Genomic DNA, 243,793 nt, shown 5'->3' on the forward strand with positions numbered 1-243,793 from the left:
CACTCATGTTCTAGAATATCTATTGTGTCTAATATTATAGGCGCAGTTCTTTAGTTCTAGTATTTACTAAAGCTGTTAAGAGTTGGTGCTTTAAAGTGTTCTGCAAACCCTTCCAAAATTGCATAACTGAAAAGCCACACTCATCAAGGGACTGTCAGAAGTGTAGGTCAACTTTCCAGTCTAGGGTACTGCACAACTGGGGTTGATGTCTTAAGTGATAGGAAATCCAATTTACGGATCTTCAGTGCTTTTTGTGAAATGTGTGTGGGTGTACAGCTCTAGTACAATTAAGCCCTAATCTCAGAGCTTCTAGGTATAGCTGTCTTCTTGTGTCATGCCTCCTCTGGATACAAATGGAATGCTTCACTTTCCAAGGGTCTTAGAAGTATCTTTTAGAAGCAGTAAAAAACATTTTTTAAGGTGGGATGGAAAGGAATTTACCAAACACATTTTCACAATCTCAAAAACAAAACAGTCCTTTGTTGCTTATAATACCCATTGGGTACTTAAAATAGAAATCAGCTTCCTAACTTTGGTGTGGTTTTTTTTCCAGTACAATAGTTTCTGCCTTTAATTTCATTCTCCTTGTGTGTGAATAGGAAATGTTAACTGACTCCAGTGGAATGATTCACGTGTAAAGTTAAGCATATAAATCTTTGCAAGATCAGAGTGCTGGTTATCATTTATTTATTAGAGTTTGTAATCAGGGCTGTAAACTTTCCCTACATTTTGTAAACATCATGGAAATATATTGTTTTAATAAAAACAATATCAAATGTTAACATAACACAGGGGAAGGGATGGAGATCATTTTCCTTTTTTTCCTCTCCATTTCTTCCATTTCACTCCTCTGCTACCCCTCCCCTGACACACAAAAAAAGAAAAAAGCCAGCTATTATAATAAATAATAACAATGGGGTTGTTTCATTTGGGGAACCTTTACTGATTCCCCCTTATAACTAGAGGTCTTTAGATTTAGTTAACATCAGAAGTACATGACAATAAGTTTGCCGATCAGATGCTTAGAAAAAAGTAGAGAGGAGATACATGGGTCTGCAAACTTTCCCAAAGAGAGAGAAGCTAGCTTATCAGTGTGCAGGTCTGGCAAACAGCTGCTGTTGCTGTAGCATTGCACCACTAGTAGCAAGGAGATGCCCTGGCTCCTATCTAAAATAAGAGAAGTAGGAAACAGCTTTGGGGTGCCTTGTCGAAGTGGGGGGAAGGAAATCTAGTAAATTGCTTCTGCTAGTCACACGTCCTGAGGAGTGAGTAGAATGCAACCGGAGGAGAGGCATGCCCCTTTCTGCTGCTCTCCTCCCTGCAGCCACCTGCTATGCACAAAGAAAAGCGCATTGCAGACTGCAGTGAGCCTGGCCGAGCTGCTTGGCTGCATCTGCGATTTGTCCTGAGGACCAGCGTCAGATTGCTGACAACCTGACCCAAATTGTCCCCCCAGGGTGCTTGTTACGCTTCACAGCAGCCTGCACTGGCCTGCGAAATGTTCTGGCCCAGAGAGAACGGGGAGGGGCTGGCTGCCCGGCAGTGAATCCCGGTCTGCAATTGCCTGGAAAAGCCGCAGCGTTGTCCAGGGTTTCCCTCCCCTGCTCGGGCTTGAAGTGCCTCCTGCCGCCCTGGGATGGAAGTGCACCAGGGGGGAAGGGAGGAGGGATGGCAAGGCAAGGGCTGAAGCCCGAGTCTATGCAGGGGAGGGGGTGTGGGCAGAGCTGCTGTCTGTGTGGAGGTGGCCTGGGAGGGGCAAGGCATGGAGAGGTAATGACAGCTGTCTCTGCATCGTGGAGGACGGGAGGGAGCTGTAGAGGAGGAGACAGACCTTACACACAGGTTGGGAGCTGCATCCTCCCTGCATCGGAAGGAGTATAAATGGAAAGACCCCTGGATGGGGAGGAGGAAGGGCTATACAATGGGCTGCAGCCCTTAGGGTCTCTGCCTGTGCACAGACAGAGCTGGGATACCCAGCTGAACCTGTGTTCGTGTGTGCATATATGTGTGTGTTGGGGAGATGGGATTTGTGGGGGAAGCGGGGGCTGGAGCTGTCATTATGGGAAGGGCTTGGCAGGAAGCTGGGAAGCATCGCTCAGATTGCCTGGTCCCTCCTCTCCCTTAGGAAGCTGCTGCTTCTCCTTTCTGCAGCAAGTCCAGGTCTGGCAAAAGTTCAATACTGCACCAACTTCCAGAGGAGGAGGGAGGGGGGGGATGAAGAGAGTCCCGCATAGAGGAGGAGCTACTCCCCCTGGCCAGGAACCCAGCTGCTACAAGCAAGAGGCGACTGGAAGAAGGCAAGTCCGCCTGGCTCCCACTTACTGCTTCCCCTATTCCCTTGCTCTGGCCTGTCAAGCAGCAACTAGGAGTCTCAGTCGTATACTTGCTTATCCCAGGGAGCCAGCCTATCCCAAGCAAAATTCCTATTAAAGTAGCCAAAACTCATGTGGCAGGATGTGATTGATCATTTATGTTGCATGAGGAGGGGGTTTTATTCAGGTCAGATAAGTGGGTTTCAGCCAGGACATGGCAGGAAATAGCAAAAAGATTGAGGCATGAAGAAGATCCCATATCCCTTCTCTCCTGGCTTCTTTTCAGGAGGGGGCGACTGGTATGCCAACCCCTTCTTAACGGCACGAGCAGTCCTGGCATCCAGGAGGGGTTACACCTGCGAGCAAGGGTTGGAGAAGCTGAACCTCTTTCTGTATTGGGAACTGGGGGTCCTCAGCATCACGTCAGGACATGTTGCATAGCATACAGTAAGACCTTCTGTCTGGTATGGACTAAATCCTGTTGTAAGGGGAAAGTTACTGTTTTGTTACATCACTGCAAAACTTGTCCTGGCACAGTAGGCACTAGTGTCTATGCGACAAGATCCTTTTCCCCACACATCCACACCTAATGTGCCCCTTGCTTCTAGTATGACTGAGTGGCATCTGTCCATTAGGGGCTGCATTATCCATGTCACTTGGTTGTCTTTCTATTCGAGTCTATTCTATTCTATTTTGAGGGGTTCATAAACCTCTACACACCCTGATCCTATGTGAGAAGAAAAGAAGAGGTGCTGAACTGAAGGTTGTCCCTAATTAGGAGGTGTCTGGGGGATGGAGAGCCTGGCAATATCTCTGCTGCTCCCTGTGTATAGGAGCTGAGTATGACATTGCTGGAGTTAATAGCTTTTCTGTGGCTTTCAACTGTTAGCATGGTGGGAGAGTGCAGTAGTACCTATGGGATTGCTGGTGGGTAGTAACCATGATCAGCGAGTCACAGCAACTTTGGTGATGCCCTCCCTGAGTTGGAGTTGGGGAACATGATCGCTTCTTTGGCAGACTCAGCGGGTACTAGCTGGGGATTTGGGATTTGGCAGCTTCTCGAATGCTGCTGCTGAATAGTGTCTGTGAGAGATGCAGCGCAGCCACTCCTCTGGGGCTTCCTCTCAGAAAAGGGCTTGCTAGGAGAGAGAGAAAGGTACCAGCCTTTCCTCTGCAGCTCTCAATAGGAGCAGCGAGGGTAATGGGTTATGCAGGCTCAGCTGGGGAAGGGCGTTGGCTTCCTCCAGTGCTCTTTGCCGCAGAATGATGCTGAGTCACTTCTGCAGTATCAGCTCCTCCCTGGCCCTTCTCACCCTCCCATAGCTAAACTGATGGAGACAGCTCAGCCCCCACTCTCTCCCTACTCCACCTTTCTCTTTTCCTCTTCTGGGTTCCAGCCAAAGTGGCCTTTGCTTTAGAATAACAATTTATTGCTATAGCCACCATAAGGTGATGCTGAATCCATTCCTGGTTTGGTAATGGATCTTCCTGTTCCTCTAGGGAGCAGCAGTAATATTTGATGAATACAGTGTATGCTGCAGCAATTTTCTCCTTTAAAGGAGACCTCCTGGGCATTGAATCAGCAATGATTATACATGGAGCAGGCAGTTCCTGGAAGAAAGGTTGGAGCAAGAGACAGACATGATTTCTTGTTTTGCAGGAATAGGCAGCAATAAAACACTCTGTACTGCTACCTTGCACTAATGCTGCAGCCCAAGCCATTCTTTTAACCTCTTGCTCCTTAGGGACTGCTGCATAGGCGTCTCAGTAAAGTTCTCCGAAGCACTCCACACACAGCTTTGGAGAGATGTTCATCAGGAAAGGGGAAGATAAAACGAAAACCTGAGCACAGGCCTGTGTCCATTCGACTAATGGGTTTTGGGTGGGGGAAGGGTGAACAGATGCTGCAGAGACATGGATAGCTGGGGAAAACAATCCCACCAGCTTTGTATTGGTGTTTCTTTCTTTCAGAACATTAGTGACAGGTTTCATCCTGAATATTATAAAAGTGCCTGTTCTACCAGAAATCTAAGCACCCTCTGAGTAGGTTTGGCTGTTTAAACGATGATTCACTGCCTTAGATTTTTTTCTCTCTATTACTGACTACCCTGTAGCTTTACCTTCTTTATTTTGTTATAAGTAGAGCTGATAGTGGCATCTATTATGAAGTTTGGCTGACACTTCCCCCTTGTAGAAGCTGATTTTCAATTGCTCATACCTTTGCCAAAATGTAACCAGTTTAGCTGAAAATGTACATGCCAGCTGTCTATTTTAGGCTGAAAAATTCAGGCAAAATGATGCTGCTGATTCTAAGAACTAGCCTGGGGAAAATTATGATTCTGGCCTTTTAACTGAGAAGCTTTACCAGCCTCCTTGCTTAAAGTAAGGACTTAAATTTGGCAAGGGTTGGCCTCTGTGTCAGAGTTATGTCTTTTCCTATCCCATGGTGTAACCTGGGGCTAAGCATGACCTTTCTTATAACTGATGTTCTGGACTGCAGCAAGTTGCACTGGGACCAGGCACATGAACTGAGACTCTGGAAAATGTCTCTCCTGTGTTCCCAGTGATTCTTCACAATGCTCCATTGCACTTTGCTGCTGGAGCAACCCAGTACTTCCCTCAGTTGCTCTTTTGATGTAGGTATGAGAGGTCTGTATATGAGACTAAATATTATGGAGCTACTCATCACCCATGTATATATCAATATGATGCCATATGACGGAATATCTGGGATTTTATCCAGCTTGTTTAAAAAAGAAACAAGCAAGCAAGCAAGCATATAAAAAACACATTAACATTTTCAAAGTACAGCACTCAAGTTAGCAAATGCCAGAATTAAGGTTGCCTGTGAAAGTCTATTCAGTGTCAATTCAGTCTTCTTCTATGAATCTATTGTGACACAGTCTTTAATTGTAGTCACATATCCCCCCTCCCCACCAATAAAGCCCTTTCCTCACTCAGTGCACAGTGGACCATGCTCATTGCTGTGGGTGGCAGTCTGGAGCTGTACAGTATATTTTTATCCTCATTATTTAATGTGTGCGCCCAGTTATTATTTATGTCAGCTATTCACATGCAGCATGGAATGCAGAATTATCATTTCCATGCAAGTTTTTCCATGGTGCTCTCATTGTAATTAGTTCTACAATCCCGGTAAAAGAATGAAGTGTTTTGGGTGATTTTTTTAATGTAGTGAATAGTTCAAAGCAAATCTGTTTTCCATGTATTTCAGGTTTGCAACAACAACACAAAGAAGCAAAATTAGACAAGTGATAACTCCTTAAAGTATAATATTCAGATGCATTAAGTAAGAAATAAAATGGAGTTGTGAACTTGAGCAATGTCATACAATGGTGCCCTGATTTCTGACTGCAATTTCTTGAAATTATTAGGGTTATTAAAACTACTATCAACAATAATAATCATGTCAGAATTAGAGACAGGTTACCATATTATGTTCAAAATTGTCAGAATAGCTCTGACCCTATGATGAGGGTCCCATCTTCAGAAAATTTTAGCAATCGTTTAGGAACCTAAATAGGTATTTCCATTTTCAAAAGAATTCGGCATGTTGCAACCTCAGCCTTTTTTTGAGAACCTGGCCAAAAGTGTCACAAGGAAAATTTTTCAGGTGCTCAGTTCTTTGGACAGTTGGGCCCCAAGAATGGATATTGGTTATCTGAAAAATTGATTCTGAGTTCTTTTGACAATTTTTGCCGCATGTGGACTCTTGATCTGATCCAACAAGACAGTCTTGTATGTTAAAAGCTCTCATTTGCCAGCATATTTTAAAGAATCTCCTTAACGTATATGCCATTTTAGATGGAAAATTCTTCTTCCTTTTTCAGATGTCTTTTAATTTCAGACCATTCTTAGATAGGGTCCTTTTTGACTACCTAAGTGCTGAATATTGGAAAAAGCATTTCATATATGCGAAGAAAGTTGTTTTGAAATCCACAGCTGGGGATTCATTTGGGGCAATTCTGCAGTTCTTCTACATATCTTTGTCTGTCTGTCTGTAGCACCAATATCTTAAGGGTTCATATGAATAGTCTTAAAGGGATTACTCAGTAAATAAGGATTATATGCATAAGGAAACCTTTGAAGGATTTTGCCCTCTCTGTTTATTTATCTACCTATCTGTTCCTCTCCCACTTATCATTATAGTATCTGAGCCCAGTAAATTACACTAGAATATGTTGAAGCTGATGCCTGTGAGGTTTTATTTCTATTAGCTAATGGCCAGGCCATTTCCAATGCACTTTGTCTTGCTAGAAATGGAGCATTAAGGACATGGCTCTTTTTAAGCATAGCAGTTTTTCAAAGAAATAGAATAAATTGGAGAAAAAAGACCTTGAGGGTTCTGTCCTAGTGTTTTATTTCAGTTTGTGGTTCTTTATCTTTGCTTAAATAAAACAGTAATAAAGCCTTGCCTTGCTGTGGTGCCTCTCCCCTGAATATCTCTGAGCACATTGCAAACATTACTAAGTATTAGATTCTTCTTGCATTGTCCTACTCGCACAGCAGTTAGGTGACTTTTAATCTAGACTGTGTCCTACCTATCTGGTTATATAGACCAGATATACAGCCACAAGTATTAAAGAAGTTATCTTGTCTTCACTCTAGTGCAGCAGAGAAGTATTATCCCCATTTCACAGATGGGAAACTGAGGCACAGAGGGAAGAAGGGCAGTATTCTCAAGGTGATCTGCACCCACAGTTGGAGCCAGTTTGTCCAGAGTTGAGTTTCCATTTAGCCTCTTGTAGAGCATGGCTTACAAGAATACTCAGTGCCTTCCAGCTTCTCTTTCATCCTGCCAGCCAGATTTAAAAAGTGATTGGCATACAGACTGCACTCATAGTTCTGAGCTTTATTTCTCAATCCAGACCTTACTCAGGAGCCAAAATGGGAGCTGAGCTCTTCAGAATATCTAGCCTCATTTGTGAACTTTAAAAAACCTGGTCCTGTCTGACTCAAAGTGAAATATGGACTTGGAGTCAGCTGCAGAAAGGAGAATTAAAATTTTACTTGTGGATTCTTCTTTCCATGCCTTAAAGACAAAACCTTATTTCTTTAGGCCTAACAAACTTAAGAATCTGATGGTTGCTCAGATCTTTTTAACTGGGAAATATACACTGCATCTTTATTGCATTGTTTTTTTGTTTTGACCAGAAGCAGCAATAGCAATATCTAGATGGTTGTCATCTACAAAAATTATCAAGCAAAATACACCTCTTATCTTAGGCTATGTATTAGGTATATAAACAAGTCCTATTGAAGGAACAATTTACCCAGTGACAGACAGAATTAGACTTGCCATTCCATACATAATAGAAATGAGTATATACCATCTGAGTCCTTCCTGCAACAGCCAACACAGTTAAATAATATATTGACAATTCAGAAGGGCCTGTTGTAGTCTGATTTGTTCTCCCTGTAGGTGCCCCATCCTCTGTTATGCATTGGGATTAGCTTCACATCTGTGATGTACGATAAGCATGATTTAATGCACACTCTTGTGTGTTGCATGAGTACATTAGGCATATACTCTAGAGTATACTATTGCTTCATCCAGGGTATGGGCCAGATTATTCATGGTCACTTTGAACCCCTGGCATATTTTACCCCTGAAGTAGGCTTAAGCATTCTAGTGAAGCTCCATACAGTGGATGTGGGAGCCTTTATTCATGTAGGAGCACTTTTACACTGCTCATCCTCCCACCTGTAAGGAAAAGCTAGAGAGGATAGAAGATATGCCCAAGAGACTCCTGAGCTATGCTGATCTATATTTTTGTTCTTCTAAGACCTCAGCAGTTTAGTATAAATTAGATCTCCTTTTAGGCTGTGCAAAATGTATAGAGGAGAAGAGTTTGCTATCAAACTGTTATGTTCTGTTTTCAGAAATGGGACGAAGATAGGGCCAGAGCCTGGCAGGGAGGACCAGAAAAAAATTGTGAAGGTCTTTAGCTCTTATTCTGAACTGTGCATACAAAATACATTTTATATCCCCCCATGGATCCCCTGCAGAGCCAGAATGTAACCGGTACACCTGAAGTGTTTGTTTAATGAATGGGTAGACACATCCCAAGCATGTAGCCCTTCCTGAAAACATGGCCTTTAGTTTAGTATGACTTGTGCTAGCTGAGAATTTTCAAATGTTAATTAAAAAAATGAAATGTCAATGATGGAGGAGGGAGAAGGAAAAGTTGTATATTTAGACTGCTAGTACGTTCTCTCCTATTTTCCAACTTTCTCACATGGTATCTAAACTAGGTTTCTACCCTGTATCTTAGCATTTAATGTAAAAATATGGAAGCTGTATATTTCTAATGTCTTTCTCCTGTAAGAGCCTTTATGAATTTCAGCTTCCCTGACAGATCCCCATTCTTTAACTAGCATAAAAAACAGGAAAGAGGAAAATCTTGAGATGAATACTGCTGTCATTATTTCGTGCAATCCTACGGTATCCGGGGAATTTAAAATCAAGTTTTAAGTTACTTCATATATACTACTTATGGCTGAATTTAGCTTTTATTGACATGAGCAGGAACAGAGGTTGCAGAGTATAACGAGGACAAATATATTAAAAATTGTGAGGTGCTCAATTACTACTATAAGGAGGCATCATGTCTGAGACAAAGTAAATCTGCTAGCTTCAGTGGACTCAGGCGTCAGGCCTTAACATCATTGCAAATACTATGAGCAAGTTGGGCCCAATGCATGGAACTAATGTGTTAGCATTGGAACCTTTAATTTCATAAAAAGAAATAGCTTTATTTATATAGCCTTTTTACCATATGTAGTTTTATTTACATTACATAGAATAGCTCTATTTACATTTTTCCAAAATCACGTAAATTCATTTTTCTATTCAGGAAGGAAAGAGGATACACAATGTACCTGAATTAGGCTTCCTTCCTTCCCCACTCTCAAACCAGAATAATAAAAAAAGTCAGAATAATAGAAAAAAATTGTTTCCCAGTTTGTCATAATCCAGCATAGGAAGTGCAGGCGTTGAATGTAACCTAGGTTTGTATGGATTCACCTCACCCTGTATCATGCAGCCCGCACTGGAGCCCCACTCAGCCATAATTATGTTTGAAAATGATTCATTGTATGTGTTTGGATGTGACAGATTTAATTACAATGTTCTCTCTCCAAGAAATAATTCAAACGGGCCATGTCTGCTCCTGTTGAAGTCAGTGGCGTTTTAGGACGGAAATTTAAACCAGTGTGTTTTGTGCCTTGTGTGTTAAAGCATGTCAGTTTTTAAATGGGGGAGTTTAATATAATTTTTGGGGTGGGAAGGGACTGAATGCAATTGCCTTATAGAAAGGGAGACATGTACGGCATATATGAAGTTAAGGCTTTGTTCTGCAGCATGATAAGCATCACTGACTTGTTAGCGCTTCTCAGGGTTGGACTTTTAATGGGTTATTACCATCCCTGGCTTCTCAGGCCAAGTGTCACACCCACTACTTCTGTCATCACCCAAGACTGAATAACTGAACTCCAGAGCAAAGAGCATAAGATCTTACAGCTTGGGCAAGTGGACTAGACCCCTACCTGAGTATTATAGCAGACTTGCTCTCTGTGGCTGGAGCTCCCACTGAGCAGTACATTGCATAGATTTGAGCCTCAAGGTTAGTCTTTCTCCGGTACCTCTCAATAAAGTCAGTTTATCCAGCTTCTTGTGTTTCAAGAAGCCAAGGTATTATGTATTTCCCTTTACCATGTCTTGGATTCCAAGCAGAGGAGCGAAGTCTGTGAGAGAGATGGCATGGCTGGCTAGTAGATTTTGCGTATTGGCCTGCCTTAATTCAGGGACGAGGAGAGAGAGGTCACAACTGAAGAGGTGATGCACAATGTTCAGACCAAAGATAGCAATTTGCCCAAAGCTTGGGGGAGATGTGGACCAAGGGTCTCTAATCTGGCCAATTTTAGAAGCACATGATTTCGCCACAGACCGAGGATCTGGAACAGGATCTTGGTGTACGGGTGAAGAGCAGTAGTGGAGACCCATCTGTCATTCTTACCTAAAAACAGTAGCAGCAGGCCTTTAGGCCTAATTACAGTAGCTTCTCCCACTGGGCCTGCAGCTACCTCTAGGCTGCAGATGGATCACAGAAGCAGAGACATTCTCGGTAGATAATGGGCCCAAAGCATGGCCAGAATCGTTACCCGAGTCCATCCAGAGGTTTTTGCAACATAGGAAGCCTCATGTGAAATGCCATATCTTTTCCTGTTTTGGGGACTGTTTGCAGCTTCACCTGTTGTTAAGCAGGAGACAGATTTAAAAAGGCTTGAGCAGCATCAACCCCATTCCCATTAGACTATCTGCTGTCACTTGTCCTTGGTGGAACAGTGCATCTAAAGGGCAGCGAGACCAAACAGATGCCTAGTAAGGAGGGATCCCTGGAGCGAGGTAATTTAGAAGGGAAGAAGGCCTTGCCAGCTGAGTCAGTGGAGCTAAATGCCTGGCAGCAGGAAAGTGATGGGCTAGTATGGATATCAGTGATCATTGATTTAAACAGCTCAAAAGAGTACTTCACATTACAATTAATAAGCCAGTCAGAAGCCCATCAGAGCAGTCAGTAGCACAGAGAAACAGGAATTGATTGCTCTGTTTTGAAATATTTATGTATGTATGTATTTTTTTTTTAATCATTTCATCCAGGTCATTTTCCAGTGCTTCAAACCTACAGAAGCTGAAGTGGCTTTTTAAAACATGAACATTTCATGATCAGATTTTCCAGCAATTAGCAATCTTCTCCAGGATCCAAGGCCTGGAAGTTGCCAAAAAGACATCTAAAAAAGCTACAGAGAAAAAGGGTAAGCATTGCACATTCTCTGCTTTTCTTGGTAACACGCTATGAATTATTCATGCCAAATCCTTCTCGTTCTGAAGGCTTTCATGAAGGCAAAGACATGAGTCTGCAGTTTCATTTATAGACCTCAGTAGAATGGAGTATGAAAAGAATGCATGAGCAGGAAACAGTTAGCTAGCACAGTCATTATAAGGACAGACTGCCTATCTTCTGGATTGTCTTGCATTTTTAAATTCAGTCTGGACTGTAGCAATGGCAAAATTGGTGTATCTTGTTAGTGAGATCTGTTATTGGTCATAGTATTAAAGGACTTATTTTCCTCTCACTTACACTTGTGTGAGTGAGGTGTAAATCGTAGCCAAGCACTTGAGGAACATTATGATTCAGGCTCCAGTTCAGCAAATGCCTCCCTTTAAAAAGAAAGCATAGCTCCTGTGTAGCACGCTTCATCAGCAGATCTTAAAGCACTTCCAAAGGGGGACAGTCATCCAAGTCATCCAGGCAGGCCAGTGGCACAGCTTGGAATAGAAGCCTATCCCTTGCTGTGCGACTGGGTAATAGAAAGACTTGGATTTAGATTACACAGGTATTTAGGAGCATAAAACATGCAGACTGGTAGGATTTAGGAAATTATCTAAGTGAATGTGATACCTATCTCTGGGACTTTCAATAAATCCTAAGATTATAGTCTTGGAAGGGACCTAGTCCAAACCCTACATAAAGCTGCTGAGCTGTGCAGTAACTGGCCCCATTCAGTTGTTGAGGGACCTAATAAGATTTAGTCAATTCACTTGCTTAGATACCATTGCAGCATCAACTAAGCTCCCTAGGGGCTTCAATGACTGTTATTGTGAACTTAAGTGATTTGAGATGCATCAGGAATTCCTTGCTTATTATCATAGCCCCTAGCATTTTGTCCTTCTGAAGTTCAGGCTTCCTGGTTGCAAAAGACAAACAAAGGCTAGCACAGGTCTAACATTGCATGTTAAATATACAGGTAACATACTCTGATTTTCTCTTGGGTCTCTTCTCAGCAGCCAACCCCAAATTCTGTAAATGTCATTATTCTTGTGTGCATACTATTACTATTATTACATTACTCCTTTAATTAAGCAGGTTACTGACAGTCGTGTAGATTTAGTTCCATGCCCAGCTGCAGCAAGATGTTGTATAATTCAATCTATTAGGGGACATAAACATCATCTCTATTGAATCATCTTATAGGAGATAAGGAATAATTGTGGTTGTTAGCTAATGCCATATGCCAGCTTCAACCCCATATTCTCTATAAGGTAAGGTATGAACAAAGAAGTATTCCCATATGTAGTTAACTCACAGAAAGAGAACTGGAAGGGGCCTCCTGGGTCAGCGTATCTTTTGTTCATGCACACCAACAGATGAGAATGTGCTTAAAAGGAGAGAGGACACCAACAGATGCAGAGCTGTGTGACAAATATGTCTAATTACAGCATGAACAAGAGGTAAAGAGAAAATCTTGTGGAGCTTTCTGCTATGAAAGTATGAGGAGCCAAACTTGCCACCTTTGAAGCCAGCAGGGATTGTGCTGTTGATTTCAATCAGATGCAGTATTAGTCTCTGAATGATATTTCTAGACGACCACTGCTATAGTGCCTACCTCTCTTTGGTGCCAAAGCACGAGTAAAAACAGTAGTTACCACTCAGCCCTGGGTCTATGCATGTTTCTATCCTGTGACTGCTTGAAGAGCACACACTGAGGGACAGGACCCAGATGTCCTGTCTTGTAGTTTGGTGCTGTATTATTACCCAACTTTCTCTCTCAGAGATGGAAATAGAATTGAGGGTCCTGATTCGTAGCCCCCTCCTGCTCTAACTACTGAATACCACATGCTCTGGGAGACGGAAACAGAACCCAGGCATTATTGTTAATTCTGCTTCTACACAGAGAAAAGGAAGCTTTATTACAGATGTACACCCTGCCTAGATTTTGCATTGTGTTTAACTTAAAATTATTTTTTTAAAGTTACTGAACACTGAGCAAGTGGAGCACTAGTCTGCATCTGGAATTCCTAGGCACCACAGCAAGATAAATAAAGAATGCTATCAAGTAAGACTCTTTAGTCATTCATTTTCTTCAGTCTTTCTAAATAATTTGCGAGATTTAGGATAGAAATCCATTGCAGATTAGTCATTGAGAGCCCAGTTTGATTTAACTGTGTTTGTGCATAGGGAAAAAAAAGCCTTCTAATATTTTTCTTCTTTCTCTGCCTCCAGGAGTGCTCATTGATTAGTAATGCTACTCAGGGCAGGAAATAAATAAATAAAACTATGACATTAGAGCATTTAGAGGTCTGTAGATCATATTACAAGGGCAAGTGCTGCTCTGGGTCCAGCAGATGTGGCTACAGATTGTCATCTTGAATCCAAATGTGATTTAAAAATAAAACGGGATCCCTCTGGAACCCAGCTGTCCTGCTTTAAAAACAGGCCAGCCATTCAATCTCTTATTAGCATGCATTTGTTCAATTGTTCAGCTGTATGGTGGAGGCAGGACAGTTATGATTCCATCTTAGTATTCCCTGCTATTCTGCTCCTGTGTGTAAAGCAAAAAGTAACAGGCATCTGAATTCTACCCTACCTCTTTCTTGATCAGTAACCCTGGGCAGACCACCCTAATATTCTCTGGCAAAGCAATTAACTCTCATTATTTTGCTTAGTTTCCTTCCTGAAGATGCTAGCTGCAGGCAATATTGATTTAATGCAGCCTTAATAGAGATGAACAAATTGGTAAATGGTGGATCTTGCCATAATGAAGATTTTTTTTTTCCTCATTACATCTATACAGAGTTACGTGCTACTCAAGTCAGGATACATTTTTTTAAATTATTAATTATTTTGACAACTTTAGGAAGTGCCATGGGTTCCCGACTGATATTGCAGTGCAGTCATCATGCCAGGTGCTGTACACACACATAGTCAGATAGAGATGGTCTAAATAGACAAACTAGGCACAGGGTGAGAGGAGACTTGCCCAAGATCATACAACAAATTAGTACCAGAGCCAAAAATTGGAACCCAGGCATCCCAATGCCTTGTCTGTCATACTATCCTCTAAGTATTAAATAACTTATTTTAGTAGGTGGCCAACTTGCAGCACATCTGCTACAAGTGTCATGGGCAGCCTTTATGAGCGGCATGCGGCAGATCGGGGAAGGGACAGGCAGCATAGTGGCAAATAGGGCAACAAGCAGAAAATAGAGCAACAAATCAGGTAAAGAGAACAGAGCAGGACACAGAAGGAGCAGCAGATCAATTAGGGGAAGAGGACAGGAGTGGTACTTGGGGAGAATATGGGGCTAATTTGTGGTATGTCTGCCAGAAACAATAACCCTGACTGCACTAAGCCATTCTGCCGCCCTCAGTATAACACCACGCAAAACAAAAAGCATGTTTCCACATAAAGCAGAGATCCAGAGTCTGATTCTTATCCCATCCATGTCTTTGACTCCATGGACTTGGGGTTCACAGTGTGTCTATATTCTGCCTCCCCCTGTCCCAATCCTGAGATCACCAGCAAATATAAGCCCCATCCACTCACTCCTTCAGTTTCTCCATGGTCATGGAAGTGATTTAGATATACCCTAAAACATTTTCCATTGACTTCTGTAGCATTTGATTGAGGCCTGCACACCAGTCTCTTCCTCCTGGCTCAGTGGAGTCCATGCAAATGTTGCCATTGATTTACCATCTCAGGAAGACCACTGTGCTGAGGTTTATGAATCTGACTATGAGGGTGGTCAAGCCTGAATCAGGCTACCCAGAGAAGTTGTAGAATCTCCTGCCTTGGAAACATTCAAAAGCAAGTTAGACGGACAGTTGCCTGGGGTGGGGTGGCAAGTCACTGTTGGTGTCTGTCACTTTAAGGGCCGAGCCAAGCAGCCAGCAGGTGCTTAATTGTGGCAGCCATTTTAGATCCATGGCTGCCCATATAAACAGGGCAGTTTGCTGCTGGCAGCCTAGGCAGTAACATTGCCTGGCTGCTTGTAACATCTTGGAGGGAAGGGCAGGAGCTGTAGGGGATGGTTTGGAGGCTCCTGGCCCTGGGCATAACCTAAAACAGCACCCTGCTGGGATTGGGTGCCCTGGTGGGGCTTTCAGTGGTGCAGGAGCCTCCAGGAAATGCCAGGCCAGTTACCACCCTGGTGAAAGGTGCATAGGGGTGCCTTAACCCCAGCCCTCGCCTTCAGGTGGCCCATATTCCAGCAGAGCAGGCTAGGCCAGGTGAACTTCTGGAGGCATCTGAGCCTGCTGGGGGAGTGACCCCGCACAGCCAGGCATGCTTCCCGGAGCACCTGAGCCAGGAATGGGGGACCCCAATCCCTAACAGCAGGCAGGAGGCGAAAACCTAGCCGAGGCACTCGACTGGTCAATGCTGGGGCCAGGACTGGAAGGGTCAAAAGGGCCAGAGGCCCACTGCAAGGGATGCCCATGAAGAGCAAAGAAGCTTGGGGTCCTGACTGGCCTGAGATGGGGCCAGGACTTATGGAAGCCAAAGGTCCCACATTTGGGGGCCACAACTACTGGAGAAAGGGGACGGTGGAGCCAACTGCCTGAGATGCCATCTGCGAGGCTTAGGCTGTGGTGTAGGGGTGGAACTGAGCTGTGGTTAACCCTCAATATCAGGGGTATAAAATGGGCAGCCTCCTGCCTAATCAACATCAAATTATTCCATCAAGGTGTGGTGGGAGAGTCAGGTGGGTGGTGTGCCCAGAGGCAGGTGGGGAAACTAGCTCTGGGGCTAGTCTGGGACCCCCACTTTGCCACAGAAGGTTTAGTCAGGGATTGCCTTGAGTACTCAGCCTGCCTTGAGTAGGAGGCTGAACTAGATGACCTTATGAGGTCTTTTCCAGCCCTACTCTCCTACAATCCAAAAACAGCTTATTAGAAGTGGGCAGTGCTGCAGATGTAAAAATAACTGGTTATTCTGTTTTAAATGTCCAGTCAATGTACCTTTTCTTTGCTTGTTGATACTTTGCATGGATTTTGCACGTCTTTGCATCCTCACACGTTTCTTCACCACCAATACTGTATGTACTATTCAATAAGATTTGGGCACCTCCAATTAAATGTAAAGGAGTAGCAGGAAGGGACATATGACCATGGATCACAGGATTACTGAGGAATAAGTCTAGATGATTCAACCCGAGAAACCCAAAGTCCTCCTGCAGTATAAATAGTAGGCTCAATTACTGTGAGCCAAATCCTGTTTGCTTTATTCTTCCTCCTTTTACTGGGGGGGAGGGGGAGTGCAGACTAGATTGTGTACCTCCCACTGTGCAGTACAGATACATTAGTTACATCACCATGAGACCCTGCAAGAAATTGGGTAAGTTCTCCTTAAGTGAGTGCAACTTTACTTTTTCTTCCATTACCAGTTCTCCAGCATACTACACAGGCCCTCCTTCTTTCTGTACCAGTAACCAAGGTGTATTAGCAAAACAATTCCTGACTATTTATAATATAGAACAATATTGCATAATGCAGTTTTTCTGACATTTTGTGATAATGAACCGAAGTGAAAGAGAGAGCCTGAAAAGACATAACTCCTTACATAGCAGAATTTGTAGGGGTGAGCAGGGCACAGAATCTATAATCCGTGCCTAGGGGAAAAAATCAAGGTAGACAAATAACCTGTCTAGTGGTCAAGTTGCAAGGATAGCTGAAGTCTTTCTATAATGCCAGTGTCATCAGTGGGTTTGGTTTTTGGCTTTTTTTTGCCAGCCTGATTTGAGGTGTCTTGAATTTAGTATCTGAGCTTCACTGCTCTCAAAAGAGCATCTATGCTTAATCTTTCTTTGACATAGCAAATCACATAGAGAAGAATTGGCAGACTTTGCAGCTGATGTGCCACTATAAATCTCAACACCTGAACTTTAGATAAGGATTATAGGTGTAATTAAAAATGCCTGAGAACTGGTCTGGAAAGCTTGCAAAGGTGACTGCACAGTGCATTGGAGGTATATAGATAGAATTTTTAAATTACAAGGTCAGTGTTCATAGAAGTAGAGTCTAACCTCAGTTGCCTGATGTTAGGCAATTGAGCCCCCTGTGCTTGGGGCTTGTTTGCACTTTGAGGCTGGATCCAGATGTGTAGGCATGTGTGGCTCATGGTGCTGACAACCTCCTTGTAGTGCCACAAACAATACAAGTTGCACCTTAATTAGTGACTGCTAGTTTGCAGTGCTGGGGCAAAATTTGCTGTGCCTCAGCCAGCTGCTCCCCGAACTTGTGCCACTACTACCTATTTGTGCTGCTGCAAAGGCATGCCCCTGCTTGTGTGATTGCAACCTCAGAGTTGAGAGTAGGAGTCAGGAAGCCTCCTTTTTGCTCTAAATACCAGACCTGTTCTCAGAGACCTGCATTCTGCTGTTGGGTTGAGCTAGAGTTGTGTGTGACCAGCAGTTCTGAAGATCAGGCCTGAAGTATTCATGGATGCTTGAGCATGTAGCTACCCAAGGTCAGAAGTGTGCTTTGAAAAATGTTGACCCAATTAGCCACTGGGAGGATCTGAGTTAAGAGTTTCCAGAGTCTGCATCTCCAGCTAGCAGAGCTTGGGGATACTGCAGAGGCAGCACCAAAGATGGAAAGAAAACTGTTCTGTTCCAGGCAGTCTTATCCAGCCCTGCTTACTAGAGGGAAATTCCTACTGATGGCAGGGTGGGGGGGATTTTGATGTGGAGCAAGAGGTAAAGGAAAAATGTATAGTTCCTGAAAGAATCCCCTGCTGCCTGTAGATAAAAATAGAAATAAGGGTTGAGATCAACAGTTGGTGCAAACAAAGGAAGTTCTACTGGAAGACAGTTTGCGCTAGCTAAGGGTCTTATTCCAAGCATAGTTCTGATCTGGAAGTCCATAATGGGCCCAAACAGAAGTTTTGATGCAAAGGTCCTCAGACCCTGCTTGTTTGGATCTGCATTTGGACTTAGAGTTGTTCCTTTTGAAATAAGAAAAATAAGCCAGGGGCTGTCAACCAGGGGTATATGTACCCTTGGGAGTACTTGAGAAGTACCTAGGGGGTACGTGCAGGCGGGTGAGCATTGCCATGTACCATCCTGCATTGCCACGTAGGTGCTGTTCCCCCCCCCCGGCTCCGTGTTTGGCCACATGCCGCCCCTCTTCTCTTCCTCCCTGCATTTGGCCATGTGGCACCCCTCTTTCCCCCTCCTCCCCCCCCCAATGTTCAGCCATGTGCCACCCACTCAATGTCTGGCTGCTGGGGGTACATTGCTTCACGTTCAGCTGCTGGGGGTACACTGATCCGAAAAGGTTGGAAAACCCCTGCTGTAAGCTGAAGTAGATTTGTGGCTTCAGTTGGAATTCCTTGCCTGCAGTCCATGTTACCTGCTGATCTTCTCAAAGTACTTCCTTTTTTTCCCTGTCATAAAACGCCGAATTCTCTTAGTATCCTGTTCTAATCACAAAGGACAGAGATGTGCCTGCATTTGGGTCCTCAGGTCAGCTGGCAAAGGCTGTCTGGGCACAAGTGTAGGAGTTGAACAATGGCTTCACAAAACCCTGGGTAGGTTCAGATCTCCTTTCATATGCATTGAAAATGATTATGATTCCATCAATTCTGCTGGAGTGACTCCTCATTTACATGGATGTGAAAGAAGAATCTGGTCTAGTTACCTTGCAGTAATCGCAAAAGCTGACCCGTACTTTTTGTTTTGTTTTGCTTGTTTGTTACAAGAAAGATTTGGTGCCTCAGCTGTCAGAAGCAAGATGGCAGGTTTCATCTGCAGTGGAGCTACTAACAAGAGCAGAAACAAGGGTACCGACAGATTTTTATTCCTGTTACCTGTAAGTGCAGGCACCAGCATGAGTACAAGAGATTACACATTCCCTATTATACATGTGTGTCTTGCTTACATAAGGGTTCAATGTCACTTAAATTTACATTTCCAGCAGGAACTCTCTCTCTCCCTCTTTTCTCTTATGATAGCTGGGTGTTCTAGGGAAAGAAATGTGTCACTCTCTGTTCACGACCCTATCTTGAGTATTTTTTAAGTCTCAAGCAATTATTTGATAAGATCATGCTGTGTGCCTACAGTTACTGGGGAGCGCCTGACATCTAAGCACTGACACTGGACTGAAAACTGCATCACTCTAGCATGTACCTGCCTAATCTGCATTGCACAGCTATCTACCCAACAGCCAGTAGTCCTTTCCCAGTATGCACACAAGTTACAGACAGAAGGCCAGATTCTGCACTGCACTTCAGAGCAGGTCCAAGGAGGGTGAGGGCACAGGTCATTCAGGACTGACATCACCCCAAGCAGCTCCTCCATCTGCTCCCATTTATGCTATCTGGAGCTGTTCCCTGTGGAGGTACCAGGCAGCCTGGAATAGCCAAACTACAAAACTCTGGCCATGTTTCCTTATCTTTGCACCCGGGCTGTAAGTAGGGGAAGGAGGCATCAGTCGATGATAACCCATTGTGGCAAGGAGATATTAAAATGGTGTGAATAATGGCAGAACTCGGAAAATAAACTATTTTCATTTTCAGTAGAAATTTAGATCAGTTCATGAAATGATGGAAAGTCTCATTTTCCAAAATTTTTCCTTCCTTCCCCTTGCTTTCTTTCTCCAGCTGAGGCTATTAATCAAATTTGATTTGAATTCACAATTAGCTTCATTTCAACCAAAACTGCATTTTCTGGTGAATTTGCTATTAGTTATGCCTGCACTGGGGCTTTGGATAAAAGGATGTAGAAGTCTGGGTTCCCAGGCTGGCATTTGACAAAATCTCTTCTCTGCAACAGGCTCTTCTTGTATGACAAACTGCAAACTAAAATATTCTGTGGCTACATCTATGAAAATGATTTTGCTGTGAGACAGAAACGTTCTGTATCAAACCAGCCTGCCCATGCCCCAGTTGTTCCAGTATTCATACTGCACAAGATGTCTTTCTTGGTCTTTTTTTCTTTTCATGGCAGAGCCACAGGTTACACTGTTAAAGGGTTAAGATCTCTGTTCGTCTACAGCATTGCAGCAAAAGGGATGAGGTATTTCTGCAGGGCAGGAACAGCGTACTGCACCTTTAACAGGGTGTGTCCAATCCACTTACTGCAGTCTCTACTGCAGTGAGGTTTTACATAGGGCTTAAACCAGTGAAGAGCTCCATGCTGTGTTAAGTGTGTGTGTGTAGATAGCTGGAGAGACCTGTAACTAGAAATCCATAGTCTCCATGCTGTGACAGAATGCTGGAAAGGCTGTCTGTTGATGTGAAACATCAAGGCAAGGGGTGCCTTATGTATGGTAGTCCAGGTTAACCCACAGGGTAGCTACTTACTGCTCCATTTTAATCAAGCAAACTTTTTTGTAAGTGATGCTGTAAATTTTAATAAGCTAACAGGTTCAGCTATACACTAAGGAGGACATGGTTAGGGATTTCAGTTGTATATTCAACTAAACTGATTTTTAGCAACTGCATAATCATCAGACACAGTATGCTATGGGACTGCTGAATCAGTTTTGCAAGAATACCTTTGAGCTTAAATGAACTGTTCACTTCTGAGGAAACTCTTAACAGACCCTCTAGCCTAGTCTTCACGCAGCCTTAAAACCTAGTGGTTTTTGAAGTTCAGTGCAAAAGTTTCTAAAGATTGCAAGCCATAAAGAGATGTTGCAAGTTTGCCTTTTTCTGCTAACCCAGTGCAACTATAGTGCTAGGGGTGCTTCACTACACAGATACTAGTCCAACAATACATGCGTCTTTATCAATCACTTACTGGCTTAATTATATAAGATTTTCATTGGTTTCAGGGGAATTCTTTCTTGTTGTATACGAGCAAGCATCAGAAACTGTAAAATCAGGTTTAAATCTTGTAAACGGGTGTACTCACTGTGTGCTTCAAAGGTACTGAAGAATACACTCAGTTAAGCTTATTTACTAAGCAAGAACATACCATTTTCTCAAAAAGTCTATTGAATCTTTCAAGTAGCTTGTTACATGTTGCATGGTTGGAAGAAGTGTTCTGATACCCCCCCCCCCGGCGTGCACTTCTTCTGTCTTTTGGGGATATTTAATCTTTTTTATATATAGTTACAGTTTTGATCACTGTATGCAGCCCGGGCTTGATCTCTTTCCTCACCGAACTGAAGTCGGTGGCAAATCTTTTAGTGACCTCAGAGCTTATAGGATGAGGCCCAAATCCAAAAAGGATAACTTATTTAGACTGTAGATTTATTTACACTGTTTAAATGGTTATGACCCTGGAATTGTTTTTGCTGGGTGGGCTTCTCCAGAATGATTGGCATGCTGGCCAGGTTCAGTTCATACAGCTGCTTGGAAAATAGGATCTGTCATACTAACAGAGCAGATCTCATACTTTTTTCTCTGCAAAGAAGCCATCATAATTTTGGTGTTATTTAGAAATAATAATAGTAATACAACTCTCAAAGTCATTAGTATTCCTAATTTCCAGTCCTATTTAGACATCAAAGAAAAGATGTAAAACTTGCAGAGAGGACAAAAAAGTGAAGAGACTTGTACATAGATTTTTAAACCATATATATTATTAAAGAAAGTGTCAAAACTGACTTCAGCACTTACTGAGTGATGTTATCTGTAAAATCAAGCTAACTCTCCTAGGTGACACAGCTCATCAATTTGTGTGAATATTGTGTTTTGCTGATTCATCCCTTATTGGTATTCACTTTTATGAGTTCTAGCGCCATCAAGTGCCAGTCCATAGAAAGAATATAGTTCCTGGATGCTTCTACAAACAAATGCTACTTTCAGTGACTTTTTTCCCCCCCTGCTCTAAAGAGTATGGTGATGAGCAGCAGTTGGGACCTCCACAGTAGAATTACATTCATCTGCCTTGGAACATAAAAATCAGAAGCCCTGCAGTTGGGATTTCAACATGGATTCAGCAAAAGCCATGAAGCTCATTAAGTTTGAAAAGTATTTGGCCACATTCTCAGCAGTAAGTTAGCATAGCTATACTGAATGGAGTGGATAAAATAATAATTCACTAGTTACTCTGTTAGATTTTGATTTAGCTACACTGAGGAGTTGGCATATGGTTCCTGAATATCTTCTCTTTCCTATAACCAGGAGGTTCAGCAATAGGTTCTTCGGCAGAATTTTGAGAAGCAACTGAAAAGGAGATACTGTCACTTCTTAAAACACTCACAGAATTGCATAGCATTGTTTGCTGTAAAGGGAAATCAAGGACCTTGCACATACCCAAACAATTAATGAACACAAGCATCAATCCTTCTTCCTTCTCAAAACATCTATTTTAAAAACCGTAATGGTTTATGGGGTGGATTGATACCATACAAGTATTTGTTCCTGGTGGTTTATGAGCCAGTTTCACACCAGCTGAGTCTGGCTGAGAGGCTCTGAATTAGTTTGAAACTAATTTTCTTGGTCTTTGAAATGCTAGTTCTGCAGGTGACAGATGAAGGAAAGTGAAGGACAGATGATACAATTGTGGAGGGGAATTGTGGCTGCCTAAAAATTATGATGGATGAGACAATGCACTTTAATCTCAGAGCAGTGAGTTTGCCAAAACTGCAGTAATTAGAGAGCTGGAACAGACCTTCGTTTTTAGCTGTGTGTCCTTAATGGCTGTCAGGTTTTCTGCATTGCCTGGTTCTGATATTGTTCCTTTTGCATGCAAAGATCAGAGAACATAAGGATTTGGTTGCATATTCATTTCTTTTGGGATGTAAGGAAGTAATGATTTACCAAATTTACTCATGAGACAACTCCCCCATAACGAGATTTTTATATATGGTAAATGCTTAAATTTGTTATAATTTTCTAGGTATAGAATCTGATTATTGGAGGTTAGCCTTGAATTTGTTCCCCTCCTAGTGCTTCTGCAGGGGAAATAAAGCAGGAGGATCAGGTAGCCCCCTTGTCCTCTTACCCTCTGCTCACCAACTTTTTGGGGGGACCCCCCCCCCTTCCTTACTGTCAGACCCTACACTTCTTGAGTACATGGAAGTGAGAAGAAAATTTGAAAATATTGACCTGTAATTAAACCTGTAGTAAATTGCATGGAGAAAAATCACTAAAAGTGCCCATAAATTTAGATAATCCAGAATTGATTAAGTTTACCATTTTTAAACTGCTGCAAGTTCTAGTACAGGTATTCTATAAATACATTTTTAAAGCATCACTTCTGTATCTATTTGCATATAGTACAAACTTTTTTTTGCAAACACACGCACCCCCCCCCCCCTCCCATCTTTACCATCTTGTCTCATGACTGACATGGTCACCTGACAGAGGTAAGGACAATCTTGGGGAAAGCTCTATCAAGCCTTCAGTCAGTGCAAATGTAGTTAGGGATCTTCTGGAAGGGCTAGACATTTTTAAATCTGCAGGTCCAGATGCCCTCCACCCAAGGGTGTTGAGGGAGCTGGCAGGGTCATCTGGCCAGGTGCTGGGGGATTGGAAACTGGCTAATGTGGTCCCTATTTTTAAGACAGGGAGGAAGGAGGACCCAAGTAATTATAGGCCTGTAAGCCTCACCTCGGTGCTCGGGAAGCTTTTGGAGAGGATCATCAAGGAGCATATCTGTGGGGGGCCTGCAGGGGAGATCATGCTCAGGGGCAATCAGCATGGGTTCACCAAAGGCAGGTCCTGCCAGACCAACCTGATTGCCTTTTATGACCAGGTAACTAAATCCTTGGATGATGGTGCCGCTGTGGATGTAGTCTTTCTAGACTTTAAGAAGGCCTTTGACACTGTCTCTCACCCCATCCTCATCAACAAATTAAGTGACTGCGGCATTGATGCCTGCACAGTTGGATGGGTAAAAAAATTGGTTGATGGGGCACACCCAGAGTAGTGGTGGACTGGTTGTACTCAACCTGGAGAGATGTGAGCAGTGGGGTACCCCAGGGCTCAGTTCTCGGGCCTGCGCCGTTTAACATCTTCAGCTACTTGGACAAGGGGGTGGAAAGCACGCTGTCCAAGTATGCTGATGACACTAAGAAGTGGGGCGAGGTGGACACTCTTGAAGGGAGAGAGAGGCTGCAACTAGATTTAGACAGACTACAAAAGTGGGCAGACGAGAATAGGATAGGGTTCAGTGTAGACAAATGCAGGGTGCTGCACCTCAGGAGAAGGAATCCACAGCATACATACAGATTGGGGAGTTCCCTTCTTGAAAGCACAGAGGCGGAAAGGGATCTCGGAGTCATTATTGACTCCAAGATGAACATGAGCCGCCAATGCCAGACTGCAGCCAGCAAGGCCAGCCATACCTTGTCATACATCCAAAGGTGCATTTCAAGCCAGTCCAGAGAAGCGATACTCCCCCTCTATGCGACTTTGGTCAGGCCGCAGTTGGAGTACTGGGCGCCGCACTTCAAAAGGGATGTGGCCAGCCTGGAGAGGGTTCAGAGGAAGGCCACCCACTTGGTGAGAGGGCAGCAGGACAGGCCCTACGAGGAGAGACTGAAGGACCTGAACCTGTTCAGCCTCAGCAAGAGGAGGCTGAGGGGGGACCTGGTGGCTGCCTACAAGCTCATCAGGGGGGATCAACAGCAAATAGGCAGAGCTCTTTTCTCCCCAGCACCACCTGGGGTGATGAGGAACAATGGTCATAAGCTGATGGAGAACAGGTTTAGGTTGGAGATCAGAAGACAATATTTTACAGTTAGGGTGGGCAAAATCTGGAACCAACTTCCCAGGGAGGTGGTCCTTGCCCCTACCTTGGGCATATTCAGGAGGAGGTTGGACGATCATCTGTCTGGGGTCTTGTGAACCCAGCATTCATTCCTGCCTGTGGCACGGGGTCAGGCTAGATGATCTGTTCAGGTCCCTCCTGACCCTAGCTACTATGATACTATGGTTCATTTGACAGTCTGCAACATACATCTACAGTTAGCAATCATTATCCCTATTACAATAACAATAAGTGTACACACATGCCCAACACCATGTCCTTTTAACTGTTACAGTCATGCAAAACCACCTTTGTGCCTTCTACTTGCCCGTCCCCCACCCTCCCCACAGCCCCTCTTTTTTTTTTTTTCCCCAGTCCTTAGTTTATGTTGTCTTCCTCCATCTTCTTCCTCCCCATCATATTCACCCTCTTCTCCTTATCCCATTGTTGGTGTCTTCTATAGGAATCCCCTTCTTGAACAATCTGTGCCGTTCTTCCCTAATCCATGCGTCTTCCGCCATAGTCTCCTTCTGTCTTCTTATAGTACAGCTGTAGCTCACTCTCTCCTTTTCTGACACAATCCTCAACTGGGAGGTTTGTGTGCCGGCACATGAGCAGGTTCCTCATCTTCCATGGGGTGTTTCTGAAGCAGGATATGAACTGGTCATAGCAGCCTGTTGGGATCTCTTGCAGCTTGGTCAGGTGTCTGAACAATGCTGCTGCTTTGGTCAGGGTCTTGACTCCTTGATCTGGAGAAAATGCTTATCCTCCCCAACACTTCCCTGGCATACAGGCAGTTCCAAAAGAAATGGGCAATTGTTTTCTCCTGACATGCATGACATTAGTCAAAAGCCCCATAGTTTACCACATAGTTCAATGGCCTGGGCCCCACCAGAGACGACACCATTTCAAGCCATGGTGACCCCACAGCTTGGCACTGCTCAGCATGTGGGTGTACTCTAAATACCCTCCACAAATGTAGTCCCCCTACTCCTGACTGAAACTGAGTGTTATTGTCACAAGTCCTGGGTTCCTCAAAAAAATCTATATGTAGAATAGGCACAGGGCAACCTTGTTTGGCTCATGGAGAGCGGGGCCAAACTAATATCTGATAGGCTGAGAGAGGGACGACAGAAGGATTCTGGGTGAACTGTTTGGGGCTCTGTTCAGTGATGTTTGCCAGATATTTAAGGATGTTTTGGGGGTGGGAAACAGGATTCGCTGGAAATGGGAAAGCAAGGCTCAGCTGAGCTGTGGAAGTGAAGAGGTAGTTGAAATGTATTCAGAGTAGTGGCTTACAATGACATGACATGGCACTAAGAGGGTCTTCATGCAATGGTCAGTACCGTACGTCTTATTCAACTGGGCTGCTCTGATCTATTTTTATGGAACATGAAAGTAAACTGGGGTAGGGAAGGCGGGAAGTGGTGTTAGGGGTGAGTGGGCCATTATGATGGGCAAGTGTGGTGATGATGATGGACCTGCGGAAGCATAGTTATGCGGATGCATAGTGCATATATTGTGATGGGAATATGTACAGTGTAATTGTAGTGATGTGCTTTGGACTGTCAAGTGAGCCATAGTGGCCATGGGACAGGCTGGTAGAAGTATTGTGCTCTGTGTGTGTGTGTGTGTGTGTGTGTGTGTGTGTGTGTAAGCAAAGAATGGCTGAGGCCTCAGGGGGGGAGAGAAATTCCTTAGATAAGAGGAAGATGACCATTAAAGCTGTCTTGAAGGACACAAGACAGATAGTCCCAAGGCGGGAAAAGCTAGTTTAGGCAACCCTTTGTCTTGAATCTATAAAAAGGTTAATTGCCCTGGCTGTAAGGCAGAAAGGCCAGAGGCAAAAACCCTTCCTGTGATGGTCCCTCTCCAATAGCTATCGAAAGAAAGTTTCTACCTGACCCAATTCCAAATTCTACAGCATGTTTTTTCCATGACATATGTATATGTAAGAATACGTATTTTTTTAAAAAAAGTATTTTATAGTCTTGTTCAGTCTTGGTTGCATTTAGTTAACCTCCATAGTTGGCTTACATTACTGAGCACATACTGTTTTTGACAGCAGTTTAATGATGGACAATGTATTTAATGAGGTTTTCTTGTATGTGAATGTAAGATAGGGAGCATTTTTCCGCATCTTGGTTGGGGGAGAAAACTTTGTCTTGTATTTGAGTAAATGTGTTAAATTAGCATGTCTACCCTGACTGTAGCAGAGCCATGCCAGTTTGCATGAATGGACTGTTCAGACTTCTGCTATTAGGAATCCAATCTTTGACAGGTCTGAGCAACTGCAACTTGGTTTGCACTTGCTCATTTTCTCGCTTATGCTGGGTGACTGCATTGTGTTCAGAGATGCTACTCTTCTCAGAATATTGAAGTAAGCAGACAAGAAATTAGATCTGTTGAGTCTAATGGGAACAGGTAATATACGACGCTTATCGCTAGAAAGGCAGTCTCTTTCTGAAGACTGGGTTGCCTGCCCAATGCAAGTGTGTTCCCTAGAGTCCTATCTCGTGTGGATTTCAGTGTTGATTACCTCACATGATTGGACTCACTGCTTTCCTTGGAAGGCTGTCCCTCTGCCTGATAAAAGTCAAGTGATTACCTTTCCTTCTGATCATAACTTGTCAGATAGTCTTTGGAATAACAAAGTTGTGAAACAAGCCCCATGAATATATCCCTCTTCTACTGTCTACCTTAAAGAAGAGCTAAGTGCTCCTTAGCCAAGGCAGGCTGATTGCTGCCTGATCAGCAGATCTGCCTGTTTCCTGCAATGCTAACATAATATTACATTCAGCATGGCACTGGGAACAATTTCCTCAAACTGCAAATAAAGGGGAAGAATAAAACTGCCCACCCTGCACTGTGGCATGATGCTCAGCTCCTGGATTTGAAATCAAGGCTCCACATCTTGATGAAATCAATGGGGGTTTATCCACCAAACTTAGTGGGAGTAGGATTGGAGTCTTTAACCTGTAAGTCTAGACTTACAGATGCCACCCCAAGGAACATTCAAAGTAGATCCTAAGCTATTGTAAGTCAGCCTAGTGCTCAGACCTGAAGATATGGCTCTTTACTTTCATCTTTTTGATGCAACCTAGTAACTGTAAAAATGTGACCTCAGTCTAGTCTTAGGGGACGGCATCTTTGGTCCAGTTCCATCCTCTTTGTGCAACTCCAGCAGTGCAAAGAGAACAGGAAAGGGACTTAACAAGATTACTGAGGAGTGCTCTTTTGTGGCAGAATTCAGAGATAAATAAACCCAGCAAAATCAGATTTGGGGGTCAAACTAGAGCATGCACCATGTGAGTGCTTCTTGGCCAGTAGAATACACCCTTGGAAGCTGTTTGCACTCTCTTGGACTAAAAAAACCCTGGACCTGCTCTAACTTATGCCTCAGGGCTGCATAGATGCTGGCAGAATTGATCTTTGCGCCTGTTTCCATATGTATTAATGACCTGATACTGTTAGTGCTTAATCATATAACAAAGGCTCAAGCCTTTACCACTGATGTCAGTGGTATTTTGCCATTGATTTGTGCAAAATCAGACTTTATTCTTTGCTTGCATAAAGAGTTCCATCAGGATCAAGTCCTATCCTTGAAGTACTGCAGCAATGGGCTAATTACCTTGTGCTTACAGATTATGGTGTAATGCAAAGCATTGTTTGGGAAAGATGTCTAGCACAGGAACGTAACAGCAAGTTACTGATAACTTTCTGTATTAAGCTCACTGATAAAAACACAGAATAGGAAGCCAGGGCATTTGGGAAAGCCTCCTCTAACATCCTATGTATTATAGAAAAATACAAGTTATTGGCAAGCAATTTTCTCTTCCTTTGCTTGGCTGGCTGATTTTTGTTTTGCCGTAGACCGTGCATAAATTGTCTGATGCCTGGCAACAGCAGTCTGACGTTAGTATCTGGCACACTCCTGAACATCAGAAATAGCATGGCTTGCAATATGTTCTCTTGTTCAGAGAGCTGGCCACATTATGCTGAAGTGAGGGGAGACTGGGCCTGCATCACTGTACAGAGGAGTAACAACCTCCCCAGGGAGAAGCCTGCAGGGAACATGCAAAAAGAGTCTAAGAAACTTGAACTGGGGAAAGGGGGGAAAATGCCCATAATACTGTGTAAATGCCCTGAGCACAGGACTGTTTATACCTTCTATATATGGCCCCTAGAATAATTGAAAAATCAGACTTGACAAGTTTTCCTTATACACTTGCAAAGGGCCAGATCTTTGCTTCTTTGCATCTTGCACTATCATTTACAGCTGCGACATATGCTTTGCACATCTCTAACTGATGACTCAGAGTCTGAAGTGGTGGTGAACCAGGCCTTATCTCGGTTTAGAAGATGATGCTTGCTACACTGTAAGCTTCTCTGTGTGTGCTTATACATAGCTAGGGTGACCATGTGGAACCACAGGAAATCCAGGACACTGCCTCCCACCCCTTCCCAAGTTAATAATGCTGCTGCAGGTAGAGGCCTGCTCACCCAGCTGCCTGGTGCATGGTGATGCTCTGCCTCTCCGCTGCACTGCGCTCCACACCCTTGTGATTCCAGGATGCTCATTTCAATCTTCACCAACCAGCCAGGACCGGCCTATGAAATCTGGGACTGTCCCAGCGAAACTGGAATGTATGGTCACCCTATATGTAGCGTGAGTGCTGTAAACCACACAGAATGCAATGCTCTCTAATTTTATCACGCTTTGTTTCTCTTGTGGAACAGAAAGATGCAATACCTTCCTTAAATGTGAAGTCAACTTTTTATTGTTTGTTGAAATTTTTTTTAGAGGCAGCTAAGGCCTCAAGTGAGCTGTAATTGCAGTAACTGAGATTCTGCAGTCTAGATCTTATGCTGTTGCAGACTGGCATTGGTGCGTATATCTCTAAATGAAGCTATGTCAATTTTACATTTTCTGAGGAACTGGCCCTTGGCTTTCAAGGACCATAAACTGCATAGTGAGTCTGCAATAAAATGGAATAGAAAACTGTTTACTCTCTACAGTGAAGACATCCTTCTGAAAACGTTCTCAGGGTTGTTTTCCATGATGATCTCAGAGCAACACCTAGTGTTTTCTATGTGCAATAGCCACTTCTGTTAAACTTTGGCTGCTGCAATAGGTTTGTGCATTTGTTTTGAAATAAAGTAAGTGCCTTTAGGTAGGCAGAATTCCTATTCCTATATGATGATTATAGGCTTAGACCTTCTAGTTTTAAGATCAAATGCATCCCTAATGCTTTATTTTGATTCTTGGGTTTCAGTGAATTTTATCTTAGAATTGTAAATACGGTATTGATCAAGGTATTACTTGAATATAAGACAGCCCTGATTATAAAATAACCCCCAATAATTAAGTTTTATATATACTTACCTGGAAATTTATATCAAATTCATAAAATCTTCCATATATGTAATCAAATTACTAGAAGCTTGCCTTCAGTTGGTCCCTTTCCTACTGCTATAGCAGGGAAGATAAAACTGGGGGATCAGATAGCTCCTTTGCCCTCTGCCTCTCTCAAGCTTCTTCCCTTTGCAACCCTTTCCTCCCCTCCTTACTATCAGACCTTGCTTTCCCAGAACAAATTAAAATCAAAAACAGATTTGAAAACACCAAACTTGAAATTAAATGTACGTACAGTTTGTATTGTATACATGTAGATGCTAAACCTCTGCTTACAAGTGTGTTTATAGAGTACCTGTGCTAAAACTTTCAACAGTTTCCCCCCAGAAAAGTAAAACAGATCTATTTTGGATGAACTATGGGTACTACATGTAGATTGCTATACCTAAATTTAATTTCAAGTTTGGTGTTTTCAAATCTTTTTCTTTTTTTGTGTATAGAGTTGATGACGGTAGTAACATCTGTGAGGCATGGGAGGCATGTGGAGGGAAGGTTGTTATGTGTATATACTACCCGGTATAGTTGGACCCATGAAGGGCAGCCTCCAGCCTAATGAACAATTTAATTATTTACTAATAAGGCGTGGTGAGATAGGTGGGTAGGCTGACACAGAGATAGGTCTCAGGGTGGTCCCTTGTCATACCCTTACAGTTGCGCAAAAGGCCACCTCAACACCTTCCTCCCTCCTCCTCCTATCTCCCTTCCCAACTCCCCCTTCTGATACCTTAGTCCTTTCACTCATCTCTATTATAGTCATTGTCATCATCATTACGGTGGTGTCTGTCATGGTTGTTTTCTCCAGCTGTCTTGCTTCTGAACAGTCTGTGTCAGTCTTTCCTTTTCCATATGATCTTAACTTTGCTGCAACTTGCAAAGCAAACACAACTCTGGCCTGCATCTTCTGATACATCTCAAACAAGACCCAGGAAGTCATCCTCCCACTTTACTCGGCCTTGGTATGACCAATTCAGAAAGGATGTAGAGAAGCTTGAAAGAGTCCAGACGAGAGTCATGTGAATGATTAGAGGTCAAGAGAGCAGGCCTTGTGAGGAGAGGCTGAGAGACATGGGACTCTTCAGCCTGGAAAAGCGTAGGCTCAGGGGTGACTTGGCAGCCTGTAAGTATATAAGGGGTGTGCACTGGGAACTGGGAGAACGTATGCTCACCAGAGCACCCCATGGGAAAACTAGGTCCAATGGTCCCAAACTCTTGGAAGACTGTTTTAGGCTGGACATAAGGAAAAACTTCTTTACTGTCCAAGTCCCCAAGGCCTGGAATAGACTCCCTCCAGAGGTGGTGCAGGCACCTACTCTGGATTCCTTTAAGAAACACTTGGATGCCTATCTTGCTGGGATCATTTGACCCATGGTGACTTCCTGCCCTTTGGGCAGGGGGCTGGACCCAATGATCTTACAAGGTCCCTTCCAGCCCGAATGCCTATTAAATCTATGAACCATCTCCTCCCCAACATCCTTGACTGACTTCCTGTACTACTTCTTCATCTGACTTGGTCCTATTTTGATACAGTCCTCAGCTGAGAGGTTTGTGTGTCTGTTCACGAGCAGACTCCTGGTCTTCCACAGGATGTTCCTGAAGCACGAGATGAACTAGTCAAAGTGAGCTGTTGGGGTCCCTTATTGTTTGGTCAAGTAACCAAGCAGCACCACCTCTCTTGTCAAGGTCTTGTTCCCTGTCACCAGCAGGAAGATTAGCATTACTCTCCTCTACACCTCCCTGGCATATGGGTAGTATCAGAGATGGTCAATTGTTTTTGCCTTTCACTGGCATGTTTGCCTGGGGCAGTTTGGGCCTCTCTGCCCCTCAGTTTTTCCAAGTCTGCACAGGGAGTGCCCGGTGGGCTACTTGCCAGTTCAAATCCCTTTGCTCCTTTTGCAAGTCCTTGTGGAAGATCCACTCCCACACTGCCTGGTAGCTGTGGCTGAGTAGCAAGTCCACAGTTGACAAGATGTCTCTTGCCCTTACTACCTCATGCATCCTGTGATGGTTCATTAGGGTCATTGGTGTCTCATCATGCAGATCATATTTATTCCAGAAGCATTTCGGGACCTTGTAGAACTATGGCAGCTCCATGGTCCCGAAGCTTGAGTTGGGAGGTGTTTATACCTGCCGGTGTCGCAGCAGGTGCCCTGCAAAGCATCTTACAATGCAGGCTGTTTTGGATTCTGCCCCAGTTACCAGTTTGCAGGTTTGGCTCATGTACTTGACCTAGAGGAAAAGCAAGACGTACTTGGCCTAGAGGCTGGCATTCCTCAGCCTCAAGTCAGTTTTGTCTTGTGCAGTGCGGCTGTTGCAATCTTCTCCCATCTGGAGGCCTAGAATAAGAGGCACATGGCTCTTTGGATTCTGTGGATGGCAGGACGGGGGGGCAGTTCAGTGTACACCACCATAGTGAGTGCCATGCACCCCCCACATTGACAAACGACATGTTTTCTACTGTCCCAGTCTCTGTTGGACCTTGGCCTCAGTCTTTTCTCATGTCCTCTGTCCTCTGTCCTCTTTTACCTACACTGGCTTATGATGTTGGGAATCCACATGAGAAGCCACACAGAAGTAAAGCCAGCGATCAGATTAAGGCCCTTTCAGTTTTGCAGCTACCTAAAACTTGTCCTTTCCACCAAACACCAACTGAATTTTCAGGAAGTAGGCAGTACTCTACAAAGTGAGGCTAAAGCATTTGTTCATTTTTTACAATGCATAAACGACGCATGCCTCTGGCGGCTGCGGGGGCATGGCAGCGCTGGCGGCAGTGGGAGCACAGCAGCGGTAAGCAGGGAAGCTCCTGCAGATACCACCAATGCTGTTGGTGGTGGTGGTGGGAGTGCCAAATGCCAATGAGGGGTCGGCGATCATCCACAGATGCCGCTGGCAGTGTTGGCAGCAACTGCCCGCCTTTTCATAGAGGGTGCACCGCTGCACTCGGGGTGCATGTGCACCCCCTACACATCGCCACTGTTGCATGTAGCTGAACTCTATAGAAACAGCAGTTCTTTCACCACATAATAGGCCTGAGCCATTTAACAGGTGTTTTCTGCTTTGAAATAGCCTGACTCCCAAGATCAGTGAGGGGGGGGAGTTGTTTTTTTCCAGTCAAAATAATTTAATTTATTTTTTAAATTTGGGAACAATTTCCAATTAAAATTTCCAAGGGCCAAAAGTACTAGTACTTCTGAAAAAGCAGTTATTAATTGTCATCTGCTGAATGTATGCATGATATGTGCAAATGGTTCCTAAGAATTGTTAAAGGCTCATTTTTAGCCTTGGAAAGTCTGATTAAATCTGACCATACTACCTCAGTTGCTGAGAACACTTTTGGGAACAGGCTCATTCAGTATTAAAGATGTAAAAGATACAGTGAATTTAAAATGGTCAATATTTCAGATTCGTGTCTGATAAAGCAGTCGCTGCAAAAGGGCCCTCACTAACTGAAATTTACCAACAATTCAGTGGTGCCTTCTGTTTTTAATTTGTGATACAGTAAGGGCAAGAGAGGCAGCATCTATGGAACTAAAATAAAATATGACTGTGAATGAGAGTTGCAGGAGGAAGATGGGTTGTTGCTGCACTGCTTCCAGACATGCTCCAAACTCAGGATAAAATCCTGCTCCCTTTGAAGTCAGTAGTTTTGCCATTGACTTCAGTGGGGCCAGGGTCTCAGCCACTTCGGTGCTTTCAATGCAATATCATTTTCTCTGTTTATTTGTTCACTTAAAAGGTAATTTCCATCACTGCATTCTTTTATATGCATAAAGTGTAGAAAGATTTCTTATGCATTTGGTAGTCTATTTCTTTATTCTTTTGTAGCTTTGAAATAAAATGTTCTCTGGAACTGAGTGAGACATGCTACAATAGCAGCATTAACTAAGTTTATTCTTCCATCAGGAAATTAACCAAGCTCCATTGTATTTCACTGATTATAAAATCCCATTTAATTTTCATAGTGAATAGCAGATAATATGAAATAATAAAACCCTTAGTACATGGCCATTCAAATGAAACAATTTTATCAGTGATAAGCTGCTACAAGACGTTTATCTGCATTGTAATTATTTAGTGAGATGGGACAGAGGTTCTGAAGCAATTTCCACAGTGGGAACAGCACTTTTTCACAGACATTGTTCTTGTAGACACCTCCTCTTTCACTCAATCAGCAAAACACCACCCCTTGCATTTAAAATTGCACAACCTGCGGGGCCATTAGAGCAACTGCTCTCATGAAAAAAGTCGTATCAGCAAATGAGTTAATGCCCTGAAAATAACTTAGCAACTGGAAAAGAGGAGGAGGAAACATAGCTGCATGACCAGCCAGCTCTTCTCAGATGACCTGTTATCAGGAGAAAGGCCCTTATCCTAATTCTCCATATTACAACCTGGCCATATACCAAGAAAAATCAGAAATGAAAGTGTTGGCTAGATAAAGTAAACCCGGCAAAAATAAGTATGTTTTGCCCTGTAGACTTTAACATAATTTTAATCCTTGAAGATGCATCAAATACAAATGACAGCAGTTTTACTTCAAAAAGCAGCAGCCTAGTAGCTAGAGAAGCAGATGGGAAATTAGGACTCCCAAGCTGTCTGAGGCGTTGCAAGCATCTTTACCATGAGGACTGATGGCAAATTAAATTTAAAGAAATCTCTTATAGCATAGATTTTTGGTAACCACTAGTCTTCCCCTCCTAACCTGGAAAATCCTTGAATCTGGAGTTTCTATTTTCTTCCAGCCCATGTACTATATTTTCCTGAGCTTGTTCTTCACGCTGGTTGTATGTGAAGCCTGGAAAGGGAACAATATTAGTATTTTTGAAGGAGAAGTTGGTCACTAGTGGATTTTAATTCTTTTCCGTTTGTGAAGATAATACCTACTTAAGTTAATAGCTAAGGAAGCTTAAATAATAATCAAAAGAGGTGTGAAAGCTACTGAGACAGACATAGAGATGCACACTTTTTTTTCCTTTCATCCTTTGCTTAATGATATACAAGGCAGGGCATATAAGTGAACCTGTCTCTGGAGAAGAATTCAGTCATATCATCTGACCACCAGTAGGTTAGATCCTCATCTAATGGTTATTGGCATAGTACTACTGACTGTAATAGAATGACACTGATTTACAACAGCTGAAGATCCAGTCCAATATATAGTCCACTCCTTCCTTAAAAAATATACTGACATTGTTTGTATAGTTTATTAACAAGCTTCAGTTTAGTACCTTGTTCCTTCATCAGGTTAGCTGTCAACATGATTGATTACCCAGCCTCTCTCTAATACTTCCCAAGTTATATGAAGTATAAAGGCCAGAAGGCTCATCTTTGGCAACTTTTTCTTGTGTTGTTCCCAAGAAACACCCAATTGTAATTGCAGATACCAAACTAACAATGTCACATCAGTTCAAATTATACTCTTTCACCTAAGGCTTATGAGACCTTTCATCCAACTTGCAATTGTCTTGCATAGTCAGAGGAGTTTGCAAAGTATCTTCTGCCTGTCCTCTGTGCTGTACTTTCTGAAAAGAGTTCCAGTGGAAATTAAAACTATTTGCCAGATTGTGCTCAGATTCCTGCTACTGGGAAAGGCCTTGGCACCAACACAAAAGACACTGTGAGTCTGATAATGATACCACTGAAGTTAATAGCAAAACTCCTGTTGACTTCAATGGGAAGAGGATTTGAACCATAAACTTCAAATAGCAAGCAAGGAGACTGCCTTCAGTTAAGTAATTTTGATTTATACTAGCTAAGGATCTGGACCACTGACTGGTTTACTAATATGATTAATAATAATAAGCCAAGCTTCCAGCATTAATCCATACATGAGCTGGCTGGCTGATGGCCTGTAGGAATCCTTTTCCTTGTATATAGCAGAAATAAATGGACTTGAGTGAATTATAGATGACAAAGAAGGTTAAAAGCAATTTTATAAGGGAGCCTTTTGAACTATCTGGCACTTGGGTCTTAATTTCCCTCTGTGTCTCATTTCAGGAATATTAGGTTTTTGGGGTGCTAACTATACATACAGGAATGAAGTATCAGCCTTATTACACTGAGTGACCACAAATCAGAAAATGGAGCATTGCACTGGGATTTATAGCAAAAAGTATACTGAAGTCCCTTGTAAGTGTTCAGAATACTGGATACTTTTGTTTGCATCAAAAAGACCTGAGTATGACCCAGGACAGAGATTGTCATCTGCCTATAGAGAAGAGTAAGAAGGAAGCTTCTGATGTGGGGTGTTTTTTTTCCATTTCTTCTCTTTTTTTTCCCTAGAGGAAAGAAAGTGTAAAGCTTTGAAATTTTAAGCAACTCATAAATGAAAATACAAAGTACCAACAAATTGATTATTCAGAACCTGTTAATCTGACTTAAAGATACATTGAAGCTTGGATTTTCAAAGTTTCCTAAGGGGTTTAGAGTCCCAAACCCCATTAAATGTAAGGGGAAATGGCTTTCAACTCCCTTATGTCTCTTTGGAAACCTCTGCTTAAAAGCATACAGTAAAAATGATTGCATTTCATTTAGGTTTGTGTTGAGAGAGAATGACAAACATTGCATTTTGTCAGACAGTTATTTCATGCAAGCACCATGTTATATCATCTCTATGCTAATATAACTCCACTGTAAATCAATAGTTACAGCCACATACAACCAGAGTAACATAGTGCAGAATTGGCTTCTTTCTATTTTAGAAACTGTTAAATGCCCTTTTCAAACATCATAAAATGGAAAAAAAATTCCAACTATTTAAGTTGGTTTAATAAAAGATATCAGATTCACCCAAAGAACCTTGTCTGCTTTTGAAACATCGCCTTTGGTACTGCATAGATTTTGAAGCCTTATCTTCCAGGCCTTACTCATGGGAGTAGTTCCAATAAACTTGGCAATGCTGCTTGCTTTGGTGAGGGCTGCTTTCCTGAGCAAAAGGAACAGGAAAGGTCACCTTGATGTTTTTAAAAGTCTCTTAAGGGATCTGGGCACCTGCTTCCCATTAATTTTGGAAATGACTATCCACAGCCCTTTGGAGGTCTCAGCCTTAAATATTTATTTCCTACATCAACCAGGATGGGAAATACCTATTTCTCCATGGGGCATGTTATATGACACACGCCCTTGCATTTTAATTGTGCGCGTGCGCGCACACACACACACCATTGAATTCTGTGTGTGTGTGTGTATGTTGAATATGACACAAGGGTAATACTCATACAATGTACTATAATGTAACAATGAATTGTTCTTTGGTGCCATCATCTTATTTAGGTAAGAAGTTACATTTTTCATAAGTGCTGAATGTTCTTAGGATGTTAAGTCTCACTTTCAGATGTGCTTAAGGCAATTAAGAGCTTAAGCTCCACTAACATTTACTGAAATTAGGTTATTAAGGGCCACACTGATTTTGCTGGAAGCTAAATGCCTAGGCACTTTTGAAAATCTCATTAGGTACATGTCAGCATCTTTAGGTGCCACATAGATTTAAAAATCTATCCCTAAATGCCTGTCAGTTTTGAAAAAGGAACTTTTGGTTCTGTTACCTAGGTGCTTTTGAACATTTTAAACCTTGTTCAAAGCACCTTCCTCACTATTCACTCACTGCAAGTTCCCACAAATGTCATTAGATCATATTTTTACCTTCATTACTACAGGGAAGATCAGGAGAGTTCCCTCTTCAATCCTATTCAGAGAGATTTTAGAACTTTCTTACAAAGCAACTTCTACCAAATAAAACAAACAGTGGACATCTGTTTCTCTTACATCTTTTGTCAATGAGCTGTGCACAAAAGTAATGCCATTTTCTTCCAGAGTATTATTCCATTCCATCAAAGCAGGCATATAGAGGAAAATGTGGAACATAATCACGAGGTATCAGTGCTTTTACAATGCACAGAATGATATATTGTAGGTTACGCTTTCCATTATCTATATGGAAACTTCTAAATAAGGAGAAACTACTTCTCTGTGAGTTTGCCATTCCTTAAAATACTCCTACAGGTAAATCAAAAGAGTAAATTTCAATACATTTGGTGTGGTAGCTCCTCCATTTAGCTAACAGATGTCTACCATTCCTCAGAGCTGTGCAGGTGTTAAATTATCTATAGGCAAGAACCCAGATTATTTTTCCTGTGTGACACTGAGCAGTGTCACAAAACTAATACACCATAGATTATACAGTTGGATTTCTTAGCAAGATGGTATACCGCTCTTCATATTTTCCCCGTTAGCCTGTTCTAGATTCATCATTGCCCTTAAGAGTTATGTTTCAAATTTAGTGTCGTGAAATAGAGAGGTATTTTACGTTTAAGGATTAGCACCAGCCACAGAATACATCAGAGTTTAAATTATCAAACTGTATTAAATGATGGCATCACTAAAAATGATTTAAGCAGTATCAATTTTTAGAAAAAAATGAACAAACAGAAATGAAGTGGTAATGCCAAATGTAAGCTATAAAAATGTATCTCAGGTTCAGATTTAGATTATGTTTTAGAAAAACAGATGGTTGTTGCTGAGGAAAGCAATACATTAGAAATGTCTGCTGTGGAAACTTCTACTAGCAGCTTCTAACAGTAAGAAATAAGATTATGGTTTTGCTTCAAAAAGTGTGTATGCAGGAAAAGGCATTCTTCATGGTTAAGGCACTAGCGTGAGTCTTAGGCCTGGGTTTAGTCCATTATCTGTTGTTACCCACTCTGTGTATATCCCAAGCCAAGTCGCTTCATTTTTCTTTGCGCTGGGCATAATATGGCTGTAGTGGGACCTGGGCTAAGGGCTGCACTAAGGTAGGGCCCAGGTGCCACATTCTCAACAGGTCTTCTCACCCCTGTTTTTATATCCCACCTGCCATGGCTTGGTGTTACACACAAGGATATCGGGAGGTGGTACCTGACCGTTTGTAAGGGTTCGTCGAGAAGGGGAAAGGTCTTGGTGTCCAGGAGTCTTTTGTGGGGCTCTGCCTCCCCTATACCCATCCCTTTCCACTTAGGTGTTTCCATGCTTTGTTTGAGGCAGGTTCCTTATCTCCTAGGGCTCCTATAGATGTGTGCACAGCTTGCTCCGATCTGCTGGAAATCTAGCACGTCGGAGCAGACTCTATTAATCGTGCTCAATTAATCCGTGCTGGGGCACGGAAACTGCCATGCTCTGGCAGCCTTCCTCGTCATGTGTAGCAAAGTCCCTGTGCTGAAAAAATGGTGGCAGGGTGCTTGGAAATAAAACACGTTAAATGTTTTAGTTCCAAGTGCTCCACCACCATTTTTTCAGCATGCGGACACATGGGGATACTGATACACATGACATGCAGGCACTTTTAATTAGTGCAGCTTGCTAATTAAAGCATCCGGTGCTGCATCTCCGAGCACATGTAAAAATTCCCCAGGTCCCTGCCTTCACATAATGAAGGAAAAGGTCCGGCTTAAAGGAAAAACAGAAGGATCTGAGGCTGGTGTGGGCTGACCCAGCCCTGTTACCTTGGTGAGTGGTAACAGGGCTGGGTGCGATGTCTGCGTCGCATCTGTGTCTGCGTTGGTCAGCTTTAATAAAGAAATACAACATAAATAAGGGTGTCCACTGTCTGTTTGCAGGCCGCACTTTGGCCTTATAGTTTATGTCCGCCTTTTTCCTGGGTGACTAGGCTCTTCAGGGTATGCTCCCCCAGTCCTGAGGCTGATTCATAAGGTGGGCCTGTACTAGATCCAGTTCTGTAGGTAGTTAGGGCCATGGCCAGTATAAAGCCCCATGAGGCGTTTACTGGTACTTGGCCTCCAGCATCACCAAGGGATCCAGTTCCTGCCACTGGAGCCAGCACCTATCTGATTGTGAGTGGGGCATCACTGGTTCCAGTCGAGGGAGGCAGCATGGCCTGCTGCCTATACCAGTGCCTCCCCTTCCCTGGGGCTGGTGCTGCCCTATGAAGGGAATTCTGGGTTGATCAGAGCCAACCTGGACCCCTGCCTGCCCCTACATGCCTGGTGGCTGTGACCAGGTGCTGAGACCCCCTGTGGGACACATCATCCACTACAGCTGCAGCCTCTCAGCTTTAGGCAGTGCCAGGCATGCTGGCCACTTGCTCCTGGCCTCAGCAGGGCTCTAGAGCCAGGTGGAGCCTGGCTTCCTGCTTACAGCTCTGCCTGGGGGATGGGCATGCAGAGAGTGCTTCCCTGTTCTACCGGGTGGGGTGGAAGCATGCAGGGGAATGTGCTGCCTGCCCATGGGCTCATTGCTGGCTGCCGGGATGGGATTTTGGGGCCATGAAGTGCCCCAGCGGTCATGGCCCTGGTGACTGCGGGACTGGGCCAAGTCTCTGCTACAATGGTCTTTGTTCCTGCTTATTTAGATTATTAACTCTTTGAGTATGCGATAGTCTTTTATAAGTATATACCATATCTAGCAAAATGGCATTTGAGTCTCAGTTGGAAACTTGTAAGTCTGCAGCCACTGCACCATGACTCAGCTAGACAAGATAACAGAGTCTGAGACTTGTCCTCACTGCATTGTTGGTTTAAGGTATAACACACAAGGTATAACAATTGGATTAGAGGTGTTACCTCTAATCCAGTTGATGTCCACACACAAAAATACACCTAGCTTAGGCTCTACATTCCATCTAACCATGTATGGCTGAGGCATATTATTAATATACTTTTATATGATGGTAGCATTCAGAGTCCTTAGCCTGTATTAGGCCCAATTCTGCTGCCCTGTGCAAACACAGAAACAACCCCTGCTTCAAGGCTGGGCTTTGTGGAGACAGGTTTGGGTAGAATTAACAGCTGTGGACTTTAGCAACTGCAGCAAGGTTCAGTTAGGAAAATATAGAATGCAAGGTCAAGAGGGGGCTTGATACTCAACGAGTATAAAATTGCTTTGCCCATTGATTTATGCCAGCTGAAGATCTGCCTCACTATGCTTCAATTTTAAGTCTGATCATTATCCTTAGTGGTAATGTAAGACACTTTGGTACAGGCAACAGGCCGCCAAATGATTCACTGGCAGCTGGGATGGATCTGTAAAATCATATATTTCTTTTAATGGACGATACTAAAAGATAATGTTTCCTAAAATATAACAGAAATGAGAGCTAAATAACAGCCAGAGAAAGATCCTTTGAGACTATTTAGTACATCTGCTTTAGCAGCTGAATGGGGAGAGGTATTAACACTTATGTTTATATTTTCCAGTGAGAATCACTGTATGCTGAATAACAAAACTGATGTTATTACATAGCTGTAGATTGCCCTATCTGCGTAGCAGAATGGCCAGTGAAATGGAAGCAATAATACCCACCTTTGTAAAGGGCCCTGAGACCTGCAGGTAAGTGCTAAGTATTTTCAAATGAGGAAAACAGAGGGAGAATATGGAGAAACACTAGTTACTCATATTAATTGTGTGCAGATGTGTTTATATTTTGAGTTCTTTTGCTCTTTATTGATGCTAGTTTCGGACAAACGTGATGAGAATTGTGAAAGGACCCATACCAAAACCTAAATCTGAATGTTGATCAATCATAGGAATTAAATTACATTAATGAACAGCTAGTGTGCTACACCCCTTTGCCTGTAATATGGACTGGTATAGTTTCATTATTTTCTTGCTTTTTCACTCTTATCTGTAGCCACTTATTTTCTCTTGTCTCACAATTCTTTTCTCCTTCTATGTCTGTGGTCACTAGGAAGTTTCTCTTTTGTTCATTCCTTCCCTTACTTTTCTCCTTAACCTCTCACTATCCTCTGGCTTCTTTCATTCACGGTACACATCCTTTATTTTCTCCCATCTTAAAAATCCACCCTTGATCCCAGTTACTTCTGCAAATTTAGCCTCCTCTCATTTCTAAGCTCACTGAGCACACTGTTGACAAAGTCACTATCTCCTCTGGCTTTTTCCTAGATCATCAGCAGTCACAAGAATTATATCCACAGTTGCAAAGCATTGTGAGAAATGTTGGCAATGAAATACAAGAAATAACATGCATAAAGTACGGCTATTTTGCTATTAGGTAAATATTTCCAAATGAAATTAATTTTTCTAGCATTTGCAGTTCTTACTTCTAACAGAGGGGGACACTAGAACCACATGCCTTTAGCCTCTGAGTTAAAGTGCTATAAAGGAGTGGATCAAGGGAGACAGTACTGTAGAACTGTTTCCAAGACATCACACAAAGAGGTCTTTCTAACAGTTATGATCGTGTAACACTATAGTTTTAAACTAAGGCTTTAGTTCAACATATCGATATTTTAGAAACACTTTTTTTTTTTTCCTAAAACAAAGTAAGAGATAAAGCAGCATTAAAAAAAATCAAGGTATTTAAAAAATATAACTGAACCACAGTCAGTCAAATTCCATGCTAGCCTTGATTTGCACAAAGATTTCCATGTGGTTGTCTTTGGCTGTAAGTAGGTACAAAATTCAACCTTGTTTCTTTATTACTTGTATCTAAACAGGCTAAAATATTAAGAACTCTTCATTCATAGATCTTGAAGTAATTTATATAAGCGGATGTCAAGATCTCTATCTGAAACAAGTACATACAGGTAAAATGAGTTGTTCACAGTCAGAAGCCAAGTCCAAGGGAGAGCTCAGAATAGAACATAAGTCACTCTGACTCCTATCCCTATGCTTTAACAAATGGATTATCTTACAGGCAGTGATTTGAGCTTTACCATCAAAACTTCTTGATAACAGATAACATGTTGAATGAAAAATTTACTATCTGCTGTTACCTTATTGATCCACAGGAAGAGAACAATTTGAGTCCCTTTTGTTTAGCAGATATTCTTGTCCCAGAAACACAATGACTCTTAAGATTCCCCATCAGCAAGAATATCAAAGCACTAAAAAAATAAAGTTGGAAAGAAACTTTTAAATCGGTGTGGAAAGGGTACTGTATAGGAAAAGTGGAACTTTGTACTAGGCTGTGAAAGCATCTGTCTCTGAGACCTTTGGGCAAACCCAGATATGGAGAGATTCTTTGTGCGGACCCCTCACAATACCATTTGAATACATCTGAAATACTAACAAAAGCATCTTCATAATGTTCCTGTGAGAGAGAGAAATACAATTAATTCCAGTTTGACAGAGCAGGAACTGAGGCGCAGAGAAATGAGGGTCTGGCTGAGATTAAAGGGACTTGCAAATGAGAAGCATTTCCCAAAAACAAATTCTAAAGTGTCTTGGCCAAGATCACACCAGAAATGTGCAGGAGAGTGAGCATTTAGCCACCAGGTCTATTGATATGTGGGAAAGAATAGAGTAAAAACCAGCTCCCAGCAGTAGTTAGTAGCAGATATTACTGAAGACAAAATATTGAGTAAGAAGCTGCTACATGAACACAGTCACTTGCCTAAATAGAAACCATATTGAGTGATGAAATGTACCTAACATTGTTTACTTGTGCAGTACTGACCTGATAAATCCTTACATTTTAATAAATCATTCACTGACTTTCCCTCCAACAATAATAAAACCAGCCCCTCTAGTTAGTGCTTGTTCATCAGTCTTGTTTTGCTTTGCTTTTCATTTGATGCCAAGAACGTTCATGCCCTGGACTGGAAAAGAGAAGCAAGGCTCAGCTAGCTCGTTTCTAAAATGCAGAACCATAAACATTTTGCAGAAATATTTGTAATTGTTGCAATATTTATGACACCAACACAGGGACTGTGTCAATTCAGTACTGTCACACACATCTACAAAACTATATAGTAGTAAAGGATTGAAAGCCCAGTACTTTTGGGCTAGGGACAGAAATTACACACAAACTGGTATAAGTGATTGGAAACCAGTTTAAATCTGTAACACAACAGAAGTTCAGTGCACATAAACCACTTTCAGAATGGCTGAATCCAGTTAAGATAAACCTGGATGGATGTAGTATCAGACATAACTGATTTCGGTTAAATGCTTTTATTGAACTTCTGTCCCATATCCCCTCCAGACTCAAGTTAACTCTCAGTCCCCCAGCATCCCAGGATGCTTTGCACTTCCCCTGCAAACCCCAGCTTGCAGGATGGGTAGGCTAGCCTTGGCCCAGGCTGTCCATCTCACCTGAGCAGGGATGTGTGCTCTGTTGCCTTCAGCTTCTAGCCTGAGCCACTCCAGACATGTGGCTGAATTTCTGGAATCAAAAGTAAATGTTGGTTCACTTCCTTATTGGTTCAACCTCATGCAGCTTAGACTACTCTGCAAAGATTGAATCGATTCAGCCTCAGGCCTTTTGACTGTACTTATTTGAGGCCCAGGTTAAAGAAACAAAAACCCAGCTCCCAATTAGGCACCTAAATAAGGATCACATATTCAAATGCGTCCAAATGAGCGCTGCCATGCAGTATGTGGCGCTGCAAACATGTGCGTCGCCACATTCTGCACATTCAACTATTCTTTGTGCTGCAAGGTAGCAGCATAGGGGGGTTGACCCCAGGTAGGGCTGCTGGCTCCAGCCTCCCCTCCTCCATCCAAGTTAGCCTGCCACACCCCAGAGGGCTCCTGGCACAGGCATTCCCTGGGGAAACAAATGTCCACGCTTGTGTGGATACGGTCCTGGAGTCTACATCTCTATTGAGAATCTAACCATTTATGTCTTAAGGGGTGCCATCTTTTTTAATACTCTGCCTCCAAGCTTGAATGTTGTCCATAAGATATTTCTGAAGCTGTATCACTTCCTTCTGTATTCTGACATCATAGAAAATCACCTCAAAGATAAGTGTAATCAGTGTGATAAGAAACAGACCCGTCTCATTCAGAAAAAAGCAGACATTTCCTGTTATTGGCGTGTCCTAGGGAGGAGTATTTAAACTAAATGTGAATGTTTGCACAAATTCAAGTCATTACACCAAAGGCAAGAATGTGTAGCCTGAAGCACTGATGACAGCTGAACACTCCGAAAAGACTAACCGTGGGACAGATGCTTAGTCTTGCTCAGGACTGTACAGCTGCTTTCCAGGGGAGAGGAAAACAAGTGGCACAGATCAGACTATGCCAGCTTTATATCACCCCCAAATCCCCCTCAGTTTATCAAAGGGATTATACAACGTGGCTGCAGTGAAACAGAGGACTGGGGCAGTTGATGCAGGAATTCCCTTTCATGCCTATGCTCCTAAGAATGGAAGTACGACATCAGAAACCAGTTGTGAGCAGCTTTTGGGAACAAATTCAAGTCATCAACTTAGCAATCAGCCTGGCTGGTCTGAAGAAACTTGGGTGTAACATTACAGTGCATCCCACAACAAAATGACTAACTTCCCATGTCTGGGACAAGCCCATAAACCACATATTCTTAGCCCAGACGACCAGGCATACTTAAAGAAAAATACACTGTACAGCAAAGTGTACATTACTAGTACTGGAAATAGCTATTACAGAAAAAGTGTTGTTGTCACATGGAGAATGGGGTATGGGAGAAGGGGCAAAGTAGTATTTATTGTTATTTTTGTTACTCTAGCACCTTGAGGCTTCAGTCAAGATCATGATCCCATCGCAGTAAATACCTGCACAGAGGGACAGATGGCTGTGCCTTGAAGAACTGGTTGAAGAAGACAAGTTTAGTGCCAACATTTGCAGACTCATGTGCTCAAAATGTAGGTAATTACACATGCTTAAGTAAGTAAACGTATGCCTGGATTTTCAAAAGTCTGAGGAATCATAACTCCTAGACTTCCAAGGGAGTTATGAACAGTTTGTACTTTTAAGAATCAGGCCACTTAAGTAGGAGCCTAAATATGGGTGTAAGCTGATAGTTGCAAGATTCTAAGGGAGTTAGGTGCCCAAACCCTATTGACTTCCATTTGGGATTTAGGTACCTAAATCTCTTAATCATTGCATAAATCCCTTCATCCTTTTTGAGAATCCTAGTTTTAGGTGTCCAATTTTAAGTATGAAAGTATGAATATTTTAACCAAAAATTGTTTTTTTGGGTTTGCCAGGTTTTTTTGTTGTTGAAAGAACTAAAGAGTGTGGATGAAACGGTTTGCTTTGCAGGAGGAGAACAACACGTGTGCAGTAAAAATGGAATCACAGTAATGGAGCCATCCTCTGAAAGATTTTGATGATCGATCGGATACACTGGAAACTGAAAAGTCCTGCTAAGATCCCACATTCATGATTCCTCCGAGAATGTGCAGGGTTGTTTCCTACAATATATTGCCTAGGCTACTGTTTAATTTATGCATTCAAATTACTTATAGTCTTCCATTTTCTGCTGGAATAAGCAATAATTACTTGCATCTAAAAATAGAAGCACCGCTGGGAGTTTTCATGCATAAAATAGTGAGGATGGCTTGGAATAGATTTAAAAAACCCACTAACAAATCTAACAAAATGCAGTCTATTTGCTCCTATTCGTAGTTTAAAAATAACAACCGCAACAATAATAATAAGTCTACAAAGGAGCGTACTGCCATGCAGCTCTCTGCACAAGATCTCTAAAATAGAAACACACTTCTGAGAAGAAAAAGTCTTTCATTCATGCTTCACAGATATGAATCATCTCCTAATGCAGGTATAAAAAATAGGCCTGGGCCCTGCAAACATACATGCCTGTGTTAAATTTCAACCATGGTGGGTAGCCCCATGAGTGGATTGGGATTATTCATAGGGTTTCCTGCTAGGTTCCTGTGTGGATAACTGAAGAGGTTTCTCTCAGCCTACTCTTAGATCCTCATCTCAGCGCCACGCCGACCTGAACCGCGGGGCGAGGTGTACAGTAAGGGAGGCAACCCCTGGCCCTCGTGCCAATGGCACAAGGCACTCGCTCCTCCGGGAAGGGGCTGGGGCTGCGCTGCCACCACGCGTGTGGGGCCCCGGGTGGCTCCCTGCCCTGCGCCCCTGGCTCGCCCACGTCCCGAGTGGAGGACGCGGCAGCCTGGTGCCCGGCGACCCGCGCGGTCAGGGGCCGGGAGCGCCGTCGCGGACGGTGTCAGTGGCTGCGCCCCGCCCCCCTGCAGGCACCGGAGCACGGCGACTCGGAGGCCCGCCGCCCCCAGGGGCGCCAAACGTGAGGCGAGGCGAGGCGAGGCGAGGCGAGTCGGGCTGGGCCGCAGCAAATCGCCTCGTAGGCGGGGCAGCCAAGGTAACCCCGGCGAGGCGGGGCGGGGCGGGGCGGGGCGAGGCGCTTCCTCCTCCCTCTCCCTTCTCCTCCTGCTGCTGTTCTGGGCGGCCGCGGGAGGCAGGAAAGTTGCCTGGTCCCGCGAGTTAGTAGCGGGGCCCCGGCGCCGGCCCCGAACATGGCGGAGCAGCCCGGGGCGCCTCGACCGACGCCGCCGCGGGCAGACGGGCGCTGAGGCGCTGCCCCGGGCCGGGCCGGGCCGCCGGCATGGCCCGCTGGATCCCCACCAAGCGCGAGAAGTACGGGGTCGGTGAGTGAGCGCCGTCCCCTGGGCACCCTCTCCATCCCGGCATAGTCCCCTCCTCCCCCCCCCGTGCTCTCGGCCCCGTCTCCCTCCTCCTGCCCCTGCCCCAACACGGGCCCGTGCCCCCAGGAACTACGCACGAGTCCCTCGTCCTCAGCCCTTCGGGGACGTCTCCTTCTCCCCCTGCTCGCCAGGTCCAGATGCCCCCTGCACCCCCCGCATTATAATGTAATTTCCTCTGTCCCCCTTCAGCAAGGTTTGATTTGTTCCCTCTTGACTTCTTTTTGCAGTGATACCTCTGTGACCCCCCATCCTTTTTGCCCCCAGGTCTGCACTACAAATATTCACTGGGACTTTGATTTGGCGTCGAGCCGCAGGGTGGGGAGACAGCCTAAGGTCTGCATGATTTGGTTCATGCGGCTTTGGTTTTTGTCATTCCCCAAGTTTGCGGTCTTGGGACCCATCTCTTCGGGGTTTTTTGTGGTGCTTGTTCACTTTTTTTGGTCTGCTTGAAACGGGGGAGGGGGCGCTCCGGAGAGACGTTTGGGTGAGAGATGCAGTTTGGGCAGTAACTGCTGCAGGGTTAATAGCTCCCCAGGGATTAATAGGAGGAGAATCGGTGTCTGTGATGCTCCTGGGGAGAATGCAATAAAAGAGTGAATGGCAGGGAATGAGCTCCAACAGCTTTTATTACCTGCCCTGGGTGTTTGTACCCGAAAGCTTGCAAAGAACTTTTTTCCCCAACTGTTTGGTTGGTCTAATAAAAGAGATCACCTTGCCTGCCTATGTTCTTAGACCAACATGGCTACAACCAAAAACCCTGCCAGTTTGTTGTCATTTAAAAGATCTTCAAACACTAATTTCCTACCTCCTAGTCAGAGCCTTGTCTCAGACCTTGTGCTCAGTAAGTTCCCTTTTTTTTATTTTTGGACGTATGACAAATTGAAAACCACAAGATCCTGAGGCTGTCTGGAAGATGCTCTGTAGAGCACAGAAGAGGAGAACATTTCTCACAGGAACAAACTCTTAAGGAGAACTGATCTGTCCCTGTCGTTCTTCTCCCTGGGAAACATTTTGAAATGGGGAAGCATTTGCAAAGTGTGAAGCACTACTGAATTTCTCTTTGTTACAGTTATCTCAAAAGGGATCAAGGCCCCAATCCTCAGAGAATAAAGAACCTAAACCCCTGTAATAACCCCTTAACTTCATAAAAACTTCATGTGGGTCCTGGGATCTACGCATTTGCAGCTTCTTTGTAGGATTAGAGCTGAAGTGCAGCTCCGTGTCTTAACAAAGTTATTACAGGCAGCACAGTCTTATCTGCTTGCTTTCTTGACTACTTTCAGGGTGTGTAATGTTATGTTCTCTGAACTTTGTTTCCTCCACTAGTGACAACATATACACTGTGCTGCGGAGTTTTATTTTCATTGGTGGCACAGGAATTTGTACAAATTGCAGGGGTTGCTTCTTAAGTGCTGTCTGCCTTGAGACTTGCAGCTCCTTATCATAGTAAGGGTAGGTTAAACACCTTAAACCTAATGCCAATTTTGAGACAGCTTTGATTTTTAGACATGACTCTGACTAAGACAGTACTATCAAAAGTAGCCTTGGGCAGCAACGTGACTCACAGAGACACTCCTCTGATCATAATTCTTCCTGGTTTCCGGGATTAGTAATTTGCTGCTGGGCTTTATCAGCAACAGGCTATGATGTCCCTGCTGCATACAAGGTGCTGGCCTGTATAGGAACCAAAGGTCTGTGTTCTGAGCATTCCCAGCCAAACAGGAGTAAGCAAGTGTGTGATACCCAGTTATTCCTGCATGCACAGTTATATAAAGGAGATGCTAATTTCCTTACTTGGGTATGTAGTCCAGTTCTTATTGTAGTTCATAATGGTTGTTTTTCATCTATTTTACAAGCATATTTAACTGGATTGCTACAGTAAATAACTTCAGTAAGTGAATGGTTGGTGCTTGTACTTTGTGTTAATGAGTTATTTTTGTTAGGCTTTATATTTGCATACCTAATATTACAAAGGCATGCATTAAGTGCTTTGCACTTAGGCCCCAATCCTCAAGTTAAAGCACATGCTTAATATTACTACCATGGGAGCTGTTCCTGCTAGTAAAGGTAAGCATGTAAGTGTCTGCAGGATAGACCACCTTCCCAGCAACACACTCCTAGCCACCATGGACGCTACCAGCCTATATACCAACATCCCACACCAGGATGGCATCTAAGCCTGCCTTACATATCTACAGGAACAAGATTACAACTCAGAATACAGACCCAAAGATATTACTGACCTTATACACTTCATCCTCACACACAACAATTTCACTTTTAATAATCAACACTTCCTCCAGATGATGGGAACAGCTATGGGCACTAAAATGGCCCCACAGTATGCCAACCTTTTTATGAGCCACCTGGAAGAAGACTTCCTCAAGAACTGCACCATCAAACCCTTGCTATACTTAAGATACATCCATGACATCTTCATCATTTGGACTGAGAACCTGCAATCTCTGATGGAGTTCCATCAGAAATTCAACAGCCACCATCCCTCCATCCGACTTTCTTTAGAATACTCCAGCACCGACATCTCCTTTTTAGACACAATGATCAGTATCCAGAAGGGTAAAATACAGACCACAGTATACAGGAAACCCACAGACCAACATACATATCTGCACAGAACCAGCAATCACCCTAAACACATCAAAAAAGCTGTGATATACAGCCAAGCCCTCAGATACCACCGCATTTGTACTGAAGAGAACGCCCAGGATTGCCACCTCACCAATCTTAAAAAGGCTTTCACCCAGCAAGGACACTCCTCCAGAGAGGTAGATTGCACGTTTGAAAGAGCCACCTGGGTACCACGTGAAGAACTGCTGCAGTACAGAAGAAACTCCCCCCCAAATCGCACACCGCTGGTTATGACGTATCACCCCTCCCTTGAACCTGTACGGAAAATCCTCAAAAAATTGCAACCCATACTAGACAGAGACCTTATTCTTAAAAAGATCTTCCCAGAGCCACCCATCCTAGCCTTCAAACAAGCACCGAACCTCGCCAACCTCATCACCAGAAGCAAACTTCCTCAAGCCAGAACACACCAAAAGGATCCAGACTGTGCCAGGACAAGAAATGCAAAACCTGCCAACACATCTCCACCACCCCCACAATTACTACACCCCACAACAGAGCCATCAGCATCCCAGGATCTTACAGCTGCACCTCCAGAAATGTAATATACCTCATCCAATGCACCAGATGCCCTGATGGAAAACATGTAGGAGAGACCAAACAACAACTGCAGACCAGAATGAATGCACACCGGAAATCCATCAAAGACAGAAATCCCCAGTTACCGGTGGGGGCACATTTCTCACAGGAGGGCCACTCTCTCTCCAATCTCTCAGTCCTGATCCTCAAGGGAAACTTGCACAACACTTCCCAGAGACGAGCCTATGAGCTCCATTTCATCAACCTCCTGGATACTAGAGATCATGGACTAAACATAGACATTGGATTTTTGATACATTATAATCTACCTGGCAACTGACTCCCCAGCCCAGCCCAGCCCCTGGCTTCTTTACTTTTCATTGCATCCAGGAAGAGCACACACCAACTGCTGAAGTTTCCTTAGCCTGATGAAGGGTTTTTGAACCCGAAAGCTTGCTTAATAACTATTCTCCAACTATTTGGGTTGGTCTAATAAAAGATATCAAATTCACCCAAGGAACCTTGTCTGCCTACATCCTTAGACCAACACAGCTACAACCTAAACCCCTGCAGGATATGGGCCTTTTTCATAGATTCATAGATTGTTAGGGGCTGGAAGACACCTTGCAGATCATCTGGTCCATTTTTGTAGTAAAAGCTTTCAGATCTTGGGTTGTAGATTGATCACAGAAGATGGAAGCACCCTGTCTTTTCATGGAACGGATACAAGAGCAGGAGAATAAAACCTTTTCTCCCTGCTGCCTACCCAGAGTACTTTTATGCTAAAAAATTTCAGTGTAAAATTGTTGCCTCTTATTGGCAGAATATTTTAATCTCCTTGGCCTATTTAATCCCTGGGAAAATTGCCAGGAAGGGTGGCTATTAGTACTAATTATGATGGTGTTTGTGACGAGGAGTTGGCCTTACACTACCTGTTCATATCATATAGGGGCCATGACATGGTAGTAGCTTTCATTCACCCCTAGCCTGGGCCTTTCTCCAGATGGTGGCTGAGAACTTTGAAAGTCTCCAAGTTCCTTTTATTAAAGAAAGAATGGTAACATTATGTCTAACAGAATATTATCTGTGCTTTTGACATTGCCATAGAGATGTTTGAATTTATTTCCAGTTCAGCTCTGCAGATAGTAACAATGTAGAGTTCCCAACAACTAACCACTGTGATCCAAAGGCATCCCTTAAATTTTTGCAAGTTTCAATTTTTGAATGTTTGTTTCCTGAATTATTGTAAGCAATCTCCTTGAATGGCTTGTTGGTATTTAAAAGGAGCACACTAAAAGCTGATTTGTTACCTCCCAGCAAAAGCTCACCCACCCCTCTCACAGACCTACAAACTAACCATTTTCTTTTTGGCCTGTTGCTTTTCTCAAAGGCAGTCATGCACAGAATGCATTTTAATACACGTATATGTATTATGTAACACTGCAATTAAGTTCGTTTGAAGTTTTATGGGAATTATTTACAGTTGTGTCCCTGAAGTTTATGCAGCCTGTCCATCATCAGATTGACTTTAAAATAATTAAATTATCATTGATTTATGGCAGAGGACAGTGCAACTGTTGTTTTCTCCATTGACTTAATTTTATTCCTGGTGGCTTTACTAGATTTTTGCAAGTTTATCTAAAGTATAATTTGACTGAGTTTCTTTAAGTCCCATCTCCTCTGTGGCAGATCAGACTCCTTGCTCAATAGATGTTTTCATGTCCTAATTAGAGGTCCATGCTAGAGGTGCATGCTTCATTGCTCTCTTTTTCCATTTCCAAATAGAAAAGTCAATAATATTGTTAAGGACTATCATTACCTGCTTAGAAACAAATAAAGTGTTTGCTGTAATGGCTGAACTGTATTGTCTGCTTGAAGAGTTTTAAGTGATGGTAACACAGGTCTGCATTAACGCTTCACCCGAGGTATTCCATTTCAGTTCTGAAAAGGTTCTCTTTAAATTTTCACTCATTTTTTTTCCGCCCCCCCCCCCCCCCCTTTGCCATTTACCACCCTTCACACATCTTATCTTACTTGCATTCTTATTCACAAGCTAAGGAAATACAGACTATATGAAATTACTGTAAGGTGGATACAGCCTTCCTTTCCTGTGTCCATGTGACAAGGTAGTTAGCAGAATTCACATGTTTGTTGGGTGAGCACTTCTGCTGTGGTCTTCTGTCAATTAGATGAGATTCGACAAAGACAAGTTCAAAGTTCTGCGCTTGGAACAGAATAATTACATGCAAAATATAGGCTGGGGAGTAACTAGCTAGACTAATTTTTTTAATTATTGTTGTTCAAAATTCAGTGTTTTTTGAGTCAATTAATGAAAAACATTTGTCAGTAAAAAAAAAACCCAACTACAAATGAAATTAGTAAATGAGCCCTGTTTATATGCAGTATAAATAATGTTTTTTGTCTTGGGCTGAGAGGCACAATATATTTGTTGCCTTTCTGGTTATTTTTATAACAATGATGCATTAATGAATTTACTAGTGAAAACAGCATCCCACATAAATTTCATGTTGCTTCTTGGCTGAGTACTTGAAATGTTTCAAGCTCATATCTGAATGGCTCATGGTGATGGATAAGAACCCTATGTTTTAAAGGTTGGCTGCTGAGTTTTGCAAATAATTGATCTCAATTTGATTAGAGTTCTGAAAAGTTGCAAAATAATAATTTTGGATCAAACATGATATCTTTACCATGTTACTATTGTAACAAAACGTGCCTTTGAGTTAACATCAGTTTTACTCTTCAGGGCTGGCAGTATGGCATCTTTAGCTTTGATATCTCTCTATTTTTTAACAGATTTTTTTTAATGACCCCATATCATTATTGGTGACCATTTAAACCAATATTCTTACCTGCTGCAGAGGCCACAAGCATAAGACTATCCTTATAGCAAAGGAGTTATTCTGTTGAAATACTGTGTGTTATTTGAGTAACAATCAGCTGCATCACATCTTAGGAATGGCAGTAATTTTTCAAATGGAAACCAGTGCCTGCCAGCTATATTTGTGACTTGTGTGAACAGAAATGCAAAGGATTTGATAGAGAGAGCATGCCCCAGGATGAACTTTTATTAATTTTATCACGACCAACATTTTTACCTGGGAGTACTTCTGATATGGATGGTTGTAAGTTCATGTCTTGCTGCTCATCTGGCATTTAGTTTCTGCAAGTCTGCTTGCAAGTCTGCTTCTGTGTTAGTCTCCAAGTCTGCTTTGTGTGTTGCACCCATTCATCAGTCCCAGCATTTTGCGCTTCCCTGTTTAAAATGGTTTCATATAGCTGATAATACTGTGGAGCTGATGCTCTGTCAAAATAAAACAGAGTTTTTGTTTTAGCTTTTAACATTTGTTCAGACTTCTAACACTTGTGCAGTTGCTCTGGGAATATGCTTTCATGTTAAAAGTCCCAGTTGTGCAACTGGTTGTCTGTTTGGGGCTCTAAAACGATGCAAGAGCAGGCCACAAAGAGCTCACACTTTGCAAACTTCTCCTTCAGGCCTGACTTCGGTGAAACCTCTTGGCTCCAGCATTATCATATGCAGAGGAAGCACCAATTTAATCTAAAACAATTGCTAAATCACCGCAAAATATATGAATATTATTCACTTTAAAACAAGTTTATTTTGATTCGCGTAGATTGATTTATAACAGATTTAAGTTGAACTGAAGGCAAGCTCTACACAAGTAGTTTGGCTGTACATTGATTTTGTCAAATTGATGCAGCTTTTGAGCATGGACTCAAGAAAAAGTCTAAACTGCTGTTAATTTAGTTTGTGCCCATAAATTTACAAGTTCAAGCTAGATGAGATGAACCAATATTGAAATCTGCACACAGGCCCTGCACCAGTTATTTGTATTGGTTTATCATCTAACAGTTTGACTTTTCTGCGAAGATAGCCTAAGTAATTGTGGAACTGAGCGATCAGGATCTACCCAGAAGTTTGCATTTATTAAGGTAAACCAGTGCAAGTCTACATGTACATTTAAGGCCTGTATGTTTTTGTGCCTGTCAGTCTCTCATGCTGTGTCTCTTTATGTGCCTGATCCTGATTCTTTTGAAGTTAGTGAAAGGCAAAGCCTAATAAGGACTGAAATAGGAGCAAAATAAGGGCCTCTTGTTTGCTGCTGTGCCTGTTGGCCTTTATTTCTTCTTTAAGTGCAGGATTTTATTACATCTTTTCAATTGCATAATGACAGCTTGTTGCAAAGAACCCAAACTCTCCTGCATTGCTCTTTACTGGGTAATTATTTTGAAATATACACTTAAAACAATATATTTTTCTACTAGTATATGATTTTTTTTTTTTAACCTTGTTTTCTTGCAAAATTAATGACTTAAGGTTGGTTGGGGGGGGATTGGGGGGGGGAGGGGAGGGGGTTCTTGTTGTCTGACCCACCTTACCTTCTTGATGTAAAGTTATAAGTAGCCCTGAAACAATAAAAGTGAAAGTGAGCATGGTTTTTGAATCTGCAGACATGGAGTATTTCTGCATTTATCTGTAGCATGTTATTTGAATGAAATCTGTTACATTTTGTAAAAAGGCTTGCAAGTATTTGTCCAGGGAATAGAGACAAAAGAGGGTGAGTTTTAGGAATTATATTGTAGAAGGGAGTCTTTGTGCCTAAATCTCTCATCTTCTTTAGCAATCAGTTTAAGTCCATGTGCTTGGTTGCATAGGGTTGGCAGAAATTTTGAGTGAGAGCAGACCAGTTCATGTGCTGCTGTTCCTTTCCTAAGAAGGGATGGACACAACTGATGCTTTTCAAGGAAGTTGTGGCTGTGGGATTTTTTGTAGGAAGTGTTGAGGAAGGCATGTTGCAGTGGATGCTGGCTCTCCAAGGGGCACAAGATGAGATGTGAAGATGCAGTTATTATTTGAGGTACTATTCTTTTCAGAAGAAAGGAGAGAGGAGTAAAGTATGGAGAGAGCAGGTGGAGCAGAGAGGGCAGGAAGTGTTAACTACCTGCTGCATGGCCAAGAAATTAAGGAGGCACAGTAGAGGAGCACTGTGCAGAGACCTGCAGCTTCATCAAACCAGATTAAATTACTGACTGCAGATGTGTGGGGGAAGTTGAGTTTTTTGTTGCTACAGTGACAGGAGGTATAAGTAAGTGTTTTTAAGCCAGTCTCACTCTTGTAGGGAGTAAGTGTAAGGAAAACTACAAGTTCTGCTCTCTGGTGTTCTCTTTGAAAAACCAGCAAGAGCAAGGGGATTTCTTTTCCTGGCATTACTGCAGACGTGGGTATTACGGCTGGGCTTTTCAAGGAACCCTATGGGAGTTAAAACACCAGATCAGTGGGAGCTTTCCCTTAGTATGTTTTGCATATCCCAGCCCATAGCTACTGATCTGGTTTCTGAAATGGTCTCGATTCTTACTTGGTAGATGTGTTTTATTAGACCAACTAATTCTTACCTTGTATTTCCCTATGCCACTTGCTGAAACTTTATACATATTCCTTGTATGTGCTTGAAGTGTGCCTATAAGCTTAAAGCACAGGCTGGCTAGTCTCAATTCTGACTTGTTTTTTTCCCTGCTCCTGCTTCTTTCCATCATACTTTCTTTTTCCAAATCATTGCCCATCCCATTCATGTTCTTCTTTTTTTTTTTTTTTTTTTCCTGCCCCCCCCCCCCCCCCCCCCCCAAGTGATAACTGTGTGTCTGGAGGCAAATTAGTAGCTTGAGTTCATTAAAGGTAAGATTTGCCCAGCAGGACTTAATTGCAACTGGAGGAGCAGGGAACTGTGATAGTTGCCTGGTTTCATAGAAACTCCTGCCATGAAGACTTCCCAGCAGCATATCAAGTGACAACTGTTGTGTCAACAGAACTAACTCTTATTGACTGATTACATCTTTGAGGCATAATGTTATTTTTAGCTTACCAAATCTTTTATGAGTGTTGCATGTATAATGTGAATGACAGCAGAATATGCAATATTTTCTGTTATTATAATCTTTTGCAATATTACTATTAGTAGTATTGCAGTATAATTATGTTGTAAGCTATTTGCAGCAGGAACAGTCATTGTGGTGTTTGTATAGCACAAGGCTCAGTCCTGGTTTACAGTCAGGATCATGAGATACTGCCATCATCAAAATAGTGCATTAAAATAGTCAAGTTCCTCAGATGGAGGAAGTTCTAGGCCCATGTTTGCATCCTTTCACTAAGATTGCACTCAGAGCAAAGGCTAGAAAACATCTCATTTGTATTTGCTGTCTGGTAGTTCAGTTATTTTTTTGTGTGCCAAGGGGTGACCATGGCAAAAACATCCTGTGATGGATTTCAGTTTGTTGCCAGTAAACCAGTGGTTCTCAAGCTTTTTAGGCTGGAGGCACTCCTTTGAAAATGCCAGCTCTTAGTTTTCTTTTTTTTACTACAGAAAAATAATAGAGGTAGTTTTCTGTTGCAAAGAACTCAGAAATACCATAACTATGGATTTCTTTTTGAAATCTGCTTTTATCTTGTGAATCATATTTGCATACCTAACAATGCAAACATTGCGGTGGGCAGCTTGGCTGACAATCACTGAAAAAAACCACAAGTTTCTTCTCTGCAGCTAATTGCAACATTGAATTTTGAAAGCTGCTTGCATTCTTCCCTTGTATTGTGGCAGTGAAAGGGGAAAAAACCATGTATGTTCATTACCCTTACCTGATTGTCTTGGTCTTAGCCAGACCTTCCTATGTATGACAAGTATTAAGCAGATTAGGCTTCTGTATTATTACAGGGGCAATATCAGTTTACACATTTTAAAAATATTATCATTACATACTACACTAACATCTGATAATTAAAATGGGTAGAATTTTAATAGTCCTTGGCCCTGCTTTCTGGAGGAGCTGGGCACATGTGCAAATACACTCACTCACTCACTCTCACTCTCACTCTCTCTCTCTCTCTCTCATATATTTATTTTGCTTCCTAGTACTATTTATGCCTGTGGTTCCTTTTTTTGCACTGAAATCAGTTGTGGGGGGATGTTTTAACTACAAAAAGATCGGAACTGTTTTCACTGAAGTTTTGAAACTATGAAGAAAAATATTTTATATTTGTGGAAAACAAAACAATCCCCAGACCCCACTGCTGAACTGACCTATTTTCCATGTGTCAATGGAAGCATTCAAGCCTTTTCTTCCAACTTCATTTTGTTTCATTATTTTATTAGTTGCCACACTACCAGGAATACAAACAAGCAAGGTTTTAGCGTTCTCTTTTTATTACAGAGGGTCTGATTCTTTAGTCTTAGGTATGGCTGGAAACTGCATCTGGCTGGACGGCCTGGTGGCAACATGGTGGGACTACTTGTGGTGGTGTAGCTCCTATAAAATACAGTATTGTAAGGCGAGTATAAGGCGTTTCAAAACCCTAGCCCCCATTGCCTTGTGGATACTCCTCGGTTGGAGATAGACTAAGGGACATCAGCTTGATGGAAACATGCCTTTGCCGAGTGACATTAGGCAGTCAGGTGCAGTTCTATCTGTTGCTGTCTGGCAGAAGCTACAACCATCAGCACACTGACTGAAGCACCAGCCTTTGGATTCTGTCTGTGTGGTTTGAAGGGGGGTTGTAGGTCTTGGACAGCCTCTTCCATACTCTTGCCCAGGCATGCGCATCGAAGGTCTTGGTGCGATGTAGGTAGACCTCTTACATGTACACTGTGATCCAGAGGATTGAAGGTTGCCTACTTTAGAGTCTTTAGTGCTGGACACAGCATTTTATCTCTGAGTTGATGAAGGTCCTGTTTTTCTTTTAATTCAGTTTTCTACAGTAACTGCTATGTTAAAGGTCATTTGGTGAAAAGGTTCACTGTATTAAGTTCTCCTGCAGCCATTTCTCTTCTGTGACTGACTAACTTGTGTGCATTTTAGTGTGGGTGATAACTATTCCACAAGTAAACCCTTCCTGGTCAGATCTTTTGATTTCAAGGGCATTAGTGATACAAGTAAGAGTCTCAGCTGTTGTTGTTTTTTGATTGTCCTAACCACTAGCATATGCAGGTATTGGGGGCAAGGTTTTCAAAGATGCCTCTGAAAATGAAACCTCTGTAAGGAGTCTCAAGCAAATACAGCAAACACCTCTAGAACACAATGGCAAGCTGCATCTTATTCAAGGCTCTAACAGTGCTGGTGATGCTCATTAAGGAACAGTGTAGTTGCCTGTGATAGAGTTTGAGATTTTTTTCACTTCCTTCTTTTTTCTTAAATTAGGAAACCCCATCCAAACCATGTGATGAAAGAGCGAGACCCTTACAGGAAGAGAAGGGAAATTATCACTGCTAAGACAACAGAATATCAAAATGGTTAATTCTGTCTCTGGATTCTGTAGTTTTTGTGGGGGGGGTTGGTTTTTTTTGTTCGCTTGTTTTTGGGTTTTGGGTTGTTGGTTTGTTTTGTTTTTTTAACCACAGCCATTCAGTGGCTGAAAATCATAGCCTTGCTACTCTTCAGAAAGCAGCCACAAGTTAGAAATCTGGAACTGAATTTAATGTTAACTAATTTCTTTTACTTGGATCTTCAGGAAATCATAGCATCATAGAAAATTAGAGTTTGAAGTAGTGCTGATTGGAAAAAGGAATTGTAATTTTTTTTTTAATCCCAAATCTTTTTTTAAAGCTTTTCCAAACTTTTAAATTGAAAAATTGAACTAGTTCATTTTTTTTTTAAATCGGGGGGGGGGGGGGGGAGTTGTGAACATTTAATAACTTCCAAAATTTAAAGTTTCTACCAACTCTGTATTACCCATGAGTCTGTTATAGATTTTTTTTTTATTCATGGCTCATTCTCTTTTTTCCAGAAATGGTTTATTTGACTGATAGAACATTGATTTCATTTTAACATTTCTGAGGAAAATTGTCCTTTTTAAGTCAACATATTAAACCACAATCCCAGTCAGATTTATAACTAATCTAGTCTAAAGTCATAAGCACATTTATTCCTTTGCTGACAGACTAAGGACTACATTTTCAAGCCCACTGCATACAATTTATGACTACAACGTCTTGAAATATTTTAATGAATTTCTATACTTTTTCCAGGAAACCTATGTAAATAAGACCAGAACATAAAAATGAAATATTAAAAAACTTTGTGTGGCCCATTCTTGGTCTGCTTCAGGTATTAAAGATGTTCAAATTCAGAGTTGGGGGGTTTTTTGTTTGTTTTTGTGGGGGGGTTTGTTTGTTTGTTTTTTGGACCAATCTTAAAGACTATATAGAATTTCAGTCTAAATGATAAAAATGACTGGTTACCTATTAGTGAGGTTGATTATTGTTAAAGAATTAATTCACTTAATCATTTTAAGATTTTAGGAAGATGTCCACTCAGACAATTTCTCAATATACAATGATGTTTTGGTAGAGTAGACAGAAAGTTATTCTTTTGGTCCTTTCAAGCTTTCTAATCTCAGGAAGAGTTGCAACAAAAGCAGATGCAAGTCTGGAAGAGAAAGTGCTAACTTTGTGGAAAAAGCTGAAACAAATGGTTCAGATCAAATGAAGATAATAGTTCTCTGTTCTTGCCAACCCTGGAATGTTAATCCTACTGTAATATTAAATTGATGCTTTTAAATTCAAGGTTTGGCACCTTTCCTGTTTAGCAGTACTTCATCAGCATGGTAGAAATAAATATACATAGCAACTGCCTTGTTCAGAAAGAGTTTATATCTCCTGTAGGGATTGTTCAGTAGACTGAATGTTAGGAGCAACATTGTTAATTATACTAAACTTGCTTTGTGTAATGCCTTGTAAAGGTACAGAGGTCCAAAATGAATGAAAATATAATTTACAGGAGTTGGTGGCAAGTGGCTTTGGTGTCAATGAGAAGCAGGCCTTAGGTTTATTGGTTTTAAGTCCTGACTCTGTAGTGCATAACACCTTGTGTAGTCATTGCTTTTGTGGCAGTGTGGGTGTAAAAGCTCCCAGTTAACATGGATATAGAGAGCTGCAGGAGGTTTAACAGTGGTAAATCAGTGCCAATCAACTTGGGGTAAACTTGGGATCAACTTGCTTGGTTTGCCTATGTAGCTGGAAGTTGGTAGCATGTAGAAGTAATTTGGATTGGAAGGTGTTGGAGAAATGTGTCATTGTATCTTGTATCTCATTTTGCAATGGCACCCTGTAAATATGTAGCCTGTTCATCTCTAGCAAACATGAATTGGCAAAGATTCTTAGCCGCTCTATGAGCATAGACAGGAATTGGCATTGTTTTATTATTTTTGACAGGTCAGTTGAGCTCTTATTACTTCAGCTTCTTCTCCTGTAAAAGGGGACTAATTTTTCTGAGGATGTGTGCATGGGTGGAATTGATTATATTTTTCCCCATTTTTGTTTGATCCAGCTCTAGTTATTACAATTATGTATGGGAACCCAAACTAAGACTGGTGTCCCATTGTCCTACAGGAATTATGCATGTCTCTCAAGACATGGTTCCTGCCTTGAAGAGTTTATAGTTGGAACAGGCAAAATAGGTCAGGTGAGAGAGAGAAGGTGGTCAGATTTGTATTTTGTAGATGGAAATCAAAGGCACCGAGGGATAATATGAATGGCCCAAGGGTATACATGGGGTCTGCACAGAGGTGGAAATTGAACTTTGGTATCCTGGATTTCCGTTCAGTACCTTGAGATCAAACTGCAACTGAAAACTTATTCTGGGAACTGCTGAAATAGTTATGCCTGGTACCTTCACCAAATAGAACCATACTTCCAAACATCCAGTACTGCTAATAATCAAATATCGCCCAATCATGGGTTGGAGATGTCATTGTGAGGATGCGGTCAGCAAAGCTAACCGCACCTTGTCATGCATCCACAGATGCATCACGAGCAGGTCCAAGGAGGTGATCCTCCCCTTCTGTGCGACATTGGTCAGGCCACAGTTGGAGTACTGCGTCCAGTTCTGGGCGCCGCACTTCAGGAGGGATGTGGCCAGCATTGAGAAGGTCCAGAGGAGGGCCACTCGCATGGTCAGGGGGCAGCAGGGCAGGTCCCACGAGGAGAGGCTACAGGACCTGAACCTGTTCAGCCTCCACAAGAGAAGGCTGGGAGGGAATCTGGTGGCCATCTGTAAACTTAACAGGAGGGACCAGTGGGGAACGGGAGAGTCCCTGTTCCCCCCAAGCACTACCTGGAGTAACTGGGAATAACGGCCACAAGTTGATTGAGAGTAGGTTCAGGCTAGACAGGAAGCACTACTTCACAGTCAGGGTGGCTAGGATCTGGAACCAACTTCCAAGGGAAGTGGTGCTTGCTCCTACTTTGGGGGTTTTCAAAAGGAGGATAGATAATCACCTAGCTGGGGTCATTTGATCCCAGCATTCATTCCTGCCCATGGCAGGGGGTCGGACTTGATGATCTGCTCAGGTCCCTTCTGACCCTACCAACTATAGCATGAGTTGTTAGAACAGGCTTTTTTTATCTGTTTGTTGAGACATATTAAGGGAAGAAATATGTTGGGGAAGGGTTTACCTCCACGGATTTTTTTTGTTTTTTTTTTTTTAATAACCCAGCATGCTCTTTTATTTGGACTCTGAATCCTCATCCACATATGATTATGTATTTCCACTTGATAGTCACAAGCAGGGCGTGTTAGAGTGGCACCATGTTTCTGGTAGGAAGAAAGAGGTCTGTAAGTGTTTCCATGTTTAAACTCTGAGTTGAAATTGGTTTGATTGCTGCTCAACCATAAAAATTCAGTCCTTGTTGAAGGTTGGCATGAGTTCACATTGGCCTCAGAGCAGTGTGTCTCTGTAAGTGTACACATGTTGGTGGAGACTACAAAATGATCAAGGCAGCTTTGGATCATTTTTGAGTTGTGGAAGGGAAACAAGTGAAGCTAATAAGTTATATTGATGTGATGTGTTTTGCTTTGTTCTTTGTGAGTTTCTGCAACTTAAAGTTGGTTTCATTTAAGCCATCAAGTTTCTTGGTTTTTTATTTGCATTATGGTTTAAGGCCCAAATTGCCACCCTTTGTGGCAACTCTGTGGTTGATGATGATTTGTTTAGGTTAAGATACTCAAAGCTGTTGATGGTATTTGGATGCTCAGTTCCTATTAAAATTAATTAGTAAAAATAATGCACACAGGATCTGTTGATCTTGAACATGTCATCTATTGCACATTTCTACATGCATATATGTGTGTACCCACCCCTCCTTCCCCCCTCCACCCAAGATGAGACAACAGGTGGATACAACTGTTAGGTAGGTGAGCACAAAATAATAGTTTAACAATTATGATCAGTATGATAAGCAATTGTCACCATATAGTGGCTACCTAGCTGCTGGGTAGTTGTGGTATAGGCCAGTGGTTTTCAACTTTTTTTTCATTTGCGGACCCTTAACAAATTTTGAATGGATGTACGGACCCCTTTGGAAATTTTGAATGGAGATGCGGACTATAATGTTTACTTGGTGCCTTTGGGCTCCTGGGATGGGGTACTCACTCAGACCTTCATGCCTTTTGGGGTTTTGTCCTCGAGTCACCGTTCAGCAGAGACCGATGGGGTGGTAAACAGCTTTATCTTTATTAGGAACAGGATTCATCAACTCGCATGCTTGCAGGGAGAACAACAGCTACCCACCACCACAAACCACATGCACAGGGGCATCAGGGGGAGAGACTGGGTCATCCCACTGTTGGCCCCTTAAAGGTACATTCCATATACCACACGGACCCCCTTTGAGTTGTAAATGTGGGTATTCACATACTTTTGATTGGTCATAGTCATCTTTCACAGACCCCTTAGACATAGTCTGTGGACCCCCAGCGGTCCATAGACCAGAGGTTGAAAACCACTGGTATAGACATTTGGTTGCAAAGGATCTTGTAGGCATTAGAGGCAAGTGACAATAATACTCAGTGATTAGTGTGTCTAATCTACAGCATTAGTTTTTAATCCTTTAATTCTGCTGTTGACTTTCCCATCAGGGTCAAAGGATGAAAATGGGCTAAAATGTGAAGAGATTTACTAATCTGAGCTCCAGATTATCAGTTAGAACTCTGCCTTCCCAGCCCTGTACACATGGTTCTGTGAATGTTATAAAGATGATAATACATATATAAATATAATATAAAAATTACATCTTCTCATAGATCACCCTTTGTGTGTTAACCATTGCTTTTTCTGAAGTTTACTGCCACATGAGGGAAGGCGTTGCTCATTATAGGCATGCTGTACTGTGGAAAAACCTTATGCATATATTTACCAGTGATCAATGACTCTACATAATATGGTTCTTTCCACTCAGTAGGCAGGATGTGGCCATTCATAAACTCTACCTTCATTCATCTTGGAGCTACTGGGTTGATTGTCAGACACCAGTTATATTGTTTGAGTCTTGGGTGATGCAGAGGTAAGGGAAGAGACTTCCCAGAGGAATGGGAACTTAATTAAACTGGGATGGGGGTGTTGGCTATCACTTATTTTCTTTTTAGTTATTGCCTCCTGACCAGCAGCCAAAACTTCAGCTAAAGCTTTTTTGTTAAGGAAAAAAACATCTGAGATGAGGCTCAGTAGGGAACAAGTTTAACACTAATGAAATAGATTCTTTCCAGGAAAAGAAGCTTTTGCAAGGTAATGATAATGTGGAGACAAATGAGCTACTGCCAAGGAAAGGCATTCAGAACAAGCTGCAAACCTAGGATCAGACTAAAACTCTGGATCTGAGTTTTGAAACCTCAGGGTTGGAAGCCGGGGTTTTGGAACAGCCCAATGAGTAGATAAGTCTGTTTCCAAAGTTTAGTTTAAGGCTTGAAATGTTAACCCTTAAAAAGGAGTTTCCATTCATGGTTTTATTTCTCAGCTGGTTGTGGGAAATTTTCCAGATCAGCTGTCCTAAATAAATTTTTAGAAATGTTGTCAGTTCAGTTAGCCCTTCTTAAAAAAGTGGTACCTTGTCCCTGGGGGTCCCTTCCCTGCTCTGCCACTGACTTGCTGTGCGACTTCAGCTACTTTTCCTCCTCAAGCTTCCACTTCTCCATCTGACTGGAGAGACAACTACTTTCTTTTTCTAAATTCTTTTCTAGATAGGAGGACAAATGGGAGTGAGTAGCCAGGTCAAATTGACTTTGATTTGGAGGCCTGCATGCAACTCCCTCATTAGTGTGAAGAATTATTTTGAAGTAGCAATGCCTTGAGTCAAACTTGACACAGTCAGGAGGAGTGTAGACCTTCACATGCAACTGCAACCGTGTGTACACTGATATTACAGGTATGAGCCAAGTCTGCTAATTATTTTATCTAAGCCTAAAATCTCTAGTACATTTCACAGTACAAGCAACAAAAGGAAATTAAGAATGGCAAAGTAATAGATCTAACCATACATTTCCTTTTTACATGATACCTTTCTGCAAAAAAAAACCAAACCAAACACGCTTGCACCTGGGTAACATTGCTTTCTTCTTTGCATTGTGATTGTGCATACATGCAAGAAAATTATATAAAGAGTTATTGTGTTAAACCAGCAAAGCTTTAAATTCCTCAGTGAAATGTTGTAGGGGTGGGGGAAAGCAAATTGGAAATGCTGGGTAAAATCCTACGGTTTGTATTACGTGGGAGATCAGACTGGATTATCATAAACCTTCAGAGCTATAGAAAGATTCAACTAGCTATAAAGCTAGTGAAGGTGAAATTGTGGCTGCATTGAAGTTGATGGGAACTATAATGGGTTAGACTTTTTCAGGTTATTTATACAAATGACACACTAAGTCATAATAACTGCTGTCAGATGGCATTTGGAGTTTTGTATGTTGGCTGTTTTCCTACACTGGATTTTCTTGGCTGCTTGTTCTTTCAGGATAGTTGTGAGGGGGAGAGAGGAGGACTGTGACTATAAAGTTCTTCTGTCTGGACAAGCCTTTGAGCTACTTAAAATGTGCATTTAGTGGTAGAATAAGAGGGATTGAAAAATTCCATCTAACTTGATCCCAGAGTTAACTGTTTACATAATAAGTCTATTCATAAATATCAAATAGCCTGGTGAAAACCAAATCAGCTTTTTGAGTAGCACCAGAGTTCAACAGCCATTTCTATACCCAATGTCTCCAAAATACATGTAGAGTCCAATGTCTATGCAGTTATTCCAAATGTATGTCAGTGAAATTGAGATGTGTCTATGCTGTAGTTAGCAGAAATTGCGGCATTGTACCACCTGGTTATCCAAGCTAAGTTCTTGGCAGGATAGATTAGTCTGTGCTGAGTTGCATGCTTTTGTGTCAAGATTGCTACCAGTGCTTGAGCTAGCTATTTTAAAACCAAAGCGAGTATCACTACACTATGCTGCAGTGAAGACAAACATTCTGAACACAGGAACTGACCCATTCCTGTAATGTGGCTGAAAGCAAACACTTGTCAATAAATAACTGAAGGAATGATGATGAGTATGGCTTTTAGACACAAGGCAGTAGTTTTTTTTTTTTCCCCTGTGTGATCAGCAGAGCCCTTTATTTCAGCAGTCCTGAGTCATCTCAACGGCTTGTGGGGGCTCGATCACAGCCCATTGAAATAAATTAAAATGCTTCCATTCATATTATCAGGGTTCAGATCAGGCCAAGGGTTTTCTTTTGTTTCTAATGCACTGATAATGTGGGTCACTGTGTGTTTTTTAATTTTTTTTTTTTAGAGTTGGTTTTGCTCTTTGAGAAGTTTGTAGTTTCATGGACTTCAAAGCCAAAAGGAACCATTAGATCAGCAAACTTTGCTTGATTACTTGGCATCCTTTCATCTGTGAGAGACAGTGGATATTACAGCCTATGACAGATGCTTTGCAGTGTCTCATGGTGCCTGAATAGTCTAATCCAAGACTTTCATGATCTGTGGCAGAGGTTGCAAGTGTCTGTGTCATGATTGGGTGCCTTGGGAGCTGGTTGCTTCCTATGGACTCTTTTCTCTTCAAGCAGTTGGATCCAGTTCCTGTCATGGACTTTAATGCTCTGGTGGACACAATGATGCTACTTGTTCCAGTCACTTGCCAAGTCTTCCCATTGGTCAGGATCAATTCCAAATGCCTTCATATCTCATTAGCATGCGTCTTTGTAGTGAAGCTTAGGACTTTCTGTTGTTCTTGTTCCCTCCACTAGTTCCCCATATAGCATGTCCTTGGGTATATATTCATTTTCCAATTTGCTCGGATGGCCTAGCCAGCGCAGTTATCACTGTTTGAGTATGGCTGTCACACTTGGTAAATTTGCCCTTTGCATTGGTAACTTTATCTTGCCTTTTGATGTTGAGGATGCAGCATAAACAGTGCAGGTGGAAGCTGCTTTACTTTCTCTCTTGGTGTGCATAGGTTGTCCATGTTTCCCCACCATACATGACTGCCGAATTCACAAGCTTTGTACATTAGCATTTTGGACTTGATGGTAAGTTTGTTTGTTTGTTTTTGTTTTGTTGGTTTTTTTAGTTGTTCTGTGCTCTTTTAGTCGGTCTGCTGAAGGTAGCGGTAGCCTTTCTGATGCGAACATTAAGTTCTTCATCCAGTGAGTGGTTGGTGGTCACTGTTGGTGGGCCACCTTGTTGATAGTAGGGCCTAGAGCTTTTTTCAGACCATCATACAGCCTCAGGAAACCTAAAAGTCATGCATCTCATCACAGAGATTAGTCTGGTACTGATTTGCACAGCATCTGTTTGCTCTCTGTATTTTGTTATTTGCCTGTCAAAGTCTCGTTTTGGCGCTCTCTGGCTGCTTATGTTCCACATAGGCTGCGTTCTTGATGTTGATGAGAGGTAATAGTTCTTCTGAATTTTCTTCGAACCAGTTCTTATTGGACAGCCTCTTTTCCTCAAATGTAGCTCTAGTTGTTTCATGTATTGCAGTTCTTAATCCTTCCCAAATTTCCTCTGCCTTCTTTGGTAGTGACTTCTAAACATCTCGAGTTTGAAAGCCTTCACAAACTCTTGGCATTTCTTTTGGTTCTTGTTGTTAGTGGTATTGATTTTGGGCTTGCTCCTAGGTTTTACTCTATGTAGGTTCTTGCCTGTAACTTTCACTTTGCTAATGATCAGGGAGCAGTCTTCTGCATCGCAGGTAAATGTTTCCTCCTAACAATAACAAGGTCTAGTTGGTGCCAGTGGCCTGATTGTGGATGTCACCATGATGCTTTGTTGCAATCCTTTTCAGCAAAATATGAATTGTCAGTGCACAGTTGGTTTTGGGCATAGAATTCAAGAAGTTGTTGGCTGTTTTCATTCATTTTGCTGATGGCAAAATGTCCTAGGCAATCTGGCCGTGAGTAGTTGTCTTCACTGACTCTTGCATTGAAATCTCCAAGGAGGAATAATTGCTCAGTTGATGGTATTCCTTTGACAACTTGGTGCAGAATGTCGTAAAACTTATCCTTCTCCTCAGGGTTGGATTTTAGTGTTGGTGCATAAGTGCTGATGATGTTCAGAAAGCCAATGGTTGTCTGAAGTCTAAGTGAGATGATATGCTCTGACTTCCCAATGGGTGTTTCTGTAAGCTTTGCCACCTTGTTGCTCACAGTGAAACTGATGCCATGTAGACTGCTTTCTTCATCAGTTTTACCTTGCCAAAAGAAAGTGTACTTGGTGTCTTGGATAGAACCAGGTGCAAGATTTCTGGAAGCTTTTCAGCTCCTGGCCTAGCCCTGTGCACCCAATGAGGCAGACTGTGGTGGATCAGCACCTGACTGTCTGTGGGCTGTCCAGCATTATGGCAGGTGGTAGCTGACCAGTGGAATGCAATGATTCCTTCCACCATCAAAGGTGACCCATGGTGCCCTGCTCTATGCCAATCAAGTGAGAGCTTATAACCTGTAACTGCCACCTTTTGTGTTGTGCCTGTGCTGCTGGTAAGGATGTTCTTCATGTGGTGTGGCTACAGTAGCCTGGGTGGTTGATATGGAGGTGCTGCTTTGCCCTTGCATGAGCATTATCCTCTCAGCTACACTAGCTTGGTCCAGAGGAAGAGTGGGAGACAATGCGTTTGGAACCAGCTATGCTGCAGGAGTTGCCAGTGCAGAGGAGGTCTTCCATCTGCCTGCCTTTTGGGGCTCTTCTCCTGTATTGGTTGCTACCCAATCTGGCATGTGTGGATGCTGTTGGCAGAATCACTGTGTGGTTATACTCATCCATCTTTTGATGGCATGTCCTTCATCAAGGGTTTCACTACCCTCCTCAGGTGCTCATCTCCCTGAAGCCTTTGGCACTTCCTGAGGTTGCCAGGTTAATTAACCACCACCCAGCACTCAGTGTTGACCAGTACAGGTTGTACCACTTATGGTCATTAGTAGTAGCAGGTTTTCAATCTTGACCTGACCTGCATCAGTAAATTTGCCCACCTGCATATTGCAGGCAGGCCATGAAATTTCATGCTGTTACCTCTACGTTGGTTCCAGTGAGTTGGACCACACTAAAGTATGTCAGTCCTCGGGAGAACTGAAGTGGTGTTTCACATGGAAAAATTACGTGGCCCTATTGCACAAGCCCCCAAGAACCAATGAAATGAGAGATGCCTGAATAATCATAACAGGAGATGCTCTCTCTGATGCAAAAGAAAAGGCAAACCCCCAAGGTCCCTGTCAGTCTGACTTGACCTAAGTGAAAAATTTCCTCCCCACCCCAAAATCTGCGCACATGAGTAGTACATAATGGCCGAGCATTTAGGAAAGAAGGTGCTCTCTGCTTCTGAAGAGTAGCATCCTGTCTTTATCATTGGCTAGCTTCTAATATTTCCAAAGAAAGTAGAAAATCCCAGCACTCATCTGCCAGTTGTATACTGTAGGAAAAATGTTCCTTCATGATCAGGTAAATTCCTGAAGCAGGAGATTTGATGATAATCATTACACCAGGGCAGAGGTTTTTTTGTTGTATTGAGTGCAATGATGTTCTGTAGGTTTTTCTCATCGTTTCATGGAGGGTGAAAATGAGTTGGGGCAGGGATTTATAGATTTGCAGAATATGACACCAGAAGGGCACATTGTGACCTTCCAGCCCAGTTGCCTCATGTATGCTTATGGCTCAAATGTAACGTGTGCTGTCTTCCTATGTTTTATAGCCAGCATGAGATGGTAGTGTTTAACTCAGTGTGTTGTTAATTTTGGAAACTAGCAGTGAGAATTGAAGAAAGTGCTTCACTTGAAAGCATGTAACTAGTCCAAGTCATTGGGCTACTTAAATATAAGCAGGCAAGGTTATAAGCATGTGCTTAAAAACTTTATTGAACTGGGAATGTGACTATCAGTACTGTTAAGTATTCCATGGCTGGTAATTTTAGCATAAACAACATAGCCCACAGGTGCAAACAACCATTTTTACAGAGCTCCGACACACAACTCCTAGCTAAGATCTTCATCTCTTTTACTTAAGTGCCTGAGCCGTATCAAAGAAGTTTTCCTACTTAGATGAAAAAGTCTTTGTCCCTGTTACAAATTGTCTCTTTGGGCAGTTCCTTGTTTTGTAAATGAAGCCATTGTTTTTAGGGTAAATCTTGGCAACGAACAACATACCAGCCTTCTCCAAATGGGACTCTCCAGTGCAAATGCCAACTTTAGATGGCTAGTGCAGCATATAAAGAGCATATTTCTCTTTCTGTACAGTAGTTCGTGACTCTGGTTGAAAGATGTAATGAGGCTAGGGCTGTTCAGTGTAAAGGCACTGAATGTGGTTCTTTGTTCAGAGAAAGCAAGGCAGAGCCCTTTCCTATCAGATAGTAGTGTGGGCACACATGCCTTCTGAGAAGTAGGGTGTGTTCAGAAGCTGTTATCACGTCATCTTAAAGGGTGGAGAGTAGGTTATTTTGAGGCGTATGAAGGATAGCAGATTGTGCAGTGGCTACAAATTACAGCCTAATCTACATTTTTAGATGTTTTTAAGTAAGTCACTGGGTAAAAAGGTTATTTTTCTTTTGCTTTGAATTATGTTCAGAATGATGCATGAAAATTTCTGCTTCCAATATTTTATTTCCAGATGTTTTGATGAAACTTCTCTTTAAGAACATTTTATCCACTGTGCCTGAGAATCAGTTGTACTCCAGTTGATGAAACAGGAGTAGGAATTGGGACTCCTAGCTTTCACTCCCAGCTATGCCACGCACTAACTTGCATAATAAGTGCTTAACTTCCTCAATTTCCTTTTATGCAAAAGAGGATAATAATCACCTTTGTAAAGTACTTTGAGGTCACTATGGGAAGGACAGCACATGGGCACAAAGCATTACTGGACTATACAGAAGCGGGGGGTGTACTTTTAAATACAGGTTTTCTACCTCTGCATGGCTTGGGGGAATTCTGCTCTTTCTAGGTGCCACTCATCATAATGTATGATCAGGAATGTATGATCATCAGGAATGTATTGTTTTATTTTGTGGCCCCTGCATAGAATGACCTGTTCTTCCCCTCAAAAATACCATTTATGACTATTTGTGATAACATCACATGCTAGACCACATTAAGCTTTATGTGCACTATCAAGCTATGCTAACTTCCTTCTTATCTGTGGAAAGTTCAGAGTCCTTGGAGAGCCCTGGACAAATCTAGATTTTATTTTATTTTTTAAACACCTCCGCTGACCATGTGGATTAGTTATCCTGTCTTCAGTGACGACCAATGCAGGATGCTTGAGAAGCATGTAGCCAACCTGTAATTCTTGCACATCCATTATATTTCTGTAGAGTGGGAATGGAGTTCCTTTCTGACCCTTGTTAGGAATGTTTTTGTCCTGAAGCATGAGAATTGTCTCTCTGCATCTTAATCTACATAATGACAGCTGCTGTAACTAGCCATAAAATTATCCATCATCCCAGTAAATACAGCTGTGGTGTTTACTTCTTTGACCTCTCCTCTTAATGACTTGCACAGTTTCTTTGTACGTGTTTGGAAATGCTTTACCTGCCGTTAATCAAATCAAGTGATGATAATTCTCCTTCCCCCTTTTATTCTTATGTAAGTGTAACTAGACAGTTTATTTCTTAGAATTACATGCAAAGTATGTGATCCTCAGAAAAAGCCCAGTACCTCTCTGTAATACTTAATTCTTTCCCCCTCTCACTCTCAGCTGAGATTATATCCATTTGACTTCAGGGGAATGTTGCATGACTATTATTACAAAAAATGGAAGGCAACTAAACTACCTACGTAAATTTCCAAGCTGAAAGATGTTTACTTTGTCGAACATAAAATATTAGTGCAACTTTGGGGTCAAAGTCTTTTTCTTCAGTGTACTTTTCAGCCTTACCCAAAGTATTTATTTTCCTTTCAAGTCACGAACAGTTTTGGTACATGTGCAGTGCTCTTTTTCTTACAAGTTCAAGAATATGTTGATTTAAATCCATGCAATAAAAAGGACAAATGGCTTGTGTTGGTGTAGATGGATTGTGGTTAGCTTCAAGGAACAGGATGCACCAGTTGCAAACAGAAAAGCTCCTAGGGGAAAGTGTGCCAACAAAATGTCTTTCATAACTTTGCACAGAACAGTTGGGGAAGAGATTTTCTGTACAGTGGCCCTCTGCCCTTGCTTAATTTGGTAAAGCCAAACAAGTCCCTGTAAATTTCTCCCTTGTTTGAAAAGTGGCAGAAGCATACATCTTGCTTGGAGCCATCACTTGCTGGCATTTGGAGTCTTCCCCCATATAGAAGGGATTAGAGAAGGTTTTGTTTTCTCCCTCCCTCACTGTTATGCTCTTTAATACTGGAAACTTAATTCAAAACACAACTTAAAAGGAAAGATTGTCTAGAGCCCACCCACCTTCCTTTTAGACACCCAACATCTCTTAGGCTGTTTTAGTCTGATGCTAAAACAGTTCCTTATAAAGAAATAAATAGTGACTTGCATTATATATTGTCTTTTGTTCCAGAGAAACTCAAAATATCTGAACATATGTATTTGGTTGAAATGTGGTAGCTGTATGCTAGTATTAAAGACCTTTTATAGAACCAAAGAGGTGATACTTCCCCTCCTGTGCAGCATTGGTCAGACCGCAGTTGGAGTACCGCATCCAGTTTTGGGATCATCCTTCAAGAAGGATGTTGATAGGTTTGAGAGGGTCCAGAGGAGGGCCATTCATGGTTAGGGACTTACAGGACAAGCCCTATGAGGAGAGACTGAGGGACCTGGCCATCTTTAGCCTCCGCAAGAGAAGGCTGAGGTGATCTTGTGTCCACCTACAAATTCATTAGGGGGGCACAGCAAGGAACTGGAGATGCTTTGTTCACCAGGGCACCTCTTGGGATAACAAGGAACAATGGTCACAAACTAACAGGGAGCTGATTTAGGCTAGATATCAGAAACAACTTCTTCATGGTAAGGCTGGCCAGTATTTGGAATGGGCTTCCAAGGGAGCTGGTTCTCTCTCCCCTACCTTGGGGGTCTTTAAGAGAAGGCTGGATAGGCATCTGGCTGGGGTCATCTGACCCCAGCACTCTTTCCTGCCCAGGCAGGGGGTCAGACTCGATGATCTGTTGAGGTCTCTTCTGACCCTAGCATCTATGAATCTATAATAGCAAATGGAACTGCAGAAAAAATTGTAGGAGGAAGAATTAAATTTAGCAAAGCTAGAATTTGGCCAGGATGCCCAAGTTGAAGCTGAAACTTCTTGTCATCAGTGCACTTGGATGAGACAGGAGTGCGATTTGGCAGCTGTAACTGTGACTGAGCAGCCCTCTTCAGGATCTGCTCCGCTCACCCCACATGGGGAGTGGGCTAGAAAAGGTGCCCTAAACATATACTGGAAGATATACAGCCTGTTTAATACAGTATTCTGACTGGAAAACCATGTCCAGTGGGATCATCTTTACTGTGGTTGAAAATACCAGTGAAGATGCACCATCATTTTCAGACCTGGAACTTCAGAACCCTGATGGACAGTCGTAATAGTGAAGGCCCAGAGCGCCACATTGGAATCATGGCCCAAGGATTCAGGTGACAACATCAATGTAGCTGCACTGAGAGAGACCCGTCAAGTGGGAGATGGGCAGTTCAAAGAACATGGAATTGGCTATACCTTCTTCTTGAAGGGTAAACAGGAAGGAGAATGCCAACATCATGGAGTTAGTTTTGCCATGAAGAATGAACTCGTAAGCCAACCTGTCAGTATTAATGAGTGGCTCATGACTGTCTGTCTTAAACTGGCAGAGAGGCAATTGTCATCAGTGCATATACCCCGACTCTTGAAACCAAGGAAGAATTCTACACCATCCTTGAACAAGTCTTCTCTGATGTTTTGGAGAGAGACAGACTGATTCTTCTTGGTGATTTTCAGTGCCAGAGTCGGAAGGGACTCTAGCCTCTGGAACGGAACCATTGGCAAGGAAGGAGTAGAAAAGATCAACTCCAGTGGCATCCTCTTATTGACCGAATGTGCAGAACATGGACTCAGCATCACCAACCTTCCTTCTTTCACAAGACATTATGGCAACACCCATGATCTAAGCATTGGCAGCTGATTGACTGTGTCATCATCCGAGCCCAGGATTGCAAAGATGTCCACATCACCTGAGCTATGCTAGGAGCTGATGATGTCTGGACTGATCATCAACTCATCCACTCAGTTGTGTCACTCAAACTGGCTCCCAAATGACAGCACAGCAGAAGCAGTACCGATGGAAGATTGACGTTCAAGGACCCAAGTGAGTGAGATCTCTTCCTCCAGTACCTCAACAAACTGGTGAATCCAATCCAACAACAATGGGAGAATGTCAGCAGTGTGTGGAGTGCCCTGAAGGCCACCATCATTAGTGCCTGCGAAGAGACGCTCGAATTCTGTACCGGAAAATATCAAGTCTGGTTTGATGAGAACAACTGGGAGACCCAGCAGTTGATTGATCACAAGCGCAAGGCCTTCTGTGCTTGGCAAAATGACACCATCTCCAAGCAGAAGAAATTGAATCTCCAACAAGCCAAGGCAGAAGTCCAAAGGAGGACCCGTGATATGAGGAACAAATGGTGGGAAGACCAGGCTGTGGAAATTGAACATCTCACTGACATCCATGATATGTACGGCTTCTTCAGTGCCACCAAAGCCCCCTCTACAGTCTGAGCACTCTGAGACCAACCCCCTTGAGACCTAAGGATAGAGGAGACCTGATCGGGGAAAGGGGAGCCATCGGTGCCCATTGGAAGGAGCATTTTGAAGACCTTCTCATTGAGAATCTGCTGTTGATGAATGTTCTCAGCTCCATCCTGCAACACTCAGTCAGAGAGAATCTCGGAATCCATCCAAGGTGAAGAAAGTCATCAAACAGATGAAAAACAACAAGTCATCTGGAACGGATAGAATCCCCATGGAAATCTTCCAGCAGGGGAGAGAGGAGATCACATCACAACTTCATACCCTCATCTTGAGGATCTGGAATGATGAGGAAATCCCAGACAACCTTTAGGGATGCTGTGATCGTGACAATCTTCAAGAAAGGAGGCAAGTCCCACTGTGGAAACTACAGGGGGATCACCTTGCTGTCCACCACAGAAAAGATCATTGAGAGAACCCTCCTGAACAGTCTCCTTCCACTTGCTGAAGAGCTCCCTCTGGAATCTCTGTTTGGGTTTAGGACATCAAGAGGCATAACTGACATGACCTTCATAGCTTGGCAGCTGTAGGAGAAATGTCAGGAACAGCATAAGTCTCTCTACATGGCCTTCTTTGACCTCACAAAAGCTTTCAACTCTGTCAGCTAAGAAGTGTTGTGGAGGATCCTTCTGAAGTACAGATGCCCACCAAAACTTGCCACCATCCTCTGCCTGCTCCATGATGGTATGCAAATGGTGGTTCTTAATAATGGATCTATCATGCATCCTTTTGAGGTTAAAATGGGAGTTAAGCAAGACTGTATCATGGCTCCAACACTCTTCTCAATATTCCTTGCTACGATGCTACATTTGACCACCAAACAGTTTCCAGCCGGAGTGGAGCCAAACTACCAAATAGATATTTTAAGCTGTTTAACCTCAGCTGACTCAGAGCCAAAACCAAGACCATCCCAACCTCAATCATTGATGGGGGTGGATTTGATTTAAATCGTAGATTTCATAAACGTTAGGGCTGGAAGGGACCTCATAAGATCATTGGGTCCAGCCCCCTGCCCAGGGGGCAGGAAGTCAGCTAGGGTCAAAGGATCCCAGCAAGATAAATGCCCAAATGTTTCTTAAACGTGTCCAGAGTAGGTGCGTGCACCACCTCTGGGGAGAGTCTGTGCCAGGCCTTGGGGGCTCGGACAGTAAAGAAGTTTTTCCTTGTGTCCAGCCTAAAACGGTCTTGCAGGAGTTTGTGACTGTTGGACCTTGTCATCCCCTGGTGTGCTCTGGTGAACAGGCATTCCCCCAGATCCTGATGCACACCCCTTATATACTTACTGGCTGCCACTAAGTCACCCCTGAGCCTGCGTTTCTCCAGGCTGAGGAGTCCCATAGCTCACAGCCTCTCTTTATAAGGCCTGTTCTCTTGCCGTCTGATCATGTGCGTGGCTCTCCTCTGGACTCTTTCAAGCTTCTCCACATCCTTCCTAAATTGTGGAGCCCAGAACTGAATGCAGTACTCCAGCTGCAGCCTCACCAAGGCTGAGTACAGCGGGATGATGGCATCCTGGGTCTTGCTCAAGATTCATCGGTAGATGCAAGCCAGAGTTTTGTTTGCTTTGCCAGCTGCAGTATCACATTAGTGACTCATATTCAACTTATCATCAGTCATGCCCCCCAAGTCTCTTTCGGTCATGGTGCATTTGCAAACCTGTAAATGTGGTGCGGGTTTTTATTCCCGAGGTGGAGCACCTTGCATTTCTCTGTATTGAATGCCATCAGGTTTTCATCATCCCACCTTGCAAGCCTATTGAGGTCAGCCTGAATCACCAGATCAAGCATGGAGTACTCTTTTCCCAAAGTTGGGTGTTGTAAGTGAACTTGAATAGTCTGCTTTTGACACCAGTGTCCAGATCGTTTATGAAGATATTGAAGAGTACAGGTCTGAGAACGGAGCCTTGGGGGACACCACTGGTCACCGAGTGCCATGTTGATTCGGTTCTGTCAACAACCACTCTCTGGGTCTGACCTCAGAGCCAGTTCCCCAGCCATCAGACTGTGTAGTAGTCGAGGCAGCAGCTGCACCATTTTACCCTGATGACATGATGGGATACCAGGTCAAAGGTTTTTTTTGAAGTCCAAATATATAATATCAACCTCTTCCCTTTTTGTCCAAGTGATACATCACCTGGTCATAGAAGGAAACGATTAGTCAAGCAAGACCTACCCACAACAAACCTGTACTGGCTATCCCTTAGAATGCTGCCTTCTGTGAGCCTATCAAGAATGGCTTCTCTGATAATTTTTTCCAAAACCTTCCCAGGGATTGAGGTCAAGCTGATTAGTTTCCCAGGTCATCTTTCCTTCCTTTCTTGAAGATGGGTACCACATTTGGCCCTCTTCCAATCTTCAGGTACTTTGCCTGAGCGCCACGAGTTCTCAAACATCCTCACCAGTGGCTGCGCTATAATGTCTGCCAGTTCCTTTAGCGTTCTTGGCTGCAACCTATGTGGACCAGCTGACTTATGGGTGTCCGGCCTCTCAAGATGCTCCCTCACAAGATCCACGCCAATGGTGGGCATATATTCATCTTCACCCTGGTCGTACCGCAACATGTTCGGTAGGGTGGTCCCTTTGGGCTGGTGAAAAATGTCTCTAGTGGGTTATGGAATAGAGAAAATCCCACACAATTTACTGATTCGTTTGATGCACTGGCTGGGGAAATTTTTAGCTACTTGCACGATTTCACAATTATTGCACGCTTAATTCATACAACACAATTTTATTTTAAAATTCTTTGCTATGCATATAACACTGCTTAGCTTTAAGAAATACCACAAACATTAAGAACACAATAACTACATATATCAGAAACAATGCTCCAAATGCACTTCCTTCTCAAACAATGTTATAAGAATTAGTATTACAAAAACAACTACAATTACAACTCAAAGTATAAATTTGAATCAATACTATTATTTTCATAATATACTTACAATCCTAGAATTCCGAGAAGCCAAACAACTAAATATGCTTTAATTCCTCAATAGTACGATTTAATGGGTTGGCCTCAGTAGTATGGTTCAATGGGCTGGCCTCAGTACTGATGGGACTAAGTCCCCTTCCTCCAGTCCCTTTTGGGCTCTCCGCAGCTTCAGTGTGAACTAAGAGATTCGTGTTCACAGAGAGGGTGGTTCAGGTGATCAGTCTGATCTGGCCTACACTTGCAATTCTTCCTTCGTTGTTCTGCCAGTGAGGTTACCTCCAAATTGGGACAGTAGGTTACAGTTTTTATTGAATGAGTTGCCGTCTTGGGCCCCTCCTACCCAAACCTGTCACTACTCCCAAATTTGGGCTTGGATCTTCCTTAACAGATTTCTGCTGCATTCAGTTTCTTTTGTTGATCATTTAATTACTTTGGGGAATTTCCTTTCTTTCCAACCTTTTCAAAGGCTCCTAGGGTTTGATTTCTCGGAATGTGGGATGTTTGCTTAAGGGTCATTTTTATGTTAACATTGTTAAAGGCCTCTAAAGATAAAATTCAAACGTTAAGACTTTGAGCAAAGTCAGGACCTTCCGCACGTAGGCCAAAACAATGGCCTTGAGAAGAAAACGAATCTTGCCTTTTTCCTAAACTGGCTAATGGGCAACTATTACAAACATTCAAACTATTACATTCAATATGACAAAAAACAGGTGCAAAGTAATCATTAATCAGATTGACTTTTTCCTGGGTGTCGGTAGTCAACTGCCCCAGCTGGTTTTGCAGGGGTCCAGTGATGCCCTTGCTTTTCTTTTGACTCCCCATGTATCTGAAGAAGGACTTCTTATTGTCCTTGATTCATGTAGCCAGATGGAGTTCAGTTGCAGCCTTAGGTTTTCCAGTTCGCTCCCTGCAAGTACGAATCAGTGCAGAATACTTTTCCTTAGTGGTGTTTCCTGTCCTCCATCCATTATACGTCTCTCTTTTTAGACATAGGCGGTCCATGAGTTCCCTGTTGAACCAAGGGGGTTGTTGAGCCTTTTTACCACCTTTCCTGTGGGTGGGGATGGATTCCCCTTGTGCTTCTAGGATCGCTTCCTTAAGGAGCAACCACTCATCATGAACTCCCCTCCCTGTGAAATCATGGCCTCAAGAACAAGCATCCTGAGCTTATGGAAGTCAGCTTTCCTAAAGTCAAGGACTACTGCATTGCTGGCTGACTTACCAGCTTTGCAATGGACAGTGAAAGTGATCAGCTCGTGGTTGCTGTCTCCCAGCTTCCCTTCAGTTCTTAGGTCACTGATTAGATCATCCCCTTTGACCAGTACCAGGTCCAGCAGCGCCTCTTGTTGGCCCATAAACTTCTTGGGACAGGTAGAGCTCATCCACGCATGTAAAGAAGCTTTGTGACCAATCAGATTTGGCTGAGTGCTCATCCCATGAGATGTCCAGGTAGTTGAAGTCCCCCATGAACGACCATGCACAGAGAGCATGCAGCCTCAGCCAGTTCCCTGAAGAATTCTTGGTCGAGCTCTTGTTCCTGGTTTGGAGGTCTGTGGTAGGCTCCTATCCCCTCATATGCTAACCCAAAAGGTTTCCAGTTGTCCTCCTTGGGTGCCAATCTCAGCTTGTAGGGACGTGTAGCTCTCCTTCACATAGAGAGCTACACCCCCACCCCTTTTTTTTCAGCACGATCTCTCCTGTACAGGGTATAGCCATTTATACTGGTAGTCCAGTCATAGGAGGAGTCCCACCAGGTCTCCATGATCCCTATGAGATTGTAGTCATTTCTGTTTAGCAGAAGGACCGGTTCCTCCTGTTTATTCCCCAAACTCCTAGCATTAGTGTACAGGCACGTAAGTGTGCCATTGGAGGCCGTAGGCTTCCTTGTACTCGTGGAGAAGCTCTGTTCCTGGGCTGGGGTAGGAGTAAGTTCCCTTGAGCATCCTAACCTGCTGGTTTTGCAGTTGATGCTTGCTGAGTTTGCCCTGGTGGTTGTCTGCCCATCCCCAGTGAGCTCAGTTTAAAGCCCAGTCGAGCAAGTCAACCATTCTGGCTGAGAAGAGCTCATGATTTAATTATTTAGTGAACAGTCCCTGGCTCTGGTAATCCAGAAGCCGCCTCTCGTAGAAGGTTGAAATACAACACCGCCTCAAATGTGCAAGTGCAGCCTTTGGACACCTGAGGAAATGGGTGTTCAAAGATTACAACATCAGATTCGACACCAAGCTAAGCTCATGGTTTATCAAACAGTTGTGATCCCACCTTGCTGTACAGAGCTGAGATACGGACAACATACATGAGACATCTAAAACAGTTGGAGAAGTACCATCCACACTTCCAAATCCAGTGGGAAGACAAACACACCAATGTTAGCGTTCTCTTGCAAGCAGACACCACAAGTATGGAGGTGATGATCATTCAATATCAATTTGTTTGGGCCAGCATGTCATCTGGATGTTCAACTTCAGAGTCCCAAAGAAAGTTTTATTCTCCCAGCTCAGCCAAGATGTGCACTCAAGAGGAGGGCAGAGAAAGTGCTTCAGGGACATCCTCAAGGCCAACTTAAAAAAATGCAACATCAATGTCAGCATTGGGAGACTATCACACAGGTTGCGAGAGATTGTTGAAGAAGATGATAGGATTATTAATGACTGCAGAGTTTTACACTTGATATGAAAATTGGCACCTCACATTTTAGTAAATCTCGCCACCCTCCCCCACCTATGGATTAGCACTGACTCACAAGAGAGAATTCTGTTGTCTTGACTCATTTTACTAATTCCTGCTGCACCTTGTAGTATCTCACAGCTGTCCCGTGGCTTGCAACACTACTTAGCCTTAATGATGTAGCTGTTCATGATGTAGCAGGTTTGCTAGAACAGAAGGCATGGCTTACAGGATTTCCCTTAGTGCAAAGCACAGAATTTATGCCAAGCTCTACCATTCCTTGAAGAAACATTTGATGTAACAGGCAGGATGCTTAGGGTTTTTTTATTGGATCGAGGCAAATATTGACCCGTTTTCCTCCTGAAATTATTTTATGATCTTAGTATACACAGAGCTAGCATTTGATCCACGTATCTGATCTACTTGCTGGAGCTTCCCTTTCTTTCCAAAGGAACCACATTCTTCAATTTGATGGATGGGTGCCTGTACAGGAGCACAGAGGCTGCACCGACGCACTGTAATTACTGTGCATCGGAGCAGACTCGAGGATGGCAATTTCTGTGCTCCAGCAGCCTCCTGCATCTTATGTATCATTGTCCTCATGCTTAAAAGCAGCAGCAGGGACATTTGAACTAAACACTTGTTGAATGAGCCTTAGTTCAGACACCCCTACACTGACACGTGAGACACGGCGCTTTAATAAGAGCGGCTCTTAGAGCTGCTGTAATTAAAGCACTTCCCCATACCCCTAGAGCACGTGTAAAAGTGCCCGATGTGGCTAATTGTGGACTTCAGTGTTTTGGTTAAAACCCAGGTTTCCATCAGATCTGGTTTTCTGAGAGAATATGCTAACAGGAATTTTCAGGACATGAAAATTGAGATCCAAGTAGTGTTGTGTTCCTTGATGTCATGTGGCTGCTGGCAAACCTTTTGTACCAAGTTGCCTGCAATAGTGTTTTCAGTTAAATTAAGGCTCTCTAATGAGACCATTCAAAACCGGTAGTCATTTGTTAAAATCTTAGCCAAAACATCTAAGGGAGATTCCCAAAGAAGTTGAAGGAATTTGAAGTCAATTAAGTCAAGGGGACAGATTCACGTAAAGCTCTTAAACTAAAAATCTTCCCAATTACAGTAGGCTACATAATTCCTAGAGATGATGCAACCACAGTATGCTTGGCCCAATATCTGTGAAATGCTAACTTCACAACATAAGAAAATAAATATATGGTTAGTCATCAGTATCTATTTTAGATACTTCAGGGCAGGGTGTGTGAATTTTCTGTATTATCTATAGTTGCAATATTTTTTTCTTTAAAGAAAGCTGGAGTTCGTGTAATAATTTCTGGTGTGGTAAACCACAGTCCTTTGTTTATATTGGCTTTAAGCTAGGAAGTAATATACCTTGTTGTGATGGAAATGACAGGCATTTAATGTTGTGAATTCCCTTACAATAATTGAACCTTTTTTTAAATTGAAAAAAGGTCCTGTGAACTGCTAGTGAACTGTACTTTGGCAGTTTCTCAGAGACTAGCTAGCCAAGCAACAACAAAAGACCTAAATGTTGCCCTGAGAGGAAGCCTCACCAAAAGCTTGTCTATGTAAATAAGCTATATAGGTATAACATGTGATGTGAGTTTTAGCCTGTATGGTTAAACTGGCGTAAAAGGCTGTGCAGATGCTTTTATTTTGGTATAAACACAGCATAATACTCAGTTACATTTAGTTATTGTGGTTGACTTAAACCTATTAATAAGCCGTTCTTAAAGCATACATTTCTGCATAGCCTTGTGCCTATGTTCATCTATATTGGTTTAAAGGCCTGTCCTCTGTCCCAGGACTCTGAGAACTCCAGAAGGCTGTAGACCAAAGTGAATATGTTGTGACACTTTCCTAAGGGCCTAATGCTGTTCCTGATTAAATTCCATAAGTATTTGCCTTGGCTTTCTCTGACACATTTAGCTCATTTGAGTCATTTGGGTTTTTTTGGTAGCATGTCTTGCATTCAGCGGCCAACATCCCTCAGCCGTGCTATTCTATACAGCAGTGACCATTCTCTGTATCAGCAAGTTTAGGCACTTGGTCCAGAACATCTGCACTTTTTAAAACAAATGATCTTTGACTTTGTCCTGCTTGTACTCCAGAGAATTTACTTTGTAGCTAGGTCTCTGAAGTGTTAGTAAATGATGGTATTTATCATATATTTGGTTTGGAACTGGTGTCTGCCTCAGGTGACAAACAGGGTTTGAATTCGGGAATTCCAACTGTTGACCCCTGCTATGTGTCCTAAAAGAGTAATACCATTAGCTGGTAGCAACAGTAAACTCTTATTGATGACCAGACCTACTACTACTAGAGGGGAATGTGACACATGGCTTACTTGGCTTAAAAACCTTCATAGTGTTTTTCCAAAGCCTGTCTTGCATTTAGCAGGTTGAAAGATATCAGATCTCAAAATCTTACTACCTCTCTATTACATGTCCCATGATATGTATTCTTCCTGTCTTCTTTTCTAGCAATCTACAATTACAATGCTGCCCAAGATGTTGAGCTGTCTCTGCAGGTCGGGGATACCGTGCACATTTTGGAAATGTACGAAGGTAAGTCTTAGCATCACCACCTTCTCAAGTGGCAGAAGTTTTGGGAAAGTAAGTGTCAGAAAGCAAGTTTTAAATATGGCATTTCTTTCAAGGTGTTAGGCTGGAGAAAAGGGAAGTGCCTGTTCTTTTATTGTAAAACTGAAATAATACTTGACAAAGGGCATATCTGAAAAGGCCCCGGGCTCCAAGTGATGGTGTTGAGTAGTGGAGGGGCTGGCTGGGCACAAGGATGCTGAAGTACAGAGCTGTGTGGCAGGCAGGAGTCTGGCCCCTGACTATGGGCTGATGGGGCAATTTACACCTGTGGTTGGCACCTACACATATGTTTAATCTTAGTTAATTTCTCCACTGTAAGATAGTACTGTCCCTGACAGTAGTATTTTTATGGCGGAGTTAATTAGTTTAACGTGACTTAATACAGCTGCACTTGTAGATGGTGATGCTATGCTGCACAGCAGATCAGTCTGTTACTGTAAAGCGCATGTGTAGATGCACCCACATTGTAAGAAACATCAACTATCTGTGTCACAGTGCAGGGTCCTGCGGGACGGCCGTGATCTCTCTAAGGCCCCCGTCCTGTGCCAAGTTGGCCCAAAGGGCACCCTCACTTCTCGCCTGCCACGTCTTTGATGGAGTATAGATATATGGGAGGCTGCCTTACGTCCTCTTGGACACGGTCTGTTGCAATATCTGACCCCGTGGACTCCTGGACCCCTTGTGGGTCCTGTTCTGCAGTGGGTGCTGTAGGGGCACCCTAGCCTTATGGGCTATGCATGGCTCCAACCACCCCTTTACCAGGCCCCAAGCCTCGCAGATGGGATAGACGTTCTGTCTTGGCCTTGTTATGATCTGGTCCCTTGTCCTCTCGGGGCCCTACCTCTTTCGATCTTCGCCGTCTCCGGCGCTAGGGCTTTCCATGGCCCTGTCTCACTCTGTGCCCTTCTCTGGGGCTTCTCCACAAGGCTGCCCCCTTCTCTGGGGCTGGGGTCAGTGCACCCTGAATGCTGCACCCTCACTGGTGCTGGGGTCCCCACACTGCTGTGGGTCCCTATGAGGCCTCCTCCAACCCCTAGTAGCCTCACCCAAACCACCCGTGACAAACAGTAACAACACAAGCCCCTGGGCTATAACATAAACGGAAGCTGCCCGGCACCACGTTCAAGCTGCCGGGGATACTTCACCCCGCAGCAGTGTCAGACGCTGCTCCTGCCTTCAGGCCTCTCCTCTCTTCCATGATAGAGAGTTCCTTCCTCCTTGGCTGCTGGCAGGGAACTGCCCTCTGGCCTCCGCCCCTAGGGTTTATAAGGGAGCCAGGCCCCTTCTGGTCAGCTGACCTCCTCTGGTTGCCCTGGCAACCTGCAGCTGGGCTTATCACTCACTGCTAGGGCTCTTTCCCTACCAGTTTTTTTATTCTTAGGCGCAGGGCACCTAGGTGCTCTGTGACAATCTGCATAATGGGGAAATGCATGAACTGCTTAACTGCATAGCATCTTTCAGCCCCACTATTCACTTGGTAACTAAATTGTTCTCTGTTTAACTGTGGCAGAAGGAGGAAAGGGAAGCAACTATCAACAGTCTGCAGCAGTTAGTCTTGTAAATGAAGGGAGTTAGGCAGTTTGGGGTCTACTAATACCACAGGATTGACAGGACTGTGTACTTAATAAGCATTGCTAATTATAAATTTTTAAGTACATGGCCTTTTTCTCAGCCTGGAGAGGGCACCTAGTTCAGTGGCACACCCTTTATTTGGGAAAGCTACTGTATAATATTGACACTTTCATATACCAAATCCTCTTTTCCTGTGTCCCTGCTTATAATAATAGATGTCTCTCTAGTTAACATCCTGGTTTCCCCTGATATCTGAAGCTGATAGAAAAGATTCTTGCTCATTTTTAGCTGGCCACAGTTCAGTGATCTCATTACTTCCAGGCCTTCTGTGCTCTCTGCTAATACTCTGGATAGAGTCCAGCAGACTGTACTCAAGATGGGACAGCTTTGGCTATTGAGAAGAATACACTTTAGAGATTAATTTTAAATGTTTACAACTTGCTTTTTCAAGGAAAAAATGTTTTTATTAGAATTTTCTGGTTTCTTTTTGACTAATTCATTCATGCCCAATAAAACTTCCATTTAAAAAGCTTAAAATGAAAAAAGACCTTCTTGGTTATTTCTGAAGTTCTTTGGGGAAAGTACTTGCCTTTTTCACCCACCTCCTATTGGGATACTCCATTCAGATCCAATTTTTCAGCCAAAATCTGGAGTTTTTGGGATCTCTAGAGAGAGAACAGTTCTGAAGTTAGTTTCTGACCTTTCCCAATCTGGCAGAGCATTGGCAAAGGCAGATCTGTGGTTTTAATGAGTTGAATTCATCCCTCTGCTGAATGCAAATATTTTTTATTTGCTATTTTTCTGAAGTTAGTATTTTTGTGTTTAAAGTGGGGAGATGCTTAATTAAGTTGATTGCTGCATAATAATAACACTTCCTTTCTTAAAATCTTGTTTCCTGCTTGTGTCTGTTACTTCTCACTGCTGTACTGATCCACCTAAAGTTTATTCCACCTGGCTCTGGTTAGATAGTGCCAGTTGCATTATGAAGAGGCAGGCTAATATCTCTTCTGTCCTTCATATCCATAAGGCTAAGTCCTATGTTTCAGATCTTCCTTAGTAGTGAGGATGGTTTAAATAGCAGGGAGAAGTGGATTTTCCAGTGCAAGGTGCTGTTTCCAGATATGGTAAGTTAAAAATCCTTTTTGAACATACTTGCATGGAGATCCCTCAAAAGAAAATAATTCCATCTTCTGCTGTACCTATCACTCTGAAGTTATTTGCAAATTTAGCTGTACTGCTGAAAGGTGTAGTTACCTAGCTTCTTAGATGGCTTCCATCGCCATAATATTTTAGGCCCCTGTTCTTATTGTACACTGCTTGCTAGATGCTTGTCCCGTTTTAATGGAAGGAAGGTCTACAGAGCATGTCACTAACCTCCTCTTACACTGGTTCAAGTCAAGATTAATACTTGAGCCTTTGGAATCAAGTTCTCTAACTGGGCTGCTGGGAACCAAATACAGGCCATTGACTGTTGTAAAGAATGCACTCACTTAATCCTCTGTCCATTTGGTTGGGTTTCTCTATCCTCCCCAAAAGCTGAATGGTCTTTCATGAATACAAGTTGTGATGAAAGCTCCACTAACAGCATCAGTTTATTTAAAACAAAAAACAGAGTACAAAACTCCCTTTGATATTTCTCCTGTGTAAGGCAAACTGCTTGCTTAGCATTTTGCCATTAGCCAGTTGAGCTCTTTTCTACTTCTTTTTGACCTTGACATTGGAAACAGCCAGCCAGATCCTACGTGTCAAAGCCAATTATGTTGCTGAGGCTTATGTTTACAGTGATGTGTGTGGTAGTGGGGGCAAAGTGTAGCCAGCAATAGAACCAAATGGTGAACTGCTTTTGCAAAGAGCAGAGTAGCTGATACCTAAAATTTGCCTTTCTGAAGTTGGGTGTCTCCTACACATTTCAAAAAGGGTATTTTTACAAAGCGGCTCAATTATGGCATCTCCTTCTTACCCCTTTCACAGGGAAGCTGTTGAGAATAGTCAGTGAGCTTTCAAATGTTATGTCCCATCCTGGAAATGCCACAAGCTGGAGTTTCAATGGAGAGTGAAATGTAAGCTCTGTGGAGCAGGGGCCATCTTAATGTTTTGCAGTTCTGCAGCATTGAGGCATCAGGCTCATGACTAAGGTGTGGTTTAAATTGTGGGCCCAGCTCTGGACAGGCAGCTCCTTTAATCTTGGAGGTCCCCCCACCCAGCTGCTAATTGGTGGAGGGGCCCTATGGCCCCCACCACTTGCCACTTGCTCCTGATGGCTGGGAGGTGAAATATGGTTTTAAATATGCCACAATTTTTCCTGTGGGGGGGGCGGAACTCCAGGATTAAAGGAACTGCTACACTGTAAACTGGGCCTGCAATTTAAACCAGGCCCTACTTATGACTGAGCAGTACTGCAGTACAAATAAAAAGACTGAGGAAAATCATTCCAAGCATTTGTGAAACCTGGAGATTCCAAAAAAAGTTCACCACTTTGCATTGCTGTGTCCCTTCCCCTGCCTGCCCTCCCTGTAAAAAGAAAAAAAAATTCCAGCGTAGAAATACCAATTTTGTTTGCTTTTTATTGTTGTGAGCTTTCTTGTGGCTTTTTTATGGCTGTATTTTCTTTTCACTCCTGACCTTAACTTTGAACATCCTTGTTTCCGGACGTATGTGGGTTGTTGTTTCAAGAGCCACAATGTTTCCACAAGAGGTTTGCTTTTTTTTCTTTTTTTCTTTCTTTTTTTTAATTCCTCTCATATTTACAAACCTAACTTCAGTTTAACTGAAGTTTCCTAGCCTGGTAATCACCAGCCTTTTATAGGTGCACAAGTCTTACTTTATTCTGAAGGGGTCGTGTTCAATATAGTCGAGGTATTATCTCCAGAAGAATGAGCAGACAAAGCTGCCCTAACATTTAAAACTACATCTCAGTTCTCAGCTGAAAGGAGGTTCTTCTGGTGAGCAGTAACATTCTAGAGAGCATTTAGGGTGGTGTTTTCAGGTCTTCCTAAAAGATCAGGATGTTAAATTTCCTTTGATGTAGATGGACTTTGGGAATCCAAACCCTAGGCACTTGAAAATAAGATCAGCATACTAATGAGAACACATGATGAGTTACCAGAAAAGATACAAAGTGTGTTGCAGATCTTTAGGGGCGCACCAATATAGAGATTTTTGGGGCCGATACCGATAGCTGATTTTTAAGGAGGTTGATACCAATCCGATTTCCAATACTGGGCCAGGCAGCTTGAAGAGCTGCGTGCAGCTGGTAAGTCTGGTGTGGTGGAAGGGATATGGGGGGCAGATCAAGATCCCTGTGATGAGGAAGGAGTCAGTTGGGCCTGGGGCAAGCACTGCCCAGCTGGGGCAGGCGTGAGATGGAGCTGCGGGTCATCTGGGGGGGTGCAGGGAGGGGGGCGTGGCTTCCACCACTACGTGCTGCTTGTCTAGGAGCTGCTGTTCTGGTATTCACCCACTCATCCAGCTGCTCCTGCTGCTTGTCCAAGAGCGCATGGGGGAGGAGGGATGTATGCCCCTGGATCTGCACAGGGTGAGGCAGGCTGGGGCAGAGGCTGCGTGGGGCTCCTTCTGCCCCGCTCTGCCTTGCACAGATCTGGGGGCAGACGCTCCGCCATGCCCTCCCGGATGAGTGGCGGGAGCAGCTGGATGAGCAGATTTCATAGATTTCATAGACATTAGGGCTGGAAGGGTCCTCAGAAGATCATCAAGTCCAGCCCCCTGCCCAAAGGGCAGGAAGTCAGCTGGGGTCATAGGATCCCAGCAAGATAAGCATCCAGTTTGCTCTTGAAGGTGTTCAATGTAGGCGCTTGAACCACCTCTGGTGGCAGGCTGTTCCAGACCTTGGGGGCTCAGACAGTAAAGAAATTCTTCCTTATGTCCAGCCTGAAACGGTCTTGTAGTAGTTTATGACCATTCGACCTAGTCGTCATCCCTTGGGGCGCTCTGGTGAACAAACGTTCCCCCAGATACTGGTGGTCACCCCTGATTAAACTTATAGGTGGCCATCAGATCACCCCTGAGCCTGCGCTTTTCCAGGCTAAAGAGCCCTAGGGCTCTCAGCCTGTCATCATAGGGTCTGCTTTCCTGACCTCTGATCATGCGCGTGGCTCTTCTCTGGACTCTCTCAAGCTTCTCCACATCCTTTTTGAATTGTGGAGCCCAAAACTGGATGCAGTACTCCAGCTGCGGCCTCACCAAGGCCGAGTACAAGGGGGGAATGATGTCTCGGGACGAGCAGCCTGCAGTGGCGGAAGCCATCCCCTCTCTGTGCTCCCCAGATGAGCCGTGGTTCTGTCCCATGGCTGCCCCAGCTGGGCTTGCCCCAGCCCCTGCCCTAGCTCCACTCCTCCCTCACTGTGGGGGCCTTGATCTGCCCCCCCACGTCCCTTCCTTCCCCCCTCCCCTTCCAGCACACCAGACTTACGAGCTACATGCAGCTCTACAAGCTGCCTGACTGTGCTCTTCACTGCCTACATGCTGCGCTGCAGCTGGGTGCACGCACAGGCATTTATTAGCCACATCAGGCCGATTTCTGATACGATCAATTTTCTTTATATTGGTCTGATTTTGATATTAAACTGATGTAACTGTGCGCATCTACAAGTCTTTATTTCTCCTCTTTCAGCCACAGAGACCTGGTACTTTTTCCTCCTGGCCTTGCTTCTTCCTCTTCTTGGTTAAAGGGCTATGGCCAGAGTGTATTCTCTCTCTTGCTGTATGTGGTGTGGGTTTCTATATCGGGCACACCTACCTTGAAAGCTCTTTGTATTCCACATCTGGTGTTTTGGCTGGCTCCACTGTGTCTGAAAGCACTGAAATGCATGGTTTGTTCCTTGACTAGAAGACAGCAAGGTTGAAATTTGCACCGAGTTTCAGTATTAACAATAAATGTTATCTTAATCTCCAACGGCTGGATAACTCTGAAGACATAACAGTCAAGTGATTGGAAGAGGCATGTGAGAAGAGAAAGCTATGAAATCAAGTAAAGTGCAGTTGGTTCAGACAATATTGAGGTGCAGTTTTCTGCAGGCTGAGAGGGTGAACAATAAAGTGTTCCTTGCTAACAGTGCAGGGCAATCTCTTTTGCAAGAGAAAGCTGAGGTGAAAGAGAGTAAAATATCAGACATGGGTTAGAGTATCACGCAAAGGGGATTTTGATCCTTTGTAAAATTAGTGGACTGGCTCTTACACATCAAGGGCAGGTGACCCTCAAGGGAAGTCATTGCTTGGACAAGACTGCAGCAAGCTAAATGTGAGGTAGAGCAGACAAAGATGGAGTGCTGCTGTTGCTCTGCATTATTGTCTGCCAGTGATGAAAAGCAACTTTAAATTATAAGAAGACATCCCTTGGAGTTGGCATAAACCCAGGTTAATTCTTGCTCCTATCTGGACGCTGAAGTAAATGTCTGGCTCAACCTCTCTACTGCAATTCATACCTGTAGGGATTCAGTTTTTGATGTCATGTTATATCTTTCATTTAAGTGTTTTCTTCCCTCTTACTAAATGGATGTTCAGAAATAATAATGAGAATAAGAAATACTGATCATGTCCATATTGGGCAGGCCTGAAATAAGGTTATTGTAAAGCATTCTCCCTGACAAGGGTGACAGTTGGGACGGGGGTGGGAGCAAAGAGGTAATGCCATCTCAAATAGTTGATTTTAATTCATTGTTGGCACATGTACATGAGACGTTTACTACATAGCTGCCTAATTAGCTTCACAGAAAACATCTCAGTGTCTACATGTGTAGCACTATTAGGCTGCAGGAAACTAATTAACTCTACAGCAGGTTAATAATTGTAAGTACCATCTTGCTGCAGAATATTTTAGTGTGCAGCAACACATGTGTAGATGATACCCTGGCTGGCTGGGTAATGAGGGCGCTTCAATGCGGGAGCTGCCTGTTGGCTAACCCTGCATTGTAGTACCCTCATGCCCCAACCAGCCTTTACACAGCATGTAGAGCAGGGCAGGAGCAGCCCCAGGCTGGCAGGCTGACTCCTGGGGCTGCCTGCCATCTGGGGCTGCTCCTCCCCAGCTCAACATGCTGCAGTCCTGGGCACACTTTCAAACAGTGTGCCCGGGAGCTATAAACTCTGGCACAGTATGTGCCAGAGTCCATTGCTTTAAATTAATTGCACATGTAGACATGCCCACTGAGGACTTTAGTCCATACTTAGTCCACACAGCTCCAGGATAGCTGCAGCAATGTAAGAGTGATGGTAGTCCTTTTGGTTAATGCACCAGACATTGAACTGGGGACCTCTAGAACTGAAAGCTCCCTAGTTGAGACTGTAACACACAGATATTCTGTACCGTTTAGGTGTAGATAGGGAGGGAACCTGTGATGCACTTACCTGGGGGTTACACAATCCTGTAGTATAGGCAAGGCATTATTTGCTTGAAACTGGGATAATACAAATTGTGGCTTATCGCAACTTTGGCAGGCAGCACTAGAGAACAGCTGTAATCAGGGCTGATACTTAGCACAGACGAGGCCTAAATTGGCATGTTCAGTGATTGTTTCATTGCTTGCACTGAGATTGATTTTGGAGGACTTGTGTTCTGTCTTGCTCTGTACTGAGTTCTACTCAGTGCAGACTGGCTTATTCATTAACTGTGAGGCATCAGCAGGGAGCCAGTCTCCTTGCAGAATTCCCCCCCCCTTGTTGAAAGTGTAAGAGTGATGTTGTAGCTTTGCTGGTCCAGAAAGTGTGCGAGAGGCAAAGATTTCTTAGGGTGATATGTTTTATTGGACCAACTATGTAGTTGGCATGAAGTTGGACAAACTTTTGAATGTAAGATGTTTCAAATGTGAGACTTGAGAGAGAATGTCCGGCACTCCAAAGCTTGTCTAATTTTATCCCAACTACATAGTTGGTTCAGTAAAAGATACTACCCTAAGAAATCCTTGCACTCTTTTGAAAGAAACTCCTAACTCTGAAATGTACACTTCAGTCAAGCTAGGTGTCTTGGATTTGACACTCCGTTATAAATCATAAAATTAAGTTTTTCATCTCTAATCTGTATGGGTAGCTTGTTGTGCAACAATGTGCGCTTTTTTTCAGTGGAACAGCTTTTTTCCTCTTGTTTGCTACCATTGGCCAACAGATAAAACTGATTAAATGTGTCGTATGTTCCGCTATTCATCCAGTGGTAATAAGAGGTAAGTGGCTCCCTTGCAGCTGCAGTGCGAGGTTCCTCTCCAGTTGACTTGTGCTTTTTCAGAACTTTTGCAGACTTCTTCAATGCAAAACTTCATTTTAGCTCAGGGAATCTCTCCAAGAGGACAAAGTGGGGTGGGGCGGGCCAGGGCAGTTGCATGCATACACAAATTTCTATCCTTTGTGCAATCTGTTCTCTAGTCAGTTGCTTCTGCCACCTATGGTAAATAGCCAAATTATGGATGGCAGGAGAGCGAGTGAGCTTGTTAGTTCAGCTGTGGAGAGCTGGCTCAATAATTTCATGCAGGTACAAATTATACTGCATGTTGCCTATGTTCTGCTTTTGTTTCAATCATTTCTTTAAAGAAGAAAGCTGTAACTTCCTTACTGCAGTGCCATATAGTGGCAGGCATTGTAGTACACTGGAAAAGAGGAGAACACTGTATTGGAGAAGAAAGAAGCTCTTGTGGTTAAGGCCTTTGTGGTTAAAACTTACATCCCTCTCTGCCAAGGTGTCTGAGTGTGACCTTGGGTAAACCAGTTCATCTCCCTGGCCCTCAGTAGGTATTCTATAGTCTGAATGTATCCTCCACATTGGCACATGATTTTAGCACCTTTAGAGTATACTCACAATTGCATTCCTCACAGAGTGAGGAACCTGGACATTAAAAGCGTTGTCTGAATGAGCAGAATAGACAGAATACACCTTTTTATAATATAATGCACATAGGCTATTCCTTCAGTGATTTCAAAGTGCTTTAGAAAATTGGGGTAATACCAACTGCTTATTTTTAAAGATGGGGAAAATAGTGGCATAGAGGGGTTAAAGGTCAGTGCCAAAGCAAACTCAAGTTGCTGGAAACCATCTCATGGATTTAAGGAGCTTTGGACAAGACAATAAATAACTTTCAGTAATTCATTCAATGGTCTACTGCAAGAGCCAAGCAGAGAACTGAGATAGTTTCATTCCAGATCTAATCCACAATGAATTTATAATCCCATCAATATCCTACAGAAAAAAATAGTACCTCTTCCCAACCCCAGGGGCTTGTGGGAAGAGGGAGATGTTGTAAGTATACAGGTTGATTTCATAGCTACTAGGGAAACTTCTGACATTTGAGCTTCTCTAAAGGTTAGGAGTAGAGTCTTGTCATAGAAGACTGTAGTAGAGATGTGTCCCAGCCAAGTATAAAACTCTGCCTATATGCATCCTACCACCTTTTCCCTTTCTGCTGCCACCAACTAATCCCCCGACCTCATGTTGATTTTTGTTTTGGTTTGTTTTTTTGTTTTGTTTTGTCTGTGCATATATCAGAGTGCAAGATTCTTAGGGCAGTAACATTATCATCTTTGAGTACCATTGTTGCAAGGTAGATAACAATAAATACTGCACAATCTTTTCTGTGAGACAATATCCGGCACTGGTGTGTAACTGTTAAGAGCTGAGGAAGAAGAATGAGTTGACCTTTGTAATGGTATTTTTTTTTTTAAGGGCAAAGTACCATTTAGAAAAGGCAAATTCGTTCAGCCTATCCCAGGAGTGTACAGCCAGTGATGCAAGGTTTACAAGTCAATGTTTAAAGAAACTGGATCTTCAAGTGTGTGCTGTTTTAATTTGTAGCATATTGGTATTTAGAGGCCCGCCACTGTTTCAGGCCTTATACTTGGAACTGAACAAAAGCTAGTGGGATGTCATTCTTGACCTGAAAATCTTGCAAACTTAAATCAACAAGACAAGTGGTGGGGAAGAAAGTAAGTGGTGTAATCACAAGTTTGCAGGTAAGGGAAAAAATACACAAAGTGAAGCAGTTTGCTTTGGGTTGACGAGGGAATCTGTGTAGGAGTGGTATTACAACCCAGATCTCGCCAGTCCCAATTCTGTCCCAAAAGGCCACCCTTACACTCCAGTGAGCTTAGTTGTCCAGCTGCTAGGTAAGGCTCACTTTGTGGGCAGCTGACAGAATACACTAATTCATTCATACTCTTGCATTCCAGTGACCTTGAAATCAAAATGTTGGCTGAACCCCAAATACTGAAGAAGGAAGAAATGTTCTGCCAGAAGTGATATACTTCTGGTCTGCAAGAACACAACTATTACTCTGTAACTTATGCTTTACTGAACCTTGTCGCAAAGTCAATAAAGAGGCATAATACCTACATCTGAGGCAAACAGTTCTCTTGTCCTCGTCTCATAAAATTACAATGTTCTACGAATTTCTCTTTCAGCCTGCCTTTAAAGGAATCTTGTGTGGGAAGCTTTTGTATAGCCTAAGGTTTGAGAACAGTCTACATGGAGAATTGAGTTAAAGTGCAGTTGAGAAGAAGGGTAGTTTGGTCTTGGAAGATGTGTGTTCAGATCCCAATTCCATAGATTCACTATGTGACCAATTCTCTCCATGTTTCTGTTTCCTTTTTGTCAAATGTAAGAATATATCTGTTGTTTAACCCTTTTACATTTGGGCTACTTAGATGACAGCTTTTTGAGAGAGAGGTAGTCTTTTGCAATATATATGTACTGTATAAGAGAGATATTTCAACTTGGGACCTGTAGATGCATCCCTAATAGGAAATAATAAATATTGCTGAAAAACGGTTCCAGCTAATGGACCAAGCCCATTTCTTAATAGGAAAAGACATTCTTATGACAAGATGTGTTATAGGGCCAAATATCACTGACCATGTTCTCATTGTTAGTGTCATTATAATCAGATGGGCATCTCAGCTGAGTAACACCAGCAGAATTTGGTGACAGATTAAATGTGCTGAGACTGGGGATGGGTGGTGCTAACAGTTCTGAATGTTTAATTACTGTATGTGAAGAATCATATATTTTTGTTGTCTTCTGACAGGTTGGTACAGAGGATACACGCTCAGAAATAAATCTAAAAAGGTATGGCTTAATATTTTTAATAATAGTGATTTTTAAATTTTAACTTTTTTCTGGAATTTGTCTAATGCTGCCAGGAGCTAGGTTCCTGTGATAATTCTCTTGTGAATGCCATTCAGGACTCCTGGTCAGTATGTTCCAATATGTTATTTTTTCTAGCAGTAGAAGTGAATGCTTGTGCCAAATTCGACAGAATCACTACCGTGGCAAGTAGAGCATGCTACACATTCAGTTGTTGGTGCCGTACAAATGGACCACAAAAAATGTTCCATGTATTTTGTCGAATGTCTTTGTGAGTGGTTTCCTGCTTTATAGTGCTAAAGTTGGCTGAATGTGTAGTACTGTTACTATTTATGGCGCAATTACCGCATTAGTTGAACTGTAAATGTATCTGCTGTATGTGTATGTGCAGTGGGCATGCACCTTAAAAGTTCATTGCAGCTCTACAGGGTATTATCCCATTTAATCAAAAGGAATATATTTTCAGGTTCTAAGATTCTCTTAAATATGCCCGTGTAAAACTTTCTCTGGCTAGGCAATGAGTTAGTTCTGTACTAATCTGCCAAACATTAGTTACCCATGATAATGGGTGAATTTCTAGAGTGATGGATCTCAGTCGTCTTAGACTTGTGATGCCCCTCAAACTGCCAGCTTCTAATCAAAAAAGAACAAGTGAAAACTACAGGAAAAGAATAGAGCAATTCTTCTTCTCTTGTAAAGAACTCAGACCACAACAGGGCAGAATATTTGTAACATTGTGGATTCCAATTTGAAATCTTTGGGTTTTATCATGTGAACTTTGTTTGCATATCTAATAGTGCTAACATTTTGTGGTACCCCATGGCACCATTGAATTGTTCTCAAGGCATCATGAGGTGCCATGGTACCTTGGTTGAGAATCACTGGTCTAGAGATTCACGATTAATGTGATTGGGAAGATTTTACAGTTTCACAGTAGCAGGTAAATGTCATTGGAATGGAACATGTAGGTCCATTGTGGAAAAGGGGATAGAGCAGAGATCAGAGACCAAGGAATTTATGCATCAAAACCTAATCCCTGATCTTTTCCACCTTGTAAGTTACCCACTGTTTTAAAGTCAGAATATTCTCTGGCTTCCTAGGGAATGTTTGTCTATTGATTTGCTGACTTGTGTGCAAAGTGGTTCTTGGTCTCTCTTATAAAAGCAATTGCACAAGGACTTGAGTGGCTGTTATTAGTCCTGGGAGGATTAAGGGTTTAGTGCTTAGGGGGTTTTGTTCCATGGAGCAAAATGCATGATTTAGGGCGTACTATATCTGTATGCATTGTGCCTAATGTTGCTGGGGTTTTTTATATTACTGACTGGACATCAGATAGTGGCTCAACAATATGGTCATTTGATCCACAGGTCCTGTCAAGTTGACCAGTTCAGTTTGGCTGAAGTTAGGGGAATGAGTTTATCAGGCTCAGTTGCAGTTTTTAAATAAAAGGCAACATCAGATTGAAGTCTGACCTATATTGATAGGTTCCTACAGGAGCTACGCATTTAGGGAATAATGCTGCTCTGCAGAAGACCTCTTGACAGTGACATTTCCACAGCCTAGTTTGGCAAGGTTTGGCAGTACTGAGTGTGCGGGCTGGGGGCGAGCCGGGCCCGTCTTTGCACACGCGGACTGTGGCCAGCAGCCTGGGCACGCGGGGCTGGAGAAAACCGCAGGGCGGTTTGGTACATGCGAGCTAGAATTAGTCACGGAGGCGTAGCGGTTGATTGAAAAGTTTATTTACTTACACCCAAGATGGTTGCGGTGTAGGCTGGACAGCTTTCCAGGTGCAGCTCCGCTTGAGTCCTCATTGGAGGACTCTGACAAACTCAGTTCTTTGACCCCGGAGTGGTTTAGGCTCCGCGGGTTTGGCAATTCTTTCCTCACGAAGTTGCTGAAGCTCCGTGGGTTCGGTTCGGTTCCCAGGTCCCCCGGAGCTGTTAAGACTCCGTGGGTTCGAAAATTGGGTTCGGTTCCCTGGCCCAGGAGCTGTTAAGACTCCGTGGGTTCAAAAATTGGGTTCAAAGGATAGGGATACGTCCAGGATTGCGCTCGGCGACGGGGAGAGGCTAGAGGCTGATCAGACCTCTGTTGCCTGATTCTAATGCGTTGGGTCCGTAAGGATCTGCAGCGCTTAGAGATCTTCACACAGGGTGAAGTCTCCTCCTCCTGGTGTTCGTGGAGTCCTCCAACTTGGGCGGAAACCACACAAGCTTTTTATACAGCTAGCAAGCCAATCACTAGCCGCATATGCATATTTTAAAACTAGCCAATGGTGGGGCACAAATTTGAATACGAATAGCAGGAACTCTTTGCAAAGTGCATTTCTGTGCTGCAAAGAAGAAATGCACACTGCAAAGAAAGCTACAAAACGGCGGGAACTTCTTTTGCACCTGGGGTTCTCCTCTGCAGCGGAAAACTCCACCATGCAAAGAAGCTGCAATTTTAGCAGGAACATAATTTAGCGTTGCCGAAGCACACACAAACAACAAATCACAACTTTGGGTTGTGACACTGAGCAACAGGGTATGATCAATTTCTCTGCATTGCAGAGCCCAGGAGTGATTTGACAGGTGCTAAAACAGCACATCCATCTCAATGCAAATTCACTGAAATGAGGCAGGAGTAGCACCAGTCTGCTTTACCCTTTACTACCTAATCAACAGGGATCCTGGTTTTCTCTGATTTAAAAAAATGACAAATTCTCTGATTAAAAAAAAAAAAATCTAAAATCCGTGATAAAAATTAAAGCTGCCACTGCTGCCTCCCCCCCGCCTCTCTAGTCCTGCTTCAATGGTCTTTGGATTTGGTAAGACAAAAACTTGGTGGGACAGTTTTTGGTCTTGAAAGCCCATCTTTAGCTAACATTATTGTGCCTGATATCGCAGTGTAATGGGCAGTCCCCAACTTCCCTTGACTTCAGTCAGCCATACAGTCTGGCTGCACTTCTCAGAAACTCACTTGTTTGCGGTCAGGGGGAAAATGAGAACTGGAGCCAAAATGCTGCTTTTTTTTGGTGCCATTCAGCGGTGTATCTGAAACCTTTTTAAAACTGTTTGGCTGTTCCTTTAGTTTCCAGCTTTCTGGGATGGACCATTTCAAAGTACTGTTTATTCGAAATTTTAAATGTTGTTTATTACTGGGCCCTGATATTTGGCAAGGTGATAACAGTTGGCTGGACTGCCAATTGAAGAAGGAAAAAGGAGCTGTTCTGTAACTGATTATTGATCCAGAAGGGGCACAGACAGGGCAGGAGCAAGCCTGAGATTTTTATGAAATTGGACCATCTGCTATTGAGAAAGTGGAAGCTGAGTTAATTAGAATCAAGAGGGACATCAGAAATGCAGCTGCAGTTGTATATAACTTCTAAAAGGTAGTTTAAAAAAAAAAAAAAGCTACTTCCTATGGAACATTTGCTATTTATTGTCCTGAGAGAATATAGGGCCCAGGGGAGGTGGGAGTCCTAAGCCCCTAGCAGGATTTTGACTGTGCAAAACACATGTTAAATTTTTGGAGTATGATTAAATCAGAAGTATGGCCAGCATCAAGATCTCAAGACTCAGGCCCCTAAAAATGATGTGATATGGCTCGACAAAAACTCAAATCATGAGTTTTTATGATTTGAGTTTTTGTCGAAATAATGAATGCTGAGGTTTTTTTCTTCCTATTTCAAAGTCTTTAGGGTGCACTTGATTCACATGCTAAATCCTTCCTTAAAAAGCTTAAGGCTAGAAACCTATTGCATATAAAAACTGGAAATGACCATGTGTCATGAGATTTGCAGTTGAATCATGAGCTGCCAAAACTGAATTAAACTTCTTTCACTGAATCTGCTTTGTTGTCTTTAATATACACTGATTCCAGGAAAGTAACCAGATGAAACATTCAGGGTGGTGTTTAATTCCCAAATATTGAAAGAATCACATAGTGAAACATTGCTGGAATGCAGAAGAATTCATTATGTTTTTAAGTGCAGTTTAGTAATGTGTCTGAATTTAGACAATGGAATTCTGTTTTCTTTCATATTATCATCTTCTGATTGTTCTCAGTTTGAGAACTAGAATAATTTTAGGCCTCATTTATCATTGACAGACTATTTGTTAACAAATCTGTTTCATTTTAATTAAATGATCACATTCTTGTTTCCCTGCCCCCCCTTGCAGCTAAATTATCTGTACATTATTATAATTAATTTTCCCTTTCTTCCTTTTTTTTTTTTAGGGCATTTTCCCAGAAACGTATATTTATTTAAAAGAAGCAACAGTAGAAGACAGAGGGTATGTTGGAGATGGTCTTGACATGTCATGTGGCTGGCAGAAATCAGTTAACTCAGTGTCATAGAAGAGTTTTAAAAAATGGAGATACAGCTTGTAGTGACTAGTGTTGGTATACCTGGATCTGTCAGCCCCAAATCATTGTTGGAATATTTTCTACTTTTATCAAGGTATTGTGTATCTCAGGTCAGACATGTGCATGGAAGCAAAATACCACACTTGCAAGGATAAAAGTAGGTTCTGCTAGACATGTTAATAACCAGCCAGCTCACTCAAGTTACACTATGCTCCTCTAGAGACTCCTATGAGTCATAACACACTCCTGCTTATAGCCAAGTAGCCATCAAGAGAGTGTAGATTCCCTTCCGCCTTGGAAAGTGTTTAAAGAAATTGCTGTTAATCTGATTCTTACAGCCTACTCTCTGATTACTATAAGTGAGAGGAAAACAACACGAGCAGCAATAGGAAGTGACATTAGAAAATCATTTTTTAGCCTTGTAGCCAAATTACCATTGTAAGCAGAGATCTTTTAAACTGAATTGCTGTGAAGAGAGGCAGACATTTGCCTACATGGTATTTAAATTTCTGGAGTAGATCTGTGGACTGAATACCCCCCCCCCCCCCCCGCCTTTAAAATACATTTACAATGAAAAGGGTATAGAACATGAAACATGTTGGAGAAAACCATTAGAACCATTTATATCTGGCCATCTCTGTGTGGTTACCCAAACCAGAAGTCAGTAATTTACACAAGGAAGGAAAAATAACATTCTTGGTCCCTATAAAATCAGCAAAATCCCTGGAACCATGGGTTGGATACAATACCTCTTCCCAAATTTGTATTACCTTTACTTATATGAACTCTGGATAGTCTTGTTCTCAGTAGAAATATCTAGACTTAAACTCTTGGCATCAGTGACTTCCTGTGTCCACTCTCATGATACATTGCATGCAAAAAAGGTGGTATTTTTTAAATCAGTATTTGAATTTCTCACTTTTTTAATTTCGTCACACATCTTTTTATATGGTTTCCTTCTTCCCTAGACAACATGAGACAGTGATTCCAAGCGAAGTGCCCCTTGTGCAAGAGCTCACTTCCACACTGAGAGAGTGGGCAGTTATCTGGCACAAGCTGTATGTGGTAAGTGTTTTGTTTTTATTTGTTTGGTGTTTGTTGCAAGGAGAGAGAGAGAGAAAGGGGCAGCATCTCCCACTCCGTTCAGGTGAATGTGGTGAAACACAAGCCACTGGAAGATTTTCAAAGGGTCTCATTATCATTTTGGGTCTGTGCCACCAACAATTTTGTTGAACATTTGTGCTGCTCAAGAACGTGGGCTTCAGAGCTTTGTTTTGCTTTTTTTTTTTTTTTTTTTTTTTTTTTTTGCTGATGCCTAATGTAAAGTCCAGAGCTGCAAACAGCAATCTAATAGAGGCAGAGTTGTCTAAATGCTGGACTAACTAGACTCAGGAGACTGATTCAGTATTGCTAGACTTTAGTGTTCTACTAACTTGCTGTGTTATCTTGAGGCAGGGGTTTTTGTGCATGACATCTATTATTGTGTGATCCTGAGTGAGTCACTTAGGTCCTGATTCAGCAAAGCACTTTAGCATGCGTAGGAGCCACATTGACTTCCGTTAAAAAAAAGGAGTTAAGCACTTCCTTAAATGCCATGTGGCAACCTGGTCTGTAATTTTCCTGTGCCTTGATTGTAAAGGTGACAAAAGGTACATAGCCTTGAAGTGATTTAGATGTGTTAAGACAATACTTGCAGCAAACTTTGAGTTCTTCAGGAACAAGGTAACATAGAAGTGTAAAGTAGCATCATTATAAGATAGAACTGAAGCAGAGCAAGTGATTTATTGCTATCCGTTTCAAAACATGAATGAGCAAAGGTAAGACGGTGGCTCAGTCTGCAATGCAAAATTTTACTGTTCATGAACAATTGAGTTGGATGATACAGCACTGACCCTGACTTAGCAGTCACAGTTGAGCAGGACAATCATAGTCAACTTTGTCAGCTGGTAAGACAACTTGCAAGAGTCAGGCCTCAGCAGCATGAGTTAAGGTTCCTGTAGTGCCCATGGGTTATATATGTCTTAAGTAGGCAGAGTATTTCATAGAGTACAGCATGGGAGTCAAGACCTTAATTCAGGCATCAGTTCTCTCACTGGTGAACATATCTTTGTGCAAGTTGTTTAAACTTGTTAGGCTTTAAAGATGAGAGGGTAATGATTTTATCTACCTTTTTTTGGTGTGCTCCAAATATAGATGTGCGTGTTTGAACAGTTGCACAAAAGCACTAAATATTTCAACATATGAAATACAATTTTTTTTTAACATTTCCTTTTCAGGAACATCTGTCATTGCTGTTCTGATTTTTCTCCAGGGAAAAACACGTTCAATATTATTGATAAAATTAGACCCAGAAACTTCCAGTTGCTGTGTAAAGAAGAACCAGCTCCATAGCTTTCTGTTTCTCAGATGGCTCTTTTAACTTTCCTTAACTCACGTGGTCCTTCTGGGTTCTGTAACCTGAAGGCAGGATAACAAAATATTTTTCATTACGCCTCAGCTCAGTGCATCCTGTACTCAACAAACAGTCTTTCCAGAGAATAGCCAGTACATATTATTTTGCTCGTCAGATGATTGTGCGTCTGTCTCTCTGTGAAGCTCTCCATATCTTTGTTTCCAGCTTAACAGGGCCATGCTCAAAGCTAGCCTCAACTGCCCTGTTATCAACCCTGTTTTTCCAGTGAAGCAGTATGCAAACTTGTCAGCTAAAGTAGAGAGCCTTCAACTTTGTCTCACATTGTGCCAGCCACTGTTTCCAAAACTGTTAACGTGGTTTAATCCAATCATTTTTTTTTCCTGTAGTGATGCATATGATATGTAGCATGTCTTGCTCAAGAAGAGGAATATGAGACGAGTGCAACCCCATGATTTTTCACTATCTCTGGGGGAATTCCACTGATATCAGTAGAGGTTTCTCCTCCCCTCCAGGACAGACTTAGCTTGTTATTTGCATTTATCTTTTTAAATCCAGCTTACTCTCTTCTCTTCCAGAGGTTCTGAAACTATTGCACATGGGAAATTTGCTAGTTTACAGGGAAATGGGAAGCATTGTGTTAGGACAGCAGCAAAACTGCTACTTGATCCTCCCTACATAACTTCAACAGGCTAAAAGGTGCAATTCATGGTTTCAAGGTGAAGTGGGCTTAAGCTGCCAGAGAGTAGCTGTCTCACCGAAGAATAGCTGTCTCACCAAAGAATAATATCTAAAAAAGGCACCAACACCCCCCGCCCCCCTCCCCACACACACTTTTTGTATATGACTTTACTGCATTCTCAGATTAAATTGCACCTCTTGTATAAGAAGTCCTAGATTTGGAGTTAAGAATGAATGACTTCCTTTCACAGTTGAATACGAAGATAGATTAAAAACACTCAAATTTAATTTTACTTTGGTCATTGGTTATTTCAGGTGACATACTATGTGCTCTGAAACTGTAATTAAGATGAGAAAATAGTTTTAAATTAGGTCCAAACATTTTGTTTAAGCAGAGCAAGCTTTTCTTATTGAATATTTTACCCAACCATAAGTGCATGTTATGGAACCACAAGAATTTGTTCCACCCTTTTAGTTCAATGAGAGGCAAAATGTGACGTAATTCCTGTGCAGATAGTTGGTTTTGTTCCTGGCTTTTTCTTCTGAATAACTGTCAGGTTATAGCCTAAGAATCTGTTAGGAAAAAACCAATCAGAAACAATCTTCAGTCTGACTTTATTTTGTCTGCATCAATCTTAAAATAGACTTGGAAAATTTTGTGGTTTCAAATGGACTGAGGTTTTTATTTTTAATTCCTGTAGTATTAGGAAAACATGAAGGGAGGAAGAAGGTATGTGGGGAGTGAGAGGAAATGAAAGGGATTTCTTTTGGCAGTGTTTCATTTCAATTTTGTTAATTCTGTAAATTGCAGCAAGAATTGCACCAATGGATTTGTATTCACTATGAAAGATTAAAGATTTGTTCTTAGCTCGGATTAGCTAACTCAAATTAACTGATTTGAGTTAAAGGAGGCATGAAGGTTGCTCAGGCTTTAACTCTGGTTAGTGACTTGACTTCTGCCTCAGCCTTCAGCCTTGAGCTGCTGATTTGAGTTCATTTGTCTTCTAATACAAGTTAAGAATACAATTTCTTTTCCAGAAGAAATTGTATTGAATGTCTACAGCATTATCTGAGTTAGAAAACAAACCTCTGCATTCTGCTTGGGAATCTAGCATTGATTGTGAGCATTCAAAATCCACTTTTCTTTAGTTTGTAAAACTGGGAACAGTATAACATAGCAGTGATGATGGGAACCAGATAGTTCTTACCACAGTGGAACTCTGCTCCATTGTATCAGTGCATTGGCCTCACTAAGGGAGCTTCTTGTAAGCGACAGATGAAGCCCTGGGAAACCATGCTGAGGACCTTGAAATTAGCTGACTTTAGTGAGATTGGGGGTGTACAGAAGTGAGCAAACCTAGATTACAGTAGAGCTACTGGGGAAGTTATTTTGTCCACAGAAAATGTCTGTCCATCTGTCTTCACCAGCAAAATAAAAAGGGTTGAAGAATTTGAATAATGTTTTTTGCCCTGTTTATAAATAAAGCAGAACACTGAAATTATTCCAGGAGTTGTGGAAAGAGACACTTGAAGAGAGAGCTTGACCTCTTTTAAAAAATAATTTGTTTTACGATACGTTTTGTTGGCTATTGCCCTCCCACGTTTTTAGCATTCACTGACCAAAAATGTGTTGACAGACACTGCACTTGCATTGACACTCAGAAGGTGTTGTTCTGTGGACTTCAGTCCAGCAAAATTGGGCCTTTACCCTTGTACTGAAAGAGATGTTTCTGTTCTATGTACCTGAGTACAGCTTAGGTTGATATTTTAAGTCCCTACTTTTTATAAATAGGTTTCATGCCAATAACCAGAAAATTCTTCATTAAGCAACTCAACTTGCTTAAGTTTAATGAAAGATCTTGTATTACTTCACCCTTTTCCAGTACAGCAAAGTACTGATATATTAGAGTACATGTCAATATAGAAATAATTATTTGAGAACTGAAGTGTGACTAGATGCAGCTTATTCATTTGTATTCTGTGTGGGGAAATACCTGTTGAGTTGAGAGTTCTTCTAGTAGATCTAGATCAATGAGTTTTTATGTATTTCTTTGAAGACTAATCATACTGCCCTCTGGAGAGTTTTCTACATAGATCAAACCTAAATTGTATGCCTGTTGTTGTTTGTTATAAACTCATGTTAGCACAGTTTGAGGTATATATTGTTCTCTGGATAAGGAACTGGAAAAAGGTCAAAACCTGACTCTGCCATGGACTTCTTCTGTGACCTTGGATAGATCCCTTAATTACCCGCCCTCACTTAATCTTGGATCCCTAGTTTGTAAAATTAGATTGCCTGTGCTTCCTGACATTGTGGGAGTTTGGGCAACCTACGTTTATTGTTTGGGGGAGACGGTGGTAAGCTCCACAGAAAGTTCTGTAAATATCATGTATCATTGTCGGTGGGTTCTCACATGGCTGCCAGTCATCAGGGATCCGGGTTTGCCATTTCCTACGGGGAAAAAAAAGAGTAAAATGTGGACTTCCCTCTATGCCAGAGGAAAATGTGCATTGCTCAGTTTAGTGGAGAAACACACGGATTTTGCACTTTTTGCAAAGAGCTCTCTGCAGGCTGGCAGGGGTCCACCCCACAAGGGGCTGGGGGGAGCTGGAGGAGGGCAGTGAGGCAGAAGCCACCCTGTACGTGTATTTGCACATGGCCTCCAGGCAGCCTGGAGAGCAGCTGCTATAGGCAAGTGGGGGTGGGGGGCAGAATAGGGATGGAGGGAGGGAGGAAGTTGGGCAGGACTGGGGCTGCTGCCCAGCTGGGCAGTGCATGGGGCTTGGGGCCTGCAGCTGCAATGTGTGGCTGCAAGGCCCTGGCTGGGAGTGAAATGGGGCTGTGGGCAGCTTGTCCCGGGGGGGGGGGGGAGGAGGAGGAGGAGGGAGGGCTGGCATGGTTCTTTGGGGGCATGGGTCCCCCCTGCTCTCCCAGGAGTGTGTGCAGTGGCGGGGAGCCAGCCCCACGCTCACTGCCTGAGCCTGCAGCAGCGGGGGAGCCGGGCTCCACTACACTGCAGCAGCCGCTGCCTCCTGCAGGAGGGCAGGGAGCTGCGGACCTGGTTTCCTGGCTCCGTAGCCCTTGCATCTGGGGACCTCTCTGGTAGGGCTGGGGGGACAAGGGCTGTGGTTGGGGGGCAAGGAGCATGAGCAGGGATGGGGGAGTGAGGGGAATGATTGGGGCCAGGGAGCTGGGGGGAGGGTGAGGGGAATGAGCAGGGCCAGGGGGCTGTGGGGAGGGAGCAAGGGGCACCAGCAGGGCCAAGGGGCTATGGGGGGCTTTTCATTTTAATCATGCATTTTGGGGGTTTTATTGGAGTATTTGTGCTTTTTTCTTTTTTTTATCAGGGAAAACCAGGATCTCTGGTCATCAGCAAGCTTGGACTTTCAGTTACTGTTTAAAATTTGTGTATATTGCAGATGACTCTATGCATCAATGCTCCTAAATGTACTAATACTGAAAATACTGTAGACAGAACAAAAGAGAGGCTTATATCCCTTGTGTTCATTAGGTTGGGGCAGAATGGGGAAATGATAGAAATGGGGCCCTCTTCCTGCTGCCTGGAATATTGGGCAGGCATAGCTAAGCATGAATGGTATGAATGCTGAGGATCTTTATCCATTTTGCAATTGATTCTACTGGGAGCTTTGCTTTTTTTTTTTTTCTCATGGTGAGCCCTGTTCTCATCTTGATAATTAAATAGGGAATCTTAATCCCACGTTTAAACTCAAGTAGCTCTTAGTCAGGTAGCTGCCGATTTTATGTCCTAAATCAGCAATTTAGATGCCATGCTAAAGTACCTGAATTTAGAAAGCAATTATATATTTGGATGGGTGGGTGCATTCCTGGAAAAGAAAGGTGGAAAGAAGTGGCTGCTATTTAGATAGCAAAGACCCATGTTGTGTGTCCTTGAAACCAGTACTGTACTAGGATTCAAATGAGCCACTTTTCTGGACTATTCAGAACTGAAAAGTTGGTTGTCTGATAATGGATGCTTTGATCTTGCTAGCATTTCAGCAAAGAGGCATAAGGTAATATTTGCTTTTTATATTAATTTCAGCGCTCTTCCTTGGGGAGTCGTTGACTGTGATGTGTCAGTTAGATTTGGGAGTGGCTTGCCAGAAATAATTTAAAGAATGTAAAGTTGAAATTTTCTTTTCCAAAATCACGTGGCTCTCCCTACCCCAAGGGAGTTGGTTTTATATTAATTGAAACAGAAATTAGGATTAGAAAAGATTGACTGCTGTCCTTGTGCTCTTTGTTCAGGACTTGGCATGTTTGCTTGATGTGACTATGCATAAAACAATTATCCCCATGAGTTTACCGCATCTTAAGGGAAACAAAAGAATTAAGAGGATATTTTTTAATGTGCTTGCATATTCAGTGGATTATAAACCACAGTTAGAGTTTATTAAACATTGGCAATAGTCGTTTTAAAAGGAAACATTGGATACTGAGGTAATAGGAGAACATGGATTTAGTGTAAACCCAGGGTTGGGCAATTATTTGGACTGGAAGGTAACTTAGGGAGTTTTGTTGAACTATTGCAGGCCAGGTCAGCACTCCTCCCTCCCCCCAACAACAGCTCACCTCAGCTCCCTAAGTGGCTCTGCTGTGCACTCAGCTAGATGTCTGGGATGGGGCCAGGGGCAGGTGGGGAGACATCTAGGAGCAGGATAGGTGGGTAGGCAGGTTCGCATCTGGGATCATAGGGCCATGACAACATGGAACTGCGATCCTAAGGTTTCCGTGGAGACCAGTTGGGACCCACGTGGGCAGTGTGCATGGTGAGGCTGACGGGATGGGGTGGCAGACAGGTGGGTGGGGAGCTGTGTCCAAGAGTGGGATGGGCAGGCGGAGTCAGGGCCAGGATTGCGGGGCAGTGACAGTGGGGCCCAGGGCACAGCTGTGATCTGCTCCCCACATGCCCCCGCCTCTGGAACCAGCACCCATTGCAGGGATGTGTGGGCTGCAAATTGCAGCTCTGTCCTGGGTCGCAGCCCCACGCTGTCACAGCCCTGTGATCCTGTTGGTTCTAGCATACGCCGTTTCCTGCCGGCCTGTGGCCCCATCCCATCTACCCAGCCACATTCCCTTCCTGTACAGGTCCTGCCCCTGGCAGTGGGGGTGTGTGGGGTGGGGGGTGGCCAGGGTGCCTGAGCAGCAGGGCCTGGTCTGGTGGTGGGAGTGGGAGCTGGAAGGAACTGCCATTGCTAGAAAGTGAGCCTGGATGCCCTGCTACCCCGCCACCCCAGCCCTCCTGCACATCCAGGATGGTAGAACCAGCCACATGTGCCATGGCCTGGGCTGCTTCCCACGTCTGGGTTGGGTGGGGCTAAGGGACCTGCCGTGGGCCGGACACCCTTGGTGAGCTAGATCTGGCCCACGGGCCATATTTTGCCCACCCTTGGCATAAACGGAAACAGTAGCACCTTGATTATATTTGTCTTGACAACTTTTCATGGAGTACACATTAAGATTTTCATGTCTGCATCTTTTTATATTGCTCATTAAACCATTGAGCAAAAAGGAAGTTCGAACAGCTACTTCCAGTCTGCTCTAAACCCATATCCATATACTCCTTCCATGGTTTTGTTAAATTATTGTTAGTTCTTGTTAAATTATTGTTAGTTCATTTTATTAATAAGGTTCCTGTCAAACCTTCTTACTAAAGTTCTTCCTCGTGTGATTGGTTACATCTGCACCTTAGATCAGCTTTCTCTAGTGACAAACTTTCAGAAAGCAAATCTAGGTAGGACAGCCAGCAGTTCCAGCAGAATCTGCACAACCTTTAATAGCTGTAAATGTGCTGCGATCGGCTGGGGAAGGGAACTGAGCCCAGCTGAGTTCTCTTCCCAGTGCTACACTCTGCCCAGCTGGGCTCAGTTCCCTTCCCCATCTCCCCGGTCCCAGGTGGCAGCCCCCAGCCTCCCTCCCTCATCTGGCAGGCAGATCAGGGGCCGGCAACCCCAGGAGGACTGGCACAGCCCCCATAGCCCTCCAGGGGTTGCAGGTCCCCGATCTGCCTGCTAGATGAGAGAGGCTGTTTCGAGCTTCCCCATTATAGCCTATGGGTGAAACGTCAAAACAGTGATGCTGTTTTGACAAAAAGAAACAGAACAGCAGTTTCGAAACGAAATGCTGTTTCGTCAAAACCTTGAAACACAAGTCGAAATGGAATGGTGCCATTTTGCATAGCTCCAGTTAGCATGTAGCAATAAGCTCTGGCGCAGTTTGCACCAGAGTTTATTTTCCCTGGGCGCAGCGTTTGCACAGTCTGGGGGGTCAGCCTGCCAGCCTGGGGCTGCTTCGCCCTGGCTCAGTGTGCTGCAGAGGGGCTGGCTGGGGCACAAGAATGCTATGGTGTGGGGCTAGTCAGCAGGCAGCCCCCACACTAGCACCCTCATGCCTCAGCCAGCCCCTGTCACTGTCTACACGTGTGTTTCAGCGCACACAACTACTCTGCTGTAAGAGAGTACTTGTCCCAGCCAGTGCTGTTCTACAGTGAAGGGAATTAATTTACTGCGCCCTAATACAGGCACATGTGTAGACGGTGATGTGTTACTGTGGAGCTAATTGGTCTGCTCCACAGTAAAAGAAATGTGTAGATGCATCCATAGTAAACAAGAGTTTGTACTCTCTTGTTATGCTTGTCTCGGACAGCCAAAGCCGACTCGAGGTGATTTAATAATCGCTCGTTCGTCGGGCGGGCTGGTGAATAGAGAGGCCGAGAAAGCTTTATGGTTGTAAAACTTTACTTACGTCGCTTGTGGTTGCGACGAAAACGGTCCGGTCGTCTGAACAACTAAGTTAGTTGTTTCAGCTGGCAGGGCTCAGGCCAGCACGTCCGTCCACAAATCAGGCCGGCAGGGAAAAGGATACATCTGGGATTGCGCTCGGCGACGGGAAGAAGAATCGATAGGTGATCAGTCTATCGATCAGCTCAGCCACGAGTCAGATCTCTCCAGAGGCACTCTGCAGCGTGCTCAAAGTTCTCCGACTTGGGCAGAAGTTGCGCGAAATTTTAAACGGCTAGCAAGCCAATTACTAGCCGCCATGTAGGAATAATTTAGAACTGGCCAATAGCGGGACACAAATTTGCATTCGAATGGCGGGAACTCTCTTGCACCGGGGGTTTTCTGCTGCAACAGAAAACTTTTACTTTGCAAGAGGCTCTCATGCGGCGGGAAAATTCCACCGTGCCGAGGCACCAAAATCACTGGGTTGTGACATGCCCCCTTGCCGACGGCACAACTGGAATTTTAGACACATGAGCACATCATACGGCATCTTTGTTTCGGGATTCACTGAGCCGGCAAAGCTTTAACAACCAGTAAAATATATATATACATAAACAAACAACTTGATAGCCCGGTCTTTTCAACAAATTACAAAGTACAATAACTTTGAACATATAACAACAACTGTTGATCATCGTCTGATTGGAGAACATCTGCTTGGGACTCTTCTCGTCTGGTAGTCAGTCCGTCCTCTCCTACTAATAGACAGTGTCAATAAAATACTTAATAAAATGAGAGTGAATAGTGTTATAGTAAGTCCTGAGCAAATAGACGTTCGCCGTCTCAGTGTCTCCTTCACAACCATCACTGTATTGATTTGAACGAACTGCAGTCTGGTGCTCGATGAATCTCACAATCGGGCGGTTGTGGATTACTTTTCTGGGGTTAGACCTGTGAAGAAAGAAAACAACAACACAAAACAAAAAGACTCATAATTGGATTTACTGTAAGGATACTGGGGGAACGTTGGAACGGCGGGTCATCCAGTTGTGATGAACGATAATAGGAGGACGATTGGGCTTTTCTTCTAATTGGACAGAATAGATCTTAGGATACTGTCCCGACCGCTCAAAGGTCCCTTTGTGAACCTGTGGATGAGACTGATGGGGGTGCGGTATTGAAATCCACACTAACTCGTCTGGTTGGAACTTGGGCTTCCAAGGTGGAGGTTTCTGGACATTAGCTTCGTCCCATAACGGTTTAGCAGTGTTTAGTGAGATGAGAACATCATGATTGAATTTAGTCCAGTTTTTAAACGTCCCTCCTCCCCTGAGGCGAAGTTGTTCTTTGTACAGGCCTATGTGTCTTTCCACAACACCGTTGGACTGCGGGTGGTACGGTAGATGAAGATGCCAGGCTACATTGTGAAGACGAGCAAATTTGTCTAGAGCATTAGAATTAAACGGGGGTCCTCCATCAGACTGAATCTCATGAGGGGGTTGCCAGGTAGCAAATACAGCAGTCAAGGCAGAAATAACAGCAGTGGTATTGCTTTTCCTTAAGGGAATGACTCGTAACTGTCTTGTTCCCAAGTCAACAACAACTAATCCGTTATTTGGCGGTTTAGACCCTGGGAGAGGTCCTAGCAGATCTACCTGTCAAACTTTTCCTGCCTGAAACTGAAGAATCGAAGGCTCCGAGCTGATGTTTGGTTCTATGGTACTTTTCTTTAGCACATATCTCACAGGCCTGAGCTACCTTTGCCCAATCACGCCGAGCTCCGTATGAAGCCGGCTCCGTAAGGGTTTGGCACCAACGTTGATGGCAAGCTCATGGTCCTGGGTGACCCCAATTTTCATGAAGCCACGCGAGGAATGGATTTACTTCAGGACCGGAGGTAGATGTGACAGGCAAGACTGTGTCGGTTCGGAGTGGATCTTCTAAGAACTTATCAATTACCTCATGCACTGGATCGGTATTTGGACGATGGGACTTAGTGTGCCTAATCAACGGGAGGCGCACAAATTTAGTTAACATTTTCCAGATGTTTTGCCAATCATTCAAATTTTTGGAGGGAAAAGCTGTACCCATAAGAATTTTATAAATATATTGCGAATCAATTGCGATGATTGGAACGGGGAGCGAGTCGTTACGATGTGTCAGACAATGTTCTAGTACCTTGAGGAATCATAACAATTCACATTTTTGGGCCGAATTATCATCTGGGTCAGCTTGAAATATTTCCCTATCGGTACAAGCTTTGCAATAATACCCATAGCCTCCGCCATGTCGGGAGGTTCCATCTGAGGCCATCCATGCTGGGGCAGAAGTTCCATACAATGTAGGGACCTTCTCCTCATCTTCTGGACTTGGATCAGGTACCGTGTCTTCCAACCTCCAGCAATGCCAGTTGTAATGGTGGGTAAGCACTAGTGTATTTCAGGTCTTAGATTCCCCCTGAAAATGTGGGTCGACTTTTCCCGCATCCAGAAAGGGTAATAATGTGGCACCGGAAGCGCGTAACGTCCCATGCCCCCTTGCTAATGGCTCCACCAGTTGTTCGGCTAGGAGGATTTTTCCTACAGCGCCATATCGATGTTGTGCCGCTTGAAGCGTTTTATGGGCTGTATATACTAGCTCATCGTGAGGGTTATGTGCGACAGCCCACACGTGGTTGGTGGTGAACCCGAGGGTTACGGTTAGTGACTCACCCAGATCGATGGCATGGAGTTGTATATCTTTAACTGTAGCTAGCAGGCGAAGCAGGTTCCGCTGATCTTCTTTCGTCCAGGGCGTGGACTTCTGGGATTTGTTACGGATCTGTTGCTGCAATTTGGTGAGGATTGCCAAATCACTAGGTCCAATATAATGTCGATACCAATTCAAATGACCCGAAAGTTGTTGAAAGTGCCTCTTAGTAGTAGGGAAGAGTGTTTTTAATGGATCGATGTTAGGACCCTCATGCGAAATTCTGTGGCGGATGGAACCGATGTATTGAGTACCAAGGAAAGTAATGTCATCTACAGGATGTAGGCATGACTTTTCCTTGTTAATAGTCCATCCTTCACTCTGGAGGTGAGCGACTAGTTGGTTAACTATACTAGTAACTATCACGACCCATGATGGCGATGTCATCGACATAACTCCAAATTTTCAATTCCTCCTCTGAGGGAAGAGAGTGTGAGGCTTGAAAGTTCTTTAGGGTGTTATTCATGGCACCAGTGGCTAGTGATGGAGCGTTGTGATATCCTTGTGGACAAACCGTCCACCTGTACATAATGCCGTCAATACACATATTTAGTATTCCTTCCGGGTCAGTTATCGGGATGGAAAAAAACATGTTTTTTAAATCCAACGTGACTCCGACCCACTTACTTTGTTGAAACTGTGCCATCTCAAACATACATTGTGGCAGAGTAGAAGGATTAGGTTGTTGAAGTACGTGACACCTTTTGTTAACCTCTCTATAGTCTACGACTAGCCGGGCTTCCTCAGGTTTCCCAGGTTTCGCAACTCCCCATCCTGATGACAGGTAGGTACTGGCAGTTACGGTCTTAATGCAGCCTCGTTGCTTGAGTCGCTGCAGGAGGTCAGTAAGGGACTGCTTTAGAACCCTTAGTCGGGATTGGTCGATATCGCCAGGTGGAGTTGTTACGAAGCGTTGGTCAATGCCAATCCTGTTCTGGGATAATGATGGGTAATGCCTGTAGCACTTGTTCCTTAAGGTCAAGCGCTTTTATCCCTGGGATCCCTAAAATGTTGATGCCCCCTAGGACAGCCTCTAGGTGGTATCGGTGGCCTTGGACCCAAAATTTGACCTTCGTTGTGACGGCGATAGCGTTAAGCCCTTGTACCTTGATCGTTTTGGTGGTCTTTTGGTGAGGTATTGTTGAGGTAATCACATTGGTTTGAGCTCCAGTATCGAGAAGGAAGAATGCTTGTTGTTGGTCATTCAGATCGGTAGGGTTGTAAACAGTGAGTTCGGCGTATGGTCGAGAATCAGTAGGGTCCGGTTTGAACTGGAGAAGGCCGGCGGCAGAGCCGCCGGCCATTACTTGTTTTTTGATGGGTCGTTGAATTTAAATCCTAATGCTTCGGCCAGACGAGACTGGGTTCGTTCTCCCAAAACTCGCAACTGAGATTTTGTAAGTCCGGTGCAGGAGAGAAGAAAACCAAACATGGTTCTTTCCTTCAGGGTTCTTTCCTTCGGGGTTCCTGGAGGTGACCATCCTAGCTCTCGCTGGGGGGTGTACTCTTGCCGTCTAGGTCTCAGTGTTTTGGCTGGGTATGCTGAAGGTTGGTCCCTTATATTATCAGAAACTTCTTCATCTTGCCTCATAAGTGCTTGTGGACGTGGGAGATGGCCTAAGAGATTTCCCACCGGTTGACCTGCCATTGGGTTCAAGAAGAGTCGGAGTGTAACGGCATTTGCTCCTCCATATACCTCCACGCAGGCATCTATAGCTTCCAAGGGCGTTGGGATTGCCCCAGGGTCCGATAGGTGGCAATGAGCCCATCTCTCTTTTCGTTGCACGGCGGTTAGTCCCATTGGATTTATTCTCGGGCTCCATGAGAAATATGACACCCCAACTGTAGCTAGGAGGAGTTGCTCCGCAGTAGCCTTCTGTGGATGACCTTCGTGCCAGGTGTGAAATTTGTGGGTTACCTGTCCCACTACGAGCGCCGGGAGCGGGATGGGCCAGTGGGCACTGTCTGTGACCACATTCAAGTCGGTAGCACGTCCTCCGCTCCACGCCGCTTGTCGGGTCAAGGCACTCGCTTCTTCTTTGTCTAAGGTGTCAGAACCAAATTCCACTATTAACCGCCCTAACCACATTGCCAAGCTTTCTTCTGATCTTATTTTAGATTCCTTGCAAAGCTCTTGAATTTCTGGTCGGGTGCGTGTGCGTGAGATAACAGTGGTACGTGTAGCACCATCTTCATCCGCAACATGCTTCATCACAGTTATCGGGTGAGCTGCGGTAGAGAAGGAGTTAAATTCTTCGTCTGGGAGCGTTGGGTACATCTCTCCTCCCATTGCCCCCTCCCTGTGGCAAGGAGGCGGGGCCATTGGGAACGACGTCACCTCGGGGCGGAGGTGCTAGGCGGATCCCCGCCGGGTCTTCTGAAGCTCCGCCCCTCTTTTCCAGGTTCCCCGGATGGCTCGCGCTTCTTTCAGCGCCATTTTCTGCCAGTGGCATCATGCGGCCGGCGCTGTTGATAAGCGTCGCTCCGGAGCTCTTTGCTGTCCGCTCCAGCGACTCCTTACCCGCCGTATGCATTTGTGCCTCTAAATTTGCGTATTCCCTTAGTAGACCCACTACTGTTCGGAACAGTACATTCATCATTTTTCCCTTCTTCCATTTAGTTAGACCCCATCTCGGCACATGACGGCCCTTAGTTTCCAAATCCTCCTGGAGCTGAACGAGGAGCTCGTGACCCCGTGACTCAGGCACCAAATCCGGACAGTTGAACCAGTCCGTGGGGGTGGATTCCCCCCCTTCCCTTAAGTATCAGATGCATTGAGCAAACTCTTGAGCGGGGGTCAGCTTCTCTGCTTTTCGTGCTTTCACCCCGGCTAAGGATATGGTTGAGGTTTCCTCCGGGGGTTGATAATAGACCCGGTCGCTCCCCATTATACATCTGAACTCCCCAAGGGATAGCTTGGTTCTCCATTCCTTCACTACTGCTTCTTCTCTCTTTACGGAGAAGTAACCATCAATATTTCTTTCATCCCCTTCTACCACCTGGTGGTAAGCGATATGCGCCCATAGATCGTTGGCATTCTCTACGTGGTGGGTCCCGGTGTGCCAGGGGCAGCGCCCGATTAGGTTCTTCTCTATCACCGTGCCCTTGGATCCCATCCTTGTCGCCATGTCTCTGACGGCCAAAGCCGACTCGAGGTGATTTAATAATCGCTCGTTCGTCGGGCGGGCTGGTGAATAGAGAGGCCGAGAAAGTTTTATGGTTGTAAAACTTTACTTACGTCGCTTGTGGTTGCGACGAAAACGGTCTGGTCGTCTGAACAACTACGTTAGTTGTTTCAGCTGGCAGGGCTCAGGCCAGCATGTCCGTCCACAAATCAGGCCGGCAGGGAAAAGGATACGTCTGGGATTGCGCTCGGTGACGGGGAGAAGAATCGATAGGTGATCAGTCTATCGATCAGCTCAGCCATGAGTCAGATCTCCCCAGAGGCACTCTGCAGCGTGCTCAAAGTTCTCCGACTTGGGCAGAAGTCGCGCGAAATTTTAAACAGCTAGCAAGCCAATTACTAGCTGCCATGTAGGAATAATTTAGAACTGGCCAATAGCGGGACACAAATTTGCTTTCGAATGGCGGGAACTCTCTTGCACCGGGGGTTTTCTGCTGCAACAGAAAACCTTTACTTTGCAAGAGGCTCTCATGCGGCGGGAAAATTCCACCGTGCCGAGGCACCAAAATCACTGGGTTGTGACAATGCTCAGTGGCATTTAGGTAGCCCCCTTGTCTTCACAGAGTCACTTTTTAATTTCAGCGTAAGTCTGCATGAGCCCTCCAGTCCAACTATGTGTTATCAATGGCAGAATAAGAGCCTTGAAAGGTACTATAATGATGACCAGCCTAACAGTGTGGCCCTGACTCATATTTTCCCCCTGTATTTCTTTTTCGATTGAGTGGACTTCAGGAATCTTAGTGGACAGGACCAAACGGACAGGCATACACGGAAATGAAGTGTGTGGATGCAATTCATTCAGTTAGTGTGCTGGCTTCAAAATGGAGCTGCTAATGCTGTAAGCAGGGGTTCTAATTAATCACTTTGTTAGTGGTTTACTCTGACAATAAATTAAAAAGGATTTTTTTTTTGTTTAAAATACCAAAGGGGTTGAAAATTTGTTATTTAGCCTGGTGCAAGTAGGGGATATAAGTAGCAGTTAAAAGGATGAAATAAAGGGAAGGAAAGTTGCAAGCTGAATATGTGGGTTTTAATGCATTAATTCTTAGCAGTAGGTGTTCCATCATGGCTTTCATACTGATTTCAGTAGCACTTTGAGACTCTAGACACAAGTGAGGTCATGTGATATTGCAGCAACCATATAAATTGAGTGAGAAATGATCCCAACTCCAAAGAGGTTGTTATCTAACTGGATAAGACATGTGGAGGAGGGGAAGGGAAATGGAGACACCAGGCAAGAAAATGACTTGTCCAAGGTCACATAGCAGTTCTGTGGCAGAGGCAGGCATCTGCGGCTGTTCTGAGTCCTTATCTGGTGCCCACACTTCTGGACTGTACCTGCTATCTCTAACAATCTGTTTGCTCTCTTTCTTGAAAGCTTCCATCACAGTAGTCTGTGTGTATTGAAAAATAGCAGAAATAAACTCTGGCAAGGAGACTTGTATGGAAAATGTTCTTAGGGAACTGATGTAAATCTCAACACTTGGTGCATTTAAATGTATACAGGGACAAAAAGCTGGAGGAGATCTGTCAGTAGCATTCTTGCTATGTCACTGTGGATATAGGAAGTGGCTTAGCAGGTATTTCCTTTGCTTAAATAGGGATTCTGTGATAGATTCAACTGAGTCACCTTTTGGAAAACTTGAGTGCATGTTTTTTCAGTATGTAACAATCCTGGAATTATCCGTTTTTCCCCTTTAGGACAACAAGACAACACAGTTTCGGCATGTTCAGCAAATGACCTATAGCCTAATAGAGTGGAGGTCACAGATACTGTCTGGGACTCTTCCCAAAGATGAACTGGCAGAACTCAAGAAGAAAGTCACTGCTAAAATAGATTATGGCAACAGGTAAACTCAGTTCAGTATTCCATGTAAACCAAATCCCAGCTCAGGATTCTGAAACTGGGATTCCTGGAAAAGCTTCTGTGATTCTTACTAATATGATGATAACTCCTGCATCTCTTGCTAAAGCAGGCAATGAAAGCTGCATGTCTGAGAATCAGATCATGGAGTCTTACTTGAGGCAGTAGTTTACTGCAAAGGCTTAGTGGCATTTCACTAATGCGTCAAAGTTTCATTCTAAATTCTATAATTAAATCCATTTATTATATGCGTTTAGCAGATTTGTAATCTCAGGGTTGACGTCCAACCCAGTCACCTTTATTCATATTAATACTTATCTTTTAATCTCCTTGTTGACTGCTCATTCAGGTAAATGTGGAAGGGCTGGGGCCATCAGGGTTCTGTTGCTTAGGTGCTGGCTGTATTTGGTTAAGATAACAGATGATGTGAGCCAATGGATAGAGCACTGGAGAAGGATTTGAAAGTCTGCATTCTGCTCTGGACTCTGGGAAAGCCTCTTTTCCCTTCCACCTTCCATCACTCATGCCTATTTGGATAGAAAGCTGCCCAGAGCAGGAACAGTCTTTTTCTTTGTGTACATGCAGAGTATGGCACAATAAGGTCCTGGTCTTGGTTAGAGTCTCAAGGTACTGCCATAATAGAAACACTAAAAGGAAAAGGGAACCTAGATCTTTTGACCTCAAGAGTCCCAAATGACGAGTTTGCCAGATCAAGCTTTAATCCCGTAAACCCAAGTTCTTCTATGAATCTTGATGCTGTTTAACAGAGAATATATTCTGGGACTGTCCACCAACCCCCCTCTACCTCACCATCTTTAATTAAGTGCACTGTGGCCCCAGAAAGCAGTTTGAGGTTGACTGATTTTTCATTGATGTGGATGTTTTACAGCAGGGCAAAGCAGGTATCAAAACAAGTCAGTGATCATTTAAATATGCTTTTTTTGCCTAATGCAAATGACTGTACAAAGGCAGTCCTGAATCAATTTCTAGCTGGCTGTTCCAAGAAAAGGTGATGGTTATTGTTTTTTAGCCCCCATCAAAATATCCCTACTTCATTGCGAAGGGAGTTAGCAGCTTGCATTTCATAAGCCTACACTGTCCTTCCTTTAGCAAAAAACCTCACCTGTCTTAATCTTGCTGAAATGCTGGCACTAGGACTGCATCTCCCAGGGAGCATGATTTGTGCCTGGGTTGCCCAGGGCCAGGATTTAGATTCAAGTCAGGAACTAAACTGCTTCATCAGCATGTTAAGCAACACAGCTCTGTAGATGGCCAAAGCAGTCTTTCATTGGTTTGTACAGAACAAGAATTGTCTCCCTGGCTCATTTATCTACCTGTCAAACCTCATTCAGGTCAAATAAGTTAATTAAGAAGATATTTTAAAGCAGAGTTGAAAAATTAACCACTTAACATTTTTATAGAACTTGAGATTTAGTGGATGCATAGATATTTCAGTTTTTAAAACATGCGTAAATTTGAATCTAAGGAGTCTCACGTTAGTTAGATTAATTTATTAGTTCAATTTATTCTGTAGAAATTTTATTTTTTGAGAGGGGGGGGGAGCAAGGGGGGCACTGGGCCAGTGTTTATTGTCATTAAAACAGCATATGAGACTGGAAGGACTGGGACTTAAATATTTCTTATCTAGCTACTAGGTTCAGTCTTCAGTTTGATATCTATAGTTTACACAGTTTAAGACTCTTGAGGCCCTGTCTAGGCTTGACGTTTAGGTCTTGTTGAAAGTTAGTTGTTCCTTTGAGGATGATTTCAATGTACACCGTTAAATCAGCCTATGTTTGTGCTTCAAGTCAAGCAGTGAAAGGCTAGGGACCCCGAAGGTTTTCTAATTTTAAAGTCAAATGTGTCAGAGCATTTATATTAATGTTGGTGTGGACAGGTATTACAGTTCCCAAGAATGGGACATGGAAGATGTGAATACTTCCTTTTGAAGTGCAGCATACCCTTTTCCCTTGTCAGTAGAATAGGAAAAAAAACTTGGTAAAATGGGCTCCTCTAATTGCCTTTGTAGCTACTGAGATATTCTCATGGGTAGTTCCATACGTATGTCCTTCAGGTATAACGTCTCTGTTTTTTGGGTTACATCTTCAGTGACCGGAGCAGGTATGGAGAGTCTAGATTCAAGTCTGTGCTCTGGTGTGCAGGAATCCCTCATCATTCCACATAAAAACCAAATCCCAAAGCACTGCATTGCTTCAGTCTACCCTTGCTCCTAATCTGTCTTCAGATGATGTGTAGAAAACTGTAGTACAGCTGAGGATGTAGGCCTGAGGTTGTGGATCCCATGATGGGACCTTCAGAGTTGGAACAAAAAAACAATGATGCTAACAGCAGCAGATCGTTAAAGAGTGACCCCCATATGGTTCTTCTACCTGTTTATCTTCCTTGTTGTTGCAGAGTGCGCCGTTAGTTCTTTAAACTACCCACTCTCATTTAGAATGGGAAGAAAAGCTGTGTCAAGGTTTTACATTCCTTTACATTAAAACCACTCTTGATTACAGTTGCTTCCAGTTTACCTTATCTTTTCTGTGCCTCTTATATCTTGGATGCCACACAGGATCCTAGGGTTGGATTTGGTGGTGCGAGATGACAATGGAAACATCCTGGACCCAGATGAAACTAGTACTATCACCCTCTTCAAGTCCCATGAGACTGCATCCAAAAGGATTGATGAGAGGATCCAAGAAGAGAAAGTATGAGTTCATAGGCAACTTTGAAAATCTCAGGCAAAATGTGGTTACCTCCTTTCCAAAGCGTGTACTTCATAGTAACTATGTAGGGTCATCTTTTAAAAAATGCCTAGATGTATTCAGTTCCTAAGTCCCATTTTAAAAGGGAAATCTTTGAAAAGAGAGCTTAAATCCCTTTGACTTGAACCATCAGTTATTTTATAAAATACTGTTGTTCTGAGCTTTTCGGTAAAGACTGCTGTTTTGATATAGCTCTTCTCCTTGAACCTGTATGTTTCTCATGAACTTTTATAGTACTTTTGGGAGTATTGAACATGCATATAGCTGTGTCCCATATGGATATGCATTATTGTAGGATCAATGTGAATTGAACCCTAGCACCAAGTTTATTGCACTGTGTTAGCCTGTTGGTAATTATATTTTTATTATTTCTGGATATGCACTTTCTTTTCTGATTCATCTTTCTCTGCAGTCTGTGCAACAGAATTTGGACTTACGGGGGAAGCCTGTATTTAGTACAACACACACATACAGTCTCTATGTAAACTTCAAAAACTTTGTCTGCAACGTTGGTGAAGATGCAGAATTGCTTATGAGCCTATATGATCCTGACCAATCCAAATTTATCAGGTAGTTTGCTGCTGAGCCCCCAAGTTCCCTAATGTTTTTTAAGTCATCACAGTGGTCCATCTGATGAGATAAACGAGTTAGTGGCGCTGGGATTTTTTCCCTTGCATTTGGTTAGCATATCTCCAATAGTCTGAACACAGGTTATTTTATTTCAGCTGAGACAGCCAAGATCCTGAGATCAGATACTACTTAAAAATCCCTCCGTACAATTTTTTAAATTGGAGGTGCGTATACTCTGGTGTCTTGGCCATGCTCCAGCTTGTCTCTTTCCGCTTTTAAGTCCTCTTATAGTTTCCCTTTAGATTTAATGTGTTTGATTTGGTTCCTGACTTTAAATTGTGTCGAAGAGGGTACTCAAGAAGTAGGTATATTTCACTGAGGTGTCAACTAACTTTTTAAGTATCATTTATGAATCTTTTGGAGAGAGAGAGGGTTTGAGATTAAAGTTTTAAAATGAGCCCAGATGTCTTAACTGCTTTTGAATAGTATACCCATGCACATGGCATAAGAAGCTAATTTTATTTACTCTATTTATAGTGAAAATTACCTCGTTCGTTGGGGTAGCAATGGGATGCCAAAGGAAATTGAGAAACTTAATAATCTCCAAGCAGTTTTTACAGTAAGTCCTATTTGTAAGCTGGAAATTCCCAGCACCTAGAGTCACTTATCCTAATCTTTATTGCTGTTGTTTTATTTCATCCAAGAAGTCCCAGGCAGAATTTTGCTAAGCATGTATAAATATCAAAATAATTATTTCCCTCCTACCCCCTTTTTTTCTTTGATGGATGCTATATAAATACCAAGACTCTTGCACAGTTTTGTTTGGAAGTCTTTTGTATCTCGCAGATGTTGATAGGCTTTCCAAGATGAGATGGGTCTACCTGTCAGTAAACAAACAGGAAAATTTCTGAGCAAAGCAAGTGGCATAATGAACCTGTGTTTTTGCTTTGTATGCCTTACAGACAAAGTTAGGTCACCAAGTGATTCAGAAGTAACTGGTAAATTTAGAGACCTGCATGAGATATCATAATTATAGGGATTTGACTGCAAAAAATGGCAGAGCATATGCCCTGAGGAAACTTAACCACTTTAAGATGTCTGAGAATTGCAAGTTATTTGGTTATCTTTGTTGGGCATGAGGCCTATTGCGTTTCTCCTTGGTGTGTTAGAAATGGAGACAGAAGTTTCTTTAACCACTATAAGACTGGCAGGGTGATAGGGTAAATCAGCAAATAGATGACCAACTACAGGAGAGATGACTTCTGATATGTTACAGATTCTTGAAGAAATGAGAGTATTGGTGATGGTCAACGTGTTAAAATGAGCAACTCCAAGCTGTGCCTTCAAAAAATGTACGCGTGCCCTTTGTGCTCACTCATAGACATTTGCTCATCCTAGTCACGTGTGTATGCAAATGGCTGCAGACCCAGATATTTTGTGGGACAAGGTGGCATACATGATTTGTTTGAATAACTGGCATCTCATAGATGATTTGCAGTATCCGCATGTGAAAATATTCCACATTGTTTTTCTGAATAGTTGCCTGAGGTCTTTGTCAAGGTATGTTTATTTGGAAAGGATGATTTCATTGGGCATTTGGGGCCTCTGAAACTTTGCAAGTTTCACTAGGCACTGACCTGTCTCTTCACATGCCTGAATATACCTAAAAACCTGGCCCCAAGAGCCTCATGTGTTGTCTTGTTTTTCAACTGAATGCTTCCATTTAGAAAGAGTTGAATATGAATGGATCATTGGGGTTTTTTGGGGGGGTTGGTGGTATTTATGAACCTGTATTTTGCTCTTGGAGATGGATTTGTACAGGCACTTACCTGTGGCCAGCTAGATAATATAAAATCACTTATAACATGCTGTTAATGAAAGGATATTACTTAAAAATTAATTATTTGTGGCATGTTCAAACTAGATAAGAGAGCAGCATAGGCAGAAACTACCCTGTTGTTAATAGTGTTTTAGCAATAATATCATTTTTATCATTTGCAACACCACTTCTGAAAACTTTTATCAAAGAATAAGGTGGCATTTGGAGATTCCGATGTTGAAATTGGTATTTTTTGTTTTGTTTTGTTTTTGTTTTAAACAGTATATTTGCCCAAATAGGCTATTTACAAAGGAACCATTTCACTTTCTTGTAACAAATAAGTTTCCTACCTCATGTGCATGTGACTTCACTTGATGGTCAAAAAATAATGTAAATCGACAATAACCTCTTTATTCTTTTGCCACATTGATAACCAGCTGAACTTTGTTTTTTCTGTTTTAAAATGGTATCTAGGACTTGAGCAGTTCTGACTTGATCAGGCCTAAGATCAGTCTGGTGTGTCAGATTGTGAGAGTGGGGCATATGGAACTAAAAGATGGGAAGAAACACACCTGTGGGCTCCGGAGACCATTTGGTGTTGCAGGTATGAGACTCTGACAGATGATGACCTGCAAAATGTTTTAGTTGTAAGAACACGCTCTGTGGGTAGTCATGGCACATGGATTGTATTCTTGGCCATGCCACTGACAGGAAAAGTCAGGAATGTTTCAGTGTTACTCCCCTTTTATAAAATGGGGATGAGGTTATCAACCTGTCATTGGAAAGTGCTTTGAGATCTACAAACAAAAGATGCTTCATGAGATGTAAGCATTATTACTGTTCATGATTTATTTAGCCTGATTTGGTTTTACTGCCTAGTTCTTATCCTTTTGGCTCCCTGTGAAACAGTGGTGTCCCATTCTGTTTTCAGTCCTTGTTAGAGGCATTTTTTCCTGACTAAAAGAACACATTTTTCAAAAGAGCCTTAGTAAATTAGGCCCGGAGCTGACCACATATGCCCTATGAAGCCACTGGATCTGGCCCATGGAGCTGGAGAACTTGGCCTGTGCTGGGGCTGGGCAGTGAGGAGTTGCACAGAGGCTGGGAAGCTTCCAGCTATGCCTGTGCTATTGCTACTTCTCTGTCCCCACCCTGCCTCCCTTCTTCTTCCCCTCCAGCTGTGGCCCCTGTCATGGGAGCAGGAAAAGTCCCCTGTGACTGGCACACCACCAAAGCCATTCGGCTCATGTCAGACCAGAGCTGGTTTTTTTGGTTTGTGGTTTGTAAAAGTTGCAGCTGCTGAATTAGACAGGCAATTCCTATTGCATTAGGCACTGAACTTCCTCAGTTGCCTTTGAAAATTCTAGTCTGAAATCACAAGGCTCCTGTACACATGCAGAGAGGCTGCTCTGATGCACTGTAACTGCAGTGCGTTGGAGCAGACTCAATCGAGCCTGCTGGAGCGTGGCAACTATTGCACTCCGGCAGACTCCAGTGTCGCGTGTATCAGCATTCCTATGCTGAAAAATGGCAACAGGGCCCTTTTAAATTAGAACTCATTCAACAAGCTTAAGTTCAAAGCACCCTGCTGCCATTTTTCAGCGTGGGGACACTAATACATGTGATGCTCCGGGTGATTTAATTAGCATGGCTCTCGGAGCTGCACTAATTAAAGCGCGGCCCCCCCCCCCCCCCCCGATCATGTCTCTGAACACCCACAGAAAAGATAAATCTTGAAGCAAACAGCACTTGAAATCAGGATGCAGCTTCTTTGCCTTGATCTGCTGCATGTAAATCCCACCTGTTTATGAAGGAGAAAATGGTTATGTGCTGCTGTAGACTGAATTACTGTATGTAGGAAAGAAAAATTCTGGTTAAAGTCATGTGCAGCATCTGTGCTACCACATACGAGAACGACAGCATTAAGGGCTGGGACAGTGTAAACCATTCAGGTTAATGCAGATAGATGCATATTCACATGCTGAATGAGTGTTGAGAATTATATTTTTAGGAAGAGAGTTTGAGAGGCGGGGTTGGGGTTTTTTGGTTGTTTTTTTGCCTCTCCTTGGTTTTGGGAAACAGAAAGTTTTCCATAAGTGATCAACAAGAAATGTACAAAGCTCCTGGGGACTTTTTGGCCAAACTTCCCAACTGGTGTAAATTTTTTTCACCATTGCAGTTGCTCAATCATGCTTCATCAATAGTAGCAATGTTGGCATGAAGTGCTCTGGTACTTTCAGTGCTACGTTAATCACACTTCTCTAAGGCTAAAAAACTCCAGTGACGTTGCTCTGGTATGTCTCTGAATATTGCTATTACTAGTGGAACTGAATCAGAATGATCAACTTTTGTCAACTTGTCCATAACTTGGACGAGGGATACATATATGCATGCACTATCCCTCAAAAGTAAGCTGTTGGGTATATAAAATAATATTTGTTTAAACTGTCTTATTGTAGTAATGGACATTACTGATATCATACATGGGAAAGTAGATGATGAAGAAAAGCAGCATTTTATTCCCTTTCAACAGTAAGTATTGGACTCTAGTGTGGCTTTCAGAATGGGAATGTCTGTGGATGCCTTGCTATATGTTGGAAAGATTTGTACAGATAGGTTGGTTAATTGTAGTGATCAACCTTTTTTGGATGAACACATTTCTTAAGTCATTGAAGCCAAAAGTTTGGTGCAAGGTCCTGACTTGTACATTCTTAGGATCATCTCATTGCTGTGGTTTGTGCATCTTAAAACTGAATGATGGACTAACTCATAAACAGTAAAGTTGGGAGATGACTTATGGAGTCTTGGACACTTAGAGTAGTTAGACTCCGTAACCTGAAATACCAGAGAGAGAGAGAGAGATTTGGCCATTATCCAGTTAAGGTAAATAGGGAGAGTACAGTGCAAGTTAGTGTGTGTGGCCCTGTTGAGACTGTGAAAATAGGACATGTAATCTGCTCTCCATAGATGTTAAGTTTGGGAATTCCAAAAGCATCTAAGGGTGCATCCAGATGAGTGTGGCTGTAACAGGGCAGGCTCATGTGGGCCCACCCACCTGTTTCTTTGGGCCCAGTCTCTCCTGCCACGGCTTTGTTGTTCCCATATACGGATGGTACGTGCGGGAGACTGCCCATTACTGCCCCGATGCCAGGGGGCGCTATCTGCACCTCCAACCTTCCATATACTGCAGCCCATGCCTCACAGATGGCATCCAGATTAATATTACTCCCAGTCTGAGACTGGAGCAAACTGAGTCCAAAGTTGGGCTCCACATGCGCGCACACATTCATACCACCTCCCCTCTCACAGGAGGCCTCTTCCACTCCACCCCTCTCTTACTGGGGCCTCTGGCATACTGCCCATTACTGGGCCACACTCCTCTGCCCTGCTCCTCCTTGAGCGGCCCCTCTTGGGCCATCAGGCTTTGCTATTCACATACTGGCCTTGCCATGTAGTCCTTCAGTTCCTGTGAGTTCCCCTACTCTACGTGGTCCAGCCTTGTGCCAAACCCTGGTTTAATTCTGCCCCAAGCCTCTCACTGGGCACAATTTCTCATAGGGCTGGCCCTTGCACTGTCCTTCAAATTTACTCTCATTTGACCCTACTCGGTACACCCCTTGGGCTGTCCTTCAGGCCTACTCACACGTCGCCCCTACTCTGTGCAAGGCCTCCCAGTACTCTCCATACAACCCCCTCTGGGCTCTCCAGGATCTGCATCCCTGCTGGGCTCAGGTGCCTATATGTGGGCATATGTGGTGCCCACTACTTCCCCAGCTGCCTCCAAAGCACCCCTGAAGATGGGGACTGGGGTTCAGGCGCCTCTCTTTGCCTTTCACCAGGGAAGTCACTGGCCTGGCATTTCCTGGGGACTCCTGCACCACCAGGCTACCCTTCCCTGGCAGGGTGCAGTTCTAGGTCATGCCTAGGACCAGGAGCCTCTAAACCTTCCCCATAATCTCCTGCCCTTACCTCCAAGGTTGTTCCTTCTGCAGCTCAGCTAGGCAATGTTGCTGCCTTCCCTGGCCGCAGCAAACTGCAGCCTTTATATGCCTTGTGTTCAAAATGTCTGCCCTCATCAGGCAGCTGGTAGTTGTCTGCCTCTGCTCTTAAAGTGACCGGCACCCAAAGGTGCCCTGCCACAGTGGCATGTTGCACCTCAAACATGTCTGCATCGCCACATGCTGCATAGTGAGGTGTTCTCCACACCGCAGGTGTGCGCTGCTCCAGTATTTTTTTGGGGGGGTGGTTTCTGCGGGTTTTTTTGACCCCTAGATATCCCCTTTTTTTTTTTACCCCTGAAAATCTTAGGATATCTGGAATCAAAAAAACCCGCGGTGGGGGGGGGAACAGAAATGCACGCTTGGGCAGCGCGTGCTGATGAAAAGCGGAGCCAGGCTACCTGGAGCTGCGCTGTGGCTGCCGGCCAGGCCTCCGCCCGCCAAGATCACCATGGCTGCAGCCCTGGGAGGCTCCCAGGCCCCCAGGTAAGGCTGCTGGGGCCAGCACAGTGCTGACCCCAGCCCCTCCTACTGTCCCTGGGGTAACTTGCCATGTGCCAAAGCGGACGTGGCATGGGCATTCCCCGAGGACAAATAACAAGCGCAAGGTGTGCTGCTGCCACTTGTCCCCAGGGAACCAAATGTCTGCGCTTGTCTGGACGTGCCCCGAGTGATTAGGTGTACAAGTCCTGTTGAATATCTCTTGCCTTGACCTCTTGGCATCATTTAGTGCCTCAGCTGTCTGTGACCCGTAGTTCCTACTACGCCACAGTCAAGGAGACTTCAATTTCAGTGATGAAACAGTTCCTGGTTAACGGTTGAGTATTCTGGTTCAGAGAGGAGAGCTCAGCTCCTGCGTTTCTGCACTGTGAGTTAGACTACTACATTCTGCTGGATCTTTGTTTGCACTGTTAACTTTTTCAGCACATTAGTAATTAAAATGGCGCTTGTTTGGGTAAGCTGAGCTGTATTATTACAGTCCTAAATATAGCACTTCATTTGGAACAGCCAGTATGTCATTACAAAGGACTTCCAGTGGATATTTTTTTCTTCCTTTCAGAGACTGTTTATATGACTAAAAAGCTGTACAACAGAGTGTTACGCCTTTGCATAATAATGTTGGCTACCACCATTTTTGTTGCTCTTCCCTCTAAACAACTTGTAATTAGAGATTGGCTTGTGTTATAGCATCTGGAGCCAAATCCAGACCCTTCCAAAATCAGGGGACAGTGCTGGGGAAGAAGAGTCTGTGCTCTGGTTTATTGTAGATAAATGTCTGGATGGAGATCCAAACTTCACCTAGGATCGGAGGTGGAGTTCTCTGCCGAGATCACCTAGGATCAGGTGGTCGGAACCAGGGCTTCTGTGCTGAGGTCTTGTTAAAACCAATGTAATGCCACTCTACATCCCTTTAATTTAAGTCAGTGGAGTTATGTGAGAGGTAAATTTAAACTGCGAGTCTGATCTGAAACCACTGACATTGAAGATAGTCTCAAGATCAGATCCTGAATGCCTTTCTCTGAGCTTATGCACCATGGAAATACCATGTAACTCAAAGAATTAAATTGGATTTAAGTGATGCCATGCCCTTGTCCTGGTGCAGAGAGGTGGATTTCTCCCCTGTCTGACTAATGAGGCAGGAAAAAAAAATACCCCAATGAAAGCTGCTTTTTTTTTTTTTTTTTCTTCTTACCCTAAAAAGAAAAAAAGAAGCCTTGTCTCACACTGCCTGGGTAAAGTTTGTACTCTGATGTTCATTCTGCCTGTATCCCTACCTCTGTTGTTTGCTCCTCAGAATTGCCATGGAAACATACATCAGACAGCGACAACTAATCATGTCCCCTCTAATAACTTCCCATGTGATTGGAGAGAATGAGCCTCTCACTTCAGTCTTCAATAAAGTCATTGCTGCAAAGGAAGTGAATCATAAAGGGCAAGGTATGTAAGTCATACCAGAGGTCACTATAAAAATGTGGGGCTGGGGAGGCAGCCACTTCACTGAAAAAGGAAATAAATTATGTGGCAAAGTCCAGCGATCAAGGTTGTTGGAGTATGCTAGCTCCATGAAGCCAGACCCTGAGATCCTGATGTGTTATTCTGGTAACCACAGGAGACCTCCACAATGGAAAAACATGATCTGCTGCCATTAGAGCCCTAACTCCCTTGCTGTCACTGCAGCACTTGCATCTTGTGAGGCACAGAGGTTGTGTAATGCACATTCACCAGAGGGTTAAACTTACTCTGCATTTACTCAGTTTTTACTTAGGCAGAATTTCAACAGAAGGCACTTTATTCCCTTGTTACCTTCTGACTAAATTTGTTTGTGACCAGCCTCATTTTTTTTTCAAAATGTGAGTAAAGTTGTATGTATTTAAAATAGTTTAAATGAATGCAATAGCTTACCTTTTCCCTATATATCTCCTTACCCTGGTTTTTCCTAAGATATCTGGTGTGTCTGAAACAGTTTGCTTTGGATTCTCCCACTCTTAGTGAATTGCTTCATTTAGTTTCATTGGGCTTGTTTGTTTGTTTGTTTGTTTTGTTTTGTTTTTTGGGTGTTGTTTTTTTTTTTTTTTTAGAATAAAATTCCATTCCCCATGAGCAAATGTTGGAAGATAGGTGATGTCAGTATGTGGGTTTTTTTCTATGTTTGTGACATTTTAGTATTCAGATCAGACAAGAAAATAGTTATTACTTTTTTTTTCTTGTTAAGGCCCAGAAGTAATTATGATGCTACAGATATTACCTATGTTCAAGTTAACAGTTGTTCCATGCTGTATTTTGTCTTAGGCCTCTGGGTTTCTTTGAAGCTGCTGCCTGGTGATTTAGCCCAGGTTCAGAAGGATTTTTCGCATCTTGTGGACAGATCAACAGCAGTGGCTCGTAAAATGGGATTCCCTGAGATTATTCTGCCTGGTAAGTGCCTTAAATTTCATCATCTTAAACTACAATTTATCATACTACTAAAGGTCGTAAGATGACACAGGGCATGGATGTATCCACAGTATATCTGCTATTAACTGCTTCAACTGAAAAATGTGTTTTATTTTCCTCTAAACACTTTTTAAAGAAAGCTGAAAGTTTTTAATTTTCAGTAGGTTTTCTGGGGGTTTTATCAAATAAGTGAAAACTTTAAATTTTTAGTTACTTAAGAGAAACTGAAAAATGTCAGCAAGGAGGATTGTTTTGTAAAAAAACTTGCATTTAGTCCAAGAAGATGGGTTTTTTAATAATTATTTAGTGTATGCAATGCATTTAATTCTCGTAGAGAAGAATTCACATAGAACGCAAATACAAAAAGTAAAAACCTTGGTTGTGGCACAGTTTGTTGCATTAATGACGACATGCATTAAATGGAAAACATGCTCAGAAGGATTATTGGCTGGCCATAACTTCATATGAAGATGAAATCAATAGTTCAGTCTAAAATACTGTTGATCTACAGGGATCAGTCAGAGATGTAAAAGGGAGAAGAGTAACAGGATCAAATGTAATGTTAGGGTGTGAAAAGTAGCACACCCCCAATTAACTCTTCTGGAAAAATGACTCAACAAGGGGCTTTTATTGTTTCAGGAGACGTTCGAAATGATATCTACGTCACACTAGTGCAGGGGGAGTTTGACAAAGGGAAAAAGAAGACTCCCAAGAATGTAGAGGTCACCATGTCTGTACATGATGAAGATGGCAATCTCTTAGAGGTATGAAAGATTTCTCAGATGGATGTCAGTAATGTTGCTTTATGCATCTGATGGGCTGTTGCCAAAAGTTTTTTCTATCTGGGGAAACCCTTACAGAGTTCTGATTTGCAAGGACTGCATGATTATTGAGTCAAACATCGAGAAAATATTTTTCCTTGGCTTCAGTTGACTTTGTTCTTCTGTTCCTCATGTCTTTTTGTCCAAAGAAAGCTATCCATCCTGGTGCTGGTTATGAAGGTGTCTCTGAATACAAGTCTGTTATTTATTATCAAGTGAAGCAGCCTTGTTGGTATGAAACAGTGAAGGTAAGACTTTTTTTGTTGTTGTTCCTTTCCTCTTCACTTACCACGTGTGATTGATTGGGAAATACTGAATCAGATGGAACACTTAAATAGCCATGAGTTACACTATGGGTGTATCTACATGTATGCTTTACTGCAGAGTTGACTAAATAGCTCTGCAGTAAAGTATCACCATTTACACGTTGTGCCAGTATTAGGGCGCAATAAATTAATTAACTCCCCTGTAAGATAGTACTGTCAAGGATAGTACTATCTTATGGTGGAGTACTTAACTCTGCCGAAACGCACCTGTAGGTGGTGACTGGGGCTGGTTGGGGCATGAGGGTGCTAATGTGGGGGATGCCAGCCACCTAACCTTGCACTTCAGCACCCTTGTGCCTCAGCCAGCCCCTCCACTGCTCAGCAGTGCTGTCTGGGACTGACCCCCTGGACCTTCTGTCAGCCCAGGGCTGCTCTGCCCTGGCTCAGATTGCTGTGGTCTCAGGTGTACGTGTAGATGCTGTGCCCAAGAGCATCTGACTCTGGAGTGAACAGCACCAGAGTTTATCGTGTCACCTTAATGGCATGTGTAGATGCACCCTATATTGCTCTAGAGGGGACTGAGTTGTTTGATGTGACGATTTAATCTGTCAGGACTGTTTGCTAAAAGATAAATTTTTTCTGTATTTGATGCATGGTCCTAAAAAATATCCATACACTTTCTGTGCGTCTCTGGGACAGCTGAAGGATTAAATTAATGATCTTCCTGGGGCTCAGCTCTATGGCCTAACAAGACAACTGGCTACTTGGAATTTCAGCAAAAATCAGGAGAACAGACAGTGCATGTGAGAAGAGCTTTCCCAGAAATATAAATTACAAATACATGTACACAGAGGAGGCAGAGTACTTACATTGCATTTAGATTCATTGCAGAACATTATAAGCAAACTTCTTCAAAGACTGAGATGAGGAATGCCCAAAGGGCATATAAGAGTTAAGTGCTCAAATTCTTTTTGTTTCAGTTAATTTACAAGCCTGACTCCTAGTGATACTTTGAAAATCTTAGGTAGAATGGGATTAATTTTTCAGATTTATAGCAGAAGAAAACTGCCAGGTTCTGTTTTGTCCTTGATGTAGTATGCTGGGAAAGGCATTTCCTTTTTTCCTAGCCGTTAGGTGCACCACTTACAAAATGGATATGCAAACTTGAGGTGTGAGGTTTGCTTCATTGATGTTGATCAAATATTTTGTATTCCTGTAGTGAATTGCAACAGAAGTCCAAATAGTAGTAGTAGTGTTGTTGTACCATTATTACAATGGCACCAGTATACCATTATAATAAGAATAATGATGATGATTATTACTGCTGTCTGACTTCTTGTGTTCTAATATGCAGGTGTCCATTGCAATTGAAGAGGTCAGTCGTTGTCATTTGAGATTTACTTTCCGTCACCGATCATCACAGGAATGTAAGTATTTGAAGTCAGTACCAGGGAGGGATTTTTCCTCTGTAGATAACAGACTCTGGACCCCAGCTGTGTTTCTGGGTATCCTGCAAAGATGGAGCCCCAGATCTGGATCCAGTCTTCCACCTAACTGTTTTCTGATGAAGAAGAGTTCTGGTTCTGAGTTTGGATTAGTGCTGACAGGCATGGAAAATGGATTCTTTTTTTTCCTGTTTTAAAGAGAAGTGTCAGCTCTTCTGGCTAAGCAGAACTGGACTAATATTCTTGGGAAGACATGGGAAAATTGTCTTCCCAAAAGTATTAGTTCAGCTTCTGTTCTTGTTTGTGGGGTACAGGACACACAATTTTTGCCTTTTTGGGATTTCTCAGCATTTCCAGTTAATGAATAGAAATGGGCAATGGAAATGACACATGCAAATAGGGAGAAATTCTGAATCTTCCAAGGCCTTAAGAAGGTTTACTTCCTATTTGGCTGTTTGAATGGGAGTAGGCTTGTGGTGGTATGTTGCTTTCTGAAGAGCTGAGCTATTGCTTGGTTTTGGCCTTTGTTGATTTTTTTTAAGTCCTCTATGATGTAGAAATGTGCCGTGACACTTATTTTTGTGATTTTGATGTGGGCTTTTAGATTAAGTTCACAAGAGGCTAAAAAGACAGTTTTAGTAGTTAGAAGTCTCATTGATCTGAGTTCACAGGATTTCTTAATAAACTGAGAGTGCCAATGTGGTGAGTGCCCATGTGAGAGAAAGCCATGCAGTTAAATGAGCGATTTCGGAGCTGGTCTCTCAAAAGACAGCAGTATGAGTTCAGAAATGAATGCATTTGCACTTGGTTTTATTGCAGGTGCATGCAGATTGTTATAACTTCCTTGGGGCACAGACTGTATCAGCTCTGTTGGTACAACACCTAGCCAGATGGGAAGCTGGCCCATAAATGGTGCTCCTTGTATCTGCTGCAATATATAATAAGTAAATTAATATTTAAAGTCCTTATTAACTGGCAGTTGAATAGCCAAGTGGAAAATTTCAGATTAAAAAAATCCATAGGTAGTTATATGCGTCTATTTAGGTGCATTTTTTTTCTATCATGTACTCACTGAAAATTCGGGTAAGATGAAGCATGAGAAAATAACCTTTTTATCTTACTGTAAATACTGTCTGAGCTGCCTTGAGATGTATTGACATGAAACGAGGCTTTTCAGACGGGTGATGGTTCTTGCATTGTTCCTCAGTACCAAGTGAGGCTTCATTATATTATCTGTGCAGGGGTGTTGGTTGTAGCTGTGTTGGTCTAAGGACATAGGCAGGCAAGGTTCTTTGGGTAGACGTGATTATCTTTTACCTGTGGATGCACACTTCTCACAAAACAGTCACTCCCTCTCTGATCTCTCAATCCTAATCCTTTGGGAACCTACAAAATACCTTTTGTAGATGAACCTGCAAAACTTCACTTCATAAATCTACTGGATACAAAAAATCATGGACTTGATCTAGGCATTGGATTTATGATGCATGACAACCTGCCTGACATCTGATTCACCAGGTACCTGCCTGAACTTAACACTTACACATTTCCCCCCTTCCCGCTCCTCCACCCATCCTTCTCTACCCCTTGTTTTCCTAACTTCCACCTATTTACTTGTACAGAGACTGCCTCTTTTCTGCCTTGGAGAACTCAGTACTGTTTCCCATACTTATCTTTTTCATTCCTTCACTCCTTCCCCTCCCCACTCTACCCATTGTTTTCCAAACTTCCACCTATTTACATTTTCACTGACCTCCTGTCACTCTTTTGGCTTCTTTCCTCCCTTGGAGATCTCAGAATAACAGCAGAAGTGCTTGTGCCCAAAAAGTTGCAAAGAACTCTTTTTTCCAGCTACTCAGTTGGTCTAATAAAAGATATCACATTTACTTGAAGAGCCTTGCCTGTTTATTATCTGTTGAATTTGGCAACAAGGGAGTTGCATGCTGGTTTAGATCAGGGAGACAGATAAGGCTGCTCCAACTGAAATTTTCTTCTTTCTCTTTGCAGCCAGGGATAAATCTGAGAGAGCTTTTGGGATGGCCTTTGTGAAGCTGATGAATGAAAATGGAACAACACTGCAGGATGGCAGACACAATTTAGTCATTTACAAGGTAGTTTGGAAAAAGCCCTGAGGTTTTGCTACTCTGATGCTGGTTTAACCAGTAGGAACCTCTTTTCTAGCCAAATGTCTCCTGGCAACACAAGCCCTACCTTGTTCATCAACACAAAGATCCCTATCAACCTCTTAACAGCCAGAGCCTGAGAGTCGGTGAAACAGGAATTTATGGTCGTGATATATCACCATTAAATTAGATTGCACTGGATAGCTGATCAATTTGGGGCAGGTCTGATATGTGTGGTCTTGTATACACATTTTACTTCCATACTTAATGGTAACCTAATCAGAAATGGGCATAGGGTCACTCTCTCTTCCTTTATTCCCTTTATTTTCTGATAAGGAGAAATGCAGGATTTTGGTCACTGTAGTGCATAGGCTTATTTCCCGTTTCTAATGAGCCACAGAGGTATTTGAATGATAATAGAACTTCTGTAATCCAAACGCTACCTAATATGCAACAAAAATAGAAGTCTTTTCCTACCCTGCAGCAAAAATTGAAGGGCATCTCATAGAGTGAAATCGCCCATTACTAGGATGTTGTAAGCTTTTTTTTTTTTTTTTTTTGAATTGCCTACACTACAGCATATACATAGATTGCATTACTGCCATGTTTAACATACACAGTAATGTTAGACTTAACATTTATACAAAATATAAATTCATGCTTCAGGGCATAAACGAAGTCACATAAAATATTTATTGAGAAGAAGGTTTCCCATAAATACAAGTTTGATTCCATTTGGGGGATCCTGTGTCTTTATCTGGAACATCTGGTACTGACCACTGATAGAGATGAGGTATTGAGACTGTTCAGTGATAGCTGTTTATATATTCATAAAACTATCTAGATATGAAATAACATAGGCTAAAAGGGAGTTTGGTCCAGTAGTTAGGGCACGAACAGGTCTTGGTAGGCTTTTGGTTTAAGTTCCTGTTCTATCCCCTACTTCCTATGTAACCTTGGTCAGGCTGCTTTAGGCCAGATCCTATTCCACCTTTTAGGTAAGTACCTAAAAGTACCACCCTGCTCAAGACCCTGAAAAACTGTTAATACAAAAGGTGGATAAGGCCTGTGAATCTGGCCTTCTGTCTGTACTTCAATTACCATCTGTAAAAAGGGGATAATAGCACTTTTCTACTTTGTATTGTGAGAATAAATGTATAAAAAAACTTTAGGCATTCAGGTACTATGGTAAAGTAGTCTATATACACACTTATACCTAGCATGTCTGCCGAGCCGGGGGTTAGGGAGGGTGTGGGGGGGGCCCTGTGCACTCTCCAGCGGACCCAGAAGTGGACCACTTCTGGTCCACTTCAGGGTCTGCTGCTGAGCGGGCTGGGGAGCCCTTCACGCTTCTGTGGGATACTCCATGTGCCCCAGCATCACAGCACTCGCAAGCCCTCTGATACCTAGAGGTATGTAGAAAAAACACTTAAAGCTGTGTCTATATCCGAATCACCAAATCTCTCTGAATCGATTCGTAGGGTTCCAATTCAATTCAGGGAGATTAAAGGGTTCTCTGATTCGATTCAGATTTGGAGATTCAGTTACCAAAAAGTGCTGGAAAGTGCTTGTGCCTTCTGTGTGAATGTTTGTAACAATACTTGTAAGTGACTTCTCCATCTGTGTTCAACCAACAGGGTGATAACAAGAAAATAGAAGATGCTAAATTCTACTTAACTCTTCCTGGCACAAAAGGGGAGATGGAGGAGAAGGATGGCCCCCCAGGCAAAAACCTACACCATTTAGCCAGCTTCACACCCAGTAAAGAGAGCACAAAAGACAGCTTCCAGATTGCCACCCTGATCTGCTCTACTAAACTGACCCAGAAGGGTAGGTCTGGCATTGGTAATGGGATGGAAGCTTCAGGCTGTGGTGCGAGAATTATCTGCAAGGTGTCTAGGTCTTTTCCCTGTGCTAATGAAAGGAACAATGACACTGCAATTAGGAGCTGCTGTTGCTGCAGGCATAGGCATAACTGTACTAGATTTACTCTAGCTGGCTTGGGTACTGATTGGCAGTGAAAAGGCAGCAGCACTGACTATAAACCCACCCCAGACTAGGAGAAGCCCCTAGTGCTGGGGCTTAACTATTCTCAGTACCTAAACTAGGTCTAGTTTGGATTTGCAGCAGGTGTTCCTTTTGAGTTAGTGTAGACATGCCCTTAATGGAGTACTTTCACCTATGCCTTTGTGCACACTTCTGTTAAGAATGAAGGAAATGGAGATGCTTTGTTCGTCGCACATGTTATGCTCCCTTTTAATTTAGTTGCAACAAGTCCAGATTCAGAAGTGGTGAGTGATCTGTGTAGGTGAGTAAATGTGTTGATAAGAGATTGTGAGAGCAGATAAATTAAGACAACCTATATACATCTAGAAGGAGTCGTACTCAGTGGGTGGGGGAGCAAGTATAAGTTACATTAGCCCCAGTTTCACTGGGACTCACCTTTGAATTTGTCATTCTTTGTCAGGATTGTTTATTATGCACATGTCCCTCCATTCAAAGGCAGCAATCGTGTTTAGTGAGAAGTTACCTGAGCAATTAAGGTGATTTTTAGATGCATCTTCCATTAACTTGAATGGAGGATAATGTGTCTGGATCTCCTAAACTGCTTTGAATAACTTGACCGCTGGTTTTTTTTATTGTTTTTGGATAGTTCAAAGGCATGATAAACAGTCTACAGTTTAACTTACTGTATACAAGAGGCTTAAAACTTGTAGCTTGAAGAAATATTCCCAAGAGTCTGTTCTGAAGTAAACACAAGTACATTTCTCAGCAAAAGCAATACAGTATGATGGATTTCCCCGCTTGAGGATATCTTCTAAGTAAGAGCATGCAAAGCAACCTATTGGGTGTCATAAGATATAAAATCATACCAAAGTTTGCCTTTAATTGCAAGGTTAACTCTGGCAAAGGCAAAAAAAAAGCCATTTAAAGGCAATGTTCTTTACATTGCAGTGTGATGATGATGATGATGATTTTTTTGTAACAAGATGTTTCTAAAAATAAGCACTAATACCACTTCCTCATTGCTCTGCAGCCCTTAATGGAAATCAGCTAGTTTTTTTTTCCTTTCTTTGGGTAATCTGTCTTTTTTTATGTTGTGTCCTTAATAGTTGATTTGCTGGGTTTGCTGAACTGGCGTTCTAACTCTCGGAACATAGCATGCAACCTAAAGAAGCTGATGGAGGTAGAAGGAGGAGAAATTGTAAAGGTACGAGCATCTTATCTGCAAGTTTTTGTCTGTGAATAGAGACTCGGGTCCCAACCCCCACCAAACGCTCACACGCATGCTTAACTTTAATCTCAAATTACTGTTTGTTTGTTTTTTGCTGTGGAGCCAGAACCCCCACTGTGCCAGCAGCTGTACAAGGTCATAACCAAAAAAACCCAAAAACTGGTTCCCACCCCAAATTGTTTATCCTAGTGGAATACTCTCCTGGTTAAAATTAAGCCAACACATAAGTGTTTGCAGGATTGGGGCTATTTTTTACATTCTTGCAGAATATAAAATACAGGAAAATCCTGTATTTATTTATATAGCATTAAGGGGGTCCCAGTTATGGTTGAGGGACTCTTGTTTTTGCTTGGCGATGAATGCATGCATTAGAAAGAGTGCCAGTTCTCCAAAACGTTTATAGCTTAAATGGCTTGAAGAATATGTCTGAAGCTGTGGAAAGCTGGAATTTCCAGGAAAATTAAAATCTTGTATTTGGGACCTTCACTAGGTTTAGGATAATCTGCCTTTCCGATCACTTGCATTTTGCAAACAATCTATTGCCTGAGTTGCTGAGTGACTTAAGAAAATGGTGCATGTTTGTGAAAAGCCAGGCCCCATGCTGATTGCCAAAGGAATGTTATACTTGACAAGCGTGTTGTTATGGGACTGATCCTTTGGCACACTGCGTGAAACTGACTTGCTCCACTGCAATCAGTGGTTGCACATAGGCAAAAATTAGGTGTGATCTCAAGCCCCTAGGCATAGCCAACTACTCACATGCTTGTATGATGTGCCAAATAACAAGACATGGAATGGAAAGAAAGAAAAGGTATGTCTGAGCTGATGTGGGTTCAAGTGTGGTGTTTAGACACTGGAGGTACATCCCCCATGAGTGGGAACGTGCATTTTCCCAGGGACAGGTACCAGCAGTACATCTTGTGCCGCTGCTACTGGTACCTCAGGAACACCCATGCCATATGCACTCCGGGTAACTTGCCACGCACCAGAGTGGGGTAGGGGAGCCTGGGGCAACTGTGCTGGCCCCAGCAGCTTTACCTGGAGTCCTGAAGGGCCTCCAGGAGCTGCAGCTGCAGTGCTCCTAATGCCTAAAGCCTGGCTGGCAGCCAGAGCATGGCTTCAGCTGGTCAGGCTCTGGTTTTGGGTGGTGTGCACTGCCACCAAGTGTGCCACCCCACTATTTTTAGATATGGGTTCTTTTGACCTCAGGATCTCCTGGGATCAGAGAAACTCCCTGCACTGCAAAGTAGCAGCATGGGGAACTCCTGCATGTGCAGTATGGCGTGCCACATACTGCACATCCGCGCTTGTCCAGATGTGCTCTGGGAGTCTTGTCTCCTTCTGTTTCCCTTATTGACCTTTCCTGGAAGGACTGAAACTAGGAAGGACTAGTTTGGCAGGCACTTACCAGTACACTCATCAGTGCTTTCTCCTGTTCTGCTGATCCTTCATTCTGTTCTTATACCTTTACACTTATGCTGGACTTGGTCAGTCCTTTCTGTTTCCATGTGTTTCTGGAGGGGAAAAAGGGATGAGAAGGGTGGATTATTGTGAGGATTTCAACAACTGTAACCTCTGCCCACCCCCTTCTCTAGTTTTTACAGGATACACTTGATGCACTTTTCAACATAATGATGGAGATGTCAGACAATGAAACCTATGACTTCCTTGTGTTTGATGCACTGGTAAGTGGTTGTTGTTAGTATATCCCAAAGTACCTTTATTTCAGGCAGTTTTTCAGACTATTATTTTGTTTCCTGCTGTTTCCACTAGATGTGCGTTTCATTTTATGAAACAAAACATTGAACTGTCATTTATCCTAGCAAAGATTCCTCGAGTATCACTGGGAGGTAGGGATCTGAGATAACATAACCAATTTAGTGAGTATGATGAAGGATAGTGATTGATATTTGCATAAGATATAATGGTAATGCCTTTACATTATAATTTATATTGGTAAATCAAAAGTCATTTTACCATGGAGGGGAAGTAGCAGTGTTTTCCATCAAACTAAGACAGAGAGTGAAGTGACTTTTCCAAGGTGATAGGGCAGGTCTATGGCACAGCTGGAAATAGAATCCATGTCTCCTGAGTCCCAGTGTAATTCCTGTCTCTTCTGCAATAATGCCTTTACCTTGAGCAAGCCTATCACACGCAGATTGCAGTAAAGCACGCAGCAGACTTTAAAAAAAGTCAACCTATGTCGGGAACTGTTATTTATCCTTTGACATGCACCCTCCTTTGGCCCACAGTGAAACAAGGAAGCAGCTGTTTAATGTTGCTAAGCAACATTGAACAGTAACAGTGTAGGAAAGATGTTGGAAAATCATTGTGTCCCAAATGAAACTGCAAGGGGCATGTAGGGAGGCAGAATGCAATTATCCATGACTTAGTTTTGCTAAGGATAAGAAGCACTACAGTGGCTCTTTAATGGGTCCAGGTGATCAGAGGCTCAATTTTGAACGTTATTTGGAAATCAGCATATCCAGTGTCACTGTTCTTCTCTAACTTTGTGCAGTAGTATTATTTTTGTACTGATGTAGTGTCAGTACCACTTAGAATATCAGTGCCACTTTATGTAGCAGCTGAGTTTACCTTCATGGTTTTTTTTATCAGTGGTCAATTTCTGAGAGATGAGATGATTTCATTCCAGCTAATAGCAGCAACTGCACAATACCATCTGTAATGTTAAAACTGAGAAGGTAAAGAGCAAGCAACCAGCAGAACAATTGGCATGTGGTTAACATGAGTTACAGAACGGTTAGCTGAAGGTCACTCACTTCAGTACATCTGTTTCCTTTTGGCTTTTTGACAGGTATTTATTATTTCTTTGATCGGAGACATCAAGTTCCAGCATTTTAACCCTGTACTTGAAACGTATATTTACAAGCACTTCAGTGCTACTCTGGCATATGTGTAAGTATCAGTAACCACAAACCCACAAGCTAGCCTATCTCAGAGGCGTTACCTCTTACTTCTGTTAGGGTAGATGATGTAGAAATAAAAAGTAACCCAAACCACGTGAGTACATATAGCTATATGATCCCACTCTGTTCACATTTATTTCCAGGGTAGAAGAAAATTGCACTTACTTACCTACCGCAGAAAGCTGATCTTACTGAAATGTTTTAATAGTAGAAAATGGTACACTGCCATTTGAAGCAGCAAGTCAAGTAACTGAGACTTGTCTGACTGCAATCCACCATCTTTTGCTTTGATGGACTTGCCAGCATTGCCCTCTCCTTGGCTTTTAAAAAAAGGAAGTTGAGCAGCAGATAGTAAGTTTGAAATGCTCCCTACATATTGTCCACATTTGAGGTGAGAAGAGAAGGTAGGAAAGGGAAGCAGAAACATATACGTCCTCCCTGGTGGCTATAGCAGTGAAGCTGATATTTTTCACTGTTGCAGTAAAGATGCAGAAAATGGAGTGCACCCCAGATTTGAGCAGGTTAATGAAGTTTCAGAGCAGAACAAAGTACCAAATAGCTATGTGTTGTTTAAAAACGTAACGTCATTGACATTACCCATAAATGTTTAAACAACCTGTGCAGAGTTGCAAGAATACACTTTAAATTATGGACCTGCAGATACATGGATGTGACTAGCTAATCTCCTCCAATAGCAATTTTCGTCTGTGGATAGAAAGGCAGATCACTGTCATTATCTCTGTTTTCAGATGGGAGAAGTTTTGTCAGATGTCACCCTAGAGGGGAGAGTTCTAGGTAGGACCCCACGCTACCAGGAACTCCTAAAGCCCATTACTCTGTGTAGTTGTTTTTTCCTTCTCTGAACTTACTGTACAATCACTTTCAGCAGAGGGGTTGTTTTTCCCTCCACTTAGCTTGTGGGAGATTGATCATCCTTCTTGCTCCCTACTATAAATAAATCTTTTTGTGTCTGATTTATGGACATGCTCGCTCTCAGCTTTATTGTTGCTTGGCCTAGCTTTCAGCTTGGCTCTGCAGTACAACATACACATAATGCCAAGTGGACTGGAGAATTACATAGTGTCCTTCCTACACCTTGTATGCCAAACGGGTTTATGAAGTAATAGCTTTCATCCTGCCAGTTCAAAGAGGAGGGGAAGAAAAATGCAGAAGCTGTTGTGTAGGCAATGATTACTCACACAGAGCCTTGGATGGTTGGAGCTTGTTTAATGAAGAGAAGAAGGGCTTGCCTGAACATTAGTCTCCCACACCCTCATCACTCTTCTGCTTGGACAGGTACCAGATGGTGAATAACACTGATGTGCATGTGCATTGGCTGTCCAGGGTTCCCAAAGTACTTTTCTACTGATACCCTAGGAACTCTGGTATTCTTGTGAGGAAGGTGCTATCCTTTTATGTCTGCAAATAAATTCATGGCTACGTGGGCAAAGGGTCTAAGTCTGAGAAGTAGTGGATTGTCGGGGTCTTAAAGGCAGTAGGTGTTGTAGGTGCTCAATGCTCTGGAACATTTTTTTTTGTTTTGTTTTTTTGTTTTAAAGGCCCAAAAGCTAGGGACTTGGCACTTGCAGATGAGGCCAGATGTTGGCAGCTGCTGGGTGCTGAAGACTTTGAAAATCAGGTTCTGAGAGACTTGCTCAAGCTCCCAAAGTGAATCTGGTCCCCAACTCTGTGCGCTAGACCACACTTCCTCTGTAGGTTAGAGATGCCCAGTTCAGCTTCTCCTGTAACTACACTTGTTCTTATTCTCCCCTTTTCCCTCCCACAGGAAACTCACCAAAGTACTGAACTATTATGTAGGAAACGCAGATGACTCCAGCAAGACAGAATTGCTGTTTGCTGCTTTAAAAGCTTTGAAGTACCTGTTCCGGTTCATTGTCCAGTCACGAATACTCTACCTGAGGTGAGAGGCAAGGGTTTCCTTGGGAGATATCTTTTTATTAGATCAGCCATGTAGTTGGATAGAATTAGACAAGCTTTCGAATCCAAGACCGTCTTCTTCAGGTCTGATCATGGAGCCAGGCACAGGAGACCTGTGAGACTGTACTGAAGATTGGCAGGTCCATCCCTAGCTAGTACAATTGGAAGTCAGTTGAGCTGCTTCTGGTTCATACCATCAGCAAACATTCCTCTCTAGATTTTTTTTTTCCCCCTTATCAAGCCCCAGATTTTCAAGAAATATTTATTTCTGTCTTTTATTCCTGCTTGTAAAACCATCTGTTTGGGTGGCTAAAGAGCGTGATCAAATATGAATGAAAACAACTTAAGCATTTAATGTGAAAATGAGATTCTGAGCTGCATATGCTGATGCCGATAAGAGACCAAAAATGTCGTTGTTTCTAAATGCCTGCCTTGTTTAGGCAGCTTCCTCATTTAAAGGTATTTTTGGTACTTTTTATTCTAATACATTTCTTGAAGATCAAAATAATTCTAAATAGTCTGAAGAAGAGCTCACAGTATTTTTTGTTGGTGGCAGAGAAAACTTTTACATTAATCCATTCAAAGGAAGCATTTGCTAAGTATGAGGGAGGCCTCCCATTGAGGTCTTTGCAGCAGATGTCAAAATGTAAACTCAGCTACTGGATATAACTCTGCATTATACGGTTAACATGGAGTAGATTACATTGCCTTGATCAGAGGTTCATCTACTCTACAGAAGTTGGAAAGAGACCATTTGGTACTGCTTTCTCTTGTTAGTCCATCACAAAATGAGATGGATACTTATCTGGCTCTAGCACCACCAGCAACAGAATTTGTAAATTATACAGAAGCCTCATTATTAGTGATTTATTGTAGACAGACAGGATATTACTTGACCGTTAGATTCCAGGGTGAGTCTGAAGTGCTGTCAGTTAGAAAAACACATCTTTTCAAATCTGTTACTCCTACCAGTAAACTGCAGGTTGTTGATGCCATAGCACTAGAACTTCACAATGCCATTTCTACAGTCACTTTTCATAGTAAAAGAGCACTTTAAGAAGTTACTAAAAAGATAATATGTACATAAACCACTTTGACACCGTTTCATTCCCTGTCCTGAGTCTGTGTATATGAACAATGCAGTCTTGCTGCTTTTTTAGATTTTATGGGAAAAGTGAAGATGGGGATGAGTTTAATGATGCCATCCGCAAGCTGTTCCTCTCTTTCAATATCCTCATGGACCGGCCGCTAGAGGAAGCTGTCAAAATTAAGGTTGGTGCAGAGCCTGTTCTCAAAACTAGTGTATGTCTATGCTGATGAGCAGAAGGCATTGAGCAGCCAATATTCAAGATTCCCCAAAACTCCTCTAGTAGTAATGTGAGTGAAGTAAACTTTGCAAAATCTGCAACCTTTGCTAAAAGCCTGCCACTAAAATGCAGCTGCTTTTTGTAGGGGAAGCTAACAAACAGCCAGGATAACAGAACACATGGAGAAGGATACTCGGGCTTGTGAATGATAGGGAGAAAAAGCTGATGTCAGTCTGCTGTGGAAATATATATCACAGAAAAAGAGAAAATGAGAAGCTTTACTGTGTGTGTTTATTTGGTTTTTTCTGCGTAAACTTTAATAAGAGCCTTCTGGTTGGGTGGGGGCAATGTAGCAGAAGTCTTGGCTTTTTTCCTGTTTACAGTACCAAAATGCTTTCCACTATTTGTAGGAAAGGTTGATTCTAAAGCTCTTTCAGTTTAGCATTTGGGGTGCTATAGATGTTAATATCCAAACTTTGATGCCTACGCGGTGATGCCCCATTCCTACTGCAGCACAGGGCAAGAAAGCAAATGGGAGAGAGCTTTCCTGCAGGAAAGCCTAAACTAGCATTGCTGAGAGACATTTAGGTGTAACATTGATGAGGGCCCAAGATAGTGTCACTTTAGGACACTAAACCAATTGAATTTATTGGTATTTTCCTTGTTAGGCTTCAGGAGGCCTAGTTTCTAATACAGCAGTACGTTCATAGCCAGAAAGAAGAAATAGAGTGCTTGACTAAAGTGCCTTCACTTGCCACCTTATCAGCTTTTCCCTACAGATACGTGGTTGCTGAGTCTCTTTGAATGCATAAAGACTGCAGGTGTTTGCATGTCTGGTCTCAGTAAAACCAGATCTGCCACTGCTGCTGTGAGCCCTGTACAGTGACTTTGCACCTTTTTAGAATGAATGGATTAATCTAATTAATCTAATTTGCCTCCTTTTGCATGTGTACATGTATATTGTTTGTTCCCCCCCCCCCACCCCCCCCCCTTACAGGGTGCAGCTCTGAAGTACTTACCAAGCATTATAAATGATGTCAAGTTGGTGTTCGACCCTGTTGAGCTCAGGTGACTGTTAAGCATTATCTAAACCTATGAAAAACAGTGAAACTTTTGCGGGGAATTTTAGATAGTCTTGTAAAATAAACAACTCTGTTAATTACAAGCACCAACTCCATGAATTTGGGAGGCTTCTTAGAAGGGTGTAAAGGAAGACACAGAACAGTCTTCTACTGGTAATCCAAAGGAATTGGGATGGATCCATCTGAGTTTACCTGTGAGTTCTGAGGCTTTGTCCAAACCTAGAATTCAAGGGATGCCGAGTCATGTGGACAAAATCCAATCTGTAAATTTCCACAAACTTTTCATTATTATTTGTGAGGTTCCCAAATAGCATGCCATGAATACATGGCAGTGAGAGAGACAAAAAATGTATTTGTTCAAGAACTGTGTAGTGCTGTAGATTTCCTTTCTTCAGTATAAAGAGTGTTCCTTGTACTGTCAGTTCCACGTGCCTGATTTTTGATGCAAATAATCTGCAGATACAAGTGAGAGGATTTCAGATGTATGGTATACCCTAGGTAGGATTTAAAGGAGTCATCTCTTTTTAACTAGGGGATATTAGGAAGGTTATGCCTCTCACAATCTAAATGGCTGTATTTCATGTTACAGCAGTCCTATGGAGTAGCTTTGCAAAATTCAGTTTGCTTAGAGTTTTTTTTTTTTAAGGAGGGGAGTGGAGGCGGGAATTTAAAATACAGTATGTAAACATGGGAGCACAAAGAGATTCTGTGCCCTGACTGGCAAGATTTTGTGACAAGCTTGTGCATCTCATACTGGAACACAAGGTTAATTGCCTTGGGCTGTGCTCAGTTTATTGAATGTTCTTTAATAAGCTGTGTGAAACCACATAACCTGAGAGTCAGTATCAGTTTACCTTAGGACCGTTTTCACAGGTGTGATCACAGGTGTCAACACAGTGACACAACTGCCTGAGCAAAAACTAGGTGCAGGGCAGTGTTAACAATAGGTGGAACAATGTCAGAGGCATCGGATAGTGACCATCTGTCTACTTTGTGGTTTTGGTTCTAGCATTCTCTTCAGCAAGTTTATCCAAAGTATCCCTGAGAACCAATTGGTTCGTCAAAAACTCAACTGCATGACCAAGGTAGTGGAGAGTGATCTGTTTAAGCAGTCGGGTGAGTAGCCTATCAAAATCTTCAAGTACTTCAAAGAATGCATCTTCCCAAATGAACAACTGTCAGTCAAGCCTGTCTCTCGGCTGTGTAATCAGTGATACTGTCTCTTTCACATACCTACTTTAAAGGTTCCATTACCATTAAACCTGCAAGGAAAAAAGAAAGCTTTGACAACAGTTGGGCAGTTGACTAATTTTGTCTCATTGTTTCCTTCTGTGTCTTTGTCTGTGTTCACCAGTTGTCTCTTGTCTTAGGGCCTTGTTACACGTCGCACTGTGAGCTGCACAAATGTTGATTGGCATAGTGCTAGCTTGCAGTCGCGCCTTCCACTTGTGTGGCACATCTGTGGGGAGTGTCCACACCTTAATGGAGCAAGAGCTGAGTTATGCAGATCAACCCTGGAGTGGTTTAACTTTGAGCTGTGTGATGAGTGCTTTAAGCCACATAAAGGTGTTAACGCACAGACAGTCCAAGGATTAAGACATGGGTGGGCAATTATTTAGGCCCATGGGCCACATAGGGACTTTTGGGGAGCTGTTGCAGGCCAGGTCCGCACCCTCCCTCACCTGTGCAACAGCTTACCAAACCTCCCTGTGTGAGGTAGGGCCATGTGGGTGGGGAGCTGGCATGGGCCTGTGACAGTTTCAGAAGGGGCAGATCAGCCTGAGGAGGAGCTGGAGCTGCTGTCTGGCCTCAGCCTTGGTGACCCAGGTGCAGAGGCAGCATGGTGGCTGGGCAGAAGCTGCTGCTGGGCACAGGGAAAAAGTGGGACCTGGCATCAGATGTGGCCACCTTTCCCTTCACCTCTGCCAGGGTCCTTCTTGCTGTGGCCATCTGGAGCCTGTGCAGGGCTGCCCTGTGGTTCCTCCCACAGCTGCTGCCATCACCAGCATCGCCTCTGGGCCAGTTCGAGCCCCCTGTGGGCAGTCACATTAAGAAGGGCCCAGTGGTAGTGAGGGGAAGGCGGCTGTGCCTGCTGCCAGGTCCTGCTCTTTTCCCTGTGCTCAGCAGCAACTTCTGCCCAGCCACCAGTACTCCATTGTGGCCAGGGCTGGAAGGTCCAAAGCAGGTGCTGCAAGGACCCTGACCACTCTCCCCTCCCCCTCCCCACCCCTTGCATAGGTCAGGTCCAGGGCTGTGTGCTCAGGTCCTGCCTACAGGTCCCGACTGGTCTCCAGGGCCAGTAGTGGTGGCAGCTGGAAGGACCTGCCACTGCCAGGAAATGGAGTCCGGCCACAGAGCCACCCTAGCCCCACTGCATGCCTAAGGGTGGTAGGACATGCCATGGGCCGGATGGTACCAGAGCCAGGTACAAGCATGGGACCCGTCATGGGCCAGACAAAGTCCCCCCCTGGGCTGGATCCAGCCTACGGGCTGTATTTTGCCCACCATTTGGTTGTGAGCTCCAAGAGCCACCCAAAATTAACATATAACAGAGCCCTTACACTTGGATTGCAAGCTCTTTGGGGAAAGGATTTTTTTTATTCTGTATCTGTATAGCACCATAGGGTCCCAAATTGTAATTGAAAAAGAGCCATATCTTTTTACTGTATATGTTGAAAGAGAAAGATCTTTTGCACTGTATTTCACTGGAAGTGATGTAACTTGAGCTGTAATATGCCTGCTCATATTCAGTTGATTTATCAGTTGCATGATTTAAATATTAGTAAATGAGTGAAGAGCAGAAAGTTACCTTGTTGTGGTGGCTAATACTTCTAGTGTCCAAGAACTGTCTACATGACATCATCCTGTTACATTTTTCAGAATGCAGAGATGCGCTTCTGCCTCTGCTGATAGATCAGCTAAGTGGTCAGCTGGATGACAAGTCAAATAAGCCTGACCATGAAGCCTGCGCACAGCTTCTTAGCAACATGCTAGAAGTGCTGGATCGGAAGAATGTGGTAAGCATGGGCTTGGCTCTTTTCATATTTTCAGGGGTGTAAATTAAGAGAGACTCCTTAGTCAGTGAGGTGACCCTGGCTTAGGTTGAAACATAAACCGGGTTTCCTAAGAACCACCAATGTTAGTCTATGTGGTTAGTAAGCCCAGTGACTGATGGAAATTTTGCTCTTTCTGGCTTTTTAAGTTTATTCAAAGATAAATTAGATGATATAAAAATGGAACCTGGCTACTACACTAATGAAAAGACCAAGTATTCTCCTGGCCCAAGACCAGGGTGCTGCTCCCAATCCTGCGACTGACTTGCTTTGTGACCTGGAGCAAGTCACTTTATCTCTGTTTTCTTGACTGAAAAGGGAGTGGTGCTTGCGTTTTTTGTGAGGAAGAGAATGGTGAAAGATGGTGACTTCAGAAAGTGCTGCATAAATGCAAATGATGCCAGTTATCACCATTTATCTTTGTCTGCATTTCTATTAATAATGCTTTACATGGTAATAAAAGCTGATTCCTGCATGCTTCAGAATATGGCAATTTGAGGTGGCCAGTTTGCAAAGGCGGGAAAAGGGAATTGATAAATACAAGAAGCAAGTTCAGTTTGGTCTTGTCACTGACCGGCTGTCCTCAAAACTTTATTACATTCCTCTGCCAGAGGGCAAAAGCACAAGCAACTGTGTCACTGTGTTTTGTCCTATGTGCTCCCTCACACCCAGGGCAGGGAGCATTCAAGGACAGGTGAGAGTAGTAGATATGGCTAGGTCAGCCCCAGAGAGGCTGATTCCTCTACCAATACAACACTCATATGCCAGTCTGACCCTGGCATAGGAAAGATGCAGCACCTCCTGTCATATTCTCTGTGTTGGATGGAGGGATGAATTTGTCCTTCACAGAGTAAAAAATGCTAGGTATTTAAATCCATTGTGCAAAGAATCTCATTTTCCTAGGGTCATCTCAAAATAAATAGCCACTGTCAGCTTGGCCTTTGTGTACACAAAGCTTTTTATAGAATAGGCCATGCTAAGATTGAGCTAAAACAGCCTGTGCTTGTTCAATATCCTCAGGGGCCTACTGCAGTTCACATCCAACTGATCATGGAACGTCTGCTAAGGAGAATAAACCGGACAGTGATTGGAATGAACAATCAGTCTCCACATAGTGTGAGAGTCTTCTACTTGTTTCTGTTCTTTAATTTCTTCCCTTGCTCTGATACCTCATCAAAATGGTGCCTTCCACTGTAGTCTGTTCTCTTGGGGACTGCAGTGCATACTGATGTGTTATTAAAAATGTGTTTCCTGCAGCATAATGTGGTTCTGCAGTTGGTTGTCGGATGCTTCCTGTCCTATTAAAAGTGGTTGGGATGGCGCTAGCAATTAGTAATACAATCTAGAACTTGTCTCCTTAGACACTCAGTCTTGAATCAAATCCTGGTCCCTAATGAGTTAAAGTTTTTACTGTTTGTCTTGGTTCCTAGTAGACGGGCAGTCATACTGCAGAACTGGTAATTTGTTGGTACCCATGTTGAATGGCTGAAGTACCCTCATCTGTAATTGTCCCTTTGAGTCTGGAAAGGAGAGCAGGTTGGTGGGAGAAGTAAGAGGAAGCATTTACCTCTCCTCAAGCCTGCATGCCTTTGTGTATGGATGGATACAAGAATCTGGGGCTTTCAGGCCAGCACTGAATTAATCTTATGAAATGAGGCTTTGATGTTGGCTTTATTCAGAGAAATAGTTTCTTGTAGTTGTGTTTAGATAAAAGCTTTGAAGGTACAATAGCAAATGGTTATATATGGGTGGATGTGGGGGGTCCTGAATTGTCATTTCTGCAGCAGTAGTGGAATTATCAAATGGTTGGTGAGGTGTAATGCTGTTTTCTGTAGAAGGACACTTTTTATTAACCAGGTTGATCTATTGTCCTCTGAACCATTCTATTTTTTAAAGATGCTGCTTTCCTTTATTGGGAGTAAAAGGATTTAATTTTAATCTCCTTTCCACTTCCAAAATGCCAGTGCTTGAAGGAGTTGTCAGTCTCCCCTCCAAGGTAGGCTTAAAGCTTAAGCCCTCTGACAGGTTGCTTCCAAAGTTGTATGCAGCTCTCAGGCATCCATGAAACTTAGCATCACATTACTATTTCTGCGGGGAGAAAACGTGTTGTTCAGAGTCAAGATTACTTCATGTGGTTGAAGTCAAGTGTGTGCTTTTAGTACTTTGCTGACTTGGGGCCTTTATGCAGGAAGATAACTGACCAAGTAAGTAATTTTTTTTTTAACTTTTCTGTTCCAGGGTATTTTTGTAGCCTGCATGACAGCCATCCTGAGACAGATGGACGATTTCCATTATAACCACTACATCAGCACTTTCAAAACCAGACAGGACATTATCGTAAGTCAGCTTGGCTGGGGCTGTAGCCCAGTCTGTAAAGCATCAAACACTATCATTTCCAGCTGTTGCGTTAAGTTCAGGTTCTTCTACAGAATCCATCCCTCATGTCTGGTGCTTCAAGTCTTAGTTAGGTACTTACTTTGCCCCCGCTGGGTGGAAGAACCACTGGCTGTTGTTCCCTCAGCAGAACAGCAGACTAGCATGGTTACTGTCTCGGACGGCCGGAGCCGACTCGAGGTGATTTAGAAATTGCTCGTTCGTCAGGGCGGGCTGGTGAATGGAGAGGCTGACAAGGTTTAATGGTTGTAAAAACTTTACTTACGTCGCGGGTGGTTGCGACTGAAACGGTCCGGTCGTCTGAACAACAATGTGAGGTGCTCCAGCTGGCGAGGCCAAAGCCAGCAAATCCGTCTGTAACTTAAGCCGGCGGGAAAAGGGTACATCTGGGATTGCGCTCGGCGACGGGAAGAAGGATCGATAGGTGATCAGTCTATCGATCAGCTAGCCGCAAGTCAGATCTCTTTCGAGGCACTCTGCAGCGTGCTCAAAGTTCTTCGACTTGGGCAGAAGTCGTGCTAATTTTTAAACGGCCAGCAAGCCAATTACCAGCCGCCACGTGTGAATAATTTAGCACTAGCCAATAGCGGGACACACATCTGCATTCGAATAGCGGGAACTCTTTGCACTGTGCACTTCTGTGCTGCAAAGGGAAAATGAACCCTGCAAAGACAGCTGCAAATTGGCAGGAACTCCCTCCTGCACACGGGTTCTTTATGCAGCAAAAACCTTCGCTGTGCAAGAGGCTCTCATGTCACAAGAAAATTCCATAGTGCCGAGGCACCAAAATCACTGGGTTGTGACAGTTACATGGAGTGAAAACAAATGATTTACGGATCTCTAAATTTGTGTAAGAGAGAAAGTGGGGACAAACATTAAATGAGAGAATAAGGATGGGAAGATTAGGGGTGGGTTTATTTTCCATTTCCTTTTTATACTTGGGTTCTTGACTTCTCTACATCTCTCTTGGTCTTTAGGGGGGTTTTTTTGTTGTATAGTTGAGCTAGGAGCTTGGATACTCGTTTTTATTTGGTCATATGGAAAGCTGGCAAGCTTGGGGCAATCGCTAAACTTCTGAAAATGTGAGGTATTAATAGATCCACTTGGTGTGGTTGCCCCACAGTCCATACTGGGTAAATTGGGGTTCCACTGGGGGTTTGTTTTAAATTCAAAACTCAAATCGGGTTTCTTATAAGCTTTAGGTTATTGTCAGCTGTTGGGAGCAGGAGCCATCCTTTTGTTTGCACAGCACCTAGCACTGGGGCCTTGATGCATGATTGAAAGACTTTAAGTACTGCTGTGCTATGAAAACGTTGGTGATAAACCTTTTGGAGAAACACTGATCAAGCTTTGGGAGAATCTAGGCCCTGTTTAGGGTGTGAAGCTGCAATTTTAAAATTTCTTAAGGGAACTGGACCTCTATCCCCTGTAAAATCAAAGGGAACTGTCCCTTGTCCCTAAGCAGCATTGCAAATTGTACCTTGGTGTTAAAACCCTAAACAGGTCTTGGTTTTTGCATGGTTCCAGCATGGAACTTGGTGAAACAATTTTGCTCTTTGCTTTTATGCCTGTGGAAGCTACAGTGCCAATCAAATCGGTGTTGCCCCTCCCTATATACCAACCCAAGAAAGCCTTTGCACAAACCTTTGTGGTGTGACTCTTCTACACAAACACAACTTTTGATTTTTTTTTTTTTTTTTCCCCTGACATTTACTGTCAAATTTAGTCCAGTATTCGTATTTAGAACATGGGATTAGCTAGAGGGTGCAGTTGGTTATCTCTGTATTTGCTGTCAGAATCTCTTGTGTGCTTGGCAGGGTGCTTTTTGTGCTTTCATGGTTGGTTATAAATAATCGCATCCGATCTGTTGAGCAATATGGCCATCTACAGGAGAGACTCATTTTTGTCACGTAAACTTCTAAACTGAAAGCTACTCAGCTGAATAGTAGATGGACAGTATTCAGCAACTAAGTCTTGAATTAGTTTGTAATTTTGACAGAATTCTTGCAAAATATTTATCTGAATAAGCAAGCTCATGTAAATAAGTGTAATAGCCTTATCAAAAGAATCAGTGGAGTAATTTTTGTCAAGGTCAATTAGAAACATTTTTTTCTTTGGGACAAGACTGTAAGGGCAGCAAAACTGATAGAACTAGGAAAAGTTTGTTGAACAGTCTTACGGTGTCACTGAATCCCCAATTCAGGAAAGCATTCTTCAGGAAGGGAATTTAGTCACATTTGTCTTAATGTGACTTCAGCACTGGGTAAAGGTAAGCTTGTGATTAAGTGTTTTACTAAAATGGAGAAACTTAATCTTGTGTTGCTTGTTTGTTCCCTGGCTCTGCTCCTTCTGAATCAGGAGTTCACGTTTCTTTTTTATTTACAACACATGGTTATGTACAGCTTGTGCCCTAAGACAAACCAGGAAAACAAATTGGCTTGAAGATGCATTTTAAAGAGAGACTAACCTAAAATTTAAGTTTGGATTCTAAGTTTTACTGACCATAGCATCTATAGAAGTATGTCCATGAATTTATTTAACAAATAATACCAAAGGAAATGGTATTTTCTTTTCTTTCTCGGACAATTTAAATAGTCATTCCCTTGTGATATCTTCAGCTCAGACGTTGCAATGTTGCTGCTTGAGTTAATGTAGTTATGAGAGAATTCTGGTCTGCAAGGTGCCCCATGTCAAGCTGAAACCTTTCCATCATTCCCTGATTTAATAAGGCCTAAAGGCATTCCTATCTGTTTTTTCACTGCATTACTGTTACCTGCCTGCTCTTTGGAGCATGCTGCTCAGTACAGCAGCAATTTTTTTTGTTGGTGGTGAACTTTGTAGAACAATGACCTCAGGTGCCCTGCATTAGTGCTTGAACGCCACCTACTCAGAACAGAATCACTGTAAAAGGGGGGTGTGGGCCTTGACGCTTTGCAAAGCAAAGTTTTGTCCTTAGTCCAACTTCTTATATTTTAAATAGATCACACTCTTCATCCTGCAACTCGGCATTTCTGCTTTGTGTAGGCTAGAACTTAAGATGTGATAGCTATAAATGGAACAGTTTAGCATGGGTTAATAGTGTCTTGCCCTGTCTGCACTAGATACTTGAAACTGAACATGTGCTCATTAATACATTCTAATATTCTTCTAAATTGTAGACTAGACAAGATGTGCATTAATGGGGAATGACAAAGCCCTCTCTAGTTCAGTGTACAAGATAATTCAGTAGCCTTATGCTCTTTTCCCCTTCCTGTATTTGGAGAGAAGCATTAGGGCAGAAGTCCTTGAACTCTCGTTTTGCTTTTAAATGGTTATGGTCCTTATGCATTAAGGTGCCCCCACAATAAATTCTAGCTTCCAACAAAAAGAACAGATTTAATTAAATGAAGGGTATAGATTTGCTGGGGGACTAGTTTTGCCTTTTGTGCCTGAATGGATGAGATGTCAAAAATAATGTAATTAAAGTGAGACAGCCCGCAGTAAAAGATTCTTCTCAAAAGCACAGCATATTGATCAATAATCAACAAAGTCTGACATTGTACATGTTAGCATCCTCCTGTATTTCCATGGGACTACTGACCAGTTTCTTGTATCCCTCCATGCTGTATTTTTCTTCTGCAGGACTTCCTCATGGAAACCTTTATTATGTTTAAGGATCTGATTGGAAAGAATGTCTATGCAAATGACTGGATGGTCATGAACATGATGCAGAGCAGGTAAATGGTTTGTACCTGTAACCACTGTTAATTGAAGGCTTTTGCACCTGGTTCAGAACTGTATCAGCTCGTGATGAAGGCGATTTTTGCACCAGCACTGCTGCCAGTCATTTGAATATTCAGGGTTTTCTCCTCGAAAGGTTCAGGCTGACATGAGTTAGCTTTGATTCACTGTATAGTAGTGGACTGTTTCTGAAGATTTGTCAGTCTGCAAACTCTGTCTTCTTTCTGAGGAAGTCTGTGCAAAAATATGGAGTCTTTTGTGAAGAGATTTTGTTTCTCTCCCAGAGTTGCTGATGTACATCTAAGAAGCCTCTTTGCTTTAAATGCAAGGGAAGTGCTCCTGTAATTAACTGGAAAAAATAAAACTAAGCTGGATAAAAGGGGCTTCAGGGACTCTTGTTAGCCTGGGTGGGATTTAGAACAGTCAGTTTTATTTTTCTCTTTTGTTACAGACTTCTTAAAAGACCTTGGGTGAGGAACTTAGCCTCTCTGCCTCAATTTCACATCTGTAAAAGGAAGTTACATGGAGAAATTTGCTGTTGTTCCGATAGTGCTGTAACGGTGGCCACAAAAGTACCATAGATAGATGGACCTCCAGTGAATACACTGTATGGGATGCTGCTGCATTGACCTGGAGACTAGATAACCAAATAGATCCTAGATCAGGGTTTCTTCTGTTTAGAAGCAGACATGTACCTTTTCCCTCGGTGCCCCTGGATGGAAGGGGAGATGAAATAGAAGGAATGAGCTGGAAGAGCTTCACTTCTTGATGTCACTTATTCTTGGCTTCTGCAAGCATACAGAGAAGAAGCAGTAAATCTAGGCCTGTACTGTTTCTTCCTCCATGGGTAACTCCACATGTGGTGTTTTACTTTCCAGGGTTTTCCTTCGAGCTGTGAACCAATTTACATCTGTACTCAACCGGTTCTTCCTGGACCAGGCAAATTTCGAACTTCAGGTAATGATTAAGTTAAACTTAGACATAGATTATTCTGAACTCTTTTGTTGTGAGGAACTCCTGATTCAGGATGGGTTCAACATGCAGTGATGAGACATTTGTATCAATATGGGCAAGGATGTGGTACCATGTCCGCTTGGCGGAAAACAGCAAACTTGGCATTAATGGGAAATTTGTAACCTGAAGTGGTGTCTGGAATTCATGAACCGTTACTGCTCTATGGAGGATGTTCTCCGATCAGCCCGCAAGCATAATATACCAATAACTTGGCTAAAATAGGAGCTGTGAGTGAAACATTTTCTTACTGCCTATGTTTTTGTAAGTTGTCTTTAGTTTATTTGCACTTGGGAGAGTTTTAGCACTAAAAACTCTTATGGCAGCATGGTTCAGTGGCTACAGTATTGTAGTTGGTTTCAGGTGACATATTCCATTCTCAACTCTGTTGCAGACTCCTTGCATGACTAAGGAAAGTCCTTTCAGTGCTTTGCATCTCAGTCTTCTGTTAGTAACATGGATGTATGGTAATATTTCCTTGCTTTCACCACAGTGCTGTGAGGATAAATACAAAAATAATTTTGAAGAAATCATGTTACAGAAATGGAAAACTTTATATTTGTAATATTCCTAGTGCCTGAGTAATTAAACAGTCCCTCATGGTACAACACACAGAGCAAAGGACAGAAAGCTGGATCTTGTTGCAAAGAGGCAACAGGTAGATACAGGCACAGGAGAGCACAAGGAAACAGGGAAACACACTGCTCAGCAACAAATTACAGGAAACCAGCTGCCTTAACTGTTGGCAGTCTTTTTTTCCCTTCTTAAGGGCATTAGGATAGAGGAGAATTTTAAGGAGAGATTTGATACATGTAGGTAAGTCTTGAGGCCTTAGCATTTTTAAGTGGGTCAGGCAGAAATGAACAGAGCTTTATGGGCTGATCTGGTAGCTTTTATTCCATGTTTACTTCCATTGATGACCTCATCTCATCTCATCTCATCTCCCCCCTCCCATCCAGCCAGCCCCCTTTGTGGTGAGGAATTTTGGGTCATTTTACCCCATTTGTTGTAACTGTGTTTCCTCATTGTCTGACTGGGAGTCTCTAGCAATGGGGGCTATAATCTGTTGTGCTGCATGTTGCTCTTCTATTTTATATTTTCCTCACTTTAAATATTTATTTTCCACAGCTCTGGAACAGTTATTTCCACTTGGCAGTAGCTTTTCTCACTCATGAATCCCTCCAGCTAGAGACCTTCTCACAAGCCAAACGCAACAAAATTATCAAGAAGTAAGTTTGAAGCTAATTGTACTTGGTCCTTGTTGCTTTTAGAAAAGAAATAGCTAAGAACATCCCACAGAATCCAAAGCTGGACTCTGTTCCTGGCCAGGTAATGATACAGCCACACACAATGGACTGTTTATGTTGGTTCATTTTAAAAGAAAGAAATCATTACAAAAGAAAGCTGTACTACTGCAGGGTCTGAGATAGGAGGGTAGTTATAGCCTTAGTTCCCAAAAGAATAGATTAAATGCTTCCCTATAATGCAGGAAGAACAAACTAAAACCACCAAGTACAAGGTCAAGCTAATAGATTCTATGGCTGGGCTGTTAAATTTCCCTGACAGCTTTGCAAAGTGCATTTCAAAGCATGTGGGCTTTTCATCTTTCTTTCTTTTCCTTTCTAGATATGGGGACATGAGGAAAGAACTTGGCTTCAGAATAAGGGATATGTGGTACAACCTAGGTGAGTTTCATATATGTACAATGACTCTTATTTTACCTCTGAAACTTCATTTAAATTTTTTCTCTCAGAAAACTGACTTGTTTGGAGTTTGTGGTTCTCCCAACCGTGCAGGTCATACATCCCTACAAAGGATCCGTTCCTTTTTTTTCTAGAAGCAGACTTGTCTTAGGCTCTCCTTGGAAGTCCAGGACATTGCATTACTGTTGTCAGTTGTATGTCAATCTAAACTTATGTTCATGAGTTCACATGGAGATCTTTCCAAAGTGTTATGGCACGTGAAAATCAAAAATGAGACTTGCAAAAGTGTGTCGGTGATTTAGGAGTGCATGTGGCATTGATTGTTGACTATATTTTTTAGAATCCTTTTATGAATTCTACTGAATTTTTAGAGCTAGAATCCAAAAAGCTGTAACCAAATTGTTGTCACCCATGCAGAGAACTCCTGTATTGTTTGCCTGAACCACCTTCTGATTACCTTGACATGACTGATAAACTTATAGCTGTAGATACAAGCATTTCACAGCGTCTTCCAGCACTTGCCTTTCATTAATTGGAAGCTGTGGCTAACCTTGTCTCTTCCACAGGCCCCCATAAGATCAAGTTCATCCCATCGATGGTAGGTCCAATCCTAGAGGTAACCCTTACTCCTGAACCAGAGCTGCGGAAGGCGACTATCCCCATTTTCTTCGACATGATGCAATGCGAGTTTAACTTTAGTGGGAACAGAAACTTCCATATGGTAAGGGACCCTGGACTCAACAGGGCAGATGTTTCATGACATGCTTTCTTTCCTGCTTGCCAAAAATAACTTTTAAAAGCCTTTATGCTCATGTAGCACAGAGCACTTTGGGATGCTTTTTCATTGCACTTGGAACAGGAACAGAGCCAGGGCTCTTGGGTTTTCTTTCTTGGTTCTGCTATTCAGCATCCTTGGCTTAGTCAATTCACTTCTCTGTTCCTGGGTGTCTACATCTGTGAAGTGGATACTTCATAAACTAATGTTAACTGTCCATGTTTATTGTAGCAATAGTTCTCATAAGGCAGGCTTTTTAAAACTAAAAATATTAAGTTGCTGTCATGAGAATTGGTTGAGAATGAAGTCTCCCACTTCAAATAGTAATAATTCATAGCCCTTGGCCTCCTTAATCTGAGACTCACAATACCTCAGCCAGTACCAGTAACCCCATTTTATTGAATGAAGAAGGGTGGCAGTGAGACGTGAAGCAACTTGCCTGAAGCTACATGATGGGCAGAGTTGGGAATAAAATCTGGGTCTCCAACTCCCAGCCTTATGCTAATTCCACTGGACCTTTTAGTTTATTGCTAGTCAGAAAACACTGGTAGGGAAAGAAGAGAAAAAAGGCCCTTACTTTGTCCCCAGTTATCTTTTCAGCTGTAACAATTGTTAGTCGGGGCTTCTCTTCGTTTGCCTCATGGGACACTAGCCATTAGCATCTCAGCTGGCAGGCAGGGGACACTTTAGTTATGCTGCAGACATTCTTCTCCCTGGAGATGGTAGGAATCATTCATCCAGGAGGCAGCTGCCTTGACATTCTGCATTTCAGACAGAGGAGACTGTTGTCAGATGTGACGCACATCTCCCTGAGCACTGTAGGCATGTCAGTCCTTCCCTGGTTAGATCTCAGCTCATATACTCATAGGGGTGTCATTTCCCACAGGGTCATTGGTCTTATGGCCTTATCTGCCCCAGGATTTTCAAGAACTGCTGGAAATCTTGGGAAGTGCTTAAATACCATGGGATCTTGGAGCGCAGACATTTGATCCTGGTGGTAATTGAGTTCTAGCTGTATAAACACCCAGCTATCGTGGGGCAAGGGTGGCCCAAACCTTTGCAGGTTTGTCATCATTGCTTGAAGCATGAATGAGACTGTGTTTACACAGGGTCCCTCCTGTTTACATGCACACAGGATTAGCCTCTTCAGCAAACCTTTGTGCGTCAAGACGTTCCTCTCAGCATCATATTTAACAGCAACCTCACTGAGTGCTTTGCTCTCCTATGAGAGCACTGAATGAGGAGACATTTGTTAGGATCAGGGAGACATATCCCAGTGGGTCAATTTCTTGTGCCTATGAAATGGAAGAACAACTACTCAGATTTCCATGTTCCTTCCCTGTTGTCTTTTGTTTCTGTTTCATTATTTTTCCTCTGCTAAAATAATAGAAGCATCAATGCTTTAGCTTGCTCATTGAGATCAGTGCCTGATGCTGGTGCAGTTCAGAAACACCTGCTACAAATATGCCATGGATACACTTTGTGCTCTAGGAATTTATTCTGATTTGGGTTTATTTTTTTGCTGCCTTAGTTTGAAAATGAGCTGATAACCAGACTGGACCAAGAAGTTGAAGGGGGTCGAGGGGATGAGCAGTACAAGGTTTTGCTGGAGAAACTGTAAGTGTCCAAAACAGAGATGGCATGCCATTGTCCCCAGAGGACCATGCTAGAATCATAGAAAGTTAAGTTGGAAGGGACCTCAGCAAGTCATCTAGTCCAACCCCCTGCTCAAGGCAGGATCATCCCTAACTAGAACATCCCATTCAAAGCTTTGCCTAGCTGAGTCTCAAAAGCTTCCAAGGATGGAGATTCCGCCACCTCTATGGGTAACCTGTTCCAGTGTTTTACTGCCCTCCTAGTAAGAAAGTTCTTCCTAATATCTAAGCTAAACTTCCGTTGCTGCAACTTGAGACCATTGCTCTTTGTTCTGTCATCTGCCACCACTGAGAACAGTCTAGCTCTAGTGGAGTGCATCACTGCATCCCACTTTGTGCTGCATCTGGTATCAAGTGCATGCCAGTTCTCTTGGTGTGCCTATTGGTTTCCCACCAGCGCTGCACCAAGTCAGCTCCCCTATATCCATTTTAAGGTGCAGCATGCATGAAGTGGGCATGCCGTGCTTCACTGTGGTAGTCTCTGGCATGCTTATTTCATGGTGTAGAGGATCATTATTATCTGGCAGTTCAGTTGTTTCTCTTTCCTAATGTTAGGAATTGTAAGTTCACTGCTCCACATTCGTGATCTAGAGAAGAAAAAGTTGCAATGATCTTAATACTGATCAGGCACTGCCAAGACTGATTGACTGTGGCCTAAAATCATTTATCCAATGATTTCAGGCTGAGATGGGTTCAAGTATACCTGGACCATCCCAGATATTACCTTTATTACTAAAACGATACCTTTTAAATTGTCATGCATGTTAGAGTAACATCTAAAGGCTCAAGCTGAGACCAGGGCTCAGTTATGCTAGCTTCTCTATACACGTGTGTAGTAAGAAACAGACCATGCCTTTGAAGAGCATGCAGTCTAAACAAGCAAGAGACATAGTGAGGGGTGGGGTGTGGAAAGCACGCAACAAGTCTCATTGTGTGATTAATATATCATACAGTGGGTCAGTGGGAAAGGTGAGAATGGAACTCGGGTTCTGGTGAAATGTACTTTGATTTGATAACTACCAGCTTTATGTGAATAACAGGTGTTTGTGGACCCTACGTACTCTGTTCTCTTCTAGCTGATAGGTTTCTGATGAACAGGGCGGGGAAGCTTGGACACCTGTTAACAAAGATGCATGCAACTCCATTAAGATACTGTTTAGTAGAAGTACTGTTCAGAGCCTTAATTGAATCCCTCTGTCCTTCTCTTTCTCTCTCTTTTTTCCTCTCTCTAATATGCCTACAGCCTGCTGGAACACTGCCGGAAGCATAAGTATCTGTCAAGTTCTGGAGAGGTGTTTGTTTTACTAGTCAGTAGTCTGTTGGAAAACCTACTGGACTACAGGACCATAATGAACGATGGAAGTAAAGAGAACCGCATGAGCTGCACTGTCAATGTTCTGGTATGGAGAAGGGCTATGATGTCAGTTTATTGACTTATTTTGTGTGGCACAATCATTGGTCAGGCCTGGCAATTCAGAATGAATGTGGCAGGCTTAGCACACCATAAAAAATATTTATTTCTGAATAAATGGGATTGTCAGAAATGCTCAGTATTAAATTTACTCTTCCTCTGTAAAGTTCAGTAGAAATGGTACAACAGGCTTTCCTAGTAGTTAGATTAATACAGAGCATATCTGAAAATCCTATCCTAAACCTTTAGGGACCTTAATTTGATCTGTTTCCACTAGAAGATGTTCACACAGGACTAGCTAAGACAACTCTGAGCAAAGTACAGCAGTCCCAATGGAAGTATTTGCTAAAAAGTGCAATGTGGGAAGGGTTGTGAAGTATTGTGAAGGGTCTTCCACCTACCTGTCTCTCTTACCTATTTTCTCCCATCACCTCTGATCCTCACTGCCAGGCATTTGCCTTTCCACAGACCTGCATTATGCGTATTGGCTTCTATTCCATCCAGGAGAACACAGAACAACATTAGGCTCTCCCTGTGACTTAAGACTGGTGTTTGTGCCTAAAAACTTGCAGAGAACATTTTCCCCAACTTTTCATTTGGATTAATAAAAGATATCACATTTACCCAAAGAACCTTGTCTGAAAGGTGTGATTTACTTGAGTACGGTGGTAAGGAAGGCCACATAAGTAGCTAAGATGCTTAGATAAGTTGCCTGTTCAGTCTGCCTCCTTATAGATTGACCATTTTTTTTTACATTAGCTTGACTTGTTATTTTCTTGGCAGAATTTTTATAAGGAGAAGAAACGAGAGGACATATATCTCAGGTAAACCATTTCGTCTAGTAAAGTCATTTTAGTTTTCTTGGGTCTCGTTTATGTCTAGTTCAGGGACTTGCATCTCAAATCTCTGCTTGCTTTTTTTTTAATTTATCCAGGTATTTGTATAAACTCCGGGACTTGCACAGAGACTGTGAGAACTTCACAGAAGCTGCAAACACTCTCCTTCTCCATGCAGAGCTTCTCCAGGTGACTCATTAAAGGCAATTTTGGTTTATTTTGCAAGGTCTGGAGGAATTTTAACTTGGATAAGGAAGGAAAAAGATGAACAGTGTAAAACTCATGCCACTAAAGACTTGCAAGATCAAAACAGGGGTGCAAAGAATGAGTAATGTGCTATTGTTTCAAATTCAGCCATGGCATAAATCAGTGCTAAATTGTGTGTATGTACTATTAGCAAACACTCATACAACCACACATACATAAATACACCCATACCTAACAGTGCTGAATTTCTTTCCTGGACTGTTGAGGGCGGTGTAGGAGTAGAATAAAGTGGATTGGGGCAGAGTGCTTATTCGTAAGTGTTCCTGTGAATCGTATTGCTGTGAAATCTTGTTTTCCCAATTCATTTTATGAATTTGGATTTTGTACATATAAATATGCAGCAATTTAATTGGAATTGTTCAAATATTAGTGTGGAAACTCTTAATTGGATTTAGGAATTGCTTCATTTTGATTTAAACTTGCTGCTTATTGACTTGCATGGAAAAATTCCAGGTTTGAACTGAAGGAAGAGCATCTGTGTAGTCCTTTCCTTTGATCAGTTTACATTATCATGAACCAAAGTGAAAGGTACAGCTTTGCAGGCAGACAGATTGCTACAGCCATTTTGTACTACAACCAAATGCCACTTGTCTCTAAAAGTCTCACAATTCTGCTACTTTTGCTTGCTCTACACACACTTGTAACACGTAAGCAAAGAGTTGTACCAGCTTAGCTCAGGTGTTATTTCAAGCTGGTTTACTTAAGCTACGCTTGTCTGTGTAAATCTGTCAGATATTACTTCAGCATGCCAGTAAATTTGCGCATGCGAGAAAAGCTACTGGTATCAGGTTTCAGATTGATTTAAATATGCCAGTGCCAAAGGTACACTAGTTAAATTGACTTTTTAAAAAACTGATGCAAGTTAAACTGATGCTGCATCTGTGAGTAAGGTTTTCTACCTGTTTTCAGACCATTTATGCTTGTAGTATAACTTATATTTGCCTGTGTATCACTGCTGATTTGGCTCAGATAAATCCACCCAAGAGTTAGCCCACTCGGTAGACTGTAGTTTGTTGAGCACATCTTAGGTGTTTTCAGCTGTCTTGTTTTTTTCTCTTCCTAGTGGTCTGATAAGCCATGTGCCCACTACCTGCTGCAGAAGGACAGCTATTATGTCTACTCACAGCAAGAACTCAAGGAGAAACTCTATCAGGAAATTATCTCTTATTTTGACAAGGGCAAGGTCAGTCACTCCATGCAGTTTGAATGGGCTTTGACAGAACACGGGTAAATAATTGAATGGGTGAATTCAGTTAGCAGAAGCTGGATTTCAAAGAAGGGCAAAGGTGGTATCACAGTAGAGCCTATGTATCAATCAGTGAAAAGTTATAGGTTGGGACTGTCAAGAAGGCTTTTGAATTTCAACAAGAACCTAGGAGGCATATGATTTCTTCTCTCCAGGTCTTAATTTCCCTATGAAGCCTGATAGGGGAAACTGAGGCACAAAGAGAGGAAATTGCCTGTGCATGGTCCAAAATGATCAGTGTTGCCACTAAGACTAATGACAGTGGCCCTTTGTAAATCATCGTGGGTGCATCTACACATGAAATTAACATGACTCAATAAACTCCAGAGTTGTTTGAGCTGGAGTCTGCTGCTTCCAGGTGCAGCATCTACACATGTGCCTGGGACAGCAGCAGTTTTTGCTGGGGAGGAACAGCCCTGGGCTGCCAGCAGGCTCGGTGGGTCAGCCCCATGCTGTGGGTGGTGTCATGGCGTGGCGAAGACGCTAACTGGGGCATGAGGGTGCTGAAGTGTGGAGACATGTGGAAGACAGCCACCTGCACTTTAGCACTCTCCTGCCCCAGCCAGCCTCTGTCACTGTCCACACGTGCATTTTGTCACACTTAATTACTCCATCAGTCGCACTTAATTACTTACAGCGGAGTTAACTTACTGCACCCTAATACTGGCATGTATGTAAACAGTGACACTTTACTGCAGAGCTAATTAGTCAACTCTGCAGTAAAGTGCACATGTAGATGTACCCTTTGAGATCTACAGATGAAAATGTATCATCATAATCATAATAAGAAATACATGTTTAATAAAGAACTACCCAAATTAAAGTTAGCTGACAGTTTATCTGTGGTAAAAAAAAAAAAAATGGCTATAACAATCATTCATTTCTGTCATTGTTGCTTTGTTTCTCTTTCCTGCAGATGTGGGAGAAAGCAATCCAGCTAAGCAAAGAATTGGCCAACATGTATGAGGACAAAATATTTGATTATCAGGGGCTTGGTCATCTTTTGGTAAGATGCTTGTTTTGTTTGGGATGCTGCATATCAAGTAGTTCAGGCCCAACATATTTGTCATTTATTTAAGCAATGCATATTTTTGCAAAGCTTAATATTAGGGGAATATTTTTATACTTATTTTAAGTTTTAGTTTAGTTATTAGCATAGCCAAGCTAAAAATATCATTTCAGTCATAAAGATGTTTCTTCCTTCTTCATTCTAAACAGTACTCTGATATGTTTAGCACTTATCAGACTTGTTTGTCAGTGTTTTCTACACCTGTAGAACAATTTCAGTGCGTCTTGCTGACTGATTTACTCATTGTTACTTGTATTGTGATCACAGTTGGGTGTTCCAGTCCTAAACTAGGACCCTTTTCTGCCGAATGCTTTATAAACCTAGAATAGAAGCTGGTCAGTGCTCCAAGGAGCTTATTGGCTTTTATAACTGCAAAAATACATCCTGTCTTGCTATTCTTTCCTTTGGAAATCATCTGCCCCACTGCATTCCTGCCAGTCCGTGATGTTTGTTACCATTTGTGTTTGGTCAGCTTCTTATTGTTTTTGCTTTTTATTTTTTGTAAAATTAGGGGAATTATCCTGAAATCAGAGAAACTACAGCATTGTTTACATGTTTTGAGAGCTAAGAAGGAAAATTGACTCAGTGACTCATCCCAGCCCTAGTGTCCACCATCCAGTGAAAGTGAAGTATAAAAATTAGGCGCACACAATAAACTGCAAAAATTAAATTGGTATAATGTATAAACAGTCATAAGAAACATTTTTATAGATGTTCTCATAGCACAGAGGAAGTAAACAACATTGTAAATATGAGTTTTGGTCTGTCAGTGTCCCAGTGAACTCAGAAATGAAACATTGAGGGTTTCTAATTCTTTTTTCTTCTTCTAGAAAAAGCGAGCTACATTTTATGAGAATATTATAAAAGCAATGAGACCTCAACCAGAATATTTTGCTGTTGGCTACTATGGGCAGGGTTTCCCTTCCTTCCTTCGGGTAAGAATCTTCCGAACACCTGGGATGCTATAGTGATGGGTGCTACAAGGGATACTAGGGATTGAAGTGCCAGATATTTCTAAGATATTTGGGTGCCAAATTTCTATTAATGTGGATGGTTTTTGAGTATCTAATTGAGTATTTTAATATTTAAAAAGCTAAATGACTTTAAATAGCATAACAATTTCAGCCTAAATGCATATTTTCTCATTTATGTTAAAATGAAGGGGCTGTGGTAGATTGCAGCTGTATGATGAAATAATCTGAGTATTCCTATATGGACGTAGAGGAAATGCTGTGCAAGTTTATCTGCACACAGCAATTTCTTTACAAGTAGGGTTAGGGTATTTGTCACAGGATTGGTTTTCTTTGCAAAAGAATTGACCCAACTTGAGTATGGGTCATAACTGTTTGAGAAGAGTTAGTGAGGTTCAGTCCCACCCAGATACCCCAAAACAAAGACTTTTTCTACTCAAGGTTCCTGTTAGCTGGCTGAATTTTACTGGTGAAAGCAGCCAGCATGAGTCACATAAGCAGGAAGCAGCATGTTGAAAATGTTTCCAACCTGTGTATATTAAAGGGGGAAAACATGCATTTCCAACTGGAGTGGTTTTGAAGGTGCAGGTCCTACAAGGAAGCCAAGTTTAGTCATAGCAATTATCTCAGGGTTTGGGGACTGGAATGCCACGTGGAATTGATAATCAGAGACTTTCAACTGGTAGGTCAGCCCTTTGAGTCTGCACCATTGCACAGAAGTCACCACTGGTCTTGTGCAGAATGAATTGGTTTCACTCCAGTATTATGTCCACTTTGCAAAATTGCCATTATGTTTGCCCACGTTTTTAGCAGTCCCTGCAGAAGGGCCAGCAATGGCATGGACAGTGGAGCTACATCTTCATTCTGAACCTTGGACAGGTCTGGGAAGGATTGGGGAGCCTACCCTGTGTACAGTCTGTACTAGATTTCACTCAACTAAAGAAAAAATATATCACCAGTGCATTTCTCTGTAATTCCATACCCGTGTCAGAGGTTCTTTTTAGATTGGCATTCCTTTATTTGAAATCAAGACTGTAAGCCCATTTAACTTGCTTGTGATATGTATTTTCTTGATAAGTTGACAAAGAATCCTTGACCTATAAGGCTAAGGGTGTGGAAAGCATTTTCTTTGCTTTGCATGGTGGTTTTCAGTACCTTGCATCCCTTTCATGGCCTTTCAGAGTTCTACCCCAGTGTCACATCCCTCATGGCTGAAAAGATGAGCCCGTGCTATGTAACAGGTCAGACTGAATAATCTGAGTGGTTTCTCTGGCCTTTAAACTTATGAATTAGGCACCTTAGTTTACCATAGCTCACTGTACACAGCAGGCTTGATAGAGTGCCCCTTCCCAGCACAAGTTGGTGACCTGACAGTGTTTTCAGTGAATAATTTGTGTTGGCTCGCCACTGCAAGGTCTTGTTTCTGATTTTCCATATAGAGTCTTACCAGTTAGATAGGTATTGAAAGGTTCACAACATGTGTTAATATTTTTGTGTGAAATTACTAGAGAACTTGAGTAAACCTAATGATACTTCTAATGACAGAATATAGGCTGGAAAAAGGTCACTTATTACCAAGGTTTGCTCCTGTGAATTGACTGTAGCTTTCAGTGCTCCACTATGTTCCACTCCAGCTTTCATTTCTGCTCTTGTTTCTTCCCACTGTGCATCACTCTATGGGTGTGAATAAACATTCGAGCCAAGGATTTACTGTGGAGAAGCTGATCAGTAGCTGTCTAATTGCCCACTCATATGATTGCCTATGATGTATGAAAACTAAGCTAGGGCAGTTTATCCCTGAACAAAACAAAGGTTAATTGCCATGGCTTATGCAGGAAGTGAGACTAGATGGTTGCAGTGGTCCCTTCTGGTTTTAAAATGTCTGTCTGTACAATAATAAAAATAGAAAAGATCATGTTATAAAATATGCAATCACTCAGATTGCACCCCATCTGTTGGTAGACACAAACTCATTTCCTCCTGTTGCCTGCAGAATAAAATCTTTATCTACCGTGGCAAAGAATACGAACGGAGGGAAGACTTCAACCTGAAATTACTGACCCAGTTGCCAAATGCTGAGAAGATGACCAGCACTGCGCCCCCAGGGGAGGAGATCAAGTCTTCTCCGAAACAGTGTATCTTTTAGCTGTGCCTTGGTTTGTCTTATTCCAGACTAACTTCTTCTTGGGATGGTAGACATTGTCATGCCAGTGCTCTTCTATACATTTTGTTTCCCAGGGATGTATTTGTTAGCAAGGATTTAGCATGCTTCAAAGAGGGATTGGACATTTCTAAAGATAAGAATATCCAAAGTTAATAGATTTAATGCAAACAAAACCCCAGGAATTTGGAAGAGATACAAAGCCTAGTGCATTAGAGTTCAAGCCAACATCTGTTATAGCAGTACCTGAACTGGGGAGGCAAACAATCCCACGGTTTCCATCTGTGGGTTTCTTTCCACTATACTCAGAAGCAGATAGAGCTGACTAGTGTTAGCAGCAGGATGCATGACTAGATGGACCAGGGGTGTGATCCAGCATTTCCAAAATCTTAATAGAGTAAGCAAAATGCAAAGGGTGACAATGGGATACCTGGAGGGACAGTATCTCATTTTTGTAGTGTAGTTTACCAGTGTTTGTGCAGAGGTCTGCTTTATTTTTTCTACCAGATGTTGCTTTTCTTTAGAAGTCTATAATGATTCTTGGTATTGATGAAGGGCTCAGGATTAAGAGTCCTGGAGACTGATTTCTGATTCTTTACCCCTCTCTTTATGTCACTATGAACATTGGAAACAAAACTGGTGTGAGACAAGTGGAGAATGAAGCTCTAGACTTCTTTGTTGGCTGTGAGGGTGATCAGCCACTGAAGCCAAGCATCACAGAAGTGCTGCGTTCTCTTGATCTCTCTCGGGTTCATATCAGGAGTGGATGCCCTTCTGGAAGACAGACTTTAGTTAACCAGAAGTTAGGGGGCTCTGTGCAGAAATGGAACACTCTGGCCCTGTGTCCTACAAGAGGTCAGACTAGATAATCTACTAGTCCATTTTGGCTTTAAAAGCTATGCACAAAGGCACATCTCGAGTAGTGATACCAGATGCTTCCCCTGCACCAAGCCTGCCAAACACTAAATCCAGTGAGGAAATGAAAATTCATTCAAGACTAAATGTGGTTCTGAAAATGTTGCCTTAATTTCTGCTGCATTTCGGCTGCTTCCTTTGCATCTGTTTGTGTTTGCTTTGGTGGTTTGGCTAGAGGTGAACCTGAACTGCAGATCTGAGCTGTTCCAGAAGTATGGGGGTGTTTGGAGCTGGGGCTTTGGTAACAAAGGGGAGCAGCTGCATACTTTGGATTTGGTACAGACTCCTCTCTGATTCTTACAAACTCAATTTAAAAGGGAAGCCAGTACTAATACCTGCAGTACACCCTTGTTATGGGCAGTTTGAAGATCCTGTGGGTTATTTAACAGAAGTCTGGGGTTGTCATTTAAAACCACTTTTTAAAGGCACTGTTCAGTTTGGGATAGAAGTTATCCCCTTGCTCTGTGAAATTATATAATACCTAGCACTTCTTTGGGTGGTTTTATGAAAGAATTTCAAAATGGTGTTGCAGGGTACTGAAATATCTTGTAAATCACACAAGCACACACCCTCCTATTATGGTGCTAGGAAATAACCTTCTTCTTTTAGTCCCCAAAGTATAAGTCTTGCACTCAAGGAAAATTCTGTTAGCTGGGAATTGTAGGAGATGTTTTATCCCCTCCAGCTTATCCCCCACCTTCATGTATTATCCTGTCAGAGTTCATGGTGCCTTTTGTCCTTAACAGGAATCATTCAGATGTGCAGTGCTTTATAGTGAAGCCTGTGATGAACCTGCCACCAAACTATAAAGACAAACCTGTTCCTGAACAGATTTTGAAGTAATGTTATCTTCTGTCACTTTTTTTTGTTCTCACTTTAACAAGCCTTATCAAGAGCATTTGCCACAGTTTTTCTGTGCCTGATTTAAGAGTTACCTACCTACTGTGGTGGGCACCATTAACAGCACTACATTTGCCAATGTAGAGTGATATTAGTGTTGCAGCTTTTGTTTTTCATGAAGCAAGTATTTAGCAGAGGGGGCACGTTCCTCTCAACCTCACCAAGTTCAGCCACGGAGAGCCTCCTATGTGAACTGACTCTCTTTTCTGGGTCTAAAACCCTGTCTGCCTTGGAACACTGTTTAGGGTTAGACACCATTGTATGGCTGCTGTATTATTTTACTTAGCGTGGTACCTAGACAGTCTAACTGCAGATACAGTCCCTGTGCCTGCCCGAAGATCTCGCAATCTAAATACATTAGGCAGACAGACAGGGTGAGAGAATCTGAGGAAGAGATTGATCCTCTTGGCCACAGCTTAATCCTTGTCTACCCTAGGTTTAAAGGCATGGTTCTTTAGTATGGCTCGAGCACAGGTTCTATGCAGTCTATATGGGGAGACTTAATCACGTTAGCTATGTTTTGTCCACAGGTATTTCATAATCGGGTTTAAATTTAGATGTCTGTGCAAAGGAGCAGAAGGTTTGGAGGGAGACAAAGAAGACCTAAATTTCCCTTGCTCAAGTTACAGCAAGGAAAGGTTAGGTTAGATATTAGGAAAAATTTTCTCACTAGGAGGGTAGTAAAATATTGGAACAGGTTACCCAGAGAGGTTGTGGAATCTCCATCCTTGGAGGTTTTTAAGACTTGGCTAGACAAAGCTTTGGCTGGGATGATCTAGTTGGGGCTGGTACTGCTTTGAGCAGGGGGTTGGACTGGATGACCTCCTGAAGTCCCTTCCAAACTTCATTTTCTATTATTCTATGATTCTAAGACTCAGTTACTTTGTTCTTCCTCAGTTACTACAGAGCCAATGAGGTGCAGCAGTTCACATATTCCCGGCCATTCCGAAAAGGAGAAAAGGATCCTGAGAATGAATTTGCAGTGCGTCCTTTGCTGTTTGTTCCAAACTCCAGAATACCAACTTGATTCTCTAACCAAAGGAGAATTTTTTTTCCATATTACCTTTCTGTCCATGACATTTCAGAGGTCCTTGCTGCTTTGGTACCTACACAGGATATAGAATGATACAGAAATCAACAAGTCTAGAAGTTTTTCCCTCTTTTTCTCCACCTGTGGCAACAGGGTTTTATTACTTAAATGTGGAAAGAACAAAGAGCTGCGCTTTAGATCAGAGCCTGAATGCAGAGCTTGTTCTGGCAAAGAGGGCCAAAGCTGAGGTCACGCTGCATATCCACAAACCATAAGTATGAGTATTTCCAGCAGCAGCATCCCTGCATATCCAGTGGGTTGTGACCTGTGTGGCATCCCTAAGGAAGACAAGCTCAAATCAGAGAGCATTCTTAAAGACCTCAGCACTTTGAATTCAGTCCAGCACTAGAGGTGGGATTTGCAAGAGTTTGAGCCGTGATGTAGTTCTCGTCGCTGCTTATGAGGCAGGCTATTGCTTCCATATAGTTCTGCGCCGTGTAACCCTAACTATGTGTTCCACCTGCCCCTCTACTGGCTGGTCCACATGGAGGATAACAACCTAGAACTACTCAAGGAGTTACTATGTTAATTTAAGTCCTAAGGACTGTTTTGCTGCTGGAAGATCTAGTTTTTGTTCCCATGTGATTCAGAATTCATGACCTCCACCCTGGGGAGTTGTAGTCCTGTAGTCTGGCCTTATGCCCTAGAGCAGGTGGGAAATCTATTGCAAAAGCAATGTTTTCCTAGCACTGTTTGATTTTTTTTTTTTTTTTCTATCTATCCTTCTACACGCCCCTTCTCCCCCTTTCTCTAAACAGACTATGTGGATAGAAAGAACAACGTACACAACTGCCTACTCGTTCCCAGGCATCCTTAAATGGTTTGAAGTCAAACAGATTACAACGGTGAGTACTTTGTAGGGGTAGATTACAAGAGAGGTTTTGTATTTCAACGTATAGACAACACTTAGGATCAGATCTTTGGTCCATCAAGTCTAGGAGTGACCAGTGTGGATGTTCGCATCTCGTATTGTACCTATCTGTACAGTTCTACGTGCTGGCAAAAACAAAAAAAAATCCTGGATAATTGTAAAATATCATAGAAAAGAATTCTTTCCCTAATCCAAAGCGCCTCATGCCACTTCACCCTCACAGCAGCTTATGTCATTCAAGCAAATGCTTAAACCAGTGCCTAAAACTGAGGTTGGGTTGAGTTCCTTTATTTCTGTAGGTTACTGGCAGCAGGATATTCAGGGCCAGTCCTGTTCTATGATGAGCTGTCAGCCTCTGCCAGTCACTGATGGGTTGAAATTTGCATAGCAGGTAGCAGGTATTTCCTAACGTTGCATTCAGCAGGTATCAGGGAAGATTTACAGTTCCCTATGTGTTTACCATTCAGGAGGAGATAAGCCCCGTGGAGAACGCCATTGAAACTATGGAGCTAACCAACGAGAAGATCAGCAACAGTGTCCAACAGCATGCCTGGGACCGGGCCCTTCCTGTGCACCCACTTTCCATGCTTCTGAACGGCATTGTGGACCCAGCTGTCATGGGTGGATACACCAATTATGAAAAGGTCAGCTGGCTGCATTCGGTGCTTGTGCATCCTTCAGAATAGTTAAAATACCAGTTCTGCAGGTAGAGTTAGACTACGTCAGGTGAGTGAAGCAAGGCTTCTGCCACTGCTCGGCAGAAGACATGTTGTTGACACTCCTGTACTTTCTGCTGCTTTAGCAGTTCTTTCTGGAACTAGTTACTTCTCTGAGAGGATTTGGCACTGTAGTGGAACTGCTAGAAGTACTAGAAGTGAACAGCTCTGGCAGCCTGGTCCCAGAACTGTTGGCAGAGATAGATAAGAATGGACAACGGCCTATGATTTAGGAGCAATGGGTTTATTTCCCTGCTTGTATTTACAACTCGGGCAAATCATTAAATCTGTGTTCTTTAGTTCCCTAGCTGTGAAATTCTCTTAGCCTTTTCCTTATCTGCTTATTGTCAAAGAAGAAATGGTAAGAGCACAGGTAAAGGAGACAGGTTGGTCTGGAACTTGGGAGACCTGGCTCAGTTCCCTCCTGTGCTACAAGTGTCCTATGTGGCCTGTGGCAAGTCTTAGCTTCTGTCTGGCCCGGGGATAGCAACACTGTCCTGCCTCTCAGGGGCTTTGGGTGGGAAAAAATATATTAAAGATTGTAAGGGTTTCAAATATTACTGGGAATGCAGTACTTTAGCTAAAAAATTGATACACGTATCTAGATTTTAATACTATAAAGTGATTAGTGGTGAAACGCACAGGGATTTTGAAAGCAGTTCCTGCCTAACTTTCAAAGTATATTTTACCTAGATAGTGCCATAGTAAAGAGAAGTCTGTTTGGAATAAGAACATATTTCTCTCCCTTCCTAGTTTTTACATTTGTTGCTGTGGCGTATGTCTCTCTCTTCTTAATGATGTTGACCTGAGTGATGTTGACTTTAATCACGTTGACCCTTTGCCTCACCATGTTGCAAGTCCTAAATAATGCCATTCCTTAGCCTGAAGATGACTCAGTATATGGTGTGAAAAACATGCCTGATTTTCAAAAATGTTTGTCCTATGAGATGAAGCATAACTGTTAAAGAGGATTGGGTCACAATTATCCCCAGTGTAAATCTGCTGATTCCAGAGAGGTTGAACAGTCCACTAGGGATGAATCAGGACAAACATATTCTCATTTTATGAATTAAAGTTGACACTGAGTTCAGAATTACGAAAGTGGGAAAGCAGTTGAAAATGAGGAAGCTTAGAGTAACTGTGACCGCATCTGGAAATACTCATATTTTTTATTCATATTTTTCTACCTTGACTATGGATCAGCAGAGATTTTTGGCTTTTGTGGGCAGCTGGAATCTTGAGTTTAATTGTTTCCTTGTAGCTGAAAGCCAAAAGACTGATTTGACTATGGGCCTTCTTTTTTTCATTTTAATAATTAAACACTCAGGAAAAATCTACTTGGGCTTAACTTTGCATTCTTTTCACAGGCTAACCTCCTATTGACATCAGTGGGTGATTCATTTGTTCAGTATGTTATCACTAGGCCCACAAACCCTTGTGCACGCAGTTCAGTTAAGGGAACCCAGGCTGAAATACGACAGAGCAACATGTTCAAAGTAGATGAAAAGTTATTGAGTATTGTGCCTAGGTACTGTCTTAAAATTGCTTATCCCCTCAGCAGTAATCGTAAATTTTGAGACTAAGTTCAATCAATATTTGAATTAGTGGAATTTTGGTCATGCTTTAAGGCTGCTGATCAGGACAGGACTCGAACATTTGCTCAATTTTATGCATATACTTAAATTCCATTGATTTAAAAGTAAGTACCTACTTACCTTTTGGAGTAGAGGTACTTCACTGAACAAGGGTGTCACTAAAAATCTCAACTTCATATTAATGGTGGAGTTGCTACTAATATATCCATTAAAAAAACACTTACGGAACTATGCTGTCCTAGGTGATCTGTTCTTTATATGGGGCTTTGATTTTTTTTCAGCATGGGGAAACACTGGCTTCTTCACTGTTCTTTGACCAGTAGAGATCTTTGTCTCTTGCTGTTGGTATCCTTGAGGACCAGAGCTGCTTAAAAATGATATCATCCTTAATGCTTTTCTCTTTGTTTTCAGGCCTTTTTCACAGAGAAGTATGTCCAAGAACACCCTGAAGACCATGATAAAATTGAATTGCTTAAACAATTAATTGCTTTACAGGTAATGTAATGGGACAGTGTGTGTGGTGTTTGCCCAATATTTTTATTTTTGAGCAACACAAGGAGAAGAAATGTTATATGAACAAATAGCAATGGTGTTATAGTAGCTAGTTACTTTTAAATAGTATTGTAGTGCAATGGCTCATTGTTCAAAAGACTGAAGCAATCGTATAGAACAGTACACCAGTATTCTGGAATATACTGTCTTTTTTTCAGGGAGATGTTTCTAGTTAAATACACATCCCTCCCTCTTTTTTCCCTGTCTTAACTCCCCAACTTTTTTGTAGTTTGGTCTGTTGAAAAGTCTTGCAGTCTGAGCCACATAGCCTTGTGTGGGAATGAAAATCACGAAGGACATTTTAATGAAAAGTCTATCCCAGTAGAGTATCAACCAGTTCCATTTCTCCTAGTTTCCACTTCCATATGGTGGAACCAAGTCATAGCTACTATTTTGGAGATTGAAGGAATGGCACCCCCATGTTTTATATAGTAAATACTACAAACATGCAATACAGTGTGTATATAGAAGAAAAAAGAGGTAGGGCATGTGAATGTCAGAAAGAAAAAAAACCTCCTACCTGATCCCTCCAGAAATCACCTTGCATGCTGAAGCATGAAAGTTACCTTTTTTCATAGTAACCTTTGTTTCCTGGCATTTTGCTGCTGCTTTCAGATGCCACTGCTAGCAGAAGGGATTAGGATTCATGGTGAGAAACTGACTGAGCAGCTGAAGCCTCTGCATGACAGACTGACAACCTGCTTCAAAGAGCTGAAGAAGAAAGTGGAGAAGCTCTATGGTGTGATAACTCTGGTAAACGTGTCTTGTTTGTTTAGCATGGTACTTTTAAAGAGACAAAACCAAATGCACCCTCAGACCTAGCATCTTCTCCCAGTGTGAATCTGAGCTCTGTTTAACATTCTCTGCAGCCTTCTTCCTTTACCGAGCGGAAGCAGAGCAGGTCGGGCTCTGTAGTGCTGCCCTACATCATGTCTTCCACATTGAGACGGCTGTCTATCACATCTGTGACTTCCTCTGTGGTCTCAACATCCTCCACCTCATCTGAGAGCACCTCCTCCAGGCCAGGATCAGATGGGTGAGTAGCCAGCCATTTAAAAATGTTACATGTTTGAGGTGTAGGGGAATGGCTTTTATGAGTTTAGGCTATTTGAATATAATCTCATGGAAAGGTGCTTCCTAATGTCCTTTGAATTTTTAAGGTAAGATTTTATCTTAGTGGCAAATTATAATAAGACACAGATCTTAGATGGGACTCGCACATTTCCACAACCAACTTACTCCTGAACCAGGTGCGGCTGGTGAACTTGGAGACAGGTGGGGCGGGTGACATGGGTGCAGGGGGGGGGGATTTGCAGGGGGCTGAACGCATGCATGCCTGGAGGAGCTCCTGGGCTCCGATTGTCCCACGACCCACCCTGGCCAGGGCCCCATTCACCATGAATGGAGCCCTCGCTGGGCCGGGTCATAGGACAATCAGGGCCTGGCGGTTTGTCTAGGGGCATGGTGTGCGAGAGCCGAAGGGGGAAAATGTGCCCCGGCTCTGCTGCGGTGCACGCGGCAGCATGGAGCCGGCCCTCCCCCTCCCCTGGATGAGCCACCCGTGGTCCCATCCTGCTCCCCACTGGGGCCATGCAGCCACATATATTGCAGCCCCAGCCCTGCCTAGATCCCTCCCTGCAGGGGCCTCAACCCCCTTCTCCCTCACTTACCTGCTAGAGCTGCTCTGCAGGCTGCCTGGGGCCACATGCATGTCTCTGCATGTGGCGCCCCCTGTCTTCCGCCTTCCTCCCAACAGATCTTTACCTGGGCTGGGGCATCAGTACAGGTACCCTGCTGCCTGCTTAAACAAGTGGTTATTGTGATCCATTCTAACTGTTGAAGTGTTTCTACTGCACATGAACCATTGGGGCGGTAAGGAGATAGCCCAAAGGTGCACATATGCGTAGTGGGCTGGACCAGCCTGCATAATCGTGACATGGTTGATCATGTCTTTTGAAACTGGTGGGGCAGCACCCTATTGACCTGCTGCCACTGTCCTGAACCAGTGCTGTGCCTCAGCTAATTCGCTCTTCGAGCAGCATATCCACTAAGATAGCTCTGCCACTTCCCATACCAGAGCTACTGTGCTGTGCAACTGGCCACAGAGGAAGTTGGGGCAGGTGGGTGTGGGGCCAACCAACCTGCTCCTTCCTCCATATCCAGTCTTGCAGTGCACATACAGGTTGAGAAACACTGATTTAGTCTGTTGATGCCCAAATTGCGTCTGCAGCGAGTTTAGTTAGTCATGGAGCATTAGTTCTGCCTCTGTTTCCAGCTGCAAAATAGCAGTAAAATAAGTTAGCCAATTTAAATCCTGTCTGATGTGACTTGTCCATGTAAGTATTTGAAGCTGTAATTGCCACAGGGCCTAGGTGACTTAACCAGGGTCCTAGAGCATTTCCATGGCAGATCCCCTTCTCCCAACTCCCATTGCCCTGTGCACTGGACCACACTTCACTCGATGCATAATGTATAATGCACCTGGATGGTCTTTCCTAAAGCATGTGAGTACCTTTGGAGCACGAAAATCTTGTGCTCCTTACTCAATTTTGCACAGTAATCCCTTATATACAGTAAAAGTTTATGGCCTGCTTGCAGACAGGGGAAGAAAGGACAGGGTAAATGCTAACAGCTTTTGTTTTGTTGTTTCTGCGTGGGCTGTAGATCCATTCTTGATCCTTTCTTGGAAAGAAGAACTTCAACTGCTTCCAGGTCTGAGGAGCTGCCTGTCAAAGAAGATGGTGATAGCCGGATTAACAAGTTCAAGCGGAAGGACTGGAGTATTAGCAAGTCTCAGGTTATTGTGGAAAAGGAGCCAGACAATGACTTGACTTCCAAAATGGTAAAATCCTAGTACTGAAGTCCATAGTGAGTTGTTTGTGTTTCCTTTTTTTTCACTCATGCTTGTTGTTAGAATCTCCGTTTAATACTAGGAGGGGTTCAAATACCAAAAGCCTTGGAAAGCAATTACTTTACTTTTGTTTGGAAAACTTGTCATGGGCCACACTGTGGTTTGACTTCAAGTAGACTTCAAAAGTTCATGTTTAACTTCATCACGGGGGCACAGAAGGGAATTGGTGAGGTTTTATTCACCAAGGTGCCCCCAGGGGTTGCAAGAAATAATGGCCACAAGCTAGCAGAGAGCAGATTTAGACTGGACATTAGGAAGAACTTCTTCACAGTTCGAGTGGCCAAGGTCTGGAACAGGCTCCCAAGGGAGGTGGTGCTCTCCCCTACCCTGGGGGTCTTCAAGAGGAGGTTGGATATGCATCTAGCTGGGGTCATCTAGACCCAGCACTCTTTCCTGCCTATGCAGGGGGTTGGACTCGATCTATTGAGGTCCCTTCCAACCCTAACATCTATGAAAACTGAGGCAGTGAGTCTTCAGTTGGGGCCTACACCTTTCAAGTGCTCAGCAACCTGTCTCACACAAATGGAGGACAGTTTCAGGCAGCCAGCACCACTGCAGAATTGGTTCCTTTGTATTCGTATAACCAGCTGCATCTTAGCCACTCAGAATTAGCTCTGCTTCTCACATACTGACTTATCTTGCAGAGGTGTGATAAGAATTTATTCTGCTTCTCAGAGGTAAGTAGGCCAGGTGCACTTCTTCTCAGCATACATGGCTAAGAACTGTTTTCAGTTCAGGAGCTAGCTTAGGTATATGTTTGGTACTGTGTAGATGTACCATAACTGTCTCGTGATCATTTAATGAATAGACCCTTATGGCATCTCTACATGTATTTCCATTTTGCGGAGGGATTTTCAAGGAAAGAAGAAAGACTTTCCAAAAGTAGAATATTGGTGTCTTAAATCCCACAAGTGCCCCTGAAAATCTTAGCAGAGATGTCAGGTAACATGAACCAAAGACTTAGAGAGAGTGTGTCCAAATTGACAATTGGACCCCAATTTCCAGAGTTCTGGACCTGTAGGATTCCTTGAGTAAGACCACTCTTGATCTGTGGGAACAAAATGGAATGAGACCTGCAGTCATTTAGATGGAATGATGCACACAGTCACTCCCAGTCCTGCTTCCAAGGATTTTCCAGCTGATTCACAGAACAGGTAGATCAAATACAGCCACTTTCTACTTTGAATTTTCTTTGACATAAAAAATGTTGTCCTCCTTTAATGGATATATTGAGATGGTTTAAAAAGAACCCTTTATTGGGTGTGTCTACACAAGATGCTTTACTGCACAGTAGCATAGTTTACTGCACAGTAAGCATATGCATCTACACGTGTAAACTTGGCTAATCATGAGTAAATTTGCTACCTGCAAATGCAAGTAGCAAATTTTACTTGTGATTAGTTATTGTGCAGTAGTGCCTGTGTAGATGTGCTCCTGGTCAGCTGGCCAGTAGGAAGTGAGAGATTGCTCCCTGCCCCTGAAAGCTGACTGCTGCCAAGTTGGGCTCCACCATCAGAGCCCAGGCAGGGACTATGTACCCCTGCCCCAGCAGCAGGGAGCTCCAAGCCCCCTGCTCAGATGCTCAGAAATCACAATTGGGGGCAGGGTGGGGGGCTGGGAGATCCTTATCTTTCAGCTCCGCAAACAACGAACTGGATAAAAAGTGCAAGCAAAGAACTGGATAAGCATTGTTTAAAAAGGATATTGCTGTAGCCAACACCACTAGTAAAGTGACAACGCTGATAAAATTTTCAGTGGGATCTCGTTAAGTATCAGTGGGTGTGTCTACACATGCATTAGATCTGGGAGCAGTTTATTCCTGGGCAGATGTCCTGGAATGCTCCTGGGCAGATGTCTTAACATGCAGGGAGGAGGGAGCAGTTTGCTGCTAATGGCAGCAAACTACTCCTGCTTCCTGGGGCCCTGCAGTGGGCCCCTGCCATCACCCCAGGGAGCTCTAGGCTCCCCCTGAATACTACTAGCCCAGAGGCTGGCAGGGAGAATTGGGCCAGGAGACAGCTGTCTTCTGGCTGGGGTGGGACATTGCTCCCTGGCCCCGGGGGGGACTGCCTGCTGCCGGGGAAGGAACAATGTCCCCCTACCCTGGCAGCAGGGAGCTCCTGGCCCTGGCTTCCTGATTGAGGCAGGGGACTTGGAAAGAGCTGCAGGGGAGGGACAGGTCCCAGCCCCCTGCCTTTAATTCGCTGGTGGGGCAGCTAGCAGCAAGCCCCCATCTTGGGAAGGGATTCCCCACCTGGGAAAGAGCTTGCTGCTAGTTGCCCCACTGGTGGATGGGGCAGAGGACTGGGACCTGCCCCTGGGGCAGGGGGCTGGACTCAGTGATTTTCCAAGGTCCCTTCCAGCCTTAATGTCTATGAAATCTATGACCTGTCCCACCCCTGCAGCTCTTTCCAAGCCTCGTGCCTCAATTCACCGATCAGGGCACAGGGCTGAGACCTGCCTCTGACCGGAACAGTTCCCAGCCCTCGCTTCATGATGATCACAGGGTGGGGGCTGGGGAATCTGTTCCTTGTTCAGCTTTGTCATCATGGGATTCCCTGCCCAGCCAGGGGCTTGCTTCTAGCTGCCCCACCAGTGGATCAGGGCAGGGGGCTGACACCTGTCCTTCCCCTGCAGCTCCTTCCAAGTCCCCTGCCTTAATCAGAGGGATAGGCCCAGGAGTTCTCTGCTGCCAGGGCAGGGAGACATTGTTCCCTCCCTCCATTGACCAGGAGACAGCTGTCTCCTGGCCCTGTTCTCCCTGCCAGCCCCTGGGCTAGTACCCATGAGGAGTCTAGAGCTTCCCCCTGGTGGTGGCAGGGGCCCATTGCAGGGATCCAGGAAACGGGAGTAGTTTGCTGCCATTAGCAGTTTGCACTAGGAGTTTGCAGCAAACTGCCCCCACTTCCCTGGACATGTAGATGCTTGCCCGGGAGCATTTGCTTGCAAGTAAATTGCTCCCGGATCTAATGCATGTGTGGACCCATCCACTGATACTTGCCAAGATCCTTTTGAAAATGTTAGCAGCTTTGCTTCTTTCCTAGTGGTGTAGGCTATAGCAATATCCTTTTTGACATTGCTTATCCAGTTCTTTGCTTGCACTTTTATGTTTCACCTGAATGCACCTTTCTCTCCTGTATGTGGCTCTTTTAGAGCATGTTGATGCCTTTTTGACAGGTTTGGTTATTCGATACGTGTGCAGCAACCTTGCCGACTTCCAAAGGTTTTGTTTACTCTGTTTTCCCTCAGAGCACGTCGGGAAAAGCGCAGAGGCCAAAGAGTCTTCAATTAGGAGACAACAGACTGACACTGCTTCAGGGTTCCTCACTCCAGCAGTCAGCACCACTCAGTCCACCAGCGATCACTCCCAAAACCCCGAGAACCCAAAGTAAGTCCTGTAGCACTGCAGCTTGCTTTCCACTTCTGTCTGCACAGGGTCTGTGATGAAAGAAATTACCCTGTATTTGCAGAGATAGCTTTACAGCGCTCTGTGCTAGTGCCAACTTTAAAGATTGCTGCGAGGAGAGGGAGAAGCTAGTATAAAAGTTTTATTGAAAGGAATCTTGATTTCCTGTTTGCATTGTTAATGTGCTTTGTGTTGCCATGTGTCCTCAAATAACATTGGCCTATTACATGCAACACATTAAATTGTAATTAAACTTTTCATTAACAATGATTTTGAACCATTGGGCCTAAGCCAGGCCCGGGCCTCAGCCTAGTTTTCCATGATTTGAGGGAACAGATGTTGCTCATTAAGCATCTGAGTGAATTACCAGCACAAATTTTTGCGGGCACCTGCAGGATCAGAGGAGGCCTCTGAAAATTGGGCCCAGTGACTCTATCACAATAGCATGTGTTTGGTTTATAGAGCCAGCTCCCCTTCTCTCTTACACCACAATAAACTAGGACAATCCCAGGGAAGTCAGTAAATTTTGTGAGAACCAAACTAGTCCAAAAGACTTCTTTTCAAACAGGTTTCTGGTTAAAAGTGTTGGCCAAGGCTGCACTCTTTTTCTTCCTAATCAGAAAATTTCAGGTTCCAATTAGTTCTTCAACACTGTCTTGTGACAATATACTTCATAAGGAAACATAACTAGGTTTCTGTGATTTCATCTGATACATTAAAAATGGTTGAGAGAGAAGAATTTTCTCTTAATAGGTTAGGCAAGTCAGTTCTGCTTCAAATGAAATGCAGTTATACGATAGAAGGTAAATGTATAACAAAAGGCTCATTATTAAAAACTTTCCCAATTCCTTGATGTGTTTCTTGGATCTTCTGCTTTATGCCATGTTTAAAAGGGAGAGAGGTTTACATTTGAGGGCTGAGTTTCCTCTTACACTGACAAAAAACAAGAATAACTTTACTGAAGTCTGAGGTAACCCAATCTGAAGCCTGTATGGAAAGAGAGTTAAATCTTTTTTTCTCAAATGCTGAGAGGCTGTATTGTAGAGGCATCCTGAGCCTCTATTCACTATGTAATTCAGATGAGAGAACTTGAAAAACATTTTCAGGAAAAAACCCACAAGATGTTGAATTATGAGAGGTATGTGAAGCGAATCCAAAAACTTGCAGAGCAAAAAAGCATTGTCACTGGTAGCGGGATAACTCCCCAGAAATTCTTCAGAAGTTTGAATTCTTCTCTAGCCTGTCGGTAGGAGTTAAAAATCAAAGTGACTTCTCAGATGAAAGCCAATGTAGAAAGGAAACCCCTCTGAACATTTCAGCTGTGATAATGGATTCAATTTTCTGTTCTCCCAGGCATGCATTTTTGACATGGGTTTACATTCATGTTCTGAACATAGAAATCTTCTGGGCCTTTTGAAGTTAGGGGAATTTCAAGTGGGATTCCAGTCTGACACATCTGTTTAGGTTTATCTGCTAAAATACTAAGAGACCTGTTAGCAGAGTTAGAGCACCAAACAAAACAGAATGATATACTCCCTTAAAAATCACATGTGGTCAGCCCTGTTCCATACCCCCCCCCCCCCAAGCTTTCCTCGTCTCACAATTGTTTTTGTTTGTTTTAATTATTTCTAGGTTTTCCCTCACTGCAGACTGATGGATTGGCAGCTGCTAACTTTCCGAGCACCCCACCCCCACCTCCACCCAAAAGCAAACCCTATGAGAACAGCAACCCAAGAAATTCTACAGAGGTAAGGAAATTGGAGTTGACACTTTTTTGGAAGCCTATTCTTGAGAAAGCAGCACCAGTGGACTTTTCCAAGCTGCTTTTAGGGTGGTGCCACTTGAAACTTGTCTAATCAGTTTACTGGTTCACTTCCTGAAACCACAAGAGAGCAAGAACTTTTCCATTTAAAGGGAAGACAATCAAGCCTGTTCCCTTCTTCAGCTGAAAGGGATGCATTTTCCTTCCTTAAGCAAAGTCTTCTGTATAAAATAATGTATTTCCTTTTTTTATTGAAAACACAAACCAACCTGATGGCTTTAGTTAAATGTCACAGCATTCTTCATTACTCAGGAGTGAAAATTTCTAGTCTTAAGATTTTTTTCATATGCAAATTAGGTTGCTTGCAAACATTACCCCCCCCCCCCCCCTTCCATGTGCTATACCGAAAGCAGTGGCGTTTTACTTTAGCTTGGCTCTGCAACATCTGTAAAGGCTGGGCACTTCAGTGGGGCTTTCTGGTGCTTTTAGCTAAAGCTGATTCAATCAGCTATTACATAAAAGTGCCAAAAAAGCCCCACTAAAGTTACCTGATCTCTACAGATGTCAGGCGACCTCGATTGAAGTAACACACTGTCTCTTCTGGGCATGCGTGGGGCTCAGCTTGGGAACACATGTAGTTTAAAGTGCCTTTTGAGGGGGGGGATTAACGTCTGCAAAAAGCCTTTATGATTTTTCATGCCTCATCTTTTTGTGTCCCTAACTCTAAGTGAGTGTGTCTGATTTTTTTCAAAGGGCGGGAGCCTATCATGTTCTGAGAACAGATGCCCCATTTGTAATGATTGTGGCCATGATCCAAGTCACCATCTCACTGGGGCATTATATTCTTACTTCACATCTATGTTACTGTTAGATCTTATATTGCAAAAGATCCCTAAATGATTTTCAAGTCTTACATGCAAATATCCCAGCTATGGATAAGAGTCAGTTTATCCACCACTGAAATACTGCTTCTTCGAATCCTCATCCAGTCTGACTTGACTCAGCTTCTGAAATGGGGCTGTATTACTGTTTTAGGTAACGTGATGGCAAAAAATATACGAACTCCATGGATGCTCTGGGAGTTATTGGTTCCAGAAGATTTAATAAAGAACTGCCTTCCCTTGAGTATTGTAAGAAAACTAATTACTAGCATGCTCTTGCTCACTTCATTGTCATTGACCTTGGCCTGCAGCCAAATTGGACTGACTCAGAGGCCCATAAAGAAACATTGTAAAAGTATTTTCCAAAGAGCTTCAGCACATTATTATGTGAGAACCCCTCCCCTGTTAATTAGTCTTGAAATCCAGGCAGTTGGGGCTGAGCAAAGGGAGAACATATGCTGTCTTGCTCACCCAGCCTTCTTTTGAGTCTTGTTTGTTCAAAAATGTGCCCCTTGGCACACCACTTAGAGTAAAGCATAAAATCAGAAGAAACTGCAAGTGCACATTTGTTCAAAAATAAAGTCTTTAAAATCCCACCTCTTGTGCAGCAAGGGGCGTGGCTTTCTCTACAGGCACATGTAGTTGGATGTTTTTGGTTCCGTGCAGTATATGAAGTTATTTGCACCATTCTGATTTATTGGCATTTTATATCTTCTTGATCCTCCCTGTACTTGGGTAAGTGCCTACGCAAGGTGAAGTTCAGTGGAAAATCAGGAAAATTTACCCATCATGACACATTGTAAGGCTCCAGTATTGTGCAAGTAGTATTGTTCCCATATTAGAAATAGGAAATACCATGGCAGAAAGGGAACGGACTTTTCCAAGGTTGGACAGCACAGTCAGAAGCAGAACCTAAATTTATCGATCTGCAAACCCCTACTGTAATAAGACCAGGCTTTATTTCCTCTGTCTCGGAATGTGTATTTGTTTATTTGCTGCTCATTGCTTATATCTGGCACTGGAAAAACACTGCATGCAGTAGATTTCAAGGATTTAATCCTGAAACAAACAGCAGGGAATGCAACCTCTTCTAGAGGTATGTCATCTGGCTCAGCAGCATCTGGCTCAACTTTCTGGTTATGGCTTTTATCTTCTCAGGTTGCCCCACCGCTGCCCAACAGACGTGAAGTCAAACCCCCCCCTCCACCTCCGAAAGCAAGAAAATCCAGCGTCCTCTCTTCTGAGCAGGGACTGCAATGAGGATTAGCACCCTTCTGCATGCTCTTTAGCACCTTGATTGAAATGGCTGCTTTCTTTTTATTGACGTGTTGGGTTTCTCCAGCTATAAAGATGGGCAATTTGGCCTTCCTTTCCCATCCCTTCCCTGGAAGTTTTCCTGTAGGTAATTGCAAAACAAGCCATTTGAACTATGTATATTTTAAATTTCCAACCTTCCAATTTTACCTACGCATATTGAGACACTAACCTTTGGAGAATCTCCCAGTTTTAAAATGGAGGCTATGTGAGCAGGAGCTCAGAGACTGCTCGGGCTGGTTTTCTTGTTTTTTGCCACTAACATGAATTCAGCAGTGCCAACATCTAGAGCTGCTCCACTGGTACAAAACATGACGTGCACCAGTGTGCACGTCAAGGTAAGTCGCATCAATGCAATACCTTCTGTATATTTTTGCTGCATGTGTACATTACAGCCTCACAATTGTGCAGCTACAATAGTGCAAAAACCGAAAATGTAGAAAAGCCTTAATTCATATGAAATGGATGGCAGCCTTCCCTATCTGCAAAATGCAGCCCACCAAGGCAGCAGGCGTCTGCATGGGATGCCATGACTCCATTCAAGTTGCTTCCTGGAGTTTTGATTGCATGCCGAGATCTAATGGAAGCATCAACTGAGCATCACCTGCCTGAACCAGGCATTGCTCTAGATCACTCCTGTGTTTTAAGAACGATGGGAGGATTGCCAGTCCTGCTCCAAAAATAGAGGTAGCTCGCTCCCAGTGGAGAGTGCAGGTTCACCACTTCTCTTTCTACTTTGGCTGTTGATTGTTCACTTAATACTGCAATGCAGTTGAAGCTTGCCTTGAATATTGCTATCTACCAACCCGTACGCACACTGGGACTTTGTACACCATTTAGTTGATTTTAACAACTAAGTAATGGTGTAAGTTTTCACTCCCATGACAGATTACTTTAGGATCAGCTGAGGTTGAAGTTACAATCATCTCATGAAGATGGGGAGGGAGAGGGAATTAGGGGGGCAATGACTTTTGAAGTTAGCAGATGCAAAAGTGGGCTTGCAAGAATGTAAATTAAACTCTTGCCCAAAAAGCTTCAAATCCAGATGGTCACAAATACACTTCCCTTTACAGCACCCAATTATTGCAACACTCCAACACTGTGCCTTTTGTCTTGCCGTTTACATTGTGCTTTGCCCACTAAACACCTGACCAAACTCTTAACAGTCATTGGACTTGACTAAGTCATAGTTATTACTGGGATGGACATGAAAGACTTGGCAGTGTAATCTTATGCATTTTAATACCCTGGATTACTCCAACTTCATGTTCTTTGCTGACTTGTGCAGTTAAAGGATGTTTTATTGAATCTGCTCTAATTCCTCTCATAATTCATTCCACTTCGTTGTTTTTTAGTGTGCATCAGCAGCATTCTTTACATTCCTCTGAAATAAATAGGGTTTTTTTATATATGTAATTCATGCAAAAATAGATATTCCAAATTAGTAGAATTATAGTTATTTCCTGTAGGTTGTACAGTGACTGGCAGATTTATCAACGTGCAATAGAAGCGTTAATCCCCTCATTCATGGATCAGATGGACTGTAGATTCACTTGGCTTTCACAGTTGGACTGTCCTGGTGACTGAAGTTTATGAATAAAATCTTGAGTCTGTTTAAATCCTATAGGACTTCAGCTATTTGACTCGACTGGTACCAGGATTTCACCCTTCTTTGATTAACACCAGTAGCATTGACAGATTGATTTGCACTTTGTGAGGTCTGAGCTAAAATAGCGACTTGTTTCTGAAGTTGTTTGGTGGTTTCTTGGGCTGAAACTCACCTAAGCAAAGGGCTAGCATGAAGCTTGTGGAGCACTTCAATTACAATGAATTTTAAGGTCAGTTTTCTCTTTCGAAATGCATGGTAGTCTTTCTGCTCCCTAGGATCCAGAGGATCAACAGATGGAGTAGATTTTCTGTTGTGCTGAGCTGCCTATTGCAGAATTGATGCTTAGGGGCACTTTTTAAAATCTTCATAATTAAAAACTTTCTTTGTACACCTTGAAGTCGGAGCTGCTGGTTTCTGCCACGTTCACAAGCAGCTTAAAAGCCAATGGAGTTTTATTTTTTAATTTATAAGTTCTTAGGCAGAATACTTGCCACGTCACCCTGCCCAGTATCCTGTTTATAAACATTTCTGTTGTACTCCATGAGTTCTTTCCACTGATGTACTCAAGGGAAGGGGGAAAAAAAACAGTCACTGAATAACTGTTGTTCCTCTCTCGTTTCAGAATCTCAGAAAAAAATCTCAGAGGGTGGCCAGCTAAGGAGTTAGGATCTGTATATTTATCCAGAGTTTAGGAGTATATGGATCCTTGATATAGGTTTGGTTGCTTATTCCTAATCCTTAATTGATCTCAGTTAAATTAAAACAATTTACACCAGATGAGGATCTGGCCTATAGATTTGTAATAGTCTAATCTCCATCTCACATCTGGCAATACATACTGTATATTCTTGCACACAACATGTACCTTTCCCCTGTGAATCAGCTTCATAAAGTTGAGGTGTGTGCATTAAGTGGGGAAGCTGATCTCTCTGACTGGGATAGAAGCACCCTGCTTTGATTCCCGCTTCCCAGTACAGCAGCTGGTGCATTATGATTCAGGCAGCTGAAGGAGGGCCTTGTTGCACCTTATGCTCTGAGCCACATAAAAGTTGATCAGTGTTAGTGCTACCTTGGCGTTTGGAGCAGTCGCACCCTTAGTCTACAAACCTTCTCTGACTGTCCCTCAGCTGTCGAGTTGTGACTTTGTCACTAGGGGCATCTATACACGTTCTGGTGTGGTGGGGAGGTGCTTTTAGTTAAAGCAGCTCTGAGAGCTGCTGTAATTAAAATGCCTGCAGTGTCACGTGTATCAGCATCCCTGTGCTTCAAAATGGCAGCAGGGGCACTTGAACTACAGCTTGTTCGACAAACTTTAGTTCAAGTGCCCCCGCTGACATTTTGAAGCATGGGAATACTAAATAGTCTTGACATGGAGGCTGCTGGAGCATGTTAATTAACACGCTTCAGCAGCTAATTGGCACACATTAGAGCAGACCTCCAGCATGTGTAGGTGCCCTAGATTGGTGTTTCTCAACCTGTGGGTCACAACCCAAAAGTGGTTTGCAAAAATATACGAAAGGGTTACAAACAAACTTTAAAATTGGATTCTTCTGTAAAGGAGAAAAACATGGGAAACTGGGGTTTGTCCCTTGCAGGCTGGCAGAGCGTTAGCCTGCCAGGGGCTGCTTGGGGCCCCCTATGCCTCATGCATCCACCTCTGTCCCACTCGCTGTGAGGCTGGGGGTGGGGGGCAGCAGGTCAGGAGTGAGGGGCACGGTGTGGAGACTGGCCCTCAATGTTTACAAATTGGTCCTGGTCTGAACAAGGTTGAGAACCACTGCCCTCAATGCCTGGTGAGCAGAGACAGGACTAGGAGCTGTTGCTGAGTTGCCACTTAAGGGCTTGTGAGTCAGGACAGGTTTCTGTCCCTGCTGTACAGGTGGGGGCGAGAGATACCTGAGGACTTCAATTTGTGCAGCAAATCTGTGGGAAGTAGCACACCTGAATTGTTCAGGGGCTGCCAGTGAAACCCTGGCATAACTTTGAGCTGCATAACAAATGCTTAAAACTACTTTAAGGGGTGTAGGTTGTAGCCGTGTTGGTCCAAGGACTAAGATTAGGGTGTGTATACTATCACAGGGCATATTGTTTGTGAGATAATACGGTGACTCCGTTGATATGAATTGAGATGAAGCTGATTTGCACTGGGGAAGTGAGAGTAAGCTTGCAAAAAGGTGAATTACTGAGACATTCTTGGGATGTGGAGTTTTTCTCTTCTGAGTAGTAATTAGGTTTGCTAACCCTAACTTTCATGATGGTACTGCAGTCTGATCTTGCGGCTTCTGGAAAGTTTTTCTGACCTTAAATAAAGCATGCATTGTGATTTACACAGTGCCTGAGACAAGTGTTTCCTCCTGTCCTGATCTTTGCTTAAAACATGTTCATTTTGTTTTTAATACTTAGGGACTAAATGATAATTTTAAGAAGTGTAAAACTTGTTTCCTTTTTTAAAGTTTTCAGTTATTATCTCTGAACTAAATGGAATGAAGGACTCATTAAAGGCAGTTACGGTTAGAAGAACAACTGTAAAATTGGCATTTCAAAACCTTCTCAAAATGAATGGGAATGTTTTTCATTCACTTCCATGAATACTGGATCATACTAATAGACATTAGAGTTTCATAGTAGCTAGGGTTAGGAGGGATCTGAACAGATCATCTAGCCTGACCCCCTGCCACAGGCAGGAATGAATGCTGGGTTCACAAGACCCCAGACAGGTGATCATCCAACCTCCTCTTGAATTTGCCCAGGGTAGGGGCGAGGACCACTTCCCTGGGAAGTTGGTTCCAGATTTTGGCCACCCTAACTGTAATATATTGCCTTCTGATCTCTAACCTAAACCTAGTCTTCATCAGCTTACTACCATTGTTCCTTGTCACCCCAGGTGATGCTGGGGAGAAAAGGGCTCTGCCTATTTGCTGTTGATCTCCCCTGATGAGTTTAGGCGGCCACCAGGTCCCCCCTCAGCCTCCTCTTGCTGAGGCTGAACAGGTTCAGGTCCTTCAGTCTCTCCTCGTAGGGCCTGTCCTGCTGCCCTCTCACCATCCTTTTTGAAGTGCGGTGCCCAGTACAGGACGCAGGACTCCAACTGCGGCCTGACCAAAGTCGCATAGAGGGGGAGTATCACTTCTCTGGACTGGCTTGAGATGCACCTTTGGATGCAGGACCAAGGTATGGCTGGCCTTGCTGGCTGTGATCTGACATTGGCAGCTCATGTTCATCTTGGAGTCAGTAATGACTTCAAGATCCCTTTCTGCCTCTGTGCTTTCAAGAAGGGAACTCCCCGGTCTGTATGTATGCTATAGATTTCTTCTCCCAAGGTGCAGCACCCTGCATTTGTCTACATGAACCCCATCCTATTCTCATCTGCCCACTGTCTAAATCTAGTTGCAGCCTTTCTCTCCCTTCAAGTGTTTCCACCTCGCCCCACATCTTAGTGTCATCAGCAAATTTGGACAGCGTGCTTTCCACCCCCTCGTCCAAGTCGCTGATGAAGATGTTAAACAGTGCGGGCCTGAGGACCGAGCCCTGGGGTACCCCACTGCTCACATCTCGCCAGGTTGAGTACAACCCGTTCACCACTACTCTCTGGGTGCACCCCATCAGCCAATTTTTTTACCCATCCAACTGTGCAGGCATCAATGCCACAGTCACTTAATTTATTGATGAGAATGGGGTGAGAGACCATGTCAAAGGCCTTCTTAAAGTCTAGAAAGACTACGTCCAGTGTGATACCATCATCCAAGGATTTAGTTACTTGGTCATAAAAGGCAATCTTCTTATCTTCCTGCCAATTCCTACTGCTTCTTGTGGGACATTTATTTAATATGTTCACTGTCCAGTGATCTACATTTTCCCTCCTGTTATTTCAGCCATAACTTCCATTTATACCTGCTCCATTATTTTTTCAAGTATTAGTGTTAGTAGACTTCAAGAACACACTGAATGGTTTTGTATATCTTCCTGAGAGACTGATCCCAGGACCACTGGGTGAGCTTTGGGTCAGACCCATAATCATTACTTATCCAAAGGTGTGTCGGCTATGACAACTTTGTAGTTGTGTTCCATACATTAATTTCTCTCACCTCCTTGATTACATTTGTCGTGCTATACAGTCAGCCTTTTTTTTTTTTTTTTTTAGCATAGTTTATAGATTGCCAGAGGTCACTTTAAAAACTTTTGGCTCTTCAGAGCCTTTCAGAGAACTGAATTGCACATTCCATCTGTCCAGGTTTCTTTTGTCACATGGTATTGGAGCGATTGCATCAAAATCCTGTCAGCTAAGTCTTGAGCTGACTTCCTATTTGTTGCTATGATTTTTCAGTGTTGTGGGTGAGCTGGATTTACGTAAAGAGTTTGGAGCTCTTTATCTCACCTGTCACGCACACTGCAGATTTTGCAAAGATCTGAATTGGGAACATCTCTAACTGTAAAGCTAGATCGTCATTTGGCTTAAATTTAGGGGATCCACTGAAATCACTACCAAGGATAAGATGTATAATATTAAAAAACATTGACCATGGCTCTAATGCAGACTTTTGTACCATAATCACTCCTGCTCACATGCTGCCCAAACTAGTGTCATCATTTCATTGAAAAACAGAAGCCATTGGAACCTAAACAAAGCCCCTTTCACTAGAGCAGTGTTCTCGCAATTAATTTTTGTTCAAACTGGAACAATTTTATCTTCTCTAATAGGTTTTTTGGCTTGTGTTTGATTCCGGGTAAAAGCAAAAACTTGCAGAAGATGCTTCTGTTTTGCTTCTTGGATGGCTGTATAAACAGATTGCATTCATTAAAGGGTCATATCAGATTCACATCACAAAACAAGTTGGAGACATTTTAGAAGTCGCACTGTAGTCACATCACATATGCTATAGCACATGCACAGCTGTCTGATGGGCTGTTGCCTTCTCCAGGGACATCTTTGAAAACCTTTCTGGACATCTTGACCACGTTTCACCCTATCTCTCTGGTGCATCGCGGTACTTGTCAGATCCACATTATGTTCTTGGACATAGACATTGCTTGACTGGAAAACCTCAGGGTTTTCTTTTCCTTTTTGCTTGGAAGCAGTCTCTTCCTGCTATTCCTAGTCCATATGCACATGCACACCTACTGAAGGACCTGATCCTGAAGTCCTGATTTAAGCAAAACTCAGTTCAGTGAACATTTTTGCCTGAGTGAGGGGTCCAGATCTAGTCCCGAGTGAGTAGTGTGTCTGTGTGGGTTTATCTGTTTATCTGCCATGCTTCCACGGAGTCTTTTGAGAACAAGATGGTTACAGTGTTAAGTTGCTTCTTGCTTTTGATAAAGTCAGTGGGAAAATGTTAACCTACGCTAAAACTGTTGCAGTTTCTCCGCTGAGTAAACTAGAGGGCTGTAAGGACATCAAGTATTATTATCGCTGATCAGTTTAGCTCAGGCCTAGTCTCCTTTCTCTGCCTTTCAATTTATTTTGTAGAAGTGAGTTAAAGTTAGCATTGTGTTTCCCTGCCACATGTCTGTAGAAGGAAAAAGGGGCCTGAATGAGAAGTTTGTATCTGAATAGCTGTGAAAGTTGAGAGAAACTTTGAAGCTGCTCTTTAATTCTGCAATGGACCAAACTCAAAATTTTCCTCTGAATATGCTCGAACTTTGATAAGATGTGAATCAGACTCGGATATTTTTGTAGCATGGGCCCATCTCGATCTATGGCCTGACATTTTCTTCTTTCTCCTGTTGTTTTCCATTCTTGAACTTGTTACAGGGGCGACTGGCGTGCAAGTGGTTAAAACTCTTGTTGATATCCTAGATGGTTGATGAGTGATTTAATTTCTCTCCTACCTGAGTGGTTCATCAGTACTAACACCTGAGCTAGCAAGTGTTGATGCTACCTAAGTGGACTTGGGAGAACGAATTGGGTGTGTTAGCTTTCTTGCATTTCCACAAATGACTCCGTTTCAAGAAGCTCAACACTTCTTTTTTCCCCCCTCTTGTTTTGGCTTGAGCTCTGGCTGATGTAAGTTTTGTTTTTGCTCCTTGGCCTTCCTTACAGTTTAGAAGCTCAACCAAGTTCCAGAGACAGTGGGCTTCTATAGACATGTGGGGAGCCTGATCCGATGCACTGGAAATCCAGTGTTGTAGCGGACTCAATTAATAGACTGCTGGAGCACAGAAATTGACGTGCTCCAGCAGCCTTCCATGTAATGTGTATCGGCATCCCTGCACTGAAAATACAGTGGCAGGGTGCTTTGAAATAAGACACATTTGAGTTTTAGTTCAAAGCGCCCCGCTGCCATTTTTTCAGCACAGGGACATGACACATGGGCACTTTTTAATTAGCATAGCTCACTAACTAATGCACCCGGTGCCACATCCCAAATCACATATAAAAATGCCATTTGTGGTTGTTCCTTCTGCCTAGGAATTTGCACCATTGCCTGTTAAATTCCTTCCTTTTTCTTGGTATGTTGCCTACACAATTCAGGCTTTTTTTTGTTGCTGCCTTTGTTGTCTGGCCAGTTGGAGATCCTTGTGAGACTTCGCCCCTATTGGAGAGAGACAGCTGTTGGATGTCTGTAGAGTAGGGAATAAGGAGGGTGGCACTTCCCTTTTTCCAAGGAATTTTGATGAGTACTAAATATTACCTTCATCTTTCAGCCCTTACTGTTAGGAAAATTGCCTTAAAGGTTTTATTAAGGTCTTGTGAACCCAGCATTCATTCCTGCCTGTGGCAGGGGGTCAGGCTAGATGATATGTTCAGGTCCCTCCTGACCCTGCCTACTATGAAACTATTATTTAACCATGCCTGCAATCTGTATCCTCTTTCTCTAACCTGTGTTATCCTCTGTCACTGTTGTCTTTATTTTGCTGCAGGCATGCTCCAAAAATAGTTTAATTTTCATTAAAGATGTATAACTGACTGCCATACAGAAGGGGACAGATCCTGAGCTGATGTAAATAGGTACACATTCATTAGAAACAAGGAAATAATATTTTCTAGTGCCTTAAGTGATTAGAGAGTCTAATCCTGTTTTCAAAGGTGATTTTTTTTAAAGGTATTTAGGCTGCTAAATATATAGGGAAGTGTCTAGGGGGCCTGACTCATTGAAATCAATAAGAGGTGTCTAGCTGCTTTTGAAAATCCTACTAGTGGTCCAGCTCAGCAAAATACCACTGAGCTGATTTAGGACTCTTTCATTACCAGAAGTAACAAATACACTCCTGTTTTAACATTGGGAGTTAAGATCCTCAATTACTTGGAGATTTTTGAAAACGTTAATTCAGTGCATCTCAAATGATTGGATAAAAGTAAAAAACAAAAACAAAAAAACAAAAAAAAAATCCCCCCCCCCACTTGAATTACATTTAATCTCTTAATATCAGTAATGAAAGCAAATGACATTTTCATTTGAGCACAGTAATGGAAAAAAGAAGAAATTTAAAAAGTGAACCCAAACCTAACCTATGTACAAGGAAAAAAATGAATCCCACTTTAGCCATATTGAGTTCTAAGTCACAAAATATTTTTTCTCTGTTGAGGAACTTGGTTGATACTTGTCGCTTGGATGTTCTTTATTTAAAATACATAATGCTGGGATAAATTCTATTTAAAATATTACAAGTGAAGCTCTACAGGAGAGAAATGGGCAGCCTCCCATTCCAGTGGGTTACTAGATTAGGAAAAGTAGTTGACCCCAATGAGAGCTGTTCTGTGATCTGCAGTGGTAGAAAATGCAGCTGTGCCTGCAGAGCAGTTGTCAAAATTATGAATTGAACAAACTTCACATGTTTGTCAGCAGCATACCTTCCACAGATTTACAAGTCAGACTTGTAGTGATGAAGATATAAGATTCATTGCTGCAGATTTACTGTCATTATTTATTTTTATAATTGTAAATGGCATTTTTAAAAAGTTGGATGTCTAATTTAACTATGTATTTTTTTATTTTTTTTGGTAGCAAAAACATTCCTGAACAATGCTGCTTCCCTTTTTCAATGCTTTGCCTTCTATATTAAAAGCTGCTTTAAATTCACTGCAGTTATTTTCAGACCAGATTATCCAGTGGACCAGGGAGAACCTCCCTCTGAAACTCTAGAGAAAAATTAAATCCTGTGTCATGGTTCTCATGACATTGAAGAGGTGGGATTTTCAAAAATACACAATGATGGCTTAATTCTGTTTCCATGAAAATCCCACTGACTTCTAGTGTAATAAATAACTACCTCTGGAATTAAAGAACATATCCCACTAGGAACAATATGTGCTTTGGAGAACCCCATCACAAAAAGTAATGTCACATGATATTAAGGTGTGTGCTGTTGACCTAGCAATCTTCCATTTCAGTCAGTGGAAAGATTACCTTTAAGTAATTGGAATTAGATTGGGGAGAGGAGGTGTACATATGTACTTCTGACTACTCTTACAGGGATGCTGGCCATCTATCTGCAGCTTGTTGCTTTCAAACAAAGCTGTATGTACTCAGCAGCTCTAAAATAGGTACTAGGTTGCATTAACTGATGCTATTGGTATTAAACGTTTAATGCCATGACCTGGGGATATATCCCTCTTGAATTCAGGAGAGTTACCAAGCCATTGCTCTATAGACACATGGCTTGGTAAGTCTACTGAATATATATATTCTTTGCAAGTATGAACATTTTGATTCCTTTGTGATTCTTGACATAATGACTTGGTTTTAAAACCACTACAGGCTGCAAGATGTTTTGTTATTCCTTCATAGGCAAATCAGCAATAAACGCAGCTTTTTAAATTGGCTCTGAAGAAAGAATCAGAGCTAAGCTTTGGAAAAGGGATGTTGCATCCCCTCAAAGTGAAAAAGCATATGATTTACAAACACTGTAAAGCAAGGTGTATAAATGTCTGTGTTTTTAAAACATTGTATTAACTGTTGTAAAGTTTGTAAATATGTTGGTTTGTTGTTGTTTTTTTTTAAATAAATGTAGTTTTTATGGGTGAACCAGCAAACATATCTTCTGTGTGTGGACTGTTGACATGCAAAATGAAATTCCATGTTACTGAATAGCAGGTAGCCTTTTATTTGGTTTTTGTTTTATTTTTATTACAGTAGCATCCAGAGCCCACAGCCAAGAGCAGGGCCCCATTTTGCTAGGTGTTGTGAAACAAAAGCCAAGGTGAAGCAACTTATCCAGGATCGCAATGCAGGTCAGTGGCAGAGCCAGAAATAGAAGCCAGGTCTTGTGAGTGTCAATCCAGTCTCTCTTCATTGGCCTGTAGCATGATTCCTTTTGTGCAAAAGCCTAATATTCTATACTAAAGTATCTTCCAACATCAAAATGTGGCTTTTTTGTATTCGAACACATAGGCATGTGATGTAATCTAAGCAGAGGTTAGAACTCAGATTTAAAGCATTGCTTTGACGTGATTTTAATGGACCCTTTGTTCTGTTTGGCTTCATAGATTTAAGTCTTCTTTCGTCCAGCTTCTCCTTCAATCAGACTTGCCTGTAACACACATTGTGATTTTTTAAAATTTTTTTTTTTAAGAGGAAAAATAACTGGTTGGAATTTCAAGGCCAGGTTAAATAATAAAATATTCTACATGGAGGTCTTTGTCGGAAAGAGAATTAAAAAACTGCATAAATATGAACCAAGCTGATCTCTTTGCCACCTGCCTGGGTATCTGATACCATGGTATAATACAGCTTATGCTTTTATAATAGTGTCTTTCATCCCCAGGTGCGTGGCCAACCTCACATCTGGTAAATAGCTGAAATGCTAAAGTTTTTTGAACAGTGCATTGCAACAGCTATTTAGGAGAGGAAGCAAAGAACTTACTTGAAATATCTGTATGGAAAATGGCGCACATATTTAGCATTCTTTTGGCTCCCACCATTGTAGTATGTGAACAATGTATTTATCCTCACAACATCCTCTTCAGGTGATTGTTTTTTCTGTTTTACAGAGGCACTGAGGATCAGATTTGTCAAAACATTTAAGTATGACTAGATGCTGAAAGGAGCCTTGTTGATGTAACGTGATCTCTCACTGAAAATCTTTGGGGCCAAAATCATCTAAGATGAATGGAAAGTATATGGTGGACCATGAAATTGAATCAGGCTGTGTGATTCTCATGCCAACACCTCCTGCCCTTTCAGTCCACACTATGAATGTAGGACCCTTATGCTACAAACAGACGTTGCATTTGTTCTGGGGCAAAGTGCAGTCATTGAGATGTCCATGTCCATTTTCCTGGGACAAACCCTAAAAAAAATGCATGAGATAAAAAGGAAACACTAACAGTTTGTCCTGGGACATAGCAAAAGCATCTGAAGTGTTGTCCTGAGATTGCAACATTGAAACAATGGCAGGTTCACTAAACCCTGACTGGAAATGTATGTAATCGCCCATCCCGGGACTTTCCTGTTCCAGGACAAAAGCAGGCACACCTTGTCTTGGGACAAATGCAACATGTGCTCCTACCCTTAAGGATTAAATTCTGCTAAATGAAACGGACGGTCTGGAGAAATGTTAAGGATGAATTTGAATAGCAAGTGCTCTACCATCTCACCCTGAAAAAGTCCTTTTGGGAAGAAGATTCATAGAAGTCTGACCCCCTGTCCTGGGCAAGAGATAAAACCAGGCTCAAATGACCCCAGCCAGGTAGACTTCAAGCCTCCTCTTAGACCCCCAGGATAGGAGCCATCACCACTTCCCTTGGAAGTTGGTTCCAGATCCTAGCCACCCTGACTGTGAAGTAGTGCTTTCGGACGTCTCATCTAAACCTACTCTCCAACAATATGTGGCCATTATTCCTTGTTACCCCGGGGGGTGCTAGGGGTTGACTAAGCATAGTACAAGTACTTTCATAAGGTAGGCAACAGCCTGAAAGAACATGTCTTGTGGATACCTCCCTTTCTATTGGTGTTTGCACAGCATCCTTGTTGCAACTGCAGCAATTAGTAACCTGGAAAAGTTGCACTGGGAAGCATTTAATGTAGTTTTGATATCAGTAGGCACTAAAAACTAGGAAGAAAAGACAATACTGTGTGACATGGCCAGTGGTGGTTTATGGGCTAAAGAAAATGCAGCATATATGGTAGAAACAGGAGAGGAACCACAAGTTAATTAGAATGGCATCTGTTCTTCAGCCTCTGCATTAAAACACGTTTCAGTTTCTTATGTAAAATTACTAGCATTGTAATGTAATTTCTGATGGCAAACCTGAAAATCCAGTTAATAAGCCTTCAGGTGTGAGAGAGAAACAGTAGCCTCGTGAATGAGTAAGCGGCACTCAAATGAGTCACTCAACTGTATTTGGACAATTCCTAGGACTCTTTCAATGCCCCCAGTTAAGGCTCTTACAAGACAGAGTACTTCATACAAACATTTTGTTTGGACAGCAGTAATGCCCAGGTGCCTCCAGAACAAACCAGAATCCCATTGTAGTAGGTGTCATTTGAGCAAAAAATAAGGATGGTCTCTGTCCCAAAAAGCTTACATTGTACATGCTTTGAATGTGCAAGTTCCCTGCAGAGCTGTAGACAGGGCTTGAGTTGCTTGCTCTGTGAATTCCTAAACACTTCAACTTCCCAATGGTGTCTCCTCACCTAGATTTAGCTGTTTCTTCAGTGAATGGCAACACTTAGAAGGGGTAGAAGGCAAGACCAAAATTTTGAAGAAGGACAATTTTTAGGGGCAAAACGCACAACTTTTTTTTTTTTTCCAGAGCTGAGCACCTGCCTCATTTAGGGTGGCATTTGGCCATGTGAAAACTGAGGCACCCAAAAGCACTAGTTCTGTTTTAATGCTGTCAATATCAGTAAAGTACATTACTGCCTTCTGGCTCCTGCATGCTGCTCTGATCACTGAAGTTCTGTCATTAGTCTGGAGAAGCTACTGGATTATGCAGTATAAAGGCTGGGGGACCCTGGGAGTAGCAGCATCCATATGGCCTGATTCTTTAGCTGGTAGAGTTATTCTCTGATGTTAAATAGCTGTGAATGCTACCAAGGGTTGGGAGGAAGGTAACAATCACCTCACTTTGAATTTATCTCTGTAGGAGGAAGTCTTGGCACCAGTGGCACTTCCCAGAATGGTGGCATCCTCATCAATGGATGGGATTTCCCTAATGCTGTAGTAATTAAAAGGATTAATAAAACTCCCTCAAAAGTGATCCTTTGATAAATCAGTACTTGACTTACCAGAGCTTTCTTCAGATCACTGAGCTTGGAGGGCTGATGGGGGCCACTGCTGCATTCAAACTGCTGCATTTCTCCAAATTTTTCCATGTCGCTTGCCATCTAAATTGGGGAAAATGCGAGTCTCATGAAAAAAAAAATCTAAGGGATCAATGGTATAGCAGCACTGCAGTGCTAGCATTACAGCGTGGTTTTCAACTTCTGCAATTATTTTCATCTTTCTCACCTACTGCCTAGAGCCAGTGTCATCTGACTCTTGGTACAATAAATGAAAATGGCAATGTCAAAAATACCTTGATGCAAGTATTTAAGGAGGAAACTGCATGAATCAAAAGTTTAGGAAAAAGTTTAGCCTTTTGCTAGCTCTAGGTTTGAATCCCTTTTTCCAATGAATGGTTGCCATCAGATCTGTTACAGTATGACAGACACCTGTTTGACCTAGGGTCAAGTCAATGAGTGCTGCTCAGTAGCAGCAGACTGGAAGCTAAGCTGTTGATCTAGCAGAGAGGTTTAGAACTGATATAACCTGGAAGGTGCCACTGGCTCTGGTGTATCTCATCAGCAGACATAATATATTATTCTCCAGGGCTATCATCTGTCAGTAATACTAAATTCCTCTTTTAAAATTAATTAAGAAGCCACATAGCATAATGCACAACAAATGCTGGGCTATTTAAAATCAGGAACCTACCTGTTGGAATGACTCAACAACGTTTTCAGCATTCCTCTTTCCTCCTGGTTGCAAGCCATATGACCAATGCTGAGCCAAGCAGATATCCACAGACAGGATAAGCAGAAGGAGACTTACAAAGACCTTCCTAGTCTTCTGCATTCTGTCATAGAGCAAAATATAAGTGTAACCATGACAGCATACAGGCTTGAATAAAAATGGTGAATACTGTATTAAATCGAAGCATATAGTTTCTAATACACCAAGCCTTTTTTTAAAATGCCCTGTGGCCTCTCTCTGTCAGGTACCTAGAAACACTGAACAAGCAAAGCGTAATACATGTTCTGTTCAAGTACATTACCTGCTGGATGAATGATTCCACCCCTTCTTCTCTGGCAAATGTCCTGTGTATTGTGCCTGTCATCTTGCTTTTTTATATACATGCATTTCTAATCCCCCTAATACCAAAGTTTTCCCAGCAGGTGACTTAAGCAAATTCTCTCTTATGTGGACTGCAATTTTGTTCTTAAATCTGCTGTACGTACCAGAAGTAAAGCACATAATTAGAACACCTCTGGTGAAACTGTTAAATTCAGCTGACAGTTTTCACTAAAAGAACTGAAGGTCTTAATTTTAAGAGGCTCTGAATCGAATCAAGCTAACTGCTCTTTCCTGGGGAAAAATCCTCTTTTTCTTTCAATGCTCGTAGTTTGTTTGGGTTTTTTTGTAATAAAAAAAATATTCGGGGTGAATTTGGATTTCATGAGAGGCTTACAGCACTCTGTATACTGCAGCTGAAAGGTATAAGGGAAGTCATCTACTTGATGTTTGACTGTTGCCGTATGTCACACTGCAAGGAAACAGGGCCCTTAAGGACCAAAACAAGAGGCCAGACTCACGCAAGTATTCTGTACATTGAGTACACATTTGAAAATGTGGCCCAGTTTTTAAGTGCCTTGATATTCTTGGTTCTAAAGTAAAGTGTAAAGTATATCTAAATCAACCCAGTAGACTAACAAATATTCTAGGGTAAGTAAGCACTGTGTGAGAACTTCATCCGGTGGCATCTTGGTCCCTACCTGCAGTTCTTAGATGCCGCTGAAGTATACATAACAGTGATACTGTTATGCAATGGCCCTTGAATTAAAATGGCTTGTGGGCTACACATTAACCACTTGCAATGAGTTCAACTTGACTTGGCTCCTGATGGCTAGCTGAGCAGCCCTTTGACCCCAGAATCTCAAGTGTATGCTTAAGTGGTGAAATGTCTCCTCCCTCTTATTTACGTTCCCATTCACATACTCCTGTTGGATTAATGGAATAAAAAGTAATTTGATAAAGTTTAAAATATTTTGAGGATTTAGTTATTTTTGACATGCATTAAAGCAGGAAGAATTACTTTAATATCCCAGCAGGAAGGTTAGCACTTGACTCCTGCTGGCAGAATTAATCAAGCAGTGAAAATGTTTTAGTAAGAGAAATAATACCCAAAGGTAAATTGTCACATAGGAAAAGGAGATGTGTACATAAGAAGGTACTCTAATTTCTGTATTGGAAAATGGTGCCTTTTAAGGCAATTTTCTTCCCAGATCAGCAGCCTAAGTACATTCAGGACCCTTTAAAGAAGATTAAGTGAAGATTTTGTTCATCCTGCTGGAAATGCTTAACAAGGGGAAAGGACCTGCTCAACAGGTAATTGGGCCCATCAGTAAAGGGCTTCTGAATGTTGTATATGAAGATTCATGGACTAGTCCCATGGCTCAGCTATAGCTTACTTTTCAGCATCTCCCCACAGCCCTTCTGCTGCTGATGGTCATCTTTGTGACTCAGAGATAAACCTAAACTGGGTATGATAAAAACCATAAAATAGCATGCACCAAATAAGATTTGTTCGAATGTCCCTTTGCCTGCTTCCTGAGAGGAGCTACAAGCATCGGAAAAGAGTGCAAAGAAACAGGGAGGTTAAGCAGAGGATAATCATACAGCTGTTTTCGTTTTAGGATATGCTTAGCAGAGCACCACACATATTTTACAGCCCTATGTAATGGAAACTCACTTACTGTGCTCAGCTTTTGGCAAAGGCAGAGTCCAAATGGAATGGTTTTAGAGAGATGCAGAGTTAAGATGTAGTTTTCTCCAACATTTGGGAGCGTTTAGATCTGGTCCATCAGAGAAAAGGGGTCAGTTATATGCTATCACAAATCAGAGGCAGTCAGAGCTGAGGTTTTGAGCAGATACAGAAACTAACTTTCAGATCTTGGAAAGTGTATTTAAGAGCAGAATTTTTTTCAGAAGAGGTCACCTCTAGGCACCCATGCAGAAGTGGCCAGATGTTGAACAGCAGGTTCTACTGGTTTTAGCGAGAGCTACTGATAATCCTTTGTCTTTCATTAGGTGGCAGCAGTTTCCCTACTGGAAGAGTGATCTTTCTTCCATTAGGCTCATTGTTATAGTAAGTCCAAGCCTATTGTAAACTGTTCCTTGCTTGTAAACAGCAAGAATACCCAGCAGTGATTGGCCACTGGAAGCACATTTTTTAGAAACGGCATTATTAGATATGAAAAATATAAAGCAAAGTTGGACAGAACACTGGCTAGGTAATTGCCAAGAGATTAAACTTGTTTATAGATAACCCATGCTGGTAATCTGAACTGTGGAAAGAGAACTTCAGGCTATGCAGCATATGCTTCTATGGGGTCCTCTTCTGCACTTACTGACACTAAATTCAAGACTTCCTATTGAGCAAAGATGGAAAGGTATAAAAGCATTCAAAACCAACTATGTATAAACAAGTTAGAGAGAAACTCAGACACTACCAAGGAGAGGTGGCAAGATTAAGTGCTGAAATTCTCTCAAATAACTGGATGAATGAGAGGGGGTGGTGGCAGCTGACACAATCAGCGTATAATTTTTTCTATGATAGACAATGCTGTAGAGGTTTAAAAACAAAAATGAACAAACGAAAAACAACCCTTCAAACCTTTAATGCTAGTCTGCTCCCCATGTGTGGATGCTTAACTGTTTCAAAGCAAAATACCTGCTCCTCCCCACTGTGAAAGGAAAAGGCAGATTCTTAAAGTGAAACTGCCCATGGAACAAGGGTCAGGGCATTCCCTGGCTTTGTATTTTTACATCCTTAATTTAAAAACAAAACAACAAGACTGATTGTTGCCATTTTACACATTTATTAATTCAGCTTATATTTGGTTGAAGCCTGCTGTTTCCAAATAAGCCACTTTGGGCTGTTCCTTCAGTCTTGTCACTCAGCTGTGAGTGAACAATGCCTTATGTTGTGATTATTCAAAAACATGCACCATGAAAGTTTAAATATAATTTATACACACTGATTATGAAAATAGATTTCTCCCATACAATATTCTACCTCTGCCTGCTACAAAATAAGACAATGAAAAATAATTAATTTAATTTAATAATTTCTGCAGCCATAAGAATCATTCTCGTTCCAAGTCATGCTTACTGCTCCCCTGAGGAAGGCAATGACTTGAGAGAGGAAATGAACCTGTGACGATAACATAACTTTTACTACGGAGATACAAATCCGTTGCAAAGACACAGTGTTGCCCTAGATCTGGATGAAGAAGTTCTGGCAAGCTACAGACTTGCTTTTGATCCAACTCACTGGATGACCTTGAGCCCCAGGAAGTCATGTGTCATGCTCTAGTCAACCTAACTTGTAAACAAGGTTAAACTCTTTTAGACTTCTCCCAAGAGGTCATGAACCCAGAGCCAGTCTCTTCCACAACAATAAATGACAATGCGCTTCTGCTGTAACTGTTAAGACCGCACCACTTTCCCTGGAGAGAGGGCAGTAAATAAACTACACTCCCATAACTAAAAAGGCAACACACCTACATGATAGTGGAAATTAAGATTGCCACTACCCATTGTCACGTTTTGTTGGTTATGATACAGTTGCTTTTATCTCCCAGTAAGATTCACGTTTCTTTTGATCTATACTGGTTTCAACTTTGGAGTACTTTAAGTTAGTAAACGTGAGGTAAGTGTTTTTGCTGCACCAACCTTTATTTGGTATAGTTTCTTCATGTGCTTGTTTCAATGTGTACAAAGTCAACCTAGCTACTGATTGATAGGACAATGGAAACATCTTATCAAATGAAGCCAGCAGACTCCTTCTCTACGACTTTCTGCACTGCAGAAACTAGGGCTGTGCAAAGCTTTGGGTGCTGATTTAGATTTGGAGGAGATTCGGCCCGATTCAGTGGCCGAATCTCCAAATCCAAATTGAATTGGGAGACCAATGAAAAAGTCTCTACTCAACAGCTACTGCCAGGCAGGGGGGTGATTCCCTGCTGCCCCCCATAGTCCCCTGCCACATGGGGGGGGGGGGCCTCTGCCACGAGCCTCCCAAACCCTGCCTGCTCTCCCAGCCCACCCCAGCTCCCAGCTCCCAGTTCTTAAAAAAAAAAAAAAAAGCCCCAGCTCACTGGCTGCTGCAGTGGCCTCAGGGCTTCTAGTAGAGCCCTCCCCCTCAGCCTCCCTGCAGGGCAGTGGGGATTGCCCCTCTGCTTGACAGCAAGGGGAGGTGGGGGGGTTCGGTTTCTAAGCTGGGAGGCTGGAGCCAGGCGGGTCAGCCATTGACGGGGCTGGGAGAGCGGGTGGGAGGGATGGGCTGCTTTGGCTGCAGCCAAATCTCCTAATCAGACTCTAAGCGAATACTAGCCGCTTTGCACAGGCCTAGCAGAATCTCTATATATTCCTATGTAATCACAAGTGGGACTGGAAAGGGGTTTTGCACATTGTACCGGTTCAGAGCTCTTATCCATGCTTCTGTCATACAAGAAAACTTGCATAATGTGTGTTCAGGTGCAAGAGTTGCCATTCCTTTTGTCTACTGGAGAAGTCAAGAAGCCATGCAGAAATGTAGTGCCTAATGCCTCTTTTGGTGAAGGGGATGGATTTTCTCTCTCTTCTAATTCTGTTCCCCACAGAATGCATGGGCACTCAGATTCAATATAGGAAAGGATTATGTACCCAGGGGGTTTATGCCTGTCAACTTGAATAGTGCAATTTTACACTGAGGAGATTAAATAAATAGGTTGTATTGAAATATGCACACTTAAGATGCTCATAATAATAGCAGCACTCCACTCTGAATTTCTTTGCCATTCTCTTCACTAGAAAAGGTTTCCACTGCCTATTTTTGTAGTTGATCAAGCAATTGTATATCCACAATCAAACTACTAAAAGGCAGCATGCTACCTGTGATGACTTAAAAAAAAAAAAAAAGGCTGTGTACTCCCCCTCCCCCTTTTAAAAAAGTACCTGAAAAAATGTTCTGTGGGCTTTGTTCCCAACACATTCATCATTCAATATATTGTGCATGGACACAGGAACTAACTGCAGACACACTAATGCTAGTTGTAAACCTGACCTTTTTGCTACTGTACATGAATTTAATATTTTATATACTCGTATGTAGCTACAGATTTAACAAATAACAGATTGCATATATTGTGCTTTTATAAGTTAAAATCCTTAACATCTATTCTGAATTGAGGTGATGATAAAAAATGCTTTAAAAAAATCTGTCTCTAAAGCCAAACCATTTCCCCTGCTCTATTCAAAAAGGCAGCGATAGGGGTAGATGTTGCTGCTAATAAATAAAAAGTTCCTCCCAAAAAGAAGAAAAACAACAAATTCTCTGTAGGCACTACTGAATATAAGTTACATAATAAAATATGATTTCAAGACTAGTAAGGAGAGTGGGTGGAGAAAGAAAGTCTAAGTGTTTCACTTTTCTTTCTGGTCAGCCAGTTTCCTTCCCATCAGCTCTTCCTGGTCCTATCTGACACTCTGAGACATATGTAAAGGTGTCAGCATCTCTTCAAAGATAGCTCCTTTTACGTTAGATCCTCTCAAGTTAGCTTCTTGTAGATCACACCCTGAAAGATCACAATTCTAAAGAGTACAGAGAAATGTCACTTATTAGTTTAAATGTACACAGAAATCATTCCTTAAGAGCTTGAGCCAATATAAATAGTGCTGGCTACTTATACAGAAAGACAGAATGCTTTGTACAGGGTCAGGCAATTATGTCTGGCAGAAGGCTGCTTACTGAGTTTTGGCAAGCCATTGAGGGCCACATGACAGGCAGCCAGGGGCAGATAAATATTAATTTTCTAATTTTTTAGCGGCCCCGCTGGCCGGGTAGAATGGCCTGGCAGGCCGCATCCAACCCGCGGGCCACGTGTTGCTCACCCCTGGCTTAGTACAAGCTAGAGTTGCTTGAACACTAAGGTATCAGCCTAAATTTAAGCTTTTTTGCCATTCCTGGTGAGATTTCCAAAGCACGTCCAGTCATTTTTATAAGGAGGAATCTGAAGTTGCAGTTTGCACTTCAAAATGCATTAACTTCCACTCGGTGAGATGAAGTTATATCTCAATCCTAGATAGAAGGCATAATACTGAGATTCCACCATTTATAAATCGAGGGGCATACAGGGGTAACGGCTGGGAACAAACAATGCTGTTAGTTGCTAACAACAGACAGGTCCATAGCTCTTTATTGTGTTTTAGCCTACTAACTGACAGCAAGGAGGACTGCAAGTTTTGCCTTATCCTGTTTTCAGTGAAGTCAGCAGCAAAACTCCATCTAACTTCAAGTGATAAAGCAATTTCTTTGCATGTTCAGATCTTTGCAAGAGGCTACCCATTGGTAGGGCAATTTTTTTTGCCTGCTACCAAAGGAGCTTGAAAAATAAAGTGTCATGTCAGAAATAATGGGGCAGGAGTTAAGGATTTAGAATGTGAGAAACTGATTTTTGGAACAATAAGAATACTGAAAAACCGATATCTATTCAATGCAAGTGTTGTCTCTGATTTAAAATATACTTGGAGATGTTTCATTTAGTTCTATAATTCCTTGGCTGAAAAGGAATTAAGGCTGCTAATAACCCCTTTATTTACTGTATTTAAAGCACTACTTACCTCCAAGTCAGTTCCTGCCAGAGTTGCTCCTCGGAGGTTACAGTTTTTTAGCTTTGCATTTTTCAGCGTTGCTACTCTTAAATTAATTCCTGTCATCTGGCTTCCTTCCATGTCCACACCTTTCAGGTTAGCACCTAGGATATACAAACAGTAAGGAAATGAAGAGACAGTTGTGCTTGATGTTCACATGGCCATCCCTCTGCATAAGTCTTTATTAGTCTTGGGTCCTTTGGGATGTGGCCAGAAATACCTAACAAACCAACAGGAGAACTGATAACAAAACTCAGTAGCTCTGGACTTGTAGGTTAATTATTTAGCCACAGCATCTCCTCTCAGAGTATCTGTTGCACAAAGGAAGGCTAAAACTGTCCTGAACTTAGATTTAATCATTTATTGTACTTACAAAAAAGCCACAGAAGTCCTTGTCCTTTGTGACTAGTGCAAGGAGTACAGAGCAGGGAAAATTACTGTTTATATTACCTTCCAGGTTAGCTTTAAGGCCTGAAGGATCTTCAAAGTTGCATCCTTTTAGTGATGCTCCTTCTGCATTGGAACAAAGCATCTTTACACCTTGAAGGTTTGCACACTGGCAAAAACAGATGTATATACTATCAGTAAGGCACCAGTGGAAGTCAAACAGTGCAAAAGACAAGCAGTAACAGTTTGTTTGTATTAGATCATCACTGTGCCCTTCTGGCACAGAAGATGCTGCATCTCTGAGGACTAAAATTTTACCACCATTTTTTCACCAACCTCTGGAGATCACAAATATAGTCCACCATAGTTCTCTGAACAGCCACCCACCAAAGGCAAGCTCAAGTCCAAACACTTAAGCCAGTACTCCTATAGGAAATTATTTGGGGAGTAAAATAAACTTGGATGACCTTTAAATTTTGTAATTCCAAGCCTAGCAAGATAATACAGGAAGGCCTAATGTAAACTAAGTAATGAAATCGTAGGTATGTCGGTGTCTTCAAAAAGGTTTTTAAAAAATAATAATGAATAATCTGTACATTATAATTATTCCTCTTCCCAAGTAAGGAAGAGATCAGTCTTTTCAACAAAGCAACTCTTACATCAAGCACTGATCCAGAGAGGTCAGCTCGCTCCAGATTTGCGCAGCATAGGTTGGCATGTGCTAGGTTGCAGCGGCTTAAGTTAGCCATCTTGAAATTTATGTACCGAAGATCTAGACGGGAAAGATCTGCTCCACTGAAATTTAGACCCTGAAAAAAAGTTATGATAGCTGAAGTTGTATTATACTTAACTCCAGGTCTTCAGAAATGTTTTCAAAAGATGAATTTAGGGGCTCAAAACTCTACAGGCAGGCAATGTAACAAGTCTTTTCTGCTGTTAAGGCATCCAAAGAAAAAAAACCTGAAATGCCTGACATCATGCGTTGGCCTGTTTCACATTTAGCTACAAAACATTTTTAAGTGAATGACTGCTCCTTGAAACTTTCAACCTAGAGCAATGCAAGACTGAGCAGAGGGACTTTCTCCTGCACGCTTGGTTTTGACATCATGTTGTTCTGCTATATCTTGAAATTGAGACCTTCTGTCATTTAAAAAAAAAAAAAATGTAAATGAAGGAGGAATAAAACCACACATGACTGATGTCACATGAGATTGCAGAGTATTTTGTTGTTGGATAGTTCAAAGCAAGGTTTGGATTTTAATACCTGACAACGCAGCTCAGACTTGGTTGGGGTTGCCAGCAAAAACCGGACAAATTCCTTTCGTGATATAGGAGAATGGTCCTCTGCTGGCTGTGAATTCTGTTGAGAGTTTTATCAAAGATGAAAAATCAACATTGATGGAGCTAAAAATTAATATAGCTGAGAGAAACAGGACATTTGCAGTCCAATACAGAAGTCAGAATTACCTTAATAGCTACTTCTAGATGTTCAATCAGTGAATCAATACCAAAAAACCTGGCTTCTTCCAAAACACCTAGCAAAAAAAAGTTACATATTGTTTAAGAGAGTGCTCAACCTTACAGGGAACCAAATTCCCTCCTTTACTTGAGGATAAGGGAGCTTAAGACATCTCAAAAAAAATGTGCCCAAGCACTTTGTTCAATCTGCCCCTCCCCTGTCTGGGAGGAATATAAATTCATAATGTTCTCATTTCACCTTTTAACTGTACATGCTAGGATCTCTCAGGAAGATAGGTAGATCAGTTGTTCAGTTTCATGCACTCCTTGTAAACTGTTTTTGATCCAAAACAACTGTCAACCACATATAGTACATTAGATGTAATTGGGGGGTAAAGGAAAGGAGAGATTACTCATGGTTAAAAAAGGAAAAGTAACCCTGTAGTTTAGGAAAGGTGTGTTTCCAATACAGGCCATGTTCCTTTACACAAGAGACATCAAGACTTGGTAAATGAAGGTTCAGGAATCAAATCCAGAATACAGTTGCACATGAGGGAGTATCTTTCCAACCCTTAATCTGAGTGGGTTGGAACACTTTAGTCTTATTAAAATTAAATCTGTGGAACTGACTTTATCAATAACAAATGTACCACAGCTAAAGGATACAAACCCCCAAATGTGTGCACGCAGTTTCTACCAACTTAAGTGGATTTACCTGGGAACAGAGTTCAACTTAAAATTAATAAGTTACTGAAATATCACAGATAATGCATACCTAGTAAATTAATGCCATCATTTACAATGAGCTGTCCATGACGCAAATAGTTCAGAATTGGTTCAAAATACTCTGGACTGCGGTCAATTAGGAATGCTCCTCTGTGATCCTTCTTATTTCCCCAGGCATCTGTTTCCACAAAATAATCTATCATTAAATTTGATATGTAAATAAAATGCATATTCAGATTACCACTACCATAAAGTAAGCATCACACTGCCCAAATAGATTAGGTGGAGTTAGATATCTATTTTAAAGGGACACAATTTGGAAAACCATACTTTAAGCTCACATTCTTCTTGTGGTATGGAACCAGTGTTTTATGGTAATGCCAAAACCTTTAAGTTAAATGAGAATTCACAAAAGCAGTATTTGACTGCTTTAGAGTACCTGTTCCAGGAAAAAGAAAAGATCTATCCTCTACTGGGTTGACACACTGACGTTGTTACCTAATAAACAACTGCTAAACCTGAGCAAGTTGTAACCAAAAATAGTGTTCATAATTAACATTATGTACTACTTTTTCAAGATATCATGCAAATATTAGACATAAATGGCATAAAAAGGAAAGTGTGAAACCAGAGCTTAGAAAGCTTTAACTTTATTTTCTAAGCAACTGATGACCAGCTGAAATTTTATCCTAACAGTATCTTTGCTATTTGCTTGAAAGAAGAAGCAGTGGTGGAAGGGAAGCATATACTAACCTTTATCTCTAAACATATGGGCCAGCATACTTTCAGGTTCTTTATTAACTAAAGTGCTCCTACAGAATAAGAAATAGGTCAGTTTAATCTGTACAAAAAAATGACCTCAGAGGAACATCACAATCATTACGTACAAGACTTTTCTGTGTACTTACAGTTCCACAAGTAGAAGATATGTATACATAATATGGTAACTTACAGGACCGCACAGTAAATATATCTGGCATTATACTGTCAGGACATGGTGAGAGAATTGTGTAAGCGTCTTGCTAAGGCTCCAGAAGGCATTAGTTTGTACAGTCACTATGGACTTACGCTGAAGGCTGCCCCCATCACCTAGCTCTGAATGGGTATCCAGTCATTTAGGTGGGAAGTCAAAAGGTAACTGGATGCAATGCTAGTCAAGTCCCCTTCAGTAGCTGTTAGCTACTGAAACTAGCATGTCTTACCCATGCTAGTCCAGGAACCATTTGGCTTGGATAGACCCACCGCTGTTTTTTTTATTTGTTTTTTTTTTTCGTTCAAGTTAGTTGAGAGTTTATTCCAAAGACCCTTTAAAAGCAGAGCATGCATTTGATTAACTGAAATACTGTAGAGATTACTCCATGTATTTTCAGTTTTCTATCCATTTCTAATAATCTCTGAAAACTACTTAAGAACTAAGCTGGTGCAATTAATGCTACAAAAAGCTAAATAGTAAAAAGTTCTGACCCTCCATAAAACAGATTTTTTTCCACTCCTGGAAAAATTTAAAATCTGAAGTTTCAGCAATTGAACTTAGTTACTGTTTATGTCAGAGTTACTATCTAAAGTCCTTTTAAAACAAAAGGGTAACTAGTTACATCCTCACCGTGTGGTTGTAAAATATCGCCCTCCGACATTTAACGTTAACCAATCTGTGTGTGCTCCTGTTCGTTCTTCGTGAGGTTTTGCATCTGTCTGAGGATCTACATAGATGAAGTACAAAATAAGTGATTCTTAGTATAGCCATGTAATATTTCTGAACCCCTGTATCGTAAGCACTTCTTTAGAAAACTGCACACTAGATTTTCAGACTTACTTCAGATCTCCATTTTTCATAACGCAGACACTTACCAATAAATGGTCCCCCTTCACAAACAAACAAAACGTCATCATCCCTGGGGAGGGAAAGGACAAATTAAGCATGCATTTTGAATGCCAGTCACTCATTCAGGCTTAGCCTGAAATCTATCATTTTCAGATAATAGCAAATGATTATTATTTACTTTGAAAAGAACTCTGATTTTATTTAGCTAACGGTGAGACTCCTAATTTACACTAGTGTGGGCAAGTTCAAGACTCATGTTCTCTGGTCTTAAATAGTTCATTTCAGGATGTTAGCTGTACTTCCTGTAAAGCACAGAGTAGCTAAACTCTCTTTTATCAAGACTATGTAGGCTTGTATTTACTAAACTAACTAATCCTCCATTGGCAACGCATGGCAGGGGCATACATGAGGGGGCACGTGTGCCCTACAAATTTCTGTGCTGATGGCAGGGTTCAGGCATGGGGCTGCAGCCTGGCTAGAGCCAGTGTCCAGTAGTGGCAGCAGCATAGAGTTGTGTCCCCCCACTGGCAGCACTTGTGCAACCCATGCAATCCTCACTCAAGTATTAACCCACTGGCCAGGTATAAGAGTTACAAGATAAAACCATGCATAAGCTCTGGGATCCCTTTGGAATCCACATTTCCTCTGAATAATTCAGATAGGGTTTAAATGTCATAAAATGCACCTTATTCAGGTAGCTTAAATTTTTCTCAGTCAAGAAATTGATTACAAGAACATTTTTATTTAAGCAAATTGAAGTGTAGTGTTCTCTTCATACAAAGATGTAACTAAGAGACCTAAGAGATCCAGGGCACAAAATAATTGCCAGAAAGGGTCAGAAAGACATCAGTCATACAGTACTGTGCAATTTATCAAGCGCACTGGTAGGACAGGATTTGCTTTCTTCTAATGTGTTAGATACTGACAACTGTTGGAGACATAAATACAAAATACCCCATTTACATGCGCATCAGGTAACTGCATCGTTTACCTAACTGCATAACATGATGCCAGTCCCAATATTTATGCGTACTGATTATGCTTTAACAGTGGTTATCTGCATATTAGTTAAGTGCACAGAGCTCTTCAACCCAACTGTCTACTTTGGGATGCAATTCAATTCTAACTGCAAAATTTGTGAATCTGATTGGGAATCATCATTTTCACGGCTTCTGAAATTGCCCTGAACTGAATAGGTTCTGTCCATTTCTATTAGACACACAAAGCTTCTGGGAAATATGCAGTTAACCCAAGCTGGCTACCTTGTTCTGGGTAAAATCACCACCTTTGTTCACAACCAAAGGTATGCACTTAGTTTGCTAAGGTGTAATATGATCCAGGAAGGATGTGCTCAATATCCTGATCAGTATCTGCACAGACTGATCTTCAGAGGGTTTCTGTAGCACTTCCCTGGAATATTTAGACAGATCTGTCTTGTCTTCAGTCAAGTTAGCTTGTATTTGGAAAACATTACCTAATCAAAGCGATGTCATCAATGAGTCCACCTTTTCCATTGTACACACTGGTTGCTTTAATTCCAAGTTTATTACTCGCCACAGACAGCAAGTCTGATAAAGTCCCATAAACAGCCACAACCTATAAAACAGAAGGCATATTGTTTAGTATCAGTTTAGATACCAAGCGTGGATAGGTCCTCTAGTCCCTTTTAAATCCAAAGGGCAAAAAGGCTATCTATAGGTTGTCCCATATGGGTGTTTTGGAATAGTCACACACACTTTATTAAGAAGCAATTTGAGTTTTAGAAAAAAACTGTTAAGATACCCTGAATTCAGTCTCTGTCCAACAGCTCCTAACAATGTTACAAAAAAATTCTTAAAAAAAGAAAGAAAAACCAAGTAACCACCCAAAGGAAAAAATGCCTCCAAATACCCAACTGTTTGTAGGTGAGAACACAGTAAGTGTTATGCCAGATCAAGCCAGCAGTGCATCTCACTTGTTCTCTGGAAATTGCTGGTACCAAATGCCTGCGAGGAAAACTGAACTGAAACCCTGGAGAGGCATTTTAAGCAACCTACCCAGAGTGTCTTCCTAAAATCCCAGTGAAAAGGGGATGCCTTAAAAAGCCTGAGGCTTTGCATACCTTAAAGATATGTTCCCAATTTAAATGAATTAGGGATTGGGAATAGGAGACCTAAATAAAGTGATAAGGATGACTGGAAGTCCTGCCTTGGGCTCTATGTTTTCCCTCACAAATAATTTCTGTACTTCTATTTGTCATGTCTACAATATGGGAAGAATTACTTTCCTACCTCTCCAGAACGCGTTGCTATTTACGATTTGTGCAACGCTCTGATCATGTGAATTGTTATACTTGCCAAGATTTTTGGAAATCCAGGGTATAGTTACACAAATGAAATACTTGTTGTTGCTCAAGTTCTTTTAATTTTGATTTGTTTTTGCTAAATTACTCTGCATATTCTGAAGCCAGCCATCACAAAAAAACCCAACACAATTATTGAGGTAGCCCTCACCAATAAGCACACCAACTGCATCCAGCATACATTTTATGATTTTGGCAGACATACTACATTTAAAAAACCTTGAGGAAACCACAATGATCCAATTTTCTCCCTATTTCAAGTATTTACACAGGTGGTGCTATTGTTAACAAATCCTAGCAACAGCATCAAATAGTGGAAAAGGAATCAAGAACCTTAGAGGCATTTGACTATTACAACTATTATAGCTGAAGGGTTTTTTTCATTGTCCACCCCACTGCCCCAGCACACTCTCCAAGGCAAGGAGCAATTCTATTGCAAGCAGAACAGCCTTAATTTCAAGCCATTGAATTATCTACGGTTTAATCACCATACTGACAAATTTTACTAGACACAGTGAGGGGAAAAGGGACAGAAAACTGTCCAAAGTTTGGGAAGGTCTATGATACATTTCATAGTCTCTGGACCCAGACCATAAAAAGCCACCCTAATAATAACATGATAGAGGACAAGTACAGTATTTAAGGGTGAGGATAGGAAGTAAATCATTAATGCAGTGTAAAAACACAGGACTTGGAAGTCCTGTGCCCAAGTCCAGTCCCCTATGTTTACAAGCAACCATTTGTTTAAAAGGTTTCAGTGGAGAGGCAAAAAAATGAATGACCTGCATTAGACTTTTTCATTCATATGTTAAAAATAAGGAGATGTAAAGACTGCTGCTGAAAGAATGAGTATTGGATGCATGGCACTATATATAGAAGCCCTTCTTGTTGTAATATCCCCTTATCAGCCAGTTTATCCAAGGCTAGTAGGGTTCCATGGGAAAGCAAAACATTTCATTCATTTTTCCCACCGAACCAGGGCTACTGTGAGCTGGAAGGTGAGTAAGGGTTTCCAGTGCATGACAAGCCAAAAATCAGCCCCAGTGTAAATGAGCTGTTGAAGCTGAATGACTTGCTTCTTTACAGCAGGATTCGATTTGCTTCATTGACAACAGCAGTGAAAGAATAACTAGTCCTGGCAAATGTATTATGTAGCAACTGTTTTACAGTGAAACACTACTTATTTGCTTAGTTTCAGGCCTTTTTAAAAATCCTTTCTATTTCTACAATTAAAGACTAAAATGATGCTCATGTTCATTACAGAAATCAAGCAATACGGGTCCAAGGAGGACAGCAAAGAGGGATCACATTCAGTTAAGATACCTATTGGTTAATAGGTATGCAGTGACTGAGCCATTCTCCCCGTGTTCAATTTCAGACTCATGTTCAATATAGCCTTAGATGGCTATTTGGTGCAAAAATACCCACAAACAGTCTGTAGACTTCAACTGACACGTATGCCACGGTTGCCTAGATTGAGCAGGACCTGTATTTAGTGAGTGTGACGGTGACTAACTTCACTGAAATGCAACTCGGGCAAGAAGTTTTTAGCACCATTTTTTGAAGTCTTTTCTCCCTCTCACCTGCATACATCCTCTCAAGTTAAAAGGTCAGCATATAACATTACGTACGCTGCTGACTCATGTGCTCTATCCTACTCCCACTAATGCCAGTGAAAGTTACAGACTTACAGGGTAGCAAAAATACACTGTAATAAAGATGACCAGTAAAGGGTGGGATGGGATCTCCTCAAATCTTTTATCAGTCTATGTGTGCTTGATTAAAACTACTGAATCCTTCATCCAGACAACAAACATACAGATGGGCGTTAGTGCAAGCTTGTCCAAGTCTGTCCTGCCCCTGCGTTTTAAATGAAAGCGTAGGTCCGTCTCAATCCATATGACAAAACCCAGGGAATACACAGTGCAGAGTGGTGCCCATTACACAAGAGATACCAGAAGAGACAGAAATGCTAATATTTCCTTAGTGAGACGCACCCAACTTTCAGCAAGCAAGCCACTCTAGTAAGAAGGAAAAAGAGTAACTTTTTTTTAAATGATTGCATTAAAATATAAAGATTTGCACTTCCTTTCTATTCAGAAGAAAAGCGGGAGTGTCATGGAGACAGGAAACAAGAAAAGCAAGGGCCTGGGTTGTCGGGGCAGACTGAAAGCGCCTTCCCGCTCTCTGCTGTGAGAGACATGGGTACAGGATCCGGACACGGACACTTCGCTGTTTTTTTGTCATGAAGTTTAATGGCTGGGTGAGGGTCGCAACAGCTGTACCAGGGGAGACATCTGACCACAGATGTGATAGATTAGGACCAGCCCCGCCCCCAGGCCGAGTAAAGGCCACTTTTTCTCTTTTCAGGGCGCACCGAAGCTCCTGCCACGCAGCCCAGCAGTGTGTGCAAGGCCCTGGCGCCCGCTCCCTGCCTTCCCGCTCCTGCCACCGGTAACCTGCCCAGCTGCTCCGGACCGGTGCGGCCCGCGGCTCCGTGCAGTGGTAGGAGCCCGCAGGCCGCGGGTGTGGGTGTGCCCGCTCCATGCACTCTGCCACCGGGCGTCCCCCGCCCGACCCCGCCGCGCCCTCGAACTTCACCCCCGCCCCGCTCCGCCCGCGCCCGCCCGCCGCGATTCGCAGCACGTCTGTGCGCTCCGCCCCCACCTTCCCGTTCCTGGGGCTGCCATTGACGAACAGGGTCACCCTCCGCATGCTCCCGACGCCGTCGCCGCTCCTCACCCGGAAGTTGGGCTCTGTGACTGGCAGCGCCGGGAAGGCATCCAAGCCCTAGCTTCCCGGCCGCGTTGTCCAATAGGAACTAGGGAAGGGCGGGACCATTGTTGCTAGGACCAGGGTTTCGCTCCACGGCGGGGGCGAGGTGTCGATGTGAACCAATCAGAGCGGCTGGAAGGGGAGCCGTTGGAGAACGTCCCTCGGTGCTGGCCAATCGGCAAGAGAGGAAAGCGGGCTATTTACATAAAGGCGGGACTCCAGCGAGACCTGGACCTTCTGATTGGGGGGGAGCTATCACGTGGGTGCTCCCCTGGGTTTCACACGCCCTAGTTTCAAAAATTCGCGCTTCCTCCGCGCTGCTGGGACTCTTCGCGGGCGAGAGTCCTGCGGCCCCGGTGTGAGCCCCGCTGTCCCGTGAGGGGCCGCCTGGCTTCTCCGTGTGGCTTCTCCGCTTCTGGGCTGCGGCGGTGGGCCGGCGGGCGGGCGTGGTGTTGTGGGGGGGCGGGCGCGGCGCGGAAGGACACGCGGTGCTGTGGCAGTTTGAACGCGGGCGGCGGGAGCAGAGCAGCGTTTCTGGCGGCGAAGGGGGCGGCGCGAGGACGGGGTGAGCGCGGGGCGCTGCGGGGGGGCCTCCCGCCCTGGGGCCGGGCCGGGCGACCCCTTTCCTGCGTGGGCCGTGGCCCCGGCCCGAGCCTCTGTCCCGGCGTTGCGGGAATTGGAGCGGTGGGGTCGGGGCGATGGCGGAACCGGGTGCGCGCACCGTAGGCCCGGGGCGGCCGCTCTTGGCCCTGCACGCTTGTCACCGAGCCCATCCGTGAGGTCACTCTGCCGCCACATCCCACCTTTCCCTGCCCACACGCCGGTTGCTTTCACGCTGAGTCTATGGCTTCCCGCCAGAAGCGAGCGGCAGTGATGCGGGCGCGTTGCTTGGTGTTGGCTCGGGTGCGCGGCATGGGCAGCTCTTCTGATCCCTTCTGGAGCCAGGGGGCAGAAAGGCAGTGGATGCATGGGCCGTCATCCCTCGCGGGTTGGGAGTCCTACGCACAAACTCACTCTCCTAAAATGCTACGGAAGTTTTTAGAAATAAACACAAAAAAAGACCCCCACTAATTACCCAAGGGGAAACATGCCTCCAGATGCCCATATTGGAGTTTTCTTTTGGGGTCAGCCATATTGGTCTGGGGCTATATGATACACAGGGGGGTCACCCCCTCCTGTGCTCCACTTGGCTTGAAAAAGGATACTGTGTTACCCAAAAGCTTGCTAGAAACCAGCCCACCTCCAAGGTGGTCTAATAAAAGATAACAGCTGGAACCAAAAGACTATCCTGATACCTGCAGGCAGACAAGATTCCTTAGGTAAATTTGGTATCTTATCAGACCAACTTAAATACTGGATACACTTGTTGCAGGGCTGTTGGTTGTAGCCATGTTGGTCGAAGGACATAGGCAAGGTTCTTTGGGTAAATGTGATATCTTTTATTAGACCAGCTAAATGGGAGGGAAAAGGTCTTGGCAAGCTTTTGGGCACAAACCAGGCATTGGGAGACTGCTGCTGCTGCTGCTATTAGTGTTGCTAAGTCTCCCAAGGAAAAAGAAGCAGGACTGCCTTTAACATCAAGCCCGACCCATTTCAAAGAGAGGGGAGTGGGGGTGCTTGTATAAATTCCATATTTTTTCAGTAGTTCTAGTTTTGCTGCATATAATATTAAGTTACACATTTAGCAGCACTGGCAAGCAGCAGCAGTGCCAACCTCTTCCTGGAGGGGAGGTTGTGATAGTGTATCCCCCCCCCCCTCCAGTTCCTTCCTAGCACCACCCCTGGTAGGGTATGTAGGCAGCAGATCGCGGCTCTGGATCACGCTAACACTGCTTCAAGGAGCCGGGGCAGAGCCATGATCCGCTGCCTGCACACCCTTGCTTGGGGCATGCAGGCTGCAGATCATGGCTCTGCCTCGCTTCCAGACCATGGTGTCACTGCCACAAGATCCCAGCCCAGCTGCAGAGCAGCTCCGGGCCCTGCCGCATGCCCTGCCAGGGCTGTTGGGGCTGGTCTCCATGGAAACCCTGGCCACATGCTATCTAAGTGTGGCTGTTGCTGGGGTCTGCATGGAAAGTGGCCCCAGCCACACTGGCAGGAGCTACTGGGAAACACTGGCTGGATCCACCACTTTACCCACTCCTGAACTATAACTAACCAAAATAAGTGACCTCCAAATAAAACACACCCAAAAAAACCGCAAACCAACTCAAAAAATTTAAAGCAACTTTAAAAAAAAAAAAAAAGCTGAATTCTGCTTATTATACACTGGCAACCTTGGCTGTTATATTTGTTCTCCAAGGTTGAAAAGAAGCTAAATGATAAGTCTGTGAAAATGCAAATAAATGGAAGTTTGGAAGACAACAGGTAGAGATAGGAGGGGGGAAGCAAGGGAAATGTGTGCAGGAATGCAAGTGGTCAGCTAGAGGCAGGTTACCTGAGGTATCAGATGTCAGGCAGGTACCCAGCTGTTTGTAGGTGAGAGTACAGGAAGTGTTATGTCAGACAAAGCCAGTGGTGCATCTTATCTGTACTCTGGAAATTGCTGGTACCAAATGCCTGAAAGGAAAATTAAATACATATGTAATTGGTCCAAGAAAAGCTATCACCCTAAGAAATCCTAGCCTTTGGAAAGAATAATGGAACATCTGGAATTAATACAGGTTGCAATGAGTGCAGCAGCAGTGCTGCTGGTTGAGAATAAGTGGATCTTGGGTCACTGGGAGCCTTCTGTAAAAGCAAGCCACTAATTCTGGTGGCAAAATGTGTACATGAGTCAGTTCTTAGTATCTACGTGCTGAAAATTTTGTTTCCAGTTATGTTTCAGTTTTTAATAGAATGTGAAAGTTACATGTCCTATATCAAAATAAACGTGTATTATATTAAGGGTAGATCATTGCACTAAATTAGGCTTCAGCACTCCACTGTGATATGTATTTAGTTTTATATAATTTATTTTTAACCAAGGAAACTAAGTGCAAAATATGTTGGTTGTGGTCTTAAATTCGCAAAAGTAAGGTCCCAGAGTAATGACACTCCCATCACAGAGCTGTGATTGCTCTAGTAAAATATTAAAATTACTGCCATGTGACATTTATGCAAATTACGTTGTACAGAGTACAAGGGGTAAGATTTAAGATTGGTTCCAAAGAACATAGCCTGTAATAATCCTGATTTATGACTTGGAAATTTCTGCCATCATGTCGTATGGGCATGGATTTTTTTGTTATAACGATACACAAATTTTGTAGTACTACATGCATATAATATAGTTAATGCTGCATTTTTCCTTCAACAGGAAGGCCAGCCACGTTTTTTAATAAAATCTTGCAACATCTGCCTGTATTAGCAGTTCAGAATCATCTATTACAAAAACCATTGCTATTACCAGTGGTTCCTTTCTTACTGGTAAGGAGCCATGATTGTAAGAAGACAAGGCTGATTCTATTTTTCTGGACGCTTGCAACACAGCAGTGACAATGCGTAGATCATTTAGCCAAATGTTAAATGCTGTCTGGGAAGACAAAGAAAATATAAGCGAACTTAATGAAGAAGATGGAGAGGCCTGTTCCATGGCTGTTTCAAATCAAGAGAAGATTGGTACAGTGGATGTATCAAAAGCCACAAAACTTTCTGAAATGCAAAATGTAAGCACCAAGAGTCAGAAGAAGTTTGTGCAGAAAGCCAGTATGATAAGTGACACATATGTACTAAGAGAATCAGACCAGAGGAGCAACAATAATAGCTATCAACTTATTGGAAATCTTTCTGATTCACTAAAAGGAAATCAGTCTGTTGAACCCACCATTCCCTGCATGACACTGAGCAAATGGGATAGTCCTTCAAAAAGTGGACCTACCTCTGTGGGTAATGCAAACTATCTGACACTTACCGAAGTAAATACTATTTCTGGACCATCAGAAAAACGAACGCAAAAACCTGTTGATTTTGCGACTGTAACAGTAGCTGACTTCAACATTACTCCTGAGTCTTTTACTAAACAATCTACAGGTAAGGGTTAAGGTAGGGAAAAAATTCACATTTCAAAATATTGTGCTTCATATGCAAGTGAGAACACATCTGGTGTGTTGCATAATTTACACTCCTTAAATATTTAATAGTAGACATGTTTTGCTCCCCAGCATATTTCAGGGCGTTTGGGATAACTCTGTAGTGAAATGCTCTTAAGGTGGATAGGAATCCAGGAGGTAAAAATTTAAATTAGAAATCTGATTTGAAATCTGAGGTTCATAATGTATGATTAAATCTGTGTGGTTTAAAAACAGTTATGAAAATCCAAGATTGCTGGGTCAGCTGGGAGTACAGTTAAAATTGGCAACAGAATTGGCTTCCAAAAGGCCCAGGAAATGAAACATTTGGAAGGTGCCTTAAGGAAATGATATGCTTGTTCCTTTTAAAAGAACCCATTTAGTGTTCATGAAATGGAAAGGGTAATCTAATTGACAGATGTCAGATGTCACCCATAATGCAAATATACTGACTGTGTAAAAACATGCAAAAAGTTTTGCTGCCTGTTGTGAATTGTCTTTTTCTGATGCATAGATGTCAAAGAGAAATGGCCAGAAACTGTCCAAAGTTCATATATTGGCGTATAGAGGATTTCCTATTAAATTTAGGATTTCTTGTGTGGCGCGAGAGGACTCTTGAATTCTTATTCTTGTGCTCTCACATTCGCTGAACACTGCTTTGGGATGAACTGGTGAAAAGTAGGCTTGGAGATCACTTTCTTCCAAATACTTGGGGATTACAGAGATGGGGGAAGAAGACTTTGGTGGGGGGAGTGGGGCAAGGTGAGAGAGACCTAACTGGGTGTTTACTACAGGCCACTGGACCAAGGGGAGGAGCTTAATCTGGAGTTCTCTCAAGAACTGACAGAGGCCGCGTGTGCAAGGGACTTGGTTGTCATGGACGACTTCAATTACCCGAACATAGATTGGAAGGAACACTTGGCTAGGTCGGATCAATCATGTAGCTTCTTAACTGTAACGAGGAGCTTTTTCTGACCCAGGAAGTGCAAGGGCCAACCAGAGGTTCGGCTCTCCTAGACTTGGTCTTGGCCAAAGGAGATGATCTGGTGTGTAGCTTGAACATTGAGGGTAGCCTGGGCAACACCGACTTTGAGCTCATCAGGTTGACTGTCTGCCGTAAGGATGACAAATCAACTAGCAGGATTGAAGTCCTGGACTTCAAAAATGCTGACTTCAACAGGCTCAGGGCATTAACAGGGGAGGCGAGGCGGGACTAGGTTACAGAAGGCGAATGGGGTGCATGAAGAGTGGTCATTCCTCAAGGACACAATCCTTGAAGCACAAAAGAACACCATTCCCATGAAGAGGAAAGGTAGCAGAAGGGCTGGCGAGCCCTCCTGGCTCAATAGGGACATCACGGTCTTCTTGAAAAAGAAAAAAAGAGGCGTAGGCACAGCAGAAGCTGGGACGGTCCTCAAGGAGGACTCTGCAACAGTGGTCTGCACTTGTAAGGAAATGAATAGGAAAGCTAAGGTGGCAACTGAGTTTAAGTTAGCCAAGGGAGTCAAGGACAATAGTAAGTATTTCTTTAGGTATGTAAGGAGCAGATGGAAAACGAATGGAAGCATGGGGCCCCTGCTTACCACCTCAAGACAGCTGGTAATGGACACTCAGGAAAACACTGAACTCCTGAATGCCCACTTTGCTTTAGTATTTCACTGGACCAAGGGGAAAAACAAGCAAGATAAAGGATCACAGGGGGCATGGTGGGAATGATAGCCTTCCCATTGTGGATGCTGAGCTGGTGTGTAACCAGTTAGAAAAGATAGACATTTATAAGTCAGCAGGATCAGATGGACTTCACCTGACAGTGCTGATGGAGCTGGCTGAGGTCATCGCGGAGTCCCTGGCAAAACACTTTCAGAAATTGTGGTACACGGGAGATCCCTGAGAATTGGAAGAGGGCCAACATTTTGCCCCTCTTCAAGAAGGGGAAGAGGGAGGACCCAGGAAACTATAGGCCAATCAGCCTAACCTCCATCTCAGGGAAAATCCTGGAAAAACTCATTAAAGAATTTATGTTCAATATGCTCATTGAGGGTAGGATTCTGAATGACAGCCAGCATGACTTTGCTCTTAGGTCTTGTCTTATCAATCTCATCTACAAACAGGTGTCTCACCACCTGGACACGGGAGAGAAGGTCGACATTATATACCTAGACTTCCAAAGGCTTTTGATCTAGTATCACACGATATCCTTGTGGGAAAATTGTGGGCTTAACAGTTTAGTGGGTGGAAAACAGGCTGCATGGTAGGACCCAGAGAGGTCTCTTAAACAGATCTGTGTCATCGTGGTGCAAAGTGGCCAGTGGTGTCCCTCAGGGGTCTGTGCTTGGACCGGTGCTTTTCAACATCTTTATCAATTATTTGGATGTGGGGGTGAAAAGCTCACTGGTCAAATTTGTGGACGACACCAAGTTATGAGGGAGCGTGGTCATGCCAGAAGATAGGTTGCAGATACAGGTGGACCTGGACAGGCTGGAGAGCTGGGTGGACTGGAACCAGATGAAGTTCAACACTGAAGTGTAAGGTGATCCATCTGGGGGTAAACAATTCCCAACATACATACAGGCTCAATGGCGACAATTTGACTTACACCATGACCGAAAGGGACCTGGGGGAAGTGATCAACCATCGCATGAACATGAGCCAGCAGTGTGATGCTGTGGCCAGCAGGGCAAACAATACACTGGCATGTATTAATCGTTGCATCTCATGTAAAACTAAGTAAGTGATACTCCTGCTGTACACAGCACTGATAAGACCACAGCTGGAGTACTGCATCCACTTTTGGGTACCACACTTCAACAAGAAAAACTTGAGACGGTCCAGAGAAGAGCCACTTGTATGATCAGGGACTTGCAAGACAAACTATACGTGGAGAGGCTGAGGGACTTGGGCCTCTTCAGCCTACGGAAGAGAAGGCTGAGAGGGGACTTGGTAATGGCTTACCGCTACATCAGGGTTATACGTCAAGAACCTGGTGAACAGGTTCACCAGGGCACTCCTGGAGAAGACCAGGAGCAATGGATAGAAACTCCTGGAAGGCTGCTTCAGACTTAATACCAGGAAAAACTCCTTCACAGTCAGGGTGTCCAGACTGGAATAAACTCCCTCCACAGTCACCTACCCTGGAAATCTTCAAAAGGAGACTGGACACTCACTTCACTGGGGTCACTTGAACTCAGTTGTCTTTTTCTGCCTAGTGCAGGGGGACTGGACCTGATGATCTACAGGGTCCCCTCCAGCCCCTAACAATCTATGAATATATGAATCTAAGACACCCTGGCACGATCCCCTTTGTGTCCCACCTGCTCCCCAGAGTTTTGAGAGTGTCTAGTGGAATTTCTTTTTGATACTGAAATGCTCAGAGTAAGCTTTGATTTTTGTCTTGGTTTTTAAATCCTTTGGAGGAGTGGAGGGAGAAGTACGTTCATGCTGCTCTGGATAAGGACTTCCAAAGGCTGACCAATGCTTCAATTTGAGTTGTTTGTTTTAATTTTTCTGAAGGCCTTGGTTTCTCCTCATTTTTGCCATGGTGGCATTGTTGCATTGTTTCTATAAAGACAGGAAGCTTTTCATATTTTGAAAATGCATAGCCTTTACTCTCTAGCACAGAACTCTTACAGGGTTTTTCTTGCCTTTGAGAGTTCAAGGACAGTTTCTGTAAATTAGGTAATTAACTGCTGAGATATCAAATGTTTAAAGAAAATGCTTCAAATACTGCACCTGGGTAGCACTTCAAATGGGACTCATTGTTTTGAGAAACGACTTCCTAGTTTTTCTGAAGGCTTCCCAGGTGTTCTGACCCCTGATATTTCATTGCAATATTTGCATTGCATTTTGTTCATTTCAGGGCAAGCCAAATCTTCATTAAAATTCAGGCGTCGGTCTACCATTGGAGTACGGGGTTCCCCTGAAAATAATACCCTTATTCGATACCTTGCTGAGCAAAAGAGAAACAGACAAGAAGATCATCTTAAGCAGGTGACAATCTTTTGCAGAACTCTTATATGGTTGGTGCGGGAAAGCAAAGGATCTGACACAACTTAGGTGACTGATGATGACCAGTCAGAACACTTGGTGGAAGTGATATCTTTTATTAGACCGACTAGATGATGATGACCAGCTCATTTTCATAGTTGAAAACTTTTCAGTTACTATGTAGTATCAAGCACTACAATAATGTTTTTCACCCTTGAAAACTTACTGTAAAAGAGTATGAAGGGAAAGCAGCCTTTAAAAATTGCTAACCTTCTCTCCTTTCTCTCCATGTTGTATGACATTCCTCCTCCTCTTCAGCCAGTGTTATCAAGGTATTTCCTGTATAGCGGGGCTTTTAAATCTTAAAATGTTTGGATTTTCTTAAGTATAGCTTTAACAGTGACTTTCCTGGGCTTTTAATTTGCTTTTCACGTAATCAAAAAGTATTAAGAGAGTTCAGGTTACAGAAAGGACTGACACAGATGCAAATTTTGTTACAGAGCACAGTTTTAACTCCTGAACTAAGGTTTTTTTTTGTTTTGTTTTGTTTTGTTTTTACACATTTCAGGAAAATGATCTTTAACATCTTGTCTTCCAAAATTTTACAGCCTTTTCACATGTACAGTAAAAAAAATCAAATTCCTATTTGAAGTATGAAGCAAAACTCAAATTTAACCAATAGTTAGGAACAATGTTTAAATAATTGTGTGTGTAGTTTTGTTAATGTCCTGCGGTAACACTTCAAGTCATAGTTGGCTTGTTTTTCCATGGGTTTACTTGCATGCTTTTATATCACAAAGTGGCCATGTGCATCATAAAGTTATGGTCATATCTTTACTGCATATATCAGAGCTCATGTACACATTAAAAAAAATTAAAAACCTAGATCCGGTGTTTGCTTCACTGGACTAGTCCATCTACTATGCTATCAACATCAGTCTAAGTGTTCATGTGCTTATTTTCCTCTTCTGAGGTATAACTGGATGTTAATTTCTTACAGGAAGATAAATATGATCGCTTTAGAGGGTTTTCCTTAAATATCAGTACAGCATGAAGTAATCTGAAATACAGATAGATACTGTTGCTTGTGTGATATAGTTTGCATAAATATGGGGGGAGGTGCTAACCCTTTGGAACTGCAGATTGTAGAAAAATGACTTCAGATAGCATTGCATTTTATAGCAGTTGTATATTGTGTGTGGTGAATCTCATTTTTTATATTCTCTATTGGTAAACTTGGACTAGTAACCAAATGAAACAAGCCACTTTAAAACGTGCTTATTTGCTTTTTAATTTTGCTCTTGTGTTAGTGAACAAATCCTGAAGACAAAGTGAGTAAGTTTTATATTTAAACAGCATAAAAAGATGCTTTTTAATATGTTTTAGCAGGGCAGCCCTTTTGATCGTCAGCATGTTGGCTCTTTAAAGGACAGAATACATACTTTCCAATCAGCTTTTCAATCCGTGCAAGAAGATGAAGGGAAAGATTGCTTATCTGGGCTCTTGCAGGAGGAGAGAGAGTCCCAGACAGTGTGCCACTGTAAGTAAGATAAATCTATAAGTAGAAATGTGATCATTGTTATTCATAGATGCTAGAGTCAGAAGGGACAACTTATGAAGCTCTAATAGTTAATCTAGCATGGAGGTGTCTGTCCATTTTAAGTGTCAATATTGTGGTGTCTAACTTTTTTCACTTCTTGGTAAACCCTGAGTTGTGACATTGCAAAGAGTCCTGAAGATAAGTGAATGCTCCAGTGTGTTTATCTCTTGTTTCAGTAACTAGCCTAAGAGCCTTACTTTGTAAAGCTTTCTATGTATAGTCTACTCTGCTTGTATAGATACCAGATAATTGCATAAGCCCCAATTCATTGCTTGTTGTTACAATTGAAACAACCTGATTTAGTGCATAGCATCTTTGTAATGTAGTTGTACCCTGGTTAATGGTGAAGGGGAAGCAGATCTGAAAAGGCTTCTATTAGAAGCCTTGAGAAGTGATGAGAGACAGCAGCTGTGAAGCTAAAGAGCTCCAGTATTTTTCACCAGTTTTCATAGCAGTCCTGAAAATGATGGGAGCTAGTTCAAGGTTGTTAATACTATAGCCCACACACAGCTGTGTATGGAAAGAGCATTATTTACCTGAAGTACAGGTAAGCTCACAGTCTGGTAACTGCATAGCCTTCTTCAGTCCCAAGGCTAAGCACTTAAATAATGTGATATTGAGGATGGTTTATGCTCAGTACTACTCAGAATGTATGCCAAACTGTTAGGTTTCTTGTTTGTAATTCTTCATTGAACACGCTTGCTTTTATTGTTTGCCTCTTTAATAATGAATTAATAGATTATGAGACTAATTTTTAAAGTTTCACATTATGCAGTGAAGGGGAATGGATGATGACCTACATGGAAAATCACAATTAAAAATAATTATTTATTAATGCAGCTCAGGACAAATCGCCTTTTCTGAAACGGAATGAATGGGCTCAATTGAATGGAGAGTTAACATCTGAGTGCAAGAAAATTGCTTACAAGGAAAGTTTGAAACAAGATTTATGTAATAGTGATAAAACTTTTCTTGGTATCCAGAGATGCAGTATTGTCTCTCCACCCGTAGAAGCATCTGTCACTGTAACTACTGCTACTATATCTACGGTATGTTTGCCTGCATGGCTATATCTTTAAGAGCGGAAATAGTGAATACAGGTGACCCTTGCCATTCTCAGGGGATATGTTCTCATGATCCGTGCGAAGGGCGAAATCTGTGAATAGCGGCAAATAAGTCCGGGGGGCAGGGGTGGGTATGGCTCCAGCAGGAGCCTGGCAGCAGCAAGCGCAGAGCTCTGGAGGAGCTCCTGTAAGTGTATAAAGTGTATTTCAAATGCAAGTTTGGCATTCGCGAATATTTGAAACCGCAAATGCGGAACCCGCAAATAGCAGGGGTTTCCTGTATATCTTTTCAGGTGTCCCATCTTTGTGTGTTTATTACTGGAACCTTAAGGAGATGGTGCAAGCAACTTGTACCAAAATAACCAGCTCTATGAAGTTTGGCAAGAAACTTCACTAAGTTAGTGGGTGTTTCATCTCCCTAATTATGAAAGTTTATTTCCTCTATTTTTTAATCCCATCTAGCATACAACTCTTACTTATCTGTATAATTGTTTAATATTCTATAATTAGAGGTTATGAATTCATAAGGAGTGATAAGAGAAATAAGAAAATTTAGAATTCTAATAGAAGGAATATAATCTGACTTCTTAATGTGTTTGTATGCTTAAAGAAAAAAATATATACAGTGGTTGCCCTAAAAAGTTTTGCCAGCAGTTACAACACTGTAGTGTCTTTACAGTCTTTTCTTACATGGAATAAAAGTAGCATATTTGATCTTGTTCTAACAATCCTAAAAACGAATTGAAAAGCGGTTACGCATTGTTCCTCTTCTTTTGTTTCTTCCTGATATGTGGAGGCCTACTTCAGTGTGTCTGCTTTAAAATTCCTGCTTGTCTGTCTTGTTTTTGATTGAGGATTAAGACCTGAGTATTTGAGGGGTACAAGGATGTTTACTCAAACAATTTAAAACTTGACTTTTTTGGTTTGATTACCATTTAACTTAAGGTATTGGAAAGCACTTGGAAGAAAGTTTTGTAAAAGATTCAATTTTTTCTCTTCACTTCAGGATTGAGTGCACTCCTGCTCTCAAAAATAGTACATATTAATAGTTTTACTATGTTATTGTGCCATATATTTGTGTATGTGAAAAGTACATACATTTCATTTCTAGGAAACTGCTTATGCACCACCAAATATTACTGAATCTGCATGTTTATCGTTGAAAGCTATTCCATCCGGAAACATCTTAAAGATAGTGCAAGGTAAAGGATTCATCATTACTGTTGCCAATTCTTTATTAGAAGCTTAAAACTGAAGTTTTCTTACAGATATTGCATTTGCATTTCGCAAACAATGATACATTAACTTGAAGATCTGCTAATGATCTAAAAATCTTAGATTATAACAAGTAGTATAACATCACAATTTTATATTGTAAATTATAAGGTAAATTTCAAAACTCCTTAATTTTTATAACACATTGTTATTTTCCTTCATTGATGATTTGAACTCTTGGAGTTACCTTAATGAGTTAATTCAAGTGTACTCACCTAGTGCACTCCTGGAATGTTGAGTTCAATAAACACTGTTTTGAAATGTGTTGAATGTAGTATTATATAAGACTTCAAACCAGGATGTTAGGCTTTAAGAAAAATTAAATTATTATTTAGAAACTCTTACAATTTATATGGAATACTGAATTTTAATAACTGTGAATTTTTTTTATCCCGCATCTACCATTTCTTTATAAAAGACCATAGTGGAAATGGTGACATAATCTTAAAACTAAAATAATTTCAAAATGGCAGGAATACTATTTTTAGCATAAATAAACCCATATTTCAGGTAGTATGAGTGAAATGGTATCTCTCATATATTGCATCTCTAATTAAGACCACATATCTGATTTGATATATTCAGCCTCAGTTGTTACAACATAGGCATGCTGCCGTTGTTGGGGTGGTTTTTTAATTTTACTTTTGAAGTCCTTTAATCTTTCCGTCTCTTGACTTGCTTTAAAAGAGGACTTCAGTTCTGGGGGTAGCAGTGAAAATTTTAGAAGCAATACTACATTGCAGCTAAGAGGGAAGAGAGTTAAATTTGCAGAAGAATTGAGCCTGCAGATATTTGATAAAACAATGTCACCAGTTACACCTCTGCAAAAGGGCAACATATCAACAATTGAGCAGTCACAAAGTGGCTCCAGCCTTCGGTCGGTCCTGAAGAAAACACCAATAAAGCACCTGATGGAAAGTGTGAAGGTTAGTGCACTGATGAGTTGCTTAAAATAAATCTGACATGTCATTGAATCCCTGTTGCATGTACTATGTAGCAATTTAAACATGGTTCAATTTTTAAGAAATATAATAAAAAGTATAAAGCACTGAAGCCAGTTAGGACTCACGTTAGTGAGTTCTTGTTGGGGGTGTGGTCCGTGTGCAATATATTCATGTCACAGGTTGAGCCTTGATGGTTTAGAATGTATTAAGACAGAAGTGGGCAAAATACGGCCTGCGGGTTGGATCCAGCCCACAGAGGGATTTTGTCTAGCCTGCAACAGGTGCCTCAGTTTCGCCTGGCCCAGACACTGCCTGGCCTATAGCACATCCCACTACCCCTGGGTGCACAGCGGGGCTGGGATGGCTCTGCAGCTGGACTGCCTTTCTAGACAGCCTAGGTGGTGACGTATCTTTCCGGGTGCAGCTGACTCCAGCCCCATGATACTGTTGGGGACCCAGGTGCACAGCCCCAACCCTGGCCTGCTCTGCGCTCGCTCTGGACCTGGCCCAGTGGAACGAACCGGCTCTGAACCAGCTGGAACCTGTGCACACAGCCTCACCCCCACTCTGTGCCTGCTCCAGACTGAGGAGCAGCAGCAGTGGGGGCCAGGCAGAAGCTGCTGTTTGTAAAGAGGAAAAGCAGCCCTCCCCTTCACTGCCAGGTCCTTCTTGCTGCAGCTGCCTGGAACTTGTACCTAGGCTGCCCAAATAATTGCCCACTCCTGTGTTAAGAGGATTTTTTGTGTGTCTTCACTGTTTCTCAAAACGCGAATAGGAATATCCAATGCTCAGTTGTCAATTACTAAAAATTATTTCAAGGAAGAGATTCATATTACTTTTAACTATATTTTGTCTTAATGAAAAAATGGTTTAATTTTAATAGGAGAACTTAAGCAGCTGTACAGGTGAGAAGGGAACTGTGTCTCCCTTAGCATCCAGTCCCTCAACAAGCTGTGAAGCATTGCAGACAGGTCAGAAATTGTTAAATGTTTTCCAAAGTGGCTTATTGTTTCCCATTTATCTAGGAATACAGTCAAGGTGAATTGATACTTCTGTTATTAGTAAACACAGCCTTGCAGAATCTGACAAAAAATATACATGTGAGCTAACTGTAAAGCAGTGTAGGAGTGACTTCATCGTTTGTGAACTAGGAAGAAAAACTGACCAAGAACAGGGTCAAACTTACTATATGTAAAATGCCATTAAATGCTGTAAGTGAACAGTTAGGAGAGGAATATTATGTATTTTACCCTTTGTTTTCAGTGTCCTTTGCACTTCTAATAGCAAAGGTACATATTTTGTTGGAAATGTAACTTTTCAAGTTGACGTTGCTAAAACGATATTTGTCTTTAAAATGTGAGACAATATATGAATGCTGACTGTTTAACATCTGGAAATATACCTGTGGCATTAAACTTGGAAAATATTTCTCTTTTCTTTAACACTCTTAATAAATGTTTTTGAGAGCCCTTCTGAAAATTTGTGTCAACTCCATTGGAATTTCCTAACTTAAAGCAATTGCCTGTTGAAGCCCTTAAATGAAACATAAGATTTATAGAGTAAATTATGGTTTTTACTTCTTTTTGGATTTGCTATGTAATTAATATTATTTGTTATCATAGACCAAACTGAGCTGGACAGCTCTGAAAAGCCAGCAAAGAGGAAGAAGGTCACTTTTGGGAGAGATTTAAGCCCAGAAATATTTGATGAAACCTTACCAGCAAATACTCCATTGCGAAGAGGGGCAATGCCAGCCAGCCAGTTGGGATCGCAGAGCAGTAGTCCTCCTAGAGCAGTGGGTACTATCAAAGAACCACTATCCCAACCAAATTTTGATGATTCTGATGATGTGAGTTTAAATGATTAAATCAGCTTCTTAAAGTCTCTACAATATGCCTATTCCTATCTCTACGATATGCCTATTCCAATATGCCTCTATATCTATTCTGCTTAGTTCAGTTTTTTAATTTTTTTTTTTCACTTTTGAAATCTGAAAAAGTTAGTATCCTCTGATGGTTACACTCCTGAATTGTTATCCTTTTGGAATTTTAAACACTGTCCTCACCTTCAACATCCTTCATTAGTGGGAAAGAATTCTGTTAGAATATTATCAGTGCATAATATTTTTACTTTTATTTTTTTAACAATTTAAATAGATTTTGTAGTGTGTTTCTACACACAAACACATACATCTAACAACTACACAAGTCAACCTGGACTATGTACATATCTCATAAGCAATATAATAAGGTGAAAAGAGAAAAAATAAAAGGAGGGAAGAGGGAGAGAGAGAGAAGAAAAGACCAGTATGCAAGGAGCAATAATTTAGTTACCAAATATTCTAAAAAATCTTCCCAAATTACAGCAAACTTTTTGAAGCAGTTAGGGCTGCTAAACATGACTCTCTCCATGGACACCAGCTGTGCCATCTCACTGTACCAGATTTTGACCTTTGGAGATGTTCCACTTTTCCAATTCAGTAATGCAATCCTGCATGTCACTAATAAGATCTGCTATAGGAGTGCAATCTGGGAAGGATTCAGTTTGAAATCCTTAGGGATATATATGCCCAAGAACACACACATTTGCCAAAGGTATCAATGCTGTGTTCAAAACCACATTAATGCTAGTTATAATTTCTTCCCAAAAAAGAATTAATGGGGCATGATCAAAACATGTGAGCAAGCATCGCCTGCATTGCATCACATCCCCACCACATTTATTGATAGTATAATTAATTTTTTAAGTTTCAAGGGAGCCCAGTACAGATGAAAAATTATCTTTTGTTGTAAGCACTGTGTTTCTTTATGTCCTAAATGTAACTGTTAGCAAGGTTAGTTCAATACAGTCAGAAACCTGCTAATTTAAATTAACTTTACGTATTATTTTACTGTTTTTAATCTAGGAATATGTTAAGCCTCCTCAAGAGCTGATAAAGAATTTTTCCATGACAGACACTTCTTTACACGCTAAGGATGTGGAAGGTAATTTACAATTGTTACTTGTGTGGGGTTTTTTTTTACTCTGTATTTGAACAAAATCTCTGTGTCTTTTTTGAGAATTTAGGGAAAGGGTGACAGTTGGTTACATTCTATATTGAAACATGTTTCAGTGTGGCTTTTTAGGGAAAAAAAAAGTCCTTATGTCCTCATAAAATGATTTTCCAGTTGTATTATTTTTTCACTAGGTTTTAGGTCAACTTAGCATCGTAGACGAAATCTCAGGATTTGTCCATGAATGTGTACAAGGTCTAAATTAAACTTCAGCTTACTTTTGTTTGTATTTATATGTACTGTTAACAACAGTGCTGAGCTTAAGATGTTAATGTGAACTCAGTGCATGAAAGATACTCCATGATGTGATGGAGTAGCTTTTGGTACTACTTTCTGCCTAAAAGGTGTGTTGCCTCTGTCACTGAAAGTACATTTGTCAGAGTGCTAACTTGCTAACTTTCCTGAATCAGTGAAAGCTCTGACACTGACTTAAAAGGGTGTAGGATCAATCCCACAAGGTTTAGAGATGAGCATAAGAGATCACATCAAACTGGTGGAATTTTGTTATATCATCAGTTTCATCCCAGCTGCACTGAGATCAGATACAGACAGTTTTGTGTTGCATCTGAACTTCTACTAATTCTGCAGTCCTTTCAATGGGGTTTTTATACTGCTTACTTAAAAAACAAAATTAAACAGTAAAAATATACCTTTCAAAATAACTTTTATCAAAATGATAAATGTCTTCCTGCTGTCACTTTTTACCTTCCAAAGCTTTCAGTTTTTTCTCCTAAAATATCTCCTATTTTTATATTTCATTTAATCACCACCATATGTAGTTAACTAATTTTTTTAAAGGGCAGCACACTATATATACAAAACAAAGAAAAATGAAAGACCGTGCAAACCATTTATAGGGAATGCAGTGTGTAGACAGAATTGATGGATAATCCACCTATTCCCTAAAAACGTAAACCTGTAGCTTAATCAAGACTATTATCTTTGTATTTTAATAACAGAGACTGACACCAAAATCTCTTGTAAAAGACCAACTAGATCCTGCACTAAAGGAAAGGTAAATATATTTTATTTGATACCACTTCCTTTCATTATTCTTATAAAAGATATTGAAGACTTTTTTTCATTAACAGTTTTTCTCAGAGAACCCCTATTTAAAAAGTATACTTTTGCATATATAAATATGCCTTTACTTAGTGTAATTATTTTATCAGACAGCTTGTATGTTTTAACAAAATTGTTAGGGTTGGGTATTTGACCGGTCAAATAAAGTTTGTTCAATTGACCAGTCAAATACCAGTCAAAAATTGTAAAAAAAAATAAAATAAAATAAAAAATTGCCAATACAGTCAAATAATACACAGGAAAAGCATAAATTTTCCATTAAGAAATGTGTCAAAAACAGTAAAAAATCATTTTTCTGTCAAGATAAATGGAAAAATATTCACTCCCCATAAAATTACTATAAACTTCAACTGGACAAAAAATAGGCAGTCAGTTGGCTGCTTGTTTGACAATATTTGACTGGTCAGTTGACTGGCTTGCCAACCCTAAAAATTGTTCTTCCATTTTTATAACATCTCTGACATGATATTAATAAGTTCAAAACATTTTCTGAATCAGAACATAACTCAAATATGTGTTCATAAGCTGTTTCATGAGAGATTCCTTTTGATAATTTTAACAATAAATATTATGATTTATGACAGCACTATTCCTTTGGTCATTGATGTTAATATTTGCCATTTTCCCTCCCACTCAATCCTGGCATAATTACAAGGAGTATTCCCCTGCATATAGCTCCAACTACTTGGTACATCACCCACCTGAGAAAATATGGAATTACAGAGAAAGATTTCATAGATTTCATAGATTTCATAGACATTAGGGCTGGAAGGGACCTCGGAAGATCATCGAGTCCAGCCCCCCGCCCAAAGGGCAGGACGTCAGCTGGGGTCATAGGATCCCAGCAAGATAAGCATCCAGTTTCATCTTGAAGGTGTTCAATGAAGGCGCTTGAACGACCTCCGGTGGCAGGCTGTTCCAGACCTTGGGGGCTCGGACAGTAAAGAAATTCTTCCTTATGTCCAGCCTGAAACGATCTTGTAGTAGTTTGTGACCATTCGTCCTTGTCATCCCTTGGGGCGCTCTGGTGAACAAACGTTCCCCTAGATACTGGTGGTTACCCCTGATAAACTTATAGGTGGCCATCAGATCATCCCTGAGCCTGCGCTTTTCCAGGCTAAAGAGCCCCAGGTCTCTCAGCCTGTCATCGTAGGGTCTGCTTCCCTGACCTCTGATCATGCGCGTGGCTCTTCTCTGGACTCTCTCAAGCTTCTCCACATCCTTTTTGAATTGTGGAGCCCAAAACTGGACGCAGTACTCCAGCTGCAGCCTCACTAAGCCCAAGTACAGGGGGAGAATGACGTCCCGGGATTTGCTTGAGAAGCATCTATGGATGCAAGCCAGCGTTTTGGTCGCTTTACTAGCCGCAGCATCGCATTGCAGGCTCATGTTCATCTTGTGGTCAATGATGACCCACAAGTCTCTTTCTTCCATAGTGCTAACCAACATAGCACTGCCGAGCCTGTAAGGATGCTGCGGGTTTTTTTTCCCAAGGTGGAGAACCTTGCATTTATCGGCGTTGAACACCATCAGATTCTCATCCGCCCACTTGCTGAGCCTGTCCAGGTCAGCCTGGATCATCCGCCTGTCTTCTGGTGTGGATGCTTTGCCCCAAAGCTTGGTGTCATCGGCGAACTTGGCCAGTCCGCTTCTGACTCCAGTGTCCACATCATTAATGAAGATGTTGAACAGTATGGGTCCAAGGACAGAGCCCTGGGGGACCCCACTGGTCACAGGACACCACGATGAGTGACTTCCATCAATTACTACCCTCTGGGTCCGACCCCGGAGCCAATTTTCCAGCCAGTGGATCGTGGGGGACCCAAGGCGACAATTGGCCAGTTTCTCCAAGAGACGATCATGGGACACCAGATCGAAGGCTTTTTTGAAGTCAAGATATATGACATCAATCTCATCTCCCTTGTCCAGGTGATAGGTCACCTGGTCGTAGAAGGAAATGAGATTGGTCAAGCAAGACCTACCCGCAACAAACCCGTGCTGGCTGTCCCTTAAGATGTTGGCGTCGGCCAGTCCATTAAGGATGGCCTCCTTAATAAACTTTTCTAAGATCTTCCCCGGGATAGAAGTCAGGCTGATGGGCCTATAGTTAGCCAGATCCACTTTCCTCCCTTTCTTGAAGATAGGCACCACGTTGGCCTTCTTCCAGTCTTCGGGCACTACACCAGAGCGCCAAGAGTTTTCAAAGATCCGCGCTAGAGGCTGGGCTATGATGCTCGCCAGCTCCTTGAGTACCCTGGGGTGAAGATTGTCAGGGCCGGCTGACTGGAAGGTATCCAGCTTCTCAAGATGTTCCTTCACAAAGTCAGCATTAATGGAGGGCAGGGGATCACCCTCACCCGGACTTCCCGGCCCTGTAGCGGGCACGGGCGTCCCATGGGGCTGATGAAAGACTGACGCAAAGTACCTATTTAATAGGTTGGCTTTTTCCTGGGCGTCAGTTGTCAGTTGCCCCATCTGGTTCAGCAGGGGTCCAACGTTGCCCCTGCTTTTCCTCCGGCTCCCCACATATCTGAAAAAGGACTTTTTATTGTCCTTGATGCTCAAAGCTAGCTGGAGTTCAGTTGCAGCCTTGGCTTTCCTGGTCTGCTCCCTACAGGACCGGACCAGTGCAGAATAATCCTCCTTGGAGGTGACTCCCATCCTCCATCCTTTGTAGGCCTTTCTTTTTAGCCTCAGGAGGTCTGCTAGGTCCCTGGAGAGCCAGGGGGGCTGCTGTGCCCTCTTGCTGCCTTTCCTCCGAGATGGAATAGACTTAGTTTGTGCATTGAGGATCACTCCCTTGAGGAGCAACCACTCTTCTTGAACTCCCCTCTCCCTGTGGTCACAGTCCCTTAGGGCCTCACTGACAAGCCTCCTGAGCTTGTCAAAGTCGGCTTTCCTGAAGTCAAGGACTTGCGTGTTGCTGACTGACTTGCCAGCTTTTCGGCGGATGGTGAAGGTGATCAGCTCGTGGTCGCTGTCACCCAGCTTCCCATCGATCACTAGGTCGCCGACTAGGTCCTCCCCAGTAGCCAGCACCAGGTCGAGCAGCACTTTGCCTCTCGTGGGCCCATAGACTTCTTGAGTCAGGTAGAGGTCATCCATGCACGAGAGGAAGCTCTGCGACCGTTCAGATTTTGCTGAGCGATCCTCCCACGAGATGTCTGGGTAATTGAAGTCACCCATGACGACCATGGTCCTGGAGCAAGCTGCCTCAGCCAGTTCCTGGGCAAACTCCTGGTCTAGCTCAGGACTTTGGGTGGGAGGTCTGTAATAGACTCCCACCATTGTGTCCCCTGTGCCGTGTTCCCCACGGAAAGAACTGCTTATTCCCATGTTCCCCCCCCTTCCCTTATTCCCGTGTTCCCCCCCCCCTTTTTTTTTTTGTTTAAAAATACATTACTAAAGATGGATATATTTCTGGGTACAAAAGAAGCAGACTTGGTAAATCTTTTCTCACCGCTGTAATACTTAAGCTTTCATGACTTGGTTTATCAATTAGGAAACATGAAGCATTACCTTTGGGGGATATTATCATTTCTGGTTCATGTTGTGTCCTTCTTGAAAACAATTAAAACTGATGTTCTTTAACAGTATATCAACATTTCAGAAGAGACGGATTTTAGCATCTTTACAGGCAAAAGAACCAAGAAAACTAAAGACACTAAAAACCCACGAAACTGCAAAGGTCAAGGTTCAAATACTTCTGCCTCCAGAAAGACACTGGTAAGTGATACTCCACTATACGTTTGTAAATATGTCACAAGATATTTCTTAACTACACCACCATATGTCAACCTGTGGGCTGTGACCCAAAAGTGGGCTGCAAGAATATATGAAAGGGTTGAGAACAAACTTTAAAAATCGATCAGCAAACTTAAAAATGGATTCTTCTTTAAAAGATAAAAACATGGAAAAGAATTCCAGTCTACAAGGGGCTGCTTGGGGGTCTCTGCTGCCCCACACACCCACCCCCTTCCCTACATGCTGGAGGTTGGGCACAGGAGGCAGCAGGTCAGGAGTGAGGGGCACTGGCTCAGGACTGGCCATTGGTTTTTACAAATGGGTCCTAGTACAAAAAAGTTTGAGAACCACTATCCTAGACAACTGCAATAAGTTTTTCTCTTTCATGGATATGTATGATTATTGGCTATGTTCATTGTAAATGTTTGTTTTTTGAGGAGAAATTGCTTTTATGCCATTGCTAGTATGCTCTTATCTGTTTCCTTGCTTTCTTGGGTTCATTCTTTTAAGCCCCTGTTCTTTAACATAGCTTTTTGTGAAGGGGCGCTTCGAAGGCTTTATAAGCTGCCGCCTTCTCCACATCTGTCTGTCTCTCTCAAGACTTGACATAGGGGAAGATATCTCTTAGTTTTAAGTCAGAAAGAACCTTATACAAAGCCCCCACAATGACTGTATGCAGCAGTAATTAATAGATTTTTCTGTTTGCATACTGCTTCTTTAAAATATTGCATAAGAGTATGATTTTGTAAGAATCAAGTGAGCAATTTGAAAGGGAAGCAACTGGACATTTTTTTAACTAGAATGGTACAAATAAATGGTAGGCACAAGTCTGTACTGCTTACTGTGGAAGTGTGTGTATATGCTTTAACTTGCCATTTCAACAGTTTGACTTGGCTTGAACTTGCAGATTAATTCTAGATCATGTAAGTTTGAGATGAAACTTACTTTGTAAGAATAACCGAGCCAATAGAGCTAGTTATTATTTTAACTGTAGAGAGATACTTATATCTAACTGATTGTTCTAATATTAACCATAGAGAAATAACATTCTAATAAGCTATGTAATATTTTACTTGAAAAATATAAATGGGGCTTATTCAGGCATGTATCCTGTGGGGTTTTTTTAACTCTCTCCAGAAAGTAAAAGATCCAGGTTCTGGGAAAAGAAGAAGAAGAAGAAAGGTACAGAAATCCTTATATGGGGAGAGAGAAATTGCTTCCAAGAAGCCTCTCTTAAGTCCAATTCCAGAGATTCTGGAGGTGATCTCTTCTTCATCATCATCTCCAAAAACACCACAGGCAAATACTGTACTCTTTTCAGGTAATATAGTAACTCTTTGTCCCTTCAATTTTTTCCCAAAATAAGTGAGAGAATAGTAAAATAGTAAAAACCTGTCCAGGCTTTGAGTGTACATGAAAAATTTAACAAACCTCCAATCCTTTTCTTCTGATGGGAAGGGGGTCACTGGGAAGGAAAAAGAAAAGATTGTAATAGCAGAATAGATTCCTTGGAGCATTAGTGCTTAGAATCCCAAACTGGATAAAACTGAACTCTCATACTGCCCTTATGTGTATTTAAAATCGATGTTATTACAAGAAGAGTCAAATACATTGAGTTGTCAGGTAAATTAGAAAATTCTAACAGTGTGCTCACTGTTCTAAATTTTCAGTTTCTCTGTATGGGTTTGGACAGTCCCTTAGCTCTTTGTTATTTTGAGGTTTTTAACTTAACACTTTAAAAGCAAGTTGAATTCTACCTATATAAATGAGTTCATACAATTGAGCCTAGTGCTAATAAAGGATGGATGCTCCTTATTCTATCATTTTAGAGTAAAAAATTAACTTTCCCTGCAACATAACTCAATACAATAGATCAATTTTAAATCTTCATGTTGGTAAGCACCAAGATGCCCAAATGATATTACATTATTTATTAAACTAATCTTTTTTACTTTGTGAAAGACAAACTTGTAAGAAACCTCAGTTTTGTTCACAGCAGCTTAATTTGGACAGCACGGAAACTATGTTCCTCTGCATCTTAACCTTAACTCCTTTGTTGTAACACTAATTAAACTCTACAGTATACATACAATATCATCTTCTGCAGGAGAGGACAAAAAAATTCTAATTTATTGCGAGATGTCTTCCCAGGATTTTTTAATCTTGTGATCCATGTTGTGTGTCATAGTTAAGAACATTACTTTGTACAAATCATGGTTGCTACTCCCTTCTAAAGCTGCAGTTGCCAGCCTGCAATCAGGGAAATATGCACTGTCATATCTTAAAGAAGAATTGTGTGTATTCACGTAATGTGACTTTATGTATAAAAGGTGGGACTTAAATACTGTTAAAAAATACTTGCATACTTGAAATTGACATTTGTACCTAAATGCCAGGTGATGTCTGGCACAGTATAAAATAGTATGGTTCCTGCTTTCAGGGAAATAATTTCTCAAATATGCAAATCAAACAGATGTATGCTGGATGGTGGGGGGAAAATGTTTATTTTAGTGCTGTAAAATATTGATGCTTAGAAAAAAGATTGTTAGAATTTTTCTAAGTATATAATTATATTCGATTGAAACGATTTGGAAATATTTAGTGTTGGTTCTGAGGGATTTGAAAGAAGTAAAAGTTTATCATTTGACATACTAAGACAGGGAGGAAGTTTCAGGCACGTGTCACAGAAGGAAGAAGAGGTGAGAGACTGTATGAAGGGAACAAATAGGGGTAGCTGTCCAGAAACTTACTCAGATTGCTAAAATTAATGCTGCTTGGCATATAGAATATTATATGTATTTGATATTCAGAGACTGACTTTGTGACTAGAATGCAATATTAACTTAGCTATAAGCACTTCCAGTTAGCCTGTTTTTTATGAGGGTGTTCGAACAATATAGAAGGCATGTTGTTTGCCTGTAGACTGTTTGCAATAGTTGCTCTTGATAAATGTGATGTGTTGGTTTGATTGAACCCAGACCACACACTTTAAGAGTCTCTGTACAATTTTTAACCCCCCCTACCCTTCAACCAAAAGAAACCCCAACCACCTGTGGGATAGTCTTACCTGAAAGACAGATTTTGGGCATGTGACCAGCTCCCAATTGCTTTGTTGATAGCCATCCATAATATCTTTTGAAACTGCTGTTTAAAATGATTGTTGTTTAAGTGGCATGCAGTAAAGATTTGATTTATTTGTAATAAACTCACTTCTTGAAATTTTATATTTTAGGCATTTTTCTTATTCAAGCAGTTCTCTGTGTGTTCCATCTGTAAATTGTTAACTTTATCCTGTTTTAGATGATCCTGAAAACAGTTGTGACCACATAGAATCTGTAAATGAAGCTATGAAACGGAGAAAAACGGTGGGAAGGCGTAGAAGGAAAAATGTGTCTATAACAAACAAATGTCCAGACTCTAAAGAACTTGTTGAAGCCAGCAGCTCCTCTGACACAGAGACTCAGTCATTAGACTGTAATCTTTTTTCTGTTTCAAGCAATCATACTGAGGTGGACAGTGTGAGTGAAAACACGGAAGCAGAAAATAAGCCGGAGTCACCCTTTATGTTACTAGATCAGAAAGAGAGTACTATTTGTGAAGGTAATTGGATCAGTGAAGAAGGCAATAAGTCCACCTGTGAGTGGTGTGAATCCAGTGTTACAAGAAGGCATGTTTTACCTGTTGTTAAAAAATCATATTCTCCTTTGAAACTACCAAATACTAATATTCAAGAAGGGAAACATATTTCTCTATTTGGTAAACCTGATAATACCCAGCAAGAGGAAGATACTGTATGTGCACAGCCCGAGAAAGAACAAGATGGTTTACTAGGAAATAAATGTGTACTGGAAAGTGAAAATCCTTCAAATAACTCAGAAACTCTAGCTCTTTCAGTACCTGTAAACATCCAGGACATGGACGTAAAGAAAGATATTAAAAAAATGGAATGTCTCACTGAAGAATCTGGAAGACAGATTGATATCAATAATGTTAATTTTAAAAGGTTTCCAAAAAGAGGCAAAAGAAGCACAGTGTATCTTCCTGGAGTTGCGAACTTGGATTTTGAAACAACTGGAAAAAATCTGTCTGGTTCCTCTTCCAATATGCAGGAAGTTTTATCTACATCCCATGTAGAAAGTAACTCTGAAACGTTTAATGATCTACACAAGGCTATAGAAGAGTCTTTCAGGAGGATAAGTGAAACTTGTGATGAAAACAGAAGTGTGAGGCGCAGTATGAGATTACATAAAGATGCTGAACATGAGGGACTTGCCTGGATTCATATACCTAATAAACTTGACAAGACCTCTTCTCTGTCAGTTTCTGCTTGCAAAACCAGGAGGGCATCCTCTGTATCCATGCTTAAAGAATCTGAGAACGTTCACCAAAGTCAAGAAAACTGGAATCAATATTCAGCACCAGGGAAGGAAAACCATGAGTATGTTCCTCTTGCTGGAGGTGCTCACAAAATGAGGAGGAGGAGGAGCATGTGTGTATCCACTCTTCTAGAAACTAGAAAAGTATCTCAAACCCAGAAAAAGAGAAGGGCAAGCCTTGTAAGCAGAAATGACAAGAGCCACCAGAAGAATTCTGAAGGAGAAAAAGCTGTAGAGAACCAGATGACCACCTAACTGAATAATTACTATCCATTTTTTAAAGAAAAAGGTCAGTATTTTAATGTAGATTTTCTTTAGCTGCCAATTAGTTGTGTCTTTAGAAGTGGCATTTAGAAATTAAGAGGCAACGATTTTTTTGTGGATGATACTTTTTGTTTGACCACCTGTGCAGTTGGAAGGGACATAAACAACTTTTTCAGTACCACTGTACCCTTCCCCAGGTCCCTGAGGGGAAAAAAACCCAGGTACAGCAGAGCTAAATTTCTTGTGTTGTTTTTTGTTTACATATCAAATTTTGCACAAGCCTCTTTTCCGTCTGTTGTTTATCTCTGCTGTGTCTGCTTCTTTCTCAGAGACCTGAGGAAGGCTAAAGTGGTACTCGAGAGCTCATCTATGTCCTTCCCAACTATCCAGTTACTCCAGTGAAAACTGTCACTCACAGAAATCCTTGCCTTGGTTTCTTCCTGGACCATGATGGCTATGACATCACCCCAACACTAGGATTTAGAAATTGGATGTTCCTAATTTTGATGCCACAATAAAGATTTTTTTTTAATAAGCATTCATTTTTCCTGTTAATTTGCCAAACACTTTAAGGTATGTTTTCCTTTTGCTCGGACATGTGGGGAAATAAAACTTCAAGGAAAAATGGTTTGGTTGTGAGGGTACATGTGGAATTGTCAGGCATGACAGACAATCGAGACTGAAATTTTAACTCCTTGATGCTAGGAATTAAATCTCAGAGTAAGCATGTCCCTTTTGTAGCACAATTAGTACTTCCCACAAAGTAGTGATTAAATCCTGCCTATGTTACAACAAAACAAAACAAAAAGCTGGTCAAGGATATAAGCATTTTCAGTAAACTAAGAAAGATGTGCTCCTACCTACTGTAGAAAGGAATGCTGTAGGAATTGGTGATATTCCAAGATACAGCAACAGAGCAAAATGTAAAACCTATTAAAGAAGAGTACCCCTCATGAAATAATGGACTGCTTGGCTCTAGATGGAAGATTTCTTTAAAGAACAGTACAAAGTGAACTCAGGTTTGCTTTCAGGTTTCAGGATACTTTATACCTTTTAATGCTTTCTCCAACTTGGACAAATATTCTACACCTAAGGGAAGTATTTTGGTAGGGTTGGTTGCTTTTTTGAAGTTTACATTTCAGATATATTTTTGTTGCCCTGGGTTTTTTTATGAGGAAGGAAGATATTAAAGCTGAATATACTCATGATTGTGAACCACAGCAGTATTTTTTGCCCTTGAAACTGTGATTGCTGGATAAAGATGTGTTTTATGGGCAGTCTTGGCACACATACCCCACTTATTAAGGCATAGTCAGCATCTGAAGTTTCCCATTCCCCTGCTGCGTATGGAGAAATGCCAGCAAGTGCACATGTGGCTCTTAGCTGTTGCAGGAAAAGAGAAACAAAGTTGATGGGTCAAAAATAACAATCTTTATTGACAAGTTATGTTTAGGTAAGTGCGAGTGCATAGTAATCCATTCTTGCTTGTGGAGCTTTTGACAGGACAGGAGTCGAGCCTAATTCCATATTATTTCTGAAGACTAGTCACACTAGGTAAAAACTGAGATTGTCTTGACCAGTTCTTAAAGTATACCCTTCTAGTTGTAATTGTATAATTGGTATTTCCCCTGTGTGAATTTCTGCTTTGTAGATCAATTTTATAAATAATTGCTTTTGAAATCCATGTTAATTTTTTTCCAGATTTCAAAAACATCCTAACAAATTTGAAATCCTCTACAAATAACATAATAGAAGAAAGCTCCTGCTGGGGGGCCAATACTTCCCCTGTTCTGTAGAGACTTTGAGTTACCTTCTCGGCACCAGCAGGTCTGGAGCTCCCACTGCTAAGCGCTACGTGTATTTCACATTAGTATTAGTTTCTTAGAATTTCCATTTTTTGAGGAAGGGTTTCTTTAATGAGCATGTTTTAATCTGTACCGTATCAAATGGGAATGTTTTTAAGGTTAAACCATTTAGAAATGGTTGTGCAAGTGCCTGACAAAATGAAGTACCATTTAATTGAATGGTGGCTATTTTACTTTTCAATATATGTATACTTTAACAGAGTGTGTAATATACAGTAGCTAACACCATCTTCCTGTTTACTTGCTTCTAGTTTTCACTGTGGAATGCAAAATGATGGATATGGTCTACTAAAAAGACTCAGTATTGTTTTCTTATTTTACCTGTTCTGTTTCAACACTAGTGAAGTGAAAGGTGTCAGCTTTAAAACTGTTTCCGACTGTTGAAAACTATCTCCGCTGTAAACTTGCCCTACCACTTTATGTGAACTGGAATAAAATTTCTATGCATTTGAACTTATACAGTTGGAAATTCAAGTTAAATTATTTTATTGTATACACAATTTATTTGTCCTACCTGTAGAGACCTAAAAGCCAGGGGCTGCTAAGCAACTTCCAAGAAACATCATCAAGAGAAATGTTCATGTTTGTGCTGGTGAATTCAATTAATGATTCTGCATCAGGACACGGTCTCTTTCTTACTGTTTTCATCTTCTGCTTAAACTTCTTGTGAACGAAATGTTTCTTATGTTCTTATTTGCTCATGGTTGTCTTCTACTTTTAGACTGATGTCTAGGAAGGAATAATGCATGCTGCCTCAACAGTAGGAAAATGAAATCAACTGACAATTAAAATGTTAATCTTTAAGGTGGGAGATATGATGAACACCCAAACTACTGTGTTAATTTCTGCTTGTATAGCAATATCTTTGCATTACCAGAAGAGGGCAGCCTGGCATGAGTTGTTTTTTGTTTTATTGTTGCGGGGGGAGGGGGAGAGGGGGGTTATTCCTTATTTTATTAATAAGGTAAGCATAGACAAGCCTGAGTTGTTAAAAAAAAAAAAAAAAAAAAAAACCCAACAACACGTCACAAAATTAAAAATCTTTGAAACAGTCCCAAATCATAGGAAGGAGAAAATTGTATGTTGCTTTAATAATAGTGGCTGGGTTTAGTGCTTTTACTTAAGGTTGTTTTTGGGTTTTTTGTTTTTGGTTTTTTTTTTTTTACCTATTTTAAATATTATGGGATCAAAGTGGGAGAAATGGTTTTAAAAACATAATGGAATTATTCTGAAGAATTACAAATCTATATTATATTGTTATACAGTTTATACAATAATCCATAATCTGGACAGAAACCTGTATATAAAGCCTGCACAGCACCATCTCTCCTGAGACTACTTTTTTCTATTTGTATTTAGGGGGAAAATATCTTTTTGGGGATATGTAATTTTCAAGGGGTTACCTAGGTTAGAGGTTGAAACCAAAGGGCAAGTAAAAAGGTAACAGGTTTCTGAACTTAAACTGAAAGACTAAACTGAGACTTCCTGGGAGGTAAGACTGGGCTGGCTGGTAATTAGAGAAAGATGTGATGTTTGAGGGTCATTTGGATTTTGGAAGGAAACAGTGAATCTGAAAGAGGACTTGGCTGTGTTGGAATTAGTGCATGTGTATATGCCTGCATGTATGTGTGTGCATGTGTACATGTGCCCACACACACAGGCTCCTTGCATGATGCCTAATTATCATGCTGCTGCATGAGAAATGGAGCCAGGATTTAATTCTGACCTCTTTTTCAGAAATATGAACAATGCAGTGAGCAGAGAAGACCAAATTGGTTGCAAGAAGATTCCAATTTTCCATTTTAAACATGACAATGTTTCCTTTTGAAAATAGCATGAAGTTTTACCTTTCTTTTTTTTAGTTAGTCAGCCTTTGGTAGTCATGCTTCATTTCATTATTACCTAACGTAGAAGTACTAAATAAAAGAAATTCAGGTAGCATGGTCTCTTGGGAAAGTACCTACCTTTTAGGCTCAGTATGATTTTGGTTCTAATCTTGATTAAACCACAGATTATGGTGCTGTGTAGCGCAGGTTTGAAAGGGATAATGATAGATCAAGTTAGTAAACCTACTGCAGTTACCACTACCTACACTTCTATTCAGGACAAAACCATTAGAATTAAGGATGTATAAAAAGACTGACTGGAATTTGAAGTTGTTAGTTTGAATTATCCAACCATGTCCTCCTTATGTTAAAACTTAGATTTGATATGGCCAATGTGGAATGTAAACTCTGAGGCAATGACTGTCTTCTGTTTTCTGTTTGTTCAGCACCTAGTACAGTGGTTCTCAGTCTTTTTAGAGTTGAGGCACCTCTTGGAAACTACCAGCTCATAGTCAAAAAGCAAGTTAAAAACCACAGAAAAGCAATAGGGCATTTTTTGTTGTTGTAAACAAGTCGGAAAGAACACAGGCAGGATGTTTTT

At 42.4% G+C, this 243,793-nt stretch overlaps 4 protein-coding genes across 15 annotated transcripts; 2 read left to right on the forward strand and 2 right to left on the reverse strand.

The window, feature by feature from the left end:
* Positions 1 to 47,385: 47,385 nt before the first annotated feature.
* Positions 47,386 to 193,698, forward strand: DOCK5 (dedicator of cytokinesis 5). Of its 2 annotated transcripts, none has more exons than XM_006276811.4 (52): positions 47,386 to 47,577; positions 82,949 to 83,032; positions 94,660 to 94,700; positions 98,940 to 98,995; positions 100,037 to 100,133; positions 116,534 to 116,682; positions 119,272 to 119,407; positions 119,877 to 120,034; positions 120,572 to 120,653; positions 122,328 to 122,457; positions 124,313 to 124,385; positions 127,647 to 127,789; positions 128,642 to 128,767; positions 129,425 to 129,549; positions 129,756 to 129,854; positions 131,227 to 131,299; positions 133,325 to 133,428; positions 135,078 to 135,270; positions 136,554 to 136,651; positions 138,271 to 138,360; positions 139,491 to 139,591; positions 141,389 to 141,523; positions 142,701 to 142,812; positions 143,845 to 143,915; positions 144,939 to 145,045; positions 146,810 to 146,946; positions 148,003 to 148,098; positions 149,221 to 149,319; positions 152,998 to 153,092; positions 153,975 to 154,053; positions 155,236 to 155,336; positions 155,734 to 155,792; positions 156,377 to 156,531; positions 158,117 to 158,202; positions 159,484 to 159,640; positions 160,435 to 160,475; positions 160,586 to 160,676; positions 161,818 to 161,937; positions 162,917 to 163,006; positions 163,900 to 164,004; positions 166,034 to 166,175; positions 167,874 to 167,955; positions 168,914 to 168,998; positions 169,865 to 169,951; positions 170,445 to 170,621; positions 172,700 to 172,783; positions 173,456 to 173,593; positions 173,710 to 173,876; positions 175,505 to 175,682; positions 179,001 to 179,139; positions 180,790 to 180,905; positions 182,959 to 193,698. In XM_006276811.4, the coding sequence occupies exons 1-52, from the start codon at positions 47,535 to 47,537 to the stop codon at positions 183,058 to 183,060; spliced, it is 5,634 nt and encodes a 1,877-aa protein (XP_006276873.1). In that variant the 5' UTR covers positions 47,386 to 47,534; the 3' UTR covers positions 183,061 to 193,698. The 2 variants fall into 2 exon arrangements, with proteins under 2 accessions (XP_006276873.1, XP_019337998.1); XM_019482453.2 differs by lacking the exon at positions 182,959 to 193,698 and adding an exon at positions 181,955 to 182,923.
* Positions 193,699 to 193,741: 43 nt separating this feature from the next.
* GNRH1 (gonadotropin releasing hormone 1) lies at positions 193,742 to 204,614 on the reverse strand. Of its 3 annotated transcripts, none has more exons than XM_019482452.2 (4): positions 204,527 to 204,614; positions 197,579 to 197,720; positions 196,891 to 196,989; positions 193,742 to 194,191 (listed from the first exon to the last, which is right to left on the reverse strand). In XM_019482452.2, exons 2-4 carry the CDS (start codon positions 197,717 to 197,719, stop codon positions 194,150 to 194,152), a joined length of 282 nt encoding a protein of 93 aa, XP_019337997.1. In that variant the 5' UTR covers position 197,720; positions 204,527 to 204,614; the 3' UTR covers positions 193,742 to 194,149. The 3 variants fall into 3 exon arrangements, with proteins under 3 accessions (XP_019337997.1, XP_006276874.1, XP_014461938.1); XM_006276812.4 differs by lacking the exon at positions 204,527 to 204,614 and adding an exon at positions 199,618 to 200,634; XM_014606452.3 differs by lacking the exon at positions 204,527 to 204,614 and having other exon boundaries at positions 197,579 to 200,634.
* On the reverse strand, positions 200,723 to 214,062 carry KCTD9 (potassium channel tetramerization domain containing 9). Its single transcript, XM_006276813.4, has 12 exons — positions 213,958 to 214,062; positions 210,424 to 210,545; positions 208,976 to 209,019; positions 208,731 to 208,827; positions 207,881 to 207,939; positions 207,177 to 207,305; positions 206,411 to 206,478; positions 206,208 to 206,303; positions 205,603 to 205,752; positions 205,007 to 205,112; positions 204,527 to 204,660; positions 200,723 to 203,497 (listed from the first exon to the last, which is right to left on the reverse strand). The coding sequence occupies exons 1-12, from the start codon at positions 214,003 to 214,005 to the stop codon at positions 203,381 to 203,383; spliced, it is 1,170 nt and encodes a 389-aa protein (XP_006276875.1). The 5' UTR covers positions 214,006 to 214,062; the 3' UTR covers positions 200,723 to 203,380.
* A 261-nt stretch (positions 214,063 to 214,323) lies between these two features.
* On the forward strand, positions 214,324 to 241,823 carry CDCA2 (cell division cycle associated 2). Of its 9 annotated transcripts, none has more exons than XM_019482448.2 (15): positions 214,324 to 214,423; positions 217,364 to 218,076; positions 221,971 to 222,101; positions 223,485 to 223,638; positions 224,539 to 224,747; positions 225,874 to 225,964; positions 226,725 to 226,963; positions 227,865 to 227,952; positions 228,604 to 228,830; positions 229,887 to 229,965; positions 230,994 to 231,049; positions 234,712 to 234,843; positions 235,999 to 236,182; positions 238,162 to 239,526; positions 239,831 to 241,823. In XM_019482448.2, the coding sequence occupies exons 2-14, from the start codon at positions 217,545 to 217,547 to the stop codon at positions 239,490 to 239,492; spliced, it is 3,453 nt and encodes a 1,150-aa protein (XP_019337993.2). In that variant the 5' UTR covers positions 214,324 to 214,423; positions 217,364 to 217,544; the 3' UTR covers positions 239,493 to 239,526; positions 239,831 to 241,823. The 9 variants fall into 9 exon arrangements, 8 of the variants coding, with proteins under 8 accessions (XP_019337993.2, XP_019337994.2, XP_014461934.2 ...); XM_019482449.2 differs by lacking the exon at positions 214,324 to 214,423 and adding an exon at positions 214,447 to 214,493; XM_014606448.3 differs by lacking the exon at positions 214,324 to 214,423 and adding an exon at positions 214,529 to 214,630.
* The last annotated feature ends 1,970 nt before the right edge of the window (positions 241,824 to 243,793 follow it).

Source organism: Alligator mississippiensis, chromosome 7 (genome assembly GCF_030867095.1).
Source record: "Alligator mississippiensis isolate rAllMis1 chromosome 7, rAllMis1, whole genome shotgun sequence".
NCBI classification, from domain to species: Eukaryota; Metazoa; Chordata; order Crocodylia; family Alligatoridae; genus Alligator; species Alligator mississippiensis.

Excerpts from the sequence above, each read along its gene's own strand:
- CDCA2 (XM_019482448.2), top strand. The coding sequence starts at position 217,545 with ATGCGTAGATCATTTAGCCAAATGTTAAATGCTGTCTGGGAAGACAAA. Across the intron at positions 224,748-225,873 it reads CTACTGCTACTATATCTACG|GAAACTGCTTATGCACCACC; the intron begins GTATGTTTGCCT and ends TTTCATTTCTAG. Across the intron at positions 225,965-226,724 it reads CATCTTAAAGATAGTGCAAG|AGGACTTCAGTTCTGGGGGT; the intron begins GTAAAGGATTCA and ends TTGCTTTAAAAG.
- GNRH1 (XM_019482452.2), bottom strand. The coding sequence starts at position 197,719 with ATGCAGAAGACTAGGAAGGTCTTTGTAAGTCTCCTTCTGCTTATCCTG. Across the intron at positions 196,990-197,578 it reads TTGTTGAGTCATTCCAACAG|ATGGCAAGCGACATGGAAAA; the intron begins GTAGGTTCCTGA and ends TCCCCAATTTAG. Across the intron at positions 194,192-196,890 it reads GTGATCTGAAGAAAGCTCTG|GCAAGTCTGATTGAAGGAGA; the intron begins GTAAGTCAAGTA and ends TGTGTGTTACAG.
- KCTD9 (XM_006276813.4), bottom strand. The coding sequence starts at position 214,005 with ATGCGGAGGGTGACCCTGTTCGTCAATGGCAGCCCCAGGAACGGGAAG. Across the intron at positions 210,546-213,957 it reads GCAGCCCCAGGAACGGGAAG|GTTGTGGCTGTTTATGGGAC; the intron begins GTGGGGGCGGAG and ends TCTGTTTTATAG. Across the intron at positions 203,498-204,526 it reads TGGCAGGAACTGACTTGGAG|AATTGTGATCTTTCAGGGTG; the intron begins GTAAGTAGTGCT and ends TGTACTCTTTAG.
- DOCK5 (XM_006276811.4), top strand. The coding sequence starts at position 47,535 with ATGGCCCGCTGGATCCCCACCAAGCGCGAGAAGTACGGGGTCG. Across the intron at positions 122,458-124,312 it reads GAGACCATTTGGTGTTGCAG|TAATGGACATTACTGATATC; the intron begins GTATGAGACTCT and ends GTCTTATTGTAG. Across the intron at positions 159,641-160,434 it reads GCTGCACTGTCAATGTTCTG|AATTTTTATAAGGAGAAGAA; the intron begins GTATGGAGAAGG and ends TTTTCTTGGCAG.